The sequence below is a fragment of the Coregonus lavaretus genome (assembly GCF_964263955.1).
Source record: "Coregonus lavaretus genome assembly, chromosome: 6".
Lineage (NCBI taxonomy): Eukaryota > Metazoa > Chordata > Actinopteri > Salmoniformes > Salmonidae > Coregonus > Coregonus lavaretus.
In genome coordinates this window covers 30,791,059-31,069,618 of record NC_139993.1, presented here as the reverse complement: position 1 = coordinate 31,069,618, position 278,560 = coordinate 30,791,059, and the positions used below count along the sequence as shown (strand labels likewise).

The 278,560-nt window shown below is 43.4% G+C and overlaps 2 protein-coding genes and 2 pseudogenes across 6 annotated transcripts; 3 read left to right on the top strand and 1 right to left on the bottom strand.

Annotated features, from left to right (window-relative positions):
- The first annotated feature begins 92,122 nt into the window (after positions 1-92,122).
- LOC311131175 (microtubule-associated serine/threonine-protein kinase 3-like) lies at positions 92,123-140,465 on the top strand. Its single transcript, XM_084164022.1, has 27 exons — positions 92,123-92,532; positions 94,360-94,448; positions 96,896-96,968; positions 104,076-104,096; positions 108,421-108,499; positions 111,490-111,647; positions 114,743-114,818; positions 115,199-115,408; positions 118,900-119,001; positions 119,196-119,328; positions 119,449-119,516; positions 120,502-120,596; positions 120,876-121,084; positions 121,978-122,116; positions 123,772-123,904; positions 124,199-124,364; positions 124,464-124,565; positions 124,769-124,891; positions 125,140-125,252; positions 125,462-125,622; positions 125,893-126,014; positions 126,378-126,617; positions 131,091-131,317; positions 131,435-131,557; positions 131,672-131,808; positions 134,288-134,475; positions 134,913-140,465. The coding sequence occupies exons 1-27, from the start codon at positions 92,447-92,449 to the stop codon at positions 135,986-135,988; spliced, it is 4,449 nt and encodes a 1,482-aa protein (XP_084020148.1). The 5' UTR covers positions 92,123-92,446; the 3' UTR covers positions 135,989-140,465.
- A 16,354-nt stretch (positions 140,466-156,819) lies between these two features.
- On the top strand, positions 156,820-169,481 carry LOC311131011 (phosphatidylinositol 3-kinase regulatory subunit gamma-like; annotated as a pseudogene). Its single transcript has 15 exons — positions 156,820-157,144; positions 160,148-160,242; positions 161,298-161,348; positions 164,004-164,087; positions 164,386-164,575; positions 165,155-165,240; positions 165,358-165,463; positions 165,612-165,710; positions 165,894-166,074; positions 166,467-166,592; positions 166,680-166,822; positions 166,933-167,109; positions 167,206-167,277; positions 167,407-167,580; positions 169,289-169,481. The product of its transcript is annotated as a phosphatidylinositol 3-kinase regulatory subunit gamma-like (transcript).
- A 3,889-nt stretch (positions 169,482-173,370) lies between these two features.
- LOC311130687 (gamma-interferon-inducible lysosomal thiol reductase-like) lies at positions 173,371-175,779 on the top strand (annotated as a pseudogene). The gene is made up of 7 exons: positions 173,371-173,681; positions 174,359-174,547; positions 174,766-174,837; positions 174,923-175,015; positions 175,147-175,299; positions 175,516-175,584; positions 175,720-175,779. The product of its transcript is annotated as a gamma-interferon-inducible lysosomal thiol reductase-like (transcript).
- A 3,570-nt stretch (positions 175,780-179,349) lies between these two features.
- On the bottom strand, positions 179,350-269,780 carry LOC311131174 (3',5'-cyclic-AMP phosphodiesterase 4C-like). Of its 3 annotated transcripts, XM_084164020.1 has the most exons (15): positions 269,479-269,780; positions 268,540-268,808; positions 214,359-214,550; positions 213,223-213,259; positions 212,073-212,202; positions 207,245-207,357; positions 201,946-202,039; positions 192,701-192,873; positions 190,645-190,743; positions 190,280-190,444; positions 189,923-190,022; positions 189,579-189,733; positions 188,638-188,760; positions 184,140-184,322; positions 179,350-183,161 (listed from the first exon to the last, which is right to left on the bottom strand). In XM_084164020.1, the coding sequence occupies exons 2-15, from the start codon at positions 268,782-268,784 to the stop codon at positions 182,604-182,606; spliced, it is 2,367 nt and encodes a 788-aa protein (XP_084020146.1). In that variant the 5' UTR covers positions 268,785-268,808; positions 269,479-269,780; the 3' UTR covers positions 179,350-182,603. The 3 variants fall into 3 exon arrangements, with proteins under 3 accessions (XP_084020146.1, XP_084020147.1, XP_084020145.1); XM_084164021.1 differs by lacking the exon at positions 268,540-268,808 and having other exon boundaries at positions 269,479-269,547; XM_084164019.1 differs by lacking the exon at positions 269,479-269,780 and having other exon boundaries at positions 268,540-269,464.
- Between the last annotated feature and the right edge of the window lie 8,780 nt (positions 269,781-278,560).

The window sequence follows — 278,560 nt, the reverse complement described above, 5'->3', positions numbered from 1 at the left end:
TTGGGCTTAGTGGGACTATCATTTGTTTTTCAACAGGACAATGACCCAACACACCTCCAGGCTGTGTAAGGGCTATTTTACCAAGAAGGAGAGTGATGGAGTGCTGCATCAGATGACCTGGCCTCCACAATCCCCCGACCTCAACCAAACTGAGATGGTTTGTGATGAGTCAGACCGCAGAGTGAAGGAAAAGCAGCCAACAAGTGCTCAGCATATATGGGAACTCCTTCAAGACTGTTGGAAAAGCATTCCAGGTGAAGCTGGTTGAGAGAATGCCAAGAGTGTGCAAGGCTGTCATCAAGGCAAAGGGTGGCTATAAAAAATATATTTTGATTTGTTTAACACTTTTTAGGTTACTACATGATTCCATATGTGTTATTTCATAGTTTTGATGTCTTCACTATTATTCTACAATGTAGAAAATAGTAAAAATAAATAAAGACCCTTGAATGAGTAGGGGTTCTAAAACTTTTGACTGGTAGTGTATATGTATATTTAAACAGGCTCTTATGTTGTTTTGGACTGCTGTTTAAGGCATTCGTTAAAATTACACTTGGCTATTATTGTTGCATCAATTATTAATGATGTAGCAGTCGGGCTAGCTAGCATGCCAGCTAACCATCATAATGGGTTTGGTTAGCTAGCCAATTGAGCTAGCTAGTGTCGTCAACCAGATTAGCATCTGAATTCGAATTATTTTGAGTGTAATGCAGTTGATTGGTGACAATGGTATGAATTAACATACGCTACCGTTCAAAAGTTTGGGGTCACTTAGAAATGTCCTTGATTTCGAAAGAAAAGCTATTTTTTGTCCATTAAAATAACATCAAATTGATCAGAAATACAGTGTAGACATTGTTAATGTTGTAAATGGCTATTGTAGCTGGAAACGGCTGATTTTCCAACTGAGAAAATCTGGTGGGGGATTATTGGAATGTTGAATAGCTTGTGGAGAGGTTGATGCATCACTTTTCCAACAGTTTTTCTTCACTCCGCCGTCGGACATTTCAGCTAATGTCACGCGACGTGTATGCGGTCAGCGAAGTCAAACACAGGACACAGAGCGGCTGGCAACGTACTTTACTGAACACAGTAAAAACGTACAAAACAACAAACCTCCAAACAGGGAGGAAAACACAAAGACCCGTAACACAAAGCAACTGCCGAAATGACAAAGAACAATCACACACAAAATAACCAGTGAGAGACAGGGGGTAATATAGGGAATACAATCCAACATAATGGGAAACAGATGTAAACAATAAAGACCAAACAAGACAAACACCAAAACATCGATCGGCAGCAGCTAGTACTCCGGGGACGACGAACGCCGAAGCCTGCCCGAGCAAGGAGGAGGAGCAGCCTCGGCTGAATCCGTGACAGTACCCCCCCCTTGACGCGCGGCTCCAGCCGTGCGCCGACCCTGGCCTCGGGGACGGCCAGGAGGACGCGGAGCAGGGCGAGTCGGATGACTCCGGTGGAAATCCCTCAACAGGGAGGGATCTAAGATGTCCCTCCTAGGGACCCAGCACCGTTCCTCCAGACCGTACCCCTCCCACTCCACGAGATACTGCAGACCCCCCATCGAATCCACGATGGAACGGACTGAGAATGGCGGAGCCCCCTCGATGTCTAGTGGGGGCGGAGGAGCCTCTCGTATCTCATTCTCCTGGAGTGGACCAGCTACCACCGGCCTGAGGAGAGACACATGGAACGAGGGGTTAATGCGGTAATTAATGGGCAGTTGTAACCTATAACATACCTTGTTCAATCTCCTCAGGAATTTAAATGGCCCCACAAACCGCCGACCCAGCTTCCGGCAGGGCAGGCGAAGGGGCAGGTTTCGGGTCGAGAGCCAGACCCGATCTCCTGGTGCATACACCGGAGCCTCACTGCGGTGGCGGTCGGTGCTCGCCTTTTGCCGCCTGATAGCCCGCTGCAGATGGACATGCGCGGCGTTCCATTTTTCCTCAGAGCGCCGAAACCACTCATCCACCGCAGGGGCTTCGATCTGGCTCTGATGCCAGGGTGCCAGGACCGGCTGATAACCCAGCACACACTGAAAAGGCGTAAGATTAGTGGATGAGTGGGGGAGTGAGTTTTGGGCTATCTCTGCCCAGGGGATATACCCCGACCACTCCTACTGCCGGTCCTGGCAATAGGACCTCAGAAACCTACCCACATCCTGGTTTACTCTCTCCACCTGCCCATTACTCTCAGGGTGAAAACCCGAGGTAAGGCTAATCGAGACCCCCAGATGTTCCATAAACGCCCTCCAGACTCTAGAGGTGAACTGGGGACCCCGATCAGACACTATATCCTCAGGCACCCCGTAGTGCCTGAAGACGTGAGTAAACAGGGCGTCGGCCGTTTGTAGGGCTGTAGGGAGACCTGGCATAGGAATGAGACGGCAGGCCTTAGAAAACCGATCCACAACGACCAAGATCGTGGTGTTCCCCTGGGAGGGGGGAAGGTCAGTGACAAAATCCACCAATAGGTGAGACCACGGCCGTTGTGGAACGGGTAGGGGTTGTAACTTCCCTCTGGGCAGGTGTCTAGGCGCCTTACACTGGGCGCACACCGAGCAGGAAGAAACATAAACCCTCACGTCCCTAGCTAAGGTGGGCCACCAGTACTTCCCACTAAGGCAGTGCACTGTCCGACCAATACCAGGATGACCAGAGGAGGGTGACGTGTGAGCCCAATATATCAGTCGATCACGGACCTCGAGCGGCACGTACTTCCATCCCTCTGGACACTGTGGGGGAGTAGGGTCGGCACGTAACGCCCGCTCGATGTCCGCATCGACCTCCCACACTACCGGTGCCACCAGACAAGACTCCGGAAGTATGGGAGTGGGCTCAATGGACCTCTCCTCTGTGTCATATCGTCGGGACAGGGCGTCTGCCTTAGCATTCTGTGACCCTGGTCTATAAGTGAGCTTAAATACAAATCGGGTAAGAAACATGGCCCACCTAGCCTGACGAGGGTTCAGTCTCCTCGCTGCCCGGATGTATTCCAGGTTACGATGGTCAGTCAGAATGAGAAAAGGGTGTTTAGCCCCCTCAAGCCAATGCCTCCACACCTTCAGGGCTTGAACCACCGCTAGCAGCTCCCTGTCCCCCACGTCATAATTGCGCTCCGCCGGACTGAGCTTCTTAGAATAGAAAGCACAGGGGTGGAGTTTTGGAGGCTTGCCCGAGCGCTGAGACAGTATAGCACCGATCCCCGCCTCGGACGCATCCACCTCAACTTGGAACGCCAAAGAGGGATCCGGATGTGCCAGCACCGGAGCCGAAGTGAAGTCCTTCAGATGTCTAAACGCCCTGTCCGCCTCAGCCGACCACTGCAAACGCACCGGGCCCCCCCTTAGCAGGGAGGTGATGGGAGCTGCTACCTGTCCAAAGCCCCGGATAAATCTCCGGTAGTAATTGGCAAAACCCAAAAACCGCTGCACCTCCTTCACCGTGGTGGGAGTCTGCCAATTACACACGGCTGAAACGTGGTCAATCTCCATCTCCACCCCTGACGCGGACAACCGATGTCCCAGGAAGGAGATGGACTCCTGGAAGAACAGACATTTCTCCGCCTTCACATACAGGTCATGCTCTAACTGTCTACCAAGCACCCGACGCACCAGGGACACATGCTCGGCTCGTGTAGCAGAGTATATTAGAATGTCATCAATATACACACCCTGTCCATGCAAATCCCGGAAAATCTCGTCCACAAACGATTGGAAGACTGAAGGAGCATTCGTTAAACCGTATGGCATGACGAGGTACTCATAGTGACCCGAGGTGGTACTGAATGCTGTCTTCCACTCATCTCCCTCCCTAATGCACACCAGGTTGTACGCGCTCCTGAGATCAAATTTTGTGAAGAATCACGCCCCGTGTAATTACTCCGTCATACTAGCAATCAGAGGGAGAGGATAGCTGTATTTGATTGTAATCTCATTGAGAACACGGTAATCAATGCACGGGCGTAAACCCCCATCCTTCTTCTTCACAAAAAAGAAACTCGAGGACGCAGGGGAAGTGGACGGCCGTATGTAGCCCTGTCTCAGAGATTCGGTGACGTATGTCTCCATAGCCGCCGTCTCCTCCTGAGACAGAGGATACACATGACTACGAGGAAGCGCAGTGCCTACCTGGAGGTCTATCGCACAATCCCCCTGTCGATGAGGTGGTAATTGAGTCGCCTTCTTTTTACAGAAGGCGAGTGCCAAATCGGCATACTCAGGAGGAATGTGCATGGTGGGAATTTGGTTCGGACTTTCCACCGTCGTTGCCCCTACGGAAACACCTACACACCGCCCGACACATTGATCAGACCATCCCTTGAGAGCCCTCTGTTGCCATGAAATGTTGGGGTCATGAGATGTTAACCAGGGAAGCCCCAACACCACGGGAAACGCAGGAGAGTCAATCAAATACAACCGTATAATCTCCTCATGGCCCTCCTGCGTCTTCATCTTAAGTGGCGCTGTGACCTATCTAATCAATCCTGACCCCAAAGGGTGGCTATCTAGGGCATGGATGGGGAAGGGCACATCAACTGGTACAATAGGAATCCCTAACTTATACGTGAAACGGCGATCGATAAAATTCCCAGCTGTGCCTGAATCTACTAGCGTCTTATGCTGGGAGTGAGGAGAAACCTCGGGAAACACCACTTTAATACACATATGTACAACAGAGAGCTCTGGGTGAGTTGGGTGCTTACTCACCTGGAATGACTCATCAGTGCGCTGCCTACTGCCTCGATTCCTATGAGACCCTCCCCAGCACCGACCCGCAGTGTGTCCTCTGCGGCCACAGTTGGTGCAGGGGACGGCCTCTCTCCTGGTCTCTCTCCTAGTCTCCCTAGCACCAGCACCCCCGAGCTCCATTGGGCTCGGCTCGGAAGTGCTGGGGGATGGAATGGACGGCCCCGACTCCGGACGTCCGCGGGTAGCCAACAGCGTATCTAGGCGAATCGACATGTCCACCAGCTGATCGAAGCTTAGGTTGGTGTCCCTGCAGGCCAATTCCCAACGCACGTCCTCCCTCAGGCTGCACCTGTAGTGGTCGATGAGGGCCCTCTCATTCCGCATTGGCAGCCAGAGTCCGGAAGTCCAGGGCGAACTCCTGCGCGCTCCTCTTCCCCTGTCTGAGGTGGAACAGACGCTCACCCGCCGCCTTCCCCTCTGGGGGATGATCGAACACCGCCCTGAAGCGGCGGGTGAACTCCGCATAGTTGACTGTAGCGGCGTCTATTCCCCCCCACTCGGCGTTGGCCCACTCCAGCGCCTTGCCGGACAGACAGGAGATGAGGGCGGACACGCTCTCGTATCCCGAGGGCACCGGGTGGACGGTTGCCAGGTAGAGTTCCACTTGGAGCAGGAAACCCTGACACCCGGCCGCGGTGCCATCATAAGCCCTCGGGAGCGAGAGCCGAATCCCACTGGACTCCGGAGGTGAAGCGATGGGTATAGCTGATAGTGGTGGTATCGTCGGAGGAGGTGTGGGCAAACCTCCTCTTTCCCATCGCTCCAAGGTGTTCATCACCCCTTCCATGGCGGTGCCGAGAGCCTGGATCATGGCCGCTTGTTGTGTTACGCGCTCCTCCATTGATCCAGCTGGCACCGCCGCTCCTGCTGACTCCATGTCTTGGTGTGTGATTCTGTCACGCGACGTGTATGCGGTCAGCGAAGTCAAACGCAGGACACAGAGCGGCTGGCAACGTACTTTACTGAACACAGTAAAAATGTACAAAACAACAAACCTCCAAACAGGGAGGAAAACACAAAGACCCGTAACACAAAGCAACTGCCGAAATGACAAAGAACAATCACACACAAAAGAACCAATGAGAGACAGGGGGTAATATAAGGAATACAATCCAACATAATGGGAAACAGGTGTAAACAATAAAGACCAAACAAGACAAACACCGAAACGTCGATCGGCAGCAGCTAGTACTCTGGGGACGACGAACGCCGAAGCCTGCCTGAGCAAGGAGGAGGAGCAGCCTCGGCTGAATCCGTGACAGCTGAGGTCACGTTAGCTAGCTTAATTGCTCGATAGCCAAACTTAGTTTCTACCAAATTGAGTTTTTTAACAGTAGCTTGTCAAGTGATTGTTTGGTCGACATTTAGAAAGTTTGCATAAAAAATAGATGCAACAATTGCCTGCTAGGGTGCGTTTCCATTTAACTATCTTGTGTCAATAAAAACAGCTGGACGCCACACCCCAAAAAAATATAACTAGTTGAATTCAAATGTACTGGTTGAAGTGTTTCCATTACCCATTTAGGCAAATTGCGCATTAATAAATTGGCGACAGCCTTTATTCCTTAGTCCCACCTATCTGTTTCAGGTAGCCCGCGAAAGCCAGCATAGATAGAATGCACACTCATGTGCCAACGTATCGCCACGGTCTGTACCATGATGAAACTTGCCAGCCAACCATAAAAGCAAGGTGAATCAATTCAGGCATTCTTGAAAGTCAGGACAATCCTTGTCCTGCACATAAACATTATTTTTATACTTGACGTAGGCATTAAGAATTAATTGTGGAGTGGAGCAGTGGCATCACACGTGGCAATGATTTTTTTTCAACATTGATCCTTGTAAGGATCCAACGGCGAGCGAGTAAACTACCGCTCCCATCAATCCTATTAGCCAATCTTCAATCATTGGAAAATAAATTGGATGACCTAAGATTACGGTTATCCTACCAACGGGACATTAAAAACTGTAATATCTTATGTTTCACCGAGTCGTGGCTGAACGACGACATGGATAACATACAGCTAGCGGGCTATACGCTACATCGGCAGGATAGAATGGCTGACTCCGGTAAGACAAGGGGTGGCGGTCTTTGTATATTTGTAAACAACAGCTGGTGCACAAAATCAAATACTAAGGAAGTCTTGAGGTTTTGCTCGCCTGAGGTAGAGTATCTTATGATAAGCTGTAGACCACACTATTTACCAAGAGAGTTTTCATCTATATTTTTCATAGCTGTCTATTTACCACCAAAAACCAATGCTGACATTAAGATTGCACTGAATGAGCTGTATAAGGCCATAAGTCAACAGGAAAACGCTCATCCAGAGGCAGCGCTCCTAGTGGCCGGGGACTTTAATGCAGGGAAACTTAAATCCTTTCTACCTAATTTCTACCAGCATGTTAAATGTGCAACCAGAGGAAGAAAAACTCTAGACCACCTTTACTCCACACACAGAGACGCATACAAAGCTCTCCCTCGTCCTCCATTTGGCAAATCTGACCATAACTCTATCCTCCTGATTCCTGCTTATAAGCAAAAACTAAAGCAGGAAGCACCAGTGACTCGGTTAATAAAAAAGTGGTCAGATGACGCAGATGCTAAGCTACAGGACTGTTTTGCTAGCACAGACTGGAACATGTTCCGGGATTCTTCAGATAGCATTGAGGAGTACACCACATCAGTCACTGGCTTCATCAATAAGTGCATCGATGATGTCGTCCCCACAGTGACCGTACGTACATACCCCAACCAGAAGACATGGATTACAGGAAACATCCATACTGAGCTAAAGGGTAGAGCTGCCGCTTTCAAGGAGCGGGACTCTAACCCGGACGCTTATAAGAAATCCCGCTATGCCCTCCGACGAACCATCAAACAGGCAAAGAGTCAATACAGGACTAAGACTGAATCGTACTACACCGGCTCTGACGCTCGTCGGATGTGGCAGGGCTTGAAAACTATTACAGACTACAAAGGGAAGCACAGCCGCGAGCTTCCCAGTGACACAAGCCTACCAGACGAGCTAAACCACTTCTATGCTCTCTTCGAGGCAAGCAAAACTGAAGCATGCATGAGAGCACCAGCTGTTCCGGATGACTATGTGATCACACTCTCCGTAGCCGATGTGAGTAAGACTTTTAAGCAGGTCAACATTCACAAGGCCGCAGGGCCAGACTGATTACCAGGACGTGTACTCCGAGCATGTGCTGACCAACTGGCAAGTGTCTTCACTGACATTTTCAACATGTCCCTGATTGAGTCTGTAATACCAACATGTTTCAAGCAGACCACCATAGTCCCCGTGCCCAAGGACACTAAGATAACCTGCCTAAATGACTACCGACCCGTAGCACTGACGTCTGTAGCCATGAAGTGCTTTGAAAGGCTGGTCATGGCTCACATCAACACCATTATCCCAGAAACCCTAGACCCACTCCAATTTGCATACCGCCCCAACAGATCCACAGATGATTGCACTCCACACTGCCCTTTCCCACCTGGACAAGATGTACACCTACGTGAGAATGCTATTCATTGACTACAGCTCAGCATTCAACACCATATTACCCTCAAAGCTCATCACTAAGCTAAGGATCCTGGGACTAAACACCTCCCTCTGCAACTAGATCCTGGACTTCCTGACGGGCCGACCCCCAGGTGGTAAGGGTAGGTAACAACACATCTGCCACACTGATCCTCAACACGGGGGCCCCTCAGGGGTGCGTGCTCAGTCCCCTCCTGTACTCCCTGTTCACCCATGACTGCATGGCCAGGCACGACTCCAACACCATCATTAAGTTTGCCGACGACACAACAGTGGTAGGCCTGATCACCGACAGCGATGAGACAGCCTATAGGGAGGAGGTCAGAGACCTGGCCGTGTGGTGCCAGGATAACAACCTCTCCCTCAACGTGACCAAGACAAAGGAGATGATTGTGGACTACAGGAAAAAAAGAGGACTGAGCATGCCCCCATTCTCATCGACGGGGCTGTAGTGGAACAGGTTGAGAGCTTCAAGTTCCTTGGTGTCCACATCACCAACGAACTATCATGGTCCAAACTCACCAAGACAGTCGTGAAGAGGGCACAACAAAGCCTATTCCCCCTCAGGAGACTGAAAAGATTCGGCATGGGTCCTCAGATCCTCAAAAAATTCTACAGCTGCACCATCGAGAGCATCCTGACTGGTTGCATCACCGCCTGGTATGGCAACTGCTTGGCCTCCGACCGCAAGGCACTACAGAGGGTAGTGCGTACGGCCCAGTACATCACTGGGGCCAAGCTTCCTGCCATCCAGGACCTCTATACCAGGCGGTGTCAGAGGAAGGCCCTCAAAATTGTCAAAGACTCCAGCCACCCTAGTCATAGACTGTTCTCTCTGCTACCGCACGGCAAGCGGTACCGGAGTGCCAAGTCTAGGTCCAAAAGACTTCTCAACAGCTTCTACCCCCAAGCCATAAGACTCCTGAACAGCTAATCATGGCTACCCGGACTATTTGCACTGCCCCCCCACCCCATCTTTTTACGCTGCTGCTACTCTGTTAATTATTTATGCATAGTCACTTTAACTCTACCCACATGTACATATTACTTCAACTACCTCAACTAGCCGGTGCCCCCGCACATTGACTCTGCACCGGTACCCCCCTGTATATATAGCCTCCCTACTGTTATTTTATTTTTCTTCTGCTCTTTTTTTCTCAACACTTTTTTGTTGTTGTGTTATTTTACTTTTTTTATTACAAATAAATGCACTGTTGGTTAAGGGCTGTAAGTAAGCATTTCACTGTAATGTCTGCACCTGTTGTATTCGGCGCATGTGGCCAATACAATTTGATTTGATTTGATTTGATTTGAATAAACTTGGGTCAATGGAAACCTGCCTGGTGACTGTGACTAGACAGTAATCTATACATAGCTAGCTAGCTAGCTGATGATGATAGATAGCTAGCTAAGTTTCTACTTTTATAAACCACCATGTGTAACTTAATCTATTCAGTCATGCAAAGGCTGTCTACACCGGGGCCCGCCGGTGTAACTGCTAAACTGCTTGCTGACTGTACACTGTACTGCATGATTGTAGCGGGTTTACTAACGCGTTAGTTCTAGTAGCTATGTTGACTAGCTATGACGTTAGCTAACATGGTGACAACGATGTGAGCTGTGTGTAGCGTTTAGCAGTTATGATATGAAAATTTGTCTTGGAAAGCTAATGTGTTGTGCACTGAAGTCAACAAGCGAAGGGAAAAGGTGAGAGGAGGAGAGCGCGTAGATGCAAGAAGGAATTATCCAACGATCAAAGGGATCAAGCTGTTTGTATGTGGCTGCTATAAAAGTGAACTGTGTTTGCGTGTGATCAGGGGTGTATTCATTCTACCGATTCTGTTGAAAAACGTTTCTTAAACGGAAGTAAACGGAACAAAACGGGGATAAACATACCCAAATTTGTCCAATAGAAACTCTCGTTCACAATTGTTGGACTAATGATTACACCCTAGATCAGCTGGATGCAGGCAAGATTGTGCAAGGCGGTATTGAATGTGTCAATGTGTGTCACCTTAATTACTCAAATTTCTCTCGACCTGTGCACCTATGTTGTAAACTTTCATTCATAGGCTAGGTTGTAGCAAGTAGCAACCTTATGGTAGGTATAGGGACAATTAGAGTATCATGTAGTAGCCTAAACCAATCAATGTTCTCTCTCGCTCTCGCTCTCTCTGGCTCTTGCTCTCGCTCTCTCTGACTCGCGCTCTCGCTCTCTCTGGCTCTCGCTCTCTCTCTCTCTCTGGTTCTCGCTCTCTCTGGCTCTCTGGCTCTCTCTCTCTCTCGCTCTCTCTGGCTCTCTCTCTGGCTCTCTCTGGCTCTCTCTTGCTCGCTCTCTCGCTCTCAATTCAATTCAATTTCAATTTAAGGGCTTTATTGGCATGGGAAACGTATGTTAACATTGCCAAAGCAAGTGAATTAGAGTGAAATAAACTATAAATATTAACAGTAAACATTACACTCAGAAGTTTCAAAAGATATTTCAAATGTTATATTATGTCTATATACAGTAACAATGTGCAAATAGTTAAAGTACAAATGAGAAAATAAATAAACATGGGTTGTATTTACAATGGTGTTTGTTCTTCACTGGTTGCCCTTTTCTTACATTTACATTTTAGTCATTTAGCAGACGCTCTTATCCAGAGCGACTTACAGTTAGTGCATACATTATTTTTTTCATACCCCCTGTGGGAATCGAACCCACAACCCTGGCGTTGCAAACGCCATGCTCTATCAACTGAGCTACATCCCTGCCGGCCATTCCCTCCCCTACCCTGGACGATGCTGGGCCAATTGCGCGCCGCCCCATGGGTCTCCCGGTCGCGGCCGGCTACGACAGAGCCTGGATTCGAACCAGGATCTCTAGTGGCACAGCTAGCACTGTGATGCAGTGCCTTAGACCACTGCGCCACTCGGGAGACTTTTCTTGTGGCAACAGGTCACAAATATTGCTGCTGTGATGGCACACTGTGGTATTTCACCCAGTAGATAAGGGAGTTTATCGAAATTGGGTTTGTTTTCGAATTCTTTGTGGATCTCTGTAATCGGAGGGAAATATGTGTCTCTAATATGGTCAGACATTTGGCAGGAGGTTAGGAAGTGCAGCTCAGTTTCCATCTCATTTTGTGGGCAGTGTGCACATAGCCTGTCTTCTCTTGAGAGCCAGGTCTGTCTACGGTGGCCTTTCTCAATAGCAAGGCTATGCTCACTGAGTCTGTACATAGTCAAAGCTTTCCTTAAGTTTGGGTCAGTCACAGTGGTCAGGTATTCTGCCACTGTACTCTCTGTTTAGGGCCAAATAGCATTCTAGTTTGCTCTGTTCTTTTGTTAATTCTTTCCAATGTGTCATGTAAATCTCTTTTTGTTTTCTCATGATTTGGTTGGGTCTAATTGTGTTGTTGTTGTTGTCCTAGGGCTCTGTGGGGTCTGTTTGTGTTTGTGAACAGAGCCCCAGGACCAGCTTACTTAGGGGACTATTCTCCAAGTTCATCTCTCTGTAGGTGATGGCTTTGTTATGGAAGGTTTGGGAATCGCTTCCTTTTAAGTGGTTATAGAATTTAACGGCTCTTTTCTGGATTTTGATAATTAGCGGGAATCAGCCTAATTCTGCTCTGCATGCATTATTTGGTGTTTGTCGTTGTACACAGAGGATATTTTTGCAGAATTCTGTATGCAGAGTCTCAATTTGGTGTTTGTCCCATTTTGTGAATTCTTGGTTGGTGAGCGGACCCTAGACCTCACAACCATAAAGGGCAATGGGTTCTATAACTGATTCAAGTAGTTTTAGCCAGATCCTAATTGGTATGTCGAATTTTATGTTCATTTTGACGGCATAGAAGGCCCTTCTTGCCTTGTCTCTCAGATCGTTCACAGCTTTGTGGAAGTTACCAGTGGCGCTGATGTTTAGGCCAAGGTGTATAGTTTTTTTGTGTGCTCTAGGGCAACGGTGTCTAGATGGAATTTGTATTTGTGGTCCTGGCAACTGGAGCTTTTTTCTAACACCATTATTTTTGTCATACTGAGATTTACTGTCAGGGCCCAGGTCTGACAGAATCTGTGCAGAAGATCTAAGTGCTGCTGTAGGCCCTCCTTGGTTGGTGACAGATGCACCAGATCATCAGCAAACAGTAGACATTTGACTTCAGATTCTAGTAGGGTGAGGCCGGGTGCTGCAGACTGTTCTAGTGCCCTCCTCAATTCGTTGATATATATGTTGAAGAGGGTGGGGCTTAAACTGCATCCCTGTCTCACCCCACGGCCCTGTGGAAAGAAATGTGTGTGTTTTTTGCCAATTTTTACAGCACACTTGTTGTTTGTGTACATGGATTTTATAATGTCGTATGTTCTTCCCCCAACCCCACTTTCCATTAATTTGTATAGCAGACCCTCATGCCAAATTGAGTCAAAAGCATTTTTGAAATCAACAAAGCATGAGAAGACTTTGCCTTTGTTTTGGTTTGTTTGTCAATTCGGGTGTGCAGGTTGAATATGTGGTCTGTCGTACAGTAATTTGGTAAAAAGCCAATTTGACATTTGCTCAGTACATTATTTTCACTGAGGAAATGAACTAGTCTGCTGTTAATGATAATGCAGAGGATTTTCCCAAGGTTGCTGTTGACGCATATCCCACGGTAGTTATTGGGGTCAAATTTGTCTCCACTTTTGTGGATTGGGGTGATCCTTGGTTCCAAATATAGGGGAAGATGCCAGAACTAAGGATGATGTTAAAGAGTTTAAGTATAGCCAATTGGAATTTGTGGTCTGTATATTTTATAATTTCATTGAGGATACCATCAACAACACAGGCCTTTTTGGGTTCGAGGGTTTGTATTTTGTCCTGTAGTTCATTCAATGTAATAAATAATAATAATAATAATATGCCATTTAGCAGACGCTTTTATCCAAAGCGACTTACAGTCATGCGTGCATACATTTATTTGTGTATGGGTAATTGGAGAATCCACTGGGTTCTGGTAGTCTTTAATAGTTGATTCTAAGATTTGCATTTGATCATGTATATTTTTTTGCTGTTTGTTCTTTGTTATAGGTCCAAAAAGATTGGAGAAGCTCTCTCTGGTTCTCGTTCTCTAGCTCTCGCTCTCTGGCTCCTTCTGGCTCTTGCTCTCTCTCTCTCTCCACCCCCCCCCTCTCTCTCTCCCCCCCCCCCCCCCCCCCCCCTCTCCCCCCCCCCCCCCCCCCCCCCTCTCTCTCTCTCTCTCTCTCTCTCTCTCTCTCTCTCTCTCTCTCTCTCTCTCTCTCCTCTCTCTCTCTCTCTCGCTCTCTCTCTCACTGGCTCTCTCTCGCTCTCTCTCGCGCTCTCTCTCTCTCACTGGCTCTCTGACAGTCAAGAAGGACCAAAGTTTAGAGAGGTCATTTGCAGACTCCAAATTGTGAGCATTGTGCATCCTACTTTTGTGTCAGATAGTTCTAAGGAAATTCTGGTCAGTTTACAAATATTATGTGTAATGGAGGGCTAAAGACTGTGTTATTTGTAGGTTTGGTTTGCATGTGTTCGCCTCTGGGCGTCGGTCAGAACGCAATGATGGCAAGACAGTGAATGGGTGGCTTGTAGTTTACTGAAGGAACAGACAGTAAATAACAGCACAATATGTATAGGGCTATGGCTTGATCCCTAGGAAGGCTACTGTACCACTGATCTATGAACTGTGGATGTGGAAAGGTGATAGTGCTTCTGTGTGGTTAACCTATAGGAGGAAGCAGAATGCATAGTGCCAGGAATAATATACAGCAATTATACAATGATTTTACTTGACACCATTTACAATATAAACTATAAAGGCATCATTATAACGGTTTACTACACACAAAGGGACTAATCTAAAGCACCACTAGGTGGCAGTAGTAACACATGAATGACTAGGTCATTGTTACATAACTGAATGGTGGAATCTCACTGAATCCCAAAAGGCACCTGAAAGGGTGGGGCATAATACTGAAGTAACATGCACTGGTGCCATCTTAGTCTTAACTAACTAATAATCACTAACTCTCATAACAGGCCTAATACACTGAAAAGGCACACTTAAGTGTTATAATATCCAAAATAGTATACATAGGCAAACACAAACATAATACACTGAGTGTATAATAACTCCTTTATATAACTAAATGACTGCTATGACCACGACCCGTCACCCATGAATAAAGTACTACGACAGACGGGTTGTGGTTGTTGTTTTTTCAGTCACACTGTGGCAAGAAAGGAGATCCATGAAGTGAACTGAATCTCTAAGCCTGAGTTCTCATCGAGTAAAGGTAAGGGTGGCTCACCTAGGGAGCTCTACACTCACAATTCCACTTAGTTCAGGAACTGAATGGGCATTCTTATGGAGAAATCAAATATCTTAGTCAGCTGAATGTAGATCAACGGGGCAGTGCATTTCCACAAAATCAAGGGTGTCCCTGACAGTTGGCGAGCTTTGTACACTCTTGGCATTCTCTCAACCAGCTTCACCTGGAATGCTTTTCCAACAGTCTTGAAGGAGTTCCCACATATGCTGAGCACTTGTTGGCTGCTTTTCCTTCACTCTGCGGTCCGACTCATCCTAAACCATCTCAATTGGGTTGAGGTCTGGGGATTGTGGAGGCCAGGTCATCTGATGCAGCACTCCATCACTCTCCTTCTTGGTAAAATAGCCCTTACACAGCCTGGAGGTGTGTTGGGTCATTGTCCTGTTGAAAAACAAATGATAGTCCCACTAAGCCCAAACCAGATGGGATGGCGTATGGCTGCAGAATGCTGTGGTAGCCATGCTGGTTAAGTGTGCCTTGAATTCTAAATAAATCACAGACAGTGTCACCAGCAAAGCACTCCCACACCATAACACCTCCTCCTCCATGCTTTATGGTGGGAAATACACATGCAGAGATCATCCGTTCACCCACACCGCATCTCACAAAGACACGATGGTTGGAACCAAAAATCTCAAATTTGGACTCCAGACCAAAGGACAAATTTCACTTGAAGAAACTTTAAAAGTTCTTGAAATGTTCCATATTGACTGACCTTCATGTCTTAAAGTAATGATGGACTGTTGTTTGTCTTTGCTTATTTGAGCTGTTCTTGCCATAATATGGACTTGGCAAAGGGTGGCTATTTGAAGACTCTCAAATATAAAATATTTTTTGATTTGTTTAACACTTTTTTGGTTACTACATGATTCCATATGTGTTATTTCATAGTTTTGATGTCTTTACTATTATTCTACAATGTAAAAAAAAAAGTTAAAAAAAAAGAAAAACCCTTGAATGAGTAGGTGTGTCCAAACGTTTAACTGGTACTGCATGTGAGCAGTTACGGTAGAAGCTGGTTCTTTACTTTCCTTTATTCTTCTAATAACTAAAAGTAGAGACAGTGTTCCGTTCCCCCGTCCTTTTCCTAATGCTGAACATGGTTTTTGGAGAGTAATCTAACTGTCTGTCCCCAGCTTTCCCTCTAATCCTGGCTGCTACAGTGGGTAATGTTGAGGTGGAGATCCTGCTGGATAAAGGAGGGGACATTGAAATCCAGTCTGCAAGACAAGAACCCAGTCTGAGAGAACCAAAAACACTCTGCCTATTAATACAGTACATATCTGGTTTGAGCTCACACTGTTTCACCCAGGGTAGAGGCTGAGACTGGAATAACTTTGTGGAATGTATTTCAGACAATGTCACATTTAAAGCGGGAGTCAACGATATGACATAGATGCAGACACATTAAGAAGGAAAGAAATTCCACAAATTAACTTTTAACAAGGCACACCTGTTAATTGAAATGCATTCCAGGTGACTACCTCATGAAGCTGGTTGAGAGAATGCCAAGAGTGTGTAAAGCTGTCATCAAGGCAAAGGGTGGCTACTTTAAAGAATCTCAAATATAAAATATATTTTGATTTGTTTAACACTTTTTTGGTTACTACATGATTCCATATGTGTTATTTCATCGTTTTGATGTCTTCACTATTATTCTACAATGTTGAAAATAGTACAAATAAAGAGAAACCCTTGAATGAGTAGGTGTGTCCAAACTTTTGACTGGTACTGTAGATGCGTCTGTTCTGGTACTGTACAGTCTCCTGAGTGGCGCAGTGGTCTAAGGCACTGCATCGCAGTGCTAACTGTGCCACTAGAGATCCTGGTTCGAATCCAGGCTCTGTCGCAGCCGGCCGCGACCGGGAGACTCATGGGCGGCGCACAATTGGCCCAGCGTCGTCCAGGGTAGGGGAGGGAATGGCCGGCAGGGATGTAGCTCAGTTGATAGAGCATGGCGTTTGCAACGCCAGGGTTGTGGGTTCGATTCCCACGGGGGGCCAGTATAAAAAATATATATATGTATTCACTAACTGTAAGTCGCTCTGGATAAGAGCATCTGCTAAATGACTAAAATGTAAAAATGGTCAAACTCAACCCAACATGAGTTGGGCTAACACAAACAAAGGGGTGGGTTAACAGCATGACATTGAGTTTAATTTATATCTGTGCCTTGGCAATAAACGTTTTGACGTTCTCCGCTGGGTTTTTATATTACTATTGAAATGAAATAAAATATACATAAAAAACATATATGACTAATTGATGTACTCTTATTTTGAAATTGAAAACCTCAGTGCTTATTTTAGCATGACAAATCGAGGGACTCTTATTTTGAAATTGGAAATCACATAACTTTTATTTTGGCATGACAAATCAGGTGACTCTTATTTTGAAATGTGTTACATCCAGCTCATAGTTACAGTGGGGGAAAAAAAGTATTTAGTCAGCCACCAATTGTGCAAGTTCTCCCACTTAAAAAGATGAGAGAGGCCTGTAATTTTCATCATAGATACACGTCAACTATGACAGACAAAATGAGAAAAAAATATCCAGAAAATCACATTGTAGGATTTTTAATGAATGTATTTGCAAATTATGGTGGAAAATAAGTATTTGGTCAATAACAAAAGTTTCTCAATACTTTGTTATATACCCTTTGTTGGCAATGACACAGGTCAAACGTTTTTCTGTAAGTCTTCACAAGGTTTTCACACACTGTTGCTGGTATTTTGGCCCATTCCTCCATGCAGATCTCCTCTAGAGCAGTGATGTTTTGGGGCTGTCGCTGGGCAACACGGACTTTCAACTCCCTCCAAAGATTTTCTATGGGGTTGAGATCTGGAGACTGGCAAGGCCACTCCAGGACTTTGAAATGCTTCTTACGAAGCCACTCCTTCGTTGCCCGGGCGTTGTGTTTGGGATCATTGTCATGCTGAAAGACCCAGCCACGTTTCATCTTCAATGCCCTTGCTGATGGAAGGAGGTTTTCACTCAAAATCTCACGATACATGGCCCCATACATTCTTTCCTTTACACGGATCAGTCGTCCTGGTCCCTTTGCAGAAAAACAGCCCCAAAGCATGATGTTTCCACCCCCATGCTTCACAGTAGGTATGGTGTTCTTTGGATGCAACTCAGCATTCTTTGTCCTCCAAACACGACGAGTTGAGTTTTTACCAAAAAGTTCTATTTTGGTTTCATCTGACCATATGACATTCTCCCAATCCTCTTCTGGATCATCCAAATGCACTCTAGCAAACTTCAGACGGGCCTGGACATGTACTGGCTTAAGCAGGGGGACACGTCTTGCACTGCAGGATTTGAGTCCCTGGCGACGTAGTGTGTTACTGATGGTAGGCTTTGTTACTTTAGTCCCAGCTCTCTGCAGGTCATTCACTAGGTCCCCCCGTGTGGTTCTGGGATTTTTGCTCACCGTTCTTGTGATAATTTTGACCCCACGGGGTGAGATCTTGCGTGGAGCCCCAGATCAAGGGAGATTATCAGTGGTCTTGTATGTCTTCCATTTCCTAATAATTGCTCCCACAGTTGATTTCTTCAAACCAAGCTGCTTACCTATTGCAGATTCAGTCTTCCCAGCCTGGTGCAGGTCTACAATTTTGTTTCTGGTGTCCTTTGACAGCTCTTTGGTCTTGGCCATAGTGGAGTTTGGAGTGTGACTGTTTGAGGTTGTGGACAGGTGTCTTTTATACTAATAACAAATTCAAACAGGTGCCATTAATACAGGTAACGAGTGGAGGACAGAGGGGCCTCTTAAAGAAGAAGTTACAGGTCTGTGAGAGCCAGAAATCATGCTTGTTTGTAGGTGACCAAATACTTATTTTCCACCATAATTTGCAAATAAATTCATAAAAAATCCTACAATGTGATTTTCTGGATTTTTTTCTTCTCAATTTGTCTGTCAGAGTTGACGTGTACCTATGATGAAAATTACAGGCCTCTCTCATCTTTTTAAGTGGGAGAACTTGCACAATTGGTGGCTGACTAAATACTTTTTTTCCCCACTGTACATCCTGCTGGATGTAATTGAGCCGGAAGCTTGATGCAACTCTAAGCCGGATGCTGGATGCTGGATGTAACTCTGAGCCAGATGCCGGATGCCGGATGTAACTATGAGCCGGATGCTGAATGTAACTCTGTGCCGGATGCTGGATGTAACTCTGAGCCAGATGCTGGATGTAACGCTGTGGCGGATGCTGGATGTAACTCTCAGCCAGATGCTGGATGTAACTCTGAGGCGAATGTTGGACGTAACTATGAGCCGGATGCTACATTTAACTCTGAGCCGGAAGCTGGATGTAACTCTGAGCCGGATGCTGGATATAACTCTGAGCCGGATGCTGAATGTAACTCTGTGCCGGATGCTAGATGTAACTCTGGACCGGATGCTGGATGTAACTCTGTGCCGGATGCTGGATATATCTCTGAGACAGATGCTGGATGCTGGATGTAACTCTGAGCTGGATGCTATACTGGATGTCACATCCAGCATCCAGCATCTAGCTCAGAGATACAGCCCCTACTGTTAATAGGCTCACCAGACAGGTAGAAACATACACTATATATACAAAAGTACGTTGACACCCCTTCAAATTGGTGGATTCGGCAATTTCAGCCTCATCCGTTGCTGACATCTGGATAAAATCAAGCACACAGCAATGCAATCTCCATAGACAAACATTGGCAGTAGAATGGCCTTACTGAAGAGCTCAGTGACGTTCAACGTGGCACCATCATAGGATGCCACCTTTCCAATAAGTCAGTTCGTCAAATGTCTGCCCTGCTAGAGCTGCCCTGGTCAACTGTAAGTGTTGTTATTGTGAAGTGGAAACGCATAAGCGCAACAACGGCTGAGCCGTGAAGTGGTAGGCGACACAAGCTCACAGAATGGGACCGCCGAGTGCTGAAGCATCTGGCAGTCTGACGGACGAATCGGGGTTTGGCTGATGCCAGGGGAACGCTACCTGTCTGAATTCATAGTGCCAACTGTAAAGTTTGGTGGAGGAGGAATAATGGTCTGGGGCTGTTTTCCATGGTTTGGGCTAGGCCCCTTAGTTGCAGCGAAGGGAAATCTTAACGCTACAGCATACAATGACATTCTAGACGATTCTGTGCTTCCAACTTTGTGGCAACAGTTTGGGGAAGGCCATTTCCTGTTTCAGCATGACAATGCCCCCGTGCACAAAGCGAGGTCCATACAGAAATTGTTTGTCGAGATCGGTGTGGAAGAACTTGACTGACCTGCACAGAGCCCTGACCTCAACCCCATCGAACACCTTTGCGATTAATTGGAACGCCGACTGTGATCCAGGCCTAATCGGCCAACATCAGTGCCCGACCTCAGAAATGCTCTTGTGGCTGAATGGAAGCAAGTCCCCACAGCAATGTTCCAACATCTAGTGGAAAGCCTTCTCAGGAGAGTGGAGGCTGTTATAGCAGCAAAGGGAAGAACTCCATTTAATGCCCATGATTTTGGAATGAGATGTCGACGAGCAGGTGTCTACATACTTTTGGTCATGTAGTGGTAAAGATTGCTCAACAACTTGAATGCAGATCTAATTAAATGGAACAATCTCCCCATAAATCTTACAGGTAGAATAAACCTCTTTAGAATGGCATAGCTTTGTTTTCGATAATACCAATTACCCTACCGAAGACATTCTTTAAAAAAGTATACTTGTCCATAACAGACTTCATATTGACAAATAAAACTCATAGAATAAATAAGAATGTTTTACATGTCCCTAAATCTGAGGGTGGTTTTAACCTTCCAGATTTGGAATTGTAACAACTTGCCACCCAAGGCCTTTACTTGCGACATACACTGAGCATACAAAACATTAAGAACACCATCAAATTGAGGCTGTTCTGAAGACAAAAACATATTTGGAAGGTGTTCCTAATGTTTGGTATACTCAGTGTATGTTAAATGCACTAAAGAGGAACAATGGGTACATATTAAAGATGCGCATGCTCATCCCCAAAATCTTTTCACGTGTCTGTTTTCAAAGGATGGAGCTTAGAACACTAGCAACTTCATAGTTAAGAACACTATAACAACATGGAAGAAAATGAAACGCATTCTACAAGAACCAATATAATTCCATAAAAACACACCCCTATGGAACAATCCTTGGATAGCTTTTCAGAATTCACTGATAAATTGGTCCACATGGAAAACAAAAGGCATAGAAACCGTAAATGACGTGGTAATAGGAAATACAATTATTTCCAGTACAGAATTAAAAAGCAAATTTTGACTGACCAATGTAGACATTTTATATATATGCAACTTAAAAGTTTTATATCACAAACTTTCAACCTGAAACCTTTTGGACATCAGAGAAATGTTGAGGGAATCCTATTTGAGTTAGAAAAATATACTCATATGATAGGTCAGATATACAAAACCTTGCAACTGACAATCTCTTGGGAAAAAATATAAACTGTTGGAACCAAGACTTAAAAATAACTGATATTGGCCCAAGATGGAGGGAGTGTTGGAACATAACGAACGGAATTACAGTTTTTCGAAAATGTACGCTTAATCCAGTTTAAACTAATGTATATAATTTATTATACAAGAGACAAGATTCACAAATCATGTCTTAAGTATAAGACTAACATTGACACAATAATTCATGCTTTCTGGGAGTGCTATAAAGTCCTAATATTATGGGGAGAGTTAGAAAGCTGGCTGTCAGAAGTTTTACAATGTAAATTTACTTTTAATCCGTCTATCTGTATATTTGAAGACACGGCAGATAGGGGTGCGGTGAGATACCCAATGGGCTGGACAATATTATTTTCAGCACATATATTGAAGAAGCCAGGGGAGCAACTTTGGTTTTAGTAGTGGGGGGGGGACATAACCTGGTAGGGGGTCCTCCCTCAGAATTATTTGTGACATCTAAAGCTAATTTCCTGAATTTCTACTCGGGCTGCCCCCGACAACAAAAAAATCTTAGTCCACCAAGAGTAGTCTTTTCTTTTGACCAATCGATTGACTTAAATTTTTAAACGTCTATTTTTCCATAGGCCTATATAGATATACCCTAAGTGTTTTAATAAAATCAACTAGGCTATATGTACTGAACTTGTCTGACGCTTTAAGCATGCTGTTTGATTAAATAATGAAGACACACAAATGACTCAAGAGGGAGCCAGAGATCAAGATAGCCTAACCAGAAGAAAAAAACCTGTTCTCGACCCTCCTTATGATCCTGAAGTTGCCAGTTATAGGCTACACCAGTGGTCGGCGACCTTTTCCATTTGGAGTGCCAATTTATCTTACCATTTCTACCAATCTGCGTGCAAGTTATGATTTTCATATGCACATTTTCATGGTACAGTTTCATTTAATTTATAATAGTCTTTGTATCTCAAATTCATTGTCTGTGGTTAAAATACATTCTGTCTAAATCTAAATGAAAATTATACAAATCTAAAAGTAACTTTTATTGCCATTGCCAACTATATAATAATAACCTACATAAAGCCAACACAAAAACATTGCAGCCTGCAGGTAGAAAATATCCTGATAAAATACATATCCTATCAATCAAATTGGCTACGCATGGCCTGTCTGCAATGATTTTGAAACATTGTATCAACTATCAACTGGGTCACCCCAAAACAGTGCAATAATAAAACTGGGGGGGGGGGGGGGGGGGGGGACAAAAATGCAATTTTAGAATGTGGTGGGGTCATATCCCCACCGTCCCCAGTGAAAGTTGTGCCCCTGGAAGAAGCTATTACATAAATACTGGAAGTGAAATGACACTCCAACTTTAAAAGAATGGAAGAATCAAATGCTTTATTATCTAAATATTGAAGAAAATCTGACTACAAACAGAAACAACATAACACCATTTGAAGTCTTATGGGGCAGAGCATTAGAAACAAAATTAGGTGTGGACACAATGAAGAAGGCTGTAAAGCTGAAACGTCTGTGTACGCTATCCCTGATGCAGTGAAAATAACGAAGAACATTGAATAATGAAGTAAGCTTTATGCAACATATTTCTGAGTGCGAGCCCATTACACCTCTTTGTTTGTGTGGATACGGTGGGAACATGTGGGTCTAAGCAAGTGTGATGCCATTAATGGTTGTGGAAATGTATGTAAATGAAGTTGTCTGTTGTTTTTGTCTATGTATGTTTTTGTTTATTGTAAAAAATATATATATATAAAATATTACAAAAAAAGACATCAATTCACATCAACGCAAACTATTTATATCTACAGTATCTAAAGATATTTTAACGTCCACAATAATATAATAATTATCTGTTAATGAACTAGCCTGGTCATTTGAACAGACAGTGCTAAATGGCCCAGCCAGGCCACAGTCACCAGACTCGGGCAGTGTTGCTAACACTTTACATAAAGGCTGCAGATATAATGCTTTATAACTTGTTATAAACATGTATGAGCCTTTATAATCTATTATTATAAGGCTTATAATATGTCAATTCTCTCAACTGACTCAAAATGGCTGTTATTTAGTCAGGACCAATAGAAAATGACAATACACCATAATAAGGGGGTCATGCATTATAATTACAGGCTTCAAGTAAGTACTACCGCAGTGATGTCTACAGTGGCGTCCCGACATCCTCAGTGGAGTATGCTTTCATATCAAAGACCAGACCGTTCCTGTACATCAGCATGGTGACCTCACAGTCAATCTCTCCTTGGCTTGGATCAGTGGTTTCTAGACGTAACACCTGGCCCTTGTGATCAGGGCTCAGCGGGTCACTGACTGGGGTGCTGGAGTCTCCCAGGCACTTCTCGTCCATGTCTTCACACTCATATGTCTCAGACACCTCTAGGACAGTTGCTTCCTCAGGGTTGGGGTCTTGGCTGCAATTGTCATGTAGCTGCAGCTCATGCACCTCCTCCATCTCATACATGTCCTGTTGAAACAAAGGGATAACCATTCAGGATCAAATCCTGACTTGAGATGTCCATGTCTCAATGATGTCAGTATCAATACATGACTTGGACAAAGGTTCAAGTTAAGCACACACAAAGTCGTGCACCAGATACTTATGCTTTACAACTACAATGCACCAAAGTATTCGGACCCCTTGACTTTTCTAAAATATATTAAATAAAACTTTTTCCTCAGCAATCTACACACAATACTCCATAATGACAAAGCGAAAACAGTTTTTTAGAAAATTTAGCAAATGTATTACAAATAAAAAACAGAAATACCTTATTAACATAAGTATTCAGACCCTTTGCTATGAGTCTCGAAATTGAGCTCATGTGCATCCTGTTTCCATGGATCATCCTTGAGATGTTAATTACAACTTGATTGGAGTCCATCTGTGGTACATTCAATTGATTGGACATTATTTGGAAAGGCAAACACCTGTCTATATAAGGCCCCACAGTTGACAGTGCATGTCAGAGCAAAGACCAAGCCATGAGGTCGGAGGAATTGTCCTTAGAGCTCCGAGACACGATTGTGTGGAGGCACAGATCTGGGGGAAGGGTAGCAAAACATGTCTGCAGCATTGAAGGTCCCCAAGAACACAGTGGCCTCTATCATTCTTAAATGGAAGAAGTTTGGAACCACCAAGACTCTTCCTAGAGCTGGCCGCCCGGACAAACTGAGCAATCGGGGGAGAAGGGCCTTGGTCAGACAACCATCTCTGCAGCACTCCACCAATCAGGCCTTTATGGTAGTTGCCAGACGGAAGCCACTCCTTAGTAAAAGGCACATCACAGCCCGCTTGGAGTTTGCCAAAACGCACCTAAAGACTCTCAGACCATGAGAAACAAGATTCTCTGGTCTGATGAAACCAAGATTGAACTCTTTGGCATGAATGCCAAGCATCACATCTAGAGGAAACCTGGCACCATCCCTACGGTGAAGCATGGTGGTGGCAGCATCATGCTGTGGGGATGTTTTTCAGTGGCAGGGACTGGGAGACTAGTCAGGATCGAGGCAAAGATGAACGGAGCAAAGTACAGAGAGATCCTGGATGAAAATCTTCTCCAGAGCGCTCAGGACCTCAGACTGGGGCGAAGGTTCACCTTCCAACAGGACAACGACCCTAAGCATACAGCCAAGACAATGCAGGAGTGGGTTCGGGACAAGTCTCTGAATGTTCTTGAGTGGCCCAGCCAGATCCCGGACTTGAACCCGATCTAACATCTCTGGAGAGACCTGCAAATAGCTGTGCAGCAACGCTCCCCATCCAACCTGACAGAGCTTGAGAGGATCTGCAGAGAGGAATGAGAGAAACTCCTCAAATACAGGTGTGCCAAGCTTGTAGTGTCATACCCAAGAAGACTCAAGGCTGTAATTGCTGCCAAAGGTGCTTCAACAAAGTACTGAGTAAATGGTCTGTTTTACTTATATAAATGTGATATTTCAGTTTTTTATTTGTAATAAATTTGGTATAAATGTCTAAAAACCTGTTTTTGCTTTGTCATTATGGGGTATTGTGTGTAGATTGATAAGGGAAAAAAACAATTTCATCAATTTTAGAATAAGGTTGTAACGTAACAGAATGTGGAAAAAATCAAGGGGTCTGAACACTTTCCGAATGCATTGTATGTTTTATAAAACGTTATGCAAGAAAGTTGACCTCATTCACATGAGTTTATAAACCAGCTTTTGAATAAGTTTGGGGTGCAATATTGTTTGTTGAATGTATGGAAAGTTTGTGGTGTCTGTGAGTGCAAAAGGCAGTTTCTTCTCACCACGATTGTGCTTTGCTTGCTCAGCAGGTGCTTTCCTCACACCAATGTATTCATTCATATAAACCTGAGCACCTCTGTAGACGCAATAACTAAGCCTACCTTTTATGGTGGCAGCCTGACAGGGCTCAATCATAGCTATGGTACTTTATAATTTGTGATTTAGTGTAAAAGAACAAAGCATGTCATGTGATGTCTACTTTCAATTCTGTTTCAGTTCAATCATGTGCTGCATGCATTCTGACTTGAAATACCAAAGTGCATGTCTAACTTCTTACAAAGCAGGACATTTAGGGAAAACACAGAGTTCTGCACAGTAAAGTCTGAACACAATCCTAAATATGTGAATTGTAAAAAGGATCTTACCTGATTCCTCGCTCGATAATTCACTGATTCTTCGACCACAGGATGTGGTATTGGTGGGAAGATCTTTATTTTATGTCTTAGAATTAGATAAAAGTTATAGATGCTGTTTAGTATGATGTGTGAAATCTTTTTTATGTTATTAGAAAATGAAAAATATTCATCCCTGAAAGACTATGTTTTCTTGCTAATCCTGAAGATCTGATGTTATAAAAATATATATATATTCAGCTCACCTCTTGATGATAAACAAGCATACTGTTATTAATATTGCAATTAAAACAATTATGCCAGCTATGATCCAACCTTATTGGAAAAGATAAAGAAGATCATTATTTTATTTTATTTTGGTGAGTTTGATAAGCATCTTGAGGCTATAGGAAAAAATAATGCAGGCAGCATCCTCATATCACTCATTTGAAAAGTGAAAATCACGAGTGATAAAATAAATTGTAACATGTGGACTCACATCATTTCAAAATAGTTTAACCTTTTTGATGGTTCTCTGGTCTAGTCTGTGCCATAAAAAGAATGTATACATTCCTGATTCCTACCAATAATGGACTGGGGTAGAAGCTTTGTCACGATATGGATAGTTGTCCTTGGTCCTAAGCCGACAGCTGTTGCTCCAGCAAGATGGATGATGTACATGGACCCAGGTGTCAGGTTTTGAACAAGGTACTCTGTTTTCGATGCTGAGATGTTGTGACACTCTGATAAGAGACAGAAATGTGATATTCATATATATAAATGAATTACACAATTACATAAATTACACGTTCACCACAGAGCATCGACTCATTTAATTAGGAGGAGGACTTTACCAGTTTTAATGTGGGACTCACCTGTTTGGTTTCTCTTTGTGTAGCAGACTTCATAGTGTGTAAGGAAACCTTGCTGGTCTGGCACAGGAATAGGTTTCCAATGCAGCATTGCAGAATTGGTTGTAACATTAACATTAAGAATAGGAGCCTTACTGGGTGCTGAAAACAAGACATCTGTGTTAGATACTGTTGCATTATTTTGTAGGGAAGAACTGCATCATCAAGCATTGCTGTGACAGTCAGATATTTTATTTGAGCTTTGCTTACCACCCTGCTCTTTATACATGAGACACATCTCTGTTGTTTGTGGCTTTCCATCAGTTTGTTTGTGAACGAGGTAATAGTAGCGTACATAGTCATCCATCTCTGAAACAAAACCAGACTTGTTTATTATCTTTAATTTGAGAGACATACCACCTGTATATCTTGGTATATCACACTTGGTAAAGCACAGTAAAACAAACACAGACATTTCCTATTCTGTAAAAAAATTACTTACTTAGTCTGATAGATTTTAGTTTTTCATTCACGGCTCCATTTAGTTTTGATCTATTCACTTTTTCTGGTCGTGTTTCTCCGTCTGTTAACTTGTACCACTCCAGGCAGGATTTCGCAAAGCCATGCGAATAATTGAATGGGATGAGTTTGTCATCAGGCCAAGCTAATTGGAAATTAAATAACAACATTTTGATTTAAGGAATTAACATAATTGTGTAGAGGGTAGAGCATAAGCACACACACACACACACACACACACACACACACACACACACACACACCACACACACACGTGCATGCACACACACATACTTACACTTGCTGGGAAATGTAAGATGTTTTGCTGGGACAAGGATATGTGTAGGGGATGACTTTCCCACCTTATTAAAGGCAACAATATCACCACTGACAGCAGAGTAAGTCACATAAACACTGAACTCAGTGGTAGTGACATTGGTGAAGTTCTTTCGCTTTAGTAGGCAAGGCCAAATATGGAGAGAGAGGTTGTAATTCACCTGCATAGAGACTGGATAGGGTGGTGTCTGGAAGACACAGGGGGTACACAAATAGATTTAAGTGATGCAACTGTTTGAAACACATTACGAGCCTAATCGTAATCAGCAGAGTCTAGAATGTTACTTAAATTTCAATGTGTAGCATTTTGTAACTTACACCCCAAGTCAGCTTGAGTAGTCGAGTACCATTGTTAAAATCCTTGACTGTCCAGTTAACCTCTGGGGGATTTTGGATTTCTGCAACAAAATGACAGTTACAACCAGAAATGGTACACCCTCATCAATTCTAGAAGGGCAAAGCCAGGAATGTGTCTTCATCTTGGGGCATAGAGTCAATTAAAAATTCTGACAATACAGTAGATTGAAATTAAATTCATGAATTGAAAAACTTGCCACTGTTTCCAATCATCATCTATATATGAACAGAATTGACTGATTTCAAATAGAATTCCCCTCAACCCTGGTGAGTTTCACTGTAGGCTGCTGCACATACAGCTTATTTAAATATCCATTGCTCACCAGGGGGAACGTCCAGGATTGGAGTCCAGTCACTCCACAGAGGATGTTTGACCAGCTTGGACTTTTGTCTGACCTGCAGTTGGTACACAGATTGGTTCTGGAGATTCTCCAGTGTGACGATGGCTGTATAGACAAACACAGGTTTACTGCAAGTCTCACTCTAGTAGTGATAGTTTTGCACTTTTCAAATACTGAATTTTATTGAGAACCACACTGCAGTCAAATAACTAAATAAACATTACAATAATGTGTTGTCTCTCTACTGCATGTGGGATATGCCAGAAAGGGCTGTACTTTCTCAATGAAAGGGCTGCTTATTTTTCAAAAGATCTAAAAATGAAACTGAAAGGAGCTCACCTTGTTTGACTTCTGTCTTAAATGTCTTCTAGACCAACAGAGACAAGGTCAAATTAATTGAGGCAAAAATACTTATCTAATCAGAAAATGAGTAAATAATGAATGGGAACATTGTTGCAAGGAAAATAAGAGGTCTCACCCATGTCCCTGAGGTTTCCCCTAGTCTTCTGAACCTGACCTCTATTACAGCACCTTCAGGCACTGCACAGATGAGAAATTGCTTTTTCAGATTGGTTGTGTTTTTTAAATAAAATAATTGTGTTACTTCTCTCTTGTTACTTGTAACACAACAAACGAGCTAATCTCTCATGAACTCTTGAATCTTGGAAAAATGTTGTTGAGCACCTGCCCTCCCAAAGGTCTGAGGCACAGCCCTGAGCACCTTTATTACCTTTCTTGTTATCCCAGCTGAGGGTAAGATTGCTCGAGGATCTTGACATAGACATACTTTGGGGAGCTTCATACTTAACTGCAGGGAGAAAGCAAAGCAATGTTAATGTTACACAAGAGCAAAGATTACAACATAAATCTTGGGATTAAAATTATACCATGGTCATTTGTGTCAAGTCCTTTGTGGATTCTTAGCCTGTATTTTACACAGAATAACAGTTTTTAAAAATGATTTACCTCTTTCAGAAAGTATAACAGAGGTTCTGATTGACTGGCATGTCCAGTTGCCCATAGAAGCGACCACCCATATATCCACGGGCACTTTGTTGATCACTGTATTGTCATTCACGCAGATATAGCTCTTTCTATCTCTGCCCAATGATGTTCTATTTTCAGATGAATTGGAGCGCCTGAAAACATTTAGGATGACAGCAACATTTGGTTCACACACTGAACAGATATTTGTATGATTAATATTTTATTGACTGGGGATTTATTACAGTTGATAATATTGCCTTGTCTTTATACTGTCAAACTCTCAGTCTTGCTTTGTCTGCCAGTGCATATAATGTGCACACACTCATACTTCACAACACTCATATTTGCTTTTTGTTTGTTATAATAAAATTGTTACAATGTATATACAGGTAGCTCTTTAATTAGGAGTTATTAATTTGCTCATATATTGCCGGGTTCCTGGTGTCATAATAACACTTCTCTGTCTGTGTACCCTATGGAAAGTCCACAACTATGCATAGCTAGTTAACTTACCTGTAAAAAAGCTCATAGGTTACATTCTTCATAGACTCAGACGTCACCCATTCACATGTATAGGTGGTAGCTGTTTCAGTTTTCTTGTAGCATAGAGGACTAGAAGGACATTTACTAGTTGCCCCTTTATAAAGGAAATAAAAAAAAACAATTTCAATGAGTTGCTGTCCTGTTCAGTAGTACATATACATGGGGTCCGAAATTATTGACACCCTTGATAAAGATGAGCAATAATGTAGGCAAAGAAAAAGAAGGAAATTATATTATATATTATTAGACTAATACAAATATTCAGATTTTTTTGTTTGTTTAACAAGTAATTATTTTTTTCTCATGAAGGTAGGGGTCAAAACAATTCACATCCCTAAATATTTATATAATGAAAGTAGTCAAACAGTTTAGTATTTGGTCCCATTGTCATGAATCCCGCTTCCTGAGTCGGTTTCTGCCGGAGTTGCCTGTTTTCTGTCCTGAGTTTTTTTCCTGAACGCACCCTGTCTGGTTGCCGGGCGACGAAGCAAGGCGGGAGATCTCTCCATTACCCGCACCTGCATCTCATCAGCTATCTGCACACCTGGTTCTGATCATCACCTCTCCACTTCTTAAGCTCTGACCTGACATCAGTATGTTGTGCCTGCGTATCAGCCTCAGATTACTAAGAGTTAGTTTTGCTGTTCTGTACTTTTTGCTTGCTGTGAACTCACTTTCGTTTACTCTGTCTACAGTTACTCTCCCGGAACATTCACTCCACCGCTTCCTGGTCGTCTGTGGCTTCAGAGACATCATTGGATCTGCCCATTCACTCCCACCAACTCACCTCCACTGCCAGCTCCGTCACCTGGATTCTCCTGCTTCCACATTTAAGTCTTTAAATAAATACTCACCTTCATTCAACTCACCTTGTACTGGTCTGCATCTGGGTTCTGCTTTAGAGAATCGTGACAGAACGATCCGGCCAAGGATGAACCCAGCGGACCTGGACTCCGTTCGCCATGCCATTACCCATCAAGAGAAGATGTTGGGACAACACAGCACGGCGCAAAGGAGATAGCGTTTTCGGTTCTGAACTTTTCTGCCAGTCTGACGAGTATCCAGGCTCAGCTCAGTTTGCCGGCAGAGAATACACCACTTGTTTCACCCCTCTCGCCTGCCGCTTCTGGAGCTGTTTCCTTCCGTGAGCCCAAGGTTCCGACACCAGAGAAGTACGAAGGGGATTTGGGAAGATGCCGTTCATTTCTCATGCAGTGTGGATTCGTTTTTGACCTGCAGCCCAACTCTTACGCCACAGACAAGGCCAGAATAGCTTTTGTAATTGAACTGCTGCGTGGAAGAGCTCTGGAGTGGGCTTCAGCCTTATGGGAACGACAGGACACCTGCATGGCGTCATACCAGGAGTTCACGGCAGAGATGAAGAAGCTTTTTGACCATCCAGTCCGAGGTAAGGACGCAGCTAATCGTCTGTTCTCTTTTCGCCAAGGAGCTCGCAGTGTAGCAGACTTTGTTATTGAATTCAGGACATTGGCTGTGGAGAGTGGGTGGAATGAGGAGTCACTACAAGCTGCTTTTTATCAGGTGTTGTCAGAGCAACTCAAGGATGAACTGATCTCTTATCCTGAGCCTAGTAACCTGGACAGTTTGGTAGCGTTATCTATTCGGGTGGATAACAGAATCCGAGAGAGAAGGAGGGAGAAGCGATGGGGGTCTTCCAATCACTCATCTACTCGGTTACCATTCAAGTCAGGAAATGGACCAGAACGAGCTGGTCATTATTCACCACACGAGATTAGAGGAGAGTTCCTGCCTCCAGATCCTGAACCCATGCAAGTGGGGCGGCACGGGTTAACCAAGGAGGAGCGCCAACGTAGATGTGAGACCAACAGCTGCCTCTACTGTGGTAACCCGGGACATTACATCTCCGCTTGTCCCCAGCGCCCATTAAACTGCCCGGCTCGCTAAGTTTGGGAGGACTTTTAGCGAGCCAGTTTCAGCCTCTCAATAACCCTGTCAGACCCCGTTTTCCTGCAACCCTCATGAACAATAATCAGATTTTGGAGATTAACGCTTTTATCGATTCAGGTGCCGATGGATGCAGACTTGGTGGAACAGCTGGGGCTTTCCAAGGAACAATTACCGGAAGCCATTGAAGCTACCACTCTGAACGGCAGTCTTCTGGCACGTATCACTAGGAGGACTGAACCTGTTAAGATGCTGCTGTCAGGTAATCATTCAGAGTTTCTCATTCTGCCATCTCCCTGTGCCCCCCTGGTTCTTGGATACCCCTGGCTGAGAGAACACAATCCCACGTTCGATTGGGTGACTGGCAAGGTAACTAGTTGGTAACTAACTGCCTTAAGACTGCCTGTTCCCATTCTGTTCCCAGTCAGGTCATTGATTCTGCCCCCCCAGATTTGTCCCTAGTTCCTGAAACATATCACGATTTGGGTGAAGTGTTCAGTGAGCAGAAGGCTCTTTCACTTCCTCCCCACCGACCATATGACTGTGCTATAAATCTGATCCCTGGAGCTGCCTATCCCAAGGGACGTTTATACAGTATCTCTCGACCTGAACGTGAAGCCTTGGAGACCTACATAAAGGAGTCTCTAGCTGCTGGTCTCATTCGTCCCTCGTTATCACCCCTGGGAGCAGGATTCTTTTTCGTGAGTAAGAAGGATGGCTCTCTTCGAACTTGTATTGATTATCGGGGTTTGAATGATATTACTGTCAAGAACAAGTATCCCCTGCCCTTGATTAGCTCTGCTTTCGACTCCTTACAGGGTGCTACTGTGTTCACTAAGCTTGATTTACGCAATGCGTATCATCTGGTCCGGATCAGAGAGGGGGACGAGTGGTTGACTGGGTTCAATACACCTATGGGACATTTAGAGTATCAAGTGATGCCGTTTGGACTGACCAATACTCCAGCAGTGTTCCAGAGTATGGTGAGTGACGTTCTGAGAGATATGATCGGTCTTTTTGTGTTCGTTTATCTGGATGACATTCTCATTTTCTCTAAGGAGCTTTCCAGCCACATCCAGCATGTCAAGCAGGTCCTGCAGCGATTATTGGAGAACCGCCTGTTTGTGAAGGCAGAGAAGTGTGATTTTCACGCCCACACTACATCCTTCCTCGGATACATCATCTCCAAGGGAGAGATTAAGATGGACCAAGAGAAGGTTAGGGCGGTTCTTGATTGGGCCCAGCCCGGTACGAGATTGCAGCTCCAGAGGTTTCTGGGGTTTGTGAATTTCTATCGAAGATTTATCCGTGATTACAGCCGTGTGGCCGCTCCATTAACTGCCCTGACTTCTAGCACCAGAACCTTCTGTTGGAATCCTGAGGCAGACCGAGCATTCCTCGACTTGAAGAGCCGATTCACCAACGCCCCTATTCTCTCTCAACCTGACACTTCCCGTCAGTTTGTCGTGGAAGTGGACGCGTCTGATGTGGGGGTTGACGCCATCTTGTCCCAGCGAAGCTCCACTGACAGTAAACTCCATCCCTGCGCCTTCTACTCTCGTCGTCTTTCGCCTGCGGAGAGAAAATACGATGTGGGTAACCGGGAGCTTCTCGCTGTTAAATTCGCCTTGGAGGAGTGGCGCCACTGGTTGGAGGGGGCGGAGCAACCGTTTATTGTCTGGACTGACCACAAGAATCTTGCTTACGTGCAATCGGCTAGACGTCTCAACTCCCGTCAGGCCAGGTGGGCTTTGTTTTTTGGACGTTTTAATTTTTCCCTGATGTTCCGACCTGGTTCTAAGAACGGCAAGGCGGACGCCTTGTCCCGGATGTTCTCCAAGACGGAGGAGAATGGGGCCAAGACTGAGATGATTCTTCCCCAGAACTTCGTTGTTGGAGCAGTTTCTTGGAAGATTGAGGTGGAGGTTATGGCGGCCCTTCGGACGCAGCCCGGTCCCGGTAACGGTCCACCCGGTCGGTTGTTTGTGCCAGAGTCTGTCCATTCTGCTGTCCTCCAATGGCCCCATGCCAGCAAGATGGCTTGTTGCCCTGGCGTGGCTCGGACTATGGCGTTACTACGCAGACGATTTTGGTGGCCTGCCATGGGAGAAGATACCCGGAGTTTTGTTGCTGCCTGTCCAGTTTGTGCGCAGAATAAGAGTACCAATCAGCCCAGCTCTGGACTTCTTCACCCCCTACCTGTTCCCCGGCAACCATGGTCGCATCTGGCCCTGGACTTTGTCACTGGGTTGCCCTCTTCTGATGGGAACACTGTCATTCTGACTATTGTGGACAGATTCAGCAAGTTCGCCCACTTTGTGCCCATCTCCAAACTTCCCTCTGCCTCTGAGACGTCCAAAATCCTTGTTAGGGAGGTTTTCAGGGTCCACGGGCTGCCCAGTGATAAAGTTTCCGACCGTGGTCCTCAGTTTACTTCTGCTGTCTGGAAATCATTATGTTTGGCCATTGGAGCTACAGTCAGTCTCACATCTGGATTTCACCCCCAATCTAATGGTCAGGCGGAGAGAGCCAACCAGAAGATGGATTCCACGCTTCGCTGCCTTGTCTCCTCCAACCCCACCTCTTGGGTCTCTCAGTTGCCATGGGTCAAGTATGCCCATAATACTCTCCCTACATTTGCCACTGGGATGTCTCCCTTCCAGTGCCTTTACGGCTACCAACCTCCCTTGTTCCCTTCTCAGGAGAAGGATCTCTCGGTTCCCTCTGTCCAAGCCCACATTCGCCGTTGCCACCGGACCTGGCATCGGGCCAGAAAGGCCCTCCTTAGAGTTTCTGACCGGTATCAGCTCCAGGCTAATCGTCGCCGTATTCCAGCCCCCGCTTATGCCGTCGGAGATAAGGTCTGGTTGGCTACACGGGATCTTCCTCTGCGGACAGAGTCAAGGAAACTGTCACCGAAGTTCATTGGTCCGTTTGTGGTGGAGAAGGTCATTAATCCTGTTGTGGTTCGACTCAAATTGCCTAGAACGCTCAGAGTCCATCCCGCCTTTCATGTCTCCTGCCTCAAGCCTGTTCTCCTCAGTCCTCTGTTGCCCCCTCCTTCTCGTCCTCCTCCTCCTCGGATGATCGGAGGTGGTCCTGTCTACACGGTGCACCGCATCATGGATTCCAGACGTCGGGGTTTCCAGTATCTCGTGGACTGGGAGGGTTATGGTCCTGAGGAGAGGAGTTGGATTCCTCGGTGTCAGATCCTTGATGCTGATCTCCTTCGTGACTTCTACCGCCTCCATCCTGGCGCTCCGGGTAGTCCGCCCGGTGGCGTTCGTCGGAGGGGGGGTACAGTCATGAATCCCGCTTCCTGAGTCGGTTTCTGCCGGAGTTGCCTGTTTTCTGTCCTGAGTTTTTTTCCTGAACGCACCCTGTCTGGTTGCCAGGCGACGAAGCAAGGCGAGAGATCTCTCCATTACCCGCACCTGCATCTCATCAGCTATCTGCACACCTGGTTCTGATCATCACCTCTCCACTTCTTAAGCTCTGACCTGACATCCATTCCCTGCCGGATCGTTAGCCATGAACAGTATGTTGTGCCTGCGTATCAGCCTCAGATTACTAAGAGTTAGTTTTGCTGTTCTGTACTTTTTGCTTGCTGTGAACTCACTTTCGTTTACTCTGTCTACAGTTACTCTCCCGGAACATTCACTCAACCGCTTCCTGGTCGTCTGTGGCTTCAGAGACATCATTGGATCTGCCCATTCACTCCCACCAACTCACCTCCACTGCCAGCTCCGTCACCTGGATTCTCCTGCTTCCACATTTAAGTCTTTAAATAAATACTTACCTTCATTCAACTCACCTTGTACTGGTCTGCTTCTGGTTTCTGCTTTAGAGAATCGTGACACCCATATTCCTAGCACGCAATAACTAAATCAAGCTTGTGACTCTACAAACATGTTAGATGCATGTACAGCTTGTTTTGGTTGTGTTTCAGATTATTTTGTGCCCAATAGAAATTAATGGTAAATAATGTATTGTGTCATTTTGGAGTCAGTATAATAATTTCGGACCCCATCGTACAACTGTAATTTCAGACCCTACTGTACAACTTCTTTGCTTTCACCAGAGAGGGTCGAGTTAATTGAATAGATATTATGAATAGAATATATTATATTATATTAGATGTTACTTTGCAAAAGCATCCCCAAATTACAAATGGGTATTACAAAAGTTTAATAGAAATACTACATAATATGCCTGTCGTCATCTGTATTTCTGTACAGCCTTGGTTTCTCAACTGACTGCATCGCCTGGTTCACCAACTACTTTTCAGATAGAGTTCAATGTGTCAAATCGGAGGGCCTGTTGTCTGGACCTCTGGCAGTCTCTATGGGGGTGCCACAGGGTTCAATTCTCGATCCGACTCTATTCTCTGTGTATATCAATGATGTCGCTCTTGCTGCTGGTGACTCTCAGATCCACCTCTACGCAGACAACACCATTTTGTATACATCTGGCCCTTCATTGGACACTGTGTTAACAAACCTCCAAACGAGCTTCAATGCCATACAACACTACTTCTGTGGCCTCCAACTGCTCTTAAACGCTAGTAAAACTAAATGCATGCTCTTCAATCGAATGCTGCTTGTACCCGCCCGCCCGACAAGAATCACTACTCTCGGCGGGTCTGACTTAGAATGTGTGGACAACTACAAATACCTAGGTGTCTGGTTAGACCGTAGACTCTCCTTCCAGACTCACATTAAGCATCTCCAATCCAAAGTTAAATCTAGAATCGGCTTCCTGTTTCACAACAAAGCCTCCTTCACTCATGCTGCTAAACATGCCCTCGTAAAACTGACTATCCTACCGATCCTTGACTTCGGCGATGTAATTTACAAAATAGCTTCCAACACTCAACTCAGCAAATTGGATGTAGTCTATCACAGTGCCATCCATTTTGTCACCAAAGCCCCATATACTACCCACCATTGTGACCTGTACGCTCTCATTGGCTGGCCCTCACTACATATTCGTCGCCAAACCCACTGGCTCCAGGTCATCTATAAATCACTTCTAGGAAAATCCCTGCCTTATCTTAGCTCATTGGTCACCATAGCAACACCCACACGTAGTATGCGCTCCAGCAGGTATATCTCACTGGTCATCCCCAAAGCCAACACCTCCTTTGGCCGACATTCCTTCCAGGTCTCTGCTGCAAATGACTGGAACGAACTACAAAAATCTCTGAACCTGGAGACATTTATCTCCCTCATTAACTTTAAGCATCAGTTGTCAGAGCAGCTTACCGATCACTGTACCTGTACACAGCCCATCTGTAATTAGCCCACCCAACTACCTCATCCCCATATTGTTATTTACATTGTTATTTATTTTGCTCATTTGCACCCCAGTATCTCTATTTGCACATCATCTTCTGCACATCCATCACTCCAGTGTTAATACTAAATTGTAATTATTTTTACACTATGGCCTATTTATTGCCTTACCTCCATAACTTACTACATTTGCACACACTGTATATAAATTTTTCTATTTTCTATTGTGTTATTGACTGTACGTTTTTGTTTATTCCACATGTAACGCTGTGTTGTTGTTGTTTTTATCGCACTGCTTTGCTTTATCTTGGCCAGGTCGCAGTTGTAAATGAGAACTTGTTCTCAACTGGCTTACCTGGTTAAATAAAGGTTAAATAAATAGATAAATAAAACAGATCATTTACAGTAGCAGCCCTGTCACAAACTCCTGTCCTGATAAGCTAACCAAAAGCTTCCGCCTCATGTCAAACTTTTATCACAGTAAATGCTTCTTATCTGTCTTTTATGGTTTCGGTAGTATGATAAGTCTAACACCACGGAGATAAGCTGAACAGAATTGATGCTGTGCCAAGAGCCACTTGAAAGCCCCTGAGAGTTACTGAATAGAGAGAAAGATATTCATACCTTGAGCTATTACCGTAGCAAGAACCAGAAATCCTTGCAAGAACCAGTGTTCCTTTGCCTCCATCGCCTCAACAACCCCTTGAGGGAGTTAGTGTGTAAAGTCTCCAAACAGGTGATCATCCAGGGTTGATCAGCCTGCGTATGGCCAAAGAGACTGTTAACACTTCCATGCAGCCGTGGACAGCTACTCAAACCAGTTTCAGTTACCCTTCTTGTAAATGAAAGTGTTGGGCGAGAAATGTCAGCATACTCTCGTTCTTTCTCAGATCAATGGAAAGAACAAGCCTCTTAACCAAAAACCACAATGTCAGGGAGGGGACTGTGCTGACTGTTGGCGGGTTAATGTTACAGAGAGGATGTGGCCACTTCAAGCTAAGAAACAACACCTCCATTTCGCTGATCCTCAAGACTGGGGCCCCACAAGGGTGCGTGCACAGCCACCTCCTGTACTCCCTGTTCACCCATGACTGCGTGGCCAAGCACACCTCCAACTCAATCATCAAGTTTGCAGACGACACAACAGTAGTAGGCTTGATTACCAACAATGATGAGACAGCCTACAGGGAGGAGGTGAGGAATCTGGGAGTGTGGTGCCAGGAAAATAACCTCTCACTCAACGACAACAAAACACAGGAGATGATCGTGTACTTCAGGAAACAGCAGAGGGAGCACCCCCCTATCCACATCGACGGGACTGCAGTGGAAACCTCCAAATTCAACTGTATATATACATATCCTTTAAAAAAAATCTATTTCCCTTTATTACTTTCCAACCCTACAACCCCTTCCCTAATTGTAGTAAACTAGTGAACAACAACGCTTAGGCCTCTACTTCCAGCTTATACTTACTATATACATTTCATGGACAAAGTCAATTTCACAATAATTCGATTTTGTTTTTTTTTACTCCTGAACTTCCTCTACCCTCAACCTCTCCGATAATTTTCATGATGTCCATCCGGTTTGCTTCTGTATGCCATATCTTTCTAACTGTGCTCTTTCACAAGAGCTCTCAACCTATAACCCACAGTTGAAGTCAGAAGTTTACATACACCTTAGCCAAATACATTCAAACTCAGTTTTTCACAATTCCTGACATTTAATCCTAGTAAAAATTCCCTGTCTTAGGTCAGTTAGGATCATCACTTTATTTTAAGAATGTGAAATGTCAGAATAATAGTAGAGAGAATTATTTATTTCAGCTTTTATTTCTATCATCACATTCCCAGTGGGTCAGAAGTTTACATACACTCAATTAGTATTTGGTAGCATTGCCTTTAAATTGTTTAACTTGGGTCAAACATTTCGGGTAGCCTTCCACAAGCTTCCCACAATAAGTTGGGTGAATTTTGGTCCATTCCTCCTGACAGAGCTGGTGTAACTGAGTCAGGTTTGTAGGCCTCCTTGCTCGCACACGCTTTTTCAGTTCTGCCCACACATTTTCTATAGGGTTGAGGTCAGGGCTTTGTGATGGCCAATCCAATACCTTGACTTTGTTGTCCTAAAGCCATTTTGCCACAACTTTGGAAGTATGCTTGGGGTCATTGTCCATTTGGAAGACCCATTTGCGACCAAGCTTTAACTTCCTGACTGATGTCTTGAGATGTTGCTTCAATATATCCACATATTCCACATATTCCACATATTATTATTATTATGTCCTTCCTCATGATGCCATCCATTTTGTGAAGTGCACCAGTCTCTCCTGCAGCAAAGCACCCCCACAGCATGATGCTGCCACCCCCGTGCTTCACGGTTGGGATGGTGTTCTTCGGCTTGCAAGCCACCTCCTTTCTCCTCCAAACATAACGATGGCCATTATGGCCAAACAGTTCTATTTCTGTTTCATCAGACCAGAAGACATTAATCCAAAAAGTACGATCTTTGTCCCCATGTGCAGTTGCAAACCGTAGTTTGGCTTTTTTATGGCGGTTTTGGAGCAGTGGCTTCTTCCTTGCTGAGCGGCCTTTCAGGTTATGTCGATATAGGACTGTCACGCCCTGGCTCTGGGGACGCTGTTATGTTGAGCCAGGGTGTGTAGATCAAGGTGTTTTGTGTCTATGGGTGCTATTTCTATGTTGGCCAGAGTTGGCTCCCAATCAGAGGCAACGAGTGTCAGGTGTTGCTGGCTGTCTCTGATTGGGAGCCATATTTAAACAGTCTGTTTTTCATTCGTGTTTGTGGTATTTTGTTTCTAGTCTGTTTATGGTAGACCGTGAACTGTCACGTATCGTTTGTTGTTTTGATCGTGTCTCGTAATAAAGAGTATGTTTGCCTGCAACGCTGCGCCTTGGTCCTCATCTATTCCTGACGATCGTGACAGAAAATCCCACCACAACTGGACCAAGCAGCGAGTCGAGGAGCCATCGCCAGGGAAATCCCTAGCAGATCTCCGTGGCAGCCTCGACTGGGTCAAGCCGAGTGAAGAGCAGAGAGAGTGGACTTGGGAACAATGGAGGAAGAGCTTCGACTAGGTCAAGCCCATTGAGGAGCTGAATAGCGGGAGTTGGAGGCAGAAGAGCGAGAGTTGGGCGAGAACTATAGAGGCCTGGCCCACGGGGAGGAGAGACCCCCCAAAAAAATTTGGGGGGGGGCTCACGACGTCGGGGCAGCAGGAGGCCGCGATAGAGCGGTCCAGCGGGTTGGCAGAGGAGGCCGCCAGGTTACGGGGGCCACTGGTCGAAGAGGGGATGGAAGGTGTAGAAGCACGGCGACAGGTACTGGGGTGTGTTACCAGTCCGGTCCGGCCCGTTCCAGATCCCGGTGTAGGGCCAGTGGTGTGTGTCCCCAGTACGGTCCGGTCTGTTCCTGCTCCCCGCACCAAGTCAGTGGTGCGCTTCGTCAGCCCGGCTCGGCCCGTTCCTGCTCCCCGTACCAAGTCAGTGGTGCGCTTCGTCAGCCCGGCTCGGCCCGTTCCTGCTCCCCGCACCAAGTCAGTGGTGCGCTTCGTCAGCCCGGCTCGGCCCGTTCCTGCTCCCCGCACCAAGTTAGTGGTGCGCTTCGTCAGCCCGGCTCGGCCTGTTCCTGCTCCCCGCACCAAGTCAGTGGTGCGCTTCGTCAGCCCGGCTCGGCCCGTTCCTGCTCCCCGCACCAAGTCAGTGGTGCGCTTCGTCAGCCCGGCTCGGCCCGTTCCTGCTCCCCGCACCAAGTCAGTGGTGCGTTTCGTCAGCCCGGTTCGGCTCACTCCTGCTCCTCACACCAAGCCAGTGGTGTGCGTTGTCAGTCCAGCACGGCCCGTGCCTGTTCTCCACACCAAGCCAGTGGTGGGCGTCGTCAGTCCGGCACGGCCCGTGCCGGTTCCACTGGTGCCTGGTTCGGCACTGGTCAGATGTTTTACGCCGGAGCTAGAGCAATCCGCTCCATTAGTGTGCAGTCCAGCTCCGGCCAGCGGGGCCAGACCGGACCAGGGGTACTTTGGGGGGTTGGAGAGGGAGCGGGGATCAGGCCCGGAGCTGGATCCGCCGCCTAGGCGGAGTGCCCACCCGGTCCCTCCCCTGTGGTATTTGGTTGACGCGGTCGGAGTCCGCGCCTTTAGGGGGGGGGTACTGTCACGCCCTGGCTCTGGGGACGCTGTTATGTTGAGCCAGGGTGTGTAGATCAAGGTGTTTTGTGTCTATGGGTGCTATTTCTATGTTGGCCAGAGTTGGCTCCCAATCAGAGGCAACGAGTGTCAGGTGTTGCTGGCTGTCTCTGATTGGGAGCCATATTTAAACAGTCTGTTTTTCATTCGTGTTTGTGGGATTTTGTTTCTAGTCTGTTTATGGTAGACCGTGAACTGTCACGTATCGTTTGTTGTTTTGATCGTGTCTCGTAATAAAGAGTATGTTTGCCTGCAACGCTGCGCCTTGGTCCTCATCTATTCCTGACGATCGTGACAAGGACTTGTTTTACTGCGGATATAGATACTTTTGTACCTGTTTCCTCCAGCATCTTCACAAGGTCCTTTGCTGTTGTTCTGGGATTGATTTGCACTTTTCGCACCAAAGTACGTTCATCTCTAGGAGACAGAACGCGTCTCCTTCCTGAGCGGTATGATGGCTGCGTGGTCCCATGGTGTTTATACTTGTGTACTACTGTTTGTACAGATGAACGTGGTACCTTCAGGTATTTGGTAATTGCTCCCAAGGATGAACCAGACTTGTGGAGGTTTATACCTTTTTTTCTGAGGTCTTGGCTGATTTCTTTGGATTTTCCCATGATGTCAAGCAAAGAGGCACTGAGTTTGAAGGTAGACCTTGAAATACATCCACAGGTACACCTCCAATTGACTCAAATGATGTCAATTAGCCTATCAGAAGCTTCTGAAGCCATGACATGATTTTCTGGAATTTTCCAAGCTGTTTAAAGGCACAGTCAACTTAGTGTATGTAAACTTCTCACCCACTAGAATTGTGATACAGTGAATTATAAGTGAAATAATGTGTCTGTAAACAATTATTGGAAAAATTACTTGTGTCATGCACAAAGTAGATATCCTAACCGACTTGCCAAAACTATAGTTTGTTAACAAGAAATTTGTGGACTGGTTGAAAAACGAGTTTTAATGACTCCAGCCTAAGTGTATGTAAACTTCTGACTTCAACTGTATATACTTATTATGTAAACAGTATGCTTTACATTAGTTATCTTGTTGTTATTAGTTGTTAGTTGTTATTAGTCCCATCCTTCAGCTCCATTCAACACCTCCCATCTATCTCTTAACACCATCCATATTGGATTTCTATTTGCCATATATTTTTCAACTGTACTGTGATGTTTCACAAAAGTTCTGAACACTTCTATTCTCATTGTTTCTCCAGATTGTAAATTGAAAATAAACTTTTTTGCTAAAAGTATTATTATATTATTGATCGACTGACTATGACTTTTCAGATCACCCAGTAGTGCTATCTACAGGGTTAGCTCCAGGTAAATATTACAATCCTTCAGCCATTCCTGGACCTGTTACCAAAAACAAGCTACAAAAGGACAGTACAAAAACAAATGATCTAATGATTATGTCTCTTCGCAGCAAAATCTGCAGAGCTGGAAAGATTGTATCCCCCATATAAATAACATTCTATTGGTAGCAAGAATTTTGTAAAATAATTTAAATTGAAAAATTCTAAGTTTGGAATCCGGCGTCGTTTTGCGTATCAGTTCATGAACACTATGCCATGGAATCGGTACGTCAAAAATCTCTTCCCAACTATTTTGTAATCTATATGGGATGGCTGTCAATCCTTTGGTCCTTAAATGAAACTGGTATACTTTTTTATTTATCACAATTTTTTTAACCAATGATGTTCTTTAATGCAGGGCCGACAGACAAGTTCCTTACTTTTTCCCCCTTCCACTTTCCTCTTCCATTTTTGTGGTAATGCTGCAATTATTTGGTTGTAATTTTGGGTAGAGCAGACATTTCCATATGTTTTTGTTAGCTGCATGTGTGACATAACTCCACCAGTCCCACCTATGATATCATTTACGAAGATTATACCTTTTAAAAACATTTTTCAAAAAATAATGTTTTTTTATCAACGAGTATATTTGAGTTTAACCACAATATTTGTTACATTATTTGTTCTGTTGTTTCTGGAGGATTAAATTGAAATTGCAACCAACATTCTATGGCTTGTTTTAGAAATAGTGATATTTGGGAGATGATTTCCTTTTCAAATAACTGAAAGTGAGAGGTTGTAATCTGAATAAAGGGAAAAAGGCCATTCTTGAACATGGGGTGAGACAATCTTACTAATTTGCTAGAGAACCAGTTCGGATTTAAGTATAACTTTTGTATGACTGAAGCTTTTAGTGATAGGTCTAATGCTTTAATATTTAATTATTTCTGTCCTCCGAATTCATATTCATTATATAAATAGGCCCGTTTAATTTTGTCTGGTTTGCCGTTCCAAATAAAATTGAATATTTTTTTCTCATATAATTTAAAAAAACTGTTCGCTAGCAAATAGCTAGTGATTCTTCCAAAAATAGACAGGTATTTACCTTTCCATGGTAGCAAGATCTTATCTACTTTTGCTAATTTTCTATTAAAATGTATTGGAGTGAGATCATTTATTTCATTTGGGATATGTATTCCGAGTATATCCACATCACCATCAGACCATTTTATTGGTAATCTACATGGTAATGTAAAAATTGTATATTTTAGTGATCCAATACGTAATATAGTACATTTATCATAATTTGGTTGTAATCCAGAGAGGTTAGAAAATGTATCTAGATCCTCTATGAGGCTGTGGAGGGATTCAAGTTGTGGATTTAAAAGAAAACATGAATCATCAGCGTACAATGACACCTTTGTTTCTAAGCCCTTCTTTTATAATCCTTTGATATTATTGTTGGATCTGATTTTAATAGCTAACATTTCGATGACCATAATAAATACATATGCCGATAGTGGACAACCTTGTTTTACTCCTCTTGACAGTTTAAAACTTTAGGAGAAATAGCCATTATTTACTATTTTACACCTAGGGTTACTATACATGATTTTAACCCATTTTATAAGAGATTCTCCAAAATTGAAATGCTCCAGGCATTTATATATAAACTCCAGTCGTACATTATCAAATGCCTTTTCAAAGTCTGCTATGAATAGCAGGCCTGGTTTCCCAGATTTTTCATAGCGTTCTATTGTTTCCAGTACTTGCCTTATATTATCTCCAATGTATCGTCCATGTAAAAAACCTGTCTGATTAAAATGAATAATGTCCAACAATACCTTTTTTATTCTATGCGCTATACATTTTGCTAGAATTTTTGCATCACTACACTGAAGTGTAAGGGGCCTCCAATTTTTTTAATGGACTATATCTTTATATTCTACTGTATCTTAGTCCATGCTGCTCTGACATTGCTCGTCCATATATTTATATTTATATATTCTTAATTCCATTGCTTTACTTAGATTTGTTTGTATTGGGTATATGTTGTGAAATTGTTAGATATTACTGCACTGTCGGAGCTAGAAACACAAGCATTTCTCTACACCCGCAATAACATCTGCTAAACACGTGTATGTGACCAATAAAATTTGATTTGATTTGATTGTATACACCTGTCAGCAACGGGTGTGGCTGAAATTGCAGAATACAGTAATTTGAAGGGGTGTCCACATACTAGTGTATCTCTGTGTGTGTGTGTGTGTGTGTGTTCCATCTGAGCAGCAGAGTCTCCTTTAGCCCCCATATGGACCATGGCCAGAGCTGAACTGATGCCCAGGGGATAGAAGCAGATGTTCCTACCGGAGTTCGATTGGCTCAGAGTGCAAAGAAAGTCCAAGGCAAATGTTGTGTTTGAGATACTGACAGTGGCCATGGCTGACTGGTGTTTCTAAAAGGATGAGTGTATGAAATGACAATTATGATGAAAGCATTATGGTAAAGCATTACTCAACAAAGAGGAGTCAAAAGTCAGGAAGGTTCCTGGAAGAATCCCAGATAGCCAGTAACTCTGGGAACTGCTCTGGAAGAGAAAATTGAACTTCTGTGATTGGTTTGGACAAGGATCTCATTCTATTGGTATAAACAGTTTATACTAGACTATATATTAACAGTATAAAAATGACAAACCGCAGTTTGTTGATTGTGCTAATGCTGATTTCACACGATAGATCATCTAAGAAATTCTAGACTCATCTCAACTGAACTGGATTCGAACAGTCCGGCAGTTTGACTGGGCAAAACGTTTTTAAAATCTTGATCCCGAGAATAAGGGTGTGTTCGTAAATTCACTCTGGCTATCTACTCCGATTTCAGAGCACAGAATAACTGATGAATTTACGAAATCTCAACACCCGTTGAATGTGGCCGGTGTCAGTAAACGTCTGCAAAAAAGCGTAATTAAATTGTTGCCAGCAGCACAGTTACAGTCACCAACGCTCTGGTTAACATGAAAATAGCCTAACCAGCTCTGCTAAGGCGAGTAAAATGGTCAGAGTGAGGTGTTCTCTCATTTGTGTCTGGAATTAGCTAGCAAGCTAGCCATCGTTAGCCTGTTAGCTTGGGTGCATGACTGCCGTTGTGAGGTCAGAACGCTCAGATCAACCCTACTCCTATTAGAGAGGGTCTCCTTGTACACTTGTAACATGCCCTTACACTTGTTGTCACATTAGGGGCCTGTGACCTGATGGCCTTTCTTCTGCATTTTTAGTGCTATGTGCTCCCAGGCAGCTTTTTTTCTAATTTATGAAGAATGGAAATTCGATCTGTATTGTTCATAAAGTGCAATGAGGAGAAGGACCGCTGCCTGGTCCCAGGTGAACCCTGCTACCCCTGACTCAATGGCTCCCTGACTGACTGCTGAGGTTTCCTCACTGGCTCCCTGAATCCCTGACTCCCTTGCTCCCTCACTGGTTGGCTCCTGCAGTGATCCAGACTACAAAAGAAAAATAAATACAACAATATAAGGCTACTGTCGGCTGATTAATTACTAGGTTGAAGATAACAACCCCTAGATCAATTAGAGGATGGAGAACCTTGGCTAGCTAACATAAGCTAAATTAGCTAGCTAGCTAACATTAGCTTACCTAGTAAGTGAACGTAATAAATTACATACATCTTCAATCTTCATGAACACATACACTACCGTTCAAAAGTTTGGGGTCACTTAGAAATGTCCTTGTTTTCGAAAGAAAAGCAACTTTGTTGTCCAGTAAAATAACATCAAATTGATCAGAAATACAGTGTAGACATTGTTAATGTTGTAAATGGCTATTCTAGCTGGAAACGGCTGATTTTTTATGGAATATCTACATAGGCGTACAGAGGCCCATTATCAGCAACCATCAGTCCTGTGTTCCAATGGCACGTTGTGTTTGCTAATCCAAGTTTATCATTTTAAAAGGAGGCTAATTGATCATTAAAAAACCCTTTTGCAATTATGTTAGCACAGCTACCCAACTGTCTGTTCAAGCAGTGACCCCAAACTTTTGAACGGTAGTGTACATACGCTACATAACTAAATTACCTCCTTGGTTTGTTTTGCCATTACATTTGGCAATATGTTGAATTATTTAAAAAAAATAAGAAAAATATATTTATGCACTCACTAACTGTAAGTCGCTCTGGATAAGAGCGTCTGCTAAATGACTAAAATGTAAATGTAAACTTCAAGTGTATCAATATAGCCACATCCATCACATCTTGCCGTTACGGACACTGCCATTTTGAAATTGGATAGAACTCTCGCAGACGCTCGGATCAACACTACTCCTTGGCCAGAGCGTCCAGTGTGCGCTCTGAACGCTCCGAGAGTGAAACGCTCTGAATTTACAAACAGACAATCTGATAACGCTCTGAATTAAGAACTCCCAGAGCACACTCTGAGTGCTCGCTAGCACTCTAGAGTGAATTTACGAACGCACCCTAAATCACTTTTCTCCCAGGTAACCCAGTATTTCCCGCCAAAACCGGAAGTGTCATTCAAAAGCAGAGCTTTGATCAAAAATTCAAGCCTGATGCTACCGGAGCCTGATGAGCCATACATTAAATACATTTTATGAGCCCTACATTAAATACATTTTATGAGCCCAAGCCCAAAATGCCCAAATGATTGTGCCGTTATCCAATACATATGATATATAGGCTAGTGCACATTACGCTTGACAGAAAAACATAACAGCCCATAGATGTAGCTAGCTATATTCTATCTTGGGTAAATAAATGAAACAAGCTCCAGTAGGCTAATCTTTTTGAGTGTGAACTGTATTACTGTACTGTATTTAAAATGATAAACTTGGATTAACACTACCAGCTAGCAGTACTGTAGCAACTAAATACAATATCATTTTAGCCAGCTACATTCGTTTCGCAGCGACACCGTTTTTCAAACAAAGTCAACATCGCAGCCATTGCTAGCTAGCCAACACTACCAGCTAGCAGTACTGTTGCAACTAAATACAATATCATTTTAGTCAATGAGAATTTTGCAACGTTAAGCTTCACTTTCTGAACATCCGACATGTGTAGTCCACTTGTGTAGCTAGCATGACTGACTTTGTGCTAGCTAGCCAACGTTAAATTATTTCTGCGTTATGAAAGGAACTAGACACGGACATGAATGATCTGTTTAGTGTGTTAACACATTATTGGTAGTTTGTTGTAACCAAGTATTGGTACTAAACCGTGTGTTATTGGATGCTAGTTAGCTATGGCGTCATAGGATACGGTGCCCTGGGCGGTTTTCACGTGTCACGTTCGTTGAAGGACGGGTCAGACCAAGGCGCAGCGTGAAATGCATACATGTTTATTATATAAACTAAACACACGAACAAAACAACAAAACAACGTAACGTGAAGTCCTCAGGATAAACACAATACAAGCCTATACACGGAACAAGATCCCACAACTAATGATAGTAAACAGGCTACTTAAGTATGATCCCCAATCAGAGACAACGAGCGACAGCTGCCTCTGATTGGGAATCACACCCGGCCAAACATAGAAACACAAAAGCTAGAAAGTGCACATAGAAATAATAACATAGATCTCCACACCCTGACTCAACATACAAGAGTCCCATAAGTCAGGGCATGACAGTACCCCCCCCAAAGGTGCGGACTCCGACCGCACAAACCTGACATAACAGGGTAGGGTCCGGGTGGGCATTCCGCCTCGGAGGCGGATCCGGCTCCGGGCGTGACGACCACATTCTCTCAGCCTCCCCGTTGCGCCCCTGGTCTGGTCTGGACCTCAGCGCGCTGCTTCCCCTCTCCTTCCTCCCACGATTCACCAAGCCCTGTCTGGACCCTGGTGTGGGAGACCCCGAACCTGGAGAGGGGCTGACGTCTGGGTCTGGACTGGAGCCGCTGACCGGAGCTGGACTACGCACCGGTGGAGCGGACTGCTCTGGCTCCGGAGTGGAGCTGCTGACCGGAGCTGGACTATGCACCGGTGGAGCGGACTGCTCTGGTTCCGGAGTGGATCCGCTGACCGGAGCTGGACTAGGCACCGGTGGAGCGGACTGCACTGGCTCCGGATAGGAGCCGCTGACCGGAGCTGGACTAGGCACCGGTGGAGCGGACTGCTCTAGCTCCGGAGTGGAGCCGCTGACCGGAGCTGGACTCAGCACCGGTGGAGCGGATTGCTCTGGCTCCGGAGTGGAGCAGCTGACCGGTGCCGGACCAGGCACCGGTGGAACGGGCACGGGCCGTGCCGGACTGGACACACGCACCACTGGTCTGGTGCGAGGAGCAGGCACGGGCCGGACCGGACTAGGAACACGCACCAATAGCTTGGTGCAAAGAGCAGGAACGGGCCGGACTGGCGACACGCACCACTGGCTTGGTGCGAGGAGCAGGGACGGGCCGTACTGGACTGTGGAGACGGACTGGAGGTCTGGAGCGGAGAGCTGGCACAACCCGTCCTGGCTGGATGCCCACTTCCGCACAATACGTGTGTGGCGTTAGCACAGGACGCACTGGGCTGTGCACGCGCACTGACGATACAGTACGTAGAACCGGCGCAGGATATGCTGGACCGAGAAGGCGTACTGAAGACCAGGAGCGTTGAGCCGGCACACCCCGTCCTGGATGGAAGCCCATTTTCGCACGGCACGTGCGTGGTGCTAGCACGGGACGCACTGGACTGTGTCGGCGTACTGGCGACACAGTGCGTAGCTCCGCATAACACGGAGCCTGCACGGTCACACGCTTCCTAGCGTGAGTACGGGGAGTTGGCTCTGCTCTGAGCACAGGCTCCGCCAACCACCCCGTGTGCCCCCCCCAAAAATGTTTCTTGGGGCTGCTTCTCGGGCTTTCTTCCTGACCGAGTCCTTTTGTGTTTCCGTTGCTCCTCTCTAACCCGGGCCTCCACTGTCGCCTCCCAAGGACGGCGATCCATCCCAGCTTGAATTTCCTCCCATGTCCAAGATCCCTTTCCGTCCAGGATCTCCTCCCATGTCCAGGATGTCTGCTCCTGGGCACGCTGCTTGGTCCATTTTCTTCTGTCACGTTCGTTGAAGGACGGGTCAGGCCAAGGCGCAGCATCAAATGCATACATGTTTATTATATAAACTAAACACACGAACAAAACAACATAAGGTGAAGTCCTCAGGCTAAACACAATACAAGCCTATACATGGAACAAGATCCCACAACTAATGATTGCAGGCTACTTAAGTATGATCCCCAATCAGAGACAACGAGCGACAGCTGCCTCTGATTGGGAATCACACCCGGCCAAACATAGAAACACAAAAGCTAGAAAGTGCACATAGAAATAATAACATAGATCTCCACACCCTGACTCAACATACAAGAGTCCCATAAGTCAGGGCGTGACATCACGGAAGAATACTGTACCAAGTTAGCTAGCTAAATAAACTAAGTTAGAGTCTATTCCTAGAAAACATTGAACCGCTGTAGTTTTACAACAATTATAATTTCTAAAGTGGAAGTTGGGAGAGTTATATTTGAGTGTTTCAGTGAAAGGTAAGTGAGGGAGTCCCCGCTCTCTCGCTTCCCCAGATGTTTAGTTAATTATATTCCGATCTCTTTTGCATTAATGTAGCCTTTTCTGTCGCCTGTCAACTACAGTGGGGATAAAAAGTATTTAGTCAGCCACCAATTGTGCAAGTTCTCCCACTTAAAAAGATGAGAGAGGCCTGTAATTTTCATCATAGGTACACGTCAACTATGACAGACAAAATGAGAAAAAAAATTCCAGAAAATCACATTGTAGGATTTTTTTTAAATGAATTTATTTGCAAATTATGGTGGAAAATAAGTATTTGGTCAATAACAAAAGTTTCTCAATACTTTGTTATATACCCTTTGTTGGCAATGACACAGGTCAAACGTTTTCTGTAAGTCTTCACAAGGTTTTCACACACTGTTGCTGGTATTTTGGCCCATTCCTCCATGCAGATCTCCTCTAGAGCAGTGATGTTTTGGGGCTGTCGCTGGGCAACACGGACTTTCAACTCTCTCCAAAGATTTTCAATGGGATTGAGATCTGGAGACTGGCTAGGCCACTCCAGGACCTTGAAATGCTTCTTACGAAGCCACTCCTTCATTGCCCGGGCGGTGTGTTTGGGATCATTGTCATGCTGAAAGACCCAGCCACGTTTCATCTTCAATGTCCTTGCTGAAGGAAGGAGGTTTTCATTCAAAATCTCACGATACATGGCCCCATTCATTCTTTCCTTTACACGGATCAGTCGTCCTGGTCCCTTTGCAGAAAAACAGCCCCAAAGCATGATGTTTCCACCCCCATGCTTCACAGTAGGTATGGTGTTCTTTGGATGCAACTCAGCATTCTTTGTCCTCCAAACACGACGAGTTGAGTTTTTACCAAAAAGTTCTGTTTTGGTTTCATCTGACCATATGACATTCTCCCAATCCTCTTCTGGATCATCCAAATGCACTCTAGCAAACTTCAGACGGGCCTGGACATGTACTGGCTTAAGCAGGGGGACACATCTTGCACTGCAGGATTTGAGTCCCTGGCGGCGTAGTGTGTTACTGATGGTAGGCTTTGTTACTTTGGTCCCAGCTCTCTGCAGGTCATTCACTAGGTCCCCCCGTGTGGTTCTGGGATTTTTGCACACCGTTCTTGGGATCATTTTGACCCCACGGGGTGAGATCTTGCGTGGAGCCCCAGATCGAGGGAGATTATTAGTGGTCTTGTATGTCTTCCATTTCCTAATAATTGCTCCCACAGTTGATTTCTTCAAACCAAGCTGCTTACCTATTGCAGATTCAGTCTTCCCAGCCTGGTGCAGGTCTACAATTTTGTTTTTGGTGTCCTTTGACAGCTCTTTGGTCTTGGCCATAGTGGAGTTTGGAGTGTGACTGTTTGAGGTTGTGGACAGGTGTCTTTTATACTGATAAGACGTTCAAACAGGTGCCATTAATACAGGTAACGAGTGGAGGACAGAGGAGCCTCTTAAAGAAGAAGTTACAGGTCTGTGAGAGCCAGAAATCTTGCTTGTTTGTAGGTGACCAAATACTTATTTTCCACCATAATTTGCAAATAAATTCATTAAAAATCCTACAATGTGATTTTCTGGATTTTTTTTTCTCAATTTGTCTGTCAGAGTTGACGTGTACCTATGATGAAAATTACAGGCCTCTCTCATCTTTTTAAGTGGGAGAACTTGCACAATTGGTGGCTGACTAAATACTTTTTTTCCCCACTGTATGTGTCTGTCTATCCCTGTTCTCTCCTCTCTGCACAGGCCATACAAACGCTTCACACCGCGTGGCTGCTGCTAGATGCTGTTCTTCTACTAATCTCTCTGCAACTCCCCTCCAAGTCTCCGACCACTACTTTGTATCCTTTTCTCGCTCGCTCTCCTCCAACACTACTCACTCTGCCCCTACTCAGATAGTAATGTGCCGTCGCAACCTTCGCTCTCTCTCTCCCGCTACTCTCTCCTCTTCCATCCTATCATCTCTTCCCTCTGCTAAATTCTTCTCCCTCCGATCTCCTGATTCTGCCTCCTCAACCCTCCTCTCCTCCCTTTCTGCATCTTTTGACTCTCTATGTCCCATATCCTGCCAGCCGGCTCGGTCCTCCCCTCCTGCTCCGTGGCTTGATGACTCATTATGAGCTCACAGAACAGGGCTACGGGCAGCCGAGCGGAAATGGAGGAAAACTAGACTCCCTGCGGACCTGTCATCTTTTCACTCCCTCCTCTCTACATTTCCTTCCTCTGTTTCTGCTGCTAAAGCCACTTTCTACCACTCTAAATTTCAAGCCTCTGCATCTAACCCTTGGAAGCTCTTTGCCACCTTCTCCTCCCTGCTGAATCCTCCTCCTCCTCCCCCTCCCTCCTCCCTCTCTGTGGATGACGTCGTCAACCATTTTGAAACGAAGGTTGACGACATCCGATCCTCATTTATTAAGTCAAATGACACCGCTGGTCCTGCTCACACTGCCCTACCCTATGCTTTGACTTCTTTCTCCCCTCTCTCTCCAGATGAAATCTTGCGACTTGTGACGGCCGACCGCCCAACAACCTGCCCGCTTGACTCTATCCTCTCCTCTCTTCTCCAGACCATTTCCGGAGACCTTCTCCCTTACCTCACCTCGCTCATCAACTCAACCTTGACCGCTGGCTATGTCCCTTCCGTCTTCAAGAAAGCGAGAGTTGCACCCCTCCTCAAAAAACCTAGACTCGATCCCTCCGATGTCAACAACTACAGACCAGTAACCCTTCTTTCTTTTCTCTCCAAAACTCTTGAGCGTGCCGTCTCTAGCCAACTCTCCTGCTATCTCTCTCAGAATGACCTTCTTGATCCAAACCAGTCAGGTTTCAAGACTGGTCATTCAACTGAGACTGCTCTTCTCTGTGTCACGGAGGCTCTCCGCACTGCTAAAGCTAACTCTCTCTCTCCTCTGCTCTTATCCTTCTAGACCTATCTGCTGCCTTTGATACTGTGAACCATCAGATCCTCCTCTCCATCCTCTCTGAGTTGGGCATCTCCGGCGCTGCTCACTCTTGGATTGCATCCTACCTGACAGGTCGCTCCTACCAGGTGGCGTGGCGAGAATCTGTCTCCTCACCACGTGCTCTCACCACTGGTGTCCCCCAGGGCTCAGTTCTAGGCCCTCTCCTATTCTCTCTATACACCAAGTCACTTGGCTCTGTCATATCCTCACATTGTCTCTCCTATCATTACTACACAGACGACACACAATTTATTTTCTCCTTTCCCCTTTCTGATAACCAGGTGGCGAATCGCATCTCTGCATGTCTGGCAAACATATCAGTGTTGATGTCGGATCACCACCTCAAGCTGAACCTCGGCAAGACGGAGCTGCCCTTCCTCCCGGGGAAGGACTGCCCGCTCCATGATCTCGCCATCACGGTTGACAACTCCATTGTGTCCTCCTCCCAGAGTGCAAAGAACCTTGGCGTGACCCTGGACAACACCCTGTCGTTCTCCGCTAACATCAAAGCAGTGACCCGATCCTGCAGGTTCATGCTCTACAACATTCGCAGAGTATGACCCTACCTTACACAGAAAGCGGCACAGGTCCTAATCCAGGCATTTGTCATCTCCCGTCTGGATTACTGCAACTCGCTGTTGGCTGGGCTCCCTGCCTGTGCCATTAAATCCCTACAACTTATCCAGAACGCTGCAGCCCGTCTGGTGTTCAACCTTCCCAAGTTCTCTCATGTCATCCCGCTCCTCCGCACACTCCACTGGCTTCCAGTTGAAGCTCGCATCTACTACAAAACCATGGTATTTGCCTACGGAGCTGTGAGGGGAACGGCACCTCCTTACCTTCAGGCTCTGATCAGACCCTACACCCAAACGAGCGCACTACGTTCATCCACCTCTGGCCTGCTAGCCCCCCTACCTCTACGGAAGCACAGTTCCCGCTCAGCCCAGTCAAAGCTATTCGCTGCTCTGGCACCCCAATGGTGGAACAAGCTCCCCCACGTTGCCAGGACAGCGGAGTCACTGACCACCTTCCGGAGACACTTGAATCCCTACCTCTTTAAGGAATACCTGGAATAGTATAACAGTAATCCTTCTACCACCCCCCTCCCCCACCCCCCCCCCATAAAAAAAGGGAGTGGTTGTCCCACTGGCTATCCTAAATTGAATGCACCAATTTGTAAGTCGCTCTGGATAAGAGCGTCTGCTAAATGACTTAAATGTAAATGTAAATGTATTGTATTATACTGTATTATATGGACTGGATTTACGCACCTTGTTCAAACCATGATAAAGCAGAGAGAACATGCGATTCTGGTGCAGCACATGTGGCCTGCAAAGTATAGGTTTGTGAATTTGATTTTGAAATATAATAGGGCATATTTGTATAATTAGTAGGCAGTGGTGGGAAAGGTACCCAATTGTCATACTTGAGTAAAAGTAAAGAGAAACTTAATAGAAAGGAAAAGTGAAAGGGAGCCAGTAAAATACTACTTGAGTAAAAGTCTAAAAGTATTTGGTTTTAAATATACTTAAGTATCAAAAGTAAAAGTAAAAGTATAAATCATTTCACATTCCTTATATTAAGCAAACCAGAAGGCACGATTTTCTAGTTTTTATGGATAGCCAGGGGCACACTCCAACACAGACATAATTTACAAAGCAAGTATCTAGCAGTCCGCCAAATCAGAGGCAGTAGGGATGACCAGGGATGTTCTCTTGATAAGTGTGTGAATTGGACAATTTTTCTGTCCTGCTAAGGATTATTAGCCTACCTCCTCTTTCTCTCTATTGTTGCTTCATTCCTTCCTCGCTTTCAACAGTTACATGAAATAAGTTTTGTTGTCCTTATCTTCATCATTCTAATGACATGCTTGAACAATATAGGACTAGAATTAGACGCAGACGGCTTTCACTTCTCTTCACTAAGATTGAATGGTTATTGGTCTGAATAAATAACTGCTATAGCCTACCACCATCACGCGTTCGCTCTTCTTTCAAAACACTGGTGAGTTCTGTTAGCTGCTGTATTTAACATTCAGCAAATAAGAGCTTGCGTCCCTCTTCGAATAGTCTATTGGTGTAAGAAATGAAAGAAAAAAAACTTCAGCAAGCTATTCTAGTCTAGCGTTTCCTGCATTTGTTTTTTAAAGAGAGAGGCCAGCAGAGCGCAGGTGCGGTGCGTATTCCGCAAGAGACAGAGGCTATGAGTTAAAAGCTTATCATGCATAACCCATCATTAATTAGCTAAATATAAGGCTAACACTGCATTGAATTTATTATCTCAAAGAGGTAGGCTTGGTGGACATACAGTTGAAGTCGGAAGTTTACATACACTTAGGTTGGAGTCATTAAAACTCGTTTTTCAACCACTCCACACATTTCTTGTTAACAAACTATAGTTTTGGCAAGTCGGTTAGGACATCTACTTTGTGTATGACACAAGTAATATTTTCCAACAATTGTTTACAGACAAATTATTTCACTTATAATTCACTGTATCACAATTCCAGTGGGTCAAAAGTTTACATACACTAAATTGACTGTGCCTTTAAACAGCTTTGAAAATTCCAGAAAATGATGTCATGGCTTTAGAAGCTTCTGATAGGCTATTTGACATCATTTGAGTCAATTGGAGGTGTACCTACCTTCAAACTCAGTGCCTCTTTGCTTGACATCATGGGAAAATGAAAAGAAATCAGCCAAGACCTCAGAAATAAATTGTGGACCTCCACAAGTCTGGTTCATCCTTGGGAGAAATTTCAAAATGCCTGAAGGTACCACGTTCATCTGTACAAACAATAGTACGCAAGTATAAACACCATGGGACCACGCAGCCGTCATACCGCTCACGAAGGAGAAGCGTTCTGTCTCCTAGAGATGAATGTACTTTGGTGCGAAAAGTGCAAATCAATCCCAGAACAACAGCAAAGGACCTTGTGAAGATGCTGGAGGAAACAGGTACAAAAGTATCTATATCCACAGTAAAACAAGTCCTATATCGACATAACCTGCAAGGCCGCTCAGCAAGGAAGAAGCCACTCCTCCAAAACCGCCATAAAAAAGCAAGATTACGGTTTGCAACTGCACATGGGGACAAAGGTCGTACTTTTTGGAGAAATGTCCTCTGGTCTGATGAAACAGAAATATAACTGTTTGGCCATAATGACCATTGTTATGTTTGGAGGAAAAAGGGGGTAACCTTGCAAGCCGAAGAACACCATCCCAACCGTGAAGCACAGGGGCGGCAGCATCATGCTGTGGGGGTGCTTTGCTGCAGGAGGGACTGGTGCACTTCACAAAATAGATGGCATCATGAGGAAGGAAAATTATGTGGATATATTGAAGCAACATCTCAACATTTAACATTACATTTAAGTCATTTAGCAGACGCTCTTATCCAGAGCGACTTACAAATTGGTGCATTCACCCTATAGCCAGTGGGTTAACCACTTTTGAATATATATATATATATATATATATTTTTTTTTTATATATATATATATTTATTTTTTTTGGGGGGGGGGGGGGGGGGGGGGTAGAAGGATTACTTCATCCTATCCCAGGTATTCCTTAAAGAGGTGGGGTTTCAAATGTCTCCGGAAGGTGGTGAGTGACTCCGCTGTCCTGGAGTCGTGAGGGAGCTTGTTCCACCATTGGGGTGCCAGAGCAGCGAACAGTTTTGACTGGGCTGAGCGGGAACTATGCTTCCGCAGAGGAAGGGGAGCCAGCAGGCCAGAGGTGGATGAACGCAATGCCCTCGTTTGGATGTAGGGACTGATCAGAGCCTGAAGGTACGGAGGTGCCGTTCCCCTCACTGCTCCATAGGCAAGCACCATGGTCTTGTAACGGATGCGAGCTTCAACTGGAAGCCAGTGGAGTGTGCGGAGGAGGGGGGTGACGTGAGAGAACTTGGGAAGGTTGAACACCAGACGGGCTGCGGCATTCTGGATGAGTTGTAGGGGTTTAATGGCACAGGCAGGGAGCCCAGCCAACAGCGAGTTGCAGTAATCCAGAAGGGAGATGACAAGTGCCTGGATTAGGACCTGTGCCGCTTCCTGTGTAAGGCAGGGTCGTACATCAGTCAGAAAGATAAAGACATCAGTCAGGAAGATAAAGCTTGGTCGCAAATGGGTCTTCCAAATGGACAATGACCCCAAGCATACTTCCAAAGTTGTGGCAAAATGGCTTAAGGACAACAAAGTCAAGGTATTGGAGTGGCCATCACAAAGCCCTGACCTCAATCCTATAGAACATTTGTGGGCTGAACTGAAAAAGTGTGTGCGAGCAAGGAGGCCTACAAACCTGACTCAGTTACACCAGCTCTGTTAGGAGGAATGGGCCAAAATTCACCTAACTTATTGTGGGAAGCTTGTGGAAGGCTACCTGAAACGTTTGACCCAAGTTAAACAATTTAAAGGCAATGCTACCACATACTAATTGAGTGTATGTAAACTTCTGACCCAATGGGAATGTGATGAAATAAATAAAAGCTGAAATAAATCACTCTCTCTGTCACGGATTCTGCCGAGACTGCTCCTCCTCCTGGTTCGGGCAGGCTTCGGCGTTCGCCGTCCCCGGAGTACTAGCTGCCACCGCTCTATGTTTCGTAGTGTGATTGCTTTTGTCTGTCTTTTACACCTGTGTCCATTTGTGTGTTGATTACTTGTCTTATAAGTTCCTTGTTTTGCATTAGTCTGATTGTGTGTTGTTATTTTCTGCCTGTCGTGCAGAGCTGCGTGTCGGCACTCTGTCTATGTTTGGGATTATTGTTTACGCGTGTTTGCGTAATTGCCTCGCCTCCGTCTGTTTTCGAGGTCGTGTTTTGTTTGTTGCTCTTTGGACTATTAAAGTCTTTTGGACGTATCCTCTGTGTCCTGCGCCTGACTCCTCCACCACATCCACATCGGAACTACTGACAGAACAACACACCTAAACTATGGAGTCAGCAGGAACAGCGGCGGCACCCGAATTCCTGGAAGACCGGATCAGCTACCAAGACACCATGATCCGGCAACTTGGGGCCGCCATGGACGAGGTGTCCAACACTCTGCGCCGGTTGGTGACTCGAGAGGTGCCCACGCACTCTTACACCATCCCATCACCAACAGTCCTCCTCTCTCAGCACCGGAACCCAGTGGCATTCGGCTCTCGCTCCCGAGGGCATATGACGGTTCTGCAGCCGGGTGTCAGGGATTCCTCCTGCAGGTGGAACTCTACCTGGCCACCATACACCCGGCGCCCTTGGGATACGAGAGCGTCTCCGCCCTCATCTCCTGTCTATCCGGCAAGGCGTTGGAGTGGGCCAACGCCGAATGGAGGGGAATAGACGCCGCTACCATCACCTACGCAGAGTTCTCCCGCCGCTTCAGGGCTGTCTTCGATCATCCACCTGAGGGGAAAGCGGCGGGAGAGCGTCTGTTCCACCTCCGACAGGGGAAGAGGAGCGCATAGGAGTTCGCACTGGAGTTCCGGACGCTAGCGGCGGATGCGGGGTGGAATGAGAGGGCCCTCATCGACCACTACCGGTGTAGCCTACGCGAGGACGTTCGTGGTGGACATTTCCATCCGTCTAGACACCCTGCTGGCCACCCGCGGACGTCCCGAGTGGGGGTCGTCCATTCCACCCTCCAGCACCTCCGAGCCGATTCCCATGGAGCTCGGGGGTGCTGGCGCTAGAGAGAGGAGGAGAGAGAACCCGAGGGGGGCCATCCCCTGCACCAACTGTGGTCGTGGAGGACACACCGCGGCCAGGTGCTGGGGAGGGTCTCCTGGGAGAGGGGACAACAGGTCACGCACTGGGGAGTCATTTCAGGTGAGTAGGCGCCCCACTTACCCAGAGCTTTCTGTTGGTCACATGAGTATTCCTGTGAGATTTCCACAGGTGGCACCTCATTCCCAGCATAAGGCGCTAGTAGATTCAGGCGCAGCTGGGAACTTTATTGATCGGGCATTTTGTTGTAGGTTAGGAATTCCCCTTCGGCCGGTAGAAGCTCCATTTCCTGTCCACGCCTTAGACAGCCGGCCGTTGGGGTCGGGCCTGATCAGGGAGGTCACAGCACCACTGACGATGACGACGCAGGGGGGTCATGAGGAGATCATTCAGTTTTATCTGATTGACTCTCCTGCGTACCCCGTGGTGTTGGGGCTTCCCTGGTTAAGCACCCATGATCCTACCATTGCGTGGCAACAGAGGGCTCTTATGGAGTGGTCTGCCCAGTGTGTAGGGAGATGTCTAGGTGTTTCCGTAGGGGCGACCTCGGTAGAGAGTCCGAACCAAGTGCCCGCACTGCGCATTCCCCCTGAGTATGAGGACTTAGCACTTGTGTTCAGCAAATAGAGGGCAACACGGCTACCTCCTCATAGACAGGGGGACTGTGCGATAAATCTCCAAACAGGAGCGGCTCTTCCACGGAGTCGTGTGTCTCAAGAGGAGACAGCGGCTATGGAGACTTACATAGCCGAGTCCTTGGCACAGGGATACATACGGTCCTCCACTTCCCCGGTTTCCTCAAGTTTCTTCTTTGTGAAGAAGAAGGACGGGGGATTGCGCCCGTGTATTGATTACCGTAGTCTCAATCAGATCACAGTTAAGTACAGTTACCCACTTCCACTGATTGCGACTATGACGGAATCGTTACGCGGAGCGCAGTTCTTCACAAAGTTGGATCTCAGGAGCGCGTACAATCTGGTGCGCATTAGGGAGGGGGATGAATGGAAAACAGCATTTAGCACCACCTCGGGTCATTACGAGTATCTCGTCATGCCATACGGGTTAATGAATGCTCCTTCAGTCTTCCAATCCTTTGTTGACGAGATTTTCCGGGACATGCATGGGCAGGGTGTAGTAGTGTACATCGACGACATCCTAGTGTACTCTTCTACACGAGCCGAGCATGTAGCCCTGGTGCGCCGAGTGTTGAGAAGACTGTTGGAGCATGACTTGTATGTCAAGGCAGAGAAATGCCTGTTCTTCCAGGAGTCCGTCTCCTTTTTGGGTTATCGGTTGTCCGCGTCTGGTGTGGAGATAGAGGTAGACCGTGTATCGGCCGTGCGTAATTGGCAAACTCCAACCACTGTAAAAGAGGTGCAGCAGTTCTTGGGTTTTGCTAATTACTACCGGAGGTTTATTCTGGGTTTTGGACAAGTTGCAGCTCCCATTACGTCCCTGCTAAAGGGGGGTCCAGTTCGTTTGCAGTGGTCGGCTGAGGCGGACAGGGCATTTGTCAAACTGAAGGACCTGTTCACCTCGGCCCCGGTGCTGGCGCATCCGGATCCCTCTTTACCATTCCAAGTAGAGGTAGACGCGTCCGAGACCGGTATTGGGGCAGTCCTGTCACAACGGTCCGGCACGCCACCTAAACTCCGCCCCTGTGCGTTCTACTCCAAGAAGCTCAGCTCGGCGGAGCGCAACTATGACGTTGGGGACAGGGAGCTGTTAGCCGTAGTCCAGGCCCTAAAGGTGTGGAGGCATTTGCTTGAGGGGGCTCAACACCCTTTCCTCATTCTGACTGATCACCGTAACCTGGAGTACATCCGGGCAGCTAGGAGATTGAACCCTCGTCAGGCTAGGTGGAACATGTTCCTAACCCGGTTTGTTTTTAAGATCACATACATCCCAGGGTCCCAGAATGGTAAGGCAGACGCCCTGTCCCGGCGGTATGACACAGAGGAGAGGTCCAACGAGCCTACTTCCATACTGCCGGAGTCTTGTTTGGTGGCTCCGGTGGTATGGGAGGTCGATGCGGAAATCGAGCGGGCACTGCGTACCGACCCTACTCCCCCCGAGTGTCCTGTGGGGCGGACGTACGTTCCGCTCGAGGTTCGTGATCGTCTTATTTATTGGGCTCATACATCACCCTCCTCTGGACATCCAGGTATTGGCCGGACCGTGCACTGTCTTAGCATGAAATACTGGTGGCCAACGTTAGCTAAGGATGTGAGGGTTTATGTCTCCTCCTGCTCGGTGTGTGCCCAGTGTAAGGCGCCTAGACATTTGCCCAGGGGTAAGTTACATCCCCTGCCCGTTCCACAACGACCATGGTCCCACCTATCGGTGGATTTTGTAACCGACCTACCCCCCTCCCAGGGGAATACCACCATTTTGGTCGTTGTGGATTGGTTTTCCAAGGCCTGTCGTCTCCTTCCAATGCCGGGTCTCCCTACTGCCCTACAAACCGCTGAGGCCCTATTTACCCATGTGTTCCGGCACTATGGGGTCCCCGAGGGTATTGTGTCTGACCGAGGTCCCCAGTTCACCTCCAGTTTGGGGGGCGTTCATGGAACGATTGGGGGTCTCGGTAAGCCTTACCTCGGGGTACCACCCAGAGAGCAATGGGCAGGTGGAACGTGTCAACCAGGATGTGGGTAGGTTTTTGAGGTCCTATTGCCGGGACCGGCCGGAGGAGTGGTCTAGGTTCATCCCCTGGGCAGAGATGGCCCAGAACTCTCTCCGCCACTCCTCCACCAATTTAACACCTTTCCAGTGTGTTTTAGGTTATCAGCCGGTCCTGGCACCATGGCACGAGAGCCAGATCGAGGCCCCTGCGGTGGACGAGTGGATTCGGCGCTCGGAGGAGACGTGGGACGCTGCCCATGTCCATCTGCAGCGGGCCATCCGTCAACAAAAGGCGAGCGCCGATCGCCACCGCAGTGAGGGACCGGTGTACGCACCGGGAGATCGAGTCTGGCTCTCGACTCGAAACCTGCCCCTCCGCCTGCCCTGCCGGAAGCTGGGTCGGTGGTTTGTGGGGCCCTTCAAAGTCCTGAGAAGATTGAACGAGGTGTGTTACAGGTTACAACTGCCTATAGAGTACAAAAATATTAACCCCTCGTTCCATGTGTCTCTTCTCAGGCCGGTGGTAGCTGGCCCACTCCAAGAAGATGAGATAGGAGAGACCCCTCCGCCCCCTTTGGACATCGAGGGGGCCCCGGCGTACAGGGTCCGGACCATCTTGGACTCGAGGCGCCGGATGAGTGGTCTCCAGTATCTCGTGGAGTGGGAGGGGTACGGTCCGGAGGAACGGTGCTGGGTGCCCAGGAGGGACATCCTCGATCCATCCCTCCTGACTGAGTTCCACCGTGGGCATCCCACGCGCCCGGGTCCGCGTCCTCCTGGCCGTCCCCGGCGCACGGCTGGAGCCGCGCGTCAAGGGGGGGGGGGTACTGTCACGGATTCTGCCGAGACTGCTCCTCCTCCTGGTTTGGGCAGGCTTCGGCGTTCGCCGTCCCCGGAGTACTAGCTATGTTTCGTAGTGTGATTGCTTTTGTCTGTCTTTTACACCTGTGTCCATTTGTGTGTTGATTACTTGTCTTATAAGTTTCTTGTTTTGCATTAGTCTGATTGTGTGTTGTTATTTTCTGCCTGTCGTGCAGAGTTGCGTGTCGGCACTCTGTCTATGTTTGGGATTATTGTTTACGCGTGTTTGCGTAATTGCCTCGCCTCCGTCTGTTTTCGAGGTCGTGTTTTGTTTGTTGCTCTTTGGACTATTTAAGTCTTTTGGACGTATCCTCTGTGTCCTGTGCCTGACTCCTCCACCACATCCACATCGGAACTACTGACACTCTCTACTATTATTCTGACATTTCACATTCTTAAAATAAAGTGGTGATCCTAACTGACCTAAGACAGGGAATTGTTACTAGGATTAAATGTCAGGAATTGTGAAAAACTGAGTTTAAATGTATTTGGCTAAGGTGTATGTAAACTTCCGACCTCAACTGTATATACCGTATATCTAGAACAGGATTATCTATTATGGATGCAATTTGAATGAAACTGAAGGAGACAGAGAGACTGCTGATTTAAAGCAACGACATTCGAGTGATAGGCTGTTTTAATATTCTGCAGCTGCAATAAAATAAAATACATCTTTACAATAAAAAAATGTGCTGACCCGCAAAAGCCAGATGGAGATGTGTAAATTAGATGCGCATTTGGTCCTTATATTACTGTAGCATAAGCTATATTCTGCATCAAATGTAGGCCTACCTGTCACAAGACAAAAAGTTACCATGATGAGATGATAGGTCTACATGCATTGTGAACTGCAATCCATACTGAGATGGGCTGTCTGTCCCCACCATGAACGTTGATGATTGACCATGCAGAGAGCAGAGAGAAGGTCGTAAAGAAGACAGATTTAGACATTTCCATTTCACGTCATGCTGTTGATATGAATAATTTATTATAATTTACCGGTTTCTCTCAGTTATTTATCCCTGGAAAAGGGAGTGATTTTGGGTGGTAAATCTCGGTAACCGGGTTCTCGCCATTCAACCCTAGTGTGTGTGTGTGTGTTCGTGTGTGTGTGTGTGTTTGTTTGTTTAAGTCATCTTATTTCGGGAAATACAATGCTTCTTCTTGTCGATAGAAACACTCCCTTTGAGCATAGAGACAGAGAGAGAAAATTGTGTATTTGTGAATTCAGTCCTTCCTCTGCATCCGCTGCAAAAGCCACTTTCTACTGCTCTAAATGTCAAGCTTCTGCCTCCAACCCTAGGAAACTATTTTCCACCTTTTCCACCCTCCTTAATCCTCCACCCCCTCCCCCTCCCTCATCCCTCTCTGCGGACGACTTTGACGACATCCGCTCCTCATTCACTCAGCCTATTGAGTCCACTGGTCCAACTCACACAGAACTACCCTATGCCTTGACCTCTTTCTCCCCTCTCTCTCCAGATGAAATCCTGTGTCTTGTGATGACTAGCCACCAGACAACATGCCTGCTTGACCCCATCCCCTCCTCCCTTCTCCAGACCATCTCTGGAAATCTTCTCCCATTCCTCACTTCCCTCATCAACTCATCCCTGACCACTAACTGCATCCCCTCTGACTTCAAGATGGCCAGAGTCGCTCCCCTCCTCATGAAATCAACACTCAACCCCTCTGACGTCAAAAACTACAGACCAGTATCCCTTCTTTATTTTATTTCCAAAACACTTGAGTGTGCTGTCTCTGACCAACTCTCTCGTTATCTCTTTCAGAGCGATTTTCTTGACCCTTACCAGTCAGGCTTCAAGACGGCTCACTCAACTGAGACTGCTCTCTTCTGTTTCACGGAGGCTCTCCGCTCTGTCAAAGCTGACTCTCTCCTCTGTACTCATCCTCCTAGATCTATCCACTGCCTTCGACACAGTGAACCATCAGATCCTTCTCTCCACCCTCTCAGCGCTGGGTGTCTCAGGCTCTGCACACTCTTGGATTGCATCCTACCTGGCAGGCCACTCCTACCAGGTGACGTGGAGAGGATCTGTGTCTGCACCATGTGCTGTCACTGCTGGTGTCCCCCAGGGCTCGGTTCTAGGCACTCTCCTCTTTTCTCTATATACCGAGTCACTCGGCTCCGTCATATCCTCACATGGTCTCTCCTATCATTGCTATGTGGATGACACTCAACTCCTTTTCTCCTTCCCTCTTCTGACAACCAGGTGGCGACACACATCTCTGCGTGCCTGGCAGACATCTCCGATTTTGTGGTCAATTAAAACCTGGTTGTCTCTACCTGGAGGCTGAAACTTGGCCACAAGTAGATCTTCCAGCAAGACAATAACTCCAAACACACATCGAAATCCACAAAGAAATGGTTAATTGACCACAAAATCAACATTTTGCAATGGCCATCTCAGTCTCTGGACTTGAACCCCAATGAAAACATGTGGTTAGGAATTGAAGAAGGCAGTTGAATGACAGCAAGGATCTGAAAAATTCTGTACACTCTTAGAAAAAAGGGTTCCAAAAGGGTTCTTCAGCTGTCCCCATAGGAGAACCCTTTTTGGTTCCAGGTAGAATTATTTTTGGTTCCTGGTAGAACCCTCTGTGGAACCCAAAATAGTTCTAACTGGAACCAAAATGGTTTTACCTGGAACCAAAAAGGGTTCTTCAAAGGGGTTCTCCTATGGGGACAGTCGAAGTACCCTTTTAGGTTCTAGATAGCACCTTTTTTTTCTAAGAGTGTATGGAGGAATGGTCTAAGATCCCTCCCAATGTGTTCTCTAATCTCATAAAACATTTTAGAATAAAGCTCAGTGCCGTTACCTTCCAATGTGAGATACTGAAAGGTATTGAAAACAGGGGTGCCAATAGTTTTGACCCCTATCTTTTTGAGATTGTTTTTATTACTTGTAAATGTTTATGTTGACAATAAAGTTAAATTGAATTCATTACTGAATATGAAAGCAACGTTAGCTGTGGCTCACTTGTTGCACTCTGTTTTCTGTTCTGCCTAAATGTCCATCCGGATGGCGAAGAGATAGTTAGAAAATAGTGAGGCGAAGGTATAGCCCTTGTCACCATGGTAACAGAGGAACCTTTTCTCTTTAGCTGTTCCAAGCACCAAGCTTCTCAAAATAAGAGAAAAGCATAAACAGGAAACCCTCCACTTATGCCCTCCATTTTCATAACGTATAGTGAACATAGGATCTCTTGTTCTTCCCTCTATTGTCAATGTTTCACACTAAATATCCCATTAGTCAATGTGTGACAGTGCTTTAATACATTGTGCTTTTGAGAGAGAGTTGTGGTTTGATTCAATCCAATAAAATCACATTTTATTTGTCACATACATGTGTTTAGCAGATGTTATTGCGGGTGTAGCGAAATGCTTGTGCTTCTAGCTCCGACAGTGCAGTAATATCTAACAAGTAATATCTAACAATTTCACAACATATACCCAATACACACAATCTAAGTAAGGAATGGAATTAAGAATATATACATATATGGACAAGCAATGACAGAGCGGCATGGACTAAGATACTGTAGAATATTATAGAATACAGTATTTACATATGAGATGAGTAATGCAAGATATGTAAACATTATTAAAGTGATTAGTGTTCCATTTCTTAAAGTGGCCAGTGATTTGTAATCTATGTCTATAGGCAGCAGCCTCTAATGTGCTAGTGAAGGCTATTTAACAGTCTGATGGCCTTGAGATAGAAGCTGTTTTTCAGTCTCTTGGTCCCAGCTTTGATGCACCTGTACTAACCTCGCATTCTGGGTGATAGCCAGTGAACAGGCAGTGGCTCGGGTGGTTGATGTCCTTGATGATCTTTTTGGCCTTCTTGTGACATCGGGTGCTGTAGGTGTCCTTGAGGGCGGTTAGTTTGCCCCGGTTATGCGTTGGGCAGACCGTACCACCCCCTGGAGAGCCCTGCAGTTGCGGGCGGTGCAGTTGCCGTACCAGGTGGTGATACAGCCCAACAGGATGCGCTCAATTATGCATCTGTAAAGGTTTGTGAGGGTTTTAGGTGCCAAGCCAAATTTCTTCAGCCTCCTGAGGTTGAAGAGGCTCTGTTGCGCCTTCTTCAACACACTGTCTATGTGGGTGGACCATTTCAGTTTGTCAGTGATGTGTACGCCAAGGAACTTGAAGCTTTCAACCTTCTCCACTGCGGTCCCGTCGATGTGGATAGGGGGGTGCACCCTCTGCTGTTTCCTGAAGTCTATGATAATCATAGGGGGAATGTTCAGGGAGAGGGGGAGTTTATTAAGGGTGGTATTCCAAAATGTGTCTTTCCAAGCAAGCTTTGAATATCACAGATGCATAGGGTCAAATCTGGAGTGTGCGCAGGCTCCTAGCAACCACCAGTAACCTTGTGCTGCCTTAGTAACCAATGTTGTCTACATTTTTGTAGAATAAGATATAAGCATGAAGCCTAATTAGCACACGCACATGCCCAGACAAACACTCATGCAAACATGCACACACATGCATGCACGCATGCACTCTCACACACACATGCAAACATCTACAGCACATACAAACATGCACAGCACGCACACACATGCACAGCACACACGCACACACGCACACACACGCACACACAAACATGCGCTGCACACAAGGGCACACAGGAGCACACACAAACACACACACACACACAAATCTTATAGAGACTAATATACAGGGTAGATATGGCTCTGGTGTTAGCATAGTAGTCTGAGAGGAATTCCTGGAACAGCTTTGGGATAGGCTACCAACAGTCCTCATCTTGAGCAACAGCTTGTGATTATGTTGTCGGGTGTGGTGCGTCAGTAAATTGCCTACTGACGGCTATCCCGGGCTATAATTATGCACATCAATTTGCATGTTATTTCAGATTGCACACGTCATTGTTTTTTAAAAATCAATTCAAATAGATTTAAAGGGATAGTTCACCCAAATTACAAAATGTCATTGGTTTCCTTGCCCTGTAATCAGTCTACACTCTTAGAAAAAATATGCTATCTAGCACCTAAAACTGTTCTCCGACTGTCCCCATAGGAGAACCCTTTGAAGAACCCTTTTTGGTTCCAGGTAGAACCCTTTTGGGTTCCATGTAGAACCCTTTCCACAGAGGGTTCTATATGGAACGCAAAAGAGTTCTACCTGGAACCAAAAAGGGTTCTACCTGGAACCAAAAAGGGTTCTCCTATAGGGACAGCCTAAGAACCCTTTTGGAACCCTTTTTTCTAAGAGTGTATGGACAAGTATGACAGCAATCCATGCTTTGGTTTTGTTTAGCTGACCACTGTTTTCTTTTAGATGCTAACCTTTTTAGCATTTGTGACACAAACCCAATGCATGTCAATGGTACCTATATTAGTGCTTCATGTCCAAATCATCCTAAAGCGTCTAAAAATGTATTGTGTAGGCTAACTCAATGAAGTTACTATAGATTATTTGGATTTAAAGCATAAAAAATTATAATATAGGTACCATTGACTTGCATTGGTTCTGTGCCACAAATGCAAAAAAGTTAGCATTTAAAACAGTGGCCAGGTAAACAGACTGCTTACAGGGCAAGGAAAGCCTAATTTAATTTTGTAATTTGGATTAACTATCCCTTTAACTTAGGAGGTAAATTAATCTTACATTCTCACCATTTATAAATATTTTATTTGGACATCTTTTCTCTTCCAACTCCTTCGCCAGGGCCGATTGATTACCTTGATCAACACAGTCACAATTACACTCGCACAGTAGTCTGGTGACCAGGGACAGCTATATGGCGAGTCTGGCAAATGCCAGATGGGCTGGTCCATCTTTAGCACAGTGGGACTGTCTAAATTGTTGTTATTTTTTGCGCAAAATTGTAATAATATGGCTAATAATGGGGGCCTTGATAGAAAAAAATCAACCGGTGTGGGGGCCTCAAGGGAAAAAATGCGCTGTTGTGACAGAAATGCCTGGGCCGATTTCTGGTCCCAGTCCGTCCCTGGTGGTGACCACTGTTACAACGGCGCTGTTGCTCTTCACTGGTGCGCTTTGGACTACACACTTGACGCGCGCCTTTTCAGAAACGGATTACCTATGTTGAGTTTGCCTTCATTGACATGTTGTGTTTGTGCAAGCGACGATGTGCTGAAGACACCAATAAACGATAGCTACTTGACAGTTATTTTTAGGTCCCGCCGCACGATGATAGAGAAACTGTCGGCGAAATCACCAGTGGCGCACCGTGACAAGTGAAGTGCAAGCAGCAGTCAACGGAGGTCCCTCTTGCCATCGTAGAAGGATGAAGTCGAGGAGAGACAAGCTGAAAATCCCCTCCCTTACTTTGGAGTAAGTTTGCATGTTTTTAAATAGTGTATAACTTATGCACATTGATCTATATGACTATTAATTAATGTTGTCGGGCAACCAAAGGAAATCCCTTATATTTTAAGGTAAGTAAATGTAGCCTAAGTGCACCATTGGAAGATCTAATTTTATATTATTCATGTATGTAGGGCCTACTGTTGCTATTCTTGACTATATATAATGAATTAGTGGACTGATCACATGAGTGTCTTAGATTTTATAATAGGCTACTATATAATAGGCTACAATCCCTATAGACTATACTGTACTCTGATGCACTGAAATCATGCTTATTTTTCTGTGAATATTTGAAGTGACAGATATGGTACACTCTTGGGAAAAAAAGGTGCTATCTAGAACCTAAAAGGGTTCTTCAGCTGTCCCCATAAGATAACCCTTTGAAGAACCCTTGTTGGTTCCTGGTCGAACCCTTTTGGTTCCAAGTAGAACCGTTTTGGGTTCCATGTAGAACCTTGCCACAGAGGGTTCTACGTGGAACCCAAAATGGTTCTACCTGGAACCAAAAAGGGTTTACCTGGAACAAAAAATGGTTCTCCTATGCGGACAGCCGAATAACCCTTTTTTCTAAGAGTGTACAGCGATTGAAGCCCTAATAGTAGCCTACATTGGACCTCCAAAAAGAGTGACTACTTTAGAAAGCTAGCCTATGTGCTTGATAAGAAAAGAGAACAGGCTACAGTGGTGTGCCAATGTATTTCTCAACTCTACCAGTTGCAACCAGTTTGTGGCACGCAGTAAGGAACACGCAGTATGGAACCTACAGACACCTAGTGTGTTTCCCAATGAGACCCACTCAGTTTGTAGGCTACAGGAGTTTTGAACACGCGTTGAGTGAGTGATTATCGTGGTGTAGAACTCAGAACGTTAATCTATTTTTCTGTCTCTTTGTGTATTGAGATTTGACCAATGACTTAAGCTTGTTCTGCAAGATGAGCTACTATAGCCAGCCTACGTGGCATATTTATGTTGGTGAATTTATGGATGTTGGTATATAATTATCAGATCATACACTTTGTTGGGGGTGGACTGGATAGGAATTTGTCTACATTCAATCCAGAAATACATTACACTAGATATTTTTCTAAGTTACCTCAGCACACAGATTATTTGCCCTATTCAGAATTATTGTCAAGATGTCACATAGCTTTGATTCAGGCCAGTGTCAAACACGTGTTTCACATATCAGTCACTCCCTACTCAAATGTCTGTCATTTTGGAAATATGCACCCATTTTCCAAACGCTTTACTGTGATTCTTGCCTCCTTCAAAGGATTAGCATTGCTGCAGTTCTCTTCTTTCCACCCACTCTCCTTTCTGAGCCAATGTAGCCAGGGGCTGCCTGTTTGCCTGCCTGCTGCCCACTAGACGCTGATCCATAAAGCGTAGGAGCTTTTTCTCAAAAATCTGACTCTCCCATGGATAACAGGCTCAGCGAAGGGTATTGACCCCCAGTTTTGTGGGTGCAGCATGATGAGCAACATGAGTGCACTGCAGATACCCTTTTCTAAACGACCACCATGTTCACAGAACGCTTCACGCAAAGTTTTTATCACAAAATGAAAGCAAAACATGGGAGCTCTCAGGTTTGAACATGTGTTGCAGCAAATGCAGCTCCCCCAAACGTCTACTTCTACTGGATGTAAACATAACACCTCACGCACTAATGAAGTAGGTGGAGAGCTGCAATCTAACGATTAACAATGAGGTGACGCACAATGTGGGACAATCTAATTCAGAGCATTGTAGATGGGTTGGAGGCGTGAGAAAAAAATATTTTGAAATGATGAGGCGTGACTGTGAGTGATAGGTAATTATGAGTTAGCACAGTGCAGTGTCTTTGTGCAGAGGCTTGTTTTCCAACCATCTCTCTTTATTACTATGACAACAGGCTCATCTCACTGCTGCAGAAGCCAGTGCTATGTTCTACACTGGATCTGAAGAGCCCTCTGCTGCAGCAGCACTAAAACCATATCAACTTTGTGCATTTGTGATAGCAAAGCACAGATCTGTACATGAAAATCAATAAAGCCAGCCTTCTAGCAGGGTCAGCAGCTTCTGAAGGCCAGCGTGCTACAGTATTATAGCTGAACAGGCATATTTTGACATGTGAGCAAGATGGCGGATGTTTTGGGGGTGTGATTCTATAGCAAGTCTTCCTATAGAATAGGGCTGTGACTGTCATATTTACGCAGACACTGGGAGACGAGAAGCAAGTACAGGGTGAGGGTTTAATAATAAATAAACATAGAACAAAACAAGAACAGCGTCTGGACATGAGAAACATAACATCAATTCTGACTGGGGAATGAACCTGAGGGAGTGACAGATATAAGTGATGTAATTAATGACGTGATGGAGTCCAGGTGAGTCCCATAATTAAGCGCAGGTGCGAGTAACGATGGTGGCAGGTGTGCATAATGATGAGTGAACTGGTGGCTCCAGCCGCAGGACGACGCCGACCAGAGGGACGGTCCCGAGGACCAGGGGTGAATAGGTCGCTTCTCCTGAGACCTGGGGGCCGATCGCCTATGCTGAGGCGCGGGAACCTGTCGAGCCAGCTGAGGCATGGGAGCCTGACGAGCCAGCCGAGGCGAGGGAACCTGTCAAGCCAGCTGAGGAGCCGCAGGACGACGCTGACCAGAGGGACGGTCCCGAGGACCAGGGGCGGAACAGTAGCTTCTCCTGAGACCTGGAGGTCGATCGCCTCTGCTGAGGCAATGGAACCTGACGAACCAGCCGAGGCGCGGGAACCTGTCGAGCCAGCTGAGGAGCCACAGGACAATGCTGACCAGAGGGACGGTCCCAAGGACCAGGGGCAGAACAGTCGCTTCTCCTGAGACCCGAGGACTGGTCGCTTCTACTGAGGTGCGGGAACCCGTCGAGCCGGCTGAGGCATGGGAGCCCGTCGAGCCGGCTGAGGCATGGGAGCCCGTCGAGCCAGCTGAGGAATGGGAGCCCGACGAGACGTGACAGTCATGGAATTAGACGTGACAGTCATGGAATTTTGGATGACGGTTATTGTTATTTTTTAATATATATTTTTAAATGTTCTCCTCCGCTCCTGACTGCATGTGCTGCCATAGAAATAGATGATATGTATATGTGTGCTGCTGCTGCAGGGAGGGGGGCATTGCCTAGGCAGCCAAATACTTGTTTGCTAGAACACCTTGCTTGTTTCAGCAAGGAGCAACAGTTTCATCACGTTGTTAAAAGTCCATGTTATCGCAGAAACAGACTCAAATGCACGGATGCCTGGCTGTGCTGTCTTCAGTCAGCTGTTCATTACACAAAACAAACAAAAACGGTTATGACAGTTATTTTATTTTTATGACGGTCTTCACCCATAACCGTCGGTTACACGGTTATAAGGTAATTGTGCCAGTCCTACTATAGAATACAGAGGACAGCATGAGCTCATTGTATGTTCAAAACATAAGAACAGCTTCTCAGCCTCCATCTCAGTGTGCTTCATTCTATAGCTAGAGGACTCCTGATATCTCCAGGAGTGATGCTCCATCTCGGTGTGCTTTATTCTATAGCTAGAGGACTCCTGATATCTCCATATGTATACATTTTGTCTTAATCAGTTGTTTTCTTTTTGCTAGCTAGGGCCATCTACTTTAAGTGCTGCCTCTCTTCCCAGTGTGTGAACTGCTGACTGCTATTAACTTGCAGATGACACATCAACCAGGATTGAGGGGTAGGGACATTTTTGACTGTTGTTGTCTTCATAATCAGTGGCAATATTGGAGGGAGAGTGGTTTCTCCTCTCCTAGACAATCAGCAATTACTACTGGGAGGTGAGGACGGGGCAAGTGGATACCTAGTCAGTTGCACAACTGAATGCATTCAACCGAAGTGTGTCTTCCACAATTAACCCAACCCATCTGAATCAGAGAAGTGCGGGGGGGCTGCCTTAATCGATGTCCACATCATCGGCGCCCGGGGAGCAGTTGTTGTTGGGGGTCAACTGCCTTGCTTAAGGGCAGAATGGCAGATTTTATTCACCTTGACGGCTCAGGGATTTGAACCAGCAACCTTCCGGTTACTGGGCCAACGTTCTTAAGCGCTAGGCTAGGTGCTCTTCACCTCTGCAAGGGAATTAGAGTTAGGACTTCAGTCTAACCTGTTTTCTCAGTGGCAGCTGTCAGTGGCGGTCTTGTCGCAAAACTAAGACCGTCGCCGAAACAAAGACAGTTCTGCTGAGATATTTGAGGAAGGAAAAAAAAGAGGAAGGCTCCACAACATTCTCTCACTTGAGTATCTTACCTAGTTATTTTCAGATGATCTCATTTAGCTATTTTGTAGCTTTAACAACTATGTGTGTGTTTTCTATACCTGTTCGCTCCTTTCCCTGTAGGCTTTACAGACACTCCCCACCCTTTGGTTGCAACCCTTCTAATTTAGTGTAACCTGCTCACACAATCCATGTGGAATTCCTGGTCTCTTGCAGCATTTGGAACTTCCGATCTGCGGTCAAGAACGCAGAGTTCATCTCAGCCTATGCTTTTTTGATTTATTATGATCCCCATTAGCCGACGCCAATGGCGACAGCTTGTCTTACTGGGGTCCGACAAATGCTGCCATGGAGAAAAACTAAACTTCCGGAGGACCTATCATCCTGTCACTCCCTCCTCTCTTCCTTCCCTACCTCTGTATCCGCTGCTAAAGTTACTTTCTATCACTCAGCTTCTGCCTCTAACCCTAGGAAACTCTTTTCCACCTTCTCCTCTCTCCTTAGTCCTCCACACCCTCCCCCTCCCTCCTCCCTCCTCCCTCTCTGCGGACGACTTTGACCTTCTCCCATTCCACACTTCCCTCATCAACTCATCCCTGACCATTGGCTGTGTCCCCTGACTTCAAAATGGCCAGAGTCGCTCCCCTCCTCAAGAAATCAACACTCGACACCTCTGACATAAAAAACTACCTCTGACATAAAAAACTACAGACCGGTATCCATTCTTGCTTTTATTTCCAAAACACTTGAACCTGCTGTCTCTGACCAACTCTCTCGCTATCTCTCTCAGAAAGATCTTCTTGACCCTAACCTGTCAGGCTTCAAGAAAGGCCTGCCCACTCCAAGACCTCTCCATTATGGTTGACAACCCCACAGTGTCCCCCTCCCAGAGTACAAAGAACCTTGGCGTGACCCTGGACAACACCCTGTCATTCTCTGCAAACATCAATGCAATGACTCGCTCCTGCAGGTTCATGCTCTACAACATCCATAGAGTACGACCCTATCTCACAGAGGAAGCGGCGCATGTCCTAATCCAGGCAGTTGTCATCTCCCATTTGGACTGCTGCAACTTGCTGTTGGCTGGGCTCCCCGCTTGTGACATCAAACCCCTGCAATTTATTCAGAATGCTGCAGCCCGCCTGCTGGTGTTCAACCTTCCCAAGTTCTCCCATATCACCCCACTCCTCCGCACACTCCACCGGCTTCCATTCGAAGCTCACAATTACTACAAGATGGTACTTGCCTACGGAGCAGCAAGAGGAACTGCCCCTTCTTACCTTCAGGCTATGCTCAAACCATACAACCCAACCCGAGCACTCTGTTCTGCCACCTCTGGTCTCTTGGCACACAGCACCCCCCCTCGTACCACCTCCTCACGCCCGAACTAACACTCGCACTTGACTTTTTCCCCCTTTACTAGCTCTGATTTTGCTGATAGCTACTTTATTGAGGAAAAATGTACTTACTATGACTGTGATATGTGGTTGTCCCACCTAGATATCTTAAGATGAATGCACTAACTGTATGTATCTCTAGATAAGAACATCTGCTATATGACTAAAATGTCAAATGTAAATATAAGACTGTGTACCGGTATGTATATATCTGACACGCTATATATTTAGATTCTCAGATGGTGTCTACATTGGGACATTAGGCTAGACCTATCAGACAACCAGTGTTATAGAGCTAGACTTGGACAATAACCGTATTAATGGGGAAACCAGGCCAAAGTAATCAATGGTCTAAAAGGTCTGTTCATTTAACTTCTGCTTTGACTGAAAACAGCGAGCGAACAAAAAATCATGCTGTGACATGCCCTGTACATTGATCTGGTGTCTTGTACAGAACACTGAAATGGCTATCTGATGACAGACTATTATGCATACAATCAGGTACTGTCTGGAAAAAGTATCCCAAAACACGGCTGGGAAGTGGGTTGGTGCCATTTGCAAACAGTTGCAGAGTGTCTATCACGGATCTATAATGTCAGCCAATGAAAGTGAAACATTGGGTTTTATCTCAACCATTACCCAGGCACTGGTAGGCAACAGCGACCGTGCTGAGTCAGCACACTGATCCATGTGACCGTGTCTTGCCTTACAGTTTGTCACCCACTTGCCAGAGCCCAACTCTACTGAGCCCATGCAGCCCCTGCAGCCCCTGCAGCCCCTTACAAACCCTACATCCCTGGAGGTAAGAAAGACAGCCCACATACAGCCACACAAGTGCATCAGGCCCACTTTATAGAACGGACTGGTGGCTTGAGAACAGCTCCTGTGAGGAATTATGAAGATAGCTTTAAAGCAGACGTTGCTTTACGGAAAGTATTTTTGCTCATTTAATTTCACTGATGAAAGCAGTAAATTGCCTAATTTGTTGAACGATAAACGTTAAAACTCTGAACCATACATATTGTTTGGATAAAATGTTGCAACATGCAGCTGCTACAAATTGTCTTAACTATTGGAAGTCAATTGGAGGAAAGGTTCCCTGGTTTATGGTGGTTGCCTGGCAACCCCCAATGGTACACTGCAGAGGAAAGGAAAACGATATGGCAAACCGAAGCAGCATCCAGCAAGCTATGTAGAGCACTAGGTTATTGTAATACATACTGTATAGCGAGAAATCATATCTGTATCCTGATACTTTGGCAAAACTACCAAGAATGTTGTTCAGTTCTGTTCACAGAGGAACTGTGATATACCAATAATAGTTTTTGAAATTACATATGGTTGAATTTCATTTTAGTTTGATTAAATTATTTATTTGACCACCAAGATTCCTTTCTTTTACAACACTAAAGAGTTGTGCATCAATATCTTTCTCTACACTATCATTCAATCTCTACAACCCCTATTCCTTGCCCTTTACTCAATCCCATTTTTATCAAGACCTTCATCCAACTGTAAAACTATTTTGGCCTCCCACTATGCACCATATCATAAAGACAGACAAAATATAATATTATATCTCTTCTCATCCCTCTCTACTGGTCTTAAGTTATGGTTCAGATAAAATTAAAAACCCTACTTGTAGTTCACTGGAATTACACCTAATGTAACTGTAATCTTCTAGCAAATCCCATCTCTGGTCCAGCTACATAATCTCTGATTGCTCCTGTGCAGAATAGACCCCAGGCTCCCTAGCAATAAATACACCAGTGGCGGTCGGTGCCATTTAAGATGAGGGAGGATGATACACATTTTTATGAGCATGGCCTTATTTCTATTACAGCATAATGGATGACTGTCATTCGTATTCCATTCACCCAGCTCAATGAAACGTTGATAGGTTTAGGCTACTACATGATACTCACATTTTCCCTGTACCCATCATGAGGCTGCTAAAACCTAGCCTATGAATGAAAGTTTATAACGTAGAGAATTTTGAGTAATCAAGGTGACAGACAGTGATACACACTCTTGCCCGCATCTAGCTGATCTAGGGAGTAATCATTAGTCCAACAGTTGCAAATGTGAATTTGTATTGGACAAATTCAGGTATTTTTATCCCCGTTCCGTTTGCTTCCATTTAAGAAACGTTTTTCAACAGAATCGGCAGAATGAATACACCCCTGATCACACGCAAACACAGTTCACTTTCATAGCAGCCACTTAAAAACAGCATGATCACTTTGCTCGTTGTATATATAATTCCTTCGCGCAACTATCTATGCGCTCTCCTCCTCTCACCTTTTCCCTTCGCTTGTGGACTTCGGAGCACAACACATCAGCTGTCTGTGACCAGGCGAAAAAACCTTTCCAACCCAAACCTTCATATCATGACCGCTATAACTGCTACACACAGCTTACATCCTTATCACATCATAGTCAACATAGCTACTAGAGCTAACGCGTTGGTAAACCCGCTAGCTACAATCATGCAGTACAGTGTACAATCAGAAAGCAGTTTTGCAGTTACACCGATGGGCCCCAGTGGCAATAAATTAATAAAACCAAAAGCTTACCTTGACTTGGAAAAGTTCCAGTGTTGGATGGCCATAGTAAGCTAGCTAGCATAGCATCCCTATCTGTTTGAGCCAGGTGTTTGGGTACGCTAAACTAGCTAGCTGCATTCACTAGCTAAGTGAAAGTTTGTTTTTAAATACAACCAAATATAGCTATATATCTCTGTCTGTCTGTCTGTCTGTCTGTCTGTCTGTCTGTCTGTCTGTCTGTGTTGCTTCTCCTTAATTTTGGAAGAAATTCATTTGTTCAAAACTGTTCAACTATTGTCTTTCTCTCTCTTTGAGTCAACTACTCACCACATTTTATGCACTGCAGTGCTAGCTAGCTGTAGCTTATGCTTTCAGTACTAGATTCATTCTCTGATCTTTTGATTGGGTGGACAACATGTCAGTTCATGCTGCAAGAGCTCTGATAGGTTGGAGGACGTCCTCCGGAAGTTGTCATAATTACTGTGTAAGTCTATGGAAGGGGGTGAGAACCATGAGCCTCCTAGGTTTTGTATTGAAGTCAATGTACCCAGAGGAGGACAAAAGCTAACTGTCCTCCGGCTACACCATGGTGCTAACCTACAGAGGCTATAGTAGACCATAGACCTTCATTGTAAAACAGTATGTTTTAATCAATTATTTGGTGACGTGAATATATTTAGTATAGTTTTATCTAAAAGGGATAACTTTTTTAAATGTTTCACAATTTTAATTTTATGAAATTCACTGAGGAGGATGGTCCTCCCCTTCCTCCTTTGAGGAGCCTCCACTGAAGTACACTTTAAAGTTGCTTGTCATCTCCAGTAAAATAACCAGATCTGTTGAGCAAATGGATTTATCATGCCGCACAGTTGAGTCCCTCTCAAATGTATTTAAAAAAAAAAATGTGTCACTTGATTTGAGAGGCTGACCTTTTCTATTAGCACAGAGACTTCAGATGCCATTCTTACTGCACCGCTGGACACCACAAGCTACAATTCACGAGGCTCCAACTATAACATCATTAATGGTTTATCCATTTGCCTCTTAGATGTATTATCATACCTAAATCATTAACCTGTGTATATTTACGTTTTTACATTGTATCACTTACATTACCAAACTGTGTGGGTATTTTTTTTGATAGCATGACTTGTATGATTGGGAACGTACAAAGAGATGTGGCACAGCAAAATATTTAACAATCAGACATTACAAGACACAAATCTGCAGAACAAAAACATTTCCACATAATGTATTCACAATGTAATACACATGGTCGACATACAGTGCATTAGGCTTACCTAAAAACACATTGCATTGTTTCGAAAAAGTCTGATCTCTAGGAGGACCCTGTTACCATTGTGGATGGTTAAGACCTCTCATTCTGACCACAGGGCATGTGAAACAAATCCTAATGACTTAAACACTTGACACCAGGGTCACACCCATAATATTTGAGTTGTGTAAGTCAATGCCTGCGCTGGAAGGAGTCAAAATAGCCATGCTGTCATCCATTTTGATTGTTGCCTGTTAATTGCCTGACATGAATCTCACCAAGTCTGGTTTACTTGTGGTATACTTTGACACCGCTGAGTCAGATGTGGATCCAACCAAGGATAGGGGGGTAGGGCAACTATCTGGAAAGTGGAAGGAGTGGTCTGAGAAACTTACTGACATAGCTAGATTTTATATTAACATGACATTTATAGTGAAAAATAATTCTGTTTAAAAGGGTTATCCTATGTTGATGATCTCCCAGTTCCTTGCAAAACTGATATTTGTTTAGAATTTTTAGAAATATGAGATACTTAGGTTGTAATTCTCAACACAAGAATGGAATTCAGTTTAAATGTAATGAATTAAAGAAGCCTATGTCAGAGGAACTGTCTCAGATAGGCTTATGCCTATGAGGTTAGGCTAAAACCAATCTCATATATGTTTTTATTCAAGTCTTATTGAATGTAATTATGAATCCATTTGATGCCAAAATGTACAGAGGAAATACATTGGCAGTAAGTAACCTTTACATTATTTATATGGGGGTCATGAGAAAATGGGTATAAACCACTTTTGGTAGTATAGGCCAATAGGGGCTTTCAATACGTTGTCACCTCTCCCCTTCCCATGAACGGCTATGGTATATCCCAACTACATCGATTACCTCATAGTCACAACAATTCATTTTAAGCGTTGTAGAAGTCTACATTACCGTTCTCCTGGCAGCAGGATATTATGCTGGATAGCAGATATATATATATATATATATATATATATATATATATATATATATATATATATATATATATATATACACTACCGTTCAAATGTTTGGTGTCACTTAGAAATGTCCTTGTTTTCGAAAGAAACACAATTTTTTTGTCCATTAAAATAACATCAAATTGATCAGAAATACAGTGTAGACATTGTTAATGTTGTAAATGGCTATTGTAGCTGGAAACGGCTGATTTTTAATGGAATATCTACATAGGCGTACAGAGGCCCATTATCAGCAACCATCAGTCCTATGTTCCAATGGCACGTTGTGTTTGCTAATCCAAGTTGATCATTTTAAAAGGCTAATTAATCATTAGAAAACCCTTAGTTGAGTATCTGGAGCATCAGCAATTATGGGTTCGATTACAGGCTCAAAATGGCCAGAAACAAATAACTTAATTCTGAAACCCGTCAGTCTATTCTTGTTCTGAGAAATGAAGGCTATTCCATGCGAAAAATTGCCAAAAAACTGAACATCTCGTACAACGCTGTGTACTACTCCCTTCACAGAACAGTGCAAACTGGCTCTAACCAAAATATAAATAGGAGTGGGAGGCCCTGGTGCACAACTGAGCAAGATGACAAATACATTAGAGGATCTAGTTTGAGAAACAGACGCCTCACAGGTCCTCAACTGGCAGCTTCAATAAATAGTACCCGCAAAACACCAGTCTCAACGTCAACAGTGAAGAGGCGACTCCGGGAGGCTGAAATAGGCAGAGTTGCAAAGAAAAAGTCCAGTGTCTGTGTTCTTTTGCCCATCTTTTATTTTTATTGGCCAGTCTGAGATATGACTTTTTATTTGCAACTCTGCCTAGAAGGTCAGCATCTTGGAGTCGCCCCTTCACTGTTGATGTTGAGACTGGTGTTTTGCGAGTACTATTTAATGAAGCTGAGTGGCGCAGTGGTCTAAGGCACTGCATCGCAGTGCTAGCTGTGCCACTAGAGATCCTGTTTAGAATCCAGGCTCTGTCGTGGCCGGCCGCAACCGGGAGACCCATGGGGCGGCGCACAATTGGCCCAGCGTTGTCCAGGGTAGGGGAGGGAATGGCCGGCAGGGATGTAGCTCAGTTGGTAGAGCATGGTGTTTGCAACGCCAGGGTTGTGGGTTTGATTCCCACGGGGGGCCAGTATAAAAAAAAGAATGTATGCACTCACTAACTGTAAGTCGCTCTGGATAAGAGTGTCTGCTAAAATAAAAAAAATAATTTAAAAAAGCTGCCAGTTGAGGACCTGTGAGGTGTCTGTCAAATTGATCAGAAATACAGTGTAGTGACACCAAACTTTTCAACAGTAGTGTGTATATATATATATATATATATATATATATATATATGTATATGTGTGTGTGTAATTATATATACAGTTGGGAGAACAAGTATTTGATACACTGCCGATTTTGCAGGTTTTCCTACTTACAAAGCATGTAGAGGTCTATAATTTTTATCATAGGTACACTTCAACTGTGAGAGACGGAATCTAAAACAAAAATCCAGAAAATCACATTGTATGATTTTAAAGTAATTAATTTGCATTTTATTGCATGACATAAGTATTTGATACATCAGAAAAGCAGAACTTAATATTTGGTACAGAAACCTTTGTTTGCAATTACAGAGATCATACGTTTGCTGTAGGTCTTGACCAGGTTTGCACACACTGCAGCAGGGATTTTGGCCCACTCCTCCATACAGACCTTCTCCAGATCCTTCAGGTTTCGGGGCTGTCACTGGGCAATACGGACTTTCAGCTCTCTCCAAAGATTTTCTATTGGGTTCTGGTCTGGAGACTGGCTAGGCCACTCCAGGACCTTGAGATGCTTCTTACGGAGCCACTCCTTAGTTGCCCTGGCTGTGTGTTTCGGGTCGTTGTCATGCTGGAAAACCCAGCCACAACCCATCTTCAATGCTCTTACTGAGGGAAGGAGGTTGTTGGCCAAGATCTCGCAATACATGGCCCCATCCATCCTCCCCTCAATACGGTGCAGTCGTCCTGTCCGGGTGGGCATTCAGCTTCGGAGGCGGCTCCGGCCCGGACGTGACGACCTCTCCCTCTCTGCCTCCCCGTTGAGCCCCTGGTCTGGTCTGGACCTCGGCGCGATGCTTCCCCTCTCCTTCCTCCCACGATGCACCAAGCCCTGTCTGGACCCTGGTGTGGGAGACCCCGAACTTGGAGAAGGGCTGACGTCTGGGCCTGGATCGGCAATCCTCCCGCGATGCACCAAGCCCTGTCTGGACCCTGGTGTGGGAGGCCCCGACCCTGGAGAGGGGCTGACTTCTGGGTCTGGAGTGGAGCCGCTGACCGGAGCTGAACTGGACCCCGGTGGAGCGGACTACTCTGGCTCCAGAGTGGAACCGCTGACCGGAGCTGGACTGGGCACCGGTGGAGCGTACTGCTCTGGCTCCGGAGTGGATCCGCTGACCGGAGCTGGACTGGGCACCAGTGGAGCAGACTGCTCTGGCTCCGGAGTGGAGCCGCTGACCGGAGCTGAAATGGACCCCGGTGGAGCGGACTGCCCTGGCTCCGGAGTAGAACCGCTGACCGGAGCTGGACTGGGCACCGGTGGAGCGGACTGCTCTGGCTCCAGAGTGGAGCCGCTGACCGGAGCTGGACTGGGCACTGGTGGAGCGGACTGCTCTGGCTCCGGAGTGGAACCGCTGACCGGAGCTGGACTGGGAACACGCACCACTGGTCTGGTGCGAGGAGCAGGCACGGGTCGTGCCGGACTGGAGACACGCACCACAGGTTTGGTGCGTACCGGGCTGGCGACACGCACCACAGGTTTGGTGCGAGGAGCTGGCACGGGCCGTACCGGACTGGATACGCGCACCACTGGTTTGGTGCGGGGAGCAGGTACGGGGCTTACCGGGCTGGCGACAGGCACCACTGGTTTGGTGCGGGGAGCAGGAACGGGGTGTACCGGACTGTGGAGGCGCACTGGAGGTCTGGAGCGTAGAGCTGGCACAACCCGTCCTGGCTGGATGCCCACTTCTGCACAGTACGTGTGTGGCGTTAGCACAGGACGCACTGGGCTGTGCACGCGCGACACAATACGTAGAACCGGCTCAGCATATGCTGGACCGAGGAGGCTTACTGGAGACGGGCACAACTCGTCCTGGCTGGATGCCCATTTCCGCATGGCACGTGCGTGGCGCTAGCACAGGATGCACTGGACTGTGCCGGCGCACTGGCGACACAGTGCGTAGCTCCGCATAACACAGAGCCTGCACGGTCACACGCTTCCTAGCGTGAGTACGGGGAGTTGGCTCTGCTCTGAACCCTGGCTCTGCCAACCACCCTGTGTGCCCAAGTTGCAGTGTGGTATGCGTACATGTTTATTAAACAGGATAAAAACTAGACAAAATAACAAAATCAACGAAACCGTGAATTCCTATGGGCTAATCACGAAACAAGCCTAACAGGAACACAAACAAGATCCCACAACCCAGGTAGGAAAACTGGCTGCCTAAGTATGATCCCCAATCAGAGACAACGAGCGACAGCTGCCTCTGATTGGGAACCACACCCGGCCAAACATAGAAATACAATACATAGAGTTTCACACCCTGACCAAACTACCTAGAGAATAACAGTCTCTCCAGGTCAGGGCGTGACAATGTGTATATATGTGTATGTGTATATATGTGTGTATATATGTGTATATATATATATGTGTATATATGTCTAAATATATGTGTGTGTGTGTATATATGTGTAAATATATATGTGTGTGTATATATGTGTATATATATGTGTATATATGTAAGTGTATATATGTATATATATATGTGTATATATATGTATATATATATATACAGTGAGGGAAAAAAGTATTTGATCCCCTGCCGGTTTTTGTACGTTTGCCCACTGACAAAGAAATGATCAGTCTATAATTTTAATGGTAGGTTTATTTGAACAGTGAGAGACAGAATAACAACAAAAAATCCAGCAAAAAGCATGTCAAAAATGTTTTAAATTCATTTGCATTTTAATGATGGAAATAAGTATTTGACCACACTGCAAAACATGACTTAGTACTTGGTGGCAAAACCCTTGTTGGCAATCACAGAGGTCAGACGTTTCTTGTAGTTGGCCACCAGGTTTCCACACATCTCAGGAGGGATTTTGTCCCACTCCTCTTTGCAGATCTTCTCCAAGTCATTAAGGTTTCGAGCCTGATGTTTGGCAACTCGAACCTTCAGCTCCTTCCACAGATTTTCTATGGGATTAAGGTCTGGAGACTGGCTAGGCCACTCCAGGACCTTAATGTGCTTCTTCTTGAGCCACTCCTTTGTTGCCTTGGCCGTGTGTTTTGGGTCATTGTCATGCTGGAATACCCATCCACGACCCAGTTTCAATGCCCTGGCTGAGGGAAGGAGGTTCTCACCCAAGATTTGACGGTACATGGCCCCGTCCATCGACCCTTTGATGCGGTGAAGTTGTCCTGTCCCCTTAGCAGAAAAACACCCCCAAAGCATAATGTTTCCACCTCCATGTTTGACGGTGGGGATGGTGTTCTTGGGGTCATAGGCAGCATTCCTCCTCCTCCAAACACGGCGAGTTGAGTTGATGCCAAAGAGCTCCATTTTGGTCTCATCTGACCACAACACTTTCACCCAGTTCTCCTCTGAATCATTCAGATGTTCATTGGCAAACTTCAGACGGGCCTGTATATGTGCTTTCTTGAGCAGGGGGACCTTGCGGGCGCTGCAGGATTTCAGTCCTTCACGGCGTAGTGTGTTACCAATTGTTTTCTTGGTGACTATGGTCCCAGCTGCCTTGAAATCATTGACAAGATCCTCCCATGTAGTTCTGGGCTGATTCCTCACCGTTCTCATGATCATTGCAACTCCACGAGGTGAGATCTTGCATGGAGCCCCAGGCCGAAGGAGATTGACAGTCTTTTGTGTTTCTTCCATTTGCGAATAATCGTACCAACTGTTGTCACCTTCTCACCAAGCTGCTTGGCGATGGTCTTGTAGCCCATTCCAGCCTTGTGTAGGTCTACAATCTTGTCCCTGACATCCTTGGAGAGCTCTTTGGTCTTGGCCATGGTGGAGAGTTTGGAATCTGATTGATTGATTGCTTCTGTGGACAGGTGTCTTTTATACAGGTAATAAACTGAGATTAGGAGCACTCCCTTTAAGAGTGTGCTCCTAATCTCAGCTCGTTACCTGTATAAAAGACACCTGGGAGCCAGAAATCTTTCTGATTGAGAGGGGGTCAAATACTTATTTCCCTCATTAAAATGCAAATCAATTTAAAACATTTTTGACATGCGTTTTTCTGGATTTTGTTGTTGTTATTCTGTCTCTCACTGTTCAAATAAACCTACCATTAAAATTATAGATTGATCATGTCTTTGTCAGTGGGCAAACGTACAAAATCAGCAGGGGATCAAATACTTTTTTCCCTCACTGTATGTATGTGTATATATGTGTATATATGTATATATATATGTGTGTATATATACATGTATATATGTATATGTATATATGTGTGTATGTGTATATATGTGTATATATACATGTGTATATATATGTGTATATGTGTGTATATATATGTGTATGTGTATATATATATATGTGTGTATATATACATGTATATGTGTATATATATATATATAAATGTGTGTATATATATATATCTGTTTATATATATGTGTGTATATACATATGTGTGTGTATTTGTGTATATATGTATGTGTATATATATATGTGTGTATATATGTGTGTATATGTATGTGTATATATGTGTATATATGTATATGTATATGTATGTGTGTATATATATATATATATATATATATATATATATATATATATATATATATATATATATATATATATATATATATATATATATATATATATATATATACAGTACCAGTCAAAAGTTTGGACAGACCTACTCATTCAAGAGTTTTTCTTTATTTGTACTATTTTCTACATTGTAGAATAATAGTGAAGACACCAAAACTAAGAAATAACACATATGGAATCATGTAGTAACCAAAAAAGTGTTAAACAAATCAAAATATATTACCCTTTGCCTTGATGACAGCTTTGCACACTCTTGGCATTCTCTCAACCAGCTTCACTTGGAATGCTTTTCCAACAGTCTTGAAGGAGTTCCCACATATACTGAGCACTTGTTGGCTGCTTTTCGTTCACTCTGCCGTCTGACTCATCCCAAACCATCTCAATTGGGTTAAGGTCGGGTGATTGTGGAGGCCAGGTCATCTGACACAGAACTCCATCACTCTCCTTCTTGGTAAAATAGCCCTTACACAGCCTGGAGGTGTGTTGGTTCATTGTTCTGTTGAAAAACAAATGATAGTCCCACTAAGCCCAAACCAAATGGGATGGTGTATCGCTGTAGAATGCTGTGGTAGCCATGCTGGTTAAGTGTGCCTTGAATTCTAAATAAATCACAGACAGTGTCACCAGCAAAGCACCCCCACACCATAACACCTCCTCCTCTATGCTTTACGGTGGGAACTACACATGCAGAGATCATCCATTCACCCACACCGTGTCTCACAAAGACACTGCGTTTTGAACCAAAAATCTCCAATTTGGACTCCAGACCAAAGGACACGTTTCCACTGGTCTAATGTCCATTGCTTGTGTTTCTTGGCCCAAGCAGGTCTCTTCTTCTCATTGATGTCCTTTAGTAGTGGTTTTTTAGCAGCAATTCGACCATGAAGGCCTGATTCACACAGTCTCCTCTGAACAGTTGATTTTGAGATGTGTCTGTTACTTGAACTCTGTGAAGCATTTATTTGGGCTGCAATTTCTGAGGCTGGTAACTCTAATGAACTTATCCTCTGCAGCAGAGGTAACTCTGGGTCTTGCATTACTGTGGTGGTCCTCATGAGAGCCAGTTTCATCATAGCGCTTGATGGTTTTTGCGACTGCACTTGAAGAAACTTTCAAAGTTCTTGAAATGTTCCGTATTGACTGACCTTCATGTCTTAAAGTAATGACAGACTGTCGTTTCTCTTTGCTTATTTGAGCTGTTCTTGCCGTAATATGGACTTGGTCTTTTACTAAATAGGGCTAGTAGTGGTTTCTTAGCAGCAATTCGACCATGAGGGAGTGATTCACACAGTCCCCTCTGAACAGTTGATGTTGAGATGTGTCACTTGAACTCTGTGAAGCATTTATTTGGGCTGCAATTTCTGAGGCTGGTAACTCTAATGAACTTATCCTCTGCAGCAGAGGTACAGTGAGGGAAAAAAGTATTTGATCCCCTGCTGATTTTGTACGTTTGCCCACTGACAAAGAAATGATCAGTCTATAATTTTAATGGTAGGTTTATTTGAACAGTGAGAGACAGAATAACAACAAAAAAATCCAGAAAAACGCATGTTTTCAATCAGAAAGGATTCTGGCTCCCAGGTGTATTTTATACAGGTAACGAGCTAAGATTAGGAGCACACTCTTAAAGGTAGTGCTCCTAATTTTACATTTACATTTTAGTCATTTAGCAGACGCTCTTATCCAGAGCGACTTACAGTTAGTGAATACATTTTTTTTTATATACTGGCCCCCCGTGGGAATCGAACCCACAACCCTGGCGTTGCAAACGCCATACTCTATCAACTGAGCTACATCCCTGCCGGCCATTCCCTCCCCTACCCTGGACAACGCCAATTGTGTGCCGCCCATGGGTCTCCCGGTCGCGGCCGGCTGCGACAGAGCCTGGCTTGTTCTCAGCTTGTTACCTGTATAAAAGACACCTGTCCACAGAAGCAATCAATCAATCAGATTCCAAACTCTCCACCATGGCCAAGACCAAAGAGCTCTCCAAGGATGTCAGGGACAAGATTGTATACCTACACAAGGCTGGAATGGGCTACAAGACCGTCGCCAAGCAGCTTGGTGAGAAGGTGACAACAGTTGGTGCGATTATTCACAAATGGAAGAAACACAAAAGAACTGTCAATCTCCCTCGGCCTGGGGCTCCATGTAAGATCTCACCTCGTGGAGTTGCAATGATCATGAGAACGGTGAGGAATCAGCCCAGAACTACACGGGAGGATCTTGTCAATGATCTCAAGGCAGCTGGGACCATAGTCACCAAGAAAACAATTGGTAACACACTACGCCATGAAGGACTGGTCCCCCTGCTCAAGAAAGCACATATACATGCCCGTCTGAAGTTCTGAATGAATGATTCAGAGGAGAACTGGGTGAAAGTGTTGTGGTCAGATGAGACCAAAATCGAGCTCTTTGGCATCAACTCAACTCGCCGTGTTTGGAGGAAGAGAAATGCTGCCTATGACCCCAAGAACACCATCCCCACCGTCAAACATGGAGGTGGAAACATTATGCTTTGGGGGTGGTTTTCTGCTAAGGGGACAGGACAACTTCACTGCATCAAAGGGACGATGGACGGGGCCATGTACCGTCAAATCTTGGGTGAGAACCTCCTTCCCTCAGCCAGGGCATTGAAAATGGGTCGTGGATGGGTATTCCAGCATGACAATGACCCAAAACACACGGCCAAGGCAACAAATGAGTAGCTCAAGAAGAAGCACATTAAGGTCCTGGAGTGGCCTAGCCAGTTTCCAGACCTTAATCCCATAGAAAATCTGTGGAGGGAGCTGAAGGTTCGAGTTGCCAAACGTCAGCCTCAAAACCTTAATGACTTGGAGAATATCTGCAAAGAGGAGTGGGACAAAATCCCTCCTGAGATGTGTGGAAACCTGGTGGCCAACTACAAGAAACGTCTGACCTCTGTGATTGCCAACAAGGGTTTTGCCACCAAGTACTAAGTCATGTTTTGCAGAGGGGTCAAATACTTATTTCCCTCATTAAAATGCAAATCAATTCATAATATTTTTGACATGCGTTTTTCTGGATTTTGTTGTTGTTTTTCTGTCTCTCACTGTTCAAATAAACCTACCATTAAAATTATAGACTGATCATTTATTTGTCAGTGGGCAAACGTACAAAATCAGCAGGGGATCAAATACTTTTTTCCCTCACTGTATGTGCACTGCATATGAAAAAACTACTCTGTGCCAATGTAAAAGTGGGGTTGGGAGTACTCAGTAGGGTCTGTAGAATCTACAGTGGGGAAAAAAAGTATTTAGTCAGCCACCAATTGTGCAAGTTCTCCCACTTAAAAAGATGAGAGAGGCCTGTCATTTTCATCATAGGTACACGTCAACTATGACAGACAAAATGAGAAAAGAAAATCCAGAAAATCACATTGTAGGATTTTTTATGAATTTATTTGCAAATTATGGTGGAAAATAAGTATTTGGTCAATAACAAAAGTTTCTCAATACTTTGTTATATACCCTTTGTTGGCAATGACACAGGTCAAACGTTTTCTGTAAGTCTTCACAAGGTTTTCACACACTGTTGCTGGTATTTTGGCCCATTCCTCCATGCAGGTCTCCTCTAGAGCAGTGATGTTTTGGGGTTGTCGCTGGGCAACACGGACTTTCAACTCCCTCCAAAGATTTTCTATGGGGTTGAGATCTGGAGACTGGCTAAGCCACTCCAGGACCTTGAAATGCTTCTTATGAAGCCACTCCTTCGTTGCCCGGGCGGTGTGTTTGGGATCATTGTCATGCTGAAAGACCCAGCCACGTTTCATCTTCAATGCCCTTGCTGATGGAAGGAGGTTTTCACTCAAAATCTCACGATACATGGCCCCATTCATTCTTTCCTTTACACGGATCAGTCGTCCTGGTCCCTTTGCAGAAAAACAGCCGCAAAGCATGATGTTTCCACCCCCATGCTTCACAGTAGGTATGGTGTTCTTTGGATGCAACTCAGCATTCTTTGTCTTCCAAACATGACGAGTTGAGTTTTTACCAAAAAGTTATATTTTGGTTTCATCTGACCATATGACATTCTCCCAATCCTCTTCTGGATCATCCAAATGCACTCTAGCAAACTTCAGACGGGCCTGGACATGTACTGGCTTAAGCAGGGGGACACGTCTGCCACTGCAGGATTTGAGTCCCTGGCGGCGTAGTGTGTTACTGATGGTAGGCTTTGTTACTTTGGTCCCAGCTCTCTGCAGGTCATTCACTAGGTCCCCCCGTGTGGTTCTGGGACTTTTGCTCACCGTTTTTGTGATCATTTTGACCCCACGGGGTGAGATCTTGCGTGGAACCCCAGATCGAGGGAGATTATCAGTGGTCTTGTATGTCTTCCATTTCCTTATAATTGCTACCACAGTTGATTTCTTCAAACCAAGCTGCTTACCTATTGCAGATTCAGTCTTCCCAGCCTGGTGCAGGTCTACAATTTTGTTTCTGGTGTCCTTTGACAGCTCTTTGGTCTTGGCCATAGTGGAGTTTGGAGTGTGACTGTTTGAGGTTGTGGACAGGTGTCTTTTATACTGATAACAAGTTCAAACAGGTGCCATTAATACAGGTAACGAGTGGAGGACAGAGGAGCCTCTTAAAGAAGAAGTTACAGGTCTCTGAGAGCCAGAAATCTTGCTTGTTTGTAGGTGACCAAATACTTATTTTCCACCATAATTTGCAAATAAATTCATTAAAAATCCTACAATGTGATTTTCTGGAGAAAAAAAATCTCAATTTGTCTGTCATAGTTGACGTGTACCTATGATGAAAATTACAGGCCTCTCTCATCTTTTTATGTGGGAGAACTTGCACAATTGGTGGCTGACTAAATACTTTTTTCCCCACTGTATATATGGTGTCATTTCATGTGGCACTGAGTAATACAGAGTGTTGCTGGCCTTTTACTTCGCCCATTACATTGACCACAATGCAAATCACATGCATTACATATTGGCTTATAGAAAAACTATTATTTGTGCTGATGTTAAAGTGATGTTGGGATTACTCAGTTGGGTCTGTGGAATCTATATATGGTCTTATTTCATGGTGGACTGAGGTCTAAATACCCAGCAGCACTATGCACACTCAAAACAAACACATAAGACCAACTTTTTAGTTCAAATGAAAATGTCATTTATTCAGTACTTTATTTGGGCTACATATCACTAGAACGACAGAATTTGCTCAATTATTGTTTAGTGTCTGATAAGTGCTTTGAGTTATAGCCCTAACTAGTATTGGAAACTTCTTTGGAGACAGAATATATTTTTGGTATCTGGCAAAATAGACCGATACATGCCTCCAGAATCGTTTTTTTCACTATAGGTCAGTATGTAGTTCATATACAGTGATTTGCATTGTGGCCTATGGAATGGTTGAAGTAAAATGCCAGCAACACTCTGTATTATTCAGTGCCCCATGAAATGACACCATATACTGTATATACTGTACAGAAATATAAACGCAAACATGCAACAATTTCAAAGATTTCCATTTAGGAAATCAGTCAATTAAAATAAATTCAGTAGGCCCTAATCTATGGATTTCACATGACTGGGAATACAGATATGCATCTGTTGGCCACAGATACCTTTTTTTAAAAAGGTAGGGGCGTGGATCAGAAAACCAGTCAGTGTCTGGTGTGACCACTATTTGCCTCATGCAGTGTGACACATCTCCTTCGTATAGAGTTGATCAGGCTGTTGATTGTGGCCTGTGGAATGTTGTCCCACTTCTCTTCAATGGCTGTGCGAAGTTGCTGTATATTGGCGTGAACTGGAACACGCTGCTGTACACGTCGATCCAGAGCATCCCAAACATGCTCAATGGGTGACATGTCTGGTGAGTATGCAAGCCATGGAAGAACTGGAACATTTTCAGCTTCCAGGAATTGTGTACAGATCCTTGCGACATGGGGCTGTGCATTATCATGCTGAAACATAAGGTGATGGCGGCAGATGAATGGCATGACAATGGGCCTCAGGCAGTGGTGTAAAGTACTTAAGTAGAAATACTTTAAAGTACTACTTAAGTAGTTTTTGGGGTTATGGTTACTTTACTTTACTATTTATATTTCTGTCAACTTTTACTTTTACTTCACTACATTCCTAAATAAAATTATGTACTTTTTACTCTATACATTTTCCCTGACACCCAAAAGTACTCATTACATTTTGAATTCTTAGCAGGACAGGAACATTTTCAAATTCACAAACTAATCAAGAGAACATCCCTGGTCATCCCTACTGCCATTTGTAATTATGTCTGAGTGTTGGAGCGTGCCCCTGGCTATCCGTAAATTAAAAAAACAAGAAAATGGTGCCGTCTGGTTTACTTAATATAAGGAATTTGAAATGACTTATACTTTTACTTTTGCTTTTGATAATTAAGTAACTTTTAGCAATTACATTTACTTTTGATACTTAAGTATATTTAAAACCAAATACTTTTAGACTTTTACTCAAGTAGTATTTTACTGGGTGACTTTCACTTTTACTTGAGTCATTTTCTATTAAGGTATCTTTTACTTTTACTCAAGTATGACAATTGGGTACTTTTTCCACCACTGGCCTCAGGATCTTGTCACAGTATCGCTGAGCATTCAAATTGCCATCAATAAAATGCAATTGTGTTCGTTGTCCGTAGCTTATGCCTGCCCATACCATAACCCCACCGCCACCATGGGGCACTTTATTCACAACGTTGACATCCGCAAACCGCTCTGCCACACGACACCATACACTTGGTCTGCGGGTTGTGAGGCCGTTTGGACGTACTGCCAAATTCTCTAAAATGACGTTGGAGGCGGCTTATGGTAGAGAAATTAACATTTCATTCTCTGGCAACAGCTCTGGTTGACATTCCTGCAGTCAGTATGCCAATTGCACGCTCCCTCAGAACTTGAGACATCTGTGGCATTGTGTTTTGTGACAAAACTGCACATTTTAGAGTGGCCTTTTATTGTCCCCAGCACAAGGTGCACCTGTGTAATGATCAAGCTGTTTAATTAGCTTATTGATATGCCACACCTGTCAGGTGGATGGATTATTTTGGCAAAGGAGGAATGCTCACTAACAGGGATGTAAACAAATGTGTCACAACATTTGAGAGAAATAAGCTTTTTATGCATATGGTCAATTTCTGGGATCTTTTATTTCAGCTCATGAAACATGGGACCAACACTTTACATGTTGCATCTATATTTCTGTTCAGTGTAGATTCTGCTATGTTTTGAAATGGGGGCTTTTATTTGAAAGGTTTCCTCATTAACACGGAAGTGACGTCATTGTTTGTGCTACTAACAGAATACTAGTGAAAAGTCTACTGTGTGGTCGTAAGCTATCAGTCAACGATGGAGTTTTGTCAGCAGAGCGAGTAGCCCATGTCCACCGGGACCACTATCCAGGCAGAAGATGTAGGCCTAGGTGCTTGGATATGAGGCAAAATAAAGCGACGGTGGCACTGAAAGCTGACTTCCTAAGTCATGAAGAAGTTTAATGAAGTGGTGATAGCCAAGCTGACTAGCTAGTCTAGGGAACACAATAGACTGCCACGGCGATGGAGGGTATACCCGTGGTTTTGTGGCTTCCATTTTCGGGGCCTGTATCTACCATCTAGAAGGAGATTAAATAAATATTTATTTTGGATCGGAATTTGTGTTCTTTTTCGTTCTAAACAACATCCACCATGTCGGATCCATGTTACTGGACCGCAGTGCCAACCCACAACAAGTCTCATTTTGTAACAGGATCAATGCTAAAACGATCAAAAAGGTAGGAAAGGTTCTGGTTTATGTAGGCATGTAACAAAGCTCAACAGCAGCAAATTATTTTCCTTTGAATGTGTTTTGTATTCTTTTTTTACGGATATTTTCTTGTATTGGCCTTGCTGAAGTCTCTGAAATAACCCGTGTATGGTCCAGATGGCCATCCAGATGGACGCATGCTTGACCTCAACTTACATTGTGTCCATTTCACACATTCAGAAACAATGTAACTAGATAAAAACATGTTTGTCATTACTTTGTAACTGATAACATAGCCGATGTTGACGCTCATTCATTGGCTGCCATTTGGTTTCGATATTGATGCTATGCGCTGTCTTATCCCCATTGTTTTTGTTTCAGTGCTTGGTCAGTGCTTAGAAAATGTGCTGATTGTTGATATTTATCGTTGACTGCAATATAGTTATGGAAAAGGCAAAACAAATAGGCCTATAGGTTATTCGTGTTTAAGTCTGTAATACTGTTATAACAAAAAGGGAACAAAACAGTTATTTATTAAATAATTCATGACCTAATTACAGCCATTCAAAACAATGAGACTGTGCAGAATAAATAGGCATATTCCTGTTTCACGTAGAATTTTGGGTTGCTCACTGCTGTGCAAAACATCCTAGATCTGGTAGGCCTGTGGCAGTCTCATATAATAATTTGATGGGTGCTTATATTTGATATTTGTCCTATTTCACACATGTTCAAGTGTGTATTAATACACATGTGTGAATTGGAAATGTTTTATGCATATCCCAAGACACCCCTTGGAGAGTCGGGTCACGGCCAGGGTCTGCCATTATCAACGGTGATCCTGGAACAATTATAGGGTTAAGTGCTTTGCTCAAGGGAACACGACAGATTTATCACCTTGTCGACTCTGGGATTTGGCCCAACGCTCTAACCACTAGGCTACTTGCTGCCCTAATGCCGCCTCTTCTTATAGGTCAATCTAAGTGATGCTCATCTGTGCTTTATTGACCCTTATTGTGCCCCTTCTGCTCAAATCGAGGAGATGATTTACTTGACTCCTCCTCACAGTCTTTATAATAAACTGTCTGACTCTGTCTGTGAGTATGCCTTCTGTTGATGCACATAGGCCTGTGCTCAAAGTGGTTGATTTTTAGTGGACTTTTGGTTATACAAGTGTTTCACCCTCATATTTTGTTGTTTCACAGTTATTAAAAACAGCCATTGGCAATTGTGTTGATTTTGGTTATATTGAAGTTTTGAGAGAGAGTTTTGCAGTTTTAAAGTTAGTTTCCTGCAATTCTATGCATTATGTCATAGATAATGCTGTGTTATTTTGCTGAAACATAATAACAAAATGAATACTGCTAAATTCATTGTTTTTGGACACTTCAATTCTGACGGTCTAGCTTTTATTTTGGTGATTATATGCATCCGTTATCTTTTCTACATACTATCTCGTTTTAGTTGTTTAAGTTTACAAGTTTAGACAGCGTTTGTTTATTACACTGTTTGGACTTAGGCAACCCCAAAAAACACTTAGGCGGCCCGCCCAAGGATTTCAATGGCAGAAAAATCCCTCCATTGCTTGCTAGTCATAGCCAGTTACTCACTTTGAAAGCAGTGCATCTTTGCCCCTCCCAGAATAGAAACAAAACTGTTTTTGATTATCTTTTCCCCCCTCTGGCATAGACAGGTTTATTTGCTGTGCTTAAAGACATTTTTATGACATCACTTGAACTATTCCTATTGCTATTTGAAAGCGGAACTAATTCATGTTTTGAAGCACTGCCAGATGGATGACTGAAGTGTTTTGTAGCTGGTGACTGACATCTCTGTCCCTGTTTGTGTTACACAGTTGCCGGAGCAGCAACAGGAAGAGTCTTGGCCTGGGGACACCTTCGCCCACTCTGTCACGCCCTCTCTCCCCACTCTCCGTCCATACCGGTAAGAACCATCACAGGAAGAGAAGTTTGTCTCCAATGTATGTAGCCTGTTTTTGTAGCCTGTAGTACACTACGTAGACCTATACCTACACATTTACACGTTTGAATGTTTTAGAGTAGGCTGTCCTACTACAACATAGCAAGTGCAACTATCAATATTTTGGATTTGTCTCGCTACCATTGGGACCTCAAAGCATTTGTAGATATATGCTGTGCTGATTGTAGAAAATAAAGGAGGATACATTTTACATTTTAGTCATTTAGCATACATTTTCATACTGGCCCCCCGTGGGAGTCGAACCCAAAACCCTGGCGTTGCAAGCGCCATGCTCTACCAACTGAGCTACACGTTCTACAAATTGGTTCTTCGGTAAAGGGGTGGGTTTTAGCATTTAAATCAATGGGATACAGTGCCTTCAGAAAGTATTCACACCCCTTTACTGTTTCCACATTTTGTTGTGTTACAGCCTACATTTAAAATGGATTAGATTGAGATTTTGTGTCACTGGCCTACACACAATACCCCATAGTGTCAAAGTGGAATTATGGTTTTAGACATTTTGACAAATTAATAAAAAATGAAAAGCTGAAATGTCTTGAGTCAATAAGTATTCAACCCCTTTGTTATGGCAGGCCTAAATTAAGTTCAGGAGTAAAACTGTGCTTAAGAAGTCACATAATAAGATGCATGGACTCACTCTGTGTGCAATAATAGTGTTTAACATTATTTTTGAATGACTACCTCATCTCTCTACCCCACACATAAATTATCTGTAAGGTCCTTAAGTCGCGCAGTGAATTTCATACACAGATTCAACCACAAAGACCAGGGAGGTTTTCCAATTCCTCGCAAAGAAGGGCAGCTATTGGTAGATGGGTAAAAAAACAAACAGACATTGAAATCCCTTTGAGCATGGTGAAGTTATTAATTACACTTTGGATGGTGTATCAATACACCCAGTCACTACAAAGATACAGGTGTCCTTCCTAACTCAGCTGCCGGAGGGTAAGGAAACCGCTCAGAGATTTCACCATGAAGCCAATGGTGACTTTAAAACAGAGTTTCCTGGCTGTGTTAGGAGAAAACTGAGGATGGATCAACAACATTGTAGTTACTCCACAATACCAACCTAAATGACAGAGTGAAAAGAAGGACGCCTGTACAGATAAAAAAATATTCAAAAATATGCATCCTGTTTGCAATAAGGCACTAAAGTAAAACTGAAAAAAATGTGGCAAAGAAATGAACTTTGTGTCCTGAATACAAAGCGTTATGTTTGGGGCAAATCCAACACAACACATCACTGAGTACCACTTTTCATATTTTCAAGCACAGGGATGGCTGCATCATGGTATGTGTATGCTTGTCATCTGCAAGGACTAGGGAGTTTTTTAGAATAAAAAGAAACGGAATAGAGCTAAGCACAGGCAAAATCCTAGAGGAATACCTGGTTCAGTGTGCTTTCCAACGGACATTGGGAGACAAATTCACCTTTCAGCAGGACAATAACCTTAAACACATGGCCAAATATAAACTGCAGTTGCTTACCAAGACAACATTGAATGTTCCTGAGTGGCTTAGTTACAGTTTTGACTTAAATCAGCTTGAAAATCTATGGCAAGACTTGAAAATGGCTGTCTAGCAATGATCAACAACCAACTTGACAGAGCTTAAAGAATAATGTGCAAATATTGTACAATCCAGGTGTGCAAAGCTCTTGGAGACTTACCCAGAAAGACTCACAGCTGTAATCCCTGCCAAAGGTTACTGGAACATGTATTGACTCAGGGGTGTGAATATTTATGTAAATGAGATATTTCTGTATTTCATTTTCAATAAATTTGCAAACATTTCTAAGAACATGTTTTCACTTTGTCATCATGGGGAAAAATCTATTTAATAACTTTTGAATTCAGGCTATAACACAACAAAATGTGGATTAAGTCAAGGGGTATGAATACTTTCTGAAGGCACTCTATCACTTCTGGTTGTCAAGCAGGTGCACCCTATGAATAGAGTTATGTACGAGGGCCCTACATTCCAGAGATGTGCAGACATTCTCTTTCAAGTTCTATCATGTCGAGACTTATCTGGTTAGAGGGCACAACTAAGCGTTCATTATGTTTACAGTTTAATTGGTAGCAAAATGCTCCCATGTTAATGAACTCTTGTGTCTCGACAAACAAAATTATACTTCACAACGGCGCATAGCCTCCTCTCGATTAATGACCTTTGATGGTAACTGCTACTATGTTTGGCACCATAAACCAGACCTATTTGAGATATTATTCAGTCTATCTACTTACAGTACCTGAGACTTGCCTCCATAGAGTTTGCCTCATCCTTATTCAAAATATTTAAAGGGTTTCAATCGCTATAATTACCTATTCTTATTATCCAAGCTTAATTAATTGTAATGATGGTAATCATCCCTTGTTTCTTTTCAGCTGCATGCAGTCCCATAGACAGTCCCCGAAATGTGTCCACCGGTGCCTCCCTCAACTTCCCATTTGCTCGCAGGTATGTGGTAGGGTTGAATGGCGGAAACCCGGTTACCGAGATTAACCACTCCCTTTTCCCGGAATAAATAACTGCGAGAAACCAGTCAATTATAATAAATTATTTATATGAAAGCATGGCGTGAAATTGAACTGTTAAATTATATGAGATGTCTAAATCTTGGTTCTCTACAGCATTCTCTCTGCTCTCTGCATGATCACTCATCAACGCTCATGGTGGGGACAGACAGCCCATTTCAGTTCACAATGCATGTAGACCTATCATCTCATCATGGTAACTTTTTTATTGTGACAGGTAGGCCTGCATTTGCTGCAGCATAGCCTATGCCACAGGAATATAAACATCAGATGCTCATCTAATTCACCAATCTCCATCTGGCTTTCGGGGGCACCTTGTTTTTTAATTGTAAAGATGATCATTTTTTAAATTGCAGCTGCAGAGTTTTAAAACAGCCTATCACGCGAATATTGTTACTTTAAATCAGTGCACGTGCGAGCACTCTCTCACAGTCTTTCTCTCTCTATCTCCATCAGCTCCATTCAAATTGCATCTATATAGATAATCCTGTTCTAGATTGATATATACAGTGGGGGAAAAAAGTATTTAGTCAGCCACTAATTGTGCAAGTTCTCCCACTTAAAAAGATGAGAGAGTCCTGTAATTTTCATCATAGGTACATGTCAACTATGACAGACAAAATGAGGAAAAAAAATCAAGAAAATCACATTGTAGGATTTTTAATGAATTTATTTGCAAATTATGGTGGAAAATAAGTATTTGGTCAATAACAAAAGTTTCTCAATACTTTGTTATATACGCTTTGTTGGCAATGACACAGGTCAAACGTTTTCTGTAAGTCTTCACAAGGTTTTCACACACTGTTGCTGGTATTTTGGCCCATTCCTCCATGCAGATCTCCTCTAGAGCAGTGATGTTTTGGGGCTGTCGCTGGGCAACACAGACTTTCAACTCCCTCCAAAGATTTTCTATGGTGTTGAGATCTGGAGACTGGCTAGGCCACTCCAGGACCTTGAAATGCTTCTTACGAAGCCACTCCTTCGTTGCCCCGGCGGTGTGTTTGGGATCATTGTCATGCTGAAAGACCCAGCCACGTTTCATCTTCAATGCCCTTGCTGATGGAAGGAGGTTTTCACTCAAAATCTCACGATACATGGCCCCATTCATTCTTTCCTTTACACGGATCAGTCGTCCTGGTCCCTTTGCAGAAAAACAGCCCCAACGCATGATGTTTCCACCCCCATGCTTCACAGTAGGTATGGTGTTCTTTGGATGCAACTCAGCATTCTTTGTCCTCCAAACACGACGAGTTGAGTTTTTACCAAAAAGTTATATTTTGGTTTCATCTGACCATATGACATTCTCCCAATCCTCTTCTGGATCATCCAAATGCACTCTAGCAAACTTCAGACGGGCCTGGACATGTACTGGCTTAAGCAGGGGGACACGTCTTGCACTGCAGGATTTGAGTCCCTGGCGGCGTAGTGTGTTACTGATGGTAGGCTTTGTTACTTTGGTCCCAGCTCTCTGCAGGTCATTCACTAGGTCCCCCCGTGTGGTTCTGTGATTTTTGCTCACCGTTCTTGTGATCATTTTGACCCCACAGGGTGAGATCTTGCGTGGAGCCCCAGATCGAGGGAGATTATCAGTGGTCTTGTATGTCTTCCATTTCCTAATAATTGCTCCCACAGTTGATTTCTTCAAACCAAGCTGCTTACCTATTGCAGATTCAGTCTTCCCAGCCTGGTGCAGGTCTACAATTTTGTTTCTGGTGTCCTTTGACAGCTCTTTGGTCTTGGCCATAGTGGAGTTTGGAGTGTGACTGTTTGAGGTTGTGGACAGGTGTATTTTATACTGATAGCAAGTTCAAACAGCTGCCATTAATACAGGTAACGAGTGGAGGACAGAGGAGCCTCTTAAAGAAGAAGTTACAGGTCTGTGAGAGCCAGAAATCTTGCTTGTTTGTAGGTGACCGAATACTTATTTTCCACCATAATTTGCAAATAAATTCATAAAAAATCCTACAATGTGATTTTCTGGATTTTTTTTCTCAATTTGTCTGTCATAGTTGACGTGTACCTATGATGAAAATTACAGGCCTCGCTCATCTTTTTAAGTGGGAGAACTTGCACAATTGGTGGCTGACTAAATACTTTCCCCCCCCACTATATATATATATATATGCCCTAGCCTACCTCTTTCAGGTAATACATTCAATGCAGTATTAGCCTTATATTTAGGTAATTAATGATGGGTTATGCATAATAAGCTTCTGATTTATAGCCTCTGTCTCTTGTGCAATACGCACACACCTGTGCTCTGCTGGCCTCTCTTTAAAAAAACACTCCTTAGCTCTTGGAGTCCCATGCAGGAAAAGCTAGACTAGAATAGCTTGCTGGACATTCTTTTTTTTTTTTTTTGTGCATTTCTTATACCAATAGACAATTCGAAGAGGAACACAAGCTCTTTTTTTGCTGAATGTTAAATACAGCAGCCAACAGAACTCACAGGTAGTTTGAAAGATGGCAGTAGGATATAGCAGTTATTTATTCAGACCCATAACCATTCAATCTTCGTGAGGAGAAGTGAAAGCCTTCTGCATCTAATTCTAGTCCTATATTATTCAAGGATGTCATTAAAATGATGAAGATAAGGACAACAAAAACTTATTTCATGTAACTGTTGAAAGCGAGGATGGAATGAAGCAGCAATAGAGAGAGAAAGCGGAGGTAGGCTAATAACATTAGGGGAAATATTATGAAAGGTATATATGCGTCAGCCTACTGATTATACAAATAGGCCCTATCATATTTAAAAATTAAAATCTAATTCGCTAGCCTATACTTGTCACCTTGTAGGCCGCATGTGCTGCACCAGAATCGCATGTTCTCTGAACTTTATCATGGTTTGAACGATGTGCGTAATTCCAGTCCGTATAATACAGTACAGTAATACAGTTCACACTCAAAAAGATTAGCCTACTGGAGCTAGGTTCATTTATTTACCCAAGAGAGCATATAGCTAGCTACATCTATGGCCTTTTATGTTTTTCTGTCATGCGTAATGTATGCTATATCATATATCTATTGGATAACGGCACAATAATTTGGGCTTTTTTGGGCTTGGACTCATAAAATGCTCTAATCTAATCCAGACATATGTATATGCTTTATAATGCTTTTGAATGACACTTCCGGTTTTGGCAGGAAATACCGGGTTACCCGGGAGAAAAGTGATTTATTCTCGGGATGGAACATTTGTAAAATATTCAACCCTAGTATGTGGACCCTGTTATACTTAAGCTCTCTGGATGTTTATTTGTGTGGGTTCGTCCGGATTCTAAGGGCAATTTTCCCTTACCTTCAGACCACCTCTACTTATTTACTTTACAGTAGTAGACCAGTCTTTCTCAACCTTTCTTGCACCTGTCTATATTGGTCCTTATCCCTTGAAAAACATTTACGTTACTCGAACACCTCAGAACAGCGAATCGTGACATTATCGACGGACCGACCAGCGTTCTTGCACGCACAAAAGGTTGAGAGAGAGTTGACTCCTCTGATTCCTCCCTTTCAACGTTTACTTGCATCTCTCTTGCCATTTGTTGTTGGTTTAGTAATGATGTCACACTCAATGCATTGCCAACATTTCACTTCAAAGCAAGGGGTGCAGCCAAATTACAAATGCATCATGCCTGATTGCAAGACTCTGCAACTGACAGAACAAAATGATGTTGGAATGCTTATTGTAAATCATTAAAACCTCTTAAGGATAGGACTCTTTTTTTCAATTTTCGCCTAAAATGACATACCCAAATCTAACTGCCTGTAGCTCAGGACCTGAAGCAAGAATATGCATGTTCTTGATATCATTTGAAAGGAAACACTTTGAAGTTTGTGGAAATCTGAAATTAATGTAGGCGAATATAACACTTTAGATCTTATAAAAGATAATACAAACAAAAAAACATGCGTTTTCAATTTTTTGTTTTGTTGCATCAGCTTTGAAATGCAAGAGAAAGGCCAGACTGTGATGTAGGAATCTAGGTGTAATTTATAGATTTTCAAGTACATAACTATAAAGAACATACAAAAATGCTATGGTAATAATACATTTAAGTTTACATACTCCCAGGAATGTCATACATGATGGATCATTAGCTTCCTACAGAAAATATGGAGCCAGAGACAGCAGGGGGTCAAACTGTAGAACCCAGTTCCTGCATTTGAATATAAAAATGGATTTTATCAAACAAAACTATGCTACATTTTATCTCTGGGACCCTCAGGATGACAAATCAGAGCAAGATTACTGAATGTACAGTTGAAGTCGGAAGTTTACATATACCTTAGCCAAATACATTTGACATTTAATCCTAGTAAAAATTCCCTGTCTTAGGTCAGTTAGGATCACCACTTTATTTTAAGAATGTGAAATGTCAGAATAATAGTAGAGAGAATGATTTATTTCAGCTTTTATTTCTTTCATCACATTCCCAGTGGGTCAGAAGTTTACATACTCAATTAGTAGTTGGTAGCATTGCCTTTAAATTGTTTTACTTGGGTTAAGCGTTTCGGGTAGCCTTCCACAAGCTTCCCACAATAAGTTGGGTGAATTTTGGCCCATTCCTCCTGACAGAACTGGTGGAACTGAGTCAGGTTTGTAGGCCTCCTTGCTCGCACACGCTTTTTCAGTTCAGCCCACAAATGTTCTATAGGATTGAGGTCAGGGCTTTGTGATGGCCACTCCAATACCTTGACTTTGTTGTCCTTAAGCCATTTTGCCACAACTTTGGAAGTATGCTTGGGGTCATTGTCCATTTGGAAGACCCATTAGTGACCAAGCTTTAACCTCCTGACTGAGAGGTTTTGCTTCAATATATCCACATAATTTTCCTTTCCCATGATGCCATCTATTTTGTGAAGTGCACCAGTCCCTCCTGCAGCAAAGCACATCTACAGCATGATCCTGCCACTCCCGTGTTTCACTGTTGGGTTGGTGTTCTACGGCTTGCAAGGAACCCCCTTTTTCCTCCAAACATAACGATGGTCATTATGGCCAAACAGTTATATTTTTGTTTCATCAGACCAGAGGACATTTCTCCAAAAAGTACGATCTTTATCCCCATGTGCAGTTGCAAACCGAAGTCTGTTTTTTTATGGCTGTTTTGGAGCAATGGCTTCTTCCTTGCTGAGCGGCCTTTCAGGTCCTTTGCTGTTGTTTTGGGATTGATTTGCACTTTTCGCACCAAAGTATGTTAATCTCTAGGAGGCAGAACGTGTCTCCTTCCTGAGTGGTATGACGGCTGCGTGGACCCATGGTGTTTATACTTGCGTACTATTGTTTGTACAGATGAACGTGGTACCTTCAGGCGTTTGGAAATTGCTCCCAAGGATGAACCAGACTTGTGGAGGTCTACAATATCTTTTCTGAGATTTTCTACCCATCTACAAATAGGTGCCCTTCTTTGCAAGGCATTGGAAAACCTCCCTGGTCTTTGTGGTTGAATCTGTGTTTGAAATTCACTGCTCGACTGAGGGTCCTTACAGATAATTGTATGTGTGGGGTACAGAGATGAGGTAGTCATTATTATTGTCCATGCAACGTATTATGTGACTTGTTAAGCACATTTTTACTCCTGAACCTATTTAGGCTTGCCATAACAAAGGGGTTGTATACTTATTGACTCAAGACATTTCAACTTTTCATTTTAAATTAATTTGTAAAAATGTGTCAACATAATTCCACTTTGACATTATGGGGTATTGTGTGTAGGCCAGTGACACAACATCTAAATGTAATACAGTTTAAATTCAGGCTGTAACACAACAAAATGTGGAAAAGGTCCATGGGTGTGAATAGTTTCTGAAGGCACTGTAAATAAAGCAGGGAGCTTTGAGCCTTGGCCTAGGTTGGAGGCTGTGGTTGGTTGAGTCAGAGTGGAGATCACATCCTTCCTGCTAGGTTAGCTTCCTCCTTACTCAGATAAGGTGTGTGTGTGTGTGAAGAGATTTAAATATAAAGTAAATGACTGTTGATTGAAGTGTGTATTTTATAAAATACGTTTATTTGTTACGTTTATTTGAGCAGGGACAAAATTTTTAGTCTCAGTATACGTGAGAAAATATGTGTTGCAGTCCCCGGGCAGGTGAACATAAATACAAGAAAATGTTATATACGAACAGACACCTGCAAACATCAGGCATTTTTAAAACATACAGACATGTTTCCACACAGAAATCAAGACATTGCAGAAACCAATAATGGATGTGCCTTTATACTAAATCAGTCTTATTCCAATGTTTTCGCATTAAGAGGATGTACCCAATGTTGAAGACTGTAGACAACTGTTGCCATCAGGAAACTGTTTTCAGGCTGGAAAAGTCATAACGTTCAACTAGGAGATGCTGAATCCTTTAAGCTGGACAGATTTGTTTTTAGTAGGCTTTCATTTTGATCCCCTTTAAAACCGTATTTAGCCAGCAGTGTGCTCGCAGTTACTCAACATCCCTTTATTCACAATCCTGGCTTTGATTCCTGATGGCAACAGCTGTCTTGAACATTTGATACATCCTGTGAAAACATTGGAATAAGTGTCTTATTTAGAATAAAGGCACATCACATTATTGGTTATGCAACATGTATAGAAATATGATTTTTCTTCAACCCAGTTTTGATAGGAAAATACATGGTTTTACACAATGTCTCTGGAAATTTGATATGGGCTGAAAAATAACTCCACTGCACTGAAATTATAAGACCCTTATAATTTCAGCCCCCTGATAATTTCCGTTGCCCGTATCCCTGGTTTTTAGAAAGAGCAAATAAGTGCTACAGCATTTTTTTTTTTGCTCTTTGAATTCGTGTTGAGTTCCTGTACTCCCCATGCTAGACAAATGAAGACTGACACCTAAGCCAATTGTGTCAGACTTCATTCGTCAAATTAAATGTCACAGGTCAGTGGCTCACTATCGCAGTCATGTTCAATCTAAGCATGAGACCGTAGAAAGATGCCAACTTAACCCTTAACAGTTTAAAATGTTCACCCTTAATCTCTCTTTTGCTTCTCTCCTGCTGTCGTGACCTCAGCCACATGGCTCGCACTGACAGGTAGGTCTTTCTCTTATCCTGTTGTCCTTCATGCCTTTCTCATTCCTTGCCTCTATACAGTGCATTCGGAAAGTATTCAGACCTCTTCACTTTTTCCACATTTTGTTATGTTATATGCCTTATTCTAAAATTGATTAAAATAATTTTTTTCTCATCAATCGACACACAATACGCCATAATGACAAAGCGAAAACAGGTTTTTAGATTTGTTTGCAAAAAATTACAAAATTAAAACAGAAATACCTTATTTACATAATTATTCAGACCCTTTGCTATGAGGCTTGAAATTGAGCTCAGGTACATCCTGTTTCCATTGACCATCCTTGAGATGTTTCTACAACTTGATTGGAGTCCACCAGTGGTAAATTAAATTGATTGGACATGATTTGGAAAGGCACACACCTGTCTATATAAGGTCCCACAGTTGACAGTGCATGTCAGAGCAAAAAACAGTCCATGAGGTTGAATGAATTGTCCGTAGAGCTCCGAGACAGGATTGTGTCGAGGCACAGATCCGAGGATGGGTACCAAATAATGTCTGCAGCATTGAAGGTCCCCAAGAACACAGTGGCCTACATAATTCTTAAATGGAAGAAGTTTGGAACCACCAAGACTCTTCCTAGAGCTGGCCGCCCAGTCAAACTGAGCAATCGGGGGAGAAGGGCCTTGGTCGTGGAGGTGACCAAGAACCCGATGGTCACTCTGACAGAGCTCAACAGTTCCTCTGTGGAGATGGGAGAACCTTCCAGAAGGACAACCATCTCTGCAGCACTCCACCAATCAGGTCATTATGGTAGAGTGGCCAGACAGAAGCCACTCCTCAGTAAAAGGCACATGACAGCCCGCTTGGAGTTTGCCAAAAGTCACCTAATGGATTCTCAGACCATGAGAAACAAGATTCTCTGGTCTGATGAAACCAAGATTGAACTCTTTGGCCTGAATGCCAAGCGTCACGTCTGGAGGAAACCTGGCACCATCCCTACGGTGAAGCGTGGTGGCAGCATCGTGCTGTGGGGATGTTTTTCAGCGGCAGGGACTTGGAGACTAGTCCGGATCGAGGGAAAGATGAACGGAGCAAAGTACAGAGAGATCCTTTCAGCAGCTCTGACTTGAACATGATCGAACATCCCTAGAGAGACCTGAAAATAGCTCCCCATCCAACCTCACAGAGCTTGAGAGGATCTACAGAGAAGAATGGGAGAAACTCCCCAAATACAGATGTGCCAAGCTTTTAGTGTCATACCAAAGAAGACTCGAGGCTGTAATCGCTGCCAAAGGTGCTTCAACAAAGTACTGAGTAAAGGGTCTGAATACTTATGTAAATGTGATATTTGTGGTTTTTATTTATTAATACATTTGCAAAAATATTATAAAAACAACTGTTTTTGCTTTGTCATTATGAGGTATTGTGTGTAGACTGATGGAAAAAACGATTTATTCCATTTTAGAATAAGGCAGTAACGTAACAAAATGTGGAAAAAGTGAAGGGGTCTGAATACTTTCCGAATGCACTGTATTTTGATAACCACATTTTCTGAAAGATAAAATCTGTCCTTCATCAGCCCAGATACAGTCAGGTCCATAATTATTTGCACCCTTGATAAAGAACAGCAAAAAAGTTTGTGTGAAATAAATAATAGAAATACTGAGCTATATTTGAGCTATTATTGTAGCTACAGTTGAAGTCGCAGGTTTACATACACATTAGCCAAATACATTTAAACTCATTATTTCACAATTCCTGACATTTAATCATTGTAGAAATGGATGATGCCATCTATTTTGTGAAGTGCACCAGTCCCTCCTGCAGCAAAGCACCCCCACAGCATGATGCTGCCACCCCCGTGCTTCACGGTTGGGATGGTGTTCTTCGGCCTACAAGGGACCCCCTTTTTCCTCCAAACATAACGATGGTCATTATGGCCAAACAGTTATATTTTTGTTTCATCAGACCAGAGGACATTTCTCAAAAAAGTAAGATCTTTGTCCCCATATGCAGTTGCAAACCGTAGTCTGGTTTTTTTATGGCTGTTTTGGAGCAATGGCTTCTTCCTTGCTGAGTGGCCTTTCAGGTTATGTCGATATAGGACTAGTTTTACTGCGGATATAGATACTTTTGTACCTGTTTCCTCCAGCATCTTCACAAGGTCCTTTGCTGTTGTTCTGGGATTGATTTGCACTTTTCGCACCAAAGTACGTTAATCTCTAGGAGACAGAACGCGTCTCCTTCCTGAGCGGTATGACGGCTGCGTGATCCTATGGTGTTTATACTTGCGTACTATTGTTTGTACAGATGAATGTGGTACCTTCAGGTGTTTGGAAATTGCTCCCAAGGATGAACCAGACTTGTGGAGGTCTACAATATTTTTTCTGAGGTCTTGGCTGATTTTTCTTTTGATTTTCCCATGATGTCATGCAAGGAGGCACTGAGTTTGAAGATAGGCCTTGAAATACATCCACAGGTACACCTCCAATTGACTCAAATGATGTCAATTAGCCTATCAAAAGCTTCTAACGCCATGACATCATTCTCTGGAATTTTCCAAGCTGTTTAAAGGCACAGTAAACTTAGTGTATGTAAACTTCTGACCCACTGGAACTGTGGTACAGTGAATTATAAGTGAAATAATCTGTCTGTAAACAATTGTTGGAAAAATTACTTGTGTCATGCACAAAGTAGATGTCCTAACCGATTTGTCAAAACTATAGTTTGTTAACAAGACATTTGTGGAGTGGTTGAAAAACAAGTTTTAATGACTCCAACCTAAGTGTATGTAAACTTCTGACTTCAACTGTATGTTGCAGCTATATTGAGCTATTAAGGTCAATGATGCCGTTCACTGGCCACAGGACCAATGAAAGCAAAATAGACATAACATCAGAGATGCACCACCATATTTTACCGTAGGTATGAGGTACTTTTATGCGTATGCGTCCGTTTTGACGCCAAACCCACCACTGGTGTGCATGGCCAAATGGCTCTATTTTCATGCCATCTGACCATAGCACCGCCTGGAGTTTGATAAACTGCATTGCTACTTGGATTGGAACCGGTGCTATGGTCAGATGACATGAAAATAGAGCTCTTTGGCCACGCACACCAGTGGTGAATTTGGTGTTGGAAAAACAGAACCATATGCAGAAAGTGTTTTTTCTTTAAAATCTATGAATTATTTTAGATTACTTTGATAAAGTTGGCTATAAATTGATAAACCACTCTCCTGCTGGGTACGATGTAAGGTTCCAGGCATGTGCTTTGTCAGTGGCTGTGACGTAGGGCTCAGCCAGGAGTTGATTGACAGAAGGGAAAGAGCGAATGAAATGGTAGGAGGGACATCCCAGGTTTAAGTGCTGTCAGATTTCACATTCTATGTCACACAGGCGGAAGAGATACACTCATGAGTCCATGAGAACCAGGGCTACCGCTGAATGCAAGCCATTTCGATATACGGTGTCCACAGATCGATTCATAAGTGAAAATGGAATGAGTACCAGAACCACACAGGTCCTCTATATAGGGGACTTTAGAAACGGCATCATGAACTTTACCAAGTACCAGGACATTTTAGACAAAAACATGGTTGCCTCTGCCAGGAGGGTGACAGTTGGCTGCAAGTGGCTTTTCCAGCAAGACAATAACCCCAAGCACTTATCAAAAACCACAAAGAAATGGTTAATTGACCACAAAATCAACATTTTGCAATGGCCATCTCAGTGTCCGGACTTGAACCTCATTGAAAACTTGTGGTTTGAATTAGAGGGCAGTCCATAAGAACAGACGAAGGACATCAAGGATCTCGAAAGATTCTGTATGGAGGAATGGTCTTAAGATCCCTCCCAACGTGTTCTCATAAAACATTTTAGAAGAAGGCTCTGTGTTGTTATCCTCGCAAGGGGAAGGTGCTGGAGTATTAAAAACAGGGGCGACAATAATTGTCACCCCTATCTTCTATAGATTTGTTTGATTACTTGTTAAACATAATCTATTTCTCTGAGCAATTGTAGTAGTATAAAATCACATAATTTCCTATTTCTTTGCATACAATATAGCTCAGTATTTGTATTATTTATTTGATATAGTCTTTGTTGCTCATCTTTATCAAGGGTGCCAATAATTATGGACCTGACTGTACATTGTAACAAGTGCATAGTGATTACACATTACAAAATCCCTGAATGTATAATACATCACAAACAACAGAGTAATAACAATACACAAGGCTTTCAATGTAGTGCGGGGAAGACGTAACGTGTTATAAGGGAGTTTGGGATATGATCTGAAAATGTATAGGTTACATAACAACGTGTGTCTGTTTTTCTCCAGAGCGGAAGGCAGAAGATGGTCATTGGCGTCCCTGCCCTCCTCCGGCTACGGAACCAACCCCCCTAGTTCCACAGTCTCTGTAAGTCTCTAACCCTCACCCAGCTCCCAGTGTCCATATGAAGTTTCACAACACCATATAAACCATTAAACAAGATCTAAATAGGATAAGAAATGCATCTGAGGCTGAAAAAGACAACGCTGTGAACATGTGACCAAACGGGACAAATCCCATCTTGAAGAATCATGTGCCTGAATGAGTCATCATGTTTGGCTCCTAGCCTGCGGTGGATAATGTCCAGTGATAATGGGCCCATAGTACATGTATGTATTCAAGTGTGACGTGATGAGCTAATGTTCTGTATTTGTGCTTGTAATATGATATGATTCTTCAAAGAGCATTATCAATGGTCCTGTGCCTCAGCGGTGCGCACTCAAATGCCCTCTTCTTATATTTTACTTACCCTGCGGATATTGGTCATTGTTAAGCAGTAACAGAATAAGACGTAAACATCAAATATTCTATATGAGAGAATAAAACTGTGGGGGCTTTATAGCGACTGGTGAGAGATTAGGTCTCTGCTCCCCAACACAAACTCTTCTGCTCACAAATCCACCAGCATCTACGTTTCTGACAGACAAACTTAGTACATTTTCACTCTAAACGTGCTGCATGAGACAGTAGGACAGGGTTCCCCAACTGGCAGCCCAATTCGGCCTGAATGTGATTTATTTTTATTTTTATGAAGACCGTAAAAACACCAGCAAATCAGCTCCAACTTATTTACATTTTGTAAATCTGTTCCAAAGTATTCCCACGCATAATTGAGAGATATACAGTGGGGAGAACAAGTATTTGATACACTGCCGATTTTGCAGGTTTTCCTACTTACAAAGCATGTAGAGGTCTGTAATTTTTATCATAGGTACACTTCAACTGTGAGAGACGGGATCTAAAACAAAAATCCAGAAAATCACATTGTATGATTTTTAAGTAATTAATTAGCATTTTATTGTATGACATAAGTATTTGATACATCAGAAAAGCAGAACTTAATATTTGGTACAGAAACCTTTGTTTACAATTACAGAGATCATATGTTTCCTGTAGGTCTTGACCAGGTTTGCACACACTGCAGCAGGGATTTTGGCCCACTCCTCCATACAGACCTTCTCCAGATCCTTCAGGTTTCGGGGCTGTCGCTGGGCAATACGGACTTTCAGCTCCCTCCAAAGATTTTCTATTGGGTTCAGGTCTGGAGACTGCCTAGGCCACTCCAGGACCTTGAGATGCTTCTTACGGAGCCACTCCTTAGTTGCCCTGGCTGTGTGTTTCGGGTCGTTGTCATGCTGGAAGACCCAGCCACAACCCATCTTCAATGCTCTTACTGAGGGAAGGAGGTTGTTGGCCAAGATCTCGCGATACATGGCCCCATCCATCCTCCCCTCAATACGGTGCAGTCGTCCTGTCCCCTTTGCAGAAAAGCTTCCCCAAAGAATGATGTTTCCACCTCCATGCTTCACGGTTGGGATGGTGTTCTTGGGGTTGTACTCATCCTTCTTCTTCCTCCAAACACGGCGAGTGGAGTTTAGACCAAAAAGCTATATTTATGTCTCATCAGACCACATTACCTTCTCCCATTCCTCCTCTGGATCATCCAGATGGTCATTGGCAAACTTCAGACGGGCCTGGACATGCGCTGGCTTGAGCAGGGGGACCTTGCGTGCGCTGCAGGATTTTAATCCATGACGGCGTAGTGTGTTACTAATAGTTTTCTTTGAGACTGTGGTCCCAGCTCTCTTCAGGTCATTGACCAGGTCCTGCCGTGTAGTTCTGGGCTGATCCCTCACCTTCCTCATGATCATTGATGCCCCACGAGGTGAGATCTTGCATGGAGCCCCAGACCGAGGGTGACTGACCGTCATCTTGAACTTCTTCCATTATCAAATAATTGCGCCAACAGTTGTAGCCTTCTCACCAAGCTGCTTGCCTATTGTCCTGTAGCCCATCCCAGCCTTGTGCAGGTCTACAATTTTATCCCTGATGTCCTTACACAGCTCTTTGGTCTTGGCCATTGTGGAGAGGTTGGAGTCTGTTTGATTGAGTGTGTGGAGAGGTGTCTTTTATACAGGTAACGAGTTCAAACAGGTGCAGTTAATACAGGTAATGAGTGGAGAACAGGCGGGCTTCTTAAAGAAAAACGAACAGGTCTGTGAGAGCCATAATTCTTACTGGTTGGTAGGTGATCAAATACTTATATAAAATACAAATTAATTACTTAAAAATCATACAACGTGATTTTCTGGATTTTTGTTTTAGATCCCGTCTCTTACAGTTGAAGTGTACCTATGATAAAAATTACAGACCTCTACATGCTTTGTAAGTAGGAAAACCTGCAAAATCGGCACTGTATCAAATACTTGTTTTCCCCACTGTATGTGATTGTATACAAGGTTTAAAATAATTGTTTTAGCCAAATATTATATATGTTTGGACTTCAAATTATTTGTTATTATGTTCCGGCCCCCTGACCATCCGCTCAAGAAAAAATTTGTCCCAAGACTGAATTTAGTTGATGATCCCTGCGGTAGGAGGATTACATTAGACAAAGTGAAAAATCAAAGGTCTCCATTCTGAAGGAGAAGGAAGGTGGTGGTGAAAAAATTAGATGAGGGTCTGAGATGAGAACAGGCCATGTGTTCCTCCATTGTGAGTAGTTTTATAAGGGAAAGCTCAGCACATGCGGCAAGTTCAGACTAGGACAATAGGCCTTTCAGTGATGCTCAGTGCCCTCTTTATGTGCAGGCAGAAAAGGGGCATCACAGATGCGGCTCGCCAAGTCACCATGATCTACTGCTATTCAGGACCCATGGGGTAAAAAATCGGACTGATTGCCAGGAGCTGCCAGAGTGTGCCTTTCATCTCAGAAAAATTATCAGAAAAAAATGTTACTCACAGCCTCAAAAGCCACATTAAATAGCCGTTATCTTGTCCTAATTATGATACAGATCCTCCATCCTTCAGGATAAAGTGTTGGCTTTTGAATGTTAAAAGTACTTATTTTCCTCCAGTCCTCCTCCTCTTCCCAGGAGCGCCTGCACCAGCTTCCCTACCAGCCCACTCAAGACGAGCTCCATTTCCTGTTCAAGCACTTCCGTAGCTCGGAGAGCGTGACCGACGAGGAAGTGCGACCCTCGCCGTTCATGCGCCCTCGCTCCCGCAGCCTCAGGTAGCCGTCCGTTACCCCTCGCCTTAACTGTAATGTGCTATATCATCAAAATGAGATTTAATGCATCGTCACCCTCCGTACATTTTTGTGGAGTTGTTTTTTTTGTCAGACATGGGAAGTTATTACATGCAAATTGGTACATCTTCAAAAACGATGTATTAAGTCAAACCCAGATTTGACTGTACAGTACCAGGATCTCATTGTTATGCCTGGTTCTTAATTAACTTGTCTCCCTTTGTGTTGTGCTAGAGAACCTACAGTTGAAGTCAGAAGTTTACATACACTTAGGATGGAGTCATTAAAACTTGTTTTTCAACCACTCCACACATTTCTTGTTAACAAACTATAGTTTTGGCAAGTCGGTTAGGACATCTACTTTGTGCATGACACAAGTACTTTTTCCAACAATTGTTTACAGACAGATTATTTCACTTATAATTCACTGTATCACAATTCCAGTGGGTCAGAAGTTTACATACACTAAGTTGACTGTGCCTTTAAACAGCTTGGAAAATTCCAGAGAATTATGTCATGGCTTTAGAAGCTTCTGATAGGCTAATTGAAATCATTTGAGTCAATTGGAGATGTACCTGTGGATGTATTTCAAGGCCTACCTTCAAACTCAGTGCCTCTTTGCTTGACATCATGGGAAAATCAAAAGAAATCAGCCAAGACCTCAGAAAACAAATTCTAGACCCCAACAAGTCTGGTTCATCCTTGGGAGCAATTTCCAAATGCCTGAAGGTACCACGTTCATCTGTACAAACAATAGTACGCAAGTATAAACACCATGGGACCACGCAGCCGACATACCGCTCTGGAAGGAGACGTGTTCTGTCTCCTAGAGATGAACGTACTTTGGTGCGAAAAGTGCAAATCAATCCCAGAACAACAGCAACTGACCTTGTGAAGATGCTGGAAGAAACAGGTACAAAAGTATCTATATCCACAGTAAAACAAGTCCTATATCGACATAACCTGAAAGGCCGCTCAGCAAGGAAGAAGCCATTGCTCCAAAACCGCCATAAAAAAGCCAGACTACGGTTTGCAATTGCACATGGGGACAAAGATTGTACTTTTTGGAGAAATGTCCTCTGGTGTGATGAAACAAAAATAGAACTGTTTGGCCATAATGATCATTGTTATGTTTGGAGGAAAAAGGGGGTAGCTTGCAAGCTGAAAAACACCATCCCAACTGTGAAGCACGGGGGTGGCAGCATCATGCTGTGGGAGTGCTTTGCTGCAGGAGGGAATGGTGCACTTCACAAAATAGATGGCATCATGAGGAAGGAAAATTATGTGGATATATTGAAGCAACATCTCAAGACATCAGTCAGGAAGATAAAGCTTGGTCGCAAATGGGTCTTCCAAATGGACAGTGACCCCAAGCATACTTCCAAAGTTGTGGAAAAATGGCTTAAGGACAACAAAGTCAAGGTATTGGAGTGGCCATCACAAAGCCCTGACCTCAATCCTATAGAAAATGTGTGGGCAGAACTGAAAAAGCGTGTGCAAGCAAGGAGGCCTACAAACCTGACTCAGTTACACCAGCTCTGTCAGGAGGAATGGGCCAAAATTCACCCAACTTATTGTGGGAAGCTTGTGGAAGGCTACCCGAAACGTTTGACCCAAGTAAAACAATTTAAAGGCAATGCTACCAAATACTAATTGAGTGTATGTAAACTTCTGACCCACTGGGAATGTGATGAAAGAAATAAAAGCTTAAATAAATCATTCTCTCTACTATTATTCTGACATTTCACATTCTTAAAATAAAGTGGTGATCCTAACTGACCCAAGACAGGGAATTTTTACTAGGATTAAATGTCAGGAATTGTGAAAAACTGAGTTTAAATGCATTTGGCTAAGGTGTATGTAAACTTCCGACTTCAACTGTAGGTGTGGACGAGAGCATGAGTCAGTGGAGTGTTTACACAGTGAACTGACGAACGGAGACAATGTATTAATCTACATCCCCTTACCTGGGGGCTGTTTCACAAAGCAGAATCAATGAGTTAGCTAGTTAGTGATCCTGCTTTGTACAATCCAACCCTGCTGCCAGTTCTGCCAGTGTGGACAGTCAAAATGTATTCAGTCCTGTAACAAAGTAAAGCAAAGTATTTTGCATTTGCCAATGTTCAGTATGCCTCAAGTTGATCTCTAGCTAAACCCACTACGCAGTGGGGATGCAGTTTAATACAATAATATTATAATATATATATATATATATATATATATATATATATATATATATATATATATATATAACAGTATAATACTGTAGAAAATGAGCCTGTTTTGTAATAAGTAACATACTGCACCAATTTGTGGGACTCTCGTAGGGTCCGATTAAGCATAGATTAGCCTACACAGACAGGGAAGGATGCAGAGCGTGGTGTTACTGCGTGGCTTAAGGCGAGCAGCGTTGTGTACCATGCGCCGCCCGAGCTCCCTGTGTTGTCGTGGCATGGCGTGGGTGGGTGGGTGGGTGGGTGGGTGGGTGGGTGCAGAGCACTGCGGGGACCAGCTAAGCTGGAGGTTCTCGGGGGGCCAAGTTGGGGGCGGAGCTGCAGTGTGTGGTGGTCAGGCTGCAGGCCATCTGCTGCAACAGAAGCCTCTTTCATTGCAACAAAAAATGTGGATGGGGTGCATTTCTGCTCCGTACCCCTAACTCTTGGATGATGAGATTAGGGGGGAAGACAGGAGAGGAAAGGCCCTGTCTGTCTGTTACATGGGCCAGACAGACAGTGTAGATGTGGTCCATATCTTACACCAGCTGTTGTCTTACCTAATACGGAAGAGTTAAAAAAAAATCCAAAGTAAAACAGGAAATGAGCTTGGAAGCTAAATAAAATGTGTTGATTTAGATGTTTTGAAGGGATTAGGTTTTTATCTTTGTCAGAATGTTGCAAATTCACTATTCCACAATGAATCTTCACTTGGGATGATAATTTTAGCCATTATTCAAAATATTGCACCCATCCAATAAGAATGTCAATTGCCGACTGCTTCACAGATTTTTGCGAGCTCTGTCAGTCCATTTGGTTGGATTGGAATAAAGAAATTGACAAGCTTTGTGTCCTTTTCTGTTTTAGCCCCGGAAGAACAGTGGGTTCATTCGATAATGAGATCGTCATGATGAACCATGTTTACAAAGAACGGTTTCCGAAGGTACGTCATGTTCTCACCTCAATCTTTGTTGTACAGGAAGCAATGTCTGTTTGTATTTGCCATAATCAGAAAGCTTATTTCCTCTCTGCTTCTGGGGAATGTGATTACTCTGACTTATCTGACTTTCTGAACGTTGTACTTGGACTAACCATGGTCACCATAAAATGTCTGAAGATATTTAGCAGTATTGGATGCTCCAGAAGGACCACTTAACCGTGGTTACCCTGAAATGTCTTCCCATGTCCTGTTTGGGTGCTACTGAAGGATTACACTTGGTTGCAGGCTTTGATGAAATGTATTTTCACTATTTTCACTTACTAAACTAATGCTTAGGTGTGTTTTGTTTTGTATAATGTTGTGTGTGTTTGCTATCCCTTTAGGCCACAGCGCAGATGGAGGAGCGCTTGCTGGATATTGTCACCGCCTGCTCCCCAGACAGCACCCTCCCACTGTCCGATGGCGTGCTGGGCTTCATCCAGCACCAGCTGGTGGAGCTGGTCCGAGACTGTCTGGACAAGTCCCACACTGGTGTGGTCACCTCACGCTACTTTGTGGAGCTGCAGGAGAAGCTGGAGAAGCTGCTCCACGAGGTGGGATATCCACAAATATCTTTGCGTCTAGGTTTATCAGTGTGATCGGACCATAACTGCCAGCACTTAAGTCTAAAATGTGTTTCCTCAGACTACCCTTGGGCATCCAGTTGTTTTATGATTTGCATATTATGTCAACCCCCTGAGGAATAAATAAGTTGTTTTTGGATGGCATGTTATTTGTATGGTTTCACTAGTGCAGCCAATGATGATGACTCACCATTTGAATCAGGAGGCCCTCAGAATACAGCCAAGGAATATTCTCGTTTGTTGATGTAACGTCCTCTCTGACTCATTATCTTGGGGATACGCGTGTGTGTATAATATTACTGGCCACGTTTAACCCATCTGTTCAGGAGGACACGTTGCTTTTCTCCTCCTTTTTCAGATGTTCGTCCTCATTGCCTCGGTTTGTTTTGTTTTTCCTTCTTGCTTTTTTAATGAATCAGATTTTCCCTCACGGAGGCCACTGAGCATGACTGAGGCTGTCTCATGTGGGGTTGTTTCCAGCTAGATGTCTTTCTGTGATGCGCAACATATTTCAGGTTTTGCATTTTTAATTCAGAGTTATCGCACTGCACCATTGTTCTGTGTTTAGAGCCTCTATCCAGAGCTCCTCTATCCAGAGCTCCTCTAGCCATAGCTCCTCTAGCCATAGCCAGAGCTCCCCTATCCAGAGCTCCTCTAGCCAGAGTAGATATTGGCGGGAACTGGAATACGCTGCCGTACTTGTCGATCCAGAGCATCCCAAACATGATCAATGGGTGACATGTCTGGTGAGTATGCAGGCCATGGAAGAACTGGAACATTTTCAGCTTCCAGGAATTGTGTACAGATCCTTGCAACATTGGGCTGTGCATTATCATGCTGAAACATAAGGTGATGGCGGCGGATGAATGGCATGACAATGGGCCTCAGGATCTCGTCACGGTATCTCTGTGCATTCATGGGGCACCCTGTTCATAACGTAGACATCAGCAAACCACTCGCCCACACAACGTCATGCACGTGGTCTGTGGTTGTGAGGCCAGTTGGGCGTACTGACACATTCTCTAAAATGACGTTGGAGGTGGCTTATGGTAGAGAAATGAACATTCAATTCGCTGGCCACAGCTGTGGTGGACATTCCTGCAGTCAGCATGCCAATTGCACGCTCCCTCAACTTGAGACATCTGTGGCATTGTGTTATGTGACAAAACTGCACATTTTGGAGTGGCCTTTTATTGTCCCCAGCACAAGGCGCACCTGTGTAATGATCATGCTGTTTAATCAGCTTCTTGATATGCCACACCTGTAAAGTGGTGGATTATCTTGGCAAAGGACAAATGCTCACTAACAGGGATGTAAACAAATTTGTTGCCAAAATTTTAGATAAATAATATTTTTGTGCGTATGTACAATTTCTGGGATCCTTTATTTCAGCTCATGAAACATGGGACCAACACTTTACATGTTGCGTTTATATTTTTGTTCAGTGTAGTTAGTTGTCCTCTTTGTGTGTGTGTGTGTCAAACCTGAGTTCAAATACTATTTCAATTATTTCGATTACTTTCACATACATTTAAAAGTCAGTATTCAGATATTTTCTTTGGAAAATGCAAGTAGTTGAATATTGGAATGTATTTGTAAATACGGCAAGAAAGTATTGGCATGTATTTGAAAATACTCAAATACACAGTGTATTTTCAAATACAAATAAATACTTCCATGCATTTGAACCTAGGTCGTAGGAGAATTTGAAATAATGTATTTGGAAATAAGTATTAGGCTAAATAGGAAATTATTTGAAAATACTTCAAATAGTAGTAGATTTCGGCCACATTATTTGAAAATACTCAAATACACAGAAAATAAGTATTTAAATAACAAATAATTAAATACATGTATTTGAACCCAGGTCTGGTGTCTGTACATTGTGACCCAGCTGTCCAGTCACTTGCAACTGGCCTCAGAAGGACAGTGAATCAAAAGCCAATGCAATTCTCCCTATTGATCCTGGTATACAAACTAAAACATAATAATAATTTGGTGGGTGCTTATATTTGTCTTATTTCAAATGTGTTGTCGTGGAAATTCTTCAGAGGGATACGCGAAGTCAATCTCCCGAGTGGCGCAGCGGTCTAAGGCACTGCATCTCAGTGCTTGAGGCGTCACTACAGACCCCCTGGTTCAATTCCAGGCTGTATCACAACCGGCCGTGATTGGGAGTCCCATAGGGCGGTGCACAATTGGCCCAGCGTCGTCCGGGTTTGGCCGGTGTAAGCCGTCATTGTAAATAAGAATTTGTTCTTAACTGACTTGCCTAGTTAAATAAAGGTTAAATAAAAAAAATAAAAGGCTGCAATTTTTTGGTCTCGCCTAGGGCGGCATATCAACCAGGACCGGGCCTGAGTTCACATGTATGTGGTAGGGATTAACCACGGCCAGTAGAGAGGTAAGGAAAGGAAGTTTTTTTTTTTTTATAAATAAATGAGTCATTGTTTATTAATAGCAAGCTGGAGTGGTCACAGTCAAACTTAGATGCATAAAGTACCGGTCTGAAGTGAGCTCCCCTGGGGCAGTCCCGTTAGATCTCTTATATACTGCTTACAGACATGTTGCGTAGTTCATAGGGTTGGTTCCGGCATGTGTCAGGCACCATCTCCTATCTTAATTTATAGAATATATTCTGGGCGTTCTGCCAGATGCTCCTAAGGAGGGGGTCATGTCGCCCCCCCCCCCTCAAATCTTTACCAAGCACAGGCAGGAACCAAGGATTATTTATGACATTAAGACAAGATGAACATTTTCAAGGCTGTCTCTTCACATGATAACATTTTCCATCACAGTGTTCTTTGCATATCCCAACTGCCCCTGAGACAACCTCAGAGAGTGGGGTCATGGCCAGGGTCAGCCATTATCGATGGCGTCCCTGGAGCAATATGGGTTAAGTGCCTTGCTCAAGGGCACATCAACAGATTTTTCTACTCGTAGGCTCGGTGATTCGAACTAGTGACCTTTCGGTTACTGGCCCAACGCTCTAACCGCTAGGCTACCTGCCGCCCAGGTACATGATTGTGATGCTTGGGGTAGCCAATAATTATGCATAGTGTGAGGGCTTAAGATCCATTGGCTTCCTGATTTGTGTAGAACAATTTATTCTCTGGAATTGATTATCCACTGAAGTATGAAGAACAACCCGTAGCCCCTTTCCTCTAGGCACTTGGGTGGAATTATCGCCATTTTACTTATTCAGTCCTCTCAGATCTAAAGAAGTGCCTAGGGGCTAGGGTTTTTTTCTAGACAGGGCCTATGTCTGCAAATAATGCATTCTGTGGTCATGCTGCAGGTAGCTAGGTTGGTTTGGACGTAGTATGTTGGCTTTAATGCTATGTGGTTGCGCTCTTGCTATGGCGAAAGAGATAAAAAGGCTCCTCTGTTTTTGAGAGGAGTTGATCATCTCCATGTTATGCTCTGTTCAGAAGCTAAAACATTTTGGCTTTGCATTTCAGGCGTACGATCGCTCGGAGAGCGAGGAGGTATCTGTCATCACCCAGCTGGTGAAGAAGATTCTCATCATCATATCCCGACCGGCGAGGCTGCTCGAGTGCCTGGTGAGACGGAGAGAAAATCTCATTCTGATTGGAAATGCGATTGATTCTGTCGAGAGCGTTGGAAAGCAGTCTCTCTTAATCTGTTTTGTCGCTGGTTTTTAAGCCACTGTATCACCAATAAGCTCTTTCATGACTAAGTGATTTTATTTACCTTAATCCAATCTAATCTAATGGGCCTTGGATGTCATTGGCAGGAATTTGACCCGGAAGAGTTCTATCGTCTGCTGGAGGCAGCCGAGGGTCATGCCAAGGAGGGCCAGGGCATCAAGACGGATATTCCACGTTACATCATCAACCAACTGGGCTTGACACGCGACCCCCTCGAAGGTATTGGTGTATCTTTTGCCATAACATTGACCTGAATTTCCCACACTTGAGACAGACATCCAGTACAAATCAATATCATGCATTGCTGTTAAATCATATATTTCTACCCTGCTCTTTTAGATATGGTACAGCTTGAACAGTATGAGTCTGCTCCATCAATGACATTGGAGTCTGATGAATCTGTGGAGGTAAGGAGTTATACCTCATTCACATTCCATCTGAGCAGTCCGTTGCATTGCGCCGGATGTCATTCATTTCAATGGGAACCTTCCGCAACGGAGTGGTATTGCAGCACCCCCTTGCGGTTCAAGGCTCCGTTGCGAAACGGATGGCGCACACTTTGACTTTTTCCAAACAATGCTTCGTCTTCAGTGCAGCCAAAGTCTGTCAATAGAACAGGAAGTTACCAAACCACAGAACAAGATGAAAATATATGTGGTTTTCGGCGATGGCTTTATGGGATAATTAGCAACTTTTAAACAATTACCCATTCCTATAAGTGAGTACTATTTTAGTAGTAATGTTGGCTGTTAAGCCAATTCTATTATATGACTGTTTTAGTTTATTGTGATGGTAATTACTTTTGTTTTTGATAATAATTATTAGGTGGAGATCGCCAGCTACAGTATCTTCAACCGAGCCTAGCTTTTAGTTAGCTAGCTAGTTGCTTTGTAAGCTAGCTTGACTTGCTAGAATGTTAGAGAAAGAAGTTGAGGAAAAAGTAACTAAACGAAACATGTTTTATTATCACCTGAAACAATATGTTTTTCCTGTCTTGAATGAAAGGGTCCTATTTTGCAATCTCCCAAATAAATGCTATCTCAGATGAGACACTCTCCTCCATTTTGTCTTGCGTTGTGGAACCCTATGCTCTCCGTCCGGTAGCAGAAAGGGATTGCGTTAAGATGACGTACCTCGTAATGAAATATGTCACGATGTGAATTGGGCATTAGCTTGCCTGTAATGTACTAGGTTTTTAGGATGAGATTGTCAACAGAATCACATAAACTGAACTTTCAATTAACATAAGTCCTGATAGCAGCTTTATTTACATGACGTTATTTGGAAGACTTGCTATGTAGTCATACTGGCACCAGTGGGTTAATGGGTCCCCCGGCACCTTTTGTATAATGCCTGCCACTTAACTTCTCTTATTGTTTGCACTGTTTGCAGCAGAACAAGTGTCCCCAGGCACTCACCCCAATGCGAAGGAAACCACTGGAGAGTGACTTTGAAACCATCAAACTCATCAGTAATGGAGCCTATGGGTAAGCGCCAAACAGGCAAGTGGTTAACCACACTGATCACTGAAAACATGGACTCCCAATTAGATTTTAAATCAATGCGCTCTGTCACCTCAGTTATAGTTAGTTAAAGGTTAACATTAAAAGGCGAACTGTAGACTTCTGTCAAGGTTAGTAAACATTTAGAGAAGTATTGAAAATTAACTACAATTCCACTTTCATGGATTGAACTATCCCTGTAGTCATGGATTATCAATGTGGAGGTATTTTATGACATGGCTCCTGTCCTGTGGTGGTTGGCAGGGCTGTATACCTGGTCCGACACAGAGACACTCGGCAGCGTTTCGCCATGAAGAAGATCAACAGGCAAAACCTGGTCCTGAGGAACCAGATCCAGCAGGTGTTTGTGGAGCGGGACATCCTGACCTTCGCTGAGAACCCCTTTGTGGTCTCCATGTTCTGCTCCTTCGAGACACGACGCCACCTGTGCATGGTGATGGAGTATGTGGAAGGTAATGTCATATGATTTTCTACCCCAAAAGCGATAAGTTTATCATGACTCTGTTGTTTGTCATGTTGGAATGGAAATATACTGAACAAAAATACTGAGTTACAGTTCATAAAAGGAAATCAGTCAATTGAAATAAATTCATTAGGCCCTAATCTATGGATTTCACATGACTGGGTAGGGGTGCAGCCATGGGTGGGCCTGGGAGGGCATAGGCCCACCCACTTTGGAGCCAGGCCCAGCCAATCAGAATTAGTTTTTCCCCACAAAGGCGTTTTATTGCAGACATAAATACTCCTTAGTTTTATCAGCTGTCTGGGTGACTGGTCTCAGATGATCCCGCAGGTGAAGAAGCCGGATGTGGAGGTCCTGGGCTGGCGTGGTTACAAGTGGTCTGCGGTTGTGAGGCCGGTTGGACGTACTGCCAAATTCTCTAAAACGATGTTGCAGGCAGCTGATGGTAGAGAAATGAACATTCAATTCTCTGGCAACAGCTCTGGTGGACATTCCTACAGTCTGTGATGTCTGTGGCATTGTGTTGTGTGAGAAAACTGCACATTTTAGAGTGGCCATTATATTATAAGGTGCACCTGTCTAATGATCATGCTGTTTAATCAGATTCTTGATATGCCACACCTGTCAAATGGATCGATTATCTTGGCAAAGTAGAAATGCTCACTAACAGGGATGTAAACAAATTTGTGCACCAAATTTGAGAGAAATAAGCTTTTCTGTCTGTATTCAAAGTTTCTGGGATTTTTTATTTCAGCTCATGAAACATGGGACCAACACTTTACATGTTGCGTTCATATTATTGTTCAGTATAGTTGGAAAGGCGAATTTGTTCCACTCATGATTTCTCCTAGCTTTAGCATAACTGTTGATTATCTCTTGCAGGTGGGGACTGTGCTAACCTGCTGAAGAACATGGGCCCCCTTCCTGTGGACATGACCCGGATGTACTTTGCTGAGACTGTGCTGGCCTTGGAGTACCTTCACAACTACGGCATCGTTCATAGAGACCTAAAACCTGACAAGTGAGTCCAGAACAGGCTTTAAACGTCTTTACATACAGTGCCTTCAGAAAGTATTCATACTCCACATTGTGTTGTGTTACAGCCTGAGTTCAAAATGGATTCAGTAGATTTGTTTCTCTCACCCATCTACACACAATACCCCATAAGGACAAAGTGAAAACATATTTTTTAATTTTTGCACATTTATTGAAAATTAAATACAGAAATATCTAATTTACATAAGTATTCACACCCCTGAGTCAATACATGTTAGTATCACCTTTGGCAGCGATTACAGCTGTGAGTCTTTCTGGGAAAGTCTCTAAGAGCTTTGCACACCTGGATTGTATAATATTTGCACATTATTATTTTTTAAATTCTTCAAGCTCTTTTCAAGTTGGTTGTTGATCATTGCTAGACAGCCATTTTCAACTCTTGCCATAGATTTTCAAGACGATTTAAGTCAAAACTGTAACTAGGCCACTCAGGAACATTCAATGTCATCTTGGTAAGCAACTCCAGTATATATTTGGCAATGTGTTTTAGGTTATTGTCCTGCTGAAAGGTGAATTTGTCTCCCAGTGTCTGTTGGAAAGCAGACTGAACCAGGTTTTTCTCTAGGATTTTGCCTGTGCTTAGCTCTATTCCGTTTTTTTTTTTTTTAAACAAAAAAACTCCCTAGTCTTTGCCGATGACAAGCATACACATAACATGGTGTAGCCACCACCATGCTTGAAAATATGTAGAGTGGAACTGAATTTGCCCCAAACATAACGCTTGGTATTCAGGCCACATTTTTTTCCGGTTTTACTTAAGTGCCTTATTGCAAACAGGATGCATGTTTTGGAATATTTTTATTCTGTACAGGCTTCCTTCTTTTCACTCTGTCATTTAGGTTAGTATTGTGGAGCATTTACAATGTTGTTTATCCATCTTTAGTTTTCTTCTATCACAGCCATTAAACTCTGTAACTGTTTTAAAGTCACCGTTGGCCTCATGGTGAAATCCCTGAGCGGTTTCCTTCCTCTCCGGCAACTTAGGTATTAGGAAGGACACCTGTATCTTTGTAGAGACTGGGTGTATTGATACACCATTCAAAGTGTCATTAATAACTTCACCATGTTTAAAGGGATATTCAATGTCTGCTTTTTTTAAAACCAATCTACCAATAGGTGCCCTTCTTTGCGAGGCATTGGAAAAACTCCCTGGTCTTTGTGGTTGAATCTGTGTTTGAAATTCACTGTTCGACTCCGGGACCTTACAGATAATTGTATGTGTGGGGTACAGAGATGAGGTAGTCATTCAAAAATCATGCTAAACATTGTTATTGCACACAGAGTGAATCCATGCAAATTATTATGTGACTTGTTAAGCACATTTTTACTCCTGAACTTATTTAGGCTTGCCATAACAAAGGGGTTGAATACTTATTTACTCAAGACATTACAGCTTTGAAAAAAAAAATGTAGACATTTCTAAAAACATAATTCCACTTTGACATTATGGGGTATTGTGTGCAGGCCAGTGACTCAAAATCTCAATGTAATCCATTTTAAATTCAGGCTGTAACACAACAAAATGTGGAGAAAGTCAAGGGGTGTGAATACTTTCTGAAGGCACTGTACCTTAAGTCGAAGAGAATTTAGCTTGAACATTTTTCTCCATCCTACCTGCAGCTTGTTGATCACTTCTATGGGCCACATCAAATTGACTGACTTTGGCCTGTCCAGAATTGGCCTGATGAACATGACCACTAACCTTTACGAGGGTCACATGGAGAAAGACACCAGGGAGTTCATCGACAAACAGGTGAGTCGGTGCTTTTCAACCGCTTAACCCTTTTTATGTCCTTTCACTATAAATACATTCAGCTCCATAATAAGGCATAGGAAAACAATATACCGAAATGCAAGGCACGTTTCTTGAACACATACATACACATACTCACACCAGGGTCAAATGCATAGGTCAAATACTTTCAAATACTCAACCCAGTATAGGTGTACCATCTCATAACTACTGTGTAACTAAACTCCAATGTGTTAAAAAAATCTGAATGCAAATGTTACGGTATAACTGAATATTATTGGTGTGGTTTTCTAGGTGTGTGGCACCCCAGAGTACATAGCCCCAGAGGTGATACTGAGACAGGGCTATGGGAAGCCAGTAGACTGGTGGGCCATGGGAGTCATCCTGTATGAGTTCCTGGTTGGATGTGTGCCCTTCTTTGGGGACACACCCGAGGAACTCTTTGGGCAGGTTGTCAGTGGTAAGTATCCATTGATGGAATATGTACACTATATAGGCTTTCTTTAATTGTGTTCAATGTGGAGATCCTCTCATTAACGTGTGCTTGCTCGATGTACAGATGACATCATCTGGCCCGGTGGGGATGAGGCTTTACCTGCAGACGCCCAGGACATGATCACACGGCTGCTGAGGCAGGGCCCTCTAGAGCGCCTGGGGACAGGTTCGTAGACCACACAACTACGTTCCAATGTCCATTCTAGTATCCCACTTAGAATGCTATTGCTAGAGCCCTATTGCTAGTCTAGATATTGGAACCGAGCCCTCGTCTTCATTTCCCAACATCCTAGTCTGACGTTTTGCTGTTGGCTATTGTTCTGAGGTTTGCACACATGACCGTAATCGAAAAAATATATATTGTTCTAGGAGGAGCATCTGAGGTCAAACAACACCCCTTTTTCTTGCGTCTGGACTGGAACGGACTACTCCGACTGAAAGCAGAATTCATCCCTCAACTGGAAGCGGAGGACGACACCAGCTACTTTGACAGTATGGGCAGTCCTTCACAAGTGGTCTTATTAAGACAAAGATCCATTTCCTTCTATTGCCAGTATATCTCTGCAGATGTAGTGATATTTGCTCTTCATGTCTGTCTAATGCTGATTGATATTTTCATTAGTCAATTATGTTTAATGAAAATTATATGTTTTCCTGAAATACACTAAATATCCTGGTTGGATTTTATGGTACGGTCCCTGTTCCTGAGTTCCACGCATTTTGCGTTTTCATGTTTTCAGCTCGCTCAGAGCGTTACCACCATTTGGCCTCAGATGAGGATGACGAAACCAACGATGAAGAGTCTTCCCTGGAAATCCGTCAGTTTTCCTCCTGGTCAAACCGCTTCAGCAAGGTTCGGAACATACCTTTTCAAATATTAGTAATTTTGTCACAGAACAGATAAAGAAATGTCAATAATATTAGTAGTTTGTTGAGCAATTCTTTATAAAAACAATATAATGGAAAACTCCTTAAATCTCTGAGAGAGAAAAAACTGTTTTGTTGGAGCCAAGTTCACCAAACTTGGCCACCCTAGCTAATGTGGCTACTCCATGCTTTCAGGTGTACAGCAGCACAGAACATCTGGCCACACCGTCCAACCTGAGCTTCTCATCAGACCGCAGCCACAGTGAGGACAAGGAGGGCTGGGATGGGCGTTTCACACCCTTCCCGGGAGGAGACATCCAGAGACAGGAACGCCAGCACCAAGATCGCAGGGGCAGGTGAGCAGAGCCAGGACGAGTTTGTAGCTCTCTGTTTCTGTTAGGATTCCCTGTGTAGGAGTTAAAATACGTCCTTATCGGAAGCACTGCTGAACAGTTGGTGAAAGTGCATCAAATTATGATTAATTCCGAAAAGTTAAGAAATGTTGCTGAATAGAGTGTGTGCATCCAATGGGTACACACGGCATAAATGACTATTCTAGCTGTAGATAGTATGTGTCACCATTGCCCCTTCTCCTCCTAACTGACACTGCCGTTGATGTGATGCAGCCTGCGCCCTCGGGCCTCGTCCAATTCCTTCCATTCTGAGAGGGGCACCAGCCCCCTGGTGATGAGCAGCACCCACAGTCTGGAGACCATGCCCCGCTTCGCCTTCTCCACAGACGACGAAGGTGAGCTCAGTCCCAAGCCCCTCCACTCTTGTTCAAGTTTGCACAGCCTCATGGAAACCAACAAAAATTGAATTATTGCCCATGATGTGACATAAGATATTTAATTTCTTATGAAACATTACTCATAAAAACAAACAGATTTGTGTGATATTGCTTTTTGTTGATAGGAGGATTCAGGATTAAGTCGGGTGCAGACTAATCAAATGGCAAACAGTCAAAACAAAAGCAATCTATGCACAAACACAGAGTTTCTCTTGTGTTGAGAGTGAGCTTCCATCCAGACAAAATTATTTGCAAAGATACTTCAAACATTGCCGATTTTGGTCACCATTGGATTTATACCCTTATTCCTGTGTATTACAGCTGAGGTGGTCGTGTCAAACCTTCATCGGATCCGTATTCGTAGCAACAGCACCGGGGCGAAACACTCTTCCCCCAGGAACCACAGGGCCCCCCAACGCTTTGGGAACCAGCTGGAGACACCAGATAGACAGACACCAGATAGACAGACACCAGACAGACCGACACCAGACCGACAGAGGCTTGGGGGCAAAGTCGTCAAGTCTGCCTCCATCTCCGCCCTGTCTCTCATCATCACTGCAGGTCTGTGTTGGGGGTAATGCGTTACAAAAGTAAATCGTTACGTAATCGGATTACTTTTATGAGTAACGGAGTAAAGTAATGGGTTACTTTTTCAAATTGGGTAATATTATTACAGTTACTTTGTCAAACAACACGTGCGTTACTTTCAGAATCATATCTCTACCGGGCACGTGTTTCCATGATCTGATCTCGACTTGTTTCCTCATTTAGTTCTCGAGCGAGCAAGCTCTCACAGTCTCACTGTAAAATTAGATGTTTATCCACATTTCTCCAAACGTCAAATTTCTAAATTCCTCCAAACGTCAAATTTCAGTGTTTCTGACACACTGTGTTGACTCCTGCTGTGCTGTATCGTTCCATTTCTCCAAACATCAAATTTCGAATTCAAGGGTTAAGTTTAAGCACTCATTCCAAATGGTTAAGGTAAGGTTTGGGATAGGGTTAAAACAAAAAATGTAAAACCAGTGTCCACGACTGGGATCGAACATGCAAACTTCTGATCCAGAGTCATGGGATAACACTTATCCACCACCTCTGTCCACAACACCCTAGCAAAACCCAAGCCTACTTGGTGGTAATAGCGCTCACTGTTGCCCATAGTGGCCAGTTTTGAAGGCATTTCCCGACGTCCTCAGGACATGGATAGACGTCCAATTTCGACGTCAATCTTGAACCATCTCCCTGGTTTGGAGAAATGTAATGATGAGTTGATGTCCATAGAAATGTATAGAGGGCGCACCTCTGATCTTTGCCATTGATCACTTCTGTGAAAACAAAGGCCATAGACGGCTTTCCTGTGTAGTGGCAAGTGTGCCCTCTATACATTTCTATGGGTCTGTGTACGTGTGCTCTATAACCAGAACAGGCAGCTAGAGAGAGAGATTTTGAATGAAAAGATAGGAAATCTGTACAGATGGTTGGCTTACAGTATATATGGCGTGTATACTAGCACAGGAAAGCAGCACCACAGATAAAAGGAGAAACTAGTGATAAAAGCTGAGTTTTTGTTTTTTTTTACCTTTATTTAACCAGGTAAGCCAGTTGAGAACAAGTTCTCATTTACAACTGCGACCTGGCAGTTAGTAAATAGCCTATCTCTTTTAGAGTGCACACGGCCTTGATCCCTCCTACAGAATTTGTGATTTTTTTCATGAAAGTAACGCAAAGTAATATAACTAGTAGTATAACACAATACTTTCCTCACAAACTAATATTGTAAAGTAATCTGTAGACATTGGAGTGTTGGAGTTAAGATCAGAATGGATGGTGGATTGACCACTGTGGGTGAAAATCCAGCACTTGAAGAAAGAGGAAATTAGGAATACATGTAGCTACAGGTACCGTAGGTGTGAGCATAAATATCTGTAAGTAGCAGTATAAGTATTGTTGTCTGTTAGTTTACTCCCAAAAAAATAGTGACAATAAAAATATATACACATTACCAGTCAAAGGTTTGGACACCTACTTATTCAAGTTTTTTTTGGGACAATTTTTTACATTGTAGAATAATAGTGAAGACATCAAAACTATGAAATAACACATATGGAATCATGTAGTAACCAAAAAAGTGTTAAACAAATCAAAATATATATTATATTTGAGATTCTTCAAATAGCCACCCGTTGCCTTGATGACAGCTTTACAAACTCTTGGCATTCTCTCAACCAGCTTCACCTGGAATGCTTTTCCAAAAGTCTTGAAGGAGTTCCCACATATGCTGAGCACTTGTTGGCTGCTTTTCCTTCACTCTGCGGTCCGACTCATCCCAAACCATCTCAATTGGGTTGAGGTCGGGGGATTGTGGAGGCCAGGTCATCTGATGTGGCACTCCATCACTCTCCTTCTTGGTAAAATAGCCCTTACAAAGCCTGGAGGTGTGTTGGGTCATTGTCCTGTTGAAAAACAAATGATAGTCCCAGTAAGCCCAAACCAGATGGGATGGCGTATCACTGCAGAATGCTGTGGTAGACATGGTGGTTAAGTGTGCCTTGAATTCTAAATAAATCACAGACAGTGTCACCAGCAAAGCACCCCCACACCATAACACCTCCTCCATGCTTTACGGTGGGAACTACACATGCGGAGATCATCTGTTCACCCACACTGCGTCTCACAAAGACACAGTGGTTGGAACCAAAAATCTCCCATTTTACTCCAGTCCAAAGGACAAATTTCCACCGGTCTAATGTCCATTGCCCGTGTTTCTTGGCCCAAGCAGGTCTCTTCTTCTTATTGGTGTCCTTTAGTAGTGGTTTCTTTGCAACAATTCGACCATGAAGGCCTGAATCACACAGTCCCCTCTGAACAGTTGATGTTGAGATGTGTCTGTTTCTTGAACTCTGTGAAGCATTTATTTGGGCTGCAATTTCTGAGGCTGGTAACTCTAATTAACTTATTCTCTGCAGCAGAGGTAACTCTGGGTCTTCCATTCCTGTGGCGGTCCTCATGAGAGCCAGTTTCATCATAGCGCTTGATGGTTTTTGCGACTGCACTTGAAGAAACGTTAAAAGTTCCGTATTGTCTGACCTTCATGTCTTAAAGTAATGATGGACTGTCGTTTCTCTTTGCTTATTTGAGCTGTTCTTGCCATAATATAGACTTGGTCTTTTACCAAATAGGGCTATCTTCTGTATAGCCCCCCTACCTTGTCACAACACAACTGATTGGCTCAAACGCATTAAGACAGAAATAAATTCCACATGTTAACTTTTAAGAAGGCACACCTGTTAATTGAAATGCATTCCAGGTGACTACCTCATGAAGCTTGTTGAGAGAATGCCAAGAGTGTACAAAGCTGTCATCAAGGCAAAGGGTGGCTATTTGGTTACTACATGATTCCATATGTGCTATTTCATAGTTTTGATGTCTTCACTATTATTCTACAATGTAGAAAATAGTAAAACTAAAGAAAACCCCTTGAATGAGTAGGTGTGTCAACTGTTGACTGGTGGTGTATATATTGTAAAGTAATGTGTTACTTTTGTTAAATGTAATGAATACAATTTTTTACAAGTAACTAATCCCAACACTGCTGCAGGTTAATACCAATGTCATCGGAGCTTCCTCTGGGCTCCGCGGTAACGGTTTAGAAGGGAAATACACTACATGGACACCTGCTCGTCGAACATCTCATTCCAAAATCATGGGCATTAAAGTAGAGTTGATCCCCCCCTTTGCTGCTATAACAGCCTCCACTCTTCTGGGAAGGCTTTCCACTAGATGTTGGAACATTGCTGCGGGGACTTTCTTTCATTCAGCCACGAGCATTAGTGAGGTCAGGCACTGATGTTGGGCGATTAGGCCTGGCTTGCAGTCTGCGTTCCAATTCATCCCAAAGGTGTTCGATGGAGTTGAGGTCAGGGCTCTGTGCAGGCCAGTCAAGTTCTTCCACACCGATCTCGACAAACCATTTCTGTATGGGCCTCGCTTTGTGCACGGGGGCATTGTCATGCTGAAACAGGAAAGGGCCTTCCCCAAACTGTTGCCACAAAGTTGGAAGCACAGAATCTTCTAGAATGTCATTGTATGCTGTTAAGATTTCCCTTCACTGGAACTAAGGGGGCATGAAAAACAGCCCCAGACCATTATTCCTCCTCCACCCAACTTTACAGCTGGCACTATGCATTGGGGCAGGTAGCGTTCTCCTGGCATACGTCTAACCCAGATTCGTCCGTCGGATTGCCAGATGGTGAAGCGTGATTCATCACTCCAGAGAATGCGTTTCCACTGCTCCACAGTACAATGGCAGCGAGCTTTACACCATTCCAGCCGACGCTTGGCATTACGCATGGTGATATTAGGCTTGTGTGTGGCTGCTCGACCATGGAAACCCATTTCATGAAGCTCCCAACAAACAGTTATTGCACTGGCGTTGCTTCCAGAGACAGTTTGGAACTCGATAGTGAGTGTTGCAACCGAGGACAGACGATTTTTATGCGCTACGTGCTTCAGCACTCGGTGGTCCCGTTCTGTGAGCTTATGTGGCCTACCACTTCACGGCTGAGCCGTTGTTGCTCCTAGGCGTTTCCACTTCACAATAACAGCACTTATAGTTGACATGGGCAGCTCTAGCAGGGCAGAAATTTGACTTACTGACTTGTTGGAAAGGTGGCATCCTATGACGGTGCCATTTTGAAAGTCATTGAGTTCTTCAGTAAGGCCAGTCTACTGCCAATGTTTGTCTATGGAGATTGCATGGCCGTGTGCTCGATTTTATACAGCTGTCAGCAACGGGTGTGGCTGAAATAGCCGAATCCACAAATTTGAAGATGCTTTTGTATATGTAGTGTAAGTTAGTCATACAGGGTTGCTAGTGCCCAGCAGGCAAATATCGCTGAATAGGGTGTGGTATGGCAGGTATGTTTGCACAGAGCTAATGCTAAACAAGAGCAGTCTCTTGTTCTAAATTCAACCATTGCACCATGCTTTTTCTCGTTTCCTGAACTTGAACTCATCCTTTGTGTACCATTCCAGATGACATGCCCGGCGGCCTACAGCCCAGCCCCATCTCTTCGCGCTCGCTCTCGTCCAATCATTCGTCCCGCGACTCGTCCCCCAGCCGTGACCTGTCGCTTAGCCTCAGAAGCCTGCGGCCACCCATCGTCATCCACAGCTCAGGGAAGAAGTACGGCTTCACCATGCAGGCCATCCGCGTCTACATGGGCGACAGCGACGTCTACACTGTGCACCACATGGTCTCGGTGAGTGCCCTTTGGTATCCTGCTCCCGAATTAGCCAATAGTTACATAATAAAAGGCGGCATCATCCCACACAGACTTTTGAGTAATTGTGATAATAATAAACCACTTTTGTTTTAGAGTGTTGAAGATGACAGCCCAGCCCACGAGGCAGGACTGAGGGCCGGTGACCTCATCACTCACGTGAATGGAGAGTCAGTGCAGGGCCTGGTCCACACAGAGATGATGGAGCTGCTTCTGAAGGTACAGAAACAATACACACCCTCAAACCAATACCTATTGTCAACCTATACCAACACTGTTGGGAGATATTATAAGAACTTTAATCAATACCAAGTTTTTGTGAAACACCAACAGAGTGGTGGCAAGGTGGCCCTTCAGACTACAGCATTGGAGAACACGTCTATTAAGGTTGGGCCGGCTCGAAAGACCAGCCACAAGGGAAAGATGGCAAGACGCAGCAAGAAAAGCAAGAGAAGAGACAATCAGGACAGGTGAGGGAAAACGTTTTGTGCTAATTCAATTTAATGGAATATTGCTGCCGTATTGCCATTGTTATGATATATTCACATCAATTTTATATAAATACATCCAGCAAGAGTCGTACTTCAAAAGTCACTATTCCAAATCAAATTGTATTTGTCACATGCTTCGTAAGCAACAGGTGTAGACTAACAGAAACATGCTTCCTTACGGGTCCTTCCCAACAATGCAAAGAGAAAGAAAACAGAGAAATAATAGAAAAGTAAAACGCGTAACAATAAAAGTAATAATAAATACATGATGAGTAACGATAACTTGGCTATATACATGAGGTACCAGTACCGAGTCAATGTGTATGGGTACAAAGTATTTTAGCTACAGTTGAAGTCGGAAGTTTACATACACCTTAGCCAAATACATTTAAACTCATTTTTTCACAATTCCTGACATTTAATCCTAGTAAAAATGGTTTAACTTGGGTCAAACGTGTCGGGTAGCCTTCCACAAGCTTCCCACAATAAGTTGGGTGGATTTTGGCCCATTCCTCCTGACAGAGCTGGTGTAACTGAGTCAGGTTTGTAGGCCTCCTTGCTCGCACACGCTTCTTCAGTTCTGCCCACAAATGTTCTATAGGATTGAGGTCAGGGCTTTGTGATGGCCACTCCAATACCACAACTTTGGAAGTATGCTTGGGGTCATTGTCCATTTGGAAGACCCATTTGCGACCAAGCTTTAACTTCCTGACTGATGTCTTGAGATGTTGCTTCAATATATCCACATAATTTTCCTTCCTCACGATGCCATCTATTTTGTGAAGTGCACCAGTCCCTCCTGCAGCAAAGCACCCCCACAGCATGATGCTGCCACCCCGTGCTTCACGGTTGGGATGGTGTTCTTCGGCTTGCAAGGCACCCACTTTTTCCTCCAAACATAACGATGGTCATTATGGCCAAACAGTTATATTTTTGTTTCATCAGACCAGAGGACATTTCTCCAAAAAGTAGGATCTTTGTCCCCATGTGCAGTTGCAAACCGTAGTCTGGATTTTTTATGGCGGTTTTGGAGCAGTGCCTTCTTCCTTGCTGAGCGGCCTTTCAGGTTATGTCGATATAGGACTCGTTTTACTGTGGATATAGATACTTTTGTACCTGTTTCCTCCAGCATCTTCACAAGGTCCTTTGCTGTTGTTCTGGGATTGATTTGCACTTTTCGCACCAAAGTACGTTCATCTCTAGGAGACAGAAAGCGTCTCCTTCCTGAGCGGTATAATGGCTGTGTGGTCCCATGGTGTTTATACTTGCGTACTATTGTTTGTACAGATGAACGTGGTACCTTCAGGCGTTTGGAAATTGCTCCCAAGGATGAACCAGACTTGTGGAGGTCTACAATATTTTTTCTGAGGTCTTGGCTGATTTCTTTTGATTTCTTTTGATGTATTTGGCTAAGGTGTATGTAAACTTCCGACTTCAACTGTATTTGGCTAAGGTGTATGTAAACTTCCGACTTCAACTGTATGTACATTTAACTAGGAATAAAGTGATAGATAATAAACAGTAGCAGCAGCGTATGTGACGAGTCTAAAAAGTTCATGCAAATAGGGTCAATGCAGATAGTCTGAGTAGCTATTTGGTTAACTATTTAACTAACTATTTAGCAGTCTTATGGCTTAGGGGTAGAAGCTGTTCGGGGTCCTGTTGGTTCCAGACATCAGTACCGCTTGCTGTGCGGTAGCAGAGAGAACTGTCTATGAATTGAGTGGCTGGAGTCTTTATTGGGCCTTCCTCTGACAATGCCTGGTATAGAGGTCCTGGATGGCAGGAAGCTCGGCCCCAGTGATGTACTGGGCCATACGCACTACCCTCGGTAGCGCCCTGCGGTCGGGTGCCAAGCAGTTGCCATACCAAGCGGTGATGCAGCCAGTCAAGATCCTCTCAATGGTGCAGCTGTATAACGTTTTGAGGATCTTAGGGCCCATGCCAAATCTTTTCAGCCTCCTGAGGGGGAGGAGGCATGTGTTGGTGTGTGTGAACCATGATAGATCCTTAGTGATGTGGACACCAAGAAACTTGATGCCCGTTGATGTGAATTTCTCCCCAGTGTTCAATCGAGATCACTAAACACTACTGCATGGATGACAACAAACTTCATACCTCACCAGTATTGCCTTTTTTCAAAATGGAGTTATAAATCTAAGCCTTGACTAAGTTAAGAAACATAAGTTACAGAGTATCCTTTCTAATTTGTATTACTCTACTGTCATCATCGTGAAACAAGTTGACCTAACCCTGATAGATATTATCATGCAACCAGTTCAATTAGAAAACAAAATTATACTCAATTCGTTTTTTTTTGTTGCAGCATACAGAAAAATAATATCAGGCTGTGAATCACATACTATACTAATAATGTTATGGCTCTATTTACCCTTCAAAACCCTTCGCAACTCCTTCATAGCCCTTCATAACTCTTTGTAACCACTGACTGACCTAGGCGGCGGAGCATCCTGAAGAAGCTGTCCAAGCAGAGCACGGTGATTCACAGCAGCCGCAGCTTCAACTCTGGACTGCAGCACCACTCTGTGTCGTCCAGCGAGAGCCTGCCAGGCTCCCCCACACACAGCATGTCACCTGGCCCCTCCACCCCCTGCCGCAGTCCTGCCCCCGACCACCAGGCTGCAGGTAAGACAAGGCCCACACTCCTGCAGCACTGTTGCTACTAGCACTGTAACTGTGACTATGACTACTAGCCAACTACTGTCACTATTACTACTACTACTATGGCTACAGTCACTACTGTATTACTAGGCTACTACTAAAACTACTACTGTAGTCCCCTGTAGCTCAGTTGGTAGAGCATGGCGCTTGCAACGCCAGGGTTGTGGGTTCGTTTCCCACGGGGGGCCAGTATGAAAATGTATGCACTCACTAACTGTAAGTCGCTCTGGATAAGAGCGTCTGCTAAAATAAAATAAATAAAAATAAATACTGTTACTACTAACCTTTTATCTCCCCATTTTGCTTGCCATATATCTTTGTCCAAATGTCTTAGTCCATGACAATGCAATAGCCCATTTGAGGTAGACTATAAACTTACTCTGTATTGACCTCTCCCTCAGACACCAACTCTCCACAGAGCACTTCTCCCTGCTCCAGCTCTCCCAGCTCCCCGGCTGCACACATCCGGCCCAGCTCCCTGCATGGCCTGGGCTCCAAGCTTAGTATCCAGCGCTACACCAAGGTGGGCCGCCGCAAGTCCACCAGCAGCATCCCCCCGTCCCCCCTGGCCTGCAACTCCTCCCCCCAGCCTCTGTCACCCCAGCGCTCCCCCTCTCCCCTCCCTGGCATCACGAAGACCTTCCACACAGTCCATGGCAAGACTTTGTCCCCCCCCACCATTGTCCGCCATTGTGTGCGCCCCCGCAGCGCAGAGCCGCCCCGCTCCCCCCTCCTCAAGAGGGTGCAGTCGGCTGAGAGGCTCTCCAGCGCCTACCATGTTGACAAGAAGTCGTACCCCCACCGCAGGCACACGTTGGAGGTGCCTTTCCAGGGCGAGGGCGAGGACGTGGAGGTGGAGGGGGTCTGCGGCGGAGGGATCTCCTACCTCGGGGACCACGGGAGGCTGCTGGGGGGGTACGGGGGATGCCAGAGGCTGAGGGACTGGGCAGCGGAGCGCTCAGAGCAATTGGTGGTGATGAGGAAGCTCAACCTTTCGGAGCGCCGTGACTCCTTCAAGAAGCAGGAGGCGGTGCAGGAGGTGAGCTTTGACGAGCCTGACGACCAGAAGACCAGCCCCACGTTCACCGTGATGCTCACTGCCCCTGGAGCCAACCGGCTCCAACAGCGGGCAGCCTCCTGGACACCCATGTCCCAACCCAGCGAGGAGGTGACTGAGGTGAAACGCTTCACCCTGGTGCCTCAGATTGCTGTGCAGGGCTCGACGGAGAGTGAGGAGCAGGACGACTGGGAGCCGTGCTCAGACGGAGAGGAGGAAGACGACGAGAGACAGGAGCCCGACTCTACCGATAACAACATTGGCACCCAGCAGCTGGTTAAGGATGTCTCTCTCATGGTGAACGTCTCCAGTAAGGCACCAGAAGCGACAGCTGCTTTGCACAAAGACAGGCCTGCCTCGGATAAGGTTGGGGATACCGCAGTAGACTCTAACCCCCAGAAAGGGAAGCTAAGGAAGTGACATTTCCTTGAATCATTTCATGCAGCCATATCTTCCAAGGATGCACCTTGACACTCACTGTTGAAGGAAGGAAATGTTTGGGCAAAATCGTATTTCCCCTCTGAAGGAACTCAAACGAATCGCCACATTGATTTTGTTTTGTAGATTTCACTTTATCCAGGATTTTGTTTTGTAAATATGTAACACTAGGAAATAGATTGCACTTTATTTCCTGGGCTTATTTATTACTTTTATAAGCTAATAGGATTTTTGGGGCCAAAAAAGGAAAATGTTAAATTGATAGTGACTAGCCAAGGTTAAATCATGTTTTGTGTCCATAAAAATGTAGTTTGTCTATTGACATTATATATATTTTTTAATGTCTATTTTTAAACATGGGATAGAGTAGTTGCTAATAGTAGTTCACAGAAGTTAGTAGTTTTTGGAGAGGAAAGTTTTGACTGATAATTTTTTACACATTCATGTTTTGATTTAGGGTTGTATGCATAGACTTAAAGTGATGCTCCAGTAGTTTTGAAAGTGGTGCTAACGAGCCAAAATGGGTCCCTTTTTTTTGTGTGCTACATCATCCAATTGTGTACTACGTCATCCATGACATTCTTTTTTTTTTTTTTTGCAATTCATATGATATGTTACGAATCCAATTAAAACAATATGTTACGAATTTGTTGTGCTTAAGATCCCGGACTGCGTCTTGAACAGTTTGAAGTATATTTTGAATCATACAAAACTGCAGGGCAATTCATAAAGTATTCAGACCCCTTGACGTTTTCCACATTTTGTTACGTAACAGCCTTATTCTAAAATTGATGTAATTTTTGTCCCACCTCATCAATCTACACACATGATGACAAAGCAAAAACAGGTTTTTCTATTTTTTTGGCAAATGTATTAAAAATAAAAAACAGAAATACCTTATTTACATAAGTATTCAGACCCTTTGCTATGAGACTCGAAATTGCGCTCAGGTGCATCCTGTTTCCATTTATCATCCTTGAGATGTTTCTACAACTTGATTGGAGTCCACCTGTGGTAAATTCAATTGATTGGACATGATTTGGAAAGGCACATAATGTATGCAGCATTGAAGGTCCCCAAGGACCAAGAACCCGATAGTCACTCTGACAGCGCTCTAGAGTTCCTCTGTGGAGATGGGAGAACCTTCCAGAAGGACAACCATCTCTGCAGCACTCCACCAATCAGGTCTTTATGGTAGAGTGACTAGACGGAAGCCACTCCTCAGTAAAAGGCACATGACAGCCCGCTTGGAGTTTGCCAAAAGGCACCTAAAGACTCTCAGACCATGAGAAACAAGATTCTCTGGTCTGATGAAACCAAGATTAAACTCTTTGGCCTGAATGCCAAGCGTCACGTCTGGAGGAAACCTGGCACCATCCCTATGGTGAAGCAAGGTGGTGGCAGCATCATGCTGTGGGGATGTTTTTCAACCTCACAGAGCTTGAGAGGATCTGCAGAGAAGAATGGGAGAAACTCCACAAATACAGGTGTGCCAAACCTGTAGCGTCATACCCAAGAATCAAGGCTGTAATCGCTGCCAAAGATGCTTCAACAAAGTACTGAGTAAAGGGTCTGAATACTTATGTAAATGTGATATTTCAGTTTTTTCTAAAAACCTGTTTTTGCTTTGTCATTGATTGATGAGGGGAAAAACCTATTGAATCCATTCTAGAATAAGGCTGTAACGTAACAAAATGTGGAAAAAGTCAAGGGGTCTGAAAACTTTCCGAATGCACTGTAGCTAGGTCAGGTTTTGGTTGATGTGAAGACATTGTATTACTAACAAATTGTATTAGCTGCCATGAAACAGATTAGTTTTGTTTTTGTTCTCTTAAGCCATATCTTATGGAATGAGAGCCTTTCTTGTTTGACAAATAGCTCTTATTTCCTTGTTTGCAGGCTTGACAGTAGCAGGAAAATGCAGTCCCCTTTTACGAATGCTTCAATTATTTCGCTAGTTTATATTTCAAAGCATTTTTTATGCAAATCTCAAAGAGGATATTTCTTCCAATCTAATTGACCATAGAAATTAAAGCCAGGGTTAGTTTTGAAACCTGTTGATTATATTGAACAATATTTTGTCATAACCTCATCATTATGTTCGTTCATCCCGACCTCGTCCACTTCTGGGTTTCCTGGTTCCTCTGTACTGATTCTCATGAACAACAGGGTTTATACCACTCGGTTTTGCTAAAATCATGGTAGACTTTAATCAGTTTAACATTGGTGTAGCATGGCAATTTGAGCTTGCTGTCAATGCTTGTACTACTAAAGCATGGAACTTTAATCCTATCAAATGCTGTTACCTCATCTCTGTCACAGAGGCAATTGTTGACAGGATATTGTTTGGATAAGTCACAGATAGTTTTGCTCTCAAACCTGTTTTAGGCTACATCCTAGAATACAGCTGTCCAGGTGACACCACCAAGCTAAAGATAAACAGTTTAAGCTTTCACAGGATCCGCTTGCATATTTATTATCCTCGATACAGCCTTTGACCTTATCTACATATTATATTCACATTTAAGCATAATGACTGGTGTGCATGTGGAAATGTCCATGCGTAAGAAACCCATTCCTATTTCATCTTCTTCTGTGTGTTGATGTTTACATTGGGGTAAAGTGCACTAAGGAAAATTATATTTTAACATGAATTTTCTAAACGATATAAGGAATAGGAAACAATGGAGGAGCACCCCATACCTTCAGTCAGAACCCAGGGCTTAGATATTAGGAACAGATGATAGTTTTATGTATTTGTACTTTACATGTATTTATGTATGTATTTTGATATCGGAGTCTGTTAATGCCATATGCATTATTATTATACTTAATATTATTATATTTTGGAGTACACCAACATACCAGTTGCACAAGCGATGTGAACAACAATAGCTGTAAAAATTTGCCTCTGATGACGCAAGGATGAAGCTTGTTGGGGAATCACATCAGTATTGCAATGCATATTGTACAATTAGTTATGCTGTGTTGAACACCGTCATTTTGGGCCTTTTTATACACTACAGTAGTTCTGAAGGTTGATATTGTGTCATTTTACTTGTTGTTCTGTAACCGTCTGTGTATATCAAAAGTGTGGGGGGGGATTATTTCGATGTCTCAACAAATCCTCGAAAGAGGACTATTTTCAGTTTTGATTAACTACTCAGAAGTCAGTAGTAGTGAAATGAAATTATAACCAAGATATGCTATCTCACAAAGCTGGTCAGAATTGTTTACAATGAATATGCTATTACAATTTCAACATGGTATTTTGTAATCCTGTATTTCTATGTACTGTGTAGGTATTGTATTGTAAGGTACTTGTATTACACAAGTACCTTTTGGAACTGTAAAACTTCCCAACTGTTCTATATGAATACTGTATGATGCATTTTCTCTTGTTTACGCCTCTGCTGGATGCATGCTGCATGAGACAAGGACACATAATACTTGATTGCGTGGTACTCTGGGATTATTTAGCCCATGCTGTGGTTTCTACTGTGTGTCTAATAGCATTGTGTGCACAAAGTCAACTTTGCACTTTCCTCTGACTCCTACTCATCATGCCCTGAACCACAAATAGACAAGTAGTCTGTTTTCCTAATAGTTTTAGGTATTTTTGTTTATCGACGCCTGTGTGTACTGGGATGAAATCTTCCGCTCTCGGGATGTGTATGTCTAATGCTTTTCACTTTCTCACCACTGCGCGGTGAATAATCTCTTTAGTCATCTGTCATAAGGGATGCATGTGGTTCATCAAGGGCTGGGAGTGAGCTTAGAAGGTTAGGCTACACATAGTTAATTAGTCTACAATGATTTGTCTCTCTTGCATTTAACCCTAATTTTAACACATTTTCCATTTTGTCTGCTATCGAACACCTCTGCTGACTTAGTTCTGTACACATTGTCACACACTTACAGGGTCAAATGGACACATGCAAGAACATGTCCACATTCATTCTTTCCCTTTTGTTTAATTCTGTGATTTGGTTAGAAATACTGGAGGTACAGTGCTAATGTCCATTTTATGTGAATATGGATATACTGTATGGTGGTGTTCATATTTGTTTTATTTAAAGCCAGTTTTGTCTGACTAGTTTTTCTTTTTGTGGTTCTAACTGTATGGCCTAGCTCCCTATTCAAACAAAAGTCAATGTTGAGTAAATAGATGGCTAGGATGTGAATATGCCTATGGTTGGGTTGGACTATTGAATGTATTTGCCAATAAGTGCTTGTGTACATCTTTCATAATAGAGAAATTATGATAGCAGGTTTTAGATGGGAATCCTAACAATTTTGCAGGCTCATATCACTGCCTTGTTTGAACATCTGTCTGCTTTTGTTTGAGTAGGGATGCTTGTCGTCCTTGGTACAAGTTTCAAGATGTATCTATTTTGTGTTTTTACTTGCTGTTTCCAAACGGTTTTATAATAAATTGTTTCCGTATGGCATTTGATATTGAAGGCACACATTGTCCAATCTTTTGTTCAAGAAGATCTTTTGAACTAGTGCATGTTCAGCAAGCTTCATATAACACAAGTTTCGCTGGTATGACCAATAGTATCCAGCTGTGCCCCGCAGTAGCCTGTGACTAAACTAGCCTGTCACTAAAACTAGCTTGTCACTAAAACCAATACTATTGCCATCTACTGGCCGTGTTTAATCCCTACCACACGTGAACTCCTCCTTTTCTTTCCTAGATTCCTTTCCACCATTCCTTGCTTCCTTTTCTCCTTTCCTAGCTCCCTTTCTTACCTCATTTTCTCACCGGCCGTGGTTAATCCCTACCACATATGTGAACTCCTCCTTTTTGTGCCTAGATTCCTTTCCTTTCCTCATTTCCTAGCTCCCTTTTCCTCCTTTCCTAGCTTCCTTTCCTCCTTTTGCTAACTTCCTTTTTCCCTACCTCCTTTTCCTCTCCTCCTTCCCGATCTCTGTTTCCTTAATGCCTTTCCTATACCCTTTCCTCATTTCCTAGCTCCCTTTCCTAGCTCCCTTTCCTAGCTTCCTTTCCTTTATTCATTTTCTTTCCTAGATTCCTTTCCTTATTTTACTTTACGCCTTTTCTTTCCTCGCGCCCTTTCCTTTCCTCGCTTCCTTTCCTCCTTTCCTAGCTCATTTTCCTTTCCTCTCTACTGGCCATGGTTACATTTCACATTTGTGGAAGCTAAGAATTTATCCTACCATTTCTACGTGCCAGTTATGATTTTCATAGTTACAGTTTCATTTCAATAATAACGTTTTCGTTTCTCAATCATTGTCACATGGTTACAAAAATGACTGAGCAGCTTAGCTTGTTAGTAGTGGTGGTCAGAAATCAGACATCCCCAAATGGGGACTTTCCTACCGCACTCCATTACAGTTTTTTACAATCACTTTGGCACTAATTTCAGAACTTTGACGTCATTTTTCAAAACTCTAGACACAAAACTCAAAACGGTCATCACGCGTAACACAGGCTGTCCAATGTTCAAAACATTGCATTATGCATTCATATTTTAAAGAAATCTTGCACAATCATTGGTTCAAAAAACAAATGTATTGTGAAATACCAATGAAATTTAGATCACCCACACACAAGCAACAGATAGTTTCACTGTGTCATTGTTCGTACAATCATTAAATATTGTAGTACAAAAAAGGTGATACATGCATTATGGTACTACATGTAAATACATCTCCGTAAAAGTACTGCAGTAGTAGAGAGAATACTACAGACACAGTGGAATCATTGAACAAAATCTGAAATATATTGATGAAAAACAATACAGTACTGTAAAACATCAAATGCAGTGTTCCTCAACTTGCTTGTACTGTAAAAAGCAAAACATAGGAGTGATTACTGTACTTCTACATTTTCATCAACTCTGTCTTGTGGATTTGCCCACAGGTTCTCATCTACATCACAATGGATGTATTCATTAGCCAAACATCTTGGAAAAAACCTTCGGGCATGGCGAATCCAGGCCTGACACTGGTCTGCCGTGATGTCATTGCATGCGTCATCCATGACCTGGGGAAGAGTGACTTGTTCATGAGGGCACCAATCATAAACATTCCATCTCTATGTGGAGAAAAATTCCTCAATCGGGTTAAGGAAAGGAGAGTATGGGGGTAAATACAGGGTGGTAAATTGTGCATGGCCCTGAAACCATGCTTGCACCATATGAGCATGTTGGAACCTGACATTATCATTAACAGACCTGATCGAGCTCATCAAGGAAGGTTACAAGGAGAGCTGCATTATATGATCCAATACGAGGTCTGCGTCCCACCACACCATCTTCTGATATAGCCGCACACATGGTAATGTTGGCCCCACGTTGTCCAGGTACTTGGATGGTTGCCCGCTGGCCAATGAAATTCCGACCTCTCCTCCTTGTCTTGGCCAGGTTAAAGCCTGCCTCATCCAAATATATGAATTTGTGAAGGTTGTCATCAGCATCCAGATCCATCACCCTCTAAAAATACATTTTGGAAAGAGATTTACTGATTACTGTACAATGTAGAATTATTAGGGAATGTTATTACAACAACCATCTTGAAACTGAACATACAGTGGGGAAAAAAAGTATTTAGTCAGCCACCAATTGTGCAAGTTCTCCCACTTAAAAAGATGAGAGAGGCCTGTAATTTTCATCATAGGTACACGCCAACTATGACAGACAAAATGAGAAAAAAAAATCCAGAAAATCACATTGTAGGATTTTTAATGAATTTATTTGCAAATTATGGTGGAAAATAAGTATTTGGTCAATAACAAAAGTATCTCAATACTTTGTTATATACCCTTTGTTGGCAATGACACAGGTCAAACGTTTTCTGTAAGTCACATACAAGTCATGCTCCAACAGCCTACCGACGCACCAGGGACACATGCTCGGCTCGTGTAGCGGAGTATATTAGAATGTCATCAATATACGCAGTGATGTTTTGGGGCTGTCGCTGGGCAACACGGACTTTCAACTCCCTCCAAAGATTTTCTATGGGGTTGAGATCTGGAGACTGGCTACTCCAGGACCTTGAAATGCTTCTTACGAAGCCACTCCTTCGTTGCCCGGGCGGTGTGTTTGGGATCATTGTCATGCTGAAAGACCCAGCCACGTTTCATCTTCAATGCCCTTGCTGATGGAAGGAGGTTTTCACTCAAAATCTCACGATACATGGCCCCATTCATTCTTTCCTTTACACGGATCAGTCGTCCTGGTCCCTTTGCAGAAAAACAGCCCCAAAGCATGATGTTTCCACCCCCATGCTTCACAGTAGGTATGGTGTTCTTTGGATGCAACTCAGCATTCTTTGTCCTCCAAACACGACGAGTTGAGTTTTTACCAAAAAGTTATATTTTGGTTTCATCTGACCATATGACATTCTCCCAATCCTCTTCTGGATCATCCAAATGCACTCTAGCAAACTTCAGACGGGCCTGGACATGTACTGGCTTAAGCAGGGGGACACGTCTGGCACTGCAGGATTTGAGTCCCTGGCGGCGTAGTGTGTTACTGATGGTAGGCTCTGTCGTAGCCAGCCGCGACCGGGAGACCCATGCGACGGCGCACAATTGGCCCAGCGTCGTCCAGGGTAGGGGAGGGAATGGCCGGCAGGGATGTAGCTCAGTTGGTAGAGCATGGCGTTTGCAACGCCAGGGTTGTGGGTTCGATTCCCACGGGGGGCCAGTATGAAAAAAATATATTTAAAAAATAATGAATGCACTCACTAACTGTAAGTCGCTCTGGATAAGAGCGTCTGCTAAATGACTAAAATGTAAAATGTAAATGTTACTTTGGTCCCAGCTCTCTGCAGGTCATTCACTAGGTCTGGGATTTTTGCTCACTGTTCTTGTGATCATTTTGACCCTACGGGGTGAGATCTTGCGTGGAGCCCCAGATCGAGGGAGATTATCAGTGGTCTTGTATGTCTTCCATTTCCTAATAATTGCTCCCACAGTTGATTTCTTCAAACCAAGCTTCTTACCTATTGCAGATTCAGTCTTCCCAGCCTGGTGCAGCTCTACAATTGTGTTTCTGGTGTCCTTTGACAGCTCTTTGGTCTTGGCCATAGTGGAGTTTGGAGTGTGACTGTTTGAGGTTGTGGACAGGTGTCTTTTATACTGATAACAAGTTCAAACAGGTGCCATTAATACAGGTAACGAGTGGAGGACAGAGGAGCCTCTTAAAGAAGAAGTTACAGGTCTGTGAGAGCCAGAAATCTTGCTTGTTTGTAGGTGACCAAATACTTATTTTCCACCATAATTTGCAAATAAATTCATAAAAAATCCTAAAATGTGATCTTCTGGATTTTTTTTCTCATTTTGTCTGTCATAGTTGACGTGTACCTATGATGAAAATTACAGGCCTCTCATCTTTTTAAGTGGGAAAACTTGCACAATTGGTGGCTGACTAAATACTTTTTTTCACCACTGTACCTGAACATACTCAGTCCTCATTTGCTTCACTCTGTCTGCATTTCTTTGAAAAGGCACACGGTATAGTTGTTTTAAAGACACCTGGTGCCTTTTCAGCATGCGTGCAATAGTCGGCAAACTTATGGATTCCACATTGTTAAACATGTCTTCATTGTCCAAGATATGCTGGCGAATTTCTGTAAGGCGAATATCATTTCTGGCCCGAACCAAATCGACCACAGCCTGCTCTTGTTGGTCAGTGAGAATTTTGCCGCTGCCTCCCCTATTTGGCCTAGTCTCAATTCTACAGGGAACATTACAGTAAGAAGACAATTGGTCACATCACCTACTCTGTGATACACATTGGTATGCAGTCATTTGACAATTGAGAGTAGCATAATGTTTAGTGCATGCTGACGACTTACCGGTTCTCATTGCGGAAAGTTCTGATTATTGAGGCCACGGTTGACCTTTTGAGGTTTGGTTGTATCATTGTAGCCGCCTCAGTCATTGTCATGCCATGATTTATGACATGGTCTACAACTATTGCTCGGATTTCATTGGACACTCTTTGCTGTTGCTGCCGCTGTGTTGGTCCGTGGCCTTGTCCTCTACCACGTTCCCCCACACCTCTCAAACGAGGCCCACAACCACCTCTCAGAAGGGGTGCTTGTCCCCTGCCATTCCTTTGACCAACATGTCTTCCTCCCACCACTGCTTGACCTCTATTGTGACCTGGATCACCTGCCAGCTCCATGTTACAGTACGTATCGCTATGTTGTTGCAAGTGGATCCCAATCAATTCTTTATATACTCATTCCACATTGTGAACTCAATCATCAGTAACGAGTTGGCAGAATTGAACAAGCAATTACAAGGGCCTGCATCCATACAGTGCAGTACTGTCAATACTGTAAATAGTCTGAAAAGGTGGTACATGGGACCATAGAAACAGTGTCTGATAAAGAATGATGATTAAATATTACATCCATAGATAATGTAGTCTAATTCGTTCATGCTCCACGCTAATTGGTGACAATGAATCTCGTTATCTTGAAACTTTCATGATCTAAACATGGAATATTGTTTGTCTGTTTCCATACAACTATGCATTAAGAGTAATGCAACAGTTACTTATCATTTTGAGCAGTTGTATCAATTGATAGTTGCATAATTGTAATGAAATGAACAGACACTCATCTGAAATGTAATGTGTGAATTGCCTTTTGAAATAGTACTACTTTGATGTTAAGTTGTGTCATATTGAACAGGTGATTTTTGTTAAATGAACAAATGATCTTAGTTTTATGTGTATTGTATCCAAGCAATTGAAAAAAGTGTTAAGAGTTTAGAAAAATGTGCATTTTGATCATTGGTTGTGAGTTTTGTGTCTAGAGTTTTGAAAAATGACGTCAAGGTTCTGAAATTAGTGCCAAAGGGATTGTAAAAAACTGTAACAGGACAGAGAAACGAACCAGACACATGCTCATTGCTCACATGGGGTGTGATTCTGGACAGAGTTAAGCATGTGTAAATGGAACGCAATTCCCTTTTTATGCACTTTTCTCTCAATATGCTTATTCTGACCTTGAACTTAAGCATGAGAATAGCATGCTGTTCACCTGCTATTTGTTTTGGGTGGAGATTGAATAAATGAAGGTGTGGCGGAGGTGAGTCTACAGATACGCCGCATTCTGACCTTGACTTAATTCCCTAATAATTCCACCACCTTTTCACTGAAAAGCAACTCAATAATCGGCCAGGCCTATTGCCAGACGTGCTGCCCAAATTGTGGACATCCCAACTAGGCATAGGCCTACAGCAATTTTTTAAAAGAAGCTAATGATCCTCTGTGGCTATGTCATGCTCTCTGGTGAAGTATTTTGAAGTATTTTATTTATTTCAGTAAAGAGGAGTAATTATATAATTTTGTCTAATTTATTTCAATTTACTTTAGGACTCGCTGCCTATGGTAGCTGATATTCTGAGCTTGAATTGCCAAAATGATTAGTCTTTGTCAGATATCAGGACTATAAATGCCTGTTTTACAAACGGTAGGCTACCACATGGATAGGCATTCATTAAAGTGCATTGTGGGCGGACACGGTATAGCCTAGGCTACAATTCTACTTTGCGGGGATAGGAGGAGTGCTGCAATTTTTTGGTCTCGCCTAGGGTGGCATATCGACCAGGACTGGGCCTGAGTTCACATGTATGTGGTAGGGATTAACCATGGCCAGTCGCGCGGTAAGGAAAGGAAGAAGGAAATTAAGTTAGGAAAGGAGGAAAGAAAAGGGAGAGCAGAAAGGAATCTAGGAAAGAAAAGGGTGAGTTCACATGTATGTGGTAAGGATTAACCATAGCCAGTAGAAGGCGATAGTATTGGTTTTAGTGACAGGCTAGTTTTAGTCACAGACTCACAGGCTGCTGCGCGGCTGCAGCTGGACGCATCTTGGTCTGACTACCTATCGATATCGTCTTCATGAACATGGCTGGGATCTTCGGTTTGTGATAGTTAAATAAGCTAATGAAACAAGCTGTAGTGTCGAGTCAATGTTGCTAATTATGCTGTTAAACAAAGGAGTCCGCTTATACTGAACTTTGATCATAAGTTTTATTCATATCACAAGATTTCAGCATAAGTTTACAGATGTCATGATCACCCGGAGAGCAGTGTCCGAAAAGAATATGTCTGCTGCTCTAATGTTCTTTGTTCAAACCCAGTACTTATAATCTTTCCCAAAATATGGGTGGCTCCCTCTACTGTCCAATCCCCTGTCTACAACACACAGACTCCCATCTGTTCTATGGGGCGTCACTCTAAAACAACTCCCTCTGAAACTGAATAAACATCCTCTCAGGTTCCACTTGAAAACATTAGCAAAGTCATAATCTCCATACACTACAAAGCAAAATATATTTTATGTGGAGAAAATTAGCCTCCGAGTCAGTGTAAATAGTTACCCAATCAAGGACATTTTACAGTTAGTATTTTTTATGTTTTAAAGCTTTTCGCTAAACTGGAAAATGGGGAAGGTGGCTCGAGCCCCAGTCATTGCTCGAGCCATAAGTGTACAACTCGCTTGTTTTCTGTAGCTAGCTATGTGACATAGTAATCCCTGCTAGTAACCTGCTATAACCAGTGTTGGGGAAGTTCATTCGAGTTTTACCAGCTACCAATTACCTCACACTGGAAGAAGTTAAACTACACTAAAGCTAGCTACCCTTAAGAAAAATATAGTTTACTTAACAAAAGTTACTTTGAAAAAGGAGTTCACTACATCCAAACTTCATCGTGATAAATTATTATATCTAAATCTGAAATGTGATAGACTACAAATTGCAAGAACAGATCAGGTTGGGGTCATATGTTAACAGAATGTGTAATTTAGCCCATTAAACGTTTTCAGTCAGACATTCACGCTTGCCATACAGAGTTTAAATATCTAGCCAAGATTTTGAATTGAATAACATTGCTTGTGAACATCAGAGCTGTAACGATTTGACACTTTGGCTTTGGTTAAAGGCAAGTACAAACGCATATAGTAGTAATGGTGCCAGCTCGAGTCTACACATTCTGGGTGACGTAAAACAACATCATCTCACTGGATTCTTCTTTGGAGAGCTCTCATTGGCTATTGCTGTTCACCGTTGTGAAATGCTGGGGTTGCACATCTCACACTATAAGAGCATTGCAGATTTTGTGGCGATAAAATCCAACATGTTTGAAAATTCAGGAAGTCTGGGACCAGTGGTGGTCGGTTCCGTTCAAGATGAGGGAGGACGATTTTGTTTTAAATGAGAATGGCCTTATTTCTATTACAGCATATTGGATGACTGTCATTCATATTCCATTCACCCAGCTCAATTTAACATGGATAGGTTTAGGCTACTTACTACATGATACTCGAATTTTCCATATACCCATCATGAGGTTGCTACAACCTAGCCTATGAATGAAAGTTTTCAACGTAGGTGCACAGGTGGAGAGAAATTTTAGTAATCAAGGTGACAGACATTGACACATTCAATACCGCCTTGCACAATCTTGCCTGCATTTAGCTGATCTAGGGTGTAATTGTTAGTCCAACAGTTGCAAACAAGAGTTTCTATTGGACAAATTAAGGTATGTTTAGCCCCGTTTCATTACATTTGCTTCCGTTTAAGAAACGTTTTTCAACAGAATCGACAGAATGAATACACCACTGATCACACGCAAACAGAATTCACTTTCATAGCAGCCAGATCGTTGTATAATTCCTTCTTGCATCTACGCGCTCCCCTCCTCTCACCTTTTCCCTTCGCTTGTGGACTTCAGTGCACTTTACATCCGCTGTCTGTGACCAGGCGAAAAAACCTTTCCAAGCCAAACTTTCATATCATAATTGCTAACCGCTACACACAGCTTACATCGTTGTCACCATATTAGCTAACGTCAAGTCAACAACATAGCTACTAGAACTAACGCGTTAGTAAAGCCGCTACAATCATGTAGTACAGTGTACAGTTAGCAAGCAGTTTAGCAGTTATACCAGTGGACCCCGGTGGCAATAAATTAATAAAACCAAAAGCTTACCTTGACTTGGAAGAGTTCCAGCGTTGGATAGCCATAGCCAGCTAGGTAAAATAGCATCCCTCTCTGTTTGAGCTGGGTGTTTGAATAGGCTAAGTGAAAGTAAAAAAAAAATACATATTTATATATATATATATATATATATATATATATATATATATATATATATATATAGCTAACTCTCTCTTGCTCTCTCTCTTGCTTCTCCTTCATTTTTGAAGAAATTAATTTGTTCAAAACTGTTCAACTATTGTCTTTCTCTCTGACTCAGCTACTTACCACATTTTATGCACTGCAGTTGCTAGCTAGCTGTAGCTTATGCTTTCAGTACTAAATTCATTCTCTGATCCTTTGATTGGGTGGACAACATGTCAGTTCATGCTGCAAGAGCTCTGATAGGTTGGAGGATGTCCTCCGGAGGTTGTTATAATTACTGTGTAAGTGTATGGAAGGGGGTGAGAACCACAAGCCTCCTAGGTTTTGTATTGAAGTCAATGTACCCAGACGGGGGCGGAAACTATCTGTCCTCTGGCTACATCATGGTACTACCCTACAGAGTGCTGTTGAGGCTACTGTAGACCTACATTGAAAAACAGTGTTTTAATCAATTATTTGGTGGCGTGAATATATTTAGTATAGTTTTATCTAAAAAGGATCACTTTTTTAAATGTTTCACTATTTGATTTTTTTGTTAATTCACTGTGGGTGGGTCCAAAATAGGGGAGGGTTGTCAAACTTTTTTTTTTCTTTGGGTAAGGTTGTGTGTTTTATTTGGCACAGGAGGGGAGTGCATTTTGTCCTTGGTTTACATTCGCTCGATCTATTTAATACCATCAAAAACCAAGTTAGGCATACCTATTTCAGAATAGGCCATCATCACTGTCAATCGTGAATGATAATTCTTCACGTTTTACCGGTGAAATGTCCAAACTGCATTTGCATGCCAATCAATTGTCCTCAATCAGTTTCATGGGAATATGCATTTAGATTTTCTTGAATTACTTTTTTTGTTAGCGAATTGGAGCTGTTGGTGTTAACAAACTATTAGCCTTTCTTGTATTTTGTTTCAATCGAAGCATAAGTTATATCCTGCCTATTGGCGCTCGCTGTTGAGTTTTGGCCGCATTAGCTTTTGGGGGGGACTGTTCAGCTTTAGTGAGCAGCCTAAAAGCTCATAAGAAATGACTGAGTCTATAAAAAACAGTTTTGAGGACAGGCGTTTTAGCAACCCCTCATATCGTTTTTTTTGTCTGTGGCTGTTCTTGTTAAGTCGGATTTGGCCTGCACAAAGTGAGGACAGAGCTTGTTGGACCAGGAAAGAGCTCTCCACTCAGCGCGTTCCCAATACGCACCCTACTTTTGCCGTTCCCAACAGCAGCGCACTCAGTGAGTTGGTTACCGCTAAGCTGCTATACATATTGATTTGGTTTGTCTATCGATTTTCATTGAATTTTAGTGGTAATTAAATATAATGTATTTAGAATTTATAAAAATTAATTTTCCCAAAATATTTTTTTACCAGCTCCGTATATTCTCAAATTGAAAAAAGTGAGGGAGCGCCTCTCCCTCTTGCTCCGGCAACACTACAACCCTGACTACAGGTCAATATAGTCTACCAGTCTAACTGTATATCCTGCTGTCTATCCACCATTCATAGAGATAATAGTGGTAGGTAGATCGTTTGTCCAGATCTGTGATAGGCTAACTAGCAATCATACCACACATAAAAAGCATTCAAAGCTGCATCAACTTTCAATATGAATCCACAAGAACAAATAGGAATAGCTGATAGGCAGCGGAGAGGCCAGGAGCATCATTGCGCATGACAGAACAGTGAAGACAAGAGACGCGCAGCTCAAAAAACTCCCATATTGATCTAGGGACAATACAATGTTCCTACCTAGAATAGCCTACAACACCACAATGCATTGAATAATTGCATTATTGTTTTCAAGTGAGTACACAATTCTACACTAGGCTGGAGTGAAAGTGTCATTTGAATAACGGCGCAAAAGCCCTGTTATTCTAATGTTTCATTCCATTTGGATCAATTGTGGGTCTACTCTAGACAGTTTATGTGGTCTTGAAAGGCACAGTAGCAGGCCAGTGTGGCTGTATTTTTACTGATACTGAGATGCGCTGTCTGTTGCAGATCATCATTCTCCGAAGTCGTCCTATAATAATGTGGCCACATATGCTCCCCGCAGGCCCAGTTATTCAGGAAAGTTTAACACGCGCTCTGCCTCCCCTCCAATCAGAGCGGCTATTCCTCGCGCACCTAGAACCTAACGCTTCAATATAGCCTACATATTTATCACTATTAAATGTATTATCTTTTATATGTGGCATAAACATAACCAGCCACAATGTTTTAATCTAATTAGGCTACTTCAAAAGTATCCTGTAGGCATGCGCACGTTCATCCAAAATATAATTCCAGCCTCCTCAAAATGGCTTGACATTAACCAGGTTTCCATCCAACATTTTTATGCAAGTAAAGTACACGTCGGATATAAAATGTCACGATATCATGGGAAAGTATGCAGTTTATTAGGCTACAGATTAAATAAATCATGATGAACTTCACAGGGTGGTGAAAGTGGACAGTGATGAGCTTGATGCCCCTTAAAAAAAATATCTAGGATCTTCTTCTGGTGACATGATGATCGATGCTTGCTTGGCTGCCGTTTTGCAAAAAATAGGCTTGCACTTTAGTCCATAATAATCTCATCATGTAGGCCAGGGTTCTTCAATTCCGGTCCTGGAGGGCCGAAACACTTCTGTTTTTTATTTCTACCTGGTAGTTAATTGCACTCACCTGGTGTCCCAGGTCTGAATTAGCCCCTGATTAGAAGGAGAGGATGAAAAACAGAGGTGTTTCGGCCCTCCAGGACCGGAATTGAAGAACCCTGATGTAGGCTATACCCGCACTGTATTTGCGAGCTGTTGGCTAGAGCGCACGTGCCAATACCAGAGTGGGCACATTCGCTATACCAACGCAACATTTTTTGTGACAAAACCAGTAGGCCTAGAGTTCTGCAAAGTCCTGCCAGCTGGCACGAGTTTGCTTGATTACAATCATCATGCTTGCAACTGTAGCCACTAATGTCAAATGGCATCCCTTACATTTCTCCTATCATCAATGTCTCACCATTTCCCCCGACAAATCAGACCGTGGTCAAATAGCAAAATAGCTACATAAAATGGCCAAAACAGGTGTAACTAGGGATAAGGTGTAAGCAAATTAGCTACAGTATCTAGCTAAGCAAATACCAAGCACTGGAAATATATGTACACTAACCAAGTATTTCTAGTGAATAGGCCTTGCCCTACGATGGTTGCAGTTGACTGTACTGAATTTATTTGTACTGATTAAAATTAATGTAGGTCTAATACATAGGCTTAGGCCTACCTTGTATTGCAAATAGCTTCAATCAGGCATTACTAAAAGTATTATGGCTGGCTAACATAGGATAGGTTAATGGTTTTGGCCCATTTGATTTACTAACACCTACAAATCGTTTTTCAAATACAAATAGGCCTACTTACATGTTCATGTAAATCAGGTCTGGTCTCATTAGTCATTCTCAACGTTAATCCTGGGCACCCACTGCACTGTTTATAATAGTTTTGAGTCCAGCTGAGCATCAGTCAGCTATATCTGTTTGGTTAAATGCTATTTATTAACAGTTGTTTTAGATACATTGTGTCAGAAATAAACTAATGTGCCATTTTAAATAGTCAGTTACCTATAATACTGCACAGTACTGTGAATTTAGGCATATGCCTGAATCTTGACATATCTAGGCCAAGGCTATGTGACAAATTTTTTTAATATATAGTTTAATTGAAATATCAAAATTGCAAACATTTAACAATTAATCACATTGGACTATGTGGGCTGAAATATAACATTTCTGCCTTCCGACCAATTTCAATTATTGCCTAATGAAGCTATGTGCACCTTTCTCAAAATTAAATGTTCAAGAATTTCCAAATGTAACATATTTTTTACTCAAATGTTTGACTTGATAGGCTAATTCATTACATTAAGCTATAGAATGGTCTTTGTCTAGAAGATGATATTATAGACATTTTCCTCATTAAATATGCAATAAATGTAAATTATCTGATACTATACACAGCGTGGCCAAAAGTATGTGGACACCCATTCAAATTAGTGTATTCGGCTATTTGTATAAAATAGAGCACACAGCCATGCAATCTCTATAGACAAACATTGGCAGTAGAATGGCCTTACTGAAGAGCTCAGTGACATTCGGCGTGGCACCGTCATAGGATGCGACCTTTCCAACAAGTCAGTTCATCAAATTTCTGCCCTGCTAGAGCTGCCCCGGTCAACCGTAAGTGCTGTTATTGTGAAGTGGAAACGTCTAGAAGCAACAACGGCTCAGCCGTGAAGTGGTAGGCCACACAAGCTCACAGAACGGGACCGCCAAGTAATGAAGCACGTAAAAATCGTCTGTCCTTGGTTGCAACACTCACTACCGAGTTCCAAACCGCCTCTGGAAGCAACGTCAGCACAATAACTGTTTGTCGAGAGCTTCGTGAAATGGGTTTCCATGCCAGGAGAACGCTACCTGCCCGAATGCATACTGCCAACTGTAAAGTTTGGTGGAGGAGGAATAATGGTCTGGGGCTGTTTTTCATGGCTCGGGCTAGGCCCCTTAGTTCCAGTGAAGGGAAATCTTAACGCTATAGCATACAATGACATTCTAGACGATTCTGTGCTTCCAACTTTGTGGCAACAGTTTGTGGAAAGCCCTTTCCTGTTTCATGACAATGGCCCCGTGCACAAAGCGAGGTCCATATAGAAATGGTTTGTCGAGATCGGTGTGGAAGAACTTGACTGGCCTGCACAGAGCCCTGACCTCAACCCCATCGAACACCTTTGAGATGAATTGCAACGCCGACTGCGAACCAGGCCTAATCGGCCAACATCAGTGCCCGACCTCACTAATGCTCTTTTGGCTGAATGGAAGCAAGTCCTCGCAGCAATGTTCCAACATCTAGTGGGAAGCCTTCCCAGAAGAGTGGAGTCTGTTATAGCTGCAAAAGGGGGACCAACTCCATACCGGTACCAGGTTGAGTATCACGGTACTCAATACCAAAACAATACCACAGCAAAAAAAGATAGCGGGCGGAAGGACTGTGAGGTCAGTTCTGGTTACTTTTTTGAAGGTTTTCGCTGTGAAAATCACAAAATAAACAATATTGGATGTTCTAAGTCCACAACAATGTTTAAACCACATCAGGAGACCAGTTTTGAGGTCTCAGATTTTTTTGTGATTAGTTACCCTTTAATTCAATTGCTCATTCACCTAGAACTGTTGTTGGTTAGCAGTGTTTCTGTAGCTCACATGTGATGGAGTTTGCAAAACAAATGCACACTGGATTGATGCAAAATAAATCTTGATTCTGCCAGGTAGGCATAGGCTTCTTTGTAGTTCACTTTTGATTGAGAAGGTTTTCGGGAAAATCCTTTCCATCTACCTGAAGACGATTATTATTAGCATCGCTAACAGCTACACAAAGTGTTAGACATAAGGGCACCGCGTACACACAGACAGGGGCATTCCTGTTCAGTTGCCTCTTCAGAAAGTTGCAGGGATACGAATCACTGATGCATTCTGTTCATGCCATGATATTCTTGGGTTTGTCATGTTATAGTATCATAAAAAGTACCGAAGTTCCATATGGAAGATGACCATATCCTCAGTTTTCTCTCAATGTGTTTGGATGTTAACAAATAGAATGAAAATAATGAGTGAGTTTTGAATGGCTACTCAGGCAGCACAAGGTATACACTAGACCTAATATATGTTAAATAACTTAACTGAGCTGTGTCCAGTATCGAATTGCAGGCTTTTTTACTGGCTTTTGAGTACATCTGCTGAGTTGCCAAGTAGATTGTTGGCCTTAAAACCTTCTTGCTATAGATGTGCATTGTGGATGCACCACTGTAACATTTTGTGGGGAGAACATTGGCTGCTTTTACACAGGCAGCCCATTCTGGTCTTTTTTTCACTAATTGTTTTTTTGACCAATCAAATCAGCTCTGAAAAAGATCTGAAGTAGAAAGATCTGATGTGATTGGTCAAAGACCAATTAGTCGAAAAAAGACATTGGGCTGCCTGTGTAAACACAGCCTTATAGTTATCATATCCATAGGTAATTACTGCGATGTTTCCACATCATTTAAAGTCAGGGTAATATTTTGCAGATCAGGCAAAATTAACATGCAATTAAAGGCCCAGTGCAGTCAAAAACGTGATATTCCTGTGTTTTATATATATTTCCACACTATGAGGTTGGAATAGTACTGTGCAAATGATGATAATGCCCTTTTAGTGTAGGAGCTGTTTGAAAAGTACTCCTGAGTGGCGCAGTGGTCTAAGGCACTGCATCGCAGTGCTAACTGTGCCACTAGAAATCCTGGTTCGAATCCAGGCTCTGTCGCAGCCGGCCGCGACCGGGAGACTCATGGGCGGCGCACAATTGGCCCAGCGTCGTCCAGGGTAGGGGAGGGAATGGCCGGCAGGGATGTAGCTCAGTTGATAGAGCATGGCGTTTGCAACGCCAGGGTTGTGGGTTTGATTCCCACGGGGGGCCAGTATGAAAAATGTATTCACTAACTGTAAGTCGCTCTGGATAAGAGCGTCTGCTAAATGACTAAAATGTAAATGTAAAAGACCACCTGAAACTTCAGCCTGTTTTGGTGGGATGGAGTTTTGGCCTGCCTGGTGACATCACCAAGCGGTAAATTCGTTAATAGACCAATAAGCAAGAGCGTTCCAAACCTCTCTGCCAATAACAGCTAGTTTTTCATTTTCCCCTCCCTACTCAGACCACTCCCAGACAGACCTAGCAAAATTCTTGCTTGAGAAATTGTTCTTTGCTAAGCTATTTTTGTTTATTTTTGACACTTTAAATTGAAAACAATCACTCTAAGGTATTTAATTGTTACCCAGACATGATTTGATATTGAGATAAAAACACATGCATTGGACCTTTAAGATATTGTACTTTACTCAATGCAATAGTTCAAGTGCATCAGTCTATGAAGCATGATCGAAAATAGATGGCCTAACCTAAAATGGATTATGCCTTGATTTATTGATTATATCCTAATTAATTTCATTTAATCAGTGGCGTCATAAGATTTGAATTTGTTGCGTGTCAGTGATAATGGACTGAGATTAAGAACACTTGGTGCTTATTATTCGAGGGGAATGTAGGCTTAGGCTAGCCCCTTTAAATTTAAGTTGACAGTTTCATAGATTTATATCCATGGTATCCTTGGGCAAAACAAATGATGGGATAACGTTTGTTGGGTTTTAAGGTTTCTACTTTGGATGGAAGATACTCATTGATTTGGCCACATCTGCTTAATGTTATGCATTTTATTTTCTAAATCTGTCTTTTGTCTTCTGTAGATTTTTCCTCAAGAAAACTTGGAAGATTCATTACGAAGTGGTCAGAGTCACTGAAGAGGCAGCCCTACACCACTCATTCATACATTCTTACCAGGGCAAATCAGAACACTACTTTGGTTCAGCTCTGACCTGCAAGTCTCTGGTCTTTCCAAAGAGCATGTTGCCAATGCCGTTTCTCTGCTCCATTGTCTGGTTAAACTGGGGGATCAAGCTGAGGAAAGTGCTTTATTTCTCAAACACAGGCCAGCTCTGAGTTCAGCCATGCTTCTTAGTTTTAGGTGGTAGTGCCTGAATAGTGTTGCCATCACAATAAACATCCTCAACACTCTGGCACGTCACTGCCCTGGTCAGTGTGTATCATAGTTGGACATCTTTGCACATGGCTGTAGAGGGCTTCCAATTCCGCACGCTTTATGTCTACAACAAAGACTGGGAGGAGGACCTTGACCTCCAGTCAGGGGACATACTGACCGTCAGCAAGACGTCACTGATGTCCCTTGCACTCAAGGATGGGGACGAGGAGCACCCGGAGCGCCTGGGATGGATCATTGGAGTCAACGAGCGCACCAAGCAGAGGGGAGACTTCCCTGGGACGTATGTCCAGTATGTGGGGCCTGTGAAAATGTACGTGGCTTCCGACCAGCCTCGGCAGCAGAGACCCCTCCCAGCAGCCCCCAGGCCTTAGACTCCCCCAGCACAGCGAGGTAGGACTGCAGCTCTGCACTGTCTAGTACTACTTACAGTATACACTCCAAGCAAGGTCATAGATTCATTCAAAATAGTTTAATAACAAAACAATTCAAATGATTAACTTCTGCATACAAGAGTACAGTAGTATAAAAAGGGCTACAAATCCTGTCTACTTTTTTAACGGTCCATATTATCCCCCTTTTTTTGCTCTTTAATATGTCACGTCCTCTCTTATTTACTTTTCCCATTTACCCATGATTCTTGTCTTCACAGTATCTGCCCACCTTCCATTTCCCATTGTACCTCCATTTTCTGCCTGTTAGTCCTCTCCCCTTCCTTTCAGTCCTCCGTTCTGTAGGCAGTAAATTGTTTTGCTTGCTTTGGGAGCTTGGACAAAGCACCAGGCCAGTGTGAAAAGGGCACTTGTAGAACAGGTAGGGGAGCTTTCTACTGAAGCAGCACATTTCTCTGGGTTTGCCTTATATTCATTCCCTGTAGGGGGGCAGGTCAGCTCAGTTCCTCTCTAAATGGAGATGGTTCCCACAGCTGCCTTAGCTATTCCAACCTGTTAGCCTGTTGGATACATTTAATCTTGCTCTCATAGAGTCACACATACCCTCTCTTTGCTGGATCCTAAAATCCTAACCCATGTAACTCTTCTATCTCTAAAATGCCACGGGTTGTAGTGTCGTTTTTCCTTTTCATTACTGACAATTTGCACTCAAGTGCATGTGAAAAAATGATTGACACAATTTGAGTTGGAGTTAAACCTAATTTATACCCAAAGTATGTATGCGACACAATTAGTTACGCAAAATGGCTTCCCTGCGTAGCTGCATCAATTTACAACTTTTGGGCTGTACACTTTTGGGTATTTTTGCGACGAATCTACACAGGACAGATATTTTGCATAGCTAAATTTGTTCTTGCATTGCATAATGTACGTCGGGTATAATAAATTAGGCTTTAGGCAAACCCTTGTCATCAGCGGTGCATATTGAATGAGAGATTGAGGAAAAGTAAGGATAGTGGGTGATATTGTACAGGTGGATTGAGTGCAATATGAACTTGACATGCAATTTAGACTTTTTTATGTATTTATTTTTACAAACTACCTTCGTCCTTGGAGAAAAAGACTCTCCCATACTGTACGTTTTTTCAAGACATGCTCTACATTATCATTATTTTAATTGGTGAACGTTAGGGGCTTATTTTAATGGTGGGACCTATGTTAGTTATATTTAGTCTGTCTGCACGAGGCACATGATTTAGTGTAGCCAATGGACTAGGAATGATACGCAGCCTTGGGACAGGGAGTGACCATGGTTCTACGATCTGGGTTGAGCAGGCAGTGTGTACAGGTTTTTTATTGATTTTCTCCACATTACTTCTATCAAACCAAACAGCTGGAGAAGAATGAAACTGCTTAGAAATGCCACCGTGAGGCCTGCAGAGACTTGAAAGAGTTAAATTGCTGAAATGGGGAAAAGGCTGTTGCTTGCTCAACATCCCAGGAACTCCCAGGGTGGTATAGTCGTAGGCTTACTGCTTCGCAGGGCATTTTCAGAGGAAGGCTTTGCCAAGATTTCCTAGGCAAGCAATGATTAGTTGGTTCCTTTCCTTAAAACCCAGGGTTACAGCTGCTTTTCCAAAAAAAGCTATATTATTTTGCACAAAGCCCAAAAATCTGGGCAACTTTGCTTGTGTCTGTGTGTAGACACGTATGTGAGAGTTGAGGAAAAGAAATAGAACCTATTGGCTTTGAAAGACAGATGTACAGGATATGTATGTCATTACTGGGCTGAATAATTAATGTTCTGTACACACCATAATGCTGCTAAGTTTTTAAATCTAAGAAATCGTTCCTTTCCGATAATGTGTTGAATAGGGGGGCCAGTATGAAGGGAAAAAAAGAAAAAAAAATGTATGCACTCTGGATAAGAGCGTCTGCTAAATGACTAAAATGTAATAGGTGGCCTAATCTTGACTGTTTAGCTTGGCTCCATTCTGCCCTCTTGGGTTGAATTCTGGCAATATTTTGTGTAGTGGCCAACAGGTGTATTTTCAGATCGTAAATGCAGTCCCTAGGGTACTTCTTGAGTGGTGTTTTTTATTGAGTCCTCTTGTCTTTGATATTATTCTGTGAGTGATTTATATTATATTATTTGGCTTAGAAGTCCTCTGCTCACTTCTCGTTCCTGAACTTTTCACACACACACACACACACACACACACACACACACACACACACACACACACACACACACACACACACACACACAGTTCTTGAAAGCCATTTTGTATGCCAACACTATTTGCAACATAGCTTTATGTAGTCTAATGCACTGTTTATTGTACAGGGCAATATGCTTTCTTTATACATTTATTTTGATGTTAGGTAATTTCTACTTTATTGTACAGCAACAACTTGACAAGAACGAATCAAACATAGTTCACAGCAGCTAGGTTCCAGGGCATTTGAGAGAGGCGACCCTCGAAGAGTGAAGGCAGAAGAGAAGCAGGGGGATGGGGCGGACTTTATGCGGGAGGGAAAACGAGAGCCAGGGAGTTTCCATGTTTAACGTGCAACAGAGAGGGGGAATGTGCTGAGTTTTTTTTTTCATTTTTTTGTTACTTTGTGTGAACTCCAGAATTATTAATCAGACCCCTGGTTTACTGTAGGCTTGCGCTGCCAGGAGGCAAAGGGTGCGAAGCGCCAAGCTTTTTGCGGTGGGCCCGAAAATGAGGCTCTGGTGCGCTGCCAACCGAGGTTTTGCCTGTTCAGGGTTTTTTATGAAATCCTTAATTGTACTGCACTGAGACGTTTGCATAACCCTTCTCGTGCAAAGGGCCATGGTGAAACAGGGCCTGCCATGGAGTGAAGGAGGCGAGAGTGAAATGCCTGAAAGAAAATTCAACTGGGTTTTGTTGTTGTGAATAGATGTAGTTATTTGACGGGCTGTTGTAGTTTTCATTGATTTTAAACATTATCAAGGCCTATCCTATTTGTCTTCCAGGGACTTCAGCTCATGAGTTTGTCCAGCCGTTTCCTCCCCCAGAAAATGTCCCCCCCCCACTTTGGTGAAGTTGGTAGAGGCCATTGAGAAAAAAGGTAAGATGGCTGTGTGATATCAGAACACTTTTGAATCTGAGGTGTTTAGTACAAGTAATTTGCCAAGATAGCCAGCAGCATTGACCTGAAAATATGCCATATAGTACTTTTGATTTGGCATGAATGTATCAGTTACCATACTTACATGTAAACCAATGCTTTGGTAGGGGATATTTTATGCATGACATGACATATGAATACATATATTTGGAAAATACCATAGAAATAAGAATGAATAGAACGGGCTTCAAACCTCTAACCCTGGCAATTAATTCACTGGTTAACTCATGGGTACACTCGCAATGGCTGCCATATATTGTGATGCAATAATTTCCATGGTATTTTGGAATGTTCATTCAAATGATGCTAACTGATGTGACTCATGGAATGTATTTTTTGTCATGTCAATTGAGTTGACTCAACAAATCACAGCACAGATTGAAGGTACACTTCCTGTTTTTACTTCCTGGCATGTGGTCCTCTGTAGCTCAATTGGTAGAGCATGACGCTTGTAACGCCAGGGTAGTGGGTTCGATCCCCGGGACCACCGATACGTTAAAATGTATGCACACATGACTGTAAGTCGCTTTGGATAAAAGCGTCTGCTAAATGGCATATTATATTATATTATATTAAATTTATTTAGATTTTTATCATGGTCCATTTCGATCCCTATGGTCTAGAAACAGTGACATTTGAAAGTGTTTATCGGCTAGGGGAGACGCATGGGATTTGATAGGAATTCACCTTTCCTCTTACACCTCTACTCCCGATCACCAATCAGACAACCTTTCCTCCCGCCATCTGGTCTTAGACCCTTCAGACTTAGCACTCCTAAAATGGGCTCCTTGGCCTCTGGGTAGCATGTGAAAGGCCAGGTTAACGTTGAAACACGCCGTGTTCCAGTTAGCGTCTTGGCCATGTATTTTAAACTCTGGGTGCTGTATTTTGGATGTTTATATGTGTTACTGACCCACTAATCCAGGCATGCCATGAGAGAAGAGACTATTTCAGAAGGGTGAGTTAACTTGTGTGTGTGTGGGAAACTCTTGCAGGTTTGGCGTGTGAGACCCTTTATAGGCTACATGGCTCCTTGGCTGCTGGCGGTCAGAGACAGAGTCTCTTCCTCTCTTACACCTTATGTTTGTGCATGCATGCATTGTTCTTACATTCATCTCTTGCTGAGCTATACAAGTTGATATAGTTTGTTGCCATGGTCGGCTAGAGGCATCCATTCCAATGGGATAAAAATGGATTTACTCCCAACCCTGTGACTTCAGTGATCTGTGGTGCTGTTCAGACTATAGCCTTGCCTATTGAGTTCAGTTAAATAGGTTAAATTCCATCTTAACTCGGGGGGTTATTAACATGCTGCGCTTGTGATTCCCACTCCTGGAGGATCCACTGCATGCTCTATTTGTCTTTGCTCTATTTCAACAGTGTGCCAATAACACAGCCTTTGTTTGTGTAGAGAAATAGGCCAGCCTGTTCAAACGGATCAAAGAAACCCGGCTCTGCTGTTCTCCCCCCTAAAGACAATCCAGGGATTTTTCTGCCATTGAAATACTTGGGTACTGCCATTTAAATACTTTCCAAACAGTGTAAAGAATTGTTGATATATACTGAACAAAACTATAAACGCAACATGTAAAGTGTTGGTCCCATGTTTCATGAGCTGAAATAAAAGATCCAGAAATATTCCATACGCACAAAAACCTTATTTCTCTAAAGAAAACCTGTTAGTGAGCATTTCTACTTTGCCAAGATAATCCCTCCACCTGACAAGTGTGGCATATCAAGAAGCTGATTAAACAGCATGATCATTACACAGGTGCACCTTGGGTTGGTGACAATAAAAGGCCACTCTAAAACGTGCAGTTTTGTCACACAACACAATGCCACAGATGTCTCAAGTTTTGAGGGAGCGTGCAATTGGCATTCTGACTGCAGGAATGTCCACCAGAGCTGTTGCCAGATCATTTTATATAAATGTTGCTACCATAAGCCACCTCCAACGTTGTTTTAGAGAATTTGGTAGTACATCCAACCAGCCCCACAACCGCAGACCAGGTGTAACCTTGCCAGCCCAGGACCTCCACATCTGGCTTCTTCACCTGCGGGATCGTCTTAAGACCAGCCACCCGGACAGCTGATGAAACTGTGGGTTTACACAACCAAATAATTTCTGCACAAACGGTCAGAAAGCTCATCTGCGTGCTCGTCGTCCTCACCAGGGTCTTGACCTGACTACAGTTCAGCGTCATAACCGGCTTCAGTGGGCAAATGCTCACCTTCGATGGCCACTGGCATACTGGAGAAGTGTGCTCTTCACGGATGAATCCCGGTTTCAACTGTACTGGGCAGATGGCAGACAGCGTGTATGGCATCGTGTGGGCGAGCGGTTTGCTGATGTTAACGTTGTGAATAGAGTGCCCCATGGTGGTGGTGGGGTTATGGTATGGGCAGGCATAAGCTACGGACAACGAACACAATTGCATTTTATCGATGGCAATTTAAATGCACAGAGATACCTTCATGAGATCCTGAGGCCCATTGTCATGTCATTCATCTACCTCAATCACCTCATGTTTCAGCATGATAATGCACGGCCCCATGTCGCAAGGATCTGTACACAATTCCAGGAAGCTGAAAATGTCCCATTTCTCCCATGGCCTGCATGCTCACCAGACATGTCACCCATTGAGCATGTTTGGGATGCTCTGGATCGACGTGTACAACAGCGTGTTCCATTTCACGCCAATATCCAGCAACTTCACACAGCCAGTGAAGAGGAGTGGGACAACATTCCACAGGCCACAATCAACAGCCTGATCAACTCTATGCGAAGGAGATGTGTCGTGCTACATGAGGCAAATGGTGGTTAAACCAGATACTGATCGATTTTCTGATCTACCTTTAAAAAATAAGTAATCTGTGACCAACAGATGCATATCTGTATTCCCAGTCGTGAAATCCATAGATTAGGGTCTAATTCATTTATTTAAATTGACTGATTTCCTTATATGAACTGTAACTCAGTAAAATTGGCAGTACGATTACATTAAATGCAATAGAATTGGCTCTACAAGTTAATGTTCCGCTTGTTATATGTGCATATCTATAATGTGACTGACCATATCCATGACACTGTTTGTTTCAACTGGAGAAAGTGAACACTGTGTGTTTTGTAGGATGTGTTTACTTGGAGAGGCTGTTCCTAGGGTTCATGTGACCTGGGACTTGCTGCATGTGGAGACGGAACGATGTAGGCTAGATCCCCCCCCACCCACACATACCTTTCACATGCCACAGACAGACAGAACAACCCAGATTCTCCCCTCCCTGTGCTCACACATGCCAGACACTCTCCCCACAGTCTATCTGCTCAGATAGAGAGCTGGGCCGAGCCAGGCAGGCCTTTTCAGACAGCTGTTGTTTGCTAGCTGAGGCGTGACGGAGCAGTAAGCAGCTCCCAGCCAGTCTGGCCTGCCTGCCTGTCGCAGCGGTGGAAGAGGAGTAGGACGTTATTTTAGGCACTCAGACACCGTCACCTGTCGTAGGACTATTCTGGACACTGTTTCCCAGACAGCACACTTAGCCACACCAGTAACGCTGGCCACACCACAACAACACTGTCTGGAGTCCTTACCACAGAACAGGAGAAACAGCGATGTACACAAATGGACTCTGCAGTGTCTGACTTAGCAACTAAAGTGATCCTGTGGTCTTTTACAGAGCTCTCTGGGCCTGAGATGCGCCAGTACGATTCCTGCAGGACCTGCCCTCCCCCGTCATCCCAGAGTCTATCTATCCCAGCCTGAAGACTGCCCTGCAAGAGGAAGCAGGTAACAGCGCCTTTAGCACTCACATGCTTCTTCATGTATCTCATTAAGAACTGATGCAAGGGATTCCAGGAGCATATTCTACTTGGTGGCGAACAAAGCTAAGGAAAATAATTTAAAGGCCGTCATTGAAGCACACTATCAGGACTGTCGAAATAATTGTGTATATTTTGGAATCGCTTAGAAATGCAAAGCAAAATATGTTAATTTGGCATCGGATAGAAAATAATGTTGCCTACTTACCATTGTGTCTCACACCCAAGGCACTAAGATTGTCAACTTGCTCGCGCTTATATCCCAGAGCTGTCCATCGAGGAGACAGGCAGGCGTTTGCTGAAGGCACTGGAGCCCCCGGCCTTGACCCTGCCGAGCCTGCTCACCCTGCAGTACCTGCTCAGACACCTGGGCAGAGTGGGCCAGAGCTCGGCTTACAACGGCCTGGATCCCCACACCCTCGCATTCCACTTCAGCCCTCTTCTGCTCACCGCTGGGTCAGTCTCACATTTAAACAAATACTGTACCTATGTTGGTCATGAAACTTTCATCCAAAATATTAGTTTTTACCTAAACTCAAATTTAGACTAATCTTAAAGGGGGGATAAAAACCTCCCATCTTCATAAGTGCCACTTTTATGAGGGCTATGTTATGCCAGTGAGAGAGGGAGAGAGACACACTGGCCAGCCTACAGACACAGAGAGGAAGAGAATGCATTAACAGTGCCAGCATCCTCTTGAGCACATGCTGTTGTTAGTCTACAGAGTGTCTGGCTGTAGGACTGGACCCCAGGTTGAGCCAGATAGAGATTGAAGCCATAACACCTGTCTGTTTTCCTGGAAGGACACAATTCTTTGTAGTCAGCAGAATATACGTCCCCTCAGCACCTCTCCAATGTCCCACGTGTTAGTAACTGAGGTGTTATTATGGCACCCATCCATCTGGTACTATTGTAAAATATGACCCCGCCTCCTTATCCCATTGAACCACTCTCTCTACCTTATTTACTTGTAATAGCAAAGCTTTCCACCGTACTCTGAATGACTGACGTATGAGTGTATTTATTTGTGTCCAGGTCAGAAGAAGGTCATCAGGTTTCTGCCCAGTTGCTGGAGAGACTGCTGGTGGCGAGGGCCTGGGAGCTGGACCAAATGTCACCAGGTAAACACACAAGCTCACAACAATGTAGCACTAAAAACCCATCTTTGCCTCCTGGGTAAATTTTGAATGGAAGTCCCACTGTATTGTAACACCACCACCAATTGGTTCCTTTGACAGCCCTACCTCCCAAGCCTTCCAAAACCAAAGCCATGGCATCTTCTGTCATCAATGGAGATGGCAGCAAGATGGCTGACGCAGAGTGGTACTGGGGAGACATTTCCAGGTAAAATTGATAAATAATGGATATCCACACTTGGTTATTTACAGTTGAAACCAAGATCTTCTGTTTCAAGAAGAAAATATTGTCACTTGTCTTACTCACCCATCTTTAATTACATAATCATGATATATATTTGTATATATTTTTCCAGAGAGGAGGTGAATGAGAAGATGAGAGACACACCGGATGGCACTTTCTTGGTCCGAGATGCCTCAAGCAAGGTGCAAGGAGAATACACATTGACTCTCAGGTAAGGGTATTAATAATGAAGTCTGTCTAAAAGTGACTATTTTGTCCCTCTTAAAATACACTCCAAGTTCGCGCTCCCCTAGTAACTCATTTCAAATGCAATGGCATTTTACCACTTTGGATAGGTTCCAGAGTCTTTCACAGAACCTCAGTAACGTTGCACAACGTCTCCGGACTCTTCTAGGAAAGGAGGAAACAACAAGCTGATCAAGATCTTCCACCAAGGAGGCAAGTACGGCTTCTCTGAGCCGCTGACCTTTGCTTCTGTGGTAGAGCTCATCCTGTATTATCACCACGAGTCGCTGGCCCAGTACAACCCCAAGCTGGACTCACGGCTACTGTACCCCATCTCCAAATATCAGCAGGTAGGCTCATTCTGTTATTATTATTATAGTGTTCTGTATCCTGTTCTGAAGGGCCTCAATATTGGTTTGGCTTCTGGGCCTTATCTCAATGGGACTACTTGGTTTTTAAATAGAGATGATATAAGAGAAAAGGAATGCAGCCTTCGAACAGCACCCGATGCTTTCTGGAAGGCCCTACATTTCTTATGGCACATGCGTTAAGGAAAATAACCCATGGCATTCCCAAAGAGCACTTAAGCTTGTCTGAAATGTTAGCAAACAATTCTGTTTAGGCGAGAACAGTTTGCTTGCTGCCCTTCTCTATTTGAAATACACTGAGCCCACATTGAATGTACTGTATCTCAACATCGTGCTGTGGTCAGTTAATGACTTGTGCTCTTTGTTATTTCCAGGACCAGGTGGTGAAAGAGGACAATGTGGAAGCAGTAGGAGAGCAACTGAAGGTGTACCACGAACAATACCAGGAGAAGAGCTGGGAATATGATGTCTTGTATGAAGAGTATACTCGCACCTCTCAGGTACATATGTTTTCACTGTCACATTTGGGTCTGGGCTCCATAGCACTTGAAATTAGCACAATCTCGTCTGTTTTCCATGTACTTCAGGAGTTACAGATGAAGCGCACAGCCATCGAGGCCTTCAACGAGACCATCAAGATCTTCGAGGAGCAGTGCGAGACCCAAGAGAGCTACAGCAAGGAGTACATTGACCAGTTCCACAGGGAGGGCAACAGGAAAGAGATTGAGAGGTATCCACAGTACATTGCTTGCTCTAGGATTTTCCTGATTGACTATGAAGCCGGTAGTGATCATGATTATAAAGTGGGGGAACTCCCAATGTTGTCGCTCCATCTTCCAGAATCCAAAGTAATTCAGATAAGCTGAAGTCGCGGGTGACTGAGATCCATGACAACAAGAGGAAGCTAGAGCAGGATCTGAAGGAGCATGCGGCGGACAACCGAGAGATCGATAAGAAGATGAACAGCCTAAAACCGGACCTCATGCAGCTGAGGAAGATCCGAGACCAGTCTCTGGTGTAAGTTTTACCCTTCTACCACACACACTGCACAATGCGAAACGACAATATTTAGGAACATGGCAGTCTAACAGCTTGCTTGTGTTAACGTCCCAGGTGGCTCAATCAGAAGGGCACCAGACAGAAGAAGATTAACGAGTGGCTGGGGATCAAGAACGACGTGGAAGAGTGAGTGAAACCAATGTAGCCATTTGCCAGTTGCAATGTATTACCATGTATTATCATGTCTTATGATGTATCGTATCGACAATGGTTTCATCCCCATGTCTGTCGTTCTTCCCCTCCTCTACCTCCCAGCCTGTATTCTCTGGTGGATGAGGAGGAAGACCTGCCGCACCACGACGAGCGCACCTGGTTTGTGGGCGACATCAAGCGCGGCCAGGCCGAGGAGCTGCTGAGGGGCAAGGGTGATGGCACTTTCCTGATTCGAGACAGCCAGTCCCAGAAGGGCTCCTATGCCTGCTCTGTAGTGTGAGTCCCATTAGCCTGATCTGGGGGTCTGTAAAGCCTTGTTCACACTGGCGGTTTGAAGTGACTCAAATCAAATGTATTTGCATATTAGGGCAGGGAATTTCCAGGGACCTCGCGATATGATATTATCATGATACTTAGGTGCCGATACAATATGTATTGCGATTCTCACAATTCTATTTGTATTGCGATTCGATACTGTGATTTTATTCCAAAATATTGCTGCTGCAGAGTGGCAAGAGAGAGCCATGAGAAAACGAGTTTTGATCAGTCAAGGAAATAAAAGTGCTGAAAACATATTTAAAAAGAAGATGGAGAACAAGCTATGAAGGAAAAATACTGGCATTTTGGTGCAGGTACAGAACTAGCGCAAACATAAAATTGCGATATTGTCAAAACGATACGATACGATATATCGTCAAAAATAATATCCGATATGTTAACTGTATCGAGTTTTTTCCGCCATCAGTATTGCATATCCGATTCTAATCTGTTTTTTTCCTGCAGTCTGAACAGCCAAAAATCACATGGAATATGATATTTCAAACCACATTTCAAACCACCTTTGTAGGTGGCATGGGAGGCATTGTTGTCACCTTAGCTTGCTACATAACTTCTGAGTGATAGGAAGCACGAGCACCACCACCAATCAGCCTACACCACCGCGCACACACCCCTCGTTACTATGACAACTAGCGTAGCCATGTCAGCAAATGACTGCTGTCTGAACACACACAAATCCAGTTTGGTCATTTGTAACTTGCTGTTTGACAGTCAGTATTCCGAAACAGATTTGAAAAACAAAACTGATTTGAGCGTTAAGGCCTGCCGTGTGAACAAGGCGTTAGACAACACAGAATGATTTGGGGTGGAATATGGCTAGACAGTTTAGCCAGGTTTATCAGATGTTTTCCGGCCTCACCTGCCAAGATGCCCGAAAATCTCAAATGCATAGGAAATGTAGGGACCGTCTAAAAACATGGTTGGCCAATCTTATCTGCAAAGGGCCGTTATGGGTGCAGACTTTTGTTCCAGTAACTAGTAACACAACTGATTCAGCTCGTCCAAACCTATGGGATTGAGGAACATTTAGGATTGAGGCATAAAGAATGTCGGTATTTATTTATTTTGATCCAAAGCCATGAATGAGTGAGTCACTCAGCTTTATGCTGACAAATATAGCTTTATGTTGCAAAATAGCCTACAAAATATGCCTAGCCTAAACTAATAAATTAAATTGCCTTAATAAACTAGTACAGTTCATAAATAAAACAAATAAATTAAATAGCTCAGGTCTTGAAAATATGGTTCAGAAACTCACTTTATATAGAGGGGCTCTCACTCTTTCCACACTGTGGTAAATAAAGTTTATTTTTTAATTTTTTTCAGGGAGAGAAACCAAAAGCATAACCAGCGTTCTAACTCCCCCTTGCGATAGTGTGGCGCAATGACGGAATGAGGCAATTTACCATAATCTGCCACCATCTACCACAAACGTGTCACGGCATAAGCTCTAAACTTTTAATTGAGGAACCACTGTAGCAGGATCTTCAACATTTATGGTGTGTAGATCTTGATAGTAGTTCACTTTTGAGGTCTGAGGAAAACATTTGACAAACTGTGATTTTGGGGGTGAAATATCACCTCTACTGCTGGGTTTCGGCTAACCAAAGGTTCTGTTCTTGACTTCACATGTCTATACATGCAGTGTGGACGGGGACATCAAGCACTGTGTTATATTCAAGACCTCCACGGGCTATGGCTTCGCCGAGCCCTACAACCTGTACAGCTCCCTGAGAGAGCTGGTGCTCCACCATAGACACACCTCCCTGGTCCAGCACAATGATTCGCTGAATGTAACTCTGGCATGTCCTGTCCTAACCCAGCAGCAACCCAGATGAGATGCAAGGTAACCCGGACAGGGCCTGGCACAGGGTGGAAAGGAAACACACAGAACTCATAGACCACTAACACTCATTATTCCCAACAAGAAAACAAAAAAGCAAAGCTCTTTCTGAGCGTTGGGTTTGAAAGGAGGGGAAGCAGCAGATATAATGGCGGAGTGGGTTTTGACATGGAAGAGCCCATTTACATGTTATATTTTTGTTAAATCTCTACAACACTACATAGTATTTGGAGAAACATATATACATCTCTCAAAGTAATTGCTGTAGATACTTTTGAAATCTACCATTTTTCTTTATTTTTCTGTTGTTACTTTTTTTCTAGTTAAAGAGGGGCTTTTTGCAAGAGGGTTTGATATTCAAGACATAGAGAACAAAAATACTTAACAGGCCTTTTCTGTTTAGGTTAAGCCTTACACACATTGTCCACTGTGGTAAAAGGCTTAAAGAGATTCTCCATTACTCCATTGTTTTTAGCCAGTAGTTCTAAAAGTAGCGCTCACGAGCCAAAATTGCGTACTACGTCACATATGTGCACCATGTCATTGCTCTCTGTCTCGCTCTGCTGTGGGTGCAACGTGCATCTTGCTAGCTGTCACTGATATGGCGAGGAGCTGAAGCTCATTGGTTGAACTCGAATTACTAGGCGGCTGGCACAGGTGGGGGATAATGTAGTGAAAATGGCGCAGCACAGCTTCCAGAAACACAGTTGCTTTCAAACTAGGGATTTTGTGGCTAATTGAGGTAAAACACTAATTATGCTCATAGATGATGTATGTGTGAACTACACATTGACACACACATGCAGCCAAAGCACGAGGTTTAAAAAATACTTAGTAGTCGCCAAAGTCCTGGAGCATGTCTTTAACTGTCGGGTGTTTTATTCCTTTACTTCAAGTTCATATTAATACAAATAAATAATACACAGCACTGTGGGACACACAGCATTCTATCTGCTCTCTGTGTAACCTTTCATGCTATGTGCCCTTTCACATACAGTAGAGCATGGTGGAACACTTGGTGGTGAAAGTGCCTTCTGTTCTAATCCTCTGTCTTCCATTATTTCTCTGTAAATCAGAGTCAGTGTGGATGCCTTGCCCAAATCAGATGCCAAGTGTTTTGTACAGCACTGTGTGTGAAACTGGAAATCCGAAATGGACCTCACTATTGATTGCCTTAGAGCAGGGATGGACAACTCCCTCAAGAGTTATACCTGGCCCTACTGCTACTGACTGCTCAGAGTGCACACATCTGGTTTCCCAGGTCTCAATCAGTTGCTGATTTAAAGGAAAGACACCATGAAGACCAAAGTTGCCCACCCCTGCATTAGTGTGTGTATGATGGTGGTGTTGGAATTGTCCATGTTGAAAATGGATTTACGTTCACATTTTCTACTTGAGTCGATCATTGGTAAATCTTGTGGGGGTTTAGTTGCTTGAGAAACTTGATTTAAGAAACATTGTCTTTTCACTTCATTTTGACATTGGGTTATGTATGCTATATGCACTGAGGTATTTGTCAGTCTGGGTATAAGTAGCCTAATTCAATGATTCAAAATGCATTTTCCTTCATTGGACCTTACCTGCCACACTTTATGAATGCACTTATTTCCCAGGACACAAGCTTCACAAGTTGTACTGTAATGCTAACATATGCACAAGATATTCTTGTTAGACTTAAAACAAACTACTTTGACAAACTGATTAGTACTATGCAGCGAGTTAGTAGACAACTTGATGACGGCTCATTATCGAAATTGATAACCATTACGTTTGTCATGTATGAATCAGACATTTTTACAGTACTTGTAGTATCTGAGTAAAGACTAGAGGAGGTAGAAATCAAATGTCAGGGACATAGGTCATAAATCATTAGCTTTTGCACACAATAATTTTGATTTAGAGATCTTGTATAGTATTATTATCATGTTCTTAACCCTTAGCAGAAGCTGGGGTGGAGGGGTTTTTGGTGCTAGAGGTGGACGATTTTTGATATATTATGATGCCATTGCATTGGTGCATTTTATTGCTCACTATAAGGAGTGATTAGATTACCCAGCATGTTGGGATTGGTGAAAATCTACGTTTTATAACTGTCAACATTGTTTGTTTTGTTAGTTATGTTAATCTAGTAAACCCGTTTCTTATGTTTGTATGGTAGTTAGGAGAAAAGGTCTCCTTGGAGAGAGATGACACTTTAATAGTCTGTGGACTATTTACTGAACATAGCTTTCAGCTAGAGTCCTGCTCAGTTAGGCTGCCTTTCAGTTCAAAGGATCTTGGAAAACTGTGACAATCCGTTTTTTGGCATGTGAGAGAGTACCGTATGTAAAAAGAGAAAGCAATCAATAAAGGTTTATCAGTTTTATTTTGAAATTTCACTTGCAGTGTAAGACTATGCTTGTCCTCCACCAATATGACCAAAGCCAGGTGTACACAAAAAAAATATGTATGCACGCATGACTGTAAGTCGCTTTGGGTAAAAGCGTCTGCTAAATGGCATATTATTATTATTATATTTTAGACTGTCTTTCACAGTGCGCCAGGCTCAGAGGAATTTATATCTTTCCCCTCAGCTTTTCTGTGGGCTTGGGCCTAAATTGGAGATTATGACAAAAGCTATGCTTGATTCCTGTCTCACAGACTGTTATGACGGTGCAACATAAAACAGCAAACGCTTCCTCAGCTTGTGAGAGAAAGTGTGTGTGGGTAAACATTTTAGGCTTGAGTAGGGATGTTGCCTTGCCAATGTTTAAATCTGCTACTGTAAATGCACTACAAAGACATGAATGGGGAGCTCATGTTTCAGGAGTTCTATTACAATTGGACTTGAACATGCTCATTTATTTACAATAACCGGCTATGATAGGTCAGAAACACTCCTCATAGTGGACATCTCATTGTAAGACAAGGATTGCATCATTAAAGTTTTTAAGGGTCTGTTTGAAATGGGTTTTTATGAAAGGCCGTTAAACCTGTCTGTGTTTCAGTGTTTTGTTACTTGTTCATCATAACCTGAACAGATTTAATTGAATAAGCTAATGTGAATTTTTTGGATCTACATTTATATTTAATTTACAATCTCTAAATAACCGAATCGATTAAAAAGACTGTTAGAAAACAAAATCTGTCTGCTCAAAAGCTTATCTAGAATGAAACTCTGTCGCAGTGTTTGTTGTGTCTTGACTTTCAATAGTTTTTAAGACTGCTTGGTTTTTAACTTTTGTATTTGTGAAACCGTAATTTATACAACCTTGACATAGGTTGGAGTTAAGTATTTTGAAACATGGAAACCCCCCCAAAACATTGCAAAGTGCACTTTCAAATTGACAGTAAGCAATTAGTCCAACTCTGTAAAATTGTTATTGCATTACTTTCTGGCTGCACATAAACAATGTTATATTTTCATGTTGTATTTGTTTGACTGGTAGTTTTATATAGTACTAAATAAAAAATAATTGTTTTATTAAAAAGAGTAAAGTTGTCAAAATACCTTTTTGTTGACGTTTTTCCAACAGTTTTCTGAGAAAAGTAACCCCTTGCTCAGAAGGCAATTGAGTGTAAACGTTGGGAGAATTGTGACATCTACTGTCAAAACATGGTCATACAGTCTATGACGTTCCTCACTGTTGTCTTGGCAACTTTCTGTGTAGTTAGTCACTACGGATGATGGACTGCTTTATTTAGGTATTGCTTTGATGTTGTGACTGTATATATGTTATTCATTATCTATTAGATGTGAATTCAGTCAATTAATCAATCAATTAAGAAGGCTTCTACTCTGGCCTAAGTTTAAGTTTGTTCTTATACCTGTTTTGCCAACCAATTTGTCCTTATGTAAAGAAAAGTGGTTGAAGAGACGATATGGTTCTTGTAATTGTTGTGGGATGTCCAATGAGAGAGTTTGGCTTCTCAGGTGGTCACAAGAATCCAGCTCGTTATCACAGCTGAGGATGATTGTAATCATTAGTGGGAGGAGCTCCAACCCACTGGCTTTTCAAATTGGTCACGGTGTTGTCCGAGATAAGTGTCAAGGAAGGCTTGAGTACCTGTAAGCAACATGAAGTTTGCATCTGTATTTGTCCTTTTCTTCTGCTCTACTTTCAAGAAATCCCAAGGAAAGTCGAAGCCCAAACCGGCCTGTGAATACCCCCCGTTGCAGTGGTGTAGGAGTTTGGAAATTGCAATACAATGTAGGGTACGTTTGGATCATCAACATTGAATAACTGCGCTGAGACATTCTAATGACAATTGCTGGGCTCTGTTTTGGTTTCTTTTATCAACTCTATTTTCATGTTTTTTTATTCTGCCCTGTAGTAGTTTTTAATCTGTCGCATGCAAGCTATTGCAGGAGTTATTCAGTTGAATTATTAAATTACTTGTCATTTTCTACAAATCAAATGTCCTATTTGTGTAATATCACCAAACATTAAGACATTCTCCTGCTATTTCCATGTTATAGGGCAATATGTAAATGTTAGTATATTCCCAAACATTGTTCTACAGGATTGTGGGTTCAGTCTAAATTGATGTTCAAAGAGTTCCTTGTCCATGATTGAATGAGTCATGCTTTTGAAATTGTGCACCAGAGGTCCTACATTTCGTGAGGGCATGTGACTGAAGCCAAACCTTGATGAGAATGTGACGCCGACAAGCTGTTTAGTTTCGGTTCAAGTTAAGACCTTAAATTTGTCTTGATGAATTAAAGCCCTCCATTTTACTATGATTTCTAAACATTCAAACTGTAACTGGGGGCTGCAAGTGGTGTGGTTCCCACAATATCCATGTACTCTGATGAATTCCAGGCAAGTAATTATTTGTCTAATTGAAACAAAGTAAGCCTGCGCGCTTTCTCTGAACATGTATCCTGTCTAGGTTCAGAAGCAGTGTCTAGAGCTCAATGCTACCAGGCCCAACTTGCCGGTACCCAGAGTGGAGGTGACCCTGTACTATGAGAGCCTGTGTCCAGACTGCAGGGCCTTCCTCACCCAGCAGCTCTTCCCCACCTGGGCCATGCTCCACGACATCATGGACGTCAAACTGGTGCCCTACGGCAATGCACAGGTAGGCCTCTTCTCGAAGTGAGGAGCACTGGGTCATGTTCAGTAGGGCACATTGTAAAAGTAGAGAAGTTCAGGTTGTACCTCAGTACAGACATTTTAATAGATCCATTCTCACTTCCAGACTATTGAATAAGAACATTAGAGAAATCAACAGTAATTACATAAGTAAATATTGTGTTGTGTTAATGCTGCAGCCTTTTTCCTGGTGTTCTTTCACAGGAGCTTCCCTCAGGGAATTCTCCGTTCACCTGTCAACATGGAGAACCAGAGTGTCATGGTAACATGATTGAGGTGCGCCTGCCAATAAAATGGCAAATGTCGGAACTGCTTGTAACCTGAAATATCGTTGATTCATGAGTTCATACCTTCCGCTTAGGCATGTGTTCTACATTCAGTGGGTCTGTACTCAGCATTCCCGGTCATTTACTGCATGGAATCTGCAGCTAATGTTCTTGATGCTGCCCAACCTGTGAGTATTGTACTGGTTTTAACCTGTTTTTGCTGTTGCTATTCTCTTCATTCAAAATGCATTTGTGCACCTATGTTTACATCAAGGGCTCTGGTTGTATTGGTTCTAACAAGCATTCGGTTCTCCTCTAGTGCTTACAGCTGCACGTCCCTTCCATGATGTGGGACAGTGTCACATCCTGTGTGAAGGGAGAGCTTGGCTTCAAACTGATGCATGAGAACGCCCTGAAGACCAAAGCTCTCAGTCCGGCCAAAACACACGTCCCCTGGGTGACTATTAATGGGGTAAGAAGACCCTGCCGGGACTGAAACTAGGTGCACAATGTGGCTATAGTACAGCCAGTGGTGAGCATTTACTGATTATCCACAATGGGGGTAATGCTTTTTGAAAGGATACCCTGCTACTTAAAACACTTCAGTGTATAGTAGGTCATGCAATCAAACACTATATGCCAGTGTCAAAATCCTCTACATGACATTCCAATTCCTCCTCCTTTGCAGGAATACACAGATGACTTTCAGGACAAAGCAATGTCATCGCTTTTCAACTTGGTCTGCAGAATGTACAAGGTGAGTTGAAGGGGGGTGTGACTGGTCCTTGTTTGAGGTTCAATATTAATTACATTTAAATTCTTAAACTGTGATCAACATGTACTTGGTCATGGGCTGAGCTAAAATGTAATCATCACCCATATTTGTCCACAGGGAGGCAAACCCTCTGCCTGTACTGGAGCACAGAAGAAACTAGACAGGCGTTTGTGCTGAAACCAACAGTCATTCTGCATGCCATTCATGTTTTTGAAATATATTTTATGATATATGTACCAGTTTCCCCTCATGATCTGTGATGAACTTGCATGGTCTTTCAAAAACATCAGTTGCTAATTTGTTGCTGAACTGTATTTCATGAATTGTAAGACTATATTTTGTCAGTGTGATTCTACGATGTTGTGTTAAATAACTCCCTATGTATTGATAATTAAACCTAATGCTAACCAGTTGAGGATCATTGTTTTGTATGAACAGTTTGTAAATATCTTTCAAGCCTTACGTGGCATCTTTCATCCACAAAGCGTAAACCTCAAGCTACCAACATATTTGACATGCATCGATTAACAACTGGGGTCATTTTGACCCCAAGAAGAAGCTATGGGGGGGGGGAAAAGCAACAATCATGGAAGAACATCATCATTAGACATGTTACCTGGGGAAAAACGTTGACTTATTTTAGTACATTTGCATATTCTGGAGAACGATGTTCCTTTGTGTAGCTTTTTTCAAAAGTACAGTTAACTGCTAACATAAAGGAAATGGCAACAGTGTCTAAATATGGCGTTGGGCCGCCAGAACAGCTTCAATACGCCATGGCATAGATTCCACAAGTGTCTTGAACTCTTTTGGAGGGATGCGACACCATTCTTCCACAAGAACTGGAAAATGCTATCTCGGTGCTGCTCCAGAATCTCCAATAAGTGTTCAATTGCGTTGATCAGATGACTGACACGCACCCTTTAAACCCCCTATGGTCCTTTTGAGATCCCTCTTTCAAAGTCATTGTAATCTCTTTTTCTAGCCATGGTAACCAAAATAATGGGCAACAGGGCAATTTTTGACCCTAAGCGTCATGGAATGTTTTAATTGCTTAATTAACTCAGGAACCATACCTATGTGGAAGCACCTGCTTTCAATATACACAAATATAAACGCAACATGTAAATTGTTGGGCCAATGTTTCATGAGGTGAAATAGAAGATCCCAGAAATAGACCATATGCATAAAAACCTCTCATTCTTTGCATTTCTCCTTTGCCAAGATAATCCAACTACCTGACAGGTGTGGCATATTAAACAGCATGATCATTACACAGGTGGACCTTGTGCTGGGGACAAAGGGCCACTCTAAAATGTGCAGTTTTGTCACAAAACACAATGCCACAGATGTCTCAAGTTTTGAGGAAGCATGCAATTGGCATGCTGACTGCACGAATGTCTACCAGAGCTGTTACCAGAGAATTTAATGTTAATTTCTCTACCATAAACCGCTTCCAAATTTGGCAGTACATCCAACCGGCCTCACAACTGCAGACCACCACATCTGTCTTCTTCACCTGCGGAATCGTGTGAGACCAGCCCCCCAGACAGCTAATAATGTATTTCTGTCAAATAAAGCTCTTTTGTGGGGAATAACTCGTTCTGATTGGCTGGGCCTTGCTCCCCAGTGGGTGGGCCTATGCCTTTCCAGGCCCACCTATGGCTGCGCCCCTGCCCAGTCATGTGAAATCCATAGATTAGGGCCTAATGAATTTGTTTCAATTGACTGATTTCCTTATTTGAAATCTAACTCAGTAAAATCGTTAATTGTTTCGTTTATATTTTTGTTCAGTATAAGTGTTTCTAAAATGTCCTATGGGGAAAAATGAATGGTGGAAGAACAATTGGAAACATGTCCTTGTTTGACATAGGTTTTATGGATATTATGACTCATACTGTTGTACTCTATAGCAGGGTTTCCTACACAGCTGATTCAAATAATCAAAGCTTGATGAGTTGGTTATTTGAAACAGCTGTGTAGTGCTTGGGAAAACACCAAAACGTGCCCCAGGATAGAGTTTGGGAAGCGGTTCTCTATATACAGTAATCCCTTGTTTATCGCGGGGGTTACGTTCCGAAAATGACCCGCGATAAGTGAAATCCGCGAAATAGAAAACTTTTTTTTTTTTACAATTAGCAACTATTACATGTATACAAATACAGTGACTCACGTGTAGGCCGTTTCACTGCTCTTCAGACTGGGCCGCTGCATCCTGACTGCGCTCTGCAGTGTTCTCTTCTTCTGAAGCCCGGGGTGCAGGTGTGTTTGTTCGGGAGAAGAACATAGTGATAGGCAGCTGTTGTCGCTCTTTTTTCTTCTTTGCAAAAAGATCCTTGTACACCGACATGCCACCATCGATTACGTTGGAGAACTGTAATGAACGGCTCATCAAAGGGTCCCATTCCTCAGCTACTCGCTTAAGTTCAGTGGCCATTCGCACCATGGTTGCTAAGCGACCAAGCGTTAGTCCTTCCTCCTCATTGACTGCTGCTGTCGTCCTTATGTTTTTTTCCTCCTTCTTTATGTAACGAACGGAAGATTCATTGATTCCGTAATGGCGAGCAACGGCTGCATAGCTTTTACCTTCCCTTAGCATGTCCAGAAGTTTAACTTTATCTGAGATAGGTAGCATCTTCCGCCGTTTGGGCCCATCCGCAGGTGCTTTTGTCGGTCCAGGCCGTTTCGTCGACATTATGGGTTTAGGAGATGTTCGAAATTACAAGATAATTTGGCCAACTTAATGTAAATTTGCCAAGCTGTTTTATGTACGTACACATAACTGCACGAGACGACAAAATGATAGCACAATTCGTAGCATGTTTTGATACAAGAAGCGGGAGTGAGTTTTTAGCGAATCAGAATGCAGAGCACAATGCACCAAAAAAAAAAAAATGCATTATGAAAATCCGCGAAATAGCGAATCCGCGATAAGTGAACCGCGAAGTGGCGAGGGATCACTGTAGCCCTAAATCTAGGCCCAACCAAGATTTTCTATTATATTCACAAGATAGTCGAGTGACGGCTCTGACAATGTTAATGTATGTCCTCAAAGATGGAAGGCAGGCAGGAGGAGGCGAAATCAGGTGGGACCATTCTAGCCAATGAGAGAGCAGGCACAACTCAGAGATAAAGTAGTTTTTTCAAAGTTGACGAAATGCCATGCGCGTCCACTTATATCAGTGCATTCGTAACAACCTAACCATTCCGAATCGTCTTTTCGATCAAAAAAGCCTCACGTAGCAAATTAGCAATTACATTTTTTGTAAACCAAATTCAACACTATCGTTGACCTCCATGCACAAATTCTTCACTTCGTGGTCTTATTTTCGTGGACAGATTTTAGGCAGAGTAAACCCCCTCGCTTCGCCTCTTCCTCTCCGTTTTTACTAATGCGACTTGGTGCATCTAATGGCAACGTCTGCGCTAGTTATAACGCCGAGAGACGCTTTTGGATTTGACAGCTCTGACATGGCTTAATTAAAAACAATGATCTGCTATGCAGTTGTTGGTTATCGCGGGTTAACGCTGAGCCGACACATGCAGCGTTTATCGAGAATGATCTCTGCACACGCAGGAAAAGCTGCATTGCCTATAATAACCCGCGATCAAATTGACATGTAATATATTAACATGTAGAGTCATGCATGAATCAGAGATTAGGCTGTATTCAATCCAACACAGATTAATGATTTGCATAGATTCAGAGTTAAGAATATGCACAAAAATGATACATTTTTTTATGGATACAGGTTTCCATATAATTTATTCGCATTTTCACTTAGAACAACTTGAACTCCAGAAACTTTGGCCTTTAAAAATGATAAACTAAATTAAGCAAATTCTCTAAACAAATATTGGAGCGGTAGATGTATACATTTTGAAAGGTATACTTGATTTTTTAGGCTCCAGAAAAATGTATTGAAAGCTAGAATCCTTAATTGAAACCACAAAGCGGTCACCCCTCTGTTTTGGTTAAAAACAAACTGAGGAATGGGCCTGGAGAAATTTACCCACTCTCTAATTCATAGACAGAGCTATGGATGCAAGGACAGACCAGCCATGATATCAAAATTATAGTTTGAACCATGTTTTGAGGCTATACAGTGTTTGTTTACATTTACATTGTTTACAAACAGAGTGAAACAAGCTAATATTTGGGTTCTGATGGGTATATATAATTAATTAGTAAGTCCAAAAATGTATGTCACAACTACGGATTCTATCGTTAAGATCTCTTTTTACAGTACTTACATTTTGACAGACACAAATATACTTCGAATAAATATCCGACATGGAACAACATTGAGGATGAAAAGACCTACATAGAACAAAAGTACAACAGTAATGGTATACTATTGTGTGTCACTGTTTCAGAGCAAAGCGATAAAGGGACCAGGGGAACAAATTGTCACCATTATAACTTCTCACAGTCAACACTGAATGGCACTGATTTATGTACGTTTTACCCTCAATACAGTTCAGCTACTCCCCATCACAATTTAAGGCTCTGTTATTTCAGCTGTTTGCTTATTCATGACCAAACAGCTTAGTGAATGGAATACTGTCAATATACAGTATACATGTATGTATGAATACTAATGTACTCTTCTCCTGCCTTACCAGAAAAAGAGTAAGAGGGAAATACTTTTTAGTGTTAGTTCCCAGGCAAGTTTATCATGCTGGAGTTGTTGTTGAACTTTGTTGGAAGTGCTGTTATTTTCAAAAATTGAATGTAGCATTTAAGTCAAAGCATTACATCCGTATTAAGGTGCGACATTTCCCTTTAAAGAATTAGCATAATTCTAACATTATAACTGATAATTGATAAAACAACACTTTTTAAAGTAAAGTTAACATGAATACAATCAACAGTTCAGAGAGAACATTGTGTTCAACATTTCATAACGACTTAGGCTGGCAGATGCTTTTGTCCAAATTCCAAACACTTGTGGCACAATTTTCCCTATAAACTGGTTTCCCTCAAGAACAAATTAAAGAAGACATTAGGGGCTTATTCAGGCGAATGGGAAGTTATCAAATGTCAGTACAGAATGTATTGTGTAAACCGGATATGATTTTCTGTTGTGTATTACAGGGAATCATATCAACTCTGTTCATTACATTTCTATCTGCAACATTCAAAGCATCGCACCCTACTGAAAAAAAAACTTATTAATTTACTCTATGGCCCTGTCCAGAAACAACCCATAGCCCCTAACCCCTTGACACTTGTGGAGATCTGACAGGATTTTATAGTTTTAAGCTACAGTACATGACAATGTAACCATCTCACCCTCTGATAGGTTAGGTGGAATTTTTACAATTTTGACTACACCTATCCATCCCTTTCAGATCTACACGTGTCTAGGTGTTAGGCCTAGGGGTTGTTTCTGGACAGGAACTACAACTTTCAGTAAGCTGTCCAGTAGAATCATGGTTTGGCTCAAGCTCTTTAGAAATGAATGTACTTAATCTACAACAGAGATTGTAAAATGCTACTGTATGGTGGAGGCACCTTGATAACTATGCTTACAAAGCACAGAGACAACCAGACATAGTGAGGACATCCCAAATATAGAAAAGAAAACAGAACCATTTCAAATCATATTTAAAAAACGTGACACAAACGTAAAACATGATCACATAGAAACAAATACAATTTTACAAATTTGAGTGTAAGTGGTGTTTGTCTAGATTTAAAACAACTTGTATTGGGTACCCCAATCAACCACAGTACTTCAGGAAATGTTTAAATACAAGAAAACAGAACCATTTCAAATCATATTTAAAAAACGTGACACAAACGTAAAACATGATCACATAGAATCAAATACAATTTTACAAATATGAGTGTAAGTGGTGTTTGTCTAGATTTAAAACAACTTGTATTGGGTACCCCAATCAACCACAGTACTTCAGGAAATGTTTAAATACTTGACTTATATACAGTGGGGTCTGAAATTATTGACACCCCTGATAAAGAATAGCAACAATGACTGTATCAAATAAATAATTTCAAATACTGATCTATATTGTGTGCTACAAAAAATGTCAATTTTTTCTCAAAAAAATTATTGACACCCCTAAAGATTCCTATAAATTAGTATTTACCAAGGGTGTCAATAATTTCAGACCCCACTGTATATAATTATACTGGTACTGTTTGTTTAATACTCCATACTTAACTTGCTTTAGTTCTCAAACTCATTAACTTTTTAATTTAGATCAATAGATGGTGCCAGAGAAAAATAAATATGTCAAATCAGTTATGTATTTTTGCATAACTTGAACCTCTTGAGGTTCTAAGAGCTGTTTGTCGTTAGCAACACAACTCGAAACAGGCAGTCTAGGTTAAGGGGTACCCAAGAAGTCTGTGCTACATTAAAATCCTTTCTCTCTTCATACCCTGAGGTTTAATTCACAATTCTCTCACTATTCAGGTACATACTGGATTTGGTAAAACTTATCATTCACAGAATTCTCAAAGAGACTAAATAAAATAAACTAGTTTATGCTTACTGAATTCAAACAAATATAATCCCCTAATTGTATGGTGCAAAAGTTCCAAGACCCTGTCAACTGATCACAATCCTTACAATATTCCATTGAAAATATCTATATTCCATCATTTTGAGGAAGACATTGTTTTGTCAGTAGAATTCCTTGCTTCATCAGGAGACATTGGTGAGACTGGTTAGCATGTAGTTAGTTCTCTACCTTTGATCAGCTAGACATATACAGCAGTCTGTGTCTGACACTTTACCCCCAGAATCAACTACAGAAAGCAGGACTAAAAAGTCCCATCTGGCACACAGAAACTTCTTGTTCTACAAGATTAAAAGGTGGGGAAGTGGCCAGTGTAAAGGTGTCTCCAGTGTAAAGGGACTGTTGTCATTACAGACTGTTGTCAAAAAGCCCACCCTGCGCGTCCAATTGCTGCTGGGACCCACGAACCAAGGCAGGGACTGAACAAGGTCCCGGGTGGGCCAGGGTTGGTGTTACGTGCCAAGCCGTAGGTACGCTACACTACTCCCTTCCTGGCCCAGTTCTCTGTCCCTATCGTCTCTGTCGTCCCCGTCCAGCCCGGGGCTCAACGTCCTGAGATGGCCAGGGCTCCTGACCGACATGGTGGTCAGACTGAGGGCCCGGCCAGGGTGAGGGGAGGGGGGCCGGTATCTGGTGCTGCTACTGGGCTCTGGGGATAGAGACAGGGCCGGGGTCTTCCTAGAGGTCTCTCCCCCCTGTGACCTCTCCTCCTCGGGGGGGCTCTCCAGGTCTGACTCGACGTCGCCCTCCTCCTCCTCCTCCTCCAGGGTGAGTTCAAACTGGAACTTGTCCCCTGTGGAGGTGCAGCAGCCCCCCGCCATGGCCTCCAGGGCCTCTGGCCCCCCGTCAAGGTCCCTGTCCTCGAGGGTGGGTGAGGGGCTGCGCTGGATCATACTCTGGTACCACTCCCGGTTGTCCTCCAGCGTGTCCAGGATGTCCTGGGCGTCAGGGTGGACCAGGTCAGCCCACGTCTCCCACAGAGGGTGGACAATGTAGTCTATGAATCCTACCTGCAGGGGGGAGTAAATAAACGCACAAAGACCCATACTTGTGAACTTTTGCTAAATCCATTGGTTTAAACCATTGGTCTCAAACGGCTAGTTGCTAGCTTTTCTCATAGACCATGCTGGCAAAATTAGCCACGATGCTATATCCAGTAACTACATTCTTATCAGCCAATTAAAATCGTCAACGTAGTTGGATCTGATCCCAACACGTTCTCACTAAAGCATCCATTGAACTTCGAGCCAACTGTCTTAGCAGACTGCGCCCCCAATCAGTCATAATGGTTTGGAAAAAATACAACCAGTTCACAAGACCACCGTAGCTACGAATATAAACGTATAATCCTCTGACATGTTTTCTTCCCTATAAAAGCACATGGATGTGTATGAAACGGTAAGCAAAAACATGGAATTTGGTCATATATGCGGAAATGTGCCTTACTGCCTTTTGAATTTTGTGTAACGTCAGTAGCCTAGTCATGGAAGCATCATGCAAAATATATTGGAGCACTCCACTTACCAAGACCATTGGTAAGAAACTAAACCAAGCAGTTGGATGGTTTAACAATCTCCCTCTGGTGGCGAAGTTGACCTGTTTAACAAATACGATTGGATGGTGGCTATAACGTTTAATGTCTCTGATAAGTTGATTTGTTATTTAGTTACCGGATCGAATTATCTGCTCAGCTGGCCGTCCCCAGCATCATCGCTAATTTTGCCAGGTTGGCCTATGAGAAAAGCTAGCAGCTAGCCATTTAAGACCAATTATTTAAAATAATGGTCTTAGCAAAAGTTAACGAGTATGGCCCCACACTGTTTTGAGTTGATGGGTTTCAACAGACAGTATGACAATAATTTGCAAGCAACTGGGTCTGTTAAGCAGTGCCAAAGATCTGCGGGTGGGTTTGCAGATTTGCATGCGTGAGAGAGCCTGTGTGCCTGTGCCTGCGTGCTTGTATGCATTGCACATGCGCTGTACAGTACCTGGGTCTTCTCAACGGAGGCGTTGTGTTTATCACACATAGGGCTGATCTCCATTCCCTTGTCCCTCTCCCTGTCCCCCTGGGTGAAGAACTCCACCATGATGCGGTCCGTCCATTTGCGGTAGACCTCCAAGGGCTTGGTGGGATTACTCAGGTCAGCACAGTGAACCATGTTCTGCAGGACCTTGAGACACGCACGGAGGACCCATGTTAGTTCTCAGTTTATCTATTGCTTTGATATTTTCAGAAGATTCTTTATTACATATATATTTTGTCATTACTATTTCAGGCATTTACGTAGAAACCTACATTTACACACTATGAAGTCTTGAGCTACACTATATATACAAAAGTATGTGGACACCCTTTCAAATTAGTGGATTCGGCTATTTCAGCCACACCCGCTGCTGACAGGTGTATAAAATTGATCACAGCCATGCAATCTCCATAGACAAACATTTGCAGTAGAATGGCCTTACTGAAGAGCTCAGTGACCTTCAACGTGGCACCATCATAGGATGCCACCTTTCCAACAAGTCAGTTCATCAACTTTCTGCCCTGCTAGAGCTGCCCCAGTCAACTGTAAGTGCTGTTATTGTGAAGTGGAGACGTCTAGGAGCAGCAATGTCTCAGCCACAAAGTGGTAGGCCACACAAGCTCACAGAACGGGACCGCCGAGTGCTGAAGCGCATAGAGCGTAAAAATAATCTGTCCTCGGTTGCAACACTCACTACCGAGTTCCAAACTGCCTCTGGAAGCAAGGTCAGCACAATAACTGTTCGTCGGGAGCTTCATGAAATGGGTTTCCATGGTCGAGCAGCCGCACACAAGCCAAAGATCACCATGCGCAATGCCAAGCATCTGCTGGAGTGGTGAAAGGTTGCCGCCATTGGACTCTGGAGCAGTGGAAACGCGTTCTCTGGAATGATGAATTAAGCTTCACCTTCTGGCAGTCCGACGGACAAATCTGGGTTTGGATGATGCCAGGAGAACACTACCTGCCCCAATGCTTAGTGCAACTGTAAAGTTTGGTGGAGGAGGAATAATGGTCTGGGGCTGTTTTTCATGGTTCGCGCTAGAGCATACAATGACATTCTAGACAATTCAGTGCTTCCAACTTTGTGGCAACAGTTTGGGGAAGGCCTGACAATGCCCCAGTGCACAAAGCCAGGTCCATACAGAAATGGTTTGTTGAGATCGGTGTGGAAGAACTTGTCTGGCCTGCACAGAGCCCTGACCTCAACCCCATCCAACACCTTTGGGATGAATTGGAACACAGACTGCGAGCCAGGCCTAATTGCCCCAACATCAGTGCCCGACCTCACTAATGCTTTGTGGCTGAATGGAAGTAAGTCTCCATTCACTTTCACAGATCACTTTTGCAGTCAAAAAGCAATAATTAACATTAGTTGGTATTCAGCAGTCATAAAAGTATGCCTTATTTACTTTGAAGAACTGCTAAAATAGTGATTTTGTCAGACAGCATAGGCAGCAGCTCTATAGAGATGAGTTGATGACTTGGAAATATTAAATAAATATTTAATTCATCACTATAAAACAAATGTAATATACGCAACAACTGAAATATTTCATTAAAGTAATGTGAATAAATATTGGTTAATAAATGATAAGCAGCAATGGGCAGTCACTACCATCATGGGGCTTGTATTAGGCCTAATATTTTTATTCTGTGTTACAGCATTCAACCAACATAATGCATAGCGCAATACATAAAAAATAAATAAATAAAAAATCGAAAAACCGTAATTATTTTTTTATAATCTAACCAAAACCGAACCCACCTCAAAAAGCTAAAATTGCTCAGCATTAGTCAGGGGCGGACTTAGTGATTTGAAGGCCCCATGCGGAGGCCAGTCTGAGGCACCCCCATGTCTACTTAACAAAATCATGGCTACTGAGCGAAGAGCTGTTCGGAGCCGGCTCTTTTAGGTGAGTGGGGCAGAATGAAAAGGCTAACTGAAAACACTTGAAATGCCCTTCACTAGGAAAGGTTTTTGTATCACCACATACTCTAGAACAGGGGTGGGCAATAATTTTATCTCAAAAGCCACATTGGGTTTTCAGAATTCAACGGTGGGCCGCACAGATGTCTTTCCAGACCGATTTGTTAGTCAAAAGCAAATTTGCGGGGCCAGAAAAAGGGCAGTTCTTTTAAAACATAGGCTTATAGGGCCATTATCCTTTCAACATACTTTCTATCTGGTTTTAGTTAGTTAGGGATGCACTGATGTGGAAATTATTTGGAATATCGACCAATAACTAACCAATATACAGTGGGGAAAAAAGTATTTAGTCAGCCACCAATTGTGCAAGTTCTCCCACTTAAAAAGATGAGAGAGGCCTGTAATTTTCATCATAGGTACACGTCAACTATGACAGACAAAATGAGGGAAAAAAATCCAGAAAATCACATTGTAGGATTTTTTATGAATTTATTTGCAAATTATGGTGGAAAATAAGTATTTGGTCAATAACAAAAGTTTCTCAATACTTTGTTATATACCCTTTGTTGGCAATGACACAGGTCAAACGTTTTCTGTAAGTCTTCACAAGGTTTTCACACACTGTTGCTGGTATTTTGGCCCATTCCTCCATGCAGATCTCCTCTAGAGCAGTGATGTTTTGGGGCTGTCGCTGGGCAACACAGACTTTCAACTCCCTCCAAAGATTTTCTATGGGGTTGAGATCTGGAGACTGGCTAGGCCACTCCAGGACCTTGAAATGCTTCTTACGAAGCCACTCCTTCGTTGCCCGGGCGGTGTGTTTGGGATCATTGTCATGCTGAAAGACCCAGCCACGTTTCATCTTCAATGCCCTTGCTGAAAATCTCACGATACATGGCCCCATTCATTCTTTCCTTTACACGGATCAGTCGTCCTGGTCCCTTTGCAGAAAAACAGCCCCAAAGCATGATGTTTCCACCCCCATGCTTCACAGTAGGTATGGTGTTCTTTGGATGCAACTCAGCATTCTTTGTCCTCCAAACACGACGAGTTGAGTTTTTACCAAAAAGTCATCTGACCATATCACATTCTCCCAATCCTCTTCTGGATCATCCAAATGCACTCTAGCAAACTTCAGACGGGCCTGGACATGTACTGGCTTAAGCAGGGGGACACGTCTGGCACTGCATGATTTGAGTCCCTGGCGGCGTAGTGTGTTACTGATGGTAGGCTTTGTTACTTTGGTCCCAGCTCTCTGCAGGTCATTCACTAGGTCCCCCCGTGTGGTTCTGGGATTTTTGCTCACCGTTCTTGTGATCATTTTGACCCCACGGGGTGAGATCTTGTATGGAGCCCCAGATCGAGGGAGATTATCAGTGGTCTTGTATGTCTTCCATTTCCTAATAATTGCTCCCACAGTTGATTTCTTCAAACCAAGCTGCTTACCTATTGCAGATTCAGTCTTCCCAGCCTGGTGCAGGTCTACAATTTTGTTTCTGGTGTCCTTTGACAGCTCTTTGGTCTTGGCCATAGTGGAGTTTGGAGTGTGACTGTTTGAGGTTGTGGACAGGTGTCTTTTATACTGATAACAAGTTCAAACAGGTGCCATTAATACAGGTAACGAGTGGAGGACAGAGGAGCCTCTTAAAGAAGAAGTTACAGGTCTGTGAGAGCCAGAAATCTTGCTTGTTTGTAGGCGACCAAATACTTATTTTCCACCATAATTTGCAAATAAATTCATTAAAAATCCTACAATGTGATTTTCTGGAATTTTTTTCCTAAATTTGTCTGTCATTGTTGACGTGTACCTATGATGAAAATTACAGGCCTCTCTCATCTTTTTAAGTGGGAGAACTTGCACAATTGGTGGCTGACTAAATACTTTTTTTCCCCACTGTATATATATTTTAATTTTATGGCCTTTTTAACCATTCTAGCACATATACAAACTGCAACCAAGTTTCTATGTTCATAAGGCTAATAAGAAAATAGGTAAAATTGCTTGAATATGGGAAAGGTGTAACAATTGAAATTTGCATAATAAATGAGTGAAATGCATCAGAAAGGTAGGCTAATCGAATGTTCGGGAAAACATAATCAGGTAATAATGTGTGTAGAAAAAAATATATGCATTGTTTTCAATCGTGGTTTGCTCACAGTCCCTTCTAACGTGTCCTGCGCAGCTTGTGAGTTTCGTAGAGGGAAATAGAAAGAGTTGTAGCTTTCAGGAATGGGGTCATAATAGCTAATAGACCCAAGTGTTCAAAAGTTAGCGCCAAATTTGGAGAAAGAAAAGCGAATCCACTCCATTTGTCACAACCAGAGACGGTCACAACCGCTAAATAGCACACATCGGAGGAGGGCCTCGGGCGGAGGAGGAATGCAAGATAACTGAGAAATTATGTATTATTAAACGAAATGATGGCAAGTTCGCAAGGCCCCTGATGATGTGACGCCCCAGGCAATTGCCTGAGTTGCCTAATGGTAAGTCCGCCACTGCCCGTGGTGTCTACTAATCTAGGAATGACCTCTGACCTGGATGCGGTCTGAGTAGTTGTCCAGCAGCAGCACTCCCAGACTGGTCACCTTCTTGGTCTCCACCATGGTCTTCAGGTCAGCCAGGAAGTTCATGTGCTTGGACATGTCAGTGGCCAACACCTGCAGAGGACAATACTCATTCATCACACTTACTTCAGTCACTAAGTCCAATGGCTCAGTGGGTTAGAGCATGGTGCTGCCCACATCCAGGGTTGTGTTGTGGGTTTGATTCCCACATGGGCCACATACTGAATATACACTGAGTGTACAAAACATTAGGAACACCTTCCTAATATTGAGTTGCACCCCTTTTAGCCTCAGAACAGCCTCAATTTGTCTGGGCATGGACTCTACAAGGCGTCGAAAGCATTTCCAAAGGGTTGACTCCAATACTTCCCACAGTTGTGCCAAGTTGGCTGGATGTCCTTTGGGTGGTGGACCATTCTTGATGCACACGGCAAACTGTTGAGTGTGAAAAACCCAGCAGTGTTGCAGTTCTTGACACACTCAAACCGGTGCGTCTGGCACCTACTACCATACCCCGTTCAAAGGCACTTAAATATTCACTCTCTGACTGGCATACATACACAATCCATGTCTCAATGTCTCAAGGCTTAAAAATCCTTCTTTAACCTGTCTCCTCCCCTTCATCTACACTGACTGAAGTGGAAATAACAGGTGACATCAATAAGGGATCATAGCTTTTACCTTGATTCACCTGGTCAGTCGATATCATGGAAAGAGTAAGTTCCTAATGTTTTGTACACTCAGTATGTGTTAAATGTACCGTTAAGTGACTTTGGGAAAAAGGTTTTGCTAAATGGCCATATTATTATGATGTTAGCTAATTCCTTATCATGTTTAATTATGATAACAGGGAGGTGTGTAGCTAAAATGTTATTTCTATTAAATTCCAATTAATTCAGTCAGTGTCTTACCATGTCGATGACCATCTTCCTGAGGGACTGTCCCTGTTTCTTGCTGAGGCTCTGGAAGATGTCACAGTTGTCCTCCTGCAGCAGCTTGAAGCCCACGGCCAGGTGGTGGTTCTCCAGGACCGAGGCGTCATTGTACATCAGAGCCAGCTCAGAGTCTACAGTAGGAACACACACACTGTGAGTAATGCAACAAGAATTCCAAGGCACTCCTGTATTCAGTGATGTAACGCCTTACAGATGCTATAATGTAGTCTTCACAGTAGTAGCTCCAAAACACATTTTGCTCCAAAGGACATATCCTTTATATCTAATCAGTGAGTTTGCTAATGAGGGATGGGACTGACTTGTGTTGATGAGGAACTGGTTGGACACTCCGGGGTGATCCACGTCGTGTATGGCACTGGCAAACAGAGCAGCCATGATCTCCAGGTCAGTGAAGACAGCCTGAAAACAATCAACAGACACTTTTGTGTTACTACTACTGTTAAGTGTTACTAAGTATTAACACTTACCGTGGGATTTTTTTTTGTAACCTTATCTTTACTATTATAACCATGAACAAATGCCTTCTCCCTCAATATTCATTGATAAAGTTGATGAAATCCAAAGCCATGCACAGGGCAAGTCTACTAACTAGATTAGAATATAGAATATGGCTGGACATCATCCTTTAATCGTCCTTATAATGGAGCGTCCCATACCTCCAGGGCAGGGGTGGAGAGGAGGACATGAGTGGACTGTACCACGTCGGCAGCGTGGATGTTGTTGTGGTAGGCCACGTCGGTGTGGTAGTGGTCCTCCAGGGTCATCATGAAGGTGACGAAGGTGTCGGCTGGGATCTTAAAGTTCTTCAGCAGCTCTCGCTCCTGAGTTTGGGGAGCAACAGAAACCAGGCTCACAGAAGAGTAGACCAAATACGTAAGAAACATAGGGGTAAAGTATTGCAGCGAATTCGGGGTAGCCCAAACCGGGACTCAAACCCCTGGCCAATACACTAAGAGATGAAAATGCCTTGTCGAGAATGCTAGAAAATGCTACAATTGGGAAAGTAATGGGAGACTCATACCTGGAAAATGGAGTACATGACCACCGTCAAAGGCCGATTCCCGGAGTATTCAGCTATCTTGAAAATATCTAGTCCCCATCTGTTGATGTCTTCAAATTCCTAGAACGACAACACAACATTCAATGAGAAAAAGTCTGATATGGCAATTAAGCAGATAAAAAAATAAATAGTTATTTTATTTATTTATTCGACTTTTTTAACACGCATAACAAAAGACATCAACATGGCACAAAAAAGTCAGACTTTTTCAATTGCAATCCTCCAGAGGGCAGATGATGTGACAACTTATAATAATTAATAATACGTCACTGATGGCAGCAGATAAAAACTGAATGACATAAATAACATTAAAGGCCAAGCAATAAGCATTCAATAAGTATCTTATCCATTCTTCAGTGTAAAATGGGGTAAACAAACTCTGTTAGTAGCTACGCAATAGCACTCCTACATTACAGTAATGAGAGATCATAAAACAGTGCCTTTATGTACCACAATCCTATGGTCATAATGAGAGGTGTGAACATCTAAATTAGCCCATTGTACAAATAATTTATTCATTTTCTTCTGAATAAAGGCCCTGGGGCCAGTGGCTTTTATAGCACCATGTTTACGACTATTGTAAGCCCTCCAGTCATAAAAACACTAAAATCTTTTAGGAATGGAGTGAAGAGATTCATAGAGTATTTGTAGTATGTCTGACGTGTGAAAGGCAAGTAATGGTCTCTACCACTCAGCTACACACACCCATACTGACACTCTTCACATTCACACATACTGACATACACACCCATGCTCTCACACTCACTACTGACACCTCACCCATGCTCTCACTCTCACTACTGACACCTCACCCATGCTCACACACTCACTACTGACACCTCACCCATGCTCACACACTCACTACTGACACCTCACCCATGCTCACACACTCACTACTGACACCTCACCCATGCTCACACACTCACTACTGACACCTCACCCATGCTCACACACTCACTACTGACATACACACCCATGCTCTCACACCCACTACTGACACCTCACCCATGCTCTCACACCCACTACTGACACCTCATCCATGCTCACACTCTCACTACTGACACCTCACCCATGCTCACACACTCACTACTGACACCTCACCCACGCTCACACACTCACTACTGACACCTCACCCATGCTCACACACTCACTACTGACACCTCACCCATGCTCACACACTCACTACTGACACCTCACCCATGCTCACACACTCACTAGTGACACCTCACCCATGCTCACACACTCACTACTGACACCTCACCCATGCTCACACACTCACTACTGACACCTCACCCATGCTCACACACTCACTAGTGACACCTCACCCATGCTCACACACTCACTACTGACACCTCACCCATGCTCACACACTCACTACTGACACCTCACCCATGCTCACACACTCACTACTGACACCTCACCCATGCTCACACACTCACTAGTGACACCTCACACATGCACTCACACTCACTCATTACCATGCACACACCACATACGCTGCTGCCACAACTGATTGATTGATTATAGAGATTCATATTACCATTCGATGCTGCTATATTGTTTATTACTATTATTATTACCATTAGTATTTATCCTGCTACTAGCCACTTTACATATACATTCCTTCTTCAATCACTCCAGCACCCCTGCACATTGTAATAACGCTACTGGCACTGCACTGACCTGTATACAAGACCTGTACAGTATATAACTGCATTCTCGTGTTTCTTTATTATTATACATTTTTTCCATTTCACATGTTTTATTTCTTATCTATTTTAGCTACTACCGTTATTGTGCATTGTTTTACACCTGATGTATCCTGTGCATGTGACAATAAAACTTGAGACGTAATGTGTTTTTCTTCACATATAATAATACGGTGATTAAGCAGACGCTTTAGATCTGTCATCCATGTGGGAAACAAACCATTAAGCTGCCAACACCATGCTCTAACCCACTGAGTGTGTTTGTGCCCGTCTGTGTGTGTGTGTGTGTGTGTGTACTTGGCACCCACCGTGGCCAGTAGACCCTCATGGAGGGTGCTGACCCCAAAGCGGGGGATCTGGGTAGGGGCGAGGCTGGGGCTGAGGGCAGGTTTCTTCACCGCAACGATCTGGGACATGGGCTTGTTCTTCTTGTCCTTGTCTTTAGGAGGCCCAGACATAATCTCAACATCATGCTGCTTTTCTACAAATACAGAGACAGAGCGAGAGAGAGAGACAGAGCGAGAGAGAGAGACAGAGCGAGAGCGAGAGACAGAGCGAGAGAGAGCGACAGAGCGAGAGAGAGAGAAAGAGAGAGAGAGAGATGCCCATTGGACTATTACTATGTATTGGTGGTAGGAGGAGAGCCCTGAGCATATGCCAGCCAGTAAAGCAGGTATATTATTTATTTTTTATTTCAACCAATATAGGGGGACACAGTTGATTGTTAATCTTACTAACTATAGCTAATCTAATCTTTATCCATCACAAATCAGGTGAGAAATGAATTAGACTAGTAGTAGGAATACTACTTCAACCGATAACTCTCCAGCAAATGTAATCTCTCAACCAATAATGATTCCTGGTAGTCAGACAGTGACAAATATGACAAGCTCTATTTTCATGTCATCCGACCATAGCACCGCCTGGAGTTTGATAAATGGCATTGGCACTTGGATTGGAACCGGTGCTATGGTCAGACAACATTAAAATAGAGCTCTTTGGCCACGCACAAAAACCTGGATGCCTCTGCCAGGAGGCTGTCACTTGGCCGGAAGTGGATCTTTCACCAAGACAATAACCCCAAGCACTAATCAAAATCCACAAAGAAATGGTTAACTGACCACAAAATCAACATTTTGCAATGGCCATCTCAGTCTCCAGACTTTAACCCCAATGAAAACCTGTGGTTTGAATTGAAGAGGGCAGTCCATAAGATCAGATGAAAGATATCAAGGATCTGGAAAAATTCTGTATGGAGGAATGGTCTAAGATCCCTCCCAACATGTTCTCCAATCTCATAAAACATTTCAGAAAAAGGCTCAGTGTCGTTATCCTTGAAAAGCGTTTTGGTGAAGCTCCATTCCAATGACTGAATATAGGAATGGACAAAGCCATTGATCACGTGACACCATTCATTCCTATGTGAAGACTCAATAGCACATTGAAGCCAAATGGAGTCGGTTAAGATGGCGTCTCATGGAGGCATAACATGAGTAGTTTGAGCTACTCCAGGAAGTGACATTGCAGGGTAGCTTAGTGCTGCCCCCTCTCATTGAGTACACAAATAACTATAACGATAACTACAGTGACTTCAGAAAGTATTCACACCCCTGGACTTTTTCCACATTTTGTTGTGTTGAAGCCTGAATTTAAAATGAATTAAATTGAGATTTTGTGTCACTGACCTACACACAATACCCCATAATGTCAACGTGGAATTATGTTTTTTGAAATGTTTACAAATTAATTAAAAAGGAAAAGCTGAAATGTCTTGAGTCAATAAGTACTCAATCGCTTTGTTATGGCAAGCGTAAATAAGTTCAGTAGTAAATTTGCTTAATAAATCACATAATAATGTCACGATCGTTCATGAACGAGAAGGACCAAGGCGCAGCGTGATATGCATTCATATTTATTAACGAATAAACACACGACAAAAACAACAAACGAAACGTGAAGTCCAAGGTAGACAAATAACATACCTTTCACGGAACAAGATCCCACACCCCACTAGTGCCAACAGGCTACCTAAGTATGGTCCCCAATCAGAGATAACGAGCTACAGCTGCCTCTGATTGGGAACCACCCTGGCCAACATAGATCTAAACGATCTAGAAACTAACATAGACAAACCCAACACAGAAAATACACACCCTGACTCAACAAATACAAGTCCCTAGAGTCAGGGCGTGACAGTACCCCCCCCCCCCCAAAGGTGCGGACTCCGACTGCGCCACATAAACCTAACAGGGTAGGGGCCGGGTGGGCATTCCGCCTCGGAGGCGGATCCGGCTCCGGGTGTGACCACCACTTACTCTCCACCTCCCCGTTGCGCCCCTGGTCTGGTCTGGACCTTGGCGCGCTGCTTCCTCTCTCCTTCCTCCCACGAAGTACCACGCCCTGTCTGGACCCTGGTGTGGGAGACCCCGAACCTGGAGAGGGGCTGACGTCTGGGTCTGGGGTGGAGCCGCTGACCGGAACTGGATCAGGCACCGGTGGAGCGGACTGCTCTGGCTCTGGAGTGGAGCCGCTGACCGGAACTGGACTGGACCCCGGTGGAGCGGATTGCTCTGGCTCCGGAGTGGAGCAGCTGACCGGTGCCGTACCAGGCACCGGTGGAACAGGCACGGGCCGTGCCGGACTGGACACACGCACCCCTGGCTTGGTGCGGGGAGCAGGAACGGGCCGGACTGGGCTGACGACGCGCACCCCTGGCTTGGTGCGGGGAGCAGGAACGGGCCGTACCGGACTGGCGACGCGCACCACTGGCCTGGTGCGGGGAGCAGGAACGGGCCGGACTGGGCTGACGACGCGCACCACTGGCTTGGTGCGGGGAGCAGGAACGGGCCGTACCGGACTGGCGACGCGCACCACTGGCCTGGTGCGGGGAGCAGGAACAGGCCGGGCCGGGCTGGCGACGCGCACCACTGGCTTGGTGCGAGGGACAGGAACAGGTCGGACTGGGCTGGCGACGCGCACCACTGACTTGGTGCGAGGGACAGGAACAGGCCGGACCGGGCTGGCGATGCGCACCACTGGCTTGATGCGAGGAGCAGGAACGGGCCGAACCATACTGGGAACACCCACCACTTGCTTAGTGCGGGAATCAGGAACGGGCCGGACCAAACTGGCGACACGCACCACTTGATTGGTGCGAGGAGCGGGACTGGGTTCCTTCATTAACCCCCGCTCCTTCTGCTGCCTAACCAGCTCCTCTCGCCGTGCCTCTACACTTTCCTTCTGTTCCCTCTGAACCAATGACCCCCTTAATCTGGCGGCCTCCTCTGCAAAACAGCTGAACCGCTCTATCGCGGCCTCCTGCTGCCTCGTCGTCCACGGCGTGAGCCCCCCCCTAAAAAATTGTTTGGGCTTGTCTCTCCCCCGTGATCATGGCCTCCATCCCTCTTGCCAGACTCTCGCTCATCTCCTCCCAAGTCCATCCTCTCTCCTCGTCACGCTGCTTGATCCAGGATTGGTGGGATCTTCTGTCACGATCGTTCATGAACGAGAAGGACCAAGGTGCAGCGTGATATGCATTCATATTTATTAACGAATAAACACACGACAAAAACAACAAACGAAACGTGAAGTCCAGGGTAGACAAATAACATACCTTTCACGGAACAAGATCCCACACCCCACTAGTGCCAACAGGCTACCTAAGTATGGTCCCCAATCAGAGACAACGAGCTACAGCTGCCTCTGATTGGGAACCACCCTGGCCAACATAGATCTAAACAATCTAGAAACTAACATAGACAAACCCAACACAGAAAATACACACCCTGACTCAACAAATACAAGTCCCTAGAGTCAGGGCGTGACAAATAAGTTGCATGGACTCACTCTGTGTGCAATAATAGTGTTTAATATGCTTTTTGAATGACTACCTCCTCCTTGTACCCCACACATACAATTATCTGTAAGGTCCCTCAGTCAAGCAGTGAATTTCAAACACAGATTCAACCACAAAGACCAGGGAGGTTTTCCAATGCCTCACAAAGAAGGGCACTTTGGATGGTGTATCAATACACCCAGTCACTATGAAGATACAGGCGTCCTTCCGAACTCAGTTTCCGGAGAGGAAGGAAACCGCTCAGTGATTTCACCATGAGGCCAATGGTGATTTAAAACAGTTACAGAGTTTAATGGCTGTGATAGGAGAAAACTGAGGATGGAACAACAACATTGTAGTTACTCCACAATACTAACCTGAATGACAGAGTGAAAAGAAGAAGGCTGTACATAATAAAAAATATTCCAAAACATGCATCCTGTTTGCAATAAGGCACTAAAGTAAAACTGTAAAAAAAAAAATTGCAAAGAAATGACCTTTATGTCTCGAATACAAAGCGTTATGTTTGAGGCAAATCCAACACAACAGATCACTGAGTACCATTCTTCATATTTTCAAGCATGGTGGTGGCAGCATTATGTTATGGGTATGCTGGTCATTGGCAAGGACTAGGGAGTTTTTTGGGATAAAAATTAATGGAAAAAGCACAAGAAAAATCCTAGAGGAAAACCTGGTTCAGTGTGCTTTCCAACAGACACTGGGAGACAAATGCACCTTTTAGCAGGACAATAACCTAAAACACAAGGCCAAATCTACACTGGAGTTGCTTACCAAGACTACATTGAATGTTCCTGAGTGGCCTAGTTACAGTTACAGTTTTAAATCGGCTTGAAAATCTATGGCAAGACTTGAAAATGGCTGTCTAGCAATGATCAACAGCCAACTTGACAGAGCTTGAAGAATTTTTTACAATCCAGGTGTGCAAAGCTCTTAGAGACTTACCTAGAACGACTCACAGCTGTAATCGCTGCCAAAGGAGATTCTAACATGTATTGACTCAGAGGTGTGAATACTTATGTAAACTGTTTTCATTTGCAAACATTTCTAAAAAAATGTTTTCACTTTGTCATTATTAGGTATTGTGTGTAGATGGGTGAGAAAAAAATATATTTAATCAATTTTGAATTCAGGCTGTAACACAACAAAATGTGGAATAAGTGAAGGGGTATGAATACTTTATGTAGGCTCTGTATAGCGATAAATTATACAGAACAATAAACGTTGGCGAGCATCCACACCAGCGAAATGTTTATCATTTATTGTTCTGCAGTAGCCTACACCTGTCAATCAACTAATCAACGCATCCTACTGCAGGCTGTAGGCCTATTAATAAGGTGTAACACAGACGATTCAGTGCTTCAGGGTATGTTCATTGTCATAGTGACAACTGCAAATTGTACATGTAATGAAAAATAATATAGAAACTCGTATCTAAATGTAGGAATTCCACAACACTGTTTAGCCTATGTATCTTTTACAGCATGTCATTGCTTGCCTCGTTGCTTAAGTGGTTGGAAGTTTTTTCTAATGGATGTCAATTCCTTTGGGTCTTCTTTTTCACTGTGCTCATCTCTGTCTGTCCTGTGCAACTATTTGCAATGTATCAGTGTAACAATGTTATCAGAACTGGCCAAAGATCACACCAACGCACTCTCCTAAACTTTCCACAACAGTTAATTTGGCCTAGACCTATTTTACATTCAGCAATCAGCAAGAGCAGCCCTGCTTCTCTCCACAAAAAGGCTATTAGGCCTAGTATATATATATATATATATATATATATATATATATATATATATATATATATATATATTTTTTTTTTTTTATATATATTTTTTTTATGAATATCTTATAGCTTTTATAGCTTTTGTAGCCTATAGCTTTTCCTGGGATTTCAAGAGAAGAGGAATAGCGGAGAAGCTTGCATCCATATAGCCTATTGCCCACGCGAACAGCTGGAAGAGAGAGAGGCTAGAGTTGTGTAGCCGAAGTAAGAAGCTAAATATTAGCTAGATATGCCATTCATTAGCTAAATACTAGGGCTTTAAATATTTACCTGTCAAAGTGAAAGAAAAAAAGTTTACAGATTATGAAATGGCAGATCAGTGCATTCATCCAGGCTACACTCTGCAGTCCCCGGGCACGCAAAGCTCCACTATTGATTAGGCCTACGTTTTTAGACAATTCCATTTTCTACCTAGGCTACAACACAGTGCAATGTGGAATTTATTATTGTTATCAATTGAGTACACACTTATTGTCTAGGGCTGTAAACTGCAGCTATGTAGGCTAATTTGAATAACCGCTCAAACGTCCTGTTTTAAAAGCTTCATGACGAAATAACTGCATACAGCCTAGGACTGATTATGCAACCATTTGGATCAGTTATGGGTCTATTCTCAACAGTTTACAAGGTCCAGAAAGGTACATTAGCAGGCTACTCATTCAAGCTAATGTAGTCTAGCTTTTCCTGGGACTCCAAGAGCTAAAGAGGAATAGCTGCCTGTAGCTGAAAGCCAGCGGAGGCCGGGTGCTTAATTGCGCAAAGAGACCCTTGAAGACAGACTACAGAAGTGTAGCCTAAATTTATTTGCAAAATATTAGGCCTAATACTACAGTAAATAGCCTATACCCAATGAATTTACACAGTGAAAGTTTTTTTAAATCAGATAATGAAATGACAAGCTACTGTGAGCTCCCCGAAAATCTCCCCAATTGATTAATCTTTTTAGGGACAAGACAATTATCATACGTAGGCTATATCAACACAATGCAATAATTAATGTTATTTTTTCTAGTGAGTAAATCATTCTAGTCTAGGCTGTTAAACTGCATTGAATATGTCATTTAAATAACAGCTAAAAAGCATTTTGAGTGCATGTTTCATTCCGAAATAATAATAATCTAGCCTAGTTTTTTTGACGGTTTACAAGGTCCAGAAAAGCACATTAGCAGGCCAGTCATAGTGTGTATTTTGTCAGGATGTATCGGGCATTAACAGACACTATCTGAAAATATGGCCTTCTCATACTGATATGCATGTTTGTTGTGGATCATCATTCTCCCAAGTCGTCCTATATCAGGCAAGTTTACTGTGCTGTGCTGTGCGCTCCTGTTCACTTGAATTAGAATTGTCTTCTTATTTGTATTTGTATTATTTATTATTTTGTATAATATATATTGTAATTTATTAGTTTTTTTGTATTTTACCCCCCTTTTTCGATCTTGTCTCATCGCTGCAACTCCCCAACGGGCTCGGGAGAGGCGAAGGTGGAGTCATGCGTCCTCCGAAACATGACCCGCCTAACCACACTCCTTAACACCCGCCAGCTTAACCCGGAAGCCAGCCGCACCAATGTGTCAGAGGAAACACTGTTCAACTGGCGACCGGGGTCAACCCGCAGGCACCCGGCCCACCACAAGGAGTCGCTAGGGCGCAATGAGCCAAGTAAAGCCCCCCCGGCCAAACCCTCCCCTAACCCGGACAACGCTGGGCCAATTGTGCACCGTCCTATGGGACTCCCAGCCACGGCCGGTTGTGGCACAGCCCGGGAATGAACCCGGGTCTGTAGTAACGCCTCTAGCACTGCGATGCAGTACCTTAGAGCGCTGTGCCACTCGGGAGGCCCTATTTTGTATAATTTTTTATTACACAAAAATATTGCAATTTTTCTATTCACTATAATGAGATTCTGCTAACAATGCCTGCAGTACCGCGGTCGGTCTTCAACTTCCGTGGCTGCAATGAGAGGGGGCAGTCGTTCTGCCACAATATTAGTTAAAGTGTGCGTTTGTAAATTCACTCTGGCTATCTACTCCGATTTCAGAGCAGCAAAAAAACATAATTAAATTGTTGCCAGCAGCACAGTTACAGTCACCAACTCTCTATACAACATGAAAACAGCCTAACCCCCTCTGGTAGGGCAAGTAAAATGGTCAGAGTGGGGTGTTTTCTCATTTGTGTCTAGAAGTAGCTAGCAAGCTAGCCAACTTTAGCCAGTTAGCTTAGGTGCTTGACTGCCGTTGTAAGGTCAGAACGCTAAGATCAATCGGACAAAGCTCTTAATTTACGAACGCCCAGAGCGCACTCCTGAGCGCCCTCTGGCACTCCAGAGGGAATTTACGAACACACCCAGACTGGGGTCTTGATGCAAAAAGCAGTCTAATAATATTATGGTCTCCATGGCAATACCAGACAATGTTTCCAGGAATGCCATGCTGACATGGTAATAGGCTAGCAGACATGCATGACTAAATATGCATATTTGTGTACTCCTATGCAGGGGCACAACTTTTATTATAAATATTATATATAATATGTTTCTAAACACTTCTACATTAATCTGGATTCTACCATGATTACGGATCATCCTGAATGAATCGTGAATAATGATGAATGAGAAAGTTACAGAGGGTCAAAGATCATACCCCCAAGACATGCTAACCTCTCACTATTACCATAACAGGGGAGGTTAGCATTTTTGTGGGGGTATGATATTTGTGCATCTATAACTTTCTCACTCATCATTATTCACAATTAACTCAGGATTATCCATAATCATGGTGGAATCCACATTCATGTAGACGTATTATATTCTTATTTACAATAAGTGACCCCAAAATGACCCCAAAAGGGTCATACAGTATTAGATTGTGTAGAAATGCAGGAAATGAGCTTTAGATGCCCCCAAAAAATCTGAGGGAGGACCCCCAGACCCCACGCCAGGTTATGTCCTTCTAAAACCAAAGTTGCGCCCCTGCTCCTATGCAACCAAATACTGCAGGTTGTGCAACCTATGTTCATCCTCTGAATATGTTGGCATGTTCAGTACTCCAACACATTATATACATAAAATGCTGTAATAATTTGGTAATATTTCTGTGAAGGGAGGCCTTCACAGGGTGCCTGCTATCTCTATCTTGAAGGGGGCACTGAGTATGAGAGTGGATGTATGAATGTTTATGTTTATCCTTTATTTCACTGATCAGTATCATAAACCATATTTAATCAACATACAGTTATATGCATACTTTCATCATTTCACCCTGATATGTTATTCTTAAGTATTTGTATGAATGGGAGATGTAATGTCATTATGTTGTGCTATCATTTGTTCTCTCTCTGTTCCGTCTCTCTCCTCCCTCTATCCCTGATCACAGGTGACGAGCTGCACCTGTGACCAGTGGGAATGGTATATAGTGGAGTGCTATGGGGTGGGGCTTCAAGTCTCCTGGTTCAAGACCTGGGAGAACATGAGTCTGTGAGGAGGCCTTCCTCTTGCCACCTGTACCATGTGTTTGTTATTTTCAGCCTGAAGGCCATGTATTTGTAATAATTATGCCTCCATTTTTGCATCAGACAACGTGGTCCTGCGATTCCTTTCATAGATACGGCCTGTCTGTGACAATCTCCTATGAATACCCTCTTAATAATGCATTCTAAGTGCATTTATAATAATAATGATGCACAACATAGGCACTGATAACTACTCACGAACATCTTTGACTACATTTATAGAGCATTATGACCAAGGCTGTATAACGCCTTATAAAGCAAATAAATATTGTATTATGTACCAGCATTTGAGCAGGATGAATGCTTTACATCAATTCCTACTTGGCAGTAGGGTCAAAATAAATACCTTGCGTGGCCATTGTAGTGCCAGGAGCCATACTTGGAGCGCTGTTGTCACTCACCTAGGAAAGTGTTGGCGATAAACTCTGAGACTTGGTTTCCTGACCGGCTGGTTTCTGACAATTGGGTGAGCTCTCTGTTCAGCATCCTTTTGAACTGGGGGACAAGATCAGACACCAGGCATCAGTGACAGTTCACACATGGATATACCGTACAGTGTGGAAAGTAGAAAATGCCTCAGTAGAACATGTGTACCAGCATTAGAGTTCTTCTCACACTTTAATGTGGATGACTGACTTATCTCTTTGTGTATAAACAATTTGGAAAATTATAAATTAATCAAACAAAATGAGAGTTCAAAATGGCAAAAAAAAATGACATTATGTTTGGTGTGATTTTTCACATCACACATTTAAGCGTCGGGAGTAACTAACAAGTAAATCATATGACAGTAGTGATTTATTTGATCACGTCATACTTAATAACATGTCTGGTAAGACCAGAAAATGAATTTAAAAAACATGTATTTAAAACAAAACAATCAAACTTCTACCATGACACAACCTCATACAAACCCCAAGTCTATTCAGTGCATCACACATTTTGTTGTTGTTGTTATTTATTTCATACTAAACACATGCACAACAAATATTGCACCATATTTAGCTGAATTAGCTCTGTGGGTATTTTCCATCTGCAGGGACATACATTCCCCATTGCACAGTCGTTCCATGAATGGGGATAAATGACAAACCAGGGAAATATAGCAATATCACTAGCAGACAGTGTAGCACACACCCCAGACAGAAAGAAGGGGGGACATTCTTTTAAAAACAGAGCAGTGTGGTTCCCATGGCGAATCATGGTACACAGAGGCAGCCGTGCTCAGTGAGTGGTTCATTGAGAGTGAGCGCGGGGCATTGGGAGGGGAGGGCACGATGTCTTCAGCCCATTATGTAATCACACACGTGGGTACAAGACGGGGGAGCGCACCACGCCAGCCATACAAACCACCGTATACGGTCTTAAAGGAGACGGTGCATGTGCACACACGCTGAGACATTCAGTATGGAACGTGTAGTGTACTCAAAGGGAAACAGGAATGTGTGTACACACAGAGGTGTACACACACACACACACACACACACACAATATGTGATAACTTGTCTAGACACACAATAATAGGCAGTTTTATACACTACATGGCCAAAAGTATGTGGACACCCCTTCAAATGAGTGGATTCGGCTATTTCAGCCACATCCGTTGCTGACAGGTGTATAAAATCGAGCACACAGCCATGCAATCTCAACAGACAAACATTGGCAGTAGAATGGCCCGTACTGAAGAGCTCAGTGACTTTCAACGTGGCACCATCATAAGATGCCACCTTTCCAACAAGTCAGTTCGTCAAATTTCTGCCCTGCTAGAGCTGCCCCGGTCAACTGTAAGTGTTGTTATTGTGAAGTTAAACATCTAGGAGAAACAACAGCTCAGCCGCTAAGTGGTAGGCCACACAAGCTCACAGAACGGGACCGCCGAGTGCTGAAGCGCGTAGCGTGTAAAAATCGTCTGTCCTCGGTTGCAACACTCACTACCGAGTTCCAAACCGCCTCTGGAAGCAACGTCAGCACCAGAACGATTCATCGGGAGCTTCATGAAATGAGTTTCCATGGCCGAGCAGCCGCACACAAGCCTAAAATCACCATGCGCAATGCCAAGCATCGGCTGGAGTGGTGTAAAGCTTGCCGCCATTGGACTCTTGAGCAGTGGAAACTTGTTCTCTGGAGTGATGAATCACGCTTCACCATCTGGCAGTCCGACGGTCGAATCTGGGTTTGACGGATGCTAGGAGAACGCTACCTGTCCCAATGTATAGTGCCAACTGTAAAGTTTGCTGCCCTTTTTCTGGCCCGCAAATTTGCTTTTGGCTAACAAATCGGCCTGGAAAAACGTTATGTGAGGCCCGCCGTTGAATTCTGAAAATGCCCATTATTTTGGAATGAGATGTTCGACGAGCAGGTGGCCACATACTTTTGGCTATGTAGTGTACCATCTCACTGACATAACATCCAAAAACACAGATACATCCTAAAACATACTGTGTCCTACAGTACACCTACAGTACACCAAAGCACACTTATCGTCATGCAGACAACCCTTTAAGAAGTTTGCACTGCAATAACAGAAAATTACATTCTGACACCCTTGAGCACACACACATTCCCGCGCACTCACCTGTATGAGTGTCCAAGACATAGAAAACAAAGTAACTTCGGGCAACCCAGTGGACACATGTTGAATCAAAAACAAAGACGAGCGAGCAGTACAAACCAACTCTGGTGAATAAAATCCAGTAGCAGATTCTACAGGTCTATCCAATGAGTTTTGTCACAAACTGACAGTCCGTACATCCGAGATTGAAAGAGGGGGAAGAGATCAAACAGTCGTTAGCCGAAGACGAGGTGTTCCCGTAGCCCTGAGCTGAGTAAGGAGGACAGAGGGCACAGAGGGGACATGGGGGACGGGCAGTGGATGGCAAGGGGACAGACAGTCCAGCTAGGTGCAGGGCACCAGAGCGCATGGCTGACTGCTGCTCCTTCCTCCACCATCACACTCTCAATGTAAACACAGAGACCGTGGGGAAGGAGTGCGAGCTAGAGGGAGGGAGGGAGTACAAGAGAGGAAAGTCTCCCCCTCCCTGTGTGTATCTCCCCTTCAACTGCCTACATGCGGGATACCCCCTAGCCAATCAGCTACAGAGGCTGGAGGGATGCAAGGGGTCTTATTGGTTGTGGGTGTAAAGGGGAGGGGAGTGAGAGAGGTGGGGGCTGAGAGAGAGAGAGGGGGATACATAATGCTTCAGGGAGGAGTGGAGTGGAAAGAAGGGATGTGAATCGATGCGACTGGTTAACTCTTTCAATGGGAAGGATGGGCTCCTTTCATATGTTGGAGTGTGTTTGTGTCTGAATGTGAGGAGGGCGTGTGCATCAGCTCAATGATCACTGTATACCCAAATATTAAGTAGAGGGAGAATGCAGCAGCAGAAGTCAACTGCCTACATCTGTAAAAATGTAAATACTGCAATGCAACAAGAACCAAACTACTTGGTGGAGGGTCCAAATAATAAGTGGTCATATCTGTGAATCCGTGGTTGCCATGGCGCCGTGAGGTCGCCTAGGCAGAAAGCTCTGTAAATATTGTACATATTTCAATAGTTTTAGGTGTTTTTGGACATATTTTTAAATCAACTTTTTATTTTGTTAGCTAATTAAGTTTTGATTGTATCTACACTGAACCAGAATATAAATGCAACATGTAAAGTGTTGGTCCCATGTTTCATGAGCTGAAATAAAAGATCCCAGAAATGTTCCATACACACAAAAGCCTTATTTCTCTCAAATGTTGTGCACAAATTTGTTTACATCCCTGTTAGTGAGCATTTCTCATTTGCCAAGATAGTCCATCCACCTGACAGATGTGGCATATCAAGAAGCTGATTAAACAGCATGATCATTACACAGGTGCACCTTGTGCTGGGGACAATAAAAGGCCACTCTAAAATGTGCAGTTTGGTCACACAACACAATGCCACAGATGTCTCAAGTTTCGAGGGAGCGTGCAATTGGCATGCTGACTGCCAGTGAATGTCATGTTAATTTCTCTTCCATAAGCTGCCTCCAACGTTGTTTTAGAGAATTCGGCAGTACGTCCAAAAGGACTCACAACCGCAGACCACGTGTATGGCGTTGTGTGAGCGAGCGGATTGCTGATGTCAACGTTGTGAACAGAGTGACCCATGGTGGCGGTGGGGTTATGGTATGGGCAAGCATAAGCTATGGATAACGAATACAATTGCAGTTTATCAATGGCAATTTTAATGCACTGAGATACTGTGACGAGATCCTGAGGCCCATTGTCGTGCCATTCATCCACTGCCATCACCTCATGTTTCAGCATGATAACGCACGGCCCCTTGTCGCAAGGATCTGTACACAATTCCTGGAAGATGGACATTTCCCAGTTCTTCCATGGCCTGCATACTCACCAGACATGTCACCCATTTGTTTGGGATACTCTTGATCGACTTGTACGATGGCGTGTTCCAGTTCCCGCCAATATCCAGCAACTTCGCACAGTCATTGAAGAGGAGTGGGACAACATTCCACAGGCCACAATCAACAGCCTGAGATGTGTCGCAGTGCATGAGGCAAATGGTGGTCACACCAGATACTGACTGGTTTTCTGATCCACGCCCCTACCTTTTTTTAAGGTATCTGTGACCAACAGATGCATATCTGTATTCCCAAATTGTTGCATATTGCGTTTATATTTTTGTTCCACAGCAGTGTAAGTCAGTTATTTTACCAACTGAACTGAGAAGCTAGCTATTTAGCTAGCTACATTTACATTTACATTTTAGTCATTTAGCAGACGCTCTTATCCAGAGCGACTTACAGGAGCATTTAGGGTTAAGTGCCTTGCTTAAGGGCACATCGACAGATTTTTCACCTAGTCAGCTCGGGGATTAGAACCAGCGACCTTTCGGTTACTGGCACAACGCTCTTACCCACTAAGCTACCTGCCGCCCTAGCCATCTAACTGTTTTTATTTGAAACAACAAGATGGTAGAGGCTTGGAGACTGTTGAATATGGCAGAGGATCACTAAAGTCTTTGCACAATGGTTTATTTCAAGGTGGACTATCCCTGTTGACTGTATTGAGCTTCATGCGCTCTAAGCTTTGTGGATGCATGGCTTCACCCAGGTGGGTGCTACATGTTTTTCAGAGGAGTTTACCTAGGAGTCTACAACTGGGGATGGCAAGAGGTATCCTGGCTTCTGACTTGTTTCCCCCATGGATCTGACCATCATTTTCCCCCAGCTCAACCCTTCATCTGGGCCTCAGTTGCAAGAGACATGGACGGCGCAGGTGAGGAAGATGCACATGGAGTGTGGATCGGACACAGGATGTGACCCGTTGGACTTCCACCTCCCTCTGTGGATGACCGTGGAAGATCTTCCACCCAGAACAGAAAAGCGCTATACAAATTAAATCTAATATTATTATCTATTAGACATTTCCTTGATCTTGAAAATTACTTTTATTGAGTAAATGTATTTATTGCTTTCTTTTCATTTTGATAAGAGATGAAAATGCAATGAATTGAAGGTTATTTGTTGATGTAAAAAACCAAATTTACCGATTTTATTGTTGTGTCATCAGATTTGGGGTGGGGTCGCGAGAAATTATTGGGGAAATAATGCGGTCCCTGCTGAAGAAGTTTGAATGCCACTGCTTTAAGCAATAATTCCCAGGTTTTTACTGAAGATGAGGCTCAGTTCAAATGCAACACAGCTCACCTTGTTGGAAGCCATCTCGCTGACTGAGTGACGGGTCTGCAGGGTCTCCAGCTGGTCCAGACACCAGTCCAGCTCCTCCAGTGTCTCCATGGCCAGCTTCTGGTAGGGCTCCTCTGAGGGGGTCAAAGGTCAGTCTACTGTTAAAGCCCTGAGAGAGACCACCAGAGACCATCCCATCCAGGCCCTAGTCTAGAAGTTCTAGACTGAGCCCCAGATCCTTAAGTTAATGTCCAAGATGCAGAAGAAAACAAATGGCACATCTAGCCACTGGGACATCTACAGTGGCTTGCGAAAGTATTCACCCTCCTTGGCATTTTTCCTATTTTGTTGCCTTACAACCTGGAATTAAAATGGATTTTTTGGGGGGGGTTTGTATCATTTGATTTACACAACATGCCTACCACTTTGAAGATGCAATTTTTTTTGTTGTTGTGTGAAACAAACAAGAAATAAGACAAATAAACAGAAAACATGAGCGTGCATAACTATTTACCCCCTCCAAAGTCAATACTTTGTAGAGCCACCTTTTGCAGCAATTACAGCTGCAAGTCTCTTGGGGTATGTCACTATAAGCTTGGCACATCTAGCCACTGGGATTTTTGCCCATTCTTCAAGGCAAAACTGCTCCAGCCCCTTCAACTGGTGTACAGCAATCTTTAAGTCATACCACAGATTCTCAATTGGATTGAGGTCTGGGCTTTGACTAGGCCATTCCAAGACATTTAAATGTTTCCCCTTAAACCACTCAAGTGTTGCATTAGCAGTATGCTTAGGGTCATTGTCCTGCTGGAAGGTGAACCTCCATCCCAGCCTCAAATCTCTGGAAGACTGAAACAGGTTTCCCTCAGGAATTTCCCTGTATTTAGCGCCATCCATCATTCCTTGAATTCTGACCAGTTTCCCAGTTCCTGCCAATGAAAACCATCCCCACAGCATGATGCTGCCACCACCATGCTTCACTGTGGGAATGGTGTTCTCGTGGTGATGAGAGGTGTTGGGTTTGCGCCAGACATTTTCCTTGATGGCCAAAAAGCTCAATTTTAGTCTCATCTGACCAGAGTACCTTCTTCCATATGTTTGGGGAGTCTCCGACATGCCTTTTGGCGAACACCAAATGTGTTTGCTTATTTTTTTCTTGAAGCAATGGCTTTTTTCTGGCCACTCTTCCATAAAGCCCAGCTCTGTGGAGTGTACGGCTTAAAGTGGTCCTATGGAAAGATACTCCAATCTCCACTGTGGAGCTTTGCAGCTCCTTCAGGGTTATCTTTGGTCTCTTTGTTGCCTCTCTGATTAATGCCCTCCTCGCCTGGTCCGTGAGTTTTGGTGGGCGGCCCTCTCTTGGCAGGTTTGTTGTGGTGCCATATTCCTTCCATTGTTTAATAATGGATTTAATGGTGCTCCGTGGGATGTTCAAAGTTTCTGATATTTATTTATAACCCAACCCTGATCTGTACTTCTCCACAACATTGTCCCTGACCTGTTTGGAGAGCTCCATGGTCTTCATGGTGCCGCTTGCTTGGTGGTGCCCCTTGCTTAGTGGTGTTGCAGACTCTGGGGCCTTTCAGAACAGGTGTATATATACTGAGATCATGTGACACTTAGATTGCACACAGGTGGACTTTATTTAACTAATTATGTGACTTCTGAAGGTAATTGGTTGCACCAGATCTTATTTAGGGGCTTCATATCAAAGGGGGTGAATACATATGCACGCACCACTTTTCCGTTATTTATTCTTTTGAATTTTTTTAAACAAGTTATTTTTTTCATTTCACTTCACAAAATTGGACTATTTTATGTATGTCCATTACATGAAATCCAAATAAAAATCAATTTAAATTACAGGTTGTAATGCAACAAAATAGGAAAAACACCAAGGGGGGTGAATACTTTTGCATTGTCCGCTAATACAGGACTAGTAAAGGCCCAGTGCACTACTTTTGTGATTTTTTAAAAACTAAATGTATTTGTATTTCAGTGTTTACTAGCATTTGTAACTTGAGTCTGATAATTATCTGTACAAAACAGTTAATCTGAATGTTTGGGGAATATAAAATACTTGCTTGACATACAGTGCATTCGGAAAGTATTCAGACCCCTTGACTTTTTCCACATTTTGTTACGTTACAGCCTTACTCTAAAATGGATTAAATTGTTTTCCCCCCCCATCAATCTACACACAATACACCATAATGACAAAGCAAAAACAGGTTTTTAGAAATGTTAGCAAATGTATAAAAAATTTAAAACTGAAATATTACATTTACATAAGTATTCAGACCCTTTACTCAGTACTTTGTTGAAGCACCTTTAGCAGCGATTACAGCCTTAAGTCTTCTTGGGTATGACGCTACAAGCTTGGCACACCTGTATTTGGGGAGTTTCTCCCATTCTTCTCTGCAGATCCTCTCTGTAATCCATTAATCTTTGCCTCAATCCTGACTAGTCTCCCAAGTCCCTGCCGCTGAAAAACATCCCCACAGCATGATGCTGCCACCATCATGCTTCACCGTAGGGATGGTGCCAGGTTTCCTCCAGATGTGACGCTTGGCATTCAGGCCAAAGAGTTCCATCTTGGTTTCATCAGACCAGAGAATCTTGTTTCTCATGGTCTGAGAGTCCTTTAGGTGCCTTTTGGCAAACTTCAACAGGCTGTCATGTGCCTTTTACTGAGGAGTGGCTTCCGTCTGGCCACTCTACCATAAAAGCCTGATTGGTGTGCTGCAGAGATGGTTGTCCTTCTGGAAGGTTCTCCCATCTCCACAGAGGAACTCTGGAGCTCTGTCAGAGTGATCATCGGGTTCTTGGTCACCTCCGTGACCAAGGCCCTTCTCCCCCGATTGCTCAGTTTGGCCGGGCGGCCAGCTCTAGGAAGAGTCTTGGTGGTTCCAAACTTCTTCCATTTAAGAATGATAGAGGCCACTGTGTTCTTGGGGAACTTCAATGCTGCAGAAATGTTTTGGTACCCTTCCTCAGATCTGTGCCTCGACAAAATCCTGTCTCAGAGCTCTACGGACAATTTCTTAGACCTCGTGGCTTGGTTTTTGCTCTGACATGCACTGTCAACTGTGTGTGCCTTTCTAAATCATGTCCAATCAATTGAATTTACCACAGGTGGACTCCAATCAAGTTGTAGAAACATCTCAAGGATGATCAATGGAAACAGGATGCATCTGAGCTCAATTTCGAGTCTCACAGCAAAGGGTCTGAATACTTATGTAAATAAGGTATTTCTGTTTTTATTTTTTATAAATTTGCAAAAATTTCTACAGACCTGTTTCCGCATTATGTGATATTGTGTGTATATTTGAATAAGGCTGTAACGTAACAAAATGTGGAAAAAGTCAAGGGGTCTGAATACTTTCCGAATGCACTGTATGTTTTCCAGTTTCTTGAAATACAGTACTTTGCAAATGCAACTTATTTCTATATGGAAACTGAAATGGTCTATTCATTCCTTTTACATTTTAGTAGACACTCTTATCCAGAGCAACTTACAGTAGTGAGTGCATACATTTTCACATTGGTCCCCTGTGGGAATCGAACCCAAAACCACATCATCACAAACCACTTGATGTCTCAATGTACTCAATTACTGTATTGTGCATAGTATTTTTCATGGTGGTGGAAAGTCTACAGGTACAAACCTAGTTGACCAGCCTATGTACAATACAGTAATGCCATTTACATTAAGTGGTTTGTAAGGATGGTAAATTAATACTGCACAGAAAGTTGTTGTTTTCCATGTTTTTGAACAAGACAAATATTTAATTTGATGTGGATGTTTTGGGTCTTTTCCCATAACTTTGCACCTTTTGAAATAAATGTTTGAGGACAGGATGTTTTCTTTTTGGATTCCATTAGAATGATTATCGCAGAGAAAGGGACAGAGCAACAACTCTTACAATTCCAAATGTTGAATCCTGCAAGATACTGTTCTTAATTATACAACTACCTTTTTTGCCAAAGCTGGAAAGAAATGTTCCCGCAACAGACGTCTTTATTGGTCTGCTAATACAGGACTTGTAAAGGCCCAGTGCAATACTTTTGTGAAAAAAATGTATAAAAAAATATACATATTTTAATTTTATTTTATATTATTATGATTTTAAAGTGGGTGCTGCAGGAACCTCAGCGCCCCTACTTCCTGCGGCTATGCATGGGTGATCACTTTCTTTTTATTTTACCATAGTCCCACAGGCTATGGTCCTGACTCCTGTATTCAGTTATCAATCAAATTCAATCAAATGTATTTATAAAGCCCTTTTTACATCAGCAGATGTCACAAAGTGCTATACAGCAAACCCGGCCTCAAGTTATCAGGCATTAGACTGTACGGCTCCATTTCAAACCAGAGACTATACAATTAATTGTCTAGACATTTAATGCATCTTTTCTCTGGTTTGTTATCAGTGAAAACTAATTCTCAAACCATGGCAGCTTCAAATACTACAAATGTCCTCCTGAGTACTTGTGTCGAGCTATGCCATTTTGGATTGCCATAGAAACTAGGACCAGTGTCTACATTTGTCTATAGCACCCCCCCCCCCCCCCCCCCCCCCCCCCAAAAAAAAGGATGGACATAGAAACAGATATTTTTCTGTATATCTCTTTACATCTTTGCATTCTCACTGCACTGCCGTTATCAATGTAAAGCTGACAGATAAACAATACTTGCAATTGTGGCAGTAGCATCAAACAAATCAAACTGAATTTTCAGTTCTTGTGAACTTATTATTTTCACAGAGTGCAGCAGACACCAGGGAACAAGAAAACCAATTGTTGTGAAGTCATGTAAGAGGTATGATCAGATGCGTAACCTACTGACCTGGTATGCTTGGCTTGGTATGAGTAGGCATTGAGGGAGGGTTGCTGCCTGACGGCCACCTGTTGGGCCGATCCTGCAGATGAGTTATGACGGTAAAGTTGCTTCTGACTGTTCGGAGACTGGCGAGCACCTTAAGAGAGAGGGTGGAAGGGACTTTGGTGCCAACATAGAGGGTAGTTGACCAAACTCTGCCTATGGCTCTGTAGCCTGGTGCCAGATCTGTTTGGGTTGTATAGCCTACTCCTATCGTGACAATGACCAGTTGGCTATCCTGCACAAAAAGAACTGGGACCAGGCTAATTTCTCTATCTATAGCACGTGCAGGTCGTACATAATTGTTCATTTTAGTCATTTAGCAGACGCTCTTATCCAAAGCGACTTACAGGAGAAATTAGGGTTAAGTGCCTTCCTCAAGGGCACATCGACAGATTTTTCAACTAGTCAGCTCAGGGATTCAAACCAGCGACCTTTCGGTTACTGGCACAACGCTCTTTACCGCTAGGCTACCTGCTGCCACTCAGGTATTATCCACCTATAACACTTGTGAGCTCTAGTGAGACACTGAAATGCACAGGGGTACAAAACGTCACTAAACACCTGTCTCAGGTACTTCGTGTGCCTTCATGTTGCAACTCAAGACTGCTCCGAGTTCAAAATGTCACCCTGGTGAAAAATCGTGGGGGCAGTCTGCCCATAAAAGCTCTCTCCTTTCAAAACCCTTGAAGATTTCACATCTGTCCAGCTCTGCTTTGACGCACGTCAGTATTGGATTCCTCACTTGTTTTGTAGCCCTAGTCGAGTCGTGACACAATGACACACACTCCGTGCAGACGGGCTATTGCAGCAAAAGCCGGTAGTCTGGGTTGGAAGAGTCACAGCTACGTTAAAGTAGGCACATGTGTTCAGACCTTTGAAATGTTTGAATCCTTCCCGACTGCAATGTGCTTTGTGGATTCAAATAAAGTATTTAATGTGTGTGTGTTTGTGTGTAATGAATGGTGCCCTACCTCTTAAAACCCCACCAAGACAGCACTGTGCATCATATGATTTATCACGCAAGAAGTACAGAAGGCTGGCTCACTGTACTGTACACAATAATACAGCGTATTACTATGTATTTAAAGAACGAACGCATGAACATAGCACTGACCTGTGCAAATGGTGTCACAATCATGTCTTCTCCATGTCTGAAATGACAGAAGAAAACAAAAACACTGGGTTAGATACTACATCTTCAACAAATAGGTGAAGAACTGAATATCACCATCTTACAAGGGCAATATTGATATAATATATACTGTGGTTCTATGGTACGCCCTGAGTGTAAAGCAATGGGCGTCCTAAATGCAGCCTGAACATCCATATATCCTGCATCAGTTAACACATTGGACACATGGAGAAGAAACAAGTGACATGCACACAACTGACTGTGAGAACTGTGGGAAAAACAAACAAAATCCTTTGAAACTGTGCTCTGGGGGCATCATCATGCACATAATGTGTCGTCTTGTGGTCGAGCCTTTCTGTTAAGATAATAGGCCTCAGGCTCTCCATGCAGCACACAAACAGTAACAGACCCAACTCAGATGCAAGTCCTGTGGGGTTTTTCTTTTTGGGATGGTTTGGGAGGAAAGGGGGGTGAGGGTTGTGTACGTGTGTGTGTGTGTGTGTGTGTGTGTATGGGCAGGGTGGTTAAAGGTTATGTGTTGGGGCAGGAGGTGAGTGGGGGTGTGTGGAGGGGTTAAGGGGTTTGTGAGGACAGGAAGTGTCTGAAACCTGCAAACGCAGTGGGTCCTTAAAGGGGAAGTAAAATAGAAAAAATGTGTCACACGCATCTCTCACCACGGCAGCCAACCGACTTCCCAGTGCTTCAAGCCCTCTTCCCATTAAAGACATAGAGCGAGAGTCCAGTGACTAAGCTAGACTTAACATGGGTAAACTGACCGTGACACGGCCTCCGACCTCCAGAAACAAACATCAACAATACGAGACAGGAAGGTTATGTTTTTAGGGACCTCTGCAGGAATCATAGTTGAAGGGTTAGCTATGACAGTATAAATATGGAGAGAGTAGACATGTATTGGTTAGTAAAACATCAAGGGTGGGGGAAGAGCAACAACGGCAAAAAGAGAGACAGAAGGACAGAAAGAGTAAAACAGAGAGGGAGAGACAGAGAGAGAGAGAGAGTGAGAGAGAGAGAGATAGAGAGAGAGATAGTGGAAAAAGAAAAGGGCCTGGAGAAGAGGTTAGGAGGGTCATGCATCACATTGGTCCAATGGTACTTACTGCTCACTGGCCGTGGAGGAGTTGCGGGACATGGCTTTTGGTGAGAGGTCGAAGTCGGAGTCGGTGCGGTAGAGGAAGGACTCGCGGCGCTGGCTGTGGGGGTAGTTGGCCTGCAGGACCAGGCCGGAGCTGGGGCTGGCCTGGGGGTCCACAGGGCTGTGTCCCACCGGCAGCCCATTCTCCACATCAAAACTTAGGGGGAGAGAAGGGAAGAGACAGGGGTTAGGATTCATGTCATGTCTTTCAGTATTTTCAGCAGAGACATACTGGCATTGTCATCACAGGAAACATATTGGGGAGAGAAGAGAGAGAGAAGGGAAGATTCATGTGAAAAGGTGTCTGGAGCAGCAGAGCAGGAAGACAAGATGTCACTGTCCATTCCTTTATTCTGTACAGTATGATGACAGAGGTATGGAAGTCTGACAAAATGTGTGAATCTTCAATCCGAAATCATCCCTGTAGTTATCGTCATCAGAAAACACCACTGAACATTCTCTGCCTGTCTCATAGCTAATACACAGTATATTCAGAATAAAAAAGAGCTGACCTAGTGATAGCAGGCCTAGAGTAGCAGCCATTCCCGACACACCCACACCGTTTATTTTAACGCAATCACACTAGTGTCAGCACTGACTTCACCACATACGTCAGCAGTGCAAAAGTGCTCCCCCTCTGTCAGGGCCCTGGGCAGCACTAAAACAAATTGTGCTACTGGCACCTGTCCACCTCTGCAGCCAGACCCTGACGCCAAAATATCAGGGTAATCAGTCCATAGCCATCCAATCTCATAATAGGGCTGACTGGGGGGGGGGGGGGAACCTGTTTCCAGGGGTACGTCAGGCCCAGGAGGCTGCCAAAAAAAGCTGCAAGGATTCCTGCTAGTGTCGTGGTGCGGTGTCTAGTTTCTGTGCGTAACACAGAAACATACGAGTATGAACAGCTAGGAAAGACATTGAAGTCTGTTTGATGGGAGAGTGGAATTCCACTCTCCTTTTCATATTTTGAGAATGTATTTAGACATTCAGATAGGAGATCAGAGGGGGAGAAAGGTGTGTGGGAGATGAAACGGGAAGGCTGGATGCGGGGATTCAACCCCAGTCTATAGAAGGAAGTAATCTACGCTACAGTATGTGTCAAGAGCCGGAAGTGTTACCAATCAACCACAGGTGAAGTATATCCAATACAGCAGTGACTATACACATACTGCAGTCGGCAGGTGAATGCTTACGAAGTTATAATACTACAATATCCTCCTCCTTTAGTCTCTTTGGTAGGAATATGTGTCTGATCTGTGTGACTCTCCTTTGTCCAATCTAACTCCAGAAGCGGAGTTGTTCCAGAGCAGTGCTACAGTATTCAGGCAGCAGCTGCAAGGTCAGGCTGAGGTGGAGTTGGACAGAGTGGTTCTAAGATTAACCCTCTATCATTGATGGGGGTACATGTGAGAGGGCTATACATAGCCCCCCTGGTTGGCGTATCATATAATTACATTAGGCTGAAACCCTCACCCCATACAGTACATACCCTTTCACTTAACTTCAAGTTCAACACATAATGAATAGAAAGTGTTGCACATTTTTGTCATGCTTTTGACAAACAAGTGATTATTTGCCAGCACTGTGTCGTGTGCGAGTTTCTTTTGAGTTAAACTATTGCTGTATGTCTCCGAGGCACCTGCAACAACAACCTCTGGATGTGCGAGTGCATTTCACTCCCAGACTCCTCTCACAACAACATTCTAACCTGCATGCCTTTGCATTTACAGATATGGGACTGTATGGGGTGTATTGTGTTGTGTCGTATGCATCCTAAATACAGGACAATGGTGCTCAGTATTTTGCTTAAATTAACATTTAAAAACAAACCTGCACCATACTTGGGCAGTGATTGACATCATTAATCAGAAACAATTATTGAATGAATTGTTTAACCAAGGTTCATTCACCTTCTTCTTCTATGCCATGTTGGCTTTTGACACCTGCATAGCCTACTGTACTGTACTGAAATCAGCTGTGCAGTGTCTATTTTTAGCTGGCTTTGGTAGTCCAGCAATAGCAGTAGCTGATAAATGAAGCATGAATGTTATGTAATCAATTCTCAATGAAGCCCCCCGATTCATGTGAGGACCTGAGAGGGAGAGAGCAAGAGAGAGCGAGAGAGAGCGAGGGCGAGTGAAAGATATGTTTGCATTTGGACGGCTCAATGCAGCGTTTTAACAAGCTCCACCTGATTGGTGGGGAGGGCCCCGGGGGGAGGGGCTTGCCTTATTACCCCACCTCTCCTCCTCTCTCTTGCCCTTTTTCTCACCCCTTCCTTCATCTCATTTTCAATGATGCGTCCGTCCCCTCGGAGCGATTTGGGCCGGCTCTGACCATTGGATGGCATCGATCACGGGGCCAATGGCGTCAGCAGCTATAAATAGCTCTATCCAAAAGAACTGAAATAGCCCCAGAAACCGCTCACACGTGAAACAAAACTCGCCCATTAAAACTGAAATCCACGTCATTCACATGAAATGTTAATGTTTGAGTAAACTATCAGAGCCTGAGGCTTGTGGATATCAGAGTACACTAATGGACTGTGGATAACTCCTTCCCAGCTGCATGAGGCTTCTCTTCTCTGGCATCAGACAACAACACTCCCACTCACTTCCACTTTCATAAACAATACAGTGCGGTGGATGAAGACGCATATTTTCCCAAGAAAACCACCTGAAAATAAACCTGGGCAAAGTTCAAGAAATGCCACCAGCAAATACCTGGGATTATCAGACTGAGTGGGAGGACAAGTGTCCATAAACAGTGCTATTCATACTTTTAGTTCCTTCTACTGGAAACAGAATGGGCTTCTGAGTGTCAGCTAGCACCATCTACTGGAGACAAAAATATAACTCATCACTGTGCCAGTCAGTGCATGTTACCCAGCACACCAGTGTCTCTATACAAGAGCACAGAGCAATGTGACCACTGTTTAAAGTACATGCATCTTAAAATGTCAGCCAGAGAACAGGTAAGATGAATCTGTGCCTCAATTTCAGATGTTACACAGACGCTACCCTCTTATAATTCATCATGGAGGATCATGTAGTTACTTGACACACAAGCATTAAACCAATTGTGCCATTCTGCTGAATAAACCTTTTTAATCAATCATCTCTTATTATGGTGGTGTTCTAAGATGTTCTATGAGATGCTCTGTGTCTGTACCACAAAGGTCGCAGGCAGGTCAAAACTGGTGACGGTATTGTCATTGTTCTCAGGCTCTGACGTCAGTCACTGTCTCCTCTCCCTTCTCTTTGTGTCTGGATTACCGTCAGAACTCGTGGGAGACAAGCCTCCCTGTATTCCACTGTGGCAAAGGCAATCCTCCATGTTTCATTTCCTCCTCAATTGTGGGAAAAATAGCAAATCCATTAGTTCCTAGATAAAAGGATAAGCCTCCCTCAGGATACAGAGGACATTTAAAGAAGCCTTCAGGTCTGTGTCATTCAGACAAAGGAAGAATGGACATTAAGGTCATTCCCCAAATACCGCTCTTAGCTAATAAAAAGCAGTCAGAACCCCTGTGCAGATGAAACTTCTCAGTCAGTATGGATCAATCCTCAGCCACTGAATATGTGGGTTGGGCGGCCCTGTTAGTTCTTGCCCCAGCCAGAGCGTGGCCTATCTCATTTTACATTTTAGTCATTTAGTAGACGCTCTTATCCAGAGCGACTTACAGGAGCAATTAGGGTTAAGTGCCTTGCTCAAGGACACGTCGACAGATTTTTCACCAATTCGGCTCAGGGATTAGAACCTGCGACCTTTCGGTTACTGGCACAACGCTCTTAACCACTAAGCTACCTGCCGCCCCAATCCTGTGATTGACACCAGCTGGGCAGCGCTGTGGTGCCCATGGGAACCGCAGAGATCTGAAGGGACTTTTACTTCTGTTCCGAGCCAGATGTTATCGGCAATAGAGTGGGCTTCCAGAGGATGACACAGCGCCTGGAGTCAAAAGTCAAATCCCCCTTCTGTTTTCTTTCCGCATGGCGTGAGAACCAGCTCTGGGGGCCTCGCCGAACTATGACAATCAAAGTGTGTGTGTGTGTGTGTTTGTCTCCGGGAAGTTCCCGCGGCCCTTACACACCAGGAAAGAAGGGAGTGGAGGCAGAGAATGTTGGAAAACAGAGGAGTGGACCTTTTTTTGGTGTATGTGTTCCTGGTGTTGCATAAGCTTTGTAGTGGGGGGAAAGGGGGCACCTGGTTTGGGAAAGGGTGATGTTAGTGTTGCACCCCTCACCCCATTGTACGCGACCTGACACCGGCAGCAAAACAATGTGGTGCACCACCAAAAACAAGAAAAAATCATGTCTAAACACAGTTTACATATGACGACAGAGCATTAGAGCAAACATGCCTTTTATTTGAGGTCCCATGTGCCAGTCTAGAGTAAACTATTGCAACACTTCCTATTAAACCTATGTCAAACACTCAACTTTTGAACACAAACTCCATGGTTAACATTTGCTGTCCTTTGTAAATTAGGCTATATAAACCTCTTTGCCCTGTGTACTTTTGTACCGGGTCTAGCCGAAGGTGTTTTAGATAGACTATTTACTATTATTTTCTTATCTGGTCTAGCTTCTGGTGTATAATCTATAAGTCATTTCTGGATACTGATAAACATGTTATACAAGTTATTTATCTCAACAGCCGAACAAAATGTAACCCCAAAACATAATACATTCACTGTGTATCAATTCATACAAGTTGACCAAAAGGGGAAAACGTTCTGAGTACAACAATATAAGACACAGCCATGAGCATATGCTTTCTAAATATATCCCTTGAGGAGAAGTCCTTGCACGAGAACAGACAAGGAGTCAACAGAGCCCAGTCTGTTGATTATTTTTCTCTTTGAGCGACTCTCCAAACACCACAATTTGACTCGCTGTCAACAGGGTAAGAGAGACCCAACTTTACTGGTAATGTACACAGAGCTCGCCACATGCAGTTCTGAAGTTCTGAACATATACATGTTCCACCCTCCATATACATGCACGCACGCACACACACAAACAAACATCCCTGGTACCAGAGCAACAATACTTTGGGACTTTAACTGGCTTGACCAACTGGATTAAGAATAAAATGTGAAACGAAATAATCATTTTATAAACATTATAATCCAGATAAGCAGTTTAAACTAATATGACCAATATGTGAGCCTTTGAAATGTAGCTGTTTAAAAAAGGGCATGTTTGGCCTAGTAAGTTGGTTGTTGAATGTACCACTTGAGCTAATAAGATAATAGAACCCATATTTTATCACATGAATCATAAACAAACAGACATTTAAAGAACTAAAGGAACTGAGAAACCTTTGGAAAGATCTCCAAAGCAAAGCCAAAAGATGGCTTTCTTTGCTTTTGTTCACTGCCCAACTGACTACTGTTCCGCACTGTGGCTGAACTCTTACCGGAACAAGCCTCTGTACCAGCCAACAAGAATCTGAAGTCAAAAACTTCAGCTATTAAAACCTCTTAAAAAATATACAGGATGTATACATGAAGAGTCACAGTGTAGAAGTAACAGGTATAACAGATACAAATAAATACACACACACACCACCCATACCTATACAGTATCACCCACCCCACCTCCCACAAACACACACACGCTTTGGCTTCACTTACTCCAGGGGGAACTGGAGGATCCTATCCTATCCAGCAGTGGTCCTACAGTAATACACAGGAAGCCATGTATCAGATGAGCACCAAAACGGCTCCAGAATACCACCGTATACCCATCAACCCTGGCCGGGGCCATGACGTCAGAGGGGCTTGTGACAGACGACTGGGAGAGGTAGATAAGCTACTGTGGTGGGCCATGCTCAGGCCTGTCAACAGTGTGCTACAACCCAATGGCTACACAGTTAAATCCTCTCACATCTAGAGTGGAACCTGCCTCTCATGGCCTCACTTTCACCCCTTTCCCTCGTGGCCTCACTTTTCACCCCTGCCTCTCGTGGCCTCAACTTTTGGAGAGGAAATAACCCCCATCAAATAGGACCCATGTTGACAGTGGAAAGAAACTTATGTGAAAATAGAAGTCCAGGCTCTTTAAAAGACTTGCATTTACCTGAAGTGCTTTTCCCTTGGTTTTAAAGTGCTCTTCTATGGCAGTAACTCACCCAATCCACCACCCATCTGTAGTACCATCTGCTTTCATTTGCTGTGACACAAACATTACCCACTGGGATATTGCCAACCTGCAACTCATAACTACTTACAGTGAGGGAAAAAAGTATTTGATCCCCTGCTGATTTTGTACGTTTGCCCACTGACAAAGAAATGATCAGTCTATAATTTTAATGGTAGGTTTATTTGAACAGTGAGAGACAGAATAACAACAAAAAAAAACAGAAAAACGCATGTCAAAAAAGTTATAAATTGATTTGCATTTTAATGAGGGAAATGAGTCTTTGACCCCCTCTCAATCAGAAAGGATTCTGGCTACCAGGTGTCTTTTATACAGGTAACGAGGTGAGATTAGGAGCACACTCTTAAAGGGAGTGCTCCTAATCTCAGCTTGTTACCTGTATAAAAGACACCTGTCCACAGAAGCAATCAATCAATCAGATTCCAAACTCTCCACCATGGCCAAGACCAAAGAGCTCTCCAAGGATGTCAGGGACAAGATTGTAGACCTACACAAGGCTGGAATGGGCTACAAGACCATCGCCAAGCAGCTTGGTGAGAAGGTGACAACAGTTGGTGCGATTATTCGCAAATGGAAGAAACACAAAAGAACTGTCAATCTCCCTCGGCCTGGGGCTCCATGCAAGATCTCACCTCGTGGAGTTGCAGAACTACACGGGATGATCTTGTCAATGATCTCAAGGAAGCTGGGACCATAGTCACCATGAAAACAATTGGAGAACTGGGTGAAAGTGTTGTGGTCAGATGAGACCAAAATCGAGCTCTTTGGCATCAACTCAACTCGCTGTGTTTGGAGGAGGAGGAATGCTGCCTATGACCCCAAGAACACCATCCCCACCGTCAAACATGGAGGTGGAAACATTATGCTTTGGGGGTGTTTTTCTGCTAAGGGGACAGGACAACTTCACCACATCAAAGGGACGATGGACAGGGCCATGTACCGTCAAATCTTGGGTGAGAACCTCCTTCCCTCAGCCAGGGCATTGAAAATGGGTATTCCAGCACGGCCAAGGCAACAAAGGAGTAGCTCAAGAAGAAGCATATTAAGGTCCTGGAGTGGCCTAGCCAGTCTCCAGACCTTAATCCCATAGAAAATCTGTGGAGGGAGCTGAAGGTTCGAGTTGCCAAACGTCAGCCTCGAAACCTTAATGACTTGGAGAATATCTGCAAAGAGGAGTGGGACAAAATCCCTCCTGAGATTTGTGCAAACCTGGTGGCCAACTACAAGAAACGTCTGACCTCTGTGATTGCCAACAAGGGTTTTGCCACCAAGTACTAAGTCATGTTTTGCAGAGGGGTCAAATACTTATTTCCCTCATTAAAATGCAAATCAATTTATAATATTTTTGACATGCATTTTTCTGGATTATGTTGTTGTTATTCTGTCTCTCACTGTTCAAATAAACCTACCATTAAAATTATAGACTGATCATTTCTTTGTCAGTGGGCAAACGTACAAAATCAGCAGGGGATCAAATACATTTTTTCCCCTTACTGTACAATGATACCATCAGCTCTGCTCAATTCCACGAACTAGGCGTGGAGGCAAGAAGGCATAAAATGAATGAAGTGTCATGAAATGAAAAATGTGGTATCCCAGCATGAGCCCTTTCCCCTCTCTCTCCAGGTGGGTATTACAGTACGGAACTTTAGCCGGTAGGACTCTGCCTGTGCTCTAGGTATCTGTTAGCAATTAGCTAGTGCTAGTCCTCTCAAATCTCTCAGTCAGAAGAGACTGGCTTGACCTCTGTGGTATGAGCCTCTTCTTTCTCTCCCACGTTTCATTGTTGTCCTCTTAGAATGGGATCAACATGCTCTTTCCCAATGGAATAGGGAAAAATCACACTGTTGCTACCTCACAGTCCAACCAAATCAAATCAAATGTTATGTCACATGCGCCGAATACAACAGGTGTAGTAGACCTTACGGTGAAATGCTTACTTCCAAGCCCTTAACCAACAATGCAGTTCAATAAAGAGTTAATCAAATATTTACTAAATAAACTAAGGTAAAAAATAATAAAAGGTAACACAATAAAATAACAATAACGAGGCTATATACAGGGGGTACTGGTACCGAGTCAATGTGCAGGGATACAGGTTAGTCGAGGTCATTTGTACATGTAGGTAGGGGTAAAGTGACTATGCATAGATAATAATCAGCGAGTAGCAGCAGTGTAAAAACAAATGGAGGAGGGGGGGGTGTCAATGTAAATAGTCCGGGTGGCCATTTGATTAATTGTTCAGCAGTCTTATGGTTTGGGGGTAGAAGCTGTTAAGGAGCCTTTTGGTCCTAGACTTGGCGCTCCGGTACTGCTTGCCATGCAGTAGCAGAGAGAACAGTCTATGACTTGGGTGACTGGAGTCTTTGACAATTTTTTGGGCCTTCGAAGGTGCATGAAATCAAGAACAAACTGGATCGGCGACAGATATTCAGCCATTCTTGGAGGAAAATGGAAGTTAAATAAAAGCTCATGAGGCAAAAGACAAGTATTTCTCTGTCAAGCACTCTCAGTGTGAATGACACAATGATTGACAGACTGTGACGTCATCAGTGGAAGTGAAAGCGCTGGCCTTGAGAGAAAATGCAAATAGCTGTTTCCTGAATAAGGGGTATTTCCAGTGGTTTCCCTGTCTTTGAAGTCTATGGGAGGAATGTCTATAATATGTTGTGTGGAAAAAACACTCCCTTGTAAAAAATAATAATAATCATGAAAAAAAAAAGGCCATTGGCTGCATGGTGGCATATGAGGGAAAAAAAACAGGAGCAGTGAACATTTGGTTAAAGGAGGAAGGGAGGGAGGGGTGGGGTGAAGGGAACGACGGAGGGGTAGAGAGCCAAGGCAGGGAGGCTCTGATCTCTGCTCCCACATCAAAGGGAGAGTGTGTGTGTGTCCTGTCTGTAAGGACTCCCGTTTGAAGGTGGCTTCTATGTCGTGAGACTGACGTCAATCACATCTGGACGAGTCGTCATTTAAAGCCACAGACGCAAGCCAGAGAGCAGGCCAGCTGCTTCATAGGCACATTTAGAGACCCACTAAGATACAGCACACACACTTCGGGGGTAGTACAAGTTGACGATGTAGTCAGACGCAAACTTTGAGGTTTGTTCAATTCAATACCTTTTCCAATTGGAAATAGGATATTTCAATGTTCTGTGTTGAAATGGACCTGAACCGAGTGCTTATGGTCTTGGTCAATCTGAACGGGTTTCAGCTATAGCGATAGGACTTTGGTGACTACATACACAATATATACAGAAGTATGTGGACACCCCTTCAAATTAGTTGATTCGGCTATTTCAGCCACACCCGTTGCTGACAGGTGTATAAAATCGAGCCCACAGCCATGCAATCTCCATAGACAAACATTGGCAGTAGAATGGCCTTACTGAAGAGTTCAGTGACTTTCAACATGACACCGTCATAGGATGCCACCTTCCCAACAAGTCAGTTTGTAAAATGTCTGCCCTGCTAGAGCTGCCCCGGTCAAATGTAAGTGCTGTTAATGTGAAATGGAAACGTCTAGGAGCAACAACGGCTCAGCCACGAAGTGGTAGGCCACACAAGCTCACAGAACGGGACTGCCGAGTGCTGAAGCGTGTAGCATGTAAAAATCGTCTGTCCTTGGTTGCCATACTCACTACCCAATAGCAGCACACAAGCTGAAGATCACATGTGCAATGCCAAGCGTCGGCTGGAGTGGTGTAAAGCTCACCGCCATTGCACTCTGGAGCACTGGAAACGTGTTCTCTGGAGTGATGAATCACGCTTCAACATCTGGCAGTCCGACGGACTAATCTGGATTTGGCGGATGCCAGGAGAACGTTACTTGCCCGAATGCATAGTGCCAACGGTAAAGTTTGCTGGAGGAGGAATAATGGTCATGGGCTGTTTTACATGGTTCGGGCTAGGCCCGAATCTTAACACTACAGCATACAATAACATTCTAGACAATTCTGTGCTTCCAACTTTGTGGCAACAGTTTGGGGAAGGCCCTTTCCTGTTTCAGCACGACAATGCCCCCGTGCACAAAGCGAGGTCCATACAGAAATGGTTTGTCGAGATCGGTGTGGAAGAACTTGAGTGGCCTGCACAGAGCCCTGACCTCAACCCCATTGAACACCTTTTGGATTAATTGGAACGCCGACTGCGAGCCAGGCCTAATCGCCCAACATCAGTGCCCGGCCTCACTAATGCTCTTGTGGCTGAATGGAAGCAAGTTCCAGCAGCAATGTTCCAACATCTAGTGGAAAGCCTTCCCAGAAGAGTGGAGGCTGTTAAAGCAGCAAGGTGGGGACCAACTCCATATTAATGCCCATGATTTTGGAATGAGATGTTTGACAAGCAGGTGTCCATATTCTTTTGGTCATGTAGTGTAAGTAGGCCTGACTCATCTTATTGATTATGTTGGGTACGGTACGTGGGGAACTGATTAACAGTAACATGGGAACTCTTAATCTAAATGGCACACCGTGTAAGGATGTGCTGAATGGTTAAGGGCTGATACATGGGTTAGACTGCTCAGGTCATAAACTAATCAAGCCCTGTCAGAAACCTGCAGCCCTCTTCCCACAAGTTATATTGATGAGTAACCCCCCAACCCTGTCAACACACAACCTCCCCCCCACCCCCCCCCACACACACACACACGCACACACTCCACAAACACACACTCTCTGCATCCTGCCAGCTGAGTCTGACTAGGGCCCCAGCGGGCCAGGTCTTTATTTGGCCCTTTGCATCGACCCCCCTTTACATCGACCCCCGAGCGACCACAATTAGGCAGGCGGGCCATGGAGCATGGAGGCTCAACGGGCAGAGCAGGACTCAGAGCAGGACTCACCGTGGAACAAACAAGCTCAGGGGAGAAGGAGTGCTGCTCTCTTCTAACAAGACTCATATGGCTTTAATAGGTGACCTTCAATTAACAAGTGATTGAGCCCTGTTGTGAGGCAGTTCCCTCCACTTCCTTTTCACATTAAGCCAAGAAGAGGAAGACTGAGGCACACCGGGCATGATGTCCTCTTGTCACATGTGCCTGGTGTCTCTTACGAAGGAAACATAAAAGTGTCTGTCCCCTTTCTGTGAGAATGTTTGTTAGATGAGACAGATATACTTTTTTGATATATTGCTGACCAATGTTCCATCAAAATTTTGGGGGCACTGAACACATTTTAGGTCTTGTGAGCGGAAACTTGAACATTGTGAGAATTTTGTGCAACTTCAGGCGCACGTTTACAGTGAACACTGAGGCTGTCCCCTTACAGTTTTAGACAGTAGCCAATAGGCTATTGTGGCTATTTACGCATAATGTAGGCCTACCAACAAGACCAATGGCGCAAATCCCATAAAATGTTCACACTGAAATAACTTTTGATCTCTATGATATAGCCTACAGTAGCCTATATGTAGTGTTCAATGCAGGTCTACATTGCATGAGACTTTTAGAAACGTTTTTACATTATGAAGGGTTTGACATTAATGATTTTTTACTTTGTCTGTAACACCATGGGCCAAATAGTTCTGTAAATGACATTGTATTGTGTTGTATGATGCAAGAAACCACTTTACAAAATAAAAGTAATTATTATTACCATACAGCGATTAGACAATGTAGACTACCGCTCTGCTTATTGGCTTATTTGCATATTCAAGCCTGTCTCAAAATACAACGCTTTAATTAAGACAAAAGCTTTTTACCTGACTGGCTTTTCAAAGACAGCTTGAAATGTAGCCTACACGTTTTGTGCTCTTGTAAGAAGCAGTAACTCTCCATTGCTGACCTATAATCATCTATAACTGGGCTAATAACTCCCTAACAAGCAAAGAATATCAACAAATGTGCACACGCGCGGCTCTGCGCTCTGATATGAACTGATCTGAAAAGCGCATTCCACTCGCGGGTGATTGAAAGACCGCTGGTGGGCTACCCCGCCAATAGAATTCTACTCCGTTGCGCTCTGGCTCTGCCTACAACAACATCACAGACTAAATCTTGCATTTGTTTTGGTTTGTTGCATTGAAAAAAGGTTCAGATATAATGTTGATTCGATCACTGAAAAAACGTTGATCTATATATTGCAAACTAATGGGGCGAACTCAGTGAAGTTCGATCTCTTGCGTCTCTGCGCGGCATGGCATTTCTTCTGGGCGGCAGTCCTGGAGGAGGTGCGCGTCCGAGCACACGCGCAGTTTAGAGAGAACATTGATTGTGACAATGATGATGGTTTGGGGAGGAAGGGTAGACAGAGAAGGCTAGGCTGCGGTGGCTTCTGTGTTTTTTTATTTATTTTTTATTTTATTTAACCTTTATTTAACCAGATAAGCCAGTTGAGAACAAGTTCTCATTTACAACTGCGACCTGGCCAAGATGAAGCAAAGCAGTGCGATAAAAACAACAACAACACAGAGTTACATATGGAATAAACAAAAACGTACAGTCAATAACACAATAGAAAATCTATATACAGTGTGTGCAAATGTAGTAAGTTATGGAGGTAAGGCAATAAATAGGCCATAGTGCAAAATAATTACAATTTAGTATTAACACTGGAGTGATATATTTGCAGAAGATGATGTGCAAATAGAGATACTGGGGTGCAAATGAGCAAAATAAATAACAATGTATATAACAATATGGGGATGAGGTAGTTGGGTGGGCTAATTACAGATGGGCTGTGTACAGGTACAGTGATTGGTAAGCTGCTCTGACAACTGATGCTTAAAGTTAATGAGGGAGATAAATGTATCCAGCTTCAGAGATTATTGTAGTTCGTTCCAGTCATTTGCAGCAGAGAACTGGAAGGAATGGCGGCCAAAGGAGGTGTTGGCTTTGGGGATGACCAGTGAGATATACCTGCTGGAGCGCATACTACAGGTGGGTGTTGCTATGGTGACCAATGAGCTAAGCTACGGCAGGGATTTGCCTAGAAGTGATTTATAGATGACCTGGAGCCAGTGGGTTTGGCGACGAATATGTAGTGAGGGCCAGCCAACGAGAGTGTACAGGTCACAATGGTGGGTAGTATATGGGGCTTTGGTGACAAAACGGATGGCACTGTGATAGACTACATCCAATTTGCTGAGTTGAGTGTTGGAAGCTATTTTGTAAATGACATCGCCGAAGTCAAGGATCGGTAGGATAGTCAGTTTTACGAGGGCATGTTTAGCAGCATGAGTGAAGGAGGCTTTGTTGCGAAACAGGAAGCCGATTCTAGATTTAACTTTGGATTGGAGATGCTTAATGTGAGTCTGGAAGGAGAGTTTACGGTCTAACCAGACACCTAGGTATTTGTAATTGTCCACATATTCTAAGTCAGACCCGCCGAGAGTAGTGATTTAAGAGCAGTTGGAGGCCACGGAAGGAGTGTTGTATGGCATTGAAGCTCGTTTGGAGGTTTGTTAACACAGTGTCCAACGAAGGGCCAGATGTATACAAAATGGTGTCGTCTGCGTAGAGGTGGATCTGAGAGTCACCAGCAGCAAGAGCGACATCATTGAAATACACAGAGAATAGAGTCTGCCCGAGAATTGAACCCTGTGGCACCCCCATAGAGACTGCCAGAGGTCCAGACAACAAGCCCTCCGATTTTACACATTGAACTCTATCTGAAAAGTAGTTGGTGAACCAGGCGAGGCAGTCAGTTGAGGAACCAAGGCTATTTAGTCTGCCAATAAGAATGTGGTGATTGACAGCGTCAAAAGCCTTGGCCAGGTCGATGAAGACGGCTGCACAGTACTGTCTTTTATCAATCGCGGTTATTATATCATTTAGGACCTTAAGCGTGGCTGAGGTGCACCCATGACCAGCTCGGAAACCAGATTGCATAGCGTAGAAGGTACGTTGGGATTCGAAGTGGTCGGTGATCTGTTTGTTAACTTGGCTTTCAAATACTTTCGAAAGGCAAGGTAGGATGGATATAGGTCTGTAACAGTTTGGATCTAGAGTGTCACCCCCTTTGAAGAGGGAGATGACCGCGGCAGCTTTCCAATCTCTGGGGATCTCAGACGATACGAAAAAGAGGTTGAACAGGCTAGTAATAGGGGTTGTGACAATTTCAGCAGCAAATTTTAGAAAGAAAGGGTCCAGATTGTCTAGCCCAGCTGATTTGTAGGGGTCCAGATTTTGCAGCCCTTTCAGGACATCAGCTATCTGAATTTGGGTGAAGGAGAAGCGGTGGGGGGGCACGGGCAAGTTGCAGCGGAGGGTGCAGAGCTGGTGGCCGGGGTAGGGGTAGCCAGGTGGAAAGCATGGCCAGCCGTAGCAAAATGCTTATTGAAATTCTCGATTATCGTAGATTTATCGGTGGTGACAGTGTTTCCTAACCTCAGTGCAGTGGGTAGCTGGGAGGAAGTGCTTTTATTCTCCATGGACTTTACAGTGTCCCAAAACTTTTTTGAGTTAGTGCTACAGGATGCAAATTTCTGTTTGAAAAAGCTAGCCTTTGCTTTCCTAACTGATTGTGTATATTGGTTCCTGACTTCCCTGAAAAGTTGCATATCGCGGGAGCTGTTCGATGCTAATGCAGTACGCCACAGTGTGTGTGTTTTTATATTCTCACACAAGCACATCAGCACACACACAACAACACACAAGCATACACACAAGTGCGCGCGTGCACACACACTTTCTCACACTCCTACTCCTACTCTCCCTATCTGTGACAGAGGCCCCATGTTATCGACCACAGAGGTTGAGGCGTCTGAGAGTGGGTGTGCTTTGACGTCACCAGTGGTTTCTGAGTCGTTGGAGCAAGGCGGTGCATGATAAACTAGCACAGTGGGGCTTGATGGACACCAGATAAGACCACTCCACAGGCTTTAACCCAGTCAGCAGGGGGCATTGGTTGCTACCCAATTTGTTCTTGTTATGCAAAAAGAAAATGGGGGGCCCTATTCTGTCCAAACCAGTAAGCAGGTAGCTTGGATGAGTCAAATGTACTCAACAAAATAATGATTGTATAGGGGAACAAAAGAAAACTCAATATCTTCTTGGAAATTCAGACTTTGATGCAAGTTTTTGGCTTATTCTAAAAGCTAAGGTATTGGTTTTGACTGCCTTCACTCAAGAAGATATAGAGGGAATGGCATTGAAACAATGGATTAAAGTATTTTACATAAAGCCTCTCCTAAATGTATTATAATAAGTTTACTATCTTCCGGTCTATCTCTTCTTTGTTTGGGGGATTTACAACATGTCTGTTCATACAGCATATTCTGCCTCTATTTTAAAAACACTTCAAACAGACAACAAAAATAACCAGGAATATGAGATCAATATCTGACCTTTGGGGGCAGGGCTTTGTGAAACGTCTCTAACTATGTCAAAATAGGTTGGGCCCCAGCATCGAATTTGGCAAGCTACTGTAAAATCACAGGGTCAGAGGCCAAACTCGTATTATTGTCTGTCTGAGAGCTTTCTAGGAGAGGCGGTCCCACTGGGTCGCATACAGTGCCTTCAGAAAGTATTAATACCCCTTGACTTATTCCATATTTTGTTGTGTTACAGCCTGATTTTTGAATGACTACCTCATCTCTGTACCCCACACATACAATTATCTGTAAGGTCCCTCAGTCAAGCAGTACATTTCAAACACAGATTCACCCACAAAGACCAAGGAGGTTTTCAAATGCCTCGCAAAGAAGGGCAACTATTGGTAGTTGGGTAAAACAATTTAAAAGCAGACAATGAATATCCTTTTGAGCATGGTGTAGTTATTAATTACACTTTGGATGGTGTATCAATACACCCAGTCACTACAAAGATACAGGAGTCCTTTCAGGGATTTCACCATGAGGTCAATGGTGACTTTAAAACAGTTACAGAGTTTAATGGCTGCAATAGAAGAAAGCTGAGGATGGATCAACAACATTGTAGTTACTACACAATACTAACCCAATTGACAGAGTGAAAAGAAGGAAGCCTGTACAGAATAAAAATTATTCCAAAACATGCATCCCGTTTGTACCACTTCCTGAGTGGCATAGTTACAGTTTTGACTTAAATCAGCTTGAAAATCTATGGGAAGACTTGAAAATGGCTGTCTAGCAATGATCAACAACCAACTTGACAGAGCTTGAAGAAATTTAAAAATAATAATGTGCAAATATTGTACAATCCAGGTGTGCAAAGCTCTTAGACACTTACACAGAAAGACTTGCAACTGTAATCGCTGCCAAAGGTGATTATAACATGTATTAAATCAGGGGGTTGAATACTTATGTAATCAAGTTATTTTAGTGTTTTATTTTTCATAAATGTTGTACAAATGTTATAATTTTTCTTCCACTTTGACATGACATAGTATTTTGTGTAGATCATTGACAAAAATAACAATTAAATCCATTTTAATCCCACTTTCTAACACAACAAAATGTGAATAATTTTTTTTCTAGCTGGAGACAAATGTAAAACCAGTCATATGGCAGCAAACGGAAGCATGTCAACATATCAACTTTCCCACAGTAAAGTTCATGAAATGCTGTGCCATTATGCATAATTTAAATTGTACAGACTTTTAACTTGCAGGGATGGGCACTCTCAAATGTCTTAATTATAGGCTACCCCGGCTTTCTCTGTTTCCTATTTTTATCATGTGAAATATTATTTACTGTTAGTTCCCTTCAGCCTACATTATCATTACATTTAATTACATTGTTTTATTTACCTTCAATAACTTCCTCTGTAAACAACGTCGTGGCCATGTGGTTGTTGCTGAGAATCATTAGTAACAGTTGATAAAAAAAAGACTAGGCTAATTAAATCATTATGGAGCAGAGCGCAGACCAAGCCGTAACAGTTTGAACCAGACACATGGCGCAATACTTGGCTGTCATCACACAGTTCCATGGCTTGTGCAGGTAACAGACCTACTATTGTACACTATCCTCCCTATTATAATTCTATGTACACTAATCTTCCAACATTGCCATGGGTTGAAGAACTGACTGTGCCAATTTTCCGAATTCATCAAACCATTGTTTTCTTTCATTCGTGCGTAAAGGCTCTTCAAACCTGTTTTTTATTATTCATAAATACTGTCCTAACCCTAAATAATTTACAAGATCAGAGTATTTTTGGTGCTGAAACGGAGACGAATATGCATATATTTAGATGGCTTTCCTTCATTGATCCCTAATATTCTGAACCCGTTTGTCACGATCGCTGACTGAAGCGGACCAAGGCGCAGCGTGATAAGCGTACATTCTTTATTAGTGTACACACGAACCAAAACAATAAACCAAACGATACGTGAAGTCCTAGGTTATACACAAGACCTTATGGAACAAGATCCCACAACCTAACATGCCAAAAGGCTGCCTAAGTATGGTCCCCAATCAGAGACAACGAGCTACAGCCGTCTCTGATTGGGAACCACCCTGGCCAAACATAGATATAAACGATCTAGAACAAAAACCAAAGAAAACTAAACATAGAAAATCCACACCCTGGCTCAACAATTAAGAGTCCCCAGAGCCAGGGCGTGACACCGTTCTCTCGATATACACTACCAGTCAAAAGTTTGGACACACCTACTGGTTCAAAGGGTTTTTATTTATTTTTACATTGTAGAATAATAGTGAAGACATAAAAACTATGAAATAACACATATAGAATCATGTAGTAACCAAAAAAGTGTTAAACAAATCAAAATATATTTTATATTCGAGATTCTTCAAATAGCCACCCTCTGCCTTGATGACAGCTTTAAACACTATTGGCATTCTCTCAACCAGCTTCATGAGGTAGTCACCTGGAATGCATTTCAATTAACAGATGTGCATTCCTAAAAGTTAATTTGTGGAATTTCTTTCCGTCTTAATGCATTTGAGCCAATCAGTTGTGTTGTGACAATGGGGGTATGCAGAAGACAGCCCTATTTGGTAAAAGACCAAGTCCATATTATGGCAAGAACAGCTCAAATAAGCAAAGAGAAACGAAAGTCCATCATTACTTTAAGACATGAAGGTCAGTCAATACGGAACATTTCAATAACATTGAAAGTTTCTTCAAGTGCAGTCGCAAAAACCATCAAGCGCTATGATGAAACTGGCTCTCATGAGGACCGCCACAGGAAATGAAGACCAAGAATTACCTCTGCTGCAGAGGATAAGTTCATTAGAGTTACCAGCCTCAGAAATTGCAGCCCAAATAAATGCTTCAAAGAGTTCAAGTCACAGACACATCTCAACATCAACTGTTCAGAGGGGACTGTGTGAATCAGACCTTCATGGTCGAATTTAAGTCTTCTTGGGTATGTCTGTATCAGCTTTGCACATCTGGATTTGGGGATTTTCTCCCATTCTTCCTTGCAGATTTTCTCAAGTTCTGTTACGTTAGATGGGGAGCGGCGGTGAACAGCAATCTTCAAGTCTTTCCACAGATTTCCAATGGGATTCAAGTCTGGGCTTTGGCTGGCCACTCAAGATCTTTCACATTCTTGTTCTTATGCTATTCCAGCGTTGCTTTGGCTGTATGCTTGGGGTCATTGTCCTGTTGGAACATAAATCTTCGCCCCCATTCTAAGGTCGTTTGCACTCTGAAGCAGGTTCTCATCAAGGATTTGCCTGTATTTGGCTCCATTCATTGCTCCCTCTATCCTTACCAGTCTCCCAGTCCCTGCTGTTGAAAAGCATCCCCATAGCATGATGCTGCCACCAACATGCGTCACAGTAGGGATGGTGTTAGATAGGGGATGAGCTGTGCCTGGTTTTCTACAGACATAGTGCTTTGCATTCAGGCCAAAGAGTTCAAAACGCAAACCAGATGGGATGGCGTATCACTGCAGAATGCTGTGGTAGTCATGCTGGCTAATTGTGACTTGAATTCTAAATAAATCACAGACAGTGTCACCAGCAAAGCACCCCCACACCATCACACCTCCTCCTCCCTGCTTCACGGTGGGAACCACACATGCGGAGATCATCCATTTATCTACTCTGCGTCTCAAAAAGACACGGCGGTTGGAACCAAAAATCTCAAATTTGGACCCCTCAGACCAAAGGACAGATTTCCACCGGTCTAATGTCCATTGGTCGTGTTTCTTGGTCCAAGCAAATCGCTCCTTCTTATTGGTGTCCTTTAGTAGTGGTTTCTTTGCAGCAATTCGACCATGAAGGCCTGATTCATGCAGTCTCCTCTGAACAGTTAATGTGGAGATGTGTCTGTTACTTGAACTCTGTGAAGCATTTATTTGGGCTGCAATCTGAGGTGCAGTTAATTGCCGATTTCTGAGGCTGGTAACTAATTAACTTATCCTCTGCAGCAGAGATAACTCTGGGTCTTCCTTTCCTGTGGCGGTTCTCATGAGATCCAGTTTCATCATAGCGCTTGATGGTTTTTGCGACTGCACTTGAAGAAACTTTCAAAGTTCTTGAAATGTTCCGTATTGACTGACCTTCATGTCTTAAAGTAATGATGGACTGTCGTTTCTCTTTGCTTATTGGACTTGGTCTTTTACCAAATAGGGCTATCTTCTGTATACCACCCCTACCTTGTCACAACACAACTGATTGTCTCAAACGCATTAACAATGAAAGAAATTCCACAAATTAACTTTTAACAAGGCACACCTGTTAATTGAAATGGATTCCAGGTGACTATCGCATGAAGCTGTTTGAGAGAATGCCAAGAGTGTGCAAAGCTGTCATCAAGGCAAAGGGTGGCTACTTTGAAGAATCTTTGGTTTAACACTTTTTTGGTTAGTACATGATTCCATTTGTGCTATTTCATAGTTGTGATGTCTTCACTATTATTCTACAATGTAGAAAATAGTAAAAAATAAAGAAAAACCCTGGAATGAGTAGGTGTGTCCAAACTGTTGACTGGTACTGTATGCCTCATCACAATTATATCTCGGATATCTACGGACAGTTCCTTGGACTTCATGGTACAGTTTCTGCTCTGACATGGACTGTCAACTGTGGGACCTTATATAGACAGGTGTGTTTCTTTCTAAATCATGTCCAGACAATTGAATTGGCCACAGGTGGACTCCAATCAAGTTGTAATTATATCTCAAGGATGATCAAAAGAAATTGGATGCACCTGAGCTCATATTGGAGTGTTATAGCAAAGGGGTGTGAACACTTATGTAAATTAGATATTTCTGTATTTCATTTTCAATACATTTGCAAAACAGGTTTTCACTTTGTCATTATGGGGTATGGTGCGGAGATGGGAGAGATTTGTTTTTTGTTTTTATCCATTTTGAATTCAGGCTGTAACACAACAAAATGTGGAATAGGTCAAGGGGTATGAATAATTTCTGAAGGTACTGTATACTCTCTGTGACTCAGACTGCCGTTGGAATAAGCTGCTGCATGTACATGGGATATTTCACAGGAGTCACAAACAGACGTGGACACGCAACCAACACAACACCTCACTTCTAATCTCAGTTACCAATGCCTGCCTGCTAATATCCAGCCTTGTTTATGCTTATCATGTCCTATGGTTTTCAGTTTATAATTACCATCATGCGTCTGCTCACCACATTCACGTCATTGAGCGGGAAGCAGCACCTTATGAAAGGGTTGTCAAATGGTTTTCATCTGAATCATATGTGAGCTGGCTGCTCATTATGGGATGTATCCAATATCACCACACATTACTCATCACACCGGGTTATTCTACTAAAGAACTCTGTATTGTTCATAGTCTAAGCAAAACTTACTCATACAGTCATGCAATAGTATTATACTTAATAGTACTATCAGTAATATTATACTATTATAAGAGATTAAAACAGACTAATAGGATCAGGAGAATGTCTGAGCAAAGATAGAGAAGGTCCAGTGTGGAGCTGGACATGAGACAAGACAAAAAAAGATGAGACAAGACTGGACAAGATGAGACGAGACGAGGGATGCTTGACAAAGCCTGAACCCAACTAGGAGAGAGAAGGCGGCCTTCTGACACTTCATTCTCGCCAGCAGTCACAAACCTCAAGAGCTGCTTTTCCAGTGCGTGTAAATCATATCCACAGCATTAACTATAAATCATCTACTCCTACTCATGGCTTAATCAAGTTGTGCCCAAAGCATTAATATTGTAAAGTGCAGCATTGGAAGGAGGGCTGCTTGTTGGCATTAGTGGAAACTAAAATAATGAGAGGCTAGTTAGAGGATTTGGAAGATTATACAGTATCCATCGTTTTCGTCTAAACAGATTTTTACTGTGTTATTAGTCGCATATGTTCAATTCATCGGGCCGCCACGCCGGCCTTTAAATACGCCTGACTCAACGTTCATTAGACATTGCCTTTGAAGTGTTTTAAACATTTGGGTCTGACATTGTAAACAGACTTTGTTTCCGCGGTGAAGGGGATTGTCGTCATGCATTTTCAAATGTCAGATACAGAATTAGTCATATTTCCATTTTGGTTTTTAAACTGGAGCACTGAGACTAACGTGGACCCGAGTCCCCGGGGTACAAACTATATATCTAACATAATGGTCCCTTTCACATATTGCCATCTGTTGAGTCTAGTGTGGTGTGGTGTGAGCCGCGCGTGAATGTGTGTGTGTGTGTGTGTGTGTGTGTGTGTGTGTGTGTGTGTGTGTGTGTGTGTGTGTGTGTGGTGTGAATGCCAGTAGTGGTAATAAGTCTGTCACAAACCAGAAGACCCCTGACTTCACCTGTGCTGAGAAGCCATGTGTTCTTCATTAAAATAAACCCTCTGGCCACATCATTCTAGCCTGAGAGTCATATTCCAGTCACAGTACTGGCTATACACACAGCTACATCACTGAGAAACATCCTAACACCAAACCGTCATAAAAACTTCAAAAAAAGCTCCCACGACTTCTAAGACTCAGCACAGCTTGTGGTAACAAGGGTGACACAAAACCAGCACCAAGACAGGAAGAAAGAGCTGTATTAAAGTGAAACTGGCCTAAAAGCACACAGATCTGTGTGCGTGCTGAAAATGACACATGGACAATTCCAGGGTAAAGGAATTGCGCTCATTTTCAATTTATGCCAAACAAAATCCATTGATTTCAAAGTTTAACCAACCATACAACTCTACACATAAGGACTAGTTTTAACAATTTGCACAGAACTTTTTACAAAAACACATTTATTGGAAGAACTGTGCCAATCAAAGTTTGGTAACAGAATTTAAGTTTTTTGTATTACCACGATTTCCAAAAACTCGGTTAAATATCTGCTCCGAATTAAGATTCAAAGATGTCTGCAGACAAAATCGGGTGTCAGCTATGACATTACACCTTTTCTCTTTTGGTTATTGAACAACAGTATTAAACTACAGTAAGTGAAGTGGATTTACACCCGGTAATGGAATTGCGGTAACGGAATTTCATAATGGGTCCCTAATCTGTACTACACAGAAATGCAGAATTATTGATATGAACGTAACTCTCTTCATGGTGATGTATCTTAAATACAGAGGGGAGAACAAGTATTTGATACACTGCCGATTTTGCAGGTTTTCCTACTTACAAAACATGTAGAGGTCTGTAATTTTTATCATAGGTACACTTCAACTGTGAGAGACGGAATCTAAAACAAAAATCCAGAAAATCACTTTGTATGATTTTTAAGTAATTCATTAGCATTTTTTTGCATGACATAAGTATTTGATCACCTACCAACCAGTACGAATTCCGGCTCTCACAGACCTGTTAGTTTTTCTTTAAGAAGCCCTCCTGTTCTCCACTCATTACCTGTATTAACTGCACCTGTTTGAACTCGTTACCTGTATAAAAGACACCTGTCCACACACTCAATCAAACAGACTCCAACCTCTCCACAATGGCCAAGACCAGAAAGCTGTGTAAGGACATCAGGGATAACATTGTAGACCTGCACAAGGCTGGGATGGGCTACAGGACAATAGGCAAGCAAAAAAAAAATCGGCAGTGTATCAAATACTTGTTCTCCCCACTGTAGGTAAAAAAGGTATAAATATGCAATATCCTCCTTTGCCTATTTGGGTATTATTATACGCAATGCAATGGCTGTTATTTTAATGAGCTTTGCCCCCAAACAAGACCAAATGTGGGACCAAATCTGAACCAATCATAGACATCTATGTTTTACAAGTTTGGACATCAAAGTACAACACAGTAGAGTACAGTAGAGTAGAGTAAAGTAGAGTATAGTTCAGTACAATACAGTACATTAGTGTTCTCAACTCTAGTGTGCTCTACTGTGTACTGTACTGAACTATACTCAACATTATTTTTCTTACTTTACTTTACTCTACTGTACTATACTGTACAGTGCTCTCCACACTTGTGAAACACAGACATCTATGATTGGTTCAGATTTGGTCCAACCGGGCCAAATCTGAACCAATCATGGATGTCTATGTTCGGGCCAAATCAAGGCCGGTCCGGACCGGACCAAAAATCAACATCTGTGGACGTTGAAATTAAAGCTGGTCCGGTCCGGACCATACCAAAAAACCCAAAACGACATCTGTGTACATTGGAATCAAGGCCAGGGTGAACTGACCAAATTTCAACTACTTTTCAATGTTCATGGAAGTCCAGTGTCGGTCGGTAAGGATGCTGGTTACAGTAAATGGAAAGAGAGGGTGCTCATGGGTAGGTGTCAGTAAGAGCCGGGAGAGGTGACATTAACTGGAGAGAGAGAAGAGAGAGAGAGAGAGAGGCAGAGAGAGAGAGAGAAGGAGAGAGAGAGGCAGGGGTTGTCCAGACTTCTTTCACACTTGCTTTGAACACCAGACGACAGAAAGACAAAGAAAACAATTATGAGTTGAACGTAACACTATGCCAGTGGAAGGGAGGACTGTGACCCAAATGTGGTTTGTGACTACTATAATTTCCCATTGTAGCCAATTCAATTGCAGTAATTCCGTTACAGATATTTCGGGAAATTCCGTTACCAGTTTAGTAACGGAATTTCAAGTTTTAATTTAATAATTCATTATTTAATTTAACTGAATAATTCATAAACCAAGTAGATATCACTAAAAACACAATAACTCATTGTTAGGTCAACCTTTACTTGTTACTTATGTGAACTTTCAATATCCTCCCTCCTAATGAAGGAGAGAAATTAGAAAATATCTTAAAGATATGTGGGATTTTGATAACGGCATTTCAAGGCAATGTTTCTTAAACTTAAACAAGGCAAATAATCTTTCCAAAGCTAAATATAAGTGTTGATATTAGTTGGCAGGGGTCTTTAATTTAACATTATTGTGTTTTGATGTATTTCTAATAACTTTTAAGACTTTTTCTGGTAGATGTTTTGTAAAACCCCTTTTCTATCTATTTCTATAAATCAAAGCCTTTGCTTATTCCTAATATTTAGGATAGAAAATGGTTGAAACATTTATATATATGTCTTAATAAAAAATAAAGAGACTCTTAGCTTTCACTTGACAGCAGACTTGACATGCTCCTATGAACTTCACAGGTTGGTGCTCATGGGTCCTTTTACATGGAAATGATCACATGCAGCATCTGGGAGAATAGGTGAGAGGGAACAATAATGTGGTGTATTTACCGCCTGCGCTTCTGGACAATGTCTATGGGCCGGTTGACTGCACACAGGGATCCACAGATATTCCCATTCCGCACTTTGAATGACCGGTCCGAGGAGGGGGCCATGAATACACAGTTTGTTGGTAAACTCATATTTCTCTCCTCCTCTCACTCCCTCTTTCTCCCCTTTTCAACTTTTTCCTCTTCTTTTCTTGGTTTCCTTCTCCTTTTGAAAGCTACGGTGGGAACATTAGAGTGCTCTTGTCCGTCTCCTTTCGCGCGACCCTGCTTCTTTCCTCACGCCGCACCTGGTTCCCATTGCCGCTCAAATGAATGATATGTCAAACAGACAGGACCGAAGACGCTGCAACAACAAGAAAATACAAAACAGCAAGAGAATCCCTGCGAGAATCTGGGAGAAAGTCTGAGGCTTCGAGGAAAATCCTCCTTGGTATTTCCCACCAACATTCCTCCTGTCAAAAACATTGAAAAATCTGCCTCTTGAAAAGCTGCTGTGTGTTTCAAAAAGTCAAATATTTTCTCCCGGGTAACATCCTTAGATGTGGTTGTGGGAGAGAAAAAAATGTATTTTTCTGTGATGAGTTTGTCACCAAGCGCATGTTCAACAGTCGTAGAAGCAAGAGTGAAGCTCCCTTAAACCTCCAATATGGAATTCCTTTTCTATCCAGATGAAGGTCAAAATAAACAAAATGCAGATTAACTAGCTTGATTTGGTCCTTTCCATTCCTATGTCTGGCTCTCACTGTCTTTTTGAACAATCTCTGCATGAAGGCTTGATCAGAAAGCTCTCACACTCTCCCCCCTCCCCTCTGTCTCCCCCCTCCCCTCTGTCAATTCAATTTCAATTCAATTTTCAATTTAAGGGCTTTATTGGCATGGGAAACATATGTTAACATTGCCAAAGCAAGTGAAGTAGATAGTAAACAAAAGTGAAATAAACAATAAATATTAACAGTAAATATTACACTCAGAAGTTCCAAAAGAATAAAGACATTTCAGTGTTGTAACAATGTGCAAATAGTTAAAGTACAAATGGGAAAATAAATAAACCTAAGTATGGGTTGTATTTACAATGGTGTTTGTTCTTCACTGGTTGCCCTTTTCTTGTGGCAAGAGGTCACAAATATTGCTGCTGTGATGGCACACTGTGGTATTTCTCCCAGTAGATAAGGGAGTTTATCAAAATTGGGTTTGTTTTCAAATTCTTTGTGGATCTCTGTAATCTGAGGGAAATATGTGTCTCTAATATGGTCATACATTTGGCAGGAGTTCTCCGCCGACCCCTCTGTCTCCCCCTCCCCCTCTGTCTTCTCCTCCCCCTCTGTCCCCCCCCCCCCTCCCCCTCTGTCTCCTCCTCCCCTCTGTCCCCCCTCCCCTGTCTACCCCTCCCCTCTGTCTCCCCCATCACCTCTGTCCCCCCCTCACCTCTGTCTCCCCCCTCACCTCTGTCCCCCCCCTCCCCTCTGTCTCCCCCTCCCCTCTGTCTCCCCCCTCACCTCTGTCTCCCCCCTCACCTCTGTCTCCCCCCTCACCTCTGTCCCCCCCCTCACCTCTGTCTCCCCCCTCACCTCTGTCTCCCCCCTCCCCTATGTCTCCCCCCTCCCCTCTGTCTCCCCTCTCCCCTCTGTCTCCCTCCTCATCAGCGTCTTCCTCTCCTCTGCATTTTTCTGAAACCCAGTTTTCCTCCTCCAAGTCCCAACTCCCTCTGACAGCTGAAGACATGGACCCTCTTGAAACTCAATAAGTGTCTGTGTGTCTGTGTGTTTGTGTGCAAGTCTTGCTATATCATGTGTCTGTGTGGCTGTGCGAGCGTTCCCTTCCTGAGCATGTGTATATGTGTGTGCCAGTTGAACTGTGAGGTCAGAGAAAACAGGGGCGGTCTCAGAGGCAGCATGGCTCCTGCCCTCTCAGTGTCTCCAGGTTTAACTCTTTAAATGCTCTATATACTGTATACTATGAATCTAAATACCTGAAATATGTGCATACAGACTTATATTAATATATCAACTCTCAACATTGCTTAGACTTCTCTCTTTTTTTCTCAAGAGAAAAAGAGACTATAACAGTAACACATTGTAGCGTGTCACAATAAAACTGAGAACAGGGTCTACTAACAAAAGCCTGAATGGAAGACAATGATTAGTGGAGATTAGTAGTATGGGGTGTGTTACTACTTGGCTGGAACAAAAGCCTGCACCCATATCAGCCCTCACAGGGTGAGATCACCCACTCCTGTTTTCGCATGTTTGCTACATGACAGCCCACACAGCGACAGGTCTTCACCTGATCCCCGACAAGAAAATCCCAAAAGTCACCAGCCCAGACCTAGAGCCAGAGCCCCAGATCAATAAGGTCAGAGAAAGCAGTGGACTGAAATGGCCCATGAGCTCACAAAGCATCACTAATGAAATCAGGGGTAAATATTTGTCCACTGGGGAAGAGGGCACAGAGCCCGGGGCAGCATGTTGGCAGACATGTTGGAGGGGAAGGGAAAAGGGAAGCCTTTTGAACGACAGCAAGTGTGAAAACACAGTGTTAAAAGAAACGCTAATTTTCCTTTTCCATTAAAATCTGTTTTATAATATTTTCCGTTCAGTGCCTAATGAACACAACCCAGGTCTATGACCTCTGACCCTCTCTCTCTGCTGAGGAGATGGGAACGATGACGACACAAATCTGTCACACACACCAATGACAGGCACAGTGCTGAACGATTAAAATATAATTTTCCTGTCTGCAATCTCGCTGGTACTGCCAGCCATCTGGGGAAAACCGGGAGAGAACGCTTATCATAAAACAAAAAAACTAAAATCCAAAGCTAATACCATAAAGCCCTACAGGGTTCAATTCAATTTAATCAAATCTAGTCAGGGTTCAATTCAATTCAATCAACTCCGAATTTAAATGGAATTGGTCCAAACATGAAGCCCTGATCTACAGTAAGACACATTCCTAAAACGTCAACGAAAGCTAAAGCCATCAGCAGCAGTTGAGAACTGAGGGTAATAACATTCCAGTTAGCATGACTGTTGAAAGCATCTTATAGATCTGGACAATCTATGACAGACAGGGACATACATACGTAAGCTGCATACATCGGACCCTCGGATCATTGCGCAACGTGCCTGACAAACGTGCTGGGTCTTGAAAAAGACACTGGGCTGGGTGGCTTTCAAAGAATGTGCCTCCGTGCCATGCTACATTCCCTCCCCTGTGAGGAACCATATCTAGAGCAGAGTGCTCCCTGCTATGCTTTGTCACCCTCTGGGGCCTGGCTGGAGTGCTGTTGGGTAGGCGCAGGATCACCATGTGCCTGCCTAGTGGAGTGGAGTCGAGTGAACCGTATGAGTCAGAGCCTTATGAGAGGTAAACGATTTCTTGACAATGGAAAGTTTTATTTCTGTTGTTTTAATGACAAAGGCTAATTATTAAAGGCTTATCATTTGCACTTATCTTCTCCCACTGATGGTGATGACAGGTCTCTCGGTACTGATGTTCTAGCACCCTCTTATGGAGATCTATTCATAACTAACAGTTCACCTACAGTTGAAGTCGGAAGTTTACATACACTTAGGTTGGAGTCATTAAAACTAGTTTTTCAACCACTCCACAAATGTCTTGTTAACAAACTATAGTCGGTTAGGACATCTACTTTGTGCATGACACAAGTAATTTTTCCAACAATTGTTTACAGACAGATTATTTCACTTATAATTCACTGTATCACAATTCCAGTGGGTCAGAAGTTTACATACACTATGTTGACTGTGCCTTTAAACAGCTTGGAAAATTCCAGAAAATGATGTCATGGCTTTAGAAGCTTCTGATAGGCTAATTTACATCATTTGAGTCAATTGGAGGTGTACCTGTGGTGGGGTTTTAAGGCCTACCTTCAAACTCTCAGAAAGAAAATTGTAGACCTCCACAAGTCTGGTTCATCCTTGGGAGCAATTTCCAAACGCCTGAAGGTACCACGTTAATTTGTACAAACAATAGTATGCAAGTATAAACACCATGGGACCACGCAGCCGACATACCGCTCAGGAAGGAGACGCGTTCTGTCTCCTAGAGATGAACGTACTTTGGTGCGAAAAGTGCAATTCAATCCCAGAACAACAGCAAAGGACCTTGTGAAGATGCTGGAAGAAACAGATACAAAAGTATCTATATCCACAGTAAAACGAGTCCTATATCGACATAACCTGAAAGGCCGCTCAGCAAGGAAGAAGCCACTGCTCCAAAACCACCATAGAAAATCCAGACTATGGTTTGCAACTGCACATGGGGACAAAGATCGTACTTTTTGGAGAAATGTCCTCTGGTCTGATGAAACAAAAATAGAACTGTTTGGCCTTAATGACCATCGTTATGTTTGGAGGAAAAAGGAGGTGCCTTGCAAACCGAAGAACACCACCCCAATCTTGAAGCACGGGGGTGGCAGCATCATGCTGTGGGGGTGCTTTGCTGCAGGAGGGACTGGTGCACTTCACAAAATAAATGGCATCATGAGGAAGGAAAATTATGTGGATATATTGAAGCAACATCTCAAGACATCAGTCAGGAAGTTAAAGCTTGGTCACAAATGGGTCTTCGAAATGGACAATGACCCCAAGCATACGTCCAAAGTTGTGGCAAAATGGCTTAAGGACAACAAAGTCAAGGTATTGGAGTGGCCATCACAAAGCCCTGTCCTCAATCCTATAGAAAATGTGTGGGCAGAACTGAAAAAGCATGTGCGAGCAAGGAGGCCTACAAACCTGACTCAGTTACACCAGCTCTGTCAGGAGGAATGGGCCAAAATTCACCCAACTTATTGTGAGAAGCTTGTGGTAGGCTACCCGAAACGTTTGACCCAAGTTAAACAATTTAAAGGCAATGCTACCAAATACTACTTGAGTGTATGTAAACTTCTGACCCACTGGGAATGTGATGAAAGAAATAAAAGCTGAAAGAAATCATTCTCTCTACTATTATTCAGACATTTCACATTCTTAAAATAAAGTGGTGATCCTAACTGACCTAAGACAGGGCATTTTTACTAGGATTAAATGTCAGGAATTGTGAAAAACTGAGTCTAAATGTATTTGGCTAAGGTGTATGTAAACTTCCGACTTCAACTGTACATAGGAAATGTGTAAACGTTTTACATTATGTTTTTGGAAAAGCATATTATTATTCTCAGAAAGTAAAGATGGACAGTTGACTAAGATCGCAAAGAGTCTTCTAAAAGTTACAAATCAAAACACTCACTGGAATTGATGGTATTCCCCTGAAATTCCTGTGAGTCTGCCTTTCAAAACATCTCACATTTCGAAACTTCTCAAAACCTCTTTGGAATTGACCAATTCGTTCATGTGAAACGTGAACCAAGAGGCTTTATCCAGTAGATGTCACTCGATGCCACAATACCAACTAATAACCTCCTCCTGACACAGTATTCATTTCCCATCTGAAACATCAAAACCGTGGAATAATATAACATACATCTCCTAGAGCTGGGCATGGAGGAATCAATAGGTTTTTGGGATTAAGGGGAGGGGGAGGAGGGTGATGGGGAAGGGCAGTCATGCTGAATACATAGAGCTGGAGTAGTGACTCACATGAACCACTGTTGCAGCCGCCCTAGCGGGGTCTGGGAACTATTCTAGGCTCAGGGCTTTATTTTGGGGGGGACAGACCGGGGCTGTCTTGTTATCGTTGCCTTGATTAGTATTCCAGTTCTCTTCGGGCTGCGTGGCTGGTCGTGTTCAGAAGGCACGAACACAAACTTGTCCAATAAGAACATGTTCTGTTTCAAAGCGTTTTGCTATATTATGCATACAACCACTCTCTCCCTTTGTGGAAAACTAGACTTGAAGGAGCTGTTTGAAACGTGAATGGCTGATTGAGATAAGACATGGACGAACTCTCTGGTCTAACAGTAATCCGAGGGGGGGGGGGGGGGGGGGGGCTCAGAGGAATAGCGTGATGATCTGAACGTCTCCAAACGTCTGATCATATAATGTTATAAGGGCTCCATATATTGTCTGGACCATTGCTTAGCATTACACATACAGTAAAACATCTAAGCATATTGCACTATAGAGACACAGTATTAACAAGGCAAGATATTGAACTCTAAGGCAGCCCGGAATAAAGAAAACAGAACAGGCGAAAACGCAAACAAACAAATCACGAACATAATCCCAGAATACTGCCCATCTGAACCCGCGGGCACTTTCAGACTACTCTGCCCAGGCCTCTGTCTGTGGTGGTGGTGGTGTTAGAATCTATGATCAGTGGGTGAGCTACTGATCATAGATCAGCCAACTGTTGACCTGGAGAGACTAATACCACATTCTACCACCTATCCCAGCGGTGCCTCCCTCCTATTAGGAGACGTGTAGGTGAAACAACATTCAGTATACGAATACAAACCAGTGTGGAGGATGGCTCCATAGGAGTATGGTGTGGCTAATCACACACCCACTCGGACACACACACAAATCACACACACACACACACAGTGAGCAAAGTGTGTTCCACCAGCGTGACTCACTGCACCCCCTCCCTGTTGTGAAATCAGCAGACAGGGTTGCTGCTATCGATCCTATTCTCCCCCAGGCTGTTACAGTACAGTACACAGAGCAGTCAGAGTACACACGTACACCCCCGTACACCCATACACACACGTAAACATACACACACACACTAGAGCTGTGATGGTCACAGAATTTTGGATGACGGTTACTGGTAAGCCAAAAGACCACAGTCACCGTTATAAACGTTTAAATAGCAAAAACAGTAATATGTACATTTCCTTGCAAAAGTATTCATCCCCCTTGGCGTTTTTCCTATTTTCTTGCATTACAAACTGTAATTTAAATGGATTTTTATTTGGATTTCATGTAATAGACATACACAAAATAGTCCAAATTGGTGAAGTGTAATTTAAAAAATAACTTGTTTCAAAAAATTATAAGAAAAACATAACGGAAAAGTGGTGCATGCATATATATTCACCCCCTTTGCTATGAAGCCCCTAAATAAGATCTGGTGCAACCAATTACCTTCAGAAGTCACATATTTAGTTAAATAAAGTCCACCTGTGTGCAATCTAAGTGTCACATGATCTGTCACATGATCTCAGTATATATACACCTGTTCTGAAAGGCCCCAGAGTCTGCAACACTACTAAGCAAGGGGCACCAACAATCAAGCGGCACCATGAAGACCAAGGAGCTCTCCAAACAGGTCAGGGACAAAGTTGTGGAGAAGTACAGATCAGGGTTGGGTTATAAAAAAATACCCAAAACTTTGAACATCCCACGGAGCACCATTAAATCCATTTTTAAAAAATTGAAAGAATATGGCACCACAACAAACCTGCCAAGAGAGGGCCGCCCACCAAAACTCACGGACCAGGCAAGGAGGGCATTACTCAGAGAGGCAACAAAGAGACCAAAGATAACCCAGAAGGAGCTGCAAAGCTCCACAGCGGAGATTGGAGTATCTGTCCATAGGACCACTTTAAGCTGTACACTCCACAGAGCTGGGCTTTACAGAAGAGTGGCCAGAAAAAAGCCATTGCGTAAAGAAAAAAATAAGCAAACACGTTTGGTGTTCGCCAAAAGGCATGGGGGAGACTCCCCAAACATATGGAAGAAGGTACTCTGGTCAGATGAGACTAAAATTGAGCTTTCTGGCCATCAAGGAAAACGCTATGTCTGGCGCAAACTCAACACCTCTCATGGTGGCAGCATCATGCTGTGGGGATGTTTTTCATCGGCAGGGACTGGGAAACTGGTTAGAATTGAAGGAATGATGGATGGCGCTAAATACAGGGGAAGTCTTGAGGGAAACCTGTTTCAGTCTTCCAGATATTTGAGACTGGGACGGAGTTTCACCTTCCAGCAGGACAATGACCCTAAGCATACTGCTAAAGCAACACTCGAGTGGTTTAAGGGGAAACATTTATATGTCTTGGAATGGCCTAGTCAAAGCCCAGACCTCAATCCAATTGAGAATCTGTGGTATGACTTAAAGATTGCTGTACACCAGCGGAACCCATCCAACTTGAAGGAGTTGGAGCAGTTTTGCCTTGAAAAATCTATAAGCCAAGCTTATAGAGACATACCCCAAGAGACTTGCAGCTGTAATTGATGCAAAAGGTGGCTCTACAAAGTATTGACTTTGGGGGGAGGGGGGGGGGGGGGGTTGAATAGTTACGCACCCTCAAATTTTCTGTTTTTTTTGTCTTATTTCTTGTTTGTTTCACAATAAAAAATATTTTGCATCTTCAAAGTTGTAGGCATGTTGTGTAAATCAAATGATACAAACCCCCCAAAAATCCATTTTAATTCCAGGTTGTAAAATAGGAAAAATGCCAAGGGGGGTGAATATACAGTGGCTTGTGTGTATATATATACAGTGGGGAAAAAAAGTATTTAGTCAGCCACCAATTGTGCAAGTTCTCCCACTTAAAAAGATGAGAGAGGCCTGTAATTTTCATCATAGGTACACGTCAACTATGACAGACAAAATGATGATGATGATGATGATGATATGCCAAAATGAGAAAAAATAATCCAGAAAATCACATTGTAGGATTTTTTATTAATTTATTTGCAAATTATGGTGGAAAATAAGTATTTGGTCAATAACAAAAGTTTCTCAATACTTTGTTATATACCCTTTGTTGGCAATGACACAGGTCAAACGTTTTCTGTAAGTCTTCACAAGGTTTTCACACACTGTTGCTGGTATTTTGGCCCATTCCTCCATGCAGATCTCCTCTAGAGCAGTGATGTTTTGGGGCTGTCGCTGGGCAACACAGACTTTCAACTCCCTCCAAAGATTTTCTATGGGGTTGAGATCTGGAGACTGGCTAGGCCACTCCAGGACCTTGAAATGCTTCTTACGAAGCCACTCCTTCGTTGCCCGGGCGGTGTGTTTGGGATCATTGTCATGCTGAAGGACCCAGCCACGTTTCATCTTCAATGCCCTTGCTGATGGAAGGAGGTTTTCACTCAAAATCTCACAATACATGGCCCCATTCATTCTTTCCTTTACACGGATCAGTCGTCCTGGTCCCTTTGCAGAAAAACAGCCCCAAAGCATGATGTTTCCACCCCCATGCTTCACAGTAGGTATGGTGTTCTTTGGATGCAACTCAGCATTCTTTGTCCTCCAAACACGACGAGTTGAGTTTTTACCAAAAAGTTATATTTTGGTTTCATCTGACCATATGACATTCTCCCAATCCTCTTCTGGATCATCCAAATGCACTCTAGCAAACTTCAGACGGGCCTGGACATGTACTGGCTTAAGCAGGGGCACACGTCTGGCACTGCAGGATTTGAGTCCCTGGCGGCGTAGTGTGTTACTGATGGTAGGCTTTGTTACTTTGGTCCCAGCTCTCTGCAGGTCATTCACTAGGTCCCCCCATGTGGTTCTGGGATTTTTGCTCACCGTTCTTGTGATCATTTTGACCCCACGGGGTGAGATCTTGCGTGGAGCCCCAGATCGAGGGAGATTATCAGTGGTCTTGTATGTCTTCTATTTCCTAATAATTGCTCCCACAGTTGATTTCTTCAAACCAAGCTGCTTACCTATTGCAGATTCAGTCTTCCCAGCCTGGTGCAGGTCTACAATTTTGTTTCTGGTGTCCTTTGACAGCTCTTTGGTCTTGGCCATAGTGGAGTTTGGAGTGTGACTGTTTGAGGTTGTGGACAGGTGTCTTTTATACTGATAACAAGTTCAAACAGGTGCCATTAATACAGGTAACGAGTGGAGGACAGAGGAGCCTCTTAAAGAAGAAGCTACAGGTCTGTGAGAGCCAGAATTCTTGCTTGTTTGTAGGTGACCAAATACATATTTTCCACCATAATTTGCAAATAAATTCATTAAAAATCCTACAATGTGATTTTCTGGAGAAAAAAAATCTCAATTTGTCTGTCATTGTTGACGTGTACCTATGATGAAAATTACAGGCCTCTCTCATCTTTTTAAGTGGGAGAACTTGCACAATTGGTGGCTGACTAAATACTTTTTTCCCCCACTGTGTATATATATATATATATATATATATATATATATATACACACATACATACAGTGGGGAGAACAAGTATTTGATACACTGCCGATTTTGCAGGTTTTCCTACTTACAAAGCATGTAGAGGTCTGTAATTTTTATCATAGGTACACTTCAACTGTGAGAGACGGAATCTAAAACAAAAATCCAGAAAATCACATTGTATGATTTTTAAGTAATTAATTTGCATTTTATTGCATGACATAAGTATTTCATCAGAAAAGCAGAACTTAATATTTGGTACAGAAACCTTTGTTTGCAATTACAGAGATCATACGTTTCCTGTAGGTCTTGACCAGGTTTGCACACACTGCAGCAGGGATTTTGGCCCATTTCTCCATACAGCCCTTCTCCAGATCCTTCAGTTTTCGGGGCTTTCGCTGGGCAATACGGACTTTCAGCTCCCTCCAAAGATTTTCTATTGGGTTCAGGTCTGGAGACTGGCTAGGCCACTCCAGGACCTTGAGATGCTTCTTACGGAGCCACTCTTTAGTTGCCCTGGCTGTGTGTTTCGGGTCGTTGTCATGTTGGAAGACCCAGCCACGACCCATCTTCAATGCTCTTACTGAGGGAAGGAGGTTGTTGGCCAAGATCTCGCGATACATGGCCCCATCCATCCTCCCCTAAATACGGTGCAGTCGTCCTGTCCCCTTTGCAGAAAAGCATCCCCAAAGAATGATGTTTCCACCTCCATGCTTCACGGTTGGGATGGTGTTCTTGGGATTGTACTCATCCTTCTTCTTCCTCCAAACACGGCGAGTGGAGTTTAGACCAAAAATCTATATTTTTGTCTCATCAGACCACATGACCTTCTCCCATTCCTCCTCTGGATCATCCAGATGGTCATTGGCAAACTTCAGACGGGCCTGGACATGCGCTGGCTTGAGCAGGGGGACCTTGCGTGTGCTGCAGGATTTTAATCCATGACGGCGTAGTGTGTTACTAATGGTTTTCTTTGAGACTGTGGTCCCAGCTCTCTTCAGGTCATTGACCAGGTCCTGCCGTGTAGTTCTGGGCTGATCCCTCACCTTCCTCATGATCATTGATGCCCCACGAGGTGAGATCTTGCATGGAGCCCCAGACCGAGGATGATTGACCGTCATCTTGAACTTCTTCAATTTTCTAATAATTGCGCCAACAGTTGTTGCCTTCTCACCAAGCTGCTTGCCTATTGCCCTGTAGCCCATCCCAGCCTTGTGCAGGTCTACAATTTTATCCCTGATGTCCTTACACAGCTCTCTGGTCTTGGCCATTGTGGAGAGGTTGGAGTCTGTTTGATTGAGTGTGTGGACAGGTGTATTTTATACAGGTAACAAGTTCAAACAGGTGCAGTTAATACAGGTAATGAGTGGAGAACAGGAGGGCTTCTTAAAGAAAAACTAACAGGTCTGTGAGAGCCGGAATTCTTACTGGTTGGTAGGTGATCAAATACTTATGCACGCAATAAAATGCAAATTAATTACTTAAAAATCATACAATGTGATTTTCTGGATTTTTGTTTTAGATTCCGTCTCTCACAGTTGAAGTGTACCTATGATAAAAATTACAGACCTCTACATGCTTTGTAAGTAGGAAAACCTGCAAAATCGGCAGTGTATCAAATACTTGTTCTCCCCACTGTATATATACACACACACAAAAATATGTGGACACCCCTTCAAAGTTGGCTATGTCTGCCACACCCATTGCTGACAGGTGTATAAAATCGAGCACACAGCCATGCAATCTCCATAGACAAACATTGGCAGTAGAATGGCCTTACTGAAGAGCTCAGTGACTTTCAACGTGGCACTGTCATAGGATGCCACCGTTCAGTTTGTCAAATTTCTGCCCTGCTAGAGCTGCCCCGCTCAACTGTAAGTGTTGTTATTGTGAAGTGGAAATGTCTAGGAGCAACAACGGCTCTGCCACGAAGTGTTAGGCCACACAAGGTCACAGAATGGGACCGCCGAGTGCTGAAGCGTGTAGCGCGTAAAAATGTTCTGTCCTCGGAAGCAACATCAGCACAAAAACTGTTCGTCGGGAGCTTCATGAAATGGGTTTCCATGGTCGAGCAGCCGCACACAAGCCTAAGATCACCATGCGCAATGCCAAGCGTCGGCTGGAGTGGTGTAACACTCACCGCCATTGAACTCTGATTCAGTGGAAACGTGTTCTCTGCAGTGATGAATCACGCTTCACCATTTGGCAGTCCGATGGACGAATCTGGGTTTGGCGGATGCCAGGAGAACGCTACCTGTCCCAATGCAAAGTGCCAACTGTTAAGTTTGGTGGAGGAGGAATAATGGTCTGGGGCTGTTTTTCATGGTTCGGGCAATGCCCCATAGTTCCAGTGAAGGGAAATATTAACACTACAGCATACAATGACTTTCTAGAGTCTAAATGTGTGGCAACAGTTTGGGGAAGGCCCTTTCCTGTTTCAGCATGACAATGCCCCCGTGCACAAAGCGAGGTCCATACAGAAATGATTTGTCAAGATCGGTGTGGAAGAACTTGAGTGGCCTGCACAGAGCCCTGACCTCAACCCCATCGAACACCTTTGGGATGAATTTGAACGCCGACTGCAAGCCAGGACTAATCGCCCAACATCAGTGCCCGACCTCACTAATGCTCTTGTGGCTGAATAGAAGCATGTTCCTGCAGCAATGTTCCAACATCTAGTGGAAAGCCTTCCCAGAAGAGTGGGGGGACCAAAAGGGGGACCAACTCCATATTAATGCCCATGATTTTGGAATGAGATGTTCGACGAGCAAGTGCCATTAAAACCTTTGGTCATGAAAGCACAGAATCGTCTAGAATGTCATTGTATGCTGTAGCGTTATGATATCCCTTCACTGGAACTAAGGGGCCTAGCCCCAACCATGAAAAACAGCCCCAGATCATTATTCCTCCTCCACCAAACTTTACAGTGGGTTTTCCCTCGATCCCGACTAGTCTCACAGTCCCTGCCACTGAAAACATCCCTACAGCATGATGCTGCCACCACCATGCTTCACCGTAGGGATGGTGCCAGGTTTCCTCCAGACGTGACGCTTGGCATTCAGGCCAAAGAGTTCAATCTTGGTTTCATCAGACCAGAGAATCTTGTTTTTCATGGTCTGAGAGTCCTTTAGGTGCCTTTTGGCAAACTTCAAGCGGGCTCTCATGTGCCTTGTACTGAGAAGTGGCTTCCGTCTGGCCACTCTACCATAAAAGGCCTGATTGGTGGAGTGCTGCAGAGATGGTTGTCCTTCTAGAAGGTTCTCCCATCTCCACAGAGGAACTCTGGAGCTCTGTCAGTGTGACCATCGGGTTCTTGGTCACCTCCCTGACCAAGACCCTTCTCCCCCGATTGCTAAGTTTGGCCGGGCGGCCAGATCTAGGAAGAGTCTTGGTGATCCCAAACTTCTTCCATTTAAGAATGATGGAGGCCACTGTGTTCTTGGGGACCTTCAATGCTGCAGACATTTTTTGGTACCCTTCCCCAGATCTGTGCCTCGACACAATCCTGTCTCGGAGTTCTACGGACAATTCCTTCGACCTCATGGCTTGGTTTTTGTTCTGACATGCACTGTCAACTGTGGGACCTTATTTAGACAGGTGTGTACCTTTCCAAATCATGTCCAATCAATTGAATTTACCAGAGGTGGACTCCAATCAAGTTGTAGAAACATTTCAAGGATGATCAATGGAAACAGGATGCACCTGAGTTCAATTTCGAGTCTCACAGCAAAGGTTCTGAATACTTACAGTACCAGTCAAAAGTTTGGACATACCTACTCATTCAAGGGTTTTTCTTTATTTTTAGTCTTTTTTACATTGAGAGCTGATTGAGAGAATGCCAAGAGTGTGAAAAGCTGTCATCAAGGCAAAGGGTGGCTATTTGAAGAATCTCAAATATAAAATATATTTGTTTAACACTTTTTTGGTTGCTACATGATTCCATATGTGTTATTTCATAGTGTTGATGTCTTCACTATTATTCTACAATGTAAAAAAGAGTAAAAATACAGAAAACCCCTTAAATGAGTAGGTGTGTCCAAACTTTTGACTGGTAGTGTAAGGTATTTCTGTATTTTGCTCTTTTTAAAACCTGTTTTCGTTTTGTCATTATGGGGTATTGTGTGTAGATTGATGAGGAAAACAATTGTATTTAATCCATTTTAGAGTAAGGCTGTAACGTAACAAAATGTGGAAAAAGGGAAGGGGTCTGAATACTTTCCGAATGCATTGATACAGTATATATTTTTAAAGAAGCACATTTTCTCCTCTCCTCTGCTCCTGACTGCATGTGCTGCTGCTGTTGCCTAGGCAACCAAAGACTCGTTTTCTACAACACCTTGCTTGTTTTAGCAAGGAGCAAGAATGTTTCATTATGTTGTAAAGATTCCATGTTACCGCGGAAACTGATTCAATGCTCAGCTGTCCCATCTTCAGTCAGCTGTTCGTTCCACACGACATTTATTTTAACACTTTTTTTTAACGGTTATTTTATTTTCATGACGGTCTTCATCCATAATCGTCGGTTACACGATTATACACACACACTTATGCCAAGACATTTAAACATAAACGTGACATACACCATCCATTCACAGACAAACTCACACAGACAGACACATCTGATCTCCAGTCCACACAGCCCAGCCCGTACACACTGTGACACCCAACCACCCAACCCTTTTCTGTGTATTAAAACATACACTGCGACACCACATACAACATAAGACAACACAAAACCAATAATTTCTCAAGCTGAACATGTTACAACAAATGATACAGTGTTGCTCCAGTTAACCACAAAAGAACAGGAAGTAACTTGGCGAAAGTGCGATTTTGTGTTTGGAAAATTCACTTGCTTCCTCTTAACCTTTTACACTTGTGGAAATTGACCTATATGGACAGGGCTACATTGATTTTTTTCTTACAGAAAAAATATGAATAGCATATGCATAACCATGGTAGCAATTAAAAGGGAACAGTTTGGAGATTATGGGAAAATTATTAGACCAAAGGTGAGGACACAACAGTTCACCTGACAGAAGACTGAATCCACTGTTGATTTTATGTGCATTTTACATTTACTGTACTTTTTGCTGCATTTGTTGTTAACGAACTCTGAAAATACTCTGGATACATTTAGTAACATGATAAGAATATCCCTGGAAAATATGGGTTAGGTGCAACATAAGACAAAAAAAATTACAGTTTGAGTGAGAGGCCTAACTGGTGTCTCCAAGAGGCCACACACCTCTCCAAAGTGTGCACAGTTCCTAAGTAATTTCAATGCACTTTCAAAGAAGAGTGTTCAACTATAAGGTGCTTTTTTGAGCTCCACTAGTACCTTATACCTTATAGTTGAACACTCTTCTTTGAAAGTGCATTGAAATTACTTAGGAACTGTGCATAGGAACTAGAGCAAGCACACTTTTTTTGGAACACAACCCTGCATCCCTCATCACACAATTACTGTTGTTGTTTACGCAATCCAAAAACAGTCCATTATTTATCGCAATCTGGGTCAGGTGGGTATAATTTGAAAGCCTGTTCTATTGCCAACATGACTAGCTAAGTTATAAAATACAATATTACAGTGTTAGGCTTTCACAGTGCCATTCAGGGAAACAGATTATACATTTTGGTGCACATAGAAAGGAGTCATGAGTGCATTCAGGTGCGTGTGCCGTGGCAAATTTTCTTCACAATAGACAAACATTCAGAACAACCCAGGGTATGACGCCATGTAATCTTGTAACTGTACGTCGAACAGTGATCATAAACGTTGACACTGTATATGACATGAGTTTTATGACATTGAAAACTGCACATTTGGATTGCTTGTACGACATCAAAGCGGTATTTATTATAATCCTCAACGTCTCATCTTTCAAAATATATAATATATAGAATCCTCTTAAAGATGCACTATGCATAAATCGCTCCGCCATTTCCTGGTTGCAAAAATTCTAAAAGTTTGCCAAATTTCAGTTTATGTGACAAAACAAGCAAGTATAGCGTAGAGAATCACCTTACCATCTAAATCGCTGTGAAATATATTTTCCATAACCAGAAATATTGTATTTTTCAGCTGGTTGAAGCTGGTGTACAAACCCGAAAGTAAAAGACGCAAAAACGAAACATAAGAACGGGAAGCATAGAAATAGCGCACATAGAACAGATCTACCGCTTCTTAGACTTGCTTTCAATGAGAATGACAGATCTACAACACATTTCTATGTGAATTTGGTCAGGCCACCCAAAAAATTACATATTGCAGCTTTAATTTACAGTATTTCTCTCACTCAAACAACAAAACATTTGCAAAAGTTGCCCAATTAACGGGAGGAATGGTGGCAACCTCTTGTCACGCGAGGTGCTCAAGTTCAGAACGGCTGTCAGTCAAAACCCATACAGAGCTCTGAGCTCTGACGTCATGTATAGCATGTTACTGTACAGCCACTGCGTTGTACATGAACCAGAAGGATACAACACTTGAAATACAGTCTGAAACCACAACTGCTTGGATTGAGGTTGAACTGACTGCAAAAAACAAAGACTGAATAAAAGAGTCAAGATACTCACATACCCCACACAAGATCCAGTTCTACATACATACCCTAAGCAGGAGTGTCTCCGACCGTGGCTGCTGGGGCCATAGCTTAACTGGCTTCCCTTCCTGGGGAATTGGTGATCTTTGTTCATCGTGGGTCAAAGCTTTTGGCTGCTATAGTGTATGACTTGCTGGGCTAACAACAAAAAAGAGGCTACACACACCCACAACAACAGCTGGGAGACGAGCTGGAGCTCAGATGGAGCTCATCCTCTCCGAAGGGCTCTCCTGCCTGGGCTGTACCCACCACATGCTGCTACCGCCTGGGGAGACCCAGGGAGCGGTGGGTGGGTAGGTGGGTGTCCCCCAACCAGCCCCCCGATCACAGGTATTCTGGGGATACTGGGGTAACTGTAGATCAGGAGAAGGGGAGAGGCAGAAAATGTAGGAGTCCCAAGTGCTGTAGGCTACGCAGGTCTCAACAAGACCAGTGGTATTCAGTGCTCCAGATAGCTTTCTTGAATTGCTGTATTAGGATTCCATCTCTTTTGTCGTCCAAAATTCAGAGACCGGTTCTTAAACACAAAGTCTCTCACTGTCTATCTTAAACACAAAGTTTCTCACAGTCTCTCTCTCAGCCTCTCTGTCTGTCTCTACAGAAAGGGGAAATCCTGCGTGATACAGTAACCAATGAGAGAGAGAAGGGAATGAGGTTCGAGCGAGGAGGGCAGAGCGAGCGTTGACATCTCTCTGCAGTGTGGGAGAGCTTGCGCCGTCCCCAGAGGTTATGGCTGTGGGGGCTGCACCCAGGGCCCATCCTAGTCCCCACAACTGTTTTGAGATTTTTCAGGATATCTACAGTAAAAGTGAAACAGCCTGCAAACACAAGCTTTCAGTTAAGGAGGAAGTTGATTCCAAGAAATTGCGGAAGCGTTGGCCTCTTCCGAGGAAAGGAGAATCCAAGACTTCAGATAAGTATGCCAGAAGCAGATAGTAAAGTTAGAAAGGTATAACTCCCATACCTACCATATTCCCAGGTGCATAGAGAAAATGTTAATACTGAATAGAAAAAATAATAGTTTAAATGTTTTCTGATGCATTCTGATCTTGTTGCCGTAGACTAGCTTTGTACGTCTGGACTTGTCTGTGGGTTTCTTCTGCTACTGGGTCTCTCTCTCTGGTGCCTGGCAGCCCTAGCCTAGCGCAGGCCGACACGTGGGATCGACATGCCTCCCAATGTGGCACGCCCTTCGTTCCCCCTAAAGCTAAATAATGACATGGTGTATTGTTAGCTTCCACAAATAAGGGGTAGCCAGGGGTGAGGGTGCACTCAGATGTAGTTCCTGGGGTCTGGGATCTAGCACAGCACAGCACAGCACACACACACACACACACACACACACACACACACACACACACACACACACACACACACACACACACACACACACACACACAGGCACACAGGAAAAGCACACACAGTCTGCAGTCAGTGATAAAAACAGAGATAAAAACATCACTGGACGGCAGTTAGCCTAGCTGTTAAAGCGTTGGGCAAGTAAACGAAAGGTGAATGGTTTCGAATCCCGAGTCGACTAGGTGAAAAATCTGTTGCTGTGCCCTTGAGCAAGGCATTTAACCCTTATTACTATTGTAAGTCGCTCTTGATATGTGTGTCGAATAAATTACAAAAATGTACATTACAAAAAAGTTTTCAAGCCCTGCAGTTGAGAACCTCCAGGAAACTGCTACCCACAACATACAGTATGCAATGTCACTCTTGCACAAAGTGAGTCCACCAATATAAATTCATAACATATTTGATGTACTGTAGATGAGACTGTAATTGAGACAGCCTTTTTTGCACTGCGCCACAGACATGCCAGGGCTGGAATAAAAGCATGCACACCCAGTAGCGCTGCAGGTTTTATAGAACAGGCAATCTCAGGAAAACTCGTAATCACAACACCTGCAGACACTCATTAAAATACCACAGTAATAATCATCCACCCTGGACGCATTGCACCAGCAGCGGGACGACACCAGCCTCGGGGACAACCACAGGGACGCGGTGCGGGTCGACCAGGGCACCAACGGTGAAAATCCCTGGTCAGCAAAGCGTCCAGGATGTCCACCGCAGGAACCCAGCACCACTCCTCTGGGCCGTACCCCTCCCAGTCGATGAGGTACTGGAGACGCCCCGCCTGACGCCTCGAATCCAGGACTTCACGGACAGAGTGCGCCGGACCTCCCTCGATGTCCAGAGGAGGAGGCGGGGCGTCACTGGGTCCAGCCTCAGCGAGGGTACCAGGCACCACTGGCCTGAGGAGAGACACATGAAAAGTCGGGTTAATGCGGTAATCAACAGGGAGTTGCAAACGGTACGTTACCTCATTAACCCTCCTCCGGACTTTAAACGGCTCCACAAACCACGGGTTCAGCTTCCGGCAGGGCAAGCGGAGGGGCAGGTTCCGGGTGGAGAGCCAGAACCGGTCGCCTGGAGAGAAAACAGGCGCCTCACTGCGATGGAGGTCGGCCTGTTCCTTGTGCGGACGCATGGCCCGCTGGAGACAAGTGTGCGCAGTGTTCCAGATCTCCTCAGCGCGCCGAAACCACTGGTCCACCGCAGGGGCCTCGGTCTGGCTTGGATGTCAAGGTGCCAGGGCCGGTTGATACCCCAACACACACTGGAAAGGAGTGAGGTTAGTGGAGGAGTGGTGGAGGGAATTCTGCACGTACTCAGCCCAAGGTAGAAAATCCGTCCACTCCCCCGGCCGGTCCTGACAGTAACACCTCAGGAACCTGCTCACTTCCTGATTGACCCTCTCCACCTGCCCATTAGCTTGAGGACGGTACCCGGAGGTGAGACTGACCGTGACCCCCAGGCGTTCCATGAACGCTTTCCATACGCGTGAGGTGAACTGAGGACCACGGTCTGACACAATGTCCTCTGGGATCCCGTAGTGCCAGAAGATGTATGTAAAGAGAGCCTCCGCAGTTTGCATGGCCGACGGGAGCCCAGGCAGAGGAAGGAGGAGACAAGCTTTGGAAAACCGGTCCACAACGAGGGGGGAAGGTCCCCTGGGAGGGGGGAAGGTCAGTGACAAAATCCACCAAGAGGTGGGACCAGGGTCATTGTGGAACCGGCAGGGGAAGGAGCTTTCCATAAGGGAGGTGTCTGGGTGTCTTAGACTGGGCACAGATGGAGCAGGAAGAGACGTAAACCCAGACATCCCTAGCCAAGGTGGGCCACCAGTACTTCTCAGTCAGGCAGGCGATGGTACGGCCTATCCCAGCATGACCCGACACAGGCACCGTGTGCGCCTAGGAAAGGAGGCGGTCCCGCACACCCATGGGCACATAGGCGCGGATCTCCGAGCACTGTGCAGGTGCAGGTTCCGTATGCAGGGCCTGCTGTATGTCTGCGTCCACGTCCCACACCACTGGTGCGATGATACGGAACGGAGGGACGATGGGGGTCTCCTCTCACTGCCTCTCCTCTGCGTCATAGAGGCGAGACAGGGCGTCCGCCTTCACGTTCTTCGAGCCTGGCCTATAGGAAAGCGTAAATTGGAACCTGGCGAAGAATAGAGCCTACCTGGCCTGTCTCGGTTTAGCCTCTTCGCTGCCCTGATGTACTCCAGGTTGCGGCGGTCCGTCCACACCAGGAAAGGGTGTTTGGACCCCTCCAGCCAGTGCCTCCACGCCTTCAGAGCCTTTTTGACCGCCAAGAGTTCCCGGTCCCCTACGTCGTAGTTCCTCTGGGTGGGGCTCAGCTGCTTGGAGTAGAAGATGCAGGGCCGCAGTTTTGGAGGGGTTCCGTTGCGCTGGGGCAGCACTGCCCCGACTCCTACTTTGGAGGCATCCACCTCGACGATGAAGGGGAGTGAGGGGTCGGGATGTGCCAGCACGGGAGCAGTGGTGAAGCGTGGCTTCAGCGTCTCGAACGCCCTCTCCGCCTCCGCCGTCTAACGAAGCCACTGGGGACCTCCTCTCAGCAGGGAGGTAAGAGGTGCGACCACCGTGCTAAAGCCCCGGATGAACCTCTGGAAATAGTTGGCGAACCCCAGGAATCGCTGGACTGCTTTCACAGAGTTGGGGATGGGCCATGACCTGACTGTTCTGACGCGTTGCTCATCTCCACTCCCTCCGTGGATATGAGATAGCCCAAAAAGGACACGGACCGCTAGAAACATTTATCTTGTTTAATATAGAGATTATGCTCCAACAGTCTTCCCAGCACACACCTGACTAACAAGACATGCTGGGCTCGGTCAGCAGAATAGACCAAAATGTTGTCTATATAAAACACTACACACCGTCCCAGCATGTCCCAAAACACTTTGTTAATAAAGGCCTGGAAGACTGAAGGAGCATTAGACAGGGAAAAGGCAGTTTTCCATTCATCGCCTGCACGAATGCGCACCAGATTGTAGGCGCTCCTCAAGTACAGTTTCGTGAAGTACTGCGCCACGTGCATTTGTTCGATGATGGTTGGAATGAGGGGTAAAGGATAGCTGAACTGAAAGGTGACTTTGTTCAGTGTTCGATAATCAATGCAGGGGCGCAGTCCCCCATCTTTCTTCTTAACAAAAAATAAGTTTAAGGAGGCTGGTGATGTAGAGGTGGCGGATACAACCCTGCTGGAGGCTCTCCTGTACGTAGGTCTCCATGGCCTCAGTCTCCGCGTCGGAGAGGGGATAGACGTGACCTCTCGGGAGGACTGCGTCAGACAGCAGGTCAATGGCACAGTCCCAGGGGTGATGAGCAGGCAGGAAAATGGGGAACAGAGGGCACATATATACACATACTAATCAGGGGGAATGGGAACCAGGTGTGCGTAATGAGACAAGACAGTCCGGGGTTGGTGGTAATGATCCATGTCAGCGAAGCCTAGAAAGCCGGTGACGTAGACCTCCGGAACTGGTGAACGGAATGAGCAGCAGTACCGGGGGGATCCGTGACAATAGCCATATTTGGTAAAAGACCAAGTCCATATTATGGCAAGAACAGCTCAAATAAGCAAAGAGAAACGACAATCCATCATTACTTTAAGACATGAAGGTCAGTCAATACGGAAAATGTCAAGAACATTGAATGTTTCTTGAAGTGCAGTCGCAAAAACCATCAAGCGCTATGATGAAACTGGCTCTCATGAGGACCGCCACAGGAATGAAAGACCCAGAGTTACCTCTGCTGCAGAGGATAAGTTCATTAGAGTTACCAGCCTCAGAAATTGCAGCCCAAATGGAGTTCAAGTCACAGACACATCTCAACATCAACTGTTCAGAGGGGACTGTGTGAATCAGGCCTTCATTACATTTACATTTTAGTCATTTAGCAGACGCTCTTATCCAGAGTGACTTACAGTTAGTGAGTGCATACATTTTTCATACTTCATGGTCGAATTGCTGCAAAGAAACCACTACTAAAGGACACCAATAAGAAGAAGAGACCTGCTTGGGCCAAGAAACACGAACAATGGACATTAGACCGGTGGAAATGTATCCTTTGGTCTGGAGTCCAGATTAGAGATTTCTGGTTCTTTGTGAGACGCGGTTTGGGTGAACGGTTGATCTCCGCATGTGTAGTTCCCACCGTAAAGCATGGAGGAGGAGGTGTTATGGTGTGGGGGTGCTTTGCTGGTGACACTGTCTGTGATTTATTTAGAATTCAAGGCACACTTAACCAGCATGACTACCACAGCATTCTGCAGCAATACGTCATCCCAGCTGGTTTGGGCTTATTGGGACTATCATTTCTTTTTCAACAGGACAATGACCCAACACACCTCCAGGCTGTGTAAGTGCTATTTTACCAAGAAGGAGAGTGATGGAGTGCTACATCAGATGACCTGGCCTCCACAATCCCCTGACCTCAAACAAATTGAGATGGTTTGGGATGAGTCGGACCGCAGAGTGAAGGAAAAGCAGCCAACATGTGCTCAGCATGTGTGGGAACTACTTCAAGACTGTTGGAAAAGCATTCCAGGTGAAGTTGGTTGAGGGAATGCCAAGAGTGTGCAAAGCTGTCATCAAGGCAAAGGGTGGCGATTTTGGGGTTACTACATGATTCCATATGTGTTATTTCATAGTTTTGATGTCTTTACTATTATTCTACAATGTAGAACATAGTACAAATAAAGAAAAACGCTTGAATGAATGGGTGTGTCCAAACTTTTGACTGGTACTGTATGTAGCCTAAAACGTTTGATATAAATATTAGTTTAGAACAGTGGGTTTAATTGTTATAGCTACAATGCTTCCACTGGTAATGAATGAGTGAAGGAAATGTGACTGTTACATTTCAAACTGCTATGGAATGAAAGTACTGCTTCAGTACCTCTTCACATTGAACCACAGCCAGAAGATGGGTATATTGTGGGTACATTGTTGTTCTGATGGTCTCATTTGTTGCTCATATGGTACTTATTTGTTGCATGAGAAATACAGTGTTTCCCCTATGATTCTTTTCAGCAGCAGTGGCCAATGGTAGGCCATCATCTAGGCCACAGAGACCACATTTAGCTGTTTTAAAGCTAATTTCCTGCAATTCTACACCTTTTGCCATGTGGCTGAGAGAAAAAGTGCAGTTTTAAAGCAAATTTCCTACAATTCTACACATTTTGCCATGGCTTATCCTGTGTTCTTATGCTATCTCAGTTTTGAATTTTAGATTCTCACCGACTGTCTAGTTTTTATTTTGGTGATTGTTAGTTCTCAAAGATCTTATAAAAAAAAAATAGCTCCATTATCGTTTCTACATACTATATATCTGGTTTTAGTCATTTATGTTTACACTGAAAACATTTTACCATCCCATTGTTTTGGAGGATGTTTTTGGAGAATGTTTTTTACTTGGTTGGAACGAATAGGGTCCTCACTGAGTTCCCTGAATTCCTATCAGACCTTGTAGTCATGGCAGATAATATTCTAATTTTTGGTGACTTTAATATTCACATGGAAAAGTCCACAGACCCACTCCAAAATGCTTTCGGAGCCATCATCGACTCAGTGGGTTTTGTCCAACATGTCTCCGGACCTACTCATTGCCACAGTCATACCCTGGATCTAGTTTTGTCCTGTGGAATAAATATTGTGGATCTAAACGTTTTTCCTCATAATCCTGGACTATCGGACCACCATTTTATTAAATTTGCAATCGCAACAAATAATCTGCTCAGACCCCAACCAAGGATCATCAAAAGCCGTGCTATAAATTCTCGGACAACCCAAAGATTCCTAGATGCCCTTCCAGACTCCCTCCACCTAACCAAGGATGTCGGAGTACAAAAATCAGTTAACCACCTAACTGAGGATGTAAATTTAACCTTTCATAATACCCTAGATGCAGTCGCACCCCTAAAAACAAAAAAACATTTGTCACAAGAAATTTGCTCCCTGGTATACAGAAAATACCCGAGCCATGAAGCAAGCTTCCAGAAAATTGGACCGGAAATGGCGCTCCACCAAACTGTAAGTCTTCTGTCTAGCTTGGAAAGACAGTACCGTGCAATATCGAAGAGCCCTCACTGCTGCTCGATCATCCAATTTTTCCAACCTAATTGACGAGAATAAGAACAATCCAACATTTATTTTGATACTGTTGCAAAGTAGGATAGCTTTCACTTCAGCAGTGATAAATTCATTAACTTCTTCGATGAAAAGATCATGATCATTAGAAAGCAAATTACGGACTTCTCTTTGAATCTGCGTATTTCTCCAAAGCTCAGTTGTCCTGAGTCTGTACAGAACTGCCAAGACCTAGGATCAATGAAGACACCCAAGTTTTCTTTATCCTGTATCTCTTGACACATTCATGAAAATAGTCATGGCCTCTAAACCGTCAAGCTGCATACTGGACCTTATTCAAACTAAACTACTGAAAGAGCTACTTCCTGTTCTTGGCCCTCCTATGTTGAACATAATAAATGGCTACCTATCCACCGGATGTGTACCAAACTCACTAAAAGTGGCATTAATAAAGCCTCTCTTGAAAAAGCCAAACCTTGACCCGGAAAATGTAAAAAACTTTTGGCCTATATCAAATCTCCCATTCCTCTCTCTCTCAAAAAAAGCTGTTGCGCAGCAACTCACTGCCTTCGTGAAGACAAATAATGAATACGAAATGCTTCAGTCTGGTTTTAGACCCCATCATAGCAGTGAGACTGCACTCGTGAAGGTGGTAAATTACCTTTTAATGGCGTCAGACCAAGGCTCTGCATCTGTCCTCGTGCTCCTAGACCTTAGTGCTGCTTTTGACACCATCGATCACCACATTACTTTGGAGAGATTAGAAACCCTAATTGGTCTACACTGACAAGTTCTTGCCTGGTTTGGACTTATCTGTCGGAAAGATATCAGTTTGTCTCTGTGGATGGTTTGTCCTCTGACAAATCAATTGTAAGTTTCATCATTCCTCAAGGTTCCGTTTGAGGACCACTATTGTTTTCACTATATATTCTACCTCTTGGTGATGTCATTCGGAAACACAATGTCAACTTTCACTGCTATGCGGATGACACACAGCTGTAAATATCATTGAAACATGGTGAAGCCCCAAAATTGCCTACCCTGGAAGCCTGTGATTCAGACATAAGGAAGTGGATGGCAGCAAATGTTTTACTTTTAAACTCGGACAAAACAGAGATGCTAGTTCTAGGTCCCAAGAAATAATGAGATCTGCTGTTGGATCTGACAATTAATCTTGATGGTTGTACAGTCGTCTCAAATAAAACTGTGAGGGACCTTGGCGTTATTCTGGACCCTGATCTCTCTTTTGACAAACATATCAATAATATTTAAAGGACAGCTTTTTTCCATCTTCGTAACATTGCAAAAATCACAAACCTTTTGTCCAAAAATGATGCAGAAAAGCTAATCAATGCTTTTGTCACTTCTAGATTACACTACTGCAATGCTCTACTCTCCAGCTACCCGGATAAAGCACTAAATAAACTTCAGTTAGTGCTAAACACGGCTGCTAGAATCCTGACTAGAACAAATGGCCCCGTGTAGCTCAGTTGGTAGAGCATGGCACTTGCAATGCCAGGGTTGTGGGTTCGATTCCCACGGGGGCCAGTATAAAAAAATATATAAAAAATAAAAAAAGCGTCTGCTAAAATGACTAAAATGTAAACAAAAAATTTGATCATATTACTTCCTGTTAAGGCTAGGGCTGATTTCAAGGTTGTACTGCTAACCTACAAAGCATAACATGGGCTTGCTCCTACCTATCTCTCCGATTTGGTCCTGCCGTACATACAGTTGAAGTCGGAAGTTTACATACACTTAGGTTGGAGTCATTAAAACTCGTTCTTCAACCACTCCACAAATTTCTGGTTAACAAACTATAGTTTTGGCAAGTCGGTTAGGATATCTACTTCATGCATGAAACAAGTAATTTTTCCAGCAATTGTTTACAGACAGATTATTTCACTTATAATTCATTGTATCACAATTCCAGTGGGTCAGAATATTACATACACTAAGTTGACTGTGCCTTTAAACAGCTTGGAAAACTCCAGAAAATGATGTCATGGCTTTAGAAGCTTCTGATAGGCTAATTGACATCATTTGTGGATGTATTTCAAGGCCTACCTTCAAACTCAGTGCCTCTTTGCTTGACATCATGGGAAAATCAAAAGAAATCAGCCAAGACCTCATAAAAAAAATTGTAGACCTTACTCAGTTACACTAGCTCTGTCTCTGAGGAATGGGTCAAAATTCACCCAAGTTAAACAATTTAAAGGCAATGCTACCAAATACTAATTGAGTGTATGTAAACTTCTGACCCACTAGGAATGTGATGAAAGAAATAAAAACTGAAATAAATCACTCTCTACTATTATTCTGACATTTCACATTCTTAAAATAAAGTGGTGATCCTAACTGACATAAGACAGGGCATTTTTACTAGGATTAAATGTCAGGAATTGTGAAAAACTGAGTTTAAATGTATTTGGCTAAGGTGTATGTAAATGTCCAACTTCAACTGTACCTACACTCAATTTCTATGGTGATTCTTATGAAACCAGTGTTAAACATGTCTGGAGCAAATTGAGTTGTAAAACCATGATGCATCTGCAATCCTAAAAAGACACTTTCGTTATCAACTTTGTGCCGAAAATATCCAGTTTTTTTTATTTTTTATCACTCACAGCCGAAGATATTAACATTTATATAAATCCAATGTCTGTCATGTTTCTGGATGACGTGATGACGTCGTTGCTGCTCGCGCTGCTTCCAGTGTGCTCTGAGTGCTAGTGCAAAGCCATTATCGGCTCTGTAAAGCAGATGACAACCGTCATGAAACAGCGTATGCGAACGTGAGTAGATTATGTTGAAAACAATGGTCGGCCATCTTGGACACTGTTTCCAGTTCATATATACACTGAACAAATATATAAATACAACATGTAAAGTGTTGGTCCCATGTTTCATGAGCTGAAATAAAAGATCACAGAAATGTTCCATACGCACAAGAAGATGATTTATCTCAAAGTTTTGCACAAATTCAGCATTTTATCCTTTATCCAGATGTGGCATATCAAGAAGCTGATTAAACAGCATGATCATTACACAGGTGCACCTTGTGCTGGGGACAATAAAAGGCCACTCTAAAATGTGCAGTTTTGTCACACAACACAATGCCACAGATGTCTGAGGTTTTGAGGGAGCCTGCAATTGGCATGCTGACTGCAGGAATGTCCACCAGAGCTGTTGCCAGAGAATTTAGTGTTAATTTCTCTACCATAAGCCACCTCAACCTCGTTTTAGAGAATTTGGCAGTATGTCCAACCTGCCTCACAACCACAGACCACGTGTAACCACGCCAGCCCAGGATCTCCACATCCGGCTTCTTCCCTGCGGGATCGTCAGAGGGGGGAGGGGGGGTGTTGAGGAGTATTTCTGTCTGTAATAAAGCCCTTTTGTGGGGAAAAACTCATTCTGATTGGCTGGGCTCCCCAGTGGGTCAGCCTGGCTCCCAATTGGGTAGGCCTATGCCCTACCAAGCCCACGCATGGCTGTGTCCTTGCCCAGTCATGTGAACTCCATAGATTAGGGCCTAATTAATGTATTTAAATTGACTGATTTCCTTATATGAACTGTAATTGTTGCATGTTGTGTTTATATTTTTGTTCAGTATACTTCAGTGTAAAAAGCTCTGATCCTAAACCCTGATCCTAAACCCTGACTTAATACTCACATCAGCCGTTAGGGGGGTAAACCCTAAAACTGTCTTTGGATCAGCTCTTATCAGCAACTTAAACCAGCCTGATAGAGAAAACAAACTTGTTAAAATAGATTCCCATATCTCTACCCCGAGTCCTACGTGTTCATCTGGTCAGCAGATAAACACGGGTGATACACCACAAATAGGTCAATCCAAGCCCAGGACTCACTGCCATTTTCTGATTTACAGGGATTTCCCCAAAGCTGTGCAGTAACATGTTGACAGAGACATAACCAGACACTATAGGCCTACACACACACAGACAGCGCTTCCCATTCTGGCAAATGCATTAGTAGATAGAGCTGAATACTTTTCCAAAGGGCATGTGCTTCAACCCATTTCAAAACGTTTGTGGGTGACTCTAAATTCTGAAATTCAACAGAAATCTATGATACATACTGCACAAAAAAATGCTATTTGCCAACAGTGATTGTGAAGACATACAGTAATTGAATGCCAAAAAAGTAGACAGTTCAAGACACACAAAGTTCCAGACATCAGTGATGAATCACTATAAAGAAACTCAATAACTAGAAGCAGATAAGAGTTTCTCAATCCATTTGTACAGGAAAAAAGAAAAGTCACAGAAGGCAAATCATTAGTAGAGGGGAATTGGTCTAGCATGTTGTGTAAAGAGAGGTTTTAGAGGGTTTGGGTCACGCTATTGGCTTCCTCAAGTTTACCCTGCAGGTTATGACCCGGGCCATGGAAAATTAATCTTTGATGCCAGAAAAGACTGCTAACTGTTTTGGGAAGGCTTGTTTTGGATCACTGTGGCCATCCATAGCTCTTGGAAATCTATGAAGTTCTACCTGAGTTACTTTGATCTGTATAGCTCTTGTAGAGTTAGTATGATTTGGCCGGTGACATTCCACCTGTGTTGACATCACAGAGGAATCATGGGTAACATTAAAGTAGACCCATAACAGAAACCGATTAAAAAACACCCTCAGGTGAAGAGAGGTGTCTCTGCTTTTGTTTAGCCAGGTTGCTAAGTGTGAAGGCATCTGTACATCAGATACAGAGCATTGTGTTGACCTATGGCTGGCCTGCTGAACAGTACTGAACACCTGAGGCAGAAGACGAGAGGCTTGTCTGCCGCACTGTGAACAAAAGGCTTCATTAAGATGCCGACACAAGAGACATTAACCCATGATTTTGACTCAGGAGTTACCTTCAGACTAGGCCAGGAGGCTGTGTTAGCAAGCAGACCCCATGACAACTACATGACGCGGAACAGCAAGTGCTAGCAGTGTGACGGCTCCAAAGCAAAGCCCTATTACATTAACTATTAGTCTCCTCAATCGACTTCCTTGGCATCACATAGGGAATTCAAAGGGGTAACTATCTGGCATCTTAATGCCTTCAAGGGGTAATTATCAGGCATCATACAAAGAAGTGCAGGTAAACAATAGGCTGCATGGTTTGCGCTGTGACCCATCTAAAAACTTTTCTTGTGGCATCATCCAACAAAACAAATCTTTCAGGCAACAATCAAGTCTTCACCCAGCACCCATAAGGAATCAACCCACCATTTGGGAAAGACAGCTCTGACAAATGGACAACTATTGTATCATAAAGCATTGCATCAAAGTTTCTCATTGTCAAGTATCGTAACATAAAACGTATTGTATCGTAACCTGGGTGTGTGAGACAGGGTGAAGCGCCTCTGCAGGGTGATGCTGCGGTTCATGAGGAGCTTGCGGAAGAGGAGCGGAGAGTTGCAGGGTGAGTCCCGGGGGGACATCCTGGGGGAGCCGCAGGGCGAATCCTGAGCAGAGCGTGGCTTCAGTTTGATGGGCTGGGTCCGGACAGCGCGGCCGAAACCGCTGGCGGAGGAGGGCCCCTCCAACAGCGACGTGCTAATCCAGAGTGCCTCACTCATACTGGCATGGGCATACGGGTGATTCTTATGGAGCAAATTAAGTTGTAAAACCATGATGCATCTGCAAAAATGAACTATCATTTGATGACTAAGATGTCTAGTTTTTGGCAAAGTGTCTTATTTTAAAGAAATTTTTTTAAAGCCTGAATCTTGTACATTTCACCCCAAATTCTCATTTTTTTAATGAGTCAGGATTAAATTCTCTGGACTTTTACTTTAGAAAACCTAACTTATTTGAATAAAACACAAAATATGTTGCTGTAGTTTGTCCATAAATCATACAAATTGTATACTAGTTGAAGTTTACATTAAAGTATAATATTGTGGACATGTGTCTCATAACGTAATACTTTTTAAAGTTCCTGAAAAAACTCTGTTTTTAAATAAAGTTGTATTCACCCATGATGCATCATCTAGAGGAGTCTTAGAAGTTAGGTTAATTTATTCACTTATTAGCCTTCAGAATTACGTTCTTATTCTCAAAACATCCCCTTTACCCCACTTGGCCTTCTCATTACCGAAATGGCAAAAAAGCTGAAATTGGGAAAACGTCTTATTAAAATGTTTGGGAAATTGTGGTAAAATGCATCATATCTGATCAAAAAACATAATAATCATTATGAAATATATCCTAATCTTAGTGATCAAATAGGACATTTGGTTCAAAAAAAAAAAAAAAAAAAAAAATTAATACTTTCGTGAGAATAATGCACCATCCCCTCCACTCCACTGCTGCTGCTGGGGATGCTCCGATGTTCTGGCCTTTTAGCTGCCGATCTCCACCCAGAAAAGTCCACCAGGATGCGCTCTCAAATAGTTACTTTACGTAATGCTCTTCACATAAGGTGTCCACAGGCATCTCAAAAGAGTTGTCAAAGGTTTGAAACTTGAAAAACGTTAATCTTCAGAGAATGTACCAATGTACCGTCACAGAATGTTCTACTTTCCTTTTGGGATTGAGAATCTCTCCCACCTTGCTCAGTATAGTGGTCTACTGGTCTTGCATGATAGACACAGACACAAGTGTGGTGCGAGCCCTCCCATCCAGGATAAGCTCTGTTTACATGGTGCTGAGAACTTTCCCTCCCCCTGCCTAAATATGGCCGGCTTGAGTTAAAAAGGGGGGGTTTACTTTACAATCATTTCCTTTCTCAGTCAATCGGCCTGTAAACATTAACCAGTCAGAGCCACATTTTCACTCTCCCTCAACAAACACATGCCTGAGCTGCTGTGTTCAGGCTTGGGAACAGGTCTTAGCTGACAAGGCCTGTTTGGTTCTTCATTATGCTCAACCACTGACAGAATGATCAGGTGAATCCAGGGGAAACATTTCTATAGGCTATGCAATTGCGTGAGTAAACAGAGTGATGGCCTCTATTAAAAAGAGGAGGATCCCATCAGCTTTTTATAGGCCACACCTACTATATTTATTTCTCAACTTTCCTAATATTAAGCATATTGCTTCTCTTTACAACAGGATGGCATGAAAATTAACCATGTGAATAGCGTCCTCCATTCGCTGTTTTGAGACAGGTGCATGATAATGGTCCATTATAAATCAAAACAAATGTCATACATACATTACTTGGTATATGTAAAGACAAGATTAAATCAAGAATAGTCTGATGGGTGACAATATCAGCCTATCACTTGTGAATTATATATTTGCTGCCGGGAAATTTGAGGCATTATCAAGTGCTTGTCAAATTGTGAATGAGAGACTGATGAAGTGTGTCCAGCCTCCGCAAAAAACAAAGCAGAGCTCATGCCTTTCATGCAACTTTTTTCAAATCATCATTAGAGTCGCATCATGCAGCCTTAGAATGTATTAAAAATCAAAACATATAGCCCAACATTTGTATCACAACTAAAGTTACATAAATAACTCTAAATTAAGCATATAGGAGTCCCTGTTTCTTTGTTAACCTCTCAACACAGAATAGCCGCATGTGCGCACTCCCTCAAATCCTTTCTATTTTATTCAGCTATGTTCAATTGTATTCTTCATACTATAAAATAATATAAAATAATGCAACAGAATTCTAAGCAAATCTTGTCTGCTAAATGAACTAGCGTAGCACACAGCTATATGGCATAGCCAGATCAGGGCCTAACATAAGGACAACTCAGAGTATGCTATTCTGTTCTTCTAAAATAGACTACATTTTCTTCATATCATGCTTCTTTAGACCTGTCTAAAATAAATAATGGATTTATTGTGATGGTGTAGGCTATATTACATGGATTTATTATACTTTTTTAAATGTAGATGTTCCAAAGGTCTGCATCAGTGGCTTGTAGGCTATGTGTGGAAGCCAGGAGATGCTAAATGTGTTTGTTAATTAACGGTCAATTACCGTAAGACCAGCGGTTATTTGTGACAATCACTGGCTGACAAAATTTAATGACTGCCACAGCCCTAGCCAGGCGCACCGGTTTGTGTCAAGAACTGCAACACTGCTGATTTTTTTACGCTCAACAGTTTCCCGTGTGTATCAAGAATGGTCCACCACACAAAGGAAATCCAGCCAACTTGACACAACTGTGGGAAGCATTGGAGTCAACATGGGCCAGCATCCCTGTGGAACGCTTTATAGTACAAAGTAAAAAGAACACATTATGTGCTACCTAGAATGAATAACATGCTTTTATAAAGAGGGCCAGGAAAATGCAGGCTATAATTGGTAAGGGCAAACTGAAAAAGTCTACAATTAAAGTTTGTCCTGATGCTTATCTACAACTCATAAGCCAGCATCAGACCTATCCAAATATGACCCTTAGACTAAAATGTTCCTGAAAGCTCAGTCTGAAAAGGAATGTAGAAGGCTGAATTTGCTTCTCCTTCTTTAGCCAAACAAATTGTGATCCTATTTTATAAAATGTATTAAATTAAAGGTTAAATGTAAACTGTCTCCAAAGTATTTTTATACTATATTTGGAAAGTAGCCTAAATCTGAATTACTGGAATGTAGGAGATTTAAGATTTAGTAGTACAGTAAATAATTATTTGAGCCTATCAACAATGTTCGTCTGTATTGCTAATGCTATGACAACATCTGGTAAAATCAAAAACCAACAAGCTACAACTCTCATTGTCATAAGCTCTCTCAATCACCTACTCATTTGTGGACAGGGTTGTAGTGAAAAGATATTGCAGTCATTCACAACTCTGAATGCTCTTCTCTTCATTGTCAATATCTATGAAACATGAAAGCAATGCTGTGGCCTTACTACAGTTTTGTGGTCTGTCTCAGACAGGCCCCCTACACAGGGCTGATCTAATGCACGCGGGTCAGAGGGTGAACGTACTGGAATGAGCTCACTTATCCAAACACAGCTGCTGTGTGAACCTTTGCCAAATGCAACCAGCAGATGGTGCACTACGTTTTCCCAGCCCTGCTACAGGGCTCCCACTCCTCCACGCACATGCACACAGGGCCACTACAGGGCTCCCACTCCTCCACGCACATGCACACAGGGCCGTTACGGCCAGCACACTCCGGCCCGGAACACTCACAAGGCAGGATTGAGTGTTCTATGATCACAACTAGACAAATACTGTGCATGCAGAGGGACTTCCAATAACCTGGTCCCAGATCTGTATGGGTTTTTAGCTTAGGGTTTTAACTCCTCTGATGGTAGTTGGCTAAAGCCCTAGGACCAGGCTAACTTCAAATACTGGAGCACAAATGTTTTATACTATATCACAATGGCATAACATCACTGTAATAGTTTTTTTCCCCTATTTCTTTAAAGGAGTTACTATGGACGAGGTAAACCATTCAATTGTGATGAGTACTGTAAACATGAAGGCAAGAGTCAATAATGCTAGCGGCCATCATGGTGTGTTGTGTATCCAATATGCATGAATAGAATGTAGCAAATGCGATTGGATTGACTAAGTTATTTTACAGCTTAAAGGGATACTTCAGCATTTTGGCAATTAATCTGTCCCAGTATCTACTTCCCCAGAGTCAGATGAACTCGTGGATACCATTTTTCTGTCTCTGTGTGCAGTTTGAAGGAAGTTTCTAACTAGTGTTAGCGCAATGAATGGAAGTCTATGGTAACTGCTAGTAGATACCATAGACTTCCAGTCATTGTGCTAACACTAGTTAGCAATGGCTCGTGAAACTACCTCTAACTTCCTTCATACTGGATGCAGAGACATACAAATGGTATCCATGAGTTCATCTGACTCTGGGGAAGAAGATAAAGCTCTTCATTGCCAAAATCCCAAAGTATCCCTTTAAGATTAGATCGACTTTCTCTATTGCCCTTTGAGGACAGTACATAGTGCCCTATTTGGTTGTGAGTGCTGTATATCCTTCTAGGCATGATTCCCAATAGGATAATAAGGATTTATCAGCTGTTTGGTTATTTTGAGAAAGCAGGAATGAAGAGGACTGTACCATATCTCATGTCCGCTAAATTACTGACCTAAATTACTGACCCTACACTGTTGCAAACACAACACACACACAGTTTCAAATCCACACACCCATGCTGACATATACATAGCAGCTCACACAGTTCTAAACACACACGTACATATACCATTACACACACATACACTGTTTCACACAAACTCACAGTCCTACACACATACATGGTTTCAATAAAGACTCCAAGGGGAGGATAACCTTCAGAGTGATTTGATTTTTGAAAGTCCAATTACAGTATGTTAGCTACCTAAAGAGTAACTTAGAAAGAACAAGGAGTGGAAGAAATGTGTCTCCAAGTGGAAGAAAACCATCCAAGCCTTTAGAAACTATTCATACCCCTTGACTTACTCCATATTTTGTTGTGTTACAGCCTGGATTCAAAATGGATTCAATTGATTTTTGTTCTACACACAATAACCCATAATGACAAAGTGAAAACATGTTTTTAGAAATGCTTGCACTTTTTAAAAAAATTAAATACAGTAATATCTCATTTACATAAGTATTCACACCCCTGAGTCAATACTTTGTAGAAGCACCTTTGGCAGCGATTACAGCTGTGAGTATTTCTGGGTAAGTCTCTAAGAGCTTTCCACACCAGGATTGTGCAACATTTGCTCAATATTCTTTTCAAAATTCTTCAAGCTCTGTCAAATTGGTTGTTGATCATTTTCAGGCCTTGCCATTGATTTTCAAGTAGATTTAAGTCAAAACTGTAACTCGGCCACTCAGGAACATTCATTGTCTTCTTGGTAAGCAACTCCAGTGTAGATTTGGCCTTGTGTTTTAGGGTTTTGTCCTGCTGAAAGGTGAATTAATCTCCCAGTGTCTGGTGGAAAGCAGACTGAACCAGGTTTTCCTCTAGGATTTTGCCTGTGCTTAGTTCCATTACGTTTATTTTTTATCCTGAAAAAATCCCCAGTCCTTAACGATGGCAAGCATACCCATAACATGATGCAACCACTGCTATGCTTGAAAATATGGAGAGTGGTACTCAGTAATGTGTTGTATTGGATTTGCCCCAAACATAACACTTTGTATTCAGGACAAGAAGTGAATTTCTTTGCCACATTTTTCGCAGTACTACTAAAGTAGTGCCTAGTTGATATTTTTTTTACCCATCTACCAATAGGTGCCCTTCTTTGCGAGGCATTGGAAAACCTCCCTGGTCTTTGTGGTTGACTGAAGGACCTTACAGATCATTGTGTGTGTGGGGTACAGAGATGAGGTAGTCATTTAAAAAATCACGTTAAACACTATTATTGCACACAAAGTGAGTCCATGCAACTTATTATGTGACTTGTTAAGTACATTTTTACTCCTGAACATACACTACATGGCCAAAAGTATGTGGATTTAGCTATTTCAGCCAAAATGACAGGTGTATAAAATCGAGCACACAGCCATGCAATCTCCATAGACAAACATTGGCAGTATAATGGCCTTACTGAAGAGCTCAGTGACTTTCAACGTGGCACCGTCATAGGATGCCACCTTTCCAACAAGTCAGTTTGTCAAATTTCTGCCCTGCTAGAGCTGTCCCGGTCAACGGTAAGTGCTGTTATTGTGAAGTGGAAACGCCTAAATGGGTTTCCATGGCCGAGCAGCCGCGCACAAGCCTAAGATCACCATGCGCAATGCCAATCGTCGGCTGGAGTGGTGTAAAGCTTGCCGACATTAGACCCTGGAGCAGTGGAAACGCGTTCTCTGGAGTGATGAATCACGCTTCACCATCTGGCAGTCTGAAGGACGAATCTGGGTTTTGCCAGATGATAGTAGAACGCTACCTGCCCGAATGCATTGGAGGAGGAATGATGGTCTGGGGCTGTTTTTCATGGTTCGGGCTAGGCCCCTTAGTTCCAGTGAAATCTTAACGCTACAGCATACAATTACATTCTAGACTATTCTATGCTTCTAACTTTGTGGCAACAGTTTGGGGAAGGCCCTTTCCTGTTTCAGCATGACAATGCCCCCATGCACAAAGCAAGGTCCATATAGAAATGGTTTGTCAAGATTGGTATGGAAGAACTTGACTGGCCTGCACAGATCCCTGACCTCAACCCCCTCGAACACCTTTGGGATGAATTGGAACATGTAGTGTATTTAAGCTTGCCATAACAAAGGGGTGAATACTTATTGACTGAAGACATTTCAGCTTTTCATTTTAAATTAATTTGTAAAAATGTCTACAAACATAATTCCACTTTGACATTATGAGGTATTGTGTGTAGGCCAATGACAATACAAATCTAAATTTACTTCATTTAAAATTCAGTCTAACACAACAAAATGTGGAATAAGTCAAGGGATGTGAATACTTTCTGAAGTCACTGTATGTTAGCTAAAGAGTAACTTAGAAAGATCAAGGAGTGGAAGAGATTGGTCTCAGAATGTAGTGCAGCAAATGTAAACAAGTACAGAACACAGAACTTTCAAGGTAAAAGCCCAGATGGAACAATCAAATAATAGTAAAATCCTCTCTTGGAACCAAGGGTATAGGCGTGGGTGCAATACGGAGATCTCCTTTGGAAAATACAAGAACTTGGGCAGAACTGTCTGTGTGTCACTGCCTGTCAGTCAGAGACGGCAAAGAGAAGCCTCTATGGACTAGAGCTGCCATGCCCTGGCACAGCTGTCCCTGGCATGGGTATATGCTCACAAGAGGAAGAGTCAGTGGGCCATATTGTGGATACAAAATGTGCACCTGTTATGTTAGGTGGGGATTTTATTTAAACCCAATGCTTCATCACGAAGGAATGGTTATCCATCAAATATGGGCCAGATTAACCTACTCCTGGACTAAAAAGCATGCTCATTGGAGAATCTTGAATCAGGACAAGTAAGGTATTCACTTAATATTCACCTTTTTTGATGAAGGTTTTAATTTCTCTCTGTTATCAATGAGCACAAACAGCACCAGTGCATATGTTTGGTAAAGTATGGTTATTGAGTTCAGTAGGTGGTGTGTTACAAGACACTGTTGAGCATTGGATGTCATCACCACACCACAGGCATGCACCACCATAGCAGCCTTCAACATGCTGCATAATCACATCCTCCTGATTGTCTGTTACACTCTGCAACATCTCCTAGGCAACCAACAGCTCCTCAAAGCAAAAAGTGTGTATTTATTCAAAAAGACAGCTAGAGCTAAGGATACAGTGGGGGAAAAAAAGTATTTAGTCAGCCACCAATTGTGCATGTTCTCCCACTTAAAAAGATGAGAGAGGCCTGTAATTTTCATCATAGGTACACGTCAACTATGACAGACAAAATGAGATTTTTTTTTCCTGAAAATCACATTGTAGGATTTTTTATGAATTTATTTGCAAATTATGGTGGAAAATAAGTATTTGGTCAATAACAAAAGTTTCTCAATACTTTGTTATATACCCTTTGTTGGCAATGACACAGGTCAAACGTTTTCTGTAAGTCTTCACAAGGTTTTCACACACTGTTGCTGGTATTTTGGCCCATTCCTCCATGCAGATCTCCTCTAGAGCAGTGATGTTTTGGGGCTGTCGCTGGGCAACACGGACTTTCAACTCCCTCCAAAGATTTTCTATGGGGTTGAGATCTGGAGACTGGCTAGGCCACTCCAGGACCTTGAAATGCTTCTTACGAAGCCACTCCTTCGTTGCCCGGGCGGTGTGTTTGGGATCATTGTCATGCTGAAAGACCCAGCCACGTTTCATCTTCAATGCCCTTGCTGATAGAAGGAGGTTTTCACTCAAAATCTCACGATACATGGCCCCATTCATTCTTTCCTTTACACGGATCAGTCGTCCAGGTCCCTTTGCAGAAAAACAGCCCCAAAGCATGATGTTTCCACCCCCATGCTTCACAGTAGGTATGGTGTTCTTTGGATGCAACTCAGCATTCTTTGTCCTCCAAACACGATGAGTTGAGTTTTTACCAAAAAGTTATATTTTGGTTTCATCTGACCATATGACATTCTCCCAATCCTCTTCTGGATCATCCAAATGCACTCTAGCAAACTTCAGACGAGCCTGGACATGTACTTGCTTAAGCAAGAGGACACGTCTGGCACTGCAGGATTTGAGTCCCTGGTGGCGTAGTGTGTTACTGATGGTAGGCTTTGTTACTTTGGTCCCAGCTCTCTGCAGGTCATTCACTAGGTCCCCCCGTGTGGTTCTGGGATTTTTGCTCACCGTTCTTGTGATCATTTTGACCCCAAGGGGTGAGATCTTGCGTGGAGCCCCAGATCGAGGGAGATTATCAGTGGTCTTGTATGTCTTCCATTTCCTAATAATTGCTCCCACAGTTGATTTCTTCAAACCAAGCTGCTTTCCTATTGCAGATTCAGTCTTCCCAGCCTGGTGCAGGTCTACAATTTTGTTTCTGGTGTCCTTTGACAGCTCTTTGGTCTTGGCCATAGTGGAGTTTGGAGTGTGACTGTTTGAGGTTGTGGACAGGTGTCTTTTATACTGATAACAAGTTCAAACTGGTGCCATTAATACAGGTAACGAGTGGAGGACAGAGGAGCCTCTTAAAGAAGAAGTTACAGGTCTGTGAGAGCCAGAACTCTTGCTTGTTTGTAGGTGACCAAATACTTATTTTCCACCATAATTTGCAAATAAATTCATAAAAAATCCTACAATGTGATTTTCTGGATTTTTTTTCTCATTTTGTCTGTCATAGTTGACGTGTACCTATGATGAAAATTACAGGCCTCTCTCATCTTTTTAAGTGGGAGAACTTGCACAATTGGTGGCTGACTAAATACTTTTTTCCCCCACTGTAATATTCATTACATTTGGATTCCATGATGCCACTAAGGCATTTTAAAAACCCTGATGATAAATGAGTTCACCGAGGTGTGCAATTGTTTTGATTGATTGACTTTAAAAACGTGTTTATGATGGCTGTGATGTTTGTGATGTTCTAATGTAATGTACTTGTTATTTTATCTTGTTATTCTATCTTGTATCTTGTAGTTTTATCTTATCTTTTCTTTTATGTCCCCAGGACACCATTGAAAATTGGGCTCCCTTGAAAAAATAAAGTCAATAAAAATTACTCCACTCCCTCTGGGGAGGAACATGTTTGAGGCAAGCACAGCAAGGGGATATTAAAGAGACTTGTCATTCTGTGGAGGTGGTCCTCCATGCATCTTCTGTGAGAAAGCTATCTTTTGAAGGTGCTGCTACAGGGGGATAAATGTCTATATGTATACTTTAGAGGAGGTAAAATGCTATCATAATTTGAGCCAACTCTGGAAAACAAACTAGAGAAAATACATTACCTTCCTCAACGACAATGAAGCAAAACAAGTTTCTCAAGTGTGAAAAACTGTATGTCTCAATATGG

Excerpts from the sequence above, each read along its gene's own strand:
- LOC311131175 (XM_084164022.1), top strand. The coding sequence starts at position 92,447 with ATGTCGGATCCATGTTACTGGACCGCAGTGCCAACCCACAACAAGTCT. Across the intron at positions 123,905-124,198 it reads GGGAGTTCATCGACAAACAG|GTGTGTGGCACCCCAGAGTA; the intron begins GTGAGTCGGTGC and ends GTGGTTTTCTAG. Across the intron at positions 124,365-124,463 it reads CTTTGGGCAGGTTGTCAGTG|ATGACATCATCTGGCCCGGT; the intron begins GTAAGTATCCAT and ends CTCGATGTACAG.
- LOC311131174 (XM_084164019.1), bottom strand. The coding sequence starts at position 268,865 with ATGATAGTTCATTTTTGCAGATGCATCATGGTTTTACAACTTAATTTG. Across the intron at positions 213,260-214,358 it reads TCCTCCACGGCCAGTGAGCA|ACATGGAGAAGACATGATTG; the intron begins GTAAGTACCATT and ends CTGTCATTTCAG. Across the intron at positions 190,744-192,700 it reads ATGAGGGTCTACTGGCCACG|GAATTTGAAGACATCAACAG; the intron begins GTGGGTGCCAAG and ends TTGTCGTTCTAG.